This window comes from Canis lupus, chromosome 3 (assembly GCF_003254725.2).
Source record: "Canis lupus dingo isolate Sandy chromosome 3, ASM325472v2, whole genome shotgun sequence".
NCBI classification, from domain to species: Eukaryota; Metazoa; Chordata; class Mammalia; order Carnivora; family Canidae; genus Canis; species Canis lupus.
In genome coordinates this window covers 84,714,137-84,953,617 of record NC_064245.1, presented here as the reverse complement: position 1 = coordinate 84,953,617, position 239,481 = coordinate 84,714,137, and the positions used below count along the sequence as shown (strand labels likewise).

The 239,481-nt window shown below is 46.8% G+C and overlaps 2 protein-coding genes and 4 long non-coding RNA genes across 19 annotated transcripts; 4 read left to right on the top strand and 2 right to left on the bottom strand.

The window, feature by feature from the left end:
- Positions 1-22,966: 22,966 nt before the first annotated feature.
- On the bottom strand, positions 22,967-41,982 carry LOC112653579 (uncharacterized). Of its 5 annotated transcripts, none has more exons than XR_007409988.1 (4): positions 41,667-41,970; positions 40,634-41,537; positions 23,820-25,457; positions 22,967-23,631 (listed from the first exon to the last, which is right to left on the bottom strand). It is a non-coding gene; the product is annotated as an uncharacterized LOC112653579 (long non-coding RNA). The 5 variants fall into 5 exon arrangements; XR_003132280.3 differs by having other exon boundaries at positions 22,968-25,457; positions 40,634-41,304; positions 41,451-41,537; positions 41,667-41,982; XR_003132282.3 differs by having other exon boundaries at positions 22,969-25,457; positions 40,634-41,304; positions 41,451-41,537; positions 41,695-41,980.
- Positions 41,983-42,154: 172 nt separating this feature from the next.
- Positions 42,155-78,529, top strand: SLC34A2 (solute carrier family 34 member 2). Of its 2 annotated transcripts, XM_025437816.3 has the most exons (14): positions 42,155-42,170; positions 47,458-47,537; positions 63,321-63,435; positions 63,531-63,665; positions 64,648-64,776; positions 66,152-66,295; positions 67,582-67,693; positions 70,003-70,198; positions 70,924-71,019; positions 71,437-71,557; positions 72,754-72,921; positions 74,268-74,384; positions 74,479-74,603; positions 76,055-78,529. In XM_025437816.3, exons 2-14 carry the CDS (start codon positions 47,460-47,462, stop codon positions 76,682-76,684), a joined length of 2,166 nt encoding a protein of 721 aa, XP_025293601.2. In that variant the 5' UTR covers positions 42,155-42,170; positions 47,458-47,459; the 3' UTR covers positions 76,685-78,529. The 2 variants fall into 2 exon arrangements, with proteins under 2 accessions (XP_025293601.2, XP_025293602.1); XM_025437817.3 differs by lacking the exons at positions 42,155-42,170; positions 47,458-47,537 and adding an exon at positions 52,818-52,896.
- Positions 78,530-94,092: 15,563 nt separating this feature from the next.
- LOC112653301 (uncharacterized) lies at positions 94,093-124,825 on the top strand. Of its 2 annotated transcripts, XR_003132063.3 has the most exons (4): positions 94,093-94,186; positions 95,720-95,830; positions 107,693-107,804; positions 124,643-124,825. It is a non-coding gene; the product is annotated as an uncharacterized LOC112653301 (long non-coding RNA). The 2 variants fall into 2 exon arrangements; XR_007409985.1 differs by lacking the exon at positions 107,693-107,804.
- SEL1L3 (SEL1L family member 3) lies at positions 117,752-218,592 on the bottom strand. Of its 5 annotated transcripts, XR_007409981.1 has the most exons (25): positions 218,328-218,592; positions 203,413-203,983; positions 193,044-193,188; positions 191,288-191,409; positions 190,765-190,880; positions 188,167-188,225; positions 180,774-180,906; positions 178,834-178,966; positions 177,163-177,303; positions 166,399-166,610; positions 164,946-165,125; positions 155,897-156,016; positions 154,032-154,172; positions 150,374-150,436; positions 147,155-147,331; positions 144,554-144,681; positions 142,121-142,204; positions 134,659-134,749; positions 134,437-134,521; positions 132,946-133,055; positions 128,236-128,363; positions 127,507-127,609; positions 127,356-127,428; positions 120,185-120,308; positions 118,746-118,883 (listed from the first exon to the last, which is right to left on the bottom strand). XR_007409981.1 is itself a non-coding variant. In XM_025437289.3 (24 exons), the coding sequence occupies exons 1-24, from the start codon at positions 218,541-218,543 to the stop codon at positions 118,744-118,746; spliced, it is 3,453 nt and encodes a 1,150-aa protein (XP_025293074.1). In that variant the 5' UTR covers positions 218,544-218,591; the 3' UTR covers positions 117,752-118,743. The 5 variants fall into 5 exon arrangements, 4 of the variants coding, with proteins under 4 accessions (XP_025293074.1, XP_035570027.1, XP_048964681.1 ...); XM_025437289.3 differs by lacking the exon at positions 120,185-120,308 and having other exon boundaries at positions 117,752-118,883; positions 193,044-193,170; positions 218,328-218,591; XM_035714134.2 differs by lacking the exon at positions 120,185-120,308 and having other exon boundaries at positions 117,752-118,883; positions 218,328-218,590.
- On the top strand, positions 144,582-146,732 carry LOC112653300 (uncharacterized). The gene is made up of 3 exons (XR_003132062.3): positions 144,582-144,712; positions 144,829-145,108; positions 146,368-146,732. It is a non-coding gene; the product is annotated as an uncharacterized LOC112653300 (long non-coding RNA).
- Positions 215,670-220,678, top strand: LOC118354177 (uncharacterized). Of its 4 annotated transcripts, none has more exons than XR_007409983.1 (3): positions 215,670-215,714; positions 218,619-220,243; positions 220,500-220,678. It is a non-coding gene; the product is annotated as an uncharacterized LOC118354177 (long non-coding RNA). The 4 variants fall into 4 exon arrangements; XR_007409982.1 differs by lacking the exon at positions 215,670-215,714 and adding an exon at positions 215,723-216,118; XR_004814195.2 differs by lacking the exon at positions 215,670-215,714 and adding an exon at positions 216,645-216,776.
- Positions 220,679-239,481: the final 18,803 nt, after the last annotated feature.

The following is a 239,481-nucleotide window of genomic DNA, read 5'->3' as shown; positions in this document are numbered from 1 at the left end:
CTCCCACACACTACACACACACACACACACACACACACACACACACACACACACGGGCCCCATCCTCTGCTCCCCCCAAATCCTGTATTGCGTGGGAATCTGGTTGAGTTGGGGGAGGGTAGACGGGAGCCCCCAGCCTCGTGGGGTATCCGCCCCACACACAGTGGCCCTGCCCTTGAGCCAGACCCCTCAGCACCTTGCTGCACCGCAAGCCTCTTCCTCCCAGGACCTCCGTGAACGAGCGGCCTCGTTAAAGCCCATTTCACAGATGCAGAAAGTCTCCACCCTGGTGGCCTTTCACGGGCGGATCACAGGGGACTCAGTCCTCACACTCAGCAGTGGCGCTGGCGGAGGACACTGGCCTTGGCCCTCAGCAGCCCTGGGAAGGGGCAGTGGTGGAGGAGACTCAGGATGAGGAGATGAGAAGTGCAAAGCCCGCTTCCCGGTGGAGGAGCCTGGCTGGCTGAGGACGCCCAGTGAGCCCATCAGTAATTGGACCTTGGGGCACCTGGCGGGGGGAGGGGGGTGGATTTAGGGATGGAGAAGAAGCCTGTGGGAGTACTTGTAATAATACTCACGACAGCTACAAACTTGAGTGGGTGCTCCCTGCATGATGAACCCAGTTCCTACACCGCCACAAATCACAGGCCTTGTCTAGCTGTCTCTGGGTGAGAATTGGAGGCAAATTTTTTTTAGTGTTTTATTTTTTCATGAGAGACACAGAGAGGGAGAGAGGGAGAGAGGCAGAGACACAGGCAGAGAGAAGCAGCTCCCTGTAGGGAGCCTGATGTGGGACTTGATCCCAGGACCCCAGGGTCACGCCCTGGGCCAAAGGCAGACACTTAACCAGTGAGCCACCCACGTGTCCCTGCAGGCAAATTTTTAGGCATTTCTCAGTTCACTGCTGCTTGGAAGATGTTGGAAATGTCTCAGCCAGTGACGTAGGGTGTTTGGAGATCATGGGTATTTTTTTTTTTTTAAGATTTTATTTCTTTATTCACGAGAGACACAGGCAGAGGGAGAAGCAGGATCCCTGCAGGGAGCCCAGTGCAGGACTCGATCCCAGGACCCCAGGATCATGCCCTGAGCCGAAGGGAGACACTCAACCACTGAGCCACCCAGGTGCCCCCGAGATGATGGGTCTTAAAGCTGTGTGTGTGAGATGAATTGCAAGGGAGTCCTGGCATGGGGTCAGGGGCCATTGCCCCATGCGTCTTTGGGCCTGATATGACCTATTTCAGGACATGGCCCTGGAAAGGAACACACTGTAGAGGCATCGGAAAGCTACACGGCAGTAGGATAGAGACTCTGAATCAAGTGGCCCGGAGTGGGGTCGGATGTGGCCTCCAGCGTGACCCTAGAGGAAAGCCGAAGCTGAGAATCACTGTTCTAAACTCTTGGCCCTGGATGTGTGATCCCCACCCCACCCCCAGCCCTGGTGTCCCCTGGAAACTTGCTGGAAATGCAGATTCTCAGGCCCCTGCCCCCTCTAGACCTACCAAAACCACATTCATATCCTAAGTGCTTCTCAGACTTGAATGTGCCTACACACTGGGGGAGGGCCTTGTTCAAATGTAGTTTCTGACTGGGATTCGGATCCGCTCAGTGCTAAACCTGAGAGGTGCTCCTGAGCCCAGGCGGTGGTCAGCATGATAACTGACTTTCCCGCAGTGTCTGGAGCTCACCAGGCCTTCACACAGACTCTTATCCTAACTCTTACCCTCATGCTGCCCTGCAAAGCTGGTGGGCTGGCACTATTTACCCCACTGGGGGGAGGGGTTCTGTTTTGCAAACGGAAGGCTGAGGCTTAGAGCCCTAACGCCACCTCTTCTTGCTCATGGCCCTCCAGCTCACATGCGACCAAGATGGGACTTGGAGCTGCAATTCTTGTGGCATCGGCTACCGCACCCCATCACCCGGGGTCTCAAGCCTCCTGTGACTGCTTGCTAGTTGAATGACAGGTTAGCGCACTCCGTGAAGGGAGAAAATGATTCACGTGTGACTTGTGTGAGGGGAAGAAAAGAGTCACAGGTCACTGGTTCTCAACCTTGGTTATATGATGAAATCTTCTACGGGAGCTTTAAAAAATACCTAAGCCTGTGTCCCAGCCCCGGCGATTCTGATTTAACTGATCTGGTTGTGGCCTGTGCTTTGCGATATATTTAGAGTCACCCCAGTGATTCTAATGTGCAGCTGAGGCTGGGAATTTCCTTTCTTTCTTTTTTTTTTTTTTTTAAAGATTTGTTTATTTATTTGAGAGAGAGTGAGAGAGAGAAAGCAAGCATAAGTGGGAGGGGCAGAGGGAGAGGGAATTACAAGCAGACTCTGAGCTGAGTGCCAAGCCCAACATGGGGCTCAATCTCACAACCCTGAGATCACGACCTGAACCAAAACCAAGATTCAGATGCTTAACCGACTGAGCCAGCCAGGTGCCCCTGGAAACCTCCTTCTGTCATCCATACCTCCTGACACAGTCCTGTACTCTGTGCGGACACAGCCTCTGATTGCAAGATCCTTCCTGTTGATTTTGGATGGATTCCTATGGAATCCATCCATTGCCCCTGAGCCTAGCAGGGGGGGGGGCTTCCTGCGGGGACAAACATGCTCTTCCAGGATCCCAACCCACAACCTTATTCCAGGTTGCCAGATTTAGGAAATAAAAATACAGGGCACCCAGTGAATGCTGAGTTCCAGAAAAAACAATGAGTCAATGTTTTAGCCTAAGTACGTCCCACGTAATATGTGGGGCATATTTATACTACCAATTCCTGTATTATTTATCTGAAATTTAAATTTAACTGGGTGTCCTGTATCTTAGCTGGTAACCCTGAGTCTCATTCCTAGCAACCAGGCCTTCTGAAACGAGAGTATCTGAGGTGAGGATGTCTGGGGCTGGCTTGGGGTGTTCAGTTTTGTCAGATGACGGCTGCTCAGAGGATTGGTTTTCAGGTTCCTTTATTAAAACTTCCCCAGATGGACAGACACAACACCCTTCTTGTCTTCTTGGCTGCCGAGTTGGTTTTCCATGAATATGTTTCACGTGAATGAGCAAACCGGTTTCTCCTCTCCCTGGCACCAGGCAGTGTTCACCCATGACACAGCCCATCTAGAAGCTGGGAGCCCAGAATTTGAACAAGGAAAGATTTTTTTCCCCCCCTGGAACTGAGGAACATGAGCCAAACAACTATATAAAAGTTTGGTAGAAATGTCATAGATAGCACATTCTAGGAAAGTTGGCCATGGGTGATCGACTTACATATGCAGCTGGCACTCACACTGCGGGTCCTGATGTGATGTTCTTTAATAAAAATAATGGCCCAATAAAGTCAGGGTGATGAAGGTCTAAACTGCAAGGGTATATGTTAGTGAGCGTAAGTTGCCTGCTCATGTCATAATTTATTTTGAAAAATATTTCTTGTCCACCTACTGTGTGCCAGGCATTGGGCATGCACAGATGCACCCCTGCATTCTGGTTTCCCCATTCTGTTGGTGGAGACAGAAGAGGGAGGGCAGCACAATGAATGCTTTGATGAGGGTAAGTACAGGGGTACTGACCCAGTGGAGGGGGCGGGATGGGGTCTCTAGAGGAAGACCTGAAACACAGACGTGAATTAGTGAGATGAAGAAGGTGAAAGGAACAGAGAATACTACAGGTGGAGGAAAGAGCATATGCCAAAGCCAGGAGAGGGGAGAGGACATGGTGCCCTCAGGGAACTGTGGGTTGTGGGTAGAGCTAGAGGGTATGAGACAAGCAAAGGAAAGTCATGGAAGGGTCTATAAGCAGACGAAGCATATGACCAAATTTATCTTGACATAGTATAGAGGTTGGGGTGGAAAGGATAGACCTGGAGTCACGGAGATGAGGCTGAAGGCTGGTGTAGGCTGGGACTATGCTCTAGGAGGTTTATAGAGGAAGGGCTATAGGGCTTGGAGATTCCATAGGATACCAGGGGTAAGGAAAGGACAGTGTCCCTATGGCTTCTGGCAGGGGAGATGCATCTGGTAGCACAACTGCCCAGAATAGGAGCTGCATCTCCACACCCAACCTGCCACCGGAGCTCCAGGCTTGAAGACCCAACTGATTCTTGATCGCCCTTTTGGATGACTAACAGGCTTTTCCTGGTTGCGACTCTAAGGGAGGAAAAACTTTTTCCTCTCCCCTCTTAGGTTTTGTACCCAGGGCCCTGCAAATTAAACTGACAAGAGACAGAGGAACAGGAGAACAGGCATACAGATTTTTCTTGTTGTTAATATTTTCATTTCTCCGTGTACACGAGGGTCTTGCAGAAAAGGAAGACCGTGAAGCCTGAGGGCTTATATACCATTTTAACAAAGAGTGAAAAAAGTGTGGGGAAGCCATAAGACAAAAGCATAGGGTTGGGCCTTCTAGGGGTGGTACGTTGTAGGAAGGTGAGTGGATGGGGTAAACCCATGGAAGATAAGGGTTCTTCCAGAAAGGCTTGTTGATGTAGATTCAAGTTGGCACCATCTTTAGGGGTAAGAGTAGTCTCCTCTTCCTAGCATAGGAGAGGAAGATGGGTACATCTTTGCAAAGGGAAATTTATGCCTTTTATATGGAAAGAGGGAAGGTAAAGAGCTTTAATGTGTCTGCTCTTTCTTCATTGCCTTCAGCTCAAAACCATCCTTAGGCCAAGGTGGCATATTTTGGGGTGGCATATTCTGATACCCTGCGTGGCCAATATAGAAGTCTCAGACTTATCCTCCTCGCTCCTCCCCTTTTGGTTCCCCCACCCTCATCCTCCTTTCTTTTCTTCTTTTCTGTCTTTTATTCCCAGTTCTGCATCCATCTATTTGACCTCCAGTGGGTCACACAATCCCTCTGGACCTTGGTTCCAATAAAATGGAGGTACCAGCAAATTTTCTCAGGCTCACCATCGACATCTCTTCCTGTTCTAAAATGTGAAGACTGGGGGCACCTAGGTGGCTCATGGGTTAAGCATCCAACTCTTGATTTCCGTTCAGGTCATGATCTCAGGGTTGTGAGATCGAGTCCCATATCAGGCTCCCCCCTGGGCGTGAAATCTGCTTAAGATTCTCTCTCTTTCCCACTCCCTCTGCCCCTCCCTGCTTCCACTCATAGTCTCTCTCTCTCTCTCTCAAATAAATAAATAAAATGAAATTTTAAGACTGGGCCTTTGAAAAAGCCAACCAACCACAGCAATTACAAGGTTGGGCTTTCAAGTCCGACCAGCAGGGTATTATCCTGGCTTTGCCGTTGCTAGCATTTCATCTAGGCAAGATCACATCAACTCTCCAAGTCTCAGTTCCCCATGTATAGAATGGAATCAACAATAATATCTACTTCATACAATTTTTGTAAGGAGATAATCGATTTACTTAGTGCCTGGCACATAGTAAGCTGCCAATACATGTTGCTGTTAAACTACATCGACATACATGTACTACATACATACATCACTATATATTAATAATAGCCATTATTATAAGCTATACACTAGCCAATGTGGTGATCTAGGAAGTGGGCATAAAAGCAACTAAAATTTTTGAACACCTGCAATATGCCATGAATATTTCTACATTGCACATAGTCCATTCTGTACACCTTGAGGTGGGCACTGTAACTAGCTCCCTTTTACATCAAGGGAGCTGAAGCACAGAGAAGTTAAGTAACTTGCCCAAGGTCACATCACTAAGAAGTGGCAGGACTTGGCCTTTGAACCCAGGATGTCTGGCTTTGAGGACCACACTTTTTGTCACCATGCAGAACACGGACCATAATAATATGCTCAGGATCTTCCTCTGTTTATTCTTTTGCAACACTCCAAGCATTCCTACCTGTAAGGAAAAGAAATTTGACATTCATTTAATTTAGATTATATTTTCAATCAAGAACTCTAAATAACCTGAATCTGTGTTTCTCTCTCTTTTTTTTTTAACATGCTATTTACTTAATTGACACATAGAGAGAGAGCATAAGGAGGAGGTGCAGAGAGAGAGGGAGAAGCAGGCTTCCCACTGAGCAGGGAGCCTGATGCAAGGCTTGATCCCAGGACTCTGGGATCATGACCCAAGCTGAAGGCAGACACTGAACCGACTGAGCCACCCACCTGGCCCTGGATTTGTGTTTCTCAAACTGTGTTCCATGGATCACTACATCTATAGCAACAAAATGTTAATAGGAGTTATGGCCTCAGAGGATTCTATGGCCAAGTGAGTTTGGAAAAGTCTAGGCTAAGCAAAGGTGCTTGCTTAGTAAACTGTAGGACATCTCAGGGACTTTAAAATACTAGTGCACACTGTGAATCTCTGGGTGGGAACTAGAAGAGCAGTGCTTCTCAGATGTACTTCACTGTGGAACCCTTCCTTTCCTTTTCATAGAACATTCCACAGGATTCGTGTTCCATGGGACACACTTTGGGAACTACTATTAATGGTGAAATAGGTTAATAGAGAGCCGGAGAGACTGAAGAGAACAGGGCAATTAAAGTCTGTAGGGACTCCTGGGTGGCTCAATCAGTTGAGTGTCTGACTTCTTTTCGGCTCAGGTCCTGATCTTGGGCTCCTGGGATGGAGCCCCATGTCAGGCTCCAAGTTCAGCGGGGAGTCTGCTTGAGGTTCTCTCTCTCCCTCTCCCTCTGCCCCTTCTGCTCATGCTTGCTTTCTTTCTCAGATAGATCAATAAATCTTAAAAAAAAAAAAAAAAAGTAGGGATCCCTGGGTGGCGCAGCAGTTTGGCGCCTGCCTTTGGCCCAGGGCGTGATCCTGGAGACCCGGGATCGAATCCCACATCAGGCTCCGGGTGCATGGAGCCTGCTTCTCCCTCTGCCTGTGTCTCTGCCTCTCTCTCTCTCTCTCTCTCTCTGTGACTATCGTAAATAAAAAAAAATAATAAAAAAAATTTAAAAAAAAGTAATAAAATCTGTAGCTTGGCAGGAAAAGTCAGAAGTTTGAATACCTAGTTCAGAGAAAACAGAAATCCTATCTAACTTAGAGGTCAGAGACAAGGACAAACTGAACATGGATTTTGTCATGGGCAGAACTTTACATAAACACATAAATATACATAAATATTAGAGCATTTGGTAACACTGGACTTACCTTCTTACATGACAGTAACAAGCTACCCTGTTTCTTAGGCGAATGGTCCTATTTGCCACAACCCTCCCCACTCCCTGCTTTATTCTAAGTTGGCCCATTTTTCCATCATTTGTGCTACAGGGAAATGTTTGGTTGTGTGACCCCTTGATCCATCTGCATCTTATAAGCCTCATGGAATCTGGAGTAGAGGTTTATAGTCTATAATTGCCACTCAGGTATTTATTTTTATCATGAGTTCTTTTTTTCTCATTGTAGAAGTTACTCATGCTGTTTGCAGAAAAGTCAGAAGTATAGAAAAAAAAAAAAGGAAAACTGAAACTACGGCATGCATAGTAACCAAAGCTCAGATAATAACCCAAACTGTTAATCTTCTGGTATATTCCCTCTTTGCATCTGCATATCTAAGTTTTTGTTATATTTTGGAACACACCATATGTGGTTTTGTATCATTCCTCATTCAGAGCACATTGTATTAGTTCCGAAGTATGGTTTATTCTGCTCTATTGTAATAGCTGAGTTTCTAAGAAAACTCATTTTCTTAAAAATCACTTAACAATGAAACCAGAAAGGTTAGGGGACTAGAAAATTTTAGACTCACAATAAAAAAGGTATTTTTCCTGCCCAAATATCTATCACTGAGTTGCTTTTCATAGTCATTAAGGGCACAGCTCTAAAAGTTAAACACTTGAACAAAACCAATGTTATATAGTTCAAAAGGGATTGCAAAAAACAAAAACAAAAACAAAAACAAAAAAACAAAAACCCCCCAAATGTCAAAATGCAGTGAAGGACTTGAATGTGATTTCATTAAATGTGAAAATGGGAAATGCAACTTTTCTAAATTCACGTGGGATAATTTAATATAATCTATAAGTTACGATTTATGTGGCTCATACAATACAAATGTAAATAGACAGTTGACTACTTCATCTACATTCCTAAAAGTTTATATATTCAAATTTGCTCAAAGGCCTCTTACACTGGAAAAATGAGGGCTGCTCTTAGAGGAGGGGCATACAGAGGCATCGGTTGGTCCTTTATGTGGAACCCCAGCATCCTATAAGTGAAAGGGCTTCGATGGCCATTCCAGAGAACTGTCTCCTTGCAGTCTGAGTCCCGTCCACAAATCACAACCTGTGACTGTCCATTCTTGGCACGAAGCTCTCCTGTGATGGGAAACCTAGTACCTCTCAGAGGTGTGCTCCAGAGCTTGTGGCTAAGGACGTCTTCCTCACACCGAAGCTGAGCATCTCCTGCCAACTCCCATCCAGTCACCCAATTCTACTCTTCAAGTTGAAATCCAGTTCTTTTCCTCTTAAGTATTTCAAGAAAGCTATTATTTTGTCAAGCAATCTTTTCTAAGTGAGGCATCTTTTATCTGGTCAAGTTTCTAATAGATCATAGTTCCTCGGTGTTTCTAGAAGCTCAGGACTATTTCAGGATTGCATAAATGTAAAAAAGAGTTAAATGAAGATATCTCTGGATCAGAGCAAGAACAAGCACGGGGAGGGAATCTGAACCACAGTAGCTATCTTCCGTGTCATCTCAATCATTCCTCACAGCTCCCAATGAGAGCGTGTTGGTCAAGATTTATGATCCTGCAAGGGACAGCAAACCAACTCAAACTGGCTTAAGCAATCACACAAACAGATTAATAAGGAACACTGAAAATCCCCAGAAGTTGATCTTGGCTTTCACTAAGTTCACTGAGTTCCTGGTCAAGTTATGATCCGGGAACTTGCAGCAAGATCATCAATTTATGATCCAGGAACTCAAATGCTTCTTTTTGACCTCTCAGCAATGCAGTCTGCTGAAGGGCCTTCATTCTTGGTCAAAAATCTGGTAACTCCTTGCCACTCCAGGTCTACATCCTTGTAAATTCAAGTTCAGCAGGAAAGAGGCCTCTGGGATTACAAGAAAAACCTCATTGTATCTCATTGGCTTTGACTGCCTCCGAACCAGTGGCCAGGCAGGGGACATGGGTGATCGTGTTACCTTGGCCTGAGACCCACGTCTACTTCTGAAGCTAAGAGGGGAGGCTGTGTTTAAAATGTGTGGACTATAAATGAGGGAGGGGTGGTTCCCCAGAAGGAAGTCTGGCTGCTGTTCCCCAAAGGAGTGGGACTGGAGCGCCCACTCAGCCATATCCACATACCATTATTTTAATCTCCCATTTAGAGACAAAGGAACCAAAGCTCCCGAGACAGGAAGCTGTTTGTCCAAGGCCACATACGGAGAAAGTGCGGAATGAGAACTGCTGTGTGCTCGGCTGCAAAGCCAGTCCTTTCCCCTCTGTCCACAGCAGGGGTGGTTCTGCTGACCCGAACTGAACCCCAGCAAATGCATCTCTGCTTTTTATGATTCAGTAACTTTAGGTGACAAAGTAACTGATTTTAAGCCCTGGTGGATAAACTCTTCCTGAATCATTTAAGCTAAGCTACACATTTGATCCAGAATTCCTGGCAAAGGTGTTAGAATTTCTCCATGATTAGTCAGTGAGCTCATCAGTATCTTCCCAGAACCTGGGGGCCGCGGGGGCTGAGCCTTCAGGAGTTAGTCACCCACTTCATCGCCATTGTCATTTCCTGGTAGCGAGTCCATTACTGTCTGTCACGGGGCCTTGTTGGTCATGGACAGCCTCAGTGGTACGTCTGGGCATAGCAGAGTGGAATCCTGGGATGATCCTGCTCCAAGGAGGAGATTTGTTTGGCCAGTGCACTGCTTTAGACGTAAATACGAATGCCTTGGTCACGGGGGGCAGTAGTCCCTATTATCATATCAGTGAAGCCTATTATACATGAATCTGTCTGTTCTGAAGATATTTGAACTGCTATCCCCGAAAGACCCTAGAAAGCTAAGCTGCATCCCTTATCAAGAGCGTGATGGAATCGTGCATGAAATATCTTCATATATGGGATACCAGCCAGCCCTTAAAAGGAATATAATGAGGTCACCAAATATCAGCATTGGCAAATCTCAAAAACATCATGTTGAGTAACAACAACAGCAGCATTACAGAAGGTTCCATGCCAGATCATGTTGTATGTGGTGTAGGGCGAGACGCGAACTAAAAATGTAAATGCACGCATAGCCACTTCAAGATGGTAGGCCCTTGGGGCCAGAGGAAGAGGCTTGACGTGGTAAAAGGGAACTGGGGCATCATCAACTTTACTTGGAATGTTTTATTTCTTAAGCGGAGTGGCGGATCCAGGGACGTTTGTCACCCTCACTCTCCGCACTTTCTTTTTTAAAAAATAAAATATTTGATAATATTTGATAATGGGACATGTTAACCCTGACATGTGTCAGGGTTAAGTGTCCACCTGTCAGACGTTGTATTGGTCAGGATTCAGCAGCAGAGACACAATCTACTCTGGGTCCCTCGCTAGTTTAGGCTGAAGAAGATCTAACAGTGTTGACAGCATTATCCAAGAGGAGGAAGGCACCAAGCTGAGTTTTCAGGAATACTTTCGAGAACCATGCTGCAAAATGAGGGGCCGTTAAGAGTGCCACTGTCTTTTAAGATCATAAAAAGACCAGACTCTCAGCAATGACACTTGTCAGGAGAAACAGTGGGAGCAGCAGAAGTGTGGCTGCCCCCTCTCTGCTTCCTTCCTGGTGGTGGAAACTCATGGGCATCTGGGAAGCGTAACCCTGAACTTTTCCAGCTTCTGCGGTGAGGGAAGACCCACGAGGAGAAGGTAGGAAATGTCATTGATCTACCACATTTCTCCCAGGCTCTGAATTGTTCCACCATGTAATCCCCTCTGCCTTTACACCACCAGGCCCCAGCCTCGAACTCATACCTCCACCCCCATGCTGAACCTCTACCCCCAGCCTCCATGATCGATTGGGGAAGCGGTAGTCATAGGACCATGTGAGAATCAAGAAGCAATTCACTGAGCACCATTACAAGACGGCAGGTTTATGCACGTAGGACCGGGCAAAGGATGCATTTGACCTGGAAAAATGTCTGGGGTCACACAGGACCCCAGTCAGTAAGGTGCTCCCAAGAGGAAGGTGTAGTGCTTTAGTGGTGAAAGAGCCCAGCTCTGGGCTCAGACCAACCACCTCAGGCCGTTTTTGATGGCCTCACTGTTTGCTAAAGGGTGGCCTTGGGCAAGTCCCTTAAATCTCTCTGCCCTGAAAAATGATCTAAAAAATGAAGATGATGATGATGGTGATGATGCTAAGAATAATAAAACCTCCCTCACCAACTGTTGTAAAGATTACAGGAATAACGATAAGCAGCAAGCGCGAGCAGTGCTTACCAGGCCCTGGGCTGAGCATAGCATATACTGTAACTCATGTAACGTCACCGCAGCTGGGGAGATGGGTACTTTTGTGGTTGACATCTCCCAGGTGTAGAAACTGAGGTTTGAACCCAGTGGTCTGGCATCAGACTCTGTGCCCCTGATGGCTCCATGCTGCTCCTCTCAGGGTAACGTGGAGGGCTCAGGACAGACTGGGTACCCCGGGGCATTACCTGGAACAGCGGGTAGAGAGAGGTGAGCGTGGGAATCACAACACTAATTCCTGTCAAATGGGAAAAATATGTGCCACCTGTGGCCCGGGGCGAGGGCACAGCTAGGCGGAGTGTCTCCCATCACTCCATGTCCCCACTGCCAGGGTGGGTAGTGCGGGTCAAGGTGAGGGAAGAGGCTGTAGCAGAAGCAGATGTGATTTTTATTGACCTTTGGGAGAAAGCCTCCCTGTTTCAAGAGGCAGCAACTCACCCTTGGAAGTCTGTAGGGGCTCTCACGACCAGTGGGTGCCCAAAGGTGCAGGCTGGGAAAATGGGCAGGAGCAGAGGAGAAAACTGCAAGGGGTGGCCACTGTCCTTTGCGTGTCCTGCGGAAATTCCCTGCCATGGCCCTCCCACGAGAGCTTCTTACCACTCTGGTGGGGGCATCCAAGGGATGTGCTTAGATGCGCCTGGGAGTACGAAGTACCAGAGATCTAACCTGGCTTTGGGGGTAGGAAGTGCCAGAGATCTAACCAGATATTTCTACACGGGGAGGATTCTGTGCCCCAGCTTACTCTCCGTCATTGACAAAGGGGACGTTGGCGTGTGTTAGAAAAGTGTTAAAAGACATGCTAGAGCCCAACTGGGACTTTCTTGGTGTACAAACTCTAATAATGCTGCCACAGCACCGTGAATAAAGGAGCTCTCTTTCAAACAAATGTGTATTTTATTAAATTCATCAATGACTACATAGCTTTGAGAAATAGCAGATGAGAGATATGCACAAAGTACTCAGCCTTCAGATAAGGAATGTTGGTGAATATGTGCATTAGGGGACTGGGGACTGGTCTTCGTCCCCAGGGCCTGGGAAGCAGGAGGATCTGAGCCCACAGCGCCCCGCGACTTCCATACACACCGGGCAGGACTGGCTACGTAATTAGCAAGGCCCCGTGTGAAAGGAAAATTAAAAATGTATTGAGAATTTTGAGAGTGAAAGGAGAACATTGAGCCAAGCAAGGGGTCCCTCTCAATGTGGGGTCCTCGGAGGCTGCACAGGTCCCATGTACATGAAGCTGTGCCCGCTGCTGAGGATTCTCCCCAGACGAAAGCATAGTCTGGATGCTGGACAATGAGCCCTCCACTGAGCTGCCTTTTCTTTTTCAAAGACGTTAGCAGAGCAGGATGACAAATGATTTCACATACAAAAGCTGAAGCCTGAAGAGCTTCCCACTGCCCCCCCTCCCTTCCTTCTACCTGCGAGCATTGAGCATTGGCCTTGTGTGGGGGGCACTGGGAAAGATTTCATTCCCAACCCTCAAGACACTCATTGTCTAGAAGGCAACGAAGGAGGCTCCTGGGGGGCTCAGTGGTTGACGGTCTGCCTTTGGCTCAGGTTTTGATCCCAGGGTCCTGGGATCAAGCCTCGCATCAGGCTCTCTACTCAGCGGGAAGCAAGCTTCTCCCTCTCTCTGTGTGTGCATTCTCTCTCTCTCTTTCTCACATAAATTAAATTAAATTAAAATGAATTAAATTAAATAAAATAAATAGAGGGCAACAAAGGATCCTCAAGAGGCCCTTCTAATTCTTCATGGACCTGGGGATCCAGGGTTCTGATTGTGTTTTAGAAAGTCACACTGGCCCAGGGTAGAGGCTGGCTCTGAGCCAGGTGGATAGTAGGGAGCCCATGTGGGATTGCTCAGTGCCTGGTGAGACACAGCCAGGTCCCAAGTGACAGCAGTGATCTCTGGTGCTCCTCCTGGGGAGGAGGAGGTGGATTTAAGAGTTAGTACGTGGCTGGGTTTGGTGACTGCTCAGAGGTGCGTGGGTATTAAAAGAACATCTTAAAATGACTTCTTGGCTTCTGACTTTGAGCAGATACATGGGCACAGAGAGAAAGCCAGTTTAGAGCATAAGATTATCCTTGTTCTTAGTAATTCTGCAGATTGAAGATTTCAAGAGAGCTGCATATCACTAAATGCTTTTCTGACTCTCCCATCACACCTCTCCTTCCTCCCAACCATGAGCCTCCTCCACAAAATCAACACAGAGAAGAGCACAAAAGAATCGCCAGTCCTTAGTGGAAATATGCAGAACTGCAAGTTAAGTGGAATGAACTTAATAGATTGGTCATTCCACCTCAGAAGCAGAGCAAATACAATTTGGGAAAAGGAAATTTCGGGTTTATAATTGTTTCTACTTCTGTAATCAAAGGCAATCATCCTAACACAAATATGTTAAAAAAAAAACAGAAATAAATCCCTGGCTTTTATCATCAGACTCTTTGGTAACTATTTATTTACACCTTAAAGACTGTAACAGATGAACTCAGGTACTTTTTAAAAGTTATGGGGGTGGGGGAGAGAGAAGGAGGATCCTTTTCAAGTTTAGCCAGATCTTTACCTTAAAAAAGAAAATGCCTTTAATGGTTAATTGCTTCATAGTCACCATTGTGGCACAACACAAGTCCTTGAAATGATTAACAGGAGGAGAAGATTGGTGGCAGCCCATAACATTTCCCTTATTTAGAAAGCATTTGAGGCCGACTCTATCATGCAGTCTTAAAATAGTAGCTAATCAGATTCTGATTCGGGGAACTGTAAAAATATGGAAGCCCCAGCCACGTCACCTAAGCGGTAATTAGCATTAAGCTACACCGTGTCCACTTCTCATTTCACACTTTACAGATCCCTTAGTTCCACCTCAACAGTGATGGAGGGAAACTACTCAGGTATTCATGTATGCCGACTCACACCGATACTCTCAGGGGGAAAATGGTCCTTTGATAGAACTTAGCAAATGAATTCTTGTCCATGTTCAAGTCACCCAGAGTCGGTCTTAAAAGGGGTCCTTTTCATCCCTTGCATGTTGCAGTGGGGCTCCACCATCCTGGGTCACCACCTCCTTCATGCGCTTTTCTTGGTGTGGCTTTCAGGGGACAGGCACGGGAGCTCCAATACCGAGCCATCTCCTTCCCAGAGCTCCTGTATTTCAGCTTTCTTTCATAGCTTCTGTGGGAGGGAGCTGCTGTGGCAGTTGGCAGGGGGAGATCAAGAGAGAGATTTCTCTACTGACCTGTTCAATGATGCAATAACACACTTTTCGTGGAAGTAACTGTTCAGTGGATTTGGTCTTTAGGTGCCTCACTCTGCGAGCCTGGGCAGCTGGAGAAGGTGCATCATACAAAGACCTGATGGTACAGCTCCAGTCTTCTCTCTGCCTTGCACCTGGTGGCTTCTCTCAGGGGCCAGGTGTCCAGTGGCATATGCGTCCCCATCGACCACAGGGTCTAAGCTGGCCCAAAAGACTTCCTATGTAGGAATTGTTGTTATTATTTCTTACAGGAACCCATCTCTGTGCTTTGAACCGGCCAAACCAGACTTCTCTCTAGGAGGATATTTGATCAGGAATGTTTCTACCTCATGATGGGCCATGCTCTAGGGATTGAAGAATGACCAAATTGACTTGGGTTCTAAAGACTTAATCTAGCATCTTCTTAAATGGGATTACTCACATTCCTGAGGCATGTGAAGCGAAACTGGAATTTGCTCCAACATTTTTGCTGGAAGCAGGTGGAAGTTTTTTAACCAGCCTTTAGGGGAAGATGCCAGATATCCAGATGGACAAAGAAGGAAACTTCCTGGGGAGAGTTGGCAGTCAGAGGGCATGAATGGAGTTACAGATTGTACTTTGGAGCTGGAGTGGGAGAGCTTCTGGCTCTGGGGGAACACTGAGAGTCTGCTTGGTACATGGCTTCATGTCAAGATATCAGGCCATGAAAAGCCTAGGCCCTGTGTAATTTCTGGATGATTTGAGTGTAGAGAACATAAGGGATAAACCAGCTTCAAACTTTCTGCTACAGTAGAGACAGTCGTTGTTTGGCTACAAATTCCTGGGTATTGGGGCAGAGTCCTGGTTGCTAAGCCAGGGGGAATAGCTCTGCCCCATCCACTGAGAGTCAAGGATCCATTGCTGATGTATATTTCCTGGGCCCACTTGGGCAGCCTTCAGGTTGACACAGGGTGTGTTCATCCAGGTACTGCAAAAATGTCCTACTAGAAATGAGGACTGGAGTTAACTCAAAAGCTTCTTGGACAAAGGAATACGATAGTTTTGTGGTTTTTCTCCCCTCCTCAGGAAGGCTGGTTAGTAGCTCTCTGAAGCAAAGGGTCTTCCAGCTGGAAAAGCATCTCTGGGAGCCAGGAGGGTGGGATGCAAATGTGCGAAGGGAGAATGGGAATGACCCCAAATGTCCCTTCTGCAGTGAGGCCATTCACAGCCACCCAATATCATTTATTGGCATTGTCTACCAAACCCTTCTGATACATTACAGAAACTCTTAGAAATCATGCATTACCATCTAGCTAGGCATCCCTTAGCCCAATCAAGTTAACACACAAAATTAACCATTGCAGGCAATAATGGAAAAAACCCCAATTCATCATAATGTTCTTTCTGTAGAGTCTTCAAATTAATTAGAAACTCCATATGAGCTAGGAATTTTGAGGAAGGAGGGATCCTTGTACACTGAGGTCACATTGGGCTTTAGGGAAAAAGTGTGATAGGATTTGGAATTCAAGGGAGGTTATAACTTATTTAAGTAGAGAGGAATGTGGGTATCAAAGATGAGGTTAGAGCAGGAGCAAAAAAATGGGACCAGGACCATGTGGGACATTTTTAAGAGCAAGTAAGTAAACCAATCTGCTGGAGTAGAAGTTTTCCAGAAGGGGGCTGGTGGAAAACAAAGCTAGAAAGCTAGGTCAGGCCAAATTAGATGGGGCCTTGCAATGCCAAGCTAAGAACTTGAGGTGACACAGCCAAGTAAGTGACCTGGTAAAACAGCTGAAACCAATCAGCAGTGCTTAACCTACAGTCCCTCCATAAGTGGTATATTTATACCCTGGCCTTGAAAGTGTGACTTGCCTTCTTTTAATCTCCCAAATAAGGATGCTTGGGTGGCTCAGTGGTTAAGCGTCTGCCTTTGGCTCAGGTCATGATCCCCGGGTCCTGGGGTCAAGTCCCGTATTGTGCTCCCTGCAGTGAGCCTGCTTCTCTCTCTGCCTGTCTCTGCCTCTTTCTGTATCTCTCATGAATAAATGAATAAAATCTCCTATACAGAAAGTGACCACAGGCAGGTATGCTGTTATTTCTTTGCCAGAATTCCATAATCTTGTTTTAAAACCTATTACCCAATTTGGAATGAGCCTAAATCCTAACTCCCAGACAAAGTGAGCCTGGCCTTGAAAGAGCAGGAGTTTTTGTCCTTTAACACAAGCCAGTCATTCTAGGTAAGAATAACAATAATAATGGCTGAACCCATCCCAAAATCCTGCCACAAATTCCAAACTCTCAATTACCTGAGCCAGCCTAAGGGGTATGTGGTGAGTGGAACTGTTCCCTGGAGGTAAAAAAGGGAGTGGTGGTAGCCAGCTTCACCTCTCCCCCACCTGCCTACCTGGCATTGGCAAATTCCATCAATTGCTTTGCCAATGCCAACCAAGTCCTCTCAAGAGAAAAGTGTAGGTTTCCTGATTTTCTCAAAGATTCTTTACTGGATGGATGGATGGATGGATGGATGGATGTTGGAGAAATGTATAGACGGATGGATGGACAGGTGGATCGATGGATGATGGACAGATGGGAAGAAGACCCCACTTCAGGTTCCAGAACAGCTCACTTAATGTCTCAGGAAAGCATCATACTATCATTGAATGACAAACATCTTCCTCACTACAAAATGTTTTAAAAGACAATATAGTCCAGGGAAGTAGAGAAAAATCAATAACGTGCCCTTCATTTAACTACTTCTTAGTGGCCTACACTTTGGATTTGAATATTCATTCTTTAATATATTCGATCTTAACTCAAAATGTGAGTATATCATTCAAAAGCAAAGTGTTGAGTGCCTTTGCATTATGCAAGGTGCTGGGGACAAAGCAATGAATGGGATGGAGGTGGTTCCTATCTTCTCATATATTCTGAAATTAAATAAGATACTTAATGAGAAAATAGCCTGATGTTGGGAAGCTAGTAAGTGTTTAGTGTGGGGAAAATTAAAAATTGAGTAAATAAATGAAAATAATTAATTAGTGATTTCTAAAAAAAAAAAAATAATAATAATAATTAGTGATTTCTGAAGTGAGTCATCTCATTTGGTGTTTTCTCCTCTTTTCTCATTTGCATACCGACATCATGATTTGTGCCTTGTACACAAACTGCATTGCTATTATTTATTGAATATTTATTCTTAAAATCAAATCACTTGTTTTCTATCTAAACATTTTTTGAAATGAAAATATCCTACCATTGCTGCAAATGGAAAATCATTGTCATTTGCTATCAAACAAAAGTAATCCTGAAAATACATATAATGGGAAAAATAAAACAGTGATGTTATTCAATTCTAGCTTCGGGAGATTGGGCCTAAGGCCCCCTTTCTATTATTTATACCAGGGAGTTTACCACATGTTGGAAAGTGTTGAAGCACATTAGTACCCCACTGAGACTTTATCTAGTACAAAATACATACAGTGATGAAATGCCAATGTGACTTAAGGAACACTTTCGGTGAATGTGGATTTTATTAAAGTCAACTATAACCACTTAGCTTTGAAAAATAGCAGTGGATAAATATATAAGAAAGTACTCAGTCCTCAAAAAATGAGTGCTTGGTGACTATCTGCATAGGAGACAAGGACTTGGGCTCATTTATCACTGTTTGTTAGACTTACAGAGCTGCCAGTAATAGACATTTATTTCTCATGATTCTGGAGGCTGGACATCTGAGATCAAGGTGTCGGTGGGTTGGTTTCTTCTGAGGCATTTCTCCTTGGCTTATAGATGGCCATTTCCTATCTGTTTCTTTATGCTGTCTTCATTCTGTGTCTGTGTCCAAATTTCCTCTTTCTATAAGGACATCGGCGTTATTGGATTAGGGTCAACCCTAAAGACCTCATTTTAACGAAGTACCTCTTTAAAAATCCTCTTTCCAATTACAACTCTGAGGTACTGGTGGTTAGAATTTCAACATATTTTGAATAGACACAAAAACAAACTGTATCCTTCCTAGCATCTAGAATAGTGCTTGACATACAATAGGTGCTCAATAAATGTTTGTTGAATGAGAGAATGGAAAGATGAGTGGATAAACCTATAGCCCCCCTCCGGGATCTATGATATAGGAAGATCCTACAGGTTTCATATTATTTAGTCTTTTCAGAAATATTTTTCATATATGCTTATGAATAGGTACTAGCATGATTGTCCATAAAGAAAAGTTATTTCAGTGAGTTCACAGAAGTACAAAGGACCTACTTTTGACCATTTTAGATTCATTCATTCATTCAAAAGTATACAACTAGGAGGGATGGTTAATTGGTCCTGGCTTCTTTCTCTGTCTTCCTTTCCTGGATTTCACCTTGGATTACGTCCTAAATTTTGGTCCACGTCCAATACCCAGGAATCCCTGACAGATTATCTCTACATCTGCACATTTATATTGGGCCAAGGCCTTATAAATTCCAGAAGGCCTCCACACTTACCCAGCCCTGACTTTGCATTAGAATCCTCTGGGAAGCTTTGAACATTTTCCCCACTGCCCATATCTCAACCCAGTTGGATTGAATTGGAATCTCTGGAGAAGAGGCCTGGACATCAGTATCTTGTCGGCCTCCCTACACAGTTCCATTGTACAACAAGCCCAGAAAACCCAGGAAATCCATGTTCCCCCAGAGAATAACCAGATCATATAAACTCCAGGCTCTGCACATACCCCAGTCTCCTAAAGATGTTGTCTTCCTGCCTTGAGCATCCTTACTAAAGCACATTCTCCTAAATGAAGACACACTTGTCCATCCATTCAACCAAGACTCAAGGAGTACCAATGTGGGAGCTTCTAAAAGAAAAATATAAACATGAAAAATATAAACATGGTATTTCTCATTTAAAAAGAAGAAAAGAAAGCTTATAATCTTATAGGGAAACCAGAAGTGTATTTGCTGAGTATGATGCTATTTGTTCATTCATGCACTCATCAACTATTTGTTGAGTGTCTATTAGCCACCAAGCTTGAAGATACAGAGGTGAGCAAGAGACCCAGTGTCTATCTGATGGGGTTGACAGTCTGGCAAGAAAGAAAGGTTAGACCATAGTAAGGTATGGTGATACTATGGGAGAGAAGAACAGGGTAATCTAGGGACACAGATCAAGGGATGTAACCTGATTTAGGGATGAGGGAGTACTTGCTTCAGAAAGAGATATTTAAGCTGAGCACTTGAAGATGAGAAGTCAACTAGACCAGTGAAGGCCTCATAAGAGCAAAAGTCCTGTTTGCATTATTGCTCATAGTAAGGACTCAGTAAATTTTTGCTGAATGAATAAGTGAATGGATGGCCAAAAATAAAAAAAAATAAAAATAAAAACAAACAAACCCAGGGGAAAGTTTAATGTACCTGGAGCAAGGAGTGTCAGAGGGAAAATCTCAAGGTTTACAACCGGAGGCATAGGCAGGGGCCAGATCAGGGAGTCTCCTAAACTATAAAACGGAGGTGGGACTTTACCTTGGGGTCAAAGGGAAGCCACTAAAAGTTTGGCAGAACAGCAACTGGCCAGATTTGCATTTTGGGAACATCACTCCGGCTGCCAGGTGGGATTGGACGGGAGGAGGTCCAGGAGACCGTGTGATGGGGTCAGCGTGCTGGGCGGTGGTCTGCTCTCCGGAGTGGGGAGGTGAGCATTACCCAGGCAGGACAGACTGAGCTTAGTGGTTGCTTGGCAGGATTTGGGGCGAAGGAGGAAGCAAAGCTTCCTTGGGAAGCTCATAGGATGGAGACGCCGAGGCGGAGCTGTGGGACGACTGTCCAGAGAGGGGATGGTTGAAGCTCTGGGAGTGGTGAGATCACTGGGAGGACTGTGTGAAGGGGGAGGAAGAGAGACAGGGTTATTTTGCATTTTGCTACTGCCTTGGCCAGGTAGCTATTGCTCTGGTAGAGGCCTCACCCCCCCTGCATCCCACGGGGGAGGCTATCCAATAGTAACCTGACTTCCTGGGCTTTGGTTACCATGACTAATAGCTCCTCTACACTCAACAGCTAAACATGCATGGGGCACCCTGCACTTGGGACTGTGTGACTTTGGGGAAATGGTTTAGCTTCTCTGTTTCTCTGTTGCCTAACAAAATGAGGTTGAAAGTACTTACTTCATAGTGTTGCTGTGAAGGTTGAGTGAGTTCCTGTAGGTAGGCTCTGGGAACAGTTCATGGAACATCATAAGCACTATCTCACATCTGTTTTTTATCACATTTTTAAAAAAGGTTTTATTTATTTAATCATGAGAGACACACAGAGAGAGGCAGAGACATAGGCAGAGGGAGAAGCAGGCCCCATGCAGGAAGCCCGATGAGGGATTTGATCCCAGGATTCCGGGATCAGGCCCTGGGCCAAAGGCAGAAATTCAACCGCTGAGCCACCCAGACTTCCCTTTATTACTTTTACTATTGTGATTTTATCCTTTTATCTGTCTGCACAGGAGGAATCAGTAGCATCATTTTCAGGAGGAGGAAACAAAGGCTCAGGGAGGTAAAATAACTTGTCCAGGGTCCACCCTCTAAGCTCTAAGGACCCTTGGCCATGAAAAGTGGAAATCCACACAGGCTCCCCTAAGGGGGATATACACGGGCTGTCTCACAGAACCCAAGCTGGTGATGCAACAGGTGACTCTCAGGCAGGACGTCCCAGTTACAAACAAGAGAAACCAACTCTGGTTTTGCTAAAACTAAAGGGAATCTGCAGAAGGATGATAGGGCACACAGAGCTTGCAGCCGATCGCGGATGGGCAGGGCCCGAGGCAGTCTGGAGGGACAGAACCTGGAGGCCCAGCAGGCACTGCTTGGCAGCCACCCCCTTGGTCACCGGGGTGAGTCAGTCATTTGCTTCACACAGCTCAGGACACATGCCTGTATGTGGCAGTCCCTGGGGTGGGTGGGGGGCAGTGAGAAGGATCTGGCTCCCCGTCACATAGGTGAGCAGTTGTCCAGAATGACAGGTGCCAGTCACCCAAAGCAACTCACAGAGGTCACTCCCCAAAAGGACAGGAGGGCGTGCCTCGACAGTGAGTGCTGGGCAGCCCAAACCACTCAAACCTGCACTTTCCCAGCTCTTGACCACGAACTCACCAGGGATGGAAATGCCCTTGAGGCTGCCTCCAAGTCCCAGTCTCAGCTCTCTTTAGATCTCTGCTTCATTCATCTTTCTCTCATTCCCTGAAAACTGACTTTCTCTGCGTCTTGGGTAGAAAATGACTATCCACAGCCTCAGGATTTCTTATTTTATTTTATCTTATTTCTATCTATCTATCTATCTATCTATCTATCTATCTATCTATCTATCTATTATTTATTTATTTATAGAGAGCACCTGTGAGCAGGGGAGGGGTCGAGGGAGAGGTAGAGAGAATCTCAAGCAGACTCTGTGCTGAGCATGGAGCCCAATGTAGGGCTCGATCCTACGACCCTGAGATCATGACCCAAGCCAAAATGAAGAGCCAGAGGCTTGATGGACTGAACCACCCAGCTGCCCCACAGCCTCAGGATTTCGTGATCGGCCCAGCCCCAGTGGGACCGAATCTCTTAGTACAGTTTCAACTTTCCAGGCAGGGAACTGATTGGTCCAGCTCAGGTCCTGGTGTTGCATCCGGTCTAATCAGTTGACGCCAGGAGGTCAGAGACAACTCAAACTCACTACCGATGGGGAGTGGGTAGGGTAGGGTAGCACTTTGCAGGACCAGCATGGGGTCTTCTTCTTTTAAGATTTTATTTATTTGAGACACAGAGAGAGCATAAGCAGGCGACAGGCAGAGGGAGAGGGAGAAGCAGGCTCCCTGCTGAGCATGGAGCCCAATGTGGGGCTCGATCCCAAGACCTCAGGATCATGACCTGAGCCAAAGGCAGATGCATAACCGATGAGCCACCCAGGTGTCCCCATCACAGGGGCTTCTCGTAGACTGTGAGCCACAGTCTGTGGGGTTTGTAAGCCCCTGGCTGTACTAAACTGCCTTTCAATAACTGTTCAACACTCCAGTTTCCAGACCAACCGCTAGCCTGGGGTCACCCCAGTATCTACACTCTCCAGAGGCTGTCAGAAAGCTCAGCAGGACAGAGATGACAAGACACTTGTCACTGTGAGGCCAGAAGCAGAAGTGAGCCTCACCAGTTGATATTAGAGGGAGGGGGCGGGGGAGGTAGTTTGTGCAGAATTGGGGACTCCGTGTTGGGCAGGAAGCTGTACAAAGGAACAGAGTCCCTTTCCCTGCCTCGGGGAGCGGTGCTCCCGCACACTGCCCATTCGCTGGGACTCCAGTGCTTGGGGTCTGAGACCAAATCCAGGAGAGGAGGATAGACAGAGTCAGAGGGAAGGCCTAGAACTGGGATTTTAGAGCTCAGGAGAGGATGGAGGGGCCATCACTCCATCCCCCCCTTTCACAGCTCCAGGGGTTTAGAGAGAGGAGGCCTTACCCAATGCCCCAGTTGGTGACAGAGCGGGGACCCGCACTTCGGTCTCTGGATTCTGTGCCTGGGGCACTCCGCACTCCAAACACCATCCCGCATGTTTTACTTTTAGGACTATGCTTTATTCTGAGTTTTGCCAGGAAACCAGAAGGAGGAAGTGAGCTTCCCTCTGAATGGCTGTGGGTTTGGTGTCACCTCGGATCCCACGGTTAATCCCAAATGTGAGCTAATGGCTGTGATATTCCTTTTTCCCCTCCAATGAACCGAGAGAGTGGTCAGGCCACTTGCAACTCCTCTGCATTCTCTGGGAGCTTCCCGTGAAGCTTGATCTGGAGTCCGGACCACTGAGGGCCAGCGTCGCTCCGGGCCTGAGAGCAGAGCAAAGTCACGTGTCTGGGGAATCTGGAACGTGGGCCCAAGGAGTGAATTAATCCCGGAGAGGCTGGCCCATCCTGCCAGCCGGGGAGGACCGTGCTGGGGGACCTGCCAAGATTCTCTTGAAGCCAAATGCGTCGAGGGGCTGATCCACTCCAAGGTTCTCCTGAGGATGATTTGTAAGTTTTTCTTTTCTTTTTGCATTTTTGAACTGGAATGTGAACACTTATTGTTGAAGAGGTAATCGTTAGATTCGGAGGGTTCAACGTGCAAATTGGTATGGGTGAAAAGGCCTCCTCGCACCCCGTGCTCCCCAGGCACCCAGCACTGTCACGTGACAGCAGCCAGTGGTAACTGGTAATTCTTTTGCCAAGTGTCGTCGTGGGAGAAAGAACCTACCTGATGAACACAAGTTGCTGTGGGGGCGAAGAATTTTGTCAGATAACCTTAGCTGGCGTGACTTTCTCCTGAATCCTAGGTGTGCCCCGGGGAAACTTCCAGAGCCGTCCAGAGGTGGGGGGCAGGAGGTCAGCTGTGAGGGCAGGGGTCAGATTCTGAATCCGTCTCTTGTTCCTTCTGGGATCCCAGGCAAGTGTCTCGCTGACTGATGCTGTCTGCAAACTGTGGAGGATGAAAGAACCTCCTCTGTTGGCTGCTTGGCAGGATTAGACGAGGCCACGCAGGTTCCTGGCCCATTCTCCGGCGCGAGCATTGCACAAATAATATCATCTTAATGTATCTGCTCTCAGTGACCTCTTCACCAGAACACAAAGGCCAGGGCAAACGCAAGGGCAAGGCCACGTCCATCAGAAGCACCACTGCAAGCTGTCCACCGTCGGGGCTAATGTGTGTGGCACTCGCCATGCGCCAGGCATTGCACCAAACTTCTCACAGATGAATTCACGGTAGCCACCCTCGGAGGTAGTTGCCACCCCCCCATAGCGTGGATGAGGGCACGGAGGCACAGAGAGGTTGTCCCCTGGCTGGAGAACAGCACCACGAGCATTTGATTTCTGGAAGTCTGCCTTTAGTATCTAGAGCACTCAGGGTGACCAACTACTCCTGGTTTTCCCAGGATAGTCCTGGGAAAATCCAAATGGGCAAACCAGAAGGTCCCAGGCTAGGGTGAGGTGAGCGAGGCCCTTGCATCAGGCACAAAATGTAAGGGGACACCAGCAAAACTCAGCAATCAGAAGAAAGACTATGTGAGTGCAGTCTTGTTTGAAATGATCCAAATTAATACGAAACAAATCCCTGATGAGCAAAATGACCAAATTTAAATGAAGAAAAGATCAGGGCCAGTGAGAGTCCCTGCTGCTGATGTGAGAACACGTTTGGGTGGGAGAGGCTAGGCCTGACTCATGAGGAAAATGCAGGAGCAGCCTCAGGCAGGGCAGTGGAGACGGGGAGGCAGCCTCGGTGCCCTTCTCTTTCCAGCTGGGACTCAGGCACTTGTGTCTCAGGTCCTCCTTGGCTTCGGGCGGGTGGCAGTGGGTCCCTGGGAGCCGTCAGAGCAGTGGACGCAAAGCAGAGGATGCAGTAGGTCATGCTTGTGGGAGGAGAGGCAGGAAGTGGTGTCCCCTCCAGGAGGTGACCGCGAGCAGGTACACAGAGCAGTGTTTTCTTTCAGGGTCAGAAGCACTGAGGACCAGCTCTGTCGGCAAAGGCTTCCAGAAGCCCATCGGCAGTCAAGGCTGCAGACCCAGGGCTTCCCTGGCAGCCAGGATCTGGGAAGGAGCAGCTGTTGCATAGTAGAGGAAGGAGAACTGAGCTGTAGCTGGGGTGGGGGTGGGGGTAGGGGCCAGGGGGTAGGTGCTCCGGCAGTGACCTGACTCGACTTCCCCTCCGACCTCTCATCTCCATCTCGCCCTGCATTTGCAGCCATCGCAGATGGTCGGGGGGTTGGGGGGCAGGTCTGTAACGAGGCCGCAGAGGCCAGGCCCGGCGCGGCTCTGCTCCACTTCTGGATTTCTCGAACATCCTTTCTGCAGGAAATGCGTGCATCCCTTCTTTCCGGGAAAGATGGCTCATTTGTGGCTGTTAGGCAGCAATTAAGAGATTTCGGAGTGATTTTGCTATTGATTAGAAGCCTATTTCTGTATCCACTGCATCTCTGTGGAGCTGGGATAACAGTAGGCCTCTCCCACGTGTTTTTGTAGTGGCTTTGCCACTTGGCAGAGGTCTGGGGAGCTCATTCTCAGCAAGCCAAACTCTAAATTTTCTCCTCGAACCTGTGTCCCTCCCATTCCCCCAACCCCAATAAATGGCGCTGCCATCCACCTAGCTGTTCACACTCAATTCCTGGCCGTCACCCTGGAACTCTCTTTACCTTCCATCCCATCCGTCAGTGAATCGGGTGGACTTGGCCTTGACCCATGGCAGGCTAGGATGACCAGCTGCCCAGGCTTGCCAGAGGTTCCCCACTTCAGCACCGACGGCCCAGTGTCCCAGGAAGCCCCTGAAGCCCCAGGCAAACCAGGGGGCGTGGGTCACCCTAACCTGCTGTAGCCACACACCAGTCCAATCGCCATGACCGCTTACCCTCCTCGCTGCTGGCCTCCTGGCTTCACTCTGGACTCACAGCTGGTCCCCACACAGCAGCAGAGTGGGCTCGTCGACAGTGAGGTCAGGGCCCCCAGCTTCCTCTGGTTGAGAGCCTCTGGAAGCCACACCTCTGAGGGCAGCTCCGGGAGGCTCTGGCCTTGCTCCAGCTTCCTCTGTCACCACGCACGAGCACCCCCCAACACGCCACGTCCCGCCTCCCCGGACCTACCCTCTCTACCCTCTCTTCCCAGAACGCTGTCCCAGGTCTCCACATGGGCCTGCTTCTCTTCATTCACGTCTCAGCACACATGTCACCATGTCAGAAAGGGCTTGCCTGCCACCCTGATCTAAACTAGCCTCCCCCAAACCCTCCCTCTTCTTCCCATAACTCTGGCTTATTCTTCTCCCGTATGTGTCACTGCTGAGACAACCGTGTGCATTTTGTTTCTCTCTTGCCTTTCATTTCCCGTCTGCTCCTCCAGAGTGTAAGCTCCCTGACAGCTCCTTGACCTCCTTGTCTTCACCCTCCACTAAACCCCCAACACCTAGAGTCATGCCTGGCATGCAGCTGGTGCTTAATAAATGAGTGGAAGCGAGGCCCCGCTTCACAGGATTCAAAACTGCAGAAGAAATGGTAAGAGACAGTCTGCGTCTCCCTGGAGGGTGTGAGTCGTCAAGGAAAATGGGATCATCCAAGGGCACAGCTAAGGTCACTTTAAGGGCATTTCCCATATGTAGGCGATGGAGGCAAGAGGGAGCAACGGGCACAGGGCTCTGGGCTTGGCGCTTGGCGCGGCTCGCGGAGTTTGCAGTCACCTATGCCTGGGTGATGAAATCTGCCACGAGAGTAGCAAAGGGCCAGTGAGAGCTTTGGAGCGGCACCTCTGAGTCGTTCAGGGTGGCAGGCGGCCCTGGTTCCCTGCAAGCACTGATGCTGGGGTGAGGGGTAAAGGGACCAAGGTAGGACTGGGAGAAAGGAAAGAAGAATTGAGGGAAGAATTGCAAGGGCTTCCTGGCAGTTTAGATCTTCGTGGCAAAGGGAAGGAAAAGATCCAACCACTTTCCTAATTTTATTGATTTGCAACACAGTCAACTAGAATCCATGAGTGGAATCATGGCATTGCGGAAATCAATCGAATTAGGAAATTCAATAGAAAGATCAATAGAGTTAGGCCATTGGTTGGATATTTGGGGCAAAGCAGAGGGCAGAGGTCTCTGCGAGAGGGGCTGGTAAGGGGGGTGGGTCACTCCAATAAAATAGTTTTGCAGATGCTGGATGTGAGGTGCCAGGGGGACATTCAGGTGATGCTCCGTTAGGACCTGAGGGACACAGGTCACAGGAACTTGCCACAAATGGAAGTTCTTAAACCTCTTTGGGTCAAGGATCCTGTGGATACGGAAAAGCTCTGTGTCTACTCCCCGGAAAAACGCCCCGGGTCCACGTACACTGAAAAAACTTGCATGTCAAGTTCAGCCCGGTGGTCAAATAGGTGTTTTTTCGCTTTTTTGTCTTTGTATTTTATGTGCCCTTGAGGTTGGCTTTTGTGTAAGGAAAGGTCAGTTCTGAAAAGATTCCAGCTTTTACAATATTTTAAATTTGTTCAAGCTTCATTTTTTAAAAAAAATTCTTCTCTCTTCATCTTCTTAAATTTAACTTTAAAATATCTTAATTCAGTTTAAAAAGAAATCTACCCAAGTTTAAACAACCCAATTTTAAAAGTACTTTATGCACACTTTAGACTTCATTTATACTTTAAATATACTGGTTTTGGTTTCTTCAAGTTATTGCAATCGCCAAAGGTAACAAACCTTCCAGGGTACCCAAATAACTTTTATAAATCTAACAAATTAAACCATAAGATGATGGCTTTTAGGTTCTTAAGTGTTCCAATGTGGTTTACAAACTTATTAATATTTCCGTTTAAATTCACAAATCTGAAGCATTATGCAATTACTTATTTTAAATTAAAATCACTGGACTGACCAAAAAATAAATAAAAAAATAAAAAAATAATTAAAAAAATAAAATCACTGGGCTGATCTATTAAAAAATACTAATATGCTGAATTGCCCTTAACATTTCAAGAAACTAAAGTAACAGATATAGAGAGATTATTTCTAAATTTATCACAAAAATGTTGCTATTCTAAGTTTGATTTACTTTGTAGCTCTTCTTAATTCTGACTCTCCCTCCAGGTTAGTTTTTTGGCCTCATCAAGGGAGAAGATCCTGCCACTTGCAGTAGGAGCCTGAGCCTTTCGTGGTCATGACTGTCCGGGCCCCAAACTCTGAAAGGGATGGTCATAATCTAATCACAGAAGTCTGCATCTCCGTCCGGGGTTGCGATGAGATTATAATTTTTAATTAGATTTGATTGCATCAGGCTTTTGTTTCCTTTTATTCTTAAGAGATTAAAGTGTCCTTTATGTAATTTTATGTAGTTCACACCTGGTGCCCCCCCATAGCTCAAGTCTGATGGGATCTCTAAGGTTTTGCCTGAGTCCTGGGTCACGTAAATCTTGGGCCACTCCCATGATGACATCAAGGCCTTCAGACCCCAAATTATGACCCCTCAGATGTGTTTGCTGAATTTCGAGAAGGTAGAGAGCTTAAGGGAGTAGGGGAAGTTATGGAAGCTAGTGTCTACCTGTCAGAGGTGGCCCATTGAGTCCAGGGTGGGGAGACAAGCACAAGACACCAGCACAGAAGCCAAGGGTAGAAAGAGTCTTAAGAAAGGAGCATTTAGGGACCCCTGGGTGGGTCAGTGGTTGAGCATCTGCCTTCGACTCAGGGCACGATCCTGGGGTCCTGAGATCGAGTCCCACATTGGGTTCCCTGCAGGGAGGCTGCTTCTCCCTCTGTGTCTCTGCTTCTCTCTCTGGGTGTCTCTCATGAGTAAATAAAATCATAAAAAAAAAAAAAGGAAGGGAGCATTTATGAAGAATGTCAAAGCTGCGAAAAAATCGAGATGGATGAGGCCTTAAGCAAGACCAGAACTCACTTGGATTCCAAGAGCTTGGTTTCTGAACCGACGGTTTAGCCAAAGCTTCTCTGACGCTGGGCACAAAACTAGCATTATTTCAAGGAATATTGTCTTTTCCTAAAATGTATTAGGATTTCCAGGTCCCCCACCCTGCGTTAGATTTGAAGAGGCAACTGTCTCTTCACGCAGCCTCCTTTTTGCCTACCGGGTATTTGAAACTTTTGTCAAACTCCCTTACTTTCTTTTTCTGGGAACTGGAAGAAGGAATCGATCGTGTGACTTTCCTTCAGGTCACTTTCCTGCGATTTGAAGAGAGGCATTACTCTTGACACTGTGAACCTCCAGGCAGGAGAGGAGAGCAGGGCCACACAGCAGACGGAACACAGATTTAGGGCCTAAGTGGTGAAAATGCAACCTCCACTAGTTTTGAAGAAAACAGAAAGACATGCTAGCTCAGGATCTCTCAAGCTTGGCACTAATGACATGTTTGGCTGGATCTTCCTTTGTTGGGGGGCCGGGCTGTGCCGTATGGGGTACCTTGCAGCATCCCTAGACTCTACCCCCACTAGATGCTGGTTGCATCCCCACTTCCCCCCGTTGTGGCCAAAAATGAGACCAAACATGTCTCCAGACTTTGCCAAATGTCCCCTGGCTGAGAACACCTGCTCTAGCTATTTCCATCCGAGAGTGCTTTAATCCAGGGAACGGGGTGCTTCTAGAACCACACTGGAAGGCTTCAGTTTGGTGTCAACGTCGGGCAGCCGTGTCTGCGAATCCTTGGTTCTGCCCCCCGAGCCAGTGGGAGCTCTTGAGCCAATTGTTTTGCTTCTCTCTGGCTCTGGTTTCCCCACCTTGGAAATGGTGAACGATGCCTATTTGGGCTGGTTCCTTAACCCTGCTCCCCAACAGGGGGATGAGTAGTACCGACCTTGTAGGGTCATTGTGGGGAGGAGGTCGCAAATAGAATCGGAGAGCTTGCAGCTGATGCCACAGGGGCTCAGCCGAACTATTTTTGTCATCAAGACTCCTCGACAGCACATGTGGACAAGGAGTGCGTGGGGACACTGCGGCGCCATGAGAAAGGAAGCCATTGGTCGTGGTAGTAGTGGTATAGCCAATGGCCCAGAGCAAAGGCTATCCTCTTCGGAAAAGGATTTTAAAGACGAGGTGTCCAGCTGTGGGCCACATCTGGTCCTCCTCTTAATTGCAGCCAGATGACAGGGCCAGTGTGAACCAGGTGTGCTTCCAGTTAGAGACCAAGATACATGGCACACCTGGTGGCTCAGCGGTTGAGCGTCTTCCTTCGACTCAGGGCGGGGCCCTGGGGTCCTGGGATGGAGTCCCCCATCGGACAAGCCTGCTTGTCCCTCTGCTATGTCTCTGTGTCTCTCATGAATTAAATAAAAAATTTTTTTTTTTTTTTTAAAGAATAGAAAGCCACACATGAGTGCTTCATCACTGCCTTGGTGTGATGCGCTCCCTCACTCTGGAACGTGGTCCCCTGGGCATCATTCTCTGCTTACGTCCCCTCTCTGCCTGTTTCTGTCCCTCGGCATCTCAATCCCTTTGTCCTTCTCCATCCTTTTCCCTTCCGTGTCTTTCCTTGAACTGCTGAAGTCCACTTATCAAATAAAAGATTTCATGGTGTGTTCTTTAAAAGACACGGGCGTGGGGTGTGGCGCAAGAAGACACTGGATTGTAAAACAAAAACTCCAGCAAAGAAAATCTGGAAAAATAAGGAACATTTAAAAAGTTCCCTTTAATCTTATCATCCTCATGCTATTATTCTTACAAACCTGGACACATCTTATCTTTTGTGCTTTGCCAGGTTTTTCCTGGTGTTTTTTTTTTTCCTTCCCACCCTATTTCTTAAACCTACTCTCTTTTTATTGGTTTATTTTTCAAGTAATCTCTATGCCCAATGTGAGGCTCAAGCTCATGACCCTGAGACTGCCCAATCTTTTTTTTTTTTAATATTTTATTTTATTTATTTATGATAGTCACACACAGAGAGAGAGAGAGGCAGAGACACAGGCAGAGGGAGAAGCAGGCTCCATGCACCGGGAGCCCGACGTGGGACTCGATTCCGGGTCTCCAGGATCGCGCCCTGGGCCAAAGGCAGGCGCCAAACCGCTGCGCCACCCAGGGATCCCGAGACTGCCCAATCTATTTCTGTTTTGAATTTCTTTGTGATGGCATATCACAAACGTTTTTATCTTGTTTTCATAAATGGTTTTTTAAATTTTTGTATTTATTTTTTTTTAAGTTGAAAGACAGCGGGCATATAGTATTATATTAGTTTCAGATGTACGACATAGTGATTCTGTGAGTATAATATACATTATGAAACGCTCACCGTGGAAACTGTCCCTACTCTCTATCACCATACAAAGTTATTACAGTATTATGGACTATGTGCCTTATCCCAAATTTTTCATCCTTGTGACTAAGTGATTGTATAATTTCAAGTTAATGCCTCTTAATCCCATTTGCCTATTTTACCCACCTCTCCACCCTCTCCTACCTTCTGACAATGAAAAGTTTCTCTGTATTTATGACTTTGTTTCTGTTGTCTGTTTCTTTTGTTTTTTAAATTCCACACAGAAGTGAAATTATATGGTATTTGTTTTTCTCTGACATATTTCGTTTAACATAATGCCCTCTGGGTCCATCCATGTTGTTGTAAATCATAAGATTTCTTTTTTTTATGATTGAGTAATATTCCACTGTGCATATATATACACCAGTTTTTTTCCTTCATCTTTTGATGGATATAGAAATCGCTCCCGTATCTTGGCGAGTATAAATGATTCAATGAATACGTAGGGGTGTACATATCTTAAGAAAATACCCAGAAGTGGAATTTCTGGGTTGTATGGTATTTCTATTTTTATTTTTTTTTATTTTTTGAGGAAACTTCCTACTGTTTTTCACTGTGGCTGCACCAATTTACATTCCCACCAGGAGTAGGAATAAGCACTGCCCTTTCTCCACATCCTCAGCAATGCTTGTCACTTCTTGTCTTTTTGAAACTAGCCATTATGACACAAGTGAGGTGAGATCTCATTGCGGTTATGATTTGCATTTCCCAGATAAGCAGTGATGAACATCTTTTCATGTGCCTTGACCACCTGCGTATCTTCTTTGGAAAAATATTTGTTCAGGTCCTCTGCCCACTTTTTAATTAGATTACTTGGGTTTTTTTGGTGTTGAGTGTTATGAGTTCTTTATATATTTTAGATATTAACCCGTTGTTAGATATATCGTTTCCAAATCTCTTCTCCTATTTAGTAGGTTGACTTTTTGTTTTGTGGATGGTTTCCTCCACAGTGCTTTTTAGTTTGATATGTACCCCATTGTTTATTTTTGCTTTTGTTTTCCCTTTTCCCTTTCCTGAGGAGATAGATCCAGAAAAAAATGTTGCTAAAGCTGATATCTAAGAGATTACTGCCTGTTTTCTTTGGGAGTTTTGTGGTTTCAGGTCTCACAGTTAGCTCTTTATTCCATTGTGAGTTTGTTTTTGTGTGTGGTGTAAGAAAGTGGTCCAGTTTCATTCCTCTCCATGTGGGCACCAGTTTCCCCAACACCATTTGTTGAAGACGTTGTCTTTCCCTCCATTGTATATTCTTGCCTTTTTTCTTGTAAATTAATTGGCCATGTAAGTGTGAGTTTATTTCTGAGCTCTCTATTCTGTCGCATTGATTAATGTATCTATTTTTGTGCCAGTATCCTACTGTTTTGATTACTACAGCTTTGTAGGATAGTTTGGAATCTGGGATGATGGTAACTCCAGCTTTGTTCTTCTTTCTCAAGATTGCGTTGGCTCACAAATGCTATTTTTTTTTTAAGTGGCTGCAAATAGTTTTATTTACCCAGTGGAAGTATCATAATTTATTTATCATGCTCCCATTTTGGACATGTGGTGTGCTTCTTTATTCTTTACACTACGATGAATATTTTAATGCATATGTTTAGGATCTTTTCCTAATGTGAGTTTCTGTGAGTATAATTACTAGGTCAAAGGGTAATAATCATGTTGTTTCTTAACACATGTTTCCAACTTTCCCCAAAGGCTATATCAACTTGAATTACCAGTCAAACAGGAGAACATCTATGCCATTGCTCACCACAACAGGACATTAATGTTTCAAACAAATCATACTAGTAGGGAGAAGTGTCCTTTAGTCTTAATATATATTTCAAAATATTATTAGCACTTTTCAAGATGGGATTAGTAGATATATATCTTCTGTGGTAGAGTTCCTGCTTACTCCATATATTTATGGGTGTCTTAGTATTTGATTTACTAACATGAATGAAGTTGAACAATAAAAAGGGATCAATTCAATGTTCATTATTGAGCGGGGATATTTTTTCTTACTGTAATTTTTTATCTGTTCTGTCAAATCTATAGCTCTTTTTGTCTGTCTCATTCGTCATGTATCTATAGTCTGAGTTTTAATGGTCCATCTGGAATTAATTTTGGTAGATGATATGGGTGTGTCTGAGTTAATTTTTTTTTCAATTTGCTAATAGTTACTCTAGAAAATGTATTAATATTCTTTGACTTTAAAGTTGATTTGAAAACAAATAAAGTTGATTTGAGATGCCTGCTTTATCAGATTTTAGCAGGGGTCTGTTTCTGGGCCATTTTATTCAGTTAATCCATCGTTTTTATTATTATTATTATTATTATTATTATTATTGGAGTTCAATTTGCCAACATATAGCATAACACCCAGTGCTCATCCTGCCAAGTGCCCCCCTCAGTGCCCATCACCCAGTCACCCCAACCCCCTGCCCACCTCCCCTTCCACCACCCCTTGTTCATTTCCCAGAGTTAGGTGTCTCTCATGATCGTCATCCTCACTGATATTTTCACTCATTTTCTCTCCTTTCCCCTTTATTCCCTTTTACTATTTCTTATAGTGAAATGAATGAGACCCAAATGAATGAGACCATATAATGTTTGTCCTCCAATTGACTTACTTCACTCAGCATAATACCCTCCAGTTCCATCCACGTCGAAGCAAATGGTGGGTATTTGTCGTTTCTAATGGCTGAGGAATATTCCATTGTATACATAGACCACAGCTTCTTTATCCATTCATCTTTCGATGGACACCAAGGCTCCTTCCACAGTTTGGCTATTGTGGACAGTGCTGCTATAAACGTTGGGGTGCAGATGTCCCAGCATTTCACTGCATCTGTATCTTTGGGGTTAATCCCCGGCAGTGCAATTGCTAGGTCGTAGGGCAGTTCTATTTTAACTCTTTGAGGAACCTCCACACAGTTTTCCAGAGTGGCTGCACCTTAATCCATCATCTTGCTCCTAGGCTGTTACTACACCATTTTGATAACTGGACTTTTACCATGTTTTGATGCCTTATAAGGCTTTTTTTTCATCTCACTTTCTTCTGAACGTTTTTCCATAGTCTTTCCTTTTCTGTTCTTATAGATGAGTTTTAGGATTATTTTATCGATGTTCATACCTTCTTCCCCAGCAAGGATGTCAAAAAGGGCTGGCCCAAGTGTCCTGGGTTTTTTTTTTTTAATTTAAATACAATTAATTGACATATCATGTATTATTGATTTCAGAGGTAGAGGTCAGTGATTCATAAGTCTTATGCAACACCCAGTGCTCATTACATCACGTGCCCTCCTTAATACCCATCACCCAGTTATCCCAGCCCCTCAACTCCCTCCCCTCCAGAGACCTTCAGTTTGTTTCTTAGAATTAAGAGTCTCTTATGGTTTGTCTCCCTCTCTGATTTCATCTTGTTTTATTTTTACCTCTCTTCTCCTATGATCCTCTGCTTTGTTTCTTAAATTCTACATATGATATGATCTCACTCATGTGTCTTGGATTTCTGATGCCCCCAGAGCACATGTATGTGAACCAGACTAGCCTACTCAGACAGGTCATCAGAGCAAGGGGCCTGTGGTGAGTATAAGCAGAACCAAGGAATCAGCCCCAAAGCCGGGTCTTTAAGCGGAACAAGAGGGAGTGAAAGCAAACCTAGGGAGGAAACAGAATGAATGGGATTAGGGAGGGTGCTGGCATGGATGGGATTGTTCCACCCTAAACTGAGTAGAGGAGATTAGGGAGGCTGCAGGCTGTATCTCGGGTGTAGGAGACTATATCTTGACTTATCCTGGTTTAGGTCTGGTGTCTTCTTCCTCCTCAGGCAGCAGCAGTTTCCAGCTCTTCCTGACTCCAGCCTTCCCAGGTATGAAGGCAGGGTGCGAGGGACCTAGAGTCTTTGCCATGCCATAGTGTCCTTGTTTTCCTTAAGTCCTGGGTAAACAGACCTGTTCTCTGGGAAGGTGGTAGAGTGTGGGGTGTCACATGCTTCTGCTTGGCAGAGTGACAAACTAAGTCTGAGTGATCCATCAAAAAGCTTCCATTTTCCAATTGCAACAGGTTCTGAGTTGGGGGTGGGGGTGAGGTCCCATGCCTAGAGAAATGGTGGTGTACTCAGGTATTACTGAGCCCCTCACTGGGGGGACCCACTGTGGGAAAGCTTGGGTCTACAGATCCATGCTTAGGCCTGTGAGGGGTTGTATGGAGTAGTAGTTAATCTGAGTCCTGATTGGAGCAGAAATTAACTTTGTGCCTTTGGGCCAAATGTGGAAGTCTCTTTGAGTGAGTTCTTCATCTGTAACATGGAGTCAATGACCGGTTGACTCAGGTTTATGAGAATTAAGCAATGACTATTATGCTTGCCACAAGTTTAGAGATGAAAAGCAGTAGGTTTTGGTACAGTGGGTTTCCTGTGCTCTACCACTTACTAGCTGTGAGATTTTAGGTAATCTGCAAAATGTGGATAATGGTGGGGTCGAGCTTACAAAATGACAGTGAGGATTAAATGAGAAAACCCAAACCCATAAAGGTAATGGAGGAGACTGGGAAGAAAGGCAGGCAGGGGCAAGGCCTTCCCCGCCCCCATCCTGTCCTAAGAGGGCAACTACCCTTAAAAGAAAAAAGACGCCATCCTAGTATTCTACACCTCCCTGGAAGGAGGGACCCTTATCCCACAAAAACAACTACCTGATAAATAGATGAGCGTGTGGACGAAACCCTGATTGGCTGAAAGGCGCATGGAGGGTTAATCAATTAAAACAGCCAGGTCTCATAAAAACCCTTAGACTTAGAAATTCCAAGGGCAAGCCTCTGGGGTCCCTTCCCTCTTCGGGAGCTTTGTACTATGGTCCTATAAACTTTGCTTTGCTGCCCACCACTCTCCATCTGGTCTACAGCTTCATTCTTTTAATTGGTATAACCTAGAACTGCAATTGGCAAGACCAAGAACCTTGGCACTCAAGGGAAAATTCTAAAAGTGTTAGCCCTGGACCCGCCTGTCACTCCACCCTTTCCAGAGTCCTGGGGGGGGTAATTCCTTTACTCTGCAGGGGCTTCTGCTGCACTTCCTTCAGGCAAAATCTGGGAGGGGGAGTTGAGACTTTGAGAGGACCCTCAGTGTTGTTTTCAGGCTAAATTACATAGCCTTGCTTTTCTCTCTTGCTTCTGGGGAATTTAGGGTCAGAGGGGAAGGAAATACCCCCGAGGGTGAATGGACCCACCTCATCCTTAGGGAATTAGCCAATAGGACCTTATGAATGCAAGAGGGACCATCTCCTACCTCCCTACCCCACCCCACCCCCAGTTCTAGAATCCCTATAAACAACTATCTTTGCAAGATGCAGGAAAGGGTGGGGAGGCAGGAGGGTGAAGGTGTCCACCAATTTCTCTTGGAGGAACTAACAGAATCCAGAAGAGGCGTTTGCAATTTGAGGAGTCAATAACCTCACGAAAATTTAACAACAAAAAGATGTTCACAATGTAATAGAGGGAGAAAGAGGGAAATTAAAAACTTACGTGCAGAATGACAATCTTATCAACCTCTCTGTAAGCCACTCATCTCCAAGCCAGGGGTACCCAAGTAGCCTTTGTCTGCAAGGGCCCTTAGTCCAGGGCCTCAAGTTATTCATCAGCTCAGATCCTCCCAGTTTGCGGAGGACACCCTAGGAACAGGAATCGTCGCCGACCCTGGCATTATAAGATGGACTCACCTTCGAGTACATAAATCTTAGGAAAAGCCAGTTTGGTTCTAAGTAGAGAATTTATGCTAATGTACCATCTGGTTGGGGGGACAGAGGTAAGCCAAGTGCCAAGTGTTGTTCAGGATTGAAACGTCCCCTGGATCTGCTCTGTCCATTATTTCTAACTGGGCAAGTACACCTCGACAGCAGGGATTGCCAGGAACATTTCCGTGTTGCAACAACGCAACTTATCTATGTGGCTTCTACGAGGCCTCATAAACAATTCTCATTTCAGCTAGAAAGCCAACCCCTGTACTAGCTTCAGAAGACCTTGACCCACCTTGGCTTTGTTCCAAATCACAGCGTTACCCTTGACAAGTCACTGAGGTTTTGAACTGCAGGTTTGCAACATGTTTAATAGGGAAAAATCTCAAAGATCTTAAAGATTCCAGTTCTAATGTTTTGGCTTTTTTAAATCAAGGCCCCCACCCCTCTATCCTGTTTAGGTTTTGTTTTGCATGTGAATCTGAATGCTTTAGGGCAGGTCTTGTTCTATCCATTTCGCCTCAAGCCCCACTACCCCTTATCCCTGTCTGGCCATTCTTGCACTGACCTGCTTTTAATGAAGTACTTGAGCATAGTTTGTTATTTCAACAATTTTTAAAAAAGATTTTATTTCTTCATGAGAGACACAGAGAGGGAGGCAGAGACATAGGCAAAGGGAGAAGCAGGCTCCATGCAGGGAGCCCAGTGTGGGACTTGGTCCCAGGACCCCGGGATCAAGACCTGAGCCAAAGACAGATGCTCAACCACTGAGCCACCCAGGTGTCCCATTTCAACAAATATTAAATGAATATTGTGTATCAGGCACTTACTAGGCCCATCGAACAAAATAAACCCTCCCTCGTGGAATTTACAATCTACAGACAATGGAAAAAAGGAAGTAATACATAACAATGTTATGTGATGACAAGTGTCGAAAAGGAAAATAATACAAAGCAAGGGGCTAAATAGACCTCTGGGTTCTGAGAGAAGCAAAGAAGTAAGTTGTACAACGCCTGTGCCATCCAGGAAGGGAAACCAGTAAGGCTAATGGCTCTACGAGAGGAATATACTTGCCAAGGCTGTGGCTGGTGTGGATGGAAATGAGGTTAGAAAAGCCATAGGTGTGGAGGGTCTGTAAAGACTTTAGAGATTGAGTTGCAAGTGGGATCGGGGACACATGGGAGGCTTGAATAAAGGAGGTGATTTAGTTGATATCAAAGATTCCTTTAGCTGCCATGTTGAAGACTAGATTGTAGAGGATGGGGTGGATGTGCAAAGACCAGTTTAAGACACTAGAAATAATCGGGGTGACAGGGTAGCTAGGCTAGCTAGCTAGCAGATGGTTACCATGACAGCGATGGCGTTGAGCTATGTTTTGAAGGTAGATCCACTTAGAAGGACTTTTTGTAAAAAGCAGAGTTAGGGTGAGAAAGGAAGAAGTCAAAAGGGCACCAATGCAGGCTTTAAAGCTTTGGATCTGAGCAGCGGGGTGAGTCATCCCTGAACTGGGGAAGCCCAGGGAGTCCAGTTTGGAGCATGTCAAGTTTGAAAGGCTGGTGGGACGCACCAATGAGGGACTGTTGAGTAGTAGGCGTTGGAGATTCATGTCTGAAGGTCAGATTTAGGCTGGAGATGATAAATCTAGGGGTTGTCAGTACAGATGACTTTGAAAGACGAGGGCAGGACCCAATGGTGGTCCTGAGCAGCATTTTTAAAAATAGAAAATTTCAGAGCGTGTTGCACATAGTCAGGTTGGTCATCATTCCACGAAACATTTTGTGATGGCTGTGTCAAGATGCAAAATATATTTTACTGTGAGTCGTGGTCAGAAAAGTTTTTCCGTCATTGATCTAAGGGGTGAGTGGAGGAGAGCTGAGGACTGAGCCCTCAGGTGGCACCCTTAGGTGTGCAGAGGACAGGAAAGGGATCCAGCAAGAGAACCCATGAGTGGGTGGCCCGTGATGTAAGAGGAAAGCATTTTGGGTCAGGGAGAAGGATCATGCACCTCTCACACTGTCCCGAGGTTGAGAAAGGTCACTGAGAGCTGACTTGGGTTGGCCACAGGGAGGGCAGTGGTGAGCTTGGTAAAGAGCTCTTATTTTTTAAAAACTATTGAGAGAGAGCACGAGCAATTGGAGAGACAGAAGGAGAAGAAGAGAAGGAATCTTAAGCAGACTGCTTGATCCCAAGGCCCTGAGATCATGAGCTGAGCCCCAATCAAGAGTTGGATGTTGGGGCACCTGGGGAGCTCAGTGGTTGAGCATCTGCAGGGGTCCTGGGATGGAGTCCCACATCCGGCTCCCTGCAGGGAGCCTGCTTCTCCCTCTGCCTGTGTCTCTGCCTTTCTGTGTCTCTCATGAAGAAATAAGTAAAATTAAAAGTCGGATGCTTGAGCCACCCAGACACTCCTGATAAGAGGAGCAAAAGCCTGGGTTGAATGGGTTCAAGAGAATGGGATGCAGGACGAAGGTGGAGATGGATTATGGGGGACTCTGAGGAGTATTGCTATAAAGAATATAGTAGCTAAGAGGGGGATGTGAGGTCAAGGATGAGGGGAGGTTTCCACAGACAGCAGAAAACCCAGCATTTGCATGCCAATGGGAAACCTTCCTACCCAGGAGGGGGTGTCGTGGAGAACTCAATGACCCAGGAGAGGGATGGTGAGGGACACTTCTGGGAAGTTGTCCTGGAGCAGGTGAGAGGGAAGAGGATCTAGGAAAGGGGGTCTGTGAAAGGAGCCAGGACAGCTGAGCCAGGCGTTAAGAGGAAATGCCAAGGATGTGGGCACAAAGTCAGGAATTTCGGTTAATTTGGTGGAGGGATGGGGATGGTCTCTTCTGAAGGCTTGTCTGCTGGGCAAGATTAGAAACAGTTCAGCTGAGAAGGGGGAGCTAATGGTCCCTGCTTACTACTCAGGGTTAATCCTTAAGTCTTCCCAAGGCTGGTGGCCTGAGACTGGAGCACTCCGCCCGCCCTCCTCCTCCCTGGGACCTGCTGCAGAACCCTTGGGTGACCGTCGGATGGCTGAGCGCTGAGTGGGGCCTAGTGTACCCCACTCTCCCATCAAAATCTCCCAAGGGCCCTGCATCTGCCACCAGGCTCGTCCACGCAGAGTGAGGTCACCAAGAAGGGCAGTCGGGGTTCTGAACAGAGTGCAGTCAAGGGCTGGGGAGTCGGCCTGGGAGGAGTTGAAGTCCACGGCCACTGGTTCACCCTTCCATAGGAACTGGGGAGTTCTGTTGGACGCAGCCCCAGGGGAGAACCCAAACCAGAACAATGTGTAGAAAAATCAGAAATGGAAGGAAATGCACCCAGGCTGCCATGGTGGCTATTCGCTGGTGGTAACGTGCCCCTTTTTGGGGAAATTTCCATTTTCCCAGGAACCATAAATTCCTTTTTATAATTGATCTCTAGTAAATCAGTAAATTCCTCCCTCCCTGCCCCCAGGTTATCCCAGGACTGGAAGGAGATGGGGAAGAGGACAGAGCTGGGGGAGGAGGTGCGGCTCTAGCAGTCCTGCTGTTATCGGTTTTATCTGTTTGCGCTGAAAAATCGCTGGGCTAGATGATTTCTAAGGTTTAGGTTTGCTCCAACTTACACATTCTGTGCTCCTATTGTTCCTGTAAGTCGTCCAGGTGATAGCAGCGCTGCGATTTTATCTGAACGATGTTTTCCACCGAGTTATGGACACAGGTCCATCCCTTCAATTCCTGGGAGAGGGGGAGAGTGTCCTGACAGGTTCCTCGTAGAGGGGGGGCGGGAGTCAGTGGGTAGCACGGTGCCTGGATCAGAAGGGGTCACCCTGGCAGCTTCTGGAAAGAAGTAAAATTTGGCCAGACGTACCACCCAGGGAAGGGACTATGGGGCTTGTGCAGTGACCCCAAATTGGGAAAGACCCACTTCCTGAAATCAGATGAGACCAGGGTGTGATGGCTCCACGGCCAAGGTGGGGTGGGGGGCTGCCCACTGCATTCTTCCCTGAGTTACACCCAGGGGACCCTCCCCACCCCGCCCCACATCAGAAAGAATGGCATTAAGTGATGGGTAGCCGTGGAGAATGGCAAGCCTCCTTTCTTCTGTCTGGGATGATAAAGCCTCTGGCAACGGAAGGAAAATACCTTGATTTTCTTGAGTTCCTGTAAGGACAAAGAGCTTGTATTGTTCTGGGTAACCAGCAGTAGTTCCCAGCATAGAACCGTCTGGATACCTGCTTGGTGTAAACATAGACACATCGTATGGGAGCCGCTCCCCTTGCCTCTGGATTCCGTCCTGGGAGAGAGTCCAAGAGGCAACCACGTTGCCATGAGCCGTGGGGGTGGGGGGTGCATTGGGTGATTCAGAGAGTAAAAGCAAGTGGGTTTTTTTGGGGGCCCTCCTTCCTTAGATGAGCCAAGTTCAGATAAGGGGGGGGGTACCTGGCACAAAGGTGGGCCGTGATGGTGATGGTGTCGGGCCGTCCGCTGTCATTCAATCATTCCTCAAACTGCTCCGAGCCAGGCACCCTTGCGGGGTGGGGAGTGGGGCAGTGAGCAAGGCACAGGACTCAGGGGTGCAGGCAGGGTTTTGGTTTTTGGTTTTAGTGTGGGTGGTTTTTTTTTTTGAGCCAATATCTAAAGATTCTGAAATTTTACCGAAAGGTCTTGATTTCTGGCTTCTGACCTGTGAGTGAAGTGGCAAGCGTCGCCCTCATTGCCACCCGTAACAGCCAGCTGGACCTGAGCGGTGGCTGCCCCGTTCAGGGGGAAGTGCTTCAGTTCACTCCTCCGAGCCCCTCTGTGGCACCTGGCCTTGTCACCCAACACCTGTGGCCGCAGCCCTAGGCCGTTGGCCAGAGTTCTGGTTCCGGGAGGGGGCGTTGCACCTTCTCCATGGTAACCACACCCTGAGAGCCCCACTTTCGCTCCCTTGTCTGCTTTGATTTCGTTACTATTCAACAAACATTGACTGAGCAGCTCCTGAGAACCAGACACCGGGCTGGGCACCAGGCACTCGAAGATTAATAAAGCAGTGTTTGCCCTTCTCCGGAGAGGGCTTCCTGGAGGAGGTGATGCAGGGAGAGGGGAGCAATGAGGCGGGAGGTGTAGACACAGCCCACAGAGGTTCTGCTGGAACAGAGCTGGGGTTTTACTTTACAGGTCAGTGGTTCACAAAATTAAGTGCACTCCGGACTCACCTGTGAGGTTGCTGGGCCACATCTCTAGACTTTTTGATCCAGGAGATCGCAGGGGTGGGGGGTGGGGAGAGGAGTTGTATTGCCAACGGATCTGCTGGGTGTAGGAAGGTGCTGCTGGTGGCACTGGTCTGGGAACCATAAACGTCCTTGGCCATTTGAGCTGTGTCCGGTCCTGCTAGACCGCTCCCCGTGGCCTAGATCCAAGTTATGCCAGCACATGGGCCACACTTTTCTCTTTAGAGGCCACTGGCCCAGAGGTGTGTGCCTCCAGAAAGCCAGGAATGGAGGGGCCACTCTGCTATGGTTTGGGAGCAGCGTGGAGGCCAGCTTCGAGCTGGGTGGGGGCAGGAAAAATGAAGAAAGGAGTCTACAGGTGGAGGACAAATGTTTGATAGAAAACCTCCAAGCTAGACTCTCAGCAGGCAGGAGAGAATGCAGCCACCGGGACACTCTGGGGGATCCTGCGGGACATGGAGGTGTGGACACGAGAGGAAACGCCTGGAGTGTTGTACTTCGGTGCCTCTTGCCTGAGTCTGGATCTGAGTCTGAGCCTGGAGCCGGACCTGGACTTGGACTTGGACAGAAGCATAACCTTTGGAGTAAGGCGGACTCAGGTGAATCCCATCTGACGGGGAAGTAATGAGCCTCCGTGGTCTGGATTTCTTATCTCTAGAATGTAAACAATAATCCAGTGACGAGTCACCGTGAGGATGAAGTGAGGTCATGCATGAGCAGCTAGATTTCGTGCTGAGGCGAGAGCAGAGAGGCTTCTCACACGGATCTAAAAATAAGAACCACCACTGAAGACCTACTGTGGGCGGATCATTCTATCCGACTCGGTGTGTGCACCTGGTAAATTATTCTCTGCCAGTCCACCAGGGTGGCGTGAGGAAGGCCGGGGCCAGGCCTTCACATACAGCCAGGCTCGCGGTAGGTCCTCCGTGAGGCTTCCTGACTGATGTCTGTGCCAGGTCCCTACGTCTAGAGTAGATGTGACACCGCTGGCCAGGGTGAAGGGACAGGGGAGCCCTCGGATGCCAGGGGGAAATAAACAGGATTGATCTGTTGCTCTAGAAGTAGGAGGAGAAACCCATCAGGATAAGCCACGCTGGCAACAGAGAAACAGGATGGCAGGGGATTTTAAGGGAGCATTTAAACAAATTATTTTTCATTTGTTTTTATTGAAGTTCAATTTGCCAACCTAGAGTCCAGTGCTCATCCCATCAAGCGTCCTCCTCAGCGCCCGTCACCCCCTTACCACAACGCTCCGCCCGCCTCCCCTTCCGCAACCCTTTGCTGGTTTCCCAGAGTTAGGAGTCTCTCATGGTTTGTCTCCCTCTAATTTTTCCCACTCAGTTCCCTTCCTTTTGTTTTTTTTTAAAGATTTATTTTTATTTATTTATGATAGACATAGAGAGACAGAGAGAGAGGCAGAGACACAGGCAGAGGGAGAAGCAGGCTCCATGCAGGGAGCCCGACACGGGACTCGATCCCGGGACTCCAGGAACATGCTCTGGGCCAAAGGCAGGCGCAAAACCACTGAGCTACTCAGGGATCCCCAGTTCCCTTTCTTTTTAAGGGAACATTTTAACTTAAAAAAACCAAAACAAAAACTTGAGGTTAAAAAAAAGTTCAAGGTTCTGAGGCCTGATTCATTAAACTGATGATTATATATCATACCTACCATGTGTTCAGTGTATGGAGAGTGGTGGGGAAGGTTTGAGAGCCAGAGAGGCGAGGGTTTGAGATCCTGGCTCCGCCTCTGGTTGTAACAGACCCATAAGGGAAGAAAGAAATGGGCTATGATACTTTCTATTCATCGACTCAAGAAATAATTTAGTTAGAACGTCCTACAAACTTACTTAGGATCTCTTCGTTTTCGCTTGGGCACAGCATTCACGTCTCTTCCTAGTACTGACGATCATTTCTGTGGTTAATCTCCTGTGTCAGACATCTCACGCAGGGCACGTTACCTACAGCACTTAGATTCACCAGTTTTGCGTGTTTGTTAGATCAGTGACCATGACCCTCTGTGGCTGACTTGTTACTAGGCCCCCGCACAGTATCGGACCATCGCAAGCACTTAATAAACGGTGCCTTTACTAGGACTTCAAGCCTTAATTTCACATAACATCATCTTTGAATATTCAACACCCACATTTGCAGGCGAGTTGAGCAGAGATTGTCTTCTGCTTTGACAGATGGAGGGAAATTGCCCCAAATCTGAGGACTCAGGGATGGGGGGACTCACAAGCCAGCATCAACTTCTTTAGAAAGCATTTACCTTAGCGCGGCTCCGTGCTCAGCGGGCGGCCTGCACTTGCTGTAAAGATCTCTGGTTGCAAAAGGAAACTGTGGTCTTAGGAAACACGGAAGGAAAGCTCTGAGCACCGAGCTTGTTTCCACCTGGTGGACACCATAGGGTTCTAACTGGTGCTTTTCCCCCACTTCTAATTGGTGCCTAGAGAGCGGAGAGCCCGCGGCCCCTGGGCTCCAGCCAGGGTAGATCTCCAGCACATTTCTTTGCTTCTTCTTTCACTTATTTTGTAATCAGCCCTTTGTCTATTCGTAAGCTGCCTTAAAATCCTTTCTGCAGCAGCATACAAATGGGGTAGCAAAGAGTCCCCCGTTCCCAGCATCAGAGGTGACCGCAATGATTTGGGGGCATCTGTTTCCAGGGTTTTTTCCTCTGCACGTTTATATGCAGATTTAAGGAAGTTGCAAACAGCCTACCAGGATGCCAGCCTGTGCTCTGGTCCTTTTAGCAGTTTTCCACTTAAACCTGATCCTTCGAAGTCTAGTGCTTTCTCCCAACGACGACGTGCCACGTGATTTGGCATTTCCTGAAGTCTGGCAGCTTCCTGGGGGATAGATCCCCTGTCTGGGGGGCCCGACTGAACAATCCCAACATGATCAGCACTGAAGCGGCTCCTAAAGAATGCGAAAGTTCAGAGTGGTTTTGTGCAGGTGATTACTTGGGGAGCCACTTTTTTGGGCTTTTAAGGTACAATCTGCCTCTGCAGCGGTGGCTGCGGCCAGGAGATCACCAAGCTGCCAGGCCACTGGCCCCAGGGGTAGGGGGCCCGAGCGAGTGGCAGGTGCAGACCCCAGCTGCCGCCTCCTCCAGGCCCAGCCTGAACAGCCGAGTCCGGCGGCCTATACCTGTCTTTCCTGCTTCCGTCACCTGCCGCTTCTTGCTGCTAGAGGGTTTGGCATGGACAGGGCAGGGCCATGGCTTTGCCGGTCAGTCTGGGTATCTTGTCCCCCTGCTGACTCAGGGCAGGGCACCGAGCCAAGGAAGAAGAATGAGAGCCAGGTTCCTGGGGGGGCCCCCATCTCAGGCACAGCCATCTCCCGGGGAAGAGTGCCATCCTCCTCCCCTCCGCAGCCCTCTGTCCCTTGCACCCTGTAAAGCATGCCAGCCCCACAGAGTGCATGAGATTGACAGGAAGAAGCACCTGGGGGCCCAGAGCACAAGCCCTGTAGGCTGGTCAAGAGGGCCCGGGGCCAGGGTCTGCACACCTGAGCATACGTTTTGGTGTCAGGATGAAATTTGGCAGTGCACAGACCCGCTTTGTTTGGCCTATTTTTTTTTTTTTTTAGGGGTAAATTTCATAAAACTGGTTATCTGGCTTCTCCCAGAAAAGTCCAGAGACCTGGCAACCTCACTCCATGTCTTCCCATACAACACTTGGAGCTGCTCTCTGATGGCATTTCCTGTCCAGGCTGACACAGGACGCACCTGTCTTCTCCACGTGTGATTCCTACCTGCAGCCTGCCCTTGAGGGAGTGACTCCTGCCCCACTCTGGGCAGCACTTTATCTGTTTCCTCATCGAAGCCGGACTGAGCTCTAAAAGCAAGAGCACTGTTTAGAGAGATGTTTCCCTCCCCCGGCCCTTGTGTGTCCTGCTCCTCCAAAGGCTGCAGCGCCGGATGGAGGTGGATAAGCGCTCGGAGAGGTAGAGGCAGGGACACCAGGAGAGGCTCTCTCAGGCTGCTGGATTTCCAGGGAGGGGATCTTTCGTGAAGGAAATAGCATGAGAGGACACTGTATGGGCAAGAAGTCTTAAGTCGTCGGTTAGCTGGTGAAGTGTGGGGTGGATAATAGGGTTACCCAATGAGGAAGCACTTAGAAGGAAGAGAAAGGAGGATGATCCTGGCAGAGGCCAGGCCTCCCCTTCACCTCACTTCCCCTTCACCTCAATTCCTTCTAGATCATCATTTGCATGAGAGTAGGTAAACAAAGAGCTAGAGTTTGTGGTTTTTTAAAAGTTTACCCTGCCTTTCGGTGGCTTTTCAGGTAAAGTGGTTGGACAAGTAACTGATGAAAATGTTTAAATGCAATTCCAATCCCCATCAATGCACACAGACATTTGGTAGAAGTTTGGGGGGATGTGGGTAGACTATCGTGCTTTCTACATATTCAACAGAATGTGTGTTAGGCAAGCGCAGTATGTCCATACCGTCCGCAACCCTACATCTGTGTCACTCTTTACACTTACAATGCCCTTTCCTGTCCTAATTTTTACTAAATTTTCATCACGAGTTAGGGAAGGTAGGTTTAAATGTTGCCCCCATTTAATGGGTATGAAAACTCCAACTCAGGCATCTCCTAATGGATGGATTAAAGAAAATTTTTTTTACCTAATTTTTGAAATAATGTGGATAGTCCTACGCATGACAAGAAATTATTAGATTTTACCCTCAGGTCATCCCAGTTAAGGTCAGGTATATACCTTCCAGTCTGTTTCTTTCCATGGCTACTCCGTTTTTTCTGTGGTACCCCATTGGCTCGTGTCTGGCTTAACAGGATTCTGTTCCCTGTACGTATAAAGCAGTAAATATTTTTTTGCCTACATCACAGCATCATAATATATCAATGGGAAAGAGTTTGTTATACATTCATTTAAGTGGTTTCCAATTGTTTGCTACCATAAGCATGAGCTTTTGTAGGAGCAATTTAAAAACAAAATACTTCTGGGGGAGGGTCATGAGACAATTTAGGTGTAAAACGGAATAGACACCATTTTTAAGCACCACTGTCACTGGGCAGCAGCATCTCCTGAGATACTACACATGCCACCTTCTTTTTCTCCATAGCTCCTTCCACACTGGGTTCTAGAACTTTCAGTTTTGGGGGGGGATAGTTGCATATGGTGGGAATGAGATGCCCTAATGGGCTGTGGGAGATCTTTCTCTGCCAATGGGTGCTCAGGAATCACTCACCTCTTTTGGCATCTCCAACCAGGCATGTGGGACCCAGACTCAACCGAGAGCAGAAGAGAGATTCGAGCCTCCAGGACGGTGTTCAGACACGAGTTCAGAGCAGTGAGTTTCCACCTTAACTTGATCAATTTTTTCTTTTGATTGTAATTAATCAAAACTTCATTCTTAAAAATATGGTCAAAAGTTATACTTTGATAACTCTAAATCCCCTGGGTTTAAAATTTTAAGTCACATGAGATATTTAGGGAGGAATCTGCACCCCAAATCCCAGTCCCTCAACTCAGGAAGAAGCCATTTCTTTGGAGATCTGCTGTTGAGAAAAGAAGCCCCATGACAATCTTCACAGAGTTTTACCATTTTTTGTAAAATGGCCCACAGAACTAGGGTGATAAGGACTGTGGGCAAGGGAAATGCTCAGTGAAAGTTTGACACGTGAATGATAAGGAGTGTCCATGTGTAAAATTTAGAAAAATGTTCTGGGCAGAGGGATGGCAAGAGCAAAGGCCCTGGGGTGGGAACAAATGAGAGAAGCAAAGAGAATGTGGAGTGAAAGAGAAGCCACCTCTTTCTCTGCACTGGATTCCTGGCCACCATGCAGGCCGTGGGGCCCTGCGTGATGATCCAATCAGCACCCGTTACCCCGGGCCCTCTGTGTGGTACTGACTTGTTAGGCTCATTGCCTTACGGTAGGTCCTAGTAAAGGGGGATTTTAGTGTCGGTGGCTTCAGCGCTTTGGAATCTAGCTCAGTACTTACTATGTAGTAAGATGTTTTCTGATTATCCAAAGTAAATAGTGTTAAGTCAGGGCGGTAAAAGATGCGCACAAATAGGCCCATTAGACCCTTCAGGCTTACTTACTCTTGCTTTTACGGTTTTAATGACCACTAATTACATGGATAAATTAATGAGGTGAGCTATTTTCTTAATCCACAACAGGTCAGAAATAGCAATATAATGATGGCTTCTGATGATGATAGAGCAGGAGGTTACTGCTACATATACTTAGAGTGGCCACTTGGAGAGAGTCTCTACTGACCCAACTGCTAACACTGCAGCAAGGAAAGAAGCAGAGAAGTCATCAGAAACCTCCGCAAACACATATAGACACACACGCGCGCACACACACACATGCATACGCACACATAGGAAAAATCTAAAACTTTGCTGTCTGGGCCTATTTAGGGTAGAGAACCAGCTCAGGTGCTTAAGAAATTCTGAGATTGCCACGAGGTTTTGTAAAATGGCAAGTCACCGGGAGGGTTGTTGGAGTCCGCTTGCTGCTGGCAGCAAACTCCTGCGTGTGTGCTGTTTTAAAAGTTGATCACAAAACTGGTTAAACACCAGAGACGGAGCAGCAGGCCACCCGTGTAAGCGGTAGCCGTGCTGACGACTATGGCAAACATTTAGGTGACACAGCCGGTAAGTGGCTCCAACCGACTGGCTTCAAAGGATTTCAAACTCCCGTGACAGAGCCCTGCGCCCCTTCGCGTCCCTGTACCCCGCCCCAGTGCCACCAGGTTTTCTGTAAGCTGTTTAATGGTGAGATATGCGGAGGAAAGAAAAAAAACCCCAAAATTAAAAAGCCATAGGATTAGCCCAGCTCAAGGATTTATTGCAAAGCAAATGACCCGTGACCCCAAATGGAGAACATTGTCAATGCCTCAAATCCCTGCAGGGTCCCTCAATCTCACCCTCTCTTTCCCAACACAGTGACCCCCACCCCCCCTTGTGACTTGATGCTAAGTCCTTGCTTTTCTTCAGAGTTGTACCAGCTAAGCGTGCATTCCTGAGCACTGAGTTTCAGTTTGGGCCCATTTGGGAGGGAGTTTCATGCAAGTGGAGTCCCAGCAGTAGGAAGCCCTAGGTCTGGGGGCTCCTCTCCCTCAGCGGTTACCTGTGAGCCCTGTGAGCACCGAGCCACTCCCTCTCACCTGGCCTTAAGTTGTGCATTTCCCTCCCACATTATCCGGCCACTTTTGCCTCCCAAAGTGGAGATTTCATAACAGCATTTCGTTGTATGAGTGTGTTTGTACTTAACAGTCCATCCTATTAATGGTCACTTCGGTGTGGTGCAGGCGTCTCCCTCCACTCTGCTTGGCCTTTTCACTGTCACAAAAATGTCTTTTCCCTTAGGGTTAATGCATCTTGTACGCTATTTAAAAAATCTTTCTCCCGCTCCGAGTTCATGAGCATTTGTTTATACTGCTTTCTACAAGTCTTATTATTTTGGCTTTTACATTGAGATAAATTCTTCGGTGTGTAGGGTGTCAGGTAGAGGGTCAAGTTTCATTTCTTGCTGCTTGGATATCCATTTAGTGCAGGTTACCTTCACCTGCTGTTCTGCAGGGATTGGGCTACAAGTCAAGTGTCCCTATCTATTTTTTTTCTGCTTATACATGTTCTTTGGGCAACACAAATATCCCTATAAGGAAAAGGAGATAAGAAATTAATGAAAATTCTAGCTGGTTATGTGAACGGGTTAATACTTTTAACTCTGGGGGTACCTGGGTGGCTCAGTTGGTTAAGTGTCTGCCCTCAGCTCAGGTCATGATCCTGGGGTGCAGGGATCGAGCACCCTCAGGCTCGCATCGGGCTCCCTGTTCCGTGGGGAGCCTGCTTCTTCCTCTGCCTGCAGCTCCCTCTGCTTGTGCTCTCTCTCTGACATCTTAAAAAAAAAAAAAACTTTAACTGTCAACTACTAGTCCTGCAACATTGGGATTAAGTTATTTCACTTCCCTGGGGCCCCATTTTCTGGCCTTTATCCCTAGCTCCTCGTATTCTAGGGATTAATGATTTAATATATCTAAAAGTGTTTAGGACAATACTCAGGTAAGCACCCTAAGAGCAGTCATAATCTTTAATCTGCAATTTAAAAACTCCTTTACTGTCAAACCCTAATCTGACCTGAGAAAGTTATGCCACGTAGTATAACATTCCTACATCTTCACAGCAAAATAAATAAATAAATAAATAAATAAATAAGTAGGTTTGATTGCAGAGTGCTTGCCCAGGCCCCAGAAAGTGTCTTGCATCTTTTTAAAACTGGAAAGTTCTAAATTCTGAAACATCTGGCCCCGGAGGCTCAGTATGGACTGTGGGCCTATATTATTAGCAAGATAGTTTTGTAGCCTTGGGCAAGACTCTGGGTGGGCCTGGATCTTGCCTTAATGATACCACTTAATCCAATCAGTTTTACTTTTACAGGACAACACTCGAAGTTTGTGTGTAAACACAGGCTGTTGAAAGTATGTGTAAGTCCTCAAGGGGGATAGTGCGTTGTATCAGATAGGATAGGAAAGGAACCTGTAGCAATCTGTGCTCCCCTAAACAGAAGGACACGCATACACACAGCACCTAGATTTCTTCCAGACTTTGTGGAAAAAGGAGCAGAAAAACCATCCAGCACTAGAATCAAATAGATCTCGCCCCTGATCTATTACCGGGATGTATACACCTTAAAAGAAAGCCTCCTGATTGAACCAGCATTTTGCCTTTTCAACTGGAACATAAAAGGGAAAGCTTCCCTTTCCCCATGTTTTTTTGAGATTTTGATCTATTAGCTCCTTGTTGGGAGTGATAGAAAGGCAACGTGAAAGTGGTTTGCTCTGTGCCCCACATCAAAGCCCACAGTGACTGGTTGGGGGAGGCTTGTCGGGGTGAAGGCCCAAGTAAGGCCGCCCCCGTGAGCCCCTAAGATGGGATCTGCAGGCTGCTTGCCCAGGGCTGGAGGAGAAGCTGAGCTCAGAAGCACGGGGCGTGGATCTCCATCACCAGGAGACTCTGCTTTGGAAGTCCCTGTACCTGTGCTGGTTGATCCCTGTCCCCAAGGGCTGCCTTTGAAGTCTGGCACCCACTAGCAAAACCACCGTCCCTCTAAATAAGAACAGCCCGGGCTGATTTGATTTCTGTGCCTACGTTCCAAGCAATATGTCCTGACCCTTGGACTGATGTGCCTCAGCATCTGAGGCCGTGGAGTAGTGACCTCAGACACCAGGTTCCAGATGAGACTCCTCAAAGCTTTGCCCAACACCGGAGGTTCCGGGACGAAAACTATAATGGTTAATATGTACCGAGTGCTCATCAGGAACTGTGCTACGTGCTGTAAATACTTTAGCTCACTCTACGCCGAGGGGGACATTATTCCCATTTTTACACAGGAGCAAAATGAAGGCCCGGAGAGCGAGGGGTAGAACAGGAACCTGAGCTGCGGCACTTTGACCCAGAGATACTGTGGGTAACCAACCACTGACTTCTCAGCCCCGGGGACTGCCCTGCTCTGTGGGTTCTAGAAGCAGGACTCCTGACTCCCTCCCTCCTATGGAGAAGACAGCTCTGGGGTTGGGGATGAAACCCCTGAAACGGGCCACTCTTCCTTTGTGTGCACACCTGGGCAATAAGTAAGCTAAGCCTCGCTCACCTGCGCTGTAAATGCAAGCAGGGCCGTGGCCTAGCGAAGGGGCCTGGGTGTTGGAATAAGGTCCAGGTTTGCTCCCCACTTTTGCAAATCCAAGGGATCCTATGCCATGCCTCCTAACCCTTCCAGAAACCTTGCCTAGAAAGGAAGCTACTGTCTCTCACTCCTGAAGGAGTTTGTCTGAGTGTTGTGGGATGTCCGCCTGCACCCAACTGGGCAGCTGGTGGGATACCTGTGGATGGGCTCTCCTCCGGTGGTGGGGGGGGGCAGGTGCTCTCCCGGCAGGGGGGAGGGGGGCAAAGGTGTGAGGTGCCCCAGGGAGTACGCAGAGCAGATGAGGGTACAGAGGGTGCGATGAGGGACACGGGCGTGGGGGCACCAGGCCGGATGTCCGCCCGCACCCAACTGGGCAGCTGGTGGGATACCTGTGGATGGGCTCTCCCCCGGTGGTGTGGGGGGGCAGGTGCTCTCCCGGCCAGGGCGGGCAAAGGTGTGAGGCGCCCCAGGGAGTACGCAGAGCAGAAGAGGGTGCAGAGGGTGCGATGAGGGCCACGGACGGGGGGTGGGGGGGGGCAGCCGGCAGGGGTGCTCCAGAGGTGGGAGCAGAGCCTGGCTGACCCGCCGCCCGCCCCGGCCCAGGGCTCCAGCCGGCCAGGTGTCTCAACCGCAGAGCGGCGGCCGGCAGGGCAGAAAGCACCCCAAACACTGATAAGGCCGAACAATCCGGGCTTTGTTTCGGAAGGATTTGCCTCCGAGTTTCCAGTTGGCTTTTATCTGTCTCAGCGCGTGTGACCGTCCGGCCCCGGAGCTGCGGGAGGCGCCTGCAGGGTCGCGGCGGGAGAGGGCAGGGGCCGGGGTGCGGGCGCGGGGCGCCTGGCGGGGGCGCTGCGCGGGGGCGGGCGAGGTCGCGCAGGTAGGCCGCGGCGGGCGGGCCTGGAATGCCGAGGGGCGTGCTGCCGGGCCTTTGCGCAACCCCGTCGCTATATATAGGGCGGCGCGGGGCTCGGCCGGGCGCCTCCTTCGGGCCTCGCCTGCCGGGCCGCGCCGGTGAGTACGCGGGCGCCCCCCCCCCCCAGACACCTGCGGCCGCCCCGGGCCCTCCCCCCGCACCTGCGGCCGCCCCGGCCCCCCCCGCCCCCGCCCGGCTCCGGCTGCGGGCGCACGGAGAACCCTGCCTGCCCTAAGTGGCCACATTTCTTTTTTCTTCTTTTCTTCTTCTCCGTGCTCCTGCAGTGGCAAGTCCCATGACGCCGCTGATGCGACTGCTCAGGTTGTCAGGTTGCTCGCCAGCCGCGGTGGGCAGCTCAAAAATGCTCCTGGGCGTGGGGGGGGGGGGGGTTCGGAATTCGAGTTCTGGGGAGGGGAAAATTGGGGAATGGAAGGGGGTGCCCAGGGATCAGGATGATGGGGCTCTTTCCCTTTCCCTCTCTTTCTCTTTTGGTCATTCACTAGCTGTGTACCTAAAGCAGGTTGCTGTCCCCGCCCCCCGAGCCTCAGTTTCCCCGTCTCTGTGAGCAGGGGAGAAGAGGGAACCCTCTCACAGCCTTCCCTGCGCCGCGAATCCCAGGTTGGTGGGGCTGCCCCAAGCCGTGCCCTTCCCACCAGCGCGCCACCACCGTGCTTGTTTGCAGGGTTGCTTCTTCCAAGGGGCTGCAGGGCACCCCGGCTAGTTTGCTGGGCCCAGCGATCCCGCGCAGGGCAGGTCTTTCCAGCTCGTCTTGGGGGAGAGCGGAGCCCACGGTTTTTTAGGGTTTTCCAGAGTCAGAGGGTACTGCCACCGGGTGAGCACTGTGGGGCAGTGGGTTGCAAGGTAGTGTGCAGAGGTGAGGTCGGGTTGGGGGGCGCCCAGCATCTCCCGGCCAGAAAGAGGGTGGCGCATGGAATGGGAGTGAATTCAGGCTCCAGATTCCCAGAGGCGGATGCCTGCCATGGGTAGCTGGCGCGGATGCCAAGGCTTAGACTCATTCATTTTCCTTAGGCAGGTGGCAGCCTTCTGGAACATGTCAATTTCTTGGGGGCAGCTGGGGGACTTCATCACTTAGACTCCTCTCTCTGTCCCTATTTTCCAATCACAAGCCATCTCCGTAGTAGCCCCGCTTGCTTCCTCGACCTGTTCCTCTTTCTTCCCCCACCCCCTGTCCTCCTCCACTCTCCGGAGCTGGAGTTCTTGAAGTTGTTCTGGCTTGGGTATTCTCGAAAAAAGTTGTGCCTCGGAGGAGCAATCATTGTTTGAGGTCGTTATGGGTGTTTGAACCTCTTTGCCGGTCCCAGCCAACCAGCTGATAATGATCTCTATTTCTGTAACTTTGGGAGCCGGTGGCGGGAAGAGCGTGCTTGTACAAGGTTTGGATGTTTAACAAATTGCCCCCTGCAACATCCACCCCAAATCACTCAACCATCTCATTGAAACAAGTCCCCAGTGGTGGGAGGACGGACGTCTGGATTATAGCGGTTAAGCACAAAGCTGACGCAAAAATAGTCTGGATTCAGCTTAATGAAGAAAACAGCTCATTGGGATCAGTGATTTGGAATAAACTTAATACCGTTTTCAGCCCCCTTCCTCCCTGCCCTCCCTCGGTCTCTCCCCCTCCCTCCGCCATAGGGACAGAATGACAGTATCATCGGGAAGTAGGACACCCCACTGCACTGTGCACCAAGGGCTGCAGACAGGTTGCAAGTGTTTAAAAGTGTTTTTGATAATGAGCTCTTTTGACCCCAACCCCCAACAGTGCAAAATAATAGACATAGTAAAAAAGGATTTCACTTAAAACTTCCTAAGTGTAAATTGAAAGTGCACCGTGAGGGTGTGGTTGGGAATACAGCCCAGGTTTAAAGAGATAGAGTTAATGCCTTTTTAAAATCCCCTTCGTGCTTCTAGTCAGAAGTCTAAACTAAAGCCATTCATCAAAGCAAAACCCAGGCCAATGGTTTCTGTCCCCTGTCCCAGCAGCCCCCACCCTCCCTTCCACCACTACTGTGTCTTTGGGATTATTTTGCCTTGTGATGGCTGACGGAAGCCGAAAAGTACCCATTGCCCCCTTGGAGAATTGTCGAAGTCTTGGTCATCCTTCCAAAGTAGGAAAATATTTCGGAAGCGTATGGAACATTGGACTCAGACCACCTGAGCCTGAGTGGCTCCTGAAGGCGTGGTGTCTGTATCACTGGAAGCAATTCATTTCTTTGTGCCTCAGGTTTCCTTCTCGGTAGAATCAGCGTGAAAGGATAAAGACCTAAAAGTGAATTCATAGGAATAAAGTGGGTGTGAGATTGAATGGGTTAATTCGTGTCCGGGCCTTGCAGCAGGACCCGAGACAAAAACACCCCGTGATCATTTGGGTGGCTACCGTGTGCCAGCCCCTGTCCTGCATCCCAGGGCTACAGAGGTCACTCCCCGCCCCCTGTACGGTGCCGTGGGGGCCACTGCCTGGCAGGAGAATGTGTGCCTGTCTCAGTTTCTCTGCAGGGCACTGCCCATGCCTCCTCCTCTTCCCACTTCTTCAGATGGCAGCTGCTGTTCTGAGTACAGGCGGCCCCCCAGGACAGGTCCTGGTTGGAGAAGCTCAAACAATGCAGAGTGTGGGGGCTGGGTGAGTGCCAGGTGCCCTACATTTTCCTGCTACCCAGGTCTGAGAAGAGCCGAGAAGTTTCCTCTCCTTGGCCTGCAAGAGTTCCTCCTGGCAGGGGATACACATGCGGTTGCAGGAAGTCAGGCCAAAATGGTTATTCTCACAGCCAGCTCAGTTGTCGGGACGAGTGGTAGGGGGCAGGGGAGCAGATGTGTGGTCAGTCACCCACCTCATGCCTAGGCATTAAAAAAGAAACCCATCTTTGTGAATATTAGACCCAAACAGCCAGAATGGATGATTTTTATCCTTCTCTGCTTTTTCTGGCGGGTAGCAAGAGTGTGCTAGAGTGTGCCCTGGGGAAGGGGCAGGGTAGCTGGGTCAGAGGGCACCCTTGGGCGAAAGCCTTTGGAGGGACTGCAAAGAGCCCTGCTGATGCCCAGAGCCCCTTCCTAGAGAAGCAGGTTCCAGACCGGCCAGTGCCTGCCAGCCCACTGGCAGAGTGGCCTTGGCTTCAGGTTGGGGCCTCTGTCCGGCTCGTTCAGTGTCACCTTTGCTGCTTAGCTGAGAGTCTTAAAAAGGCTTGGCCTCTACGAATCCAGGTCTCTGGTGTGCCAGAAGCCTTTGTGGGAGCAGCAGCCTGTCACTACAGCATTCTTGGCTGGCATATCTAGCTGTTGGAGTGAGGACGGCGGAGGGACCCCTGCAGGGGACCGGCCGGCTCTCCCACAAGTCCCTGGAGCCTGGACTGCGGCCCCCTGGTGCCATGCTACTTTGCGGGGGCCCAGAGGATTCCTCTTCCCTCCCTCTCAGCACCTGGCCGGGGGGCCGTGGATGGGGCCCCAGCGTTGGAATCAGCATTCCTGGGTTCAGATCCTGATTCCATCTGCAGGTAGCTCCGGGACTTTAATTTCTCTGTGCCTCTGTCTCTTTGTAAACTGGAAAGAATTTGGTTATTGTAGCACTGAATGGGGTCACGGATCACATAAGACACTCCCCCACCTCCGGGCCCCGGCACAAAGCAATGTTAGCGCCTTCCTCTCTTGTGCTTTGGGTTCGTTTTTTGGACAGATATTTACAGAAGGTCCACTGTGCTGAGCACGGAGGTGACGAGCTATGGGCTAGGGCCCAGTGGCCTGTGGGCTATGCAATTGCTGGTGATGCAGTTCATTCTGGAAAGTTCTCTGTATTGACACTGCCAGGCACTCTGCTCGGGGCGTCCTCTATGCCCATTGATCAGTCAGCCCTACACCAGCTCAGAGAGGGAGATGGTGTTCTCTCGTTTTGAGATGCTGAAACTGAGGCTCAGAGAAGTTCAGGGTCGCACACAGTGGTGGGACTCCGGAGCCGGTCCTCACCCACCGTGTGGTTCTCTCTCGGGGCTGTGTGCCAGGCGCTATCCCATCAGCAGACCTGGCAACCCCAGGGGCGCAGAGGGGGAGCCCCTGAGCAGCCGCCTTATGGCCGATGGTGGGAAGTTCGCGCCGGGTCCTCTCTTGACTCCAGATCCATAGGGTCAGTCTGCACAAGAGCTGGGGCTCTGCTGCCTGGGAAGGCCGGACGACTGGGGCCTGTGTACCCACCTGCTGAGGACAGTGATGGGGTGCCAGGTGCTGTACATTTCCTCACCTCCCAGGTCCTGGAAGGAGCAGCCAGCGGCGTGGGGGTGGAGAGGGCCAGGAGGGGAGTGGCCAGCAGGTGCAGGGTGCCCTGGGCTTGGTCAGATGGCTCTCCTGGCTGCCTGCACCTCCTTTTCTTACCTGCCACAGTCTAGCATGAGTGATGCTGGAGTCCGTGGACGAACCAGAGAAGGAAGTATTGCGTGAGGGGAAATAATCGCTTCATCAGGGAAGTGTTGATAAAGAGGGAATGGGCTTGGGCAGATGGTTGGACTCAGAAGAGGGAAGAGCGCAGTTCCAGGAAGGAGGCGTGGAGACGTTCAGTAGAAAGTTGCTTTTGCTTTTTTGGTGGCACTGACCAGTGGGAGAATGAGGGCCTGGGCGGGGGAATGAAGCCAGCACAGGCCCCACGCAGAGCAAGTTAGCATTCAAGACGCTTTGGCGTGCGGCTCCCCTGCCGTGATGCCCCGTTCCTCCCTGCCCAAGTCCAGCGGGTGTCCGCTTGTTCCACTGCTTGCGACGTTCTGAACTCCTTGGACATTGGGCCCGCGGACGTGTCTGTTTCTGCATTTGCTAGACTGTTCACTCCAGAAGAGTATTCTAGTCAGTCAAATCCAGAAAACATGACCTATTTATTTTTAAAAGATTTTATTTGAGACAGAGAGAGATAGAGAAAGAAAGAGCATGAGCCGGGGAGAGAAAGAGGGAGAAGCAGGCTCCTGGCTGAGCGGGGAGCCCGATTTGGGACTCGATCCCAGGACCCTGAGATCATGACCTGAGCTGAAGGCAGACTTTTTTAAAAAAGATTTTATTTATTTATTCATGAGAGAGAGAGAGAGAGAAAAGCAGGCTCCAGGCAGGGAGCCTGATGTAGGACTCAATCCTGGGAGCCTAGGATCATGCCCTGGGCCTAAGGCAGGTGATAAACCGCTGAGCCACCCAGGGATCCCCCTGAAGGCAAAAGTTTGACCGACTGAGCCCCCCAGGTGCCCCTGAAAGCCTAAATAATCATCCTTCTTGCACCTACCTGCTAAGAGTCCCCCCAGTGGGCCTGCTGTGATACTTAGGGTACGGATGCAGTTGCTCCTTCCAACAGATCTTGTCCACCCCAGCTTGCTTCCGGTGACGAGGGACACCCACTCACTAGTAAAATTCAGGCTTGCTTTGTTTCCTGGTCAGGGATCCGGTTCATCCGTTCAGCAAGGCCCCTGTATGTGGACTCCTCCATCCACCAATGCAAGGGGCCCGGCGATGCGTGGTCCGCTCAGCACCCGGAGAAAAAGCACCACGTATGGCTCTTGCCCTCAAACGTAGATTCCAGTTGAGAGGGCTGTAGAGATGTGCAAAAGAGAACAATTATCGAGTGGATTAAGATTATAAAAGAAGCGGCAGGTCACAATTTTCAAATTTCCCCTTTAAACGACCCGCAGGAGCAGAATAAGCCCAGGATGTGGGCACCTGTTGCAGGTGTGTCAGTAGGTCAGAGCAGGCCCTTGCAAGCTCAAGGCAATTGTTTTGTGTCCTGTCTTTTTTAAATTTTGAATTCGTGGAACTCTCGCTCGCACTCGTACCGTATTGTGTCCTTACTCGTTTTAGTGTGATAGCTGAGGACCATAGAAGGTCTGCGACGTGTCAAACACTATTCTGAGGGCTTCTGCTACATAACGCGCTTAATCATAACGATGTTGTCAGTAATGTCATCCCAATTTGACAGACAGGGAAACAGAGAAGCAAGGGAACTAGCCCAAAGTCACACAGCAGCTGGCATTGCTGAGACTTGACACCAGCCAGTCGGGATCTAAAGGCTGGTCCCCTCACCTGTAGAGCAGCAGTTCTCAGCCTCCAGCGGACCTTTGCCCAGGTGCGGAGACCTTTTAGGTTGTCAAGACGAAGGGTGGGAGTAGAGACCGGGAGGGAGGCTGCGTATCCTGTGGTGTACAGGACACCTCGCACAGCAGAGCCTCATGTGGCCCCAAATGTCACCAGCGCCGAGGCTGAGAACGTGCTCTGTGCACATCTCACGCCTCCGGTGCCAACCATCACCCAGTCACGCTGCTTGGCCTCCCCACTCCCCAGTTAGGGGAGTGAAATCAGCTCCTGGAAAGTAAGTCTGTGTCGTGGCCGAGGAGATTGTGAATCCGGGTCCCAACCTCACTTGACAGGTTGAGCTGTGCTGAGAGCGCCAGTCACTCCCCTGCTGGGTGACTTGGACAAGTGGCTCTGTCTCTTTGTGCTCCGGCTTCTTCCCGTTTGCAAGCGGGGATGAGCCCGACCCCTTTCCTGCACAGAGATCACAGGAGACAATGTGTGTCGAGGCCCCGGGGCAGCACCCGCACCTGGCTGGTGCTCCCCAAGTGGCAGTTGTTATTGGAAAGCAATGGCCCTGTGTGTGGCGGAGAGTCCTGTGAGTCACACGGGCACTGGGCACTGCAGGCCCGCCTGGAGCACTGCAATGATCAGAGAGGCCTATGGACCCCAGGTAGGGGCGGAGGGAGGACTCGGGCAGGGAGATGAGGGAGGGCCTTCGGGAGCGCAGTGCTCCCCAGGCAAGAGCAGAGGGTGGAGGCCAGTGTGGCCTGAGGAGGGGGATCATTTAGGGAGCGGTGGGCAGTGAAGAAATGGGGAGTCCACGCAACCACACCGGGTGAGAGACTGGAGCCCAAACCAGTTAAACAGGCTGCCGTGCTGGCTGAGGCAGGAGGAGCTGGGGCCCAGCCTGGGGAGGTGACTCCTGCAGCCAGTGCTCCCAGCTGGAGTCCGCAGGTCTTGGTGCTGGCCCGGTGGGGGGCTGTGCCCTCAGAGATGGGAGATGACCTCGCAGCCCTGCGACGGTGACAGCAGGGAGGGCAAACAGCAAAGCTCCAAGCCAAGGAGGGGAGCGGGGTTGGGGTGACGGGAAGTGAGCTGCATCTGAGTCGGGGTGAGGTGCAAGCGCGGGCTGCTTGAAGCGGCAGGTGGCAGGTGGCCGAGGCGACAGGAGGTGAAGTTGGGCGAGGGGATGTTTTTGTACCAGAAGCCAGGGCGGCAGGTGCTTCCAGACCGAGTCCACGGAGCCCCGGCTTCCTCCCTGGGCTCTGTACGCTGAAGCGGGTCGCTGACTTCTGTCACCGGACCGTGGCCACATCTTCCCATTTGCCTGGCACTGGGTCTTTCATCAGATACACTGCACTTCTGGCGACGGTGTGGCTGACTCATCCCTCCCAGGAGCAGTCCAGTCCTGCGGCTGCCAGGCAAGCACAGACTCCGAGTCCGACTCCTCGGGTCGCGCTGTGGCCTCGGGCCAGGTGCCCCGGTGTTCTCATCTGTAAAAGGGGAAGGGCACTAACCCTCCCAGGGTTGCTAAGAGGAGGAACCCGCACCAGTTGATGGCACCGGCTACTGTTCCAAGCACTTTGCACAGACATCGACTCATTTCAGCTGCCTGATAACCCAGTGGGTTATAGACTGTTATAAACGCCAGTCTACCTCGGGGGAAACTGAGGCACAGAGCAGTCGAGTGGCTTGCTGAGGCCACAGTGCATCTGGAGCAGAGCTGGAGTGTGGTTCTGAACCCCTGTGCTATGTAAAGGACCCAGCCTGCCTGACGTTAAGAGCTCCAAGGTTCTTTCTTTCCCCAGAACCCTGTGGCTAAGGATCCCTGCGTTGGGAGAGTCAGAGGTAGACCCTGCAGCTACGCTCCCCAAACCACGTGGGCCTGGGCCTGTCTTTTCTTATCGCACCGGCATAGTGGCCTTGAGCTGAGCTTAGCTCTCAGGCCAGCCTTGATCTCCTCCCTAACCACCCAGCTCCACCCCACCTCCCCTGCCTGGGCCTCGGCCTTGGAGCTGCCTCCCAGCACACCCCAGGAAGGGGCCCCCTGGGCCCAGCAGGCCTTGAGCAGCAGGTTTGCCCCACCTTTGTCAGCTCTAAGAAAGCCTTTCATTGAGCCTAAGGGAGGAGTCCAACCTGGGAGAGGCACAGCCTCTCCAGAAGCCAGGCATTAGCAGCGGCCCTGCTCCTAGAAGCCAACCTTGCAGCATGCAGCCAACACCCAGCCCTAGGGGGGCTGCCAGGAAAGGCTCTGGATTCAAACTGACCCGGCTTCAGAGCTCTGCACCTTGGGGCCTTGGGCAAGTTGCGTAGCCTCCTTGTGCCTCAGTTTCTTCATCTGTATAATGGGAGCGTAATTCCCTTGAATGGGTGGCTGCGAGGCTGAGCGCAGCCCGGCTTAGTCAGTACTGGCTGTCGCTGGCCAGGAGGTCCCAGCACCCTACTCAGAAGGCACGTGAGGGCTGTTGTGTGGCAGGCCCTGTGTCGGGTGCTTGCTAAGTTGAAATGAAAGGCCTGGTGTGTGCTGTCATGGAAGCCAGTGGCTGCAGGACATTCCGCAGCAGAATGTGTCATGTCCTGCAGGTCGTGGGGAAGGTTGGGATTCCTTAAGCTAAAGAAATTGATGAAACCCCTTCAAGATGGGGACACACAGAATCAGCTTAAGTCCTGGCTCTACCCATACGAGGAACAGTGACAACACGCGTGTCCCTGGACCACCTTGCTTCGTGGGTCTGGGGTTGGGCGACATTCTTAAAAGAACTTGGAAATTTCATACAGAAGAAAAATAAGTCACCCCCAGTCCCGTCACCCTCTCTGAATCCCGTGGAACATTTCCAGATCCTATGAGAACATGCTGTGAGAAGAACTAAAAAGTAATTTTATTCACAGTTTAGCTAAAGCATTTTCCTGGGTCTTTCTTTTTCCTCCTGATTCTTTATAATGTTTTTAATAGCGTGTTATTACACTGCATGCATGTACCCTGGTTAGGACAACGATTTCCTTATTTTCACTTTCCATCTCTTTGACAGTGTGGCGACGTCTTTTCGATCTGCATCCCATTCTTTCAGTCAACCCCCATTTATTGGGCATTGCAAGTGCGCCAGGCGGAGCTGCAGACCCTTAGGATGTAGTGGTGAACAGGACCAAGCCTTTTTTTTTTTATTTGTTTGTAGAACTTACATTTTGGTAGGCAGGAAGTAGATCTATTTAAGAAAAATAGGCCAGTCAGATAGACCCAGATTCTGGGAAGGTCTCTTCAAAGAAGCGATCAGAACAGGGTGGAGATGTACTTTGGGTTTTCTGGGAGAAAATATTCCTAGATTCTTAATTCCTGGAAGTGAAATGACAAGGTCAGAGATGGATCGTAAAACACTTTAGATACGTAGCCAGTGCTTCTCCAGCCGTGCTCATCTCACTGCATCTTCTCCAGCACAGCGTATTATACTTAAGAAATAATTTTTTTCGGCTGATTTGATGGCCGAAGCTCCCCGTTCTGATTTGCAGGGCTTGGGTTGTTACTGAGGCCCCATTCTTGTTTTGTAGTGTTTTAGCCACTGGTTCTTCCTCTTCTGTGAATTGTTTGTGCCAGTCCTTTGTACTGCACTGTCTAACGTGTGTCATAGGACAAGGAGCCACAAGGAGTGGACTTCCAAGTGTGTCAGGAGCCACACTTCCTCTCCGTGTAAGCAAGAAAGGCTTTGTTGAGAAAATGGGTTATGAGGAAGCCTCTCTCAAAGGTTAGAAGGAATGCGATTCTGACAAAAGGTCGTTAATCCAGGCAGCATGGCAGAGAAATAATTGCCTGCTTCATGCCAGGCACTTTCTAGGTATCACCGTTGATCTCGTGGCCCTGCAAAGTATGCAGAACTAGCCACATTTTATAGATCGGGAGACATTTATGCCTTAAGCTCAGCGCTATAAAAGGACATGCCTCAACACACGCCCACTGATAAGTGGCACCACTGGGATTCGAACCAGCTCCTACGTGTCACGCTGCTCACCGAAGACACGGTGGCAGGTGGAACGTAGGTGAACATCTGCACCTACAGTCAGTCCCCTGGATGAGGCTGGGCGCAGATCTGGGGTCTAGACATAAAGAGCAGACGGGGCACCCATCGGCAGACCCGAGGACTTGGCTTCCCGTGAGCTGATGGAGATGGATGGGTTCGCGTCCCCTTTCTGATGAAAGGAGGAGGCTGAGAAGGGAGTCAGAGAAACTAAAGGGAGTTCAGCTGATTGGAGGCTAGAATGGGAAAATACTGTAAGACGTGGCTTGATGTAGTGACAGCCGTGGCCAGCAGTTGAGGGAGACCCAGACGTGGAAGTCTGGGGCTTCGGAGCCCACGCTCGCAAGGTACAGAAGCACAACACCCTTCGTCTCTCCCGAATCTCTGCAACCACTGGGAGCTCTTCTTCCTGTCAGAGCACCCAGAGTGCCTCCTTTTAGGGGATCCTTCTTTAAGCTCTTTTCCCTCCACAGACCATGGCTCCTTGGCCTGAGCTGGAAAATGCCCAGCCCAACCCCGATAAGTACACGGAGGGGTCCCCCGGTCTGCAGTCCACCACCCCCGTGAATGGCAAGGAGACCGCCAAGAGTAAGTGCCGCCCATCCTGCCCCAGCCTGGCTCCTGGGGGGCATCCCGGGAGACCCAGGCCTGACCCTTATCCCATCATGGCCTTGTTTGGGTAGGTGACACTGGGACCCCAGTGACCAAGATCGAACTTCAGCCGTCCTATTCCACTGTGGCACTGATAGAGGAGCCCACGGGAGTGGAAGACCCCTGGGACCTGCCCGAGCTTCGGGACACGGGGATCAAGTGGTCAGGTAAGAGTGGCAGGACGGATTGGGCTTGCTGTGTCCTCGATACTGTCTCCTTTGTGCTGTCCTCCTCTTTCGTTCTGATGCCCTGCACGCAGGTCCCTGGCTGGGGGGACCTCCCAGCAGGGTCCTGGAAGCTTCGAGTCCAAGCCCAGTGTGAGAACTGGGGGCTCTTTTGTTCTCATTCACCCAGTGCATGTGCCAGCATTGGGGTAATAGCCAGACCAGGCACAACACCCGTACGTGTGTGCCAACTGGGTCCCAGGAGCAGTGCTCCGGATGCAGCATGAGCAGATAAGGCTGCTGCTCCCAGAGCTCCAGGATGGGAGGGGGGCAGGGGGTGTCTCCTCACCTAAGTGTGGGCATCGGGGAAGGCTTCCAGAGGATAGACTATACAGCCAGAAGGGCTGGCCTGCAAGCAAATGCTGCATTTCTTTTCTGGGCGCAGGGCGTAGAGTCTGTCTGCTGAGAGGGAGGAGGTGAGAACCACTGTCAAAGTGAGCAGAGAAAATAGCATCCAGGGACACAGCATTCCAGGATAAGCGAGCGCCCGGGCCCTCCCCAAACGGAGGCTGTGATGGCTACCTTGCGGCCACATTCTAGAAAGTATTCTGTGCTGTTCAGAAAGTGCTCGGCAGAGCCATTATCTCTGACCCCACACTTAGCAGGTGCCAAGTGCCCTTAACTGCCTCACTCAGCAACACTGGTTCTCCTGAGCCTGGAGTCTGGTTTGCCTGTCAGTAGCCCAGACCCCCCCGAACCCCCCCTCCCCAGAGCCAATCCTTCAGAGACACTTGGCCACAGGCTTCAACTAAATGGACTATAGCGGGAATCGCTTTGAAAACTGCAGTCATGGATGCATCCCGGGCCTTGCCATACATAAGAGCTTACAGCCACCTGGATGAGGGGGCTGCGGGAGTGGGGAACTCTGGGCTCATTTCTGGGTTTCAGGCACTAACAGCCTTCTGTACCTTTCCCCCTACCCCAGAGAGAGACACCAAAGGGAAGATTCTCTGCGTCTTCCAAGGCATTGGGAAATTTATTTTGCTTCTGGGTTTTCTCTACTTCTTCGTGTGCTCCTTGGATGTCCTCAGCAGTGCCTTCCAGCTGGTTGGAGGTACGGAGGAGAGGGACAAAGATCTGGGGTGGGGGTATTTTTCGTGGTATTTGGTTCAGATGGTCACAACTCAGCCGGCCCTCTCCAGGTCTAGCCTCTTGGCCTGTTTTAGGACAGGAAGTCACCTCATGTCTTGGGAAGCCATGCCCCCATTTTACAGAAGAGAAAACTGAGGTCAGTAAAGGGGCCATGGCCGGCAGCCAGGGCTAGAGCCAGTTCCAGGCAGCCGGCCTCGTGTGTCTGTCCCCAGACTCTGGACAGGAAGTTGTTTGACAGCGGGACTTATCTAAGGGATCCCTACTGTCTTAAGCCCTCCCACCTAAAGAGATGAACGGATAGGAGTGCTCCCAGGCTCCAGCAACTGGAAATCGGGACTGGGCCTTTGCTGGAGAAGGACAAGGGTCCCAGCGCTGGTGGATCTGTATCCTTAGCGGTTGTCTAACCATCTCCCAGGACTGAGCGTAGCTATGCAGTGTGGTGGGGAGGAGGGGGGTTCCTAGAGGTGAGACCAGCACCTGCTAGGTCACCTGTGTTCCTCTGACAGGTGACATCAATAGCCAGCGCTTTGAAAGCCTCCTGGGATCCTACACATTCCTTCCCAGAGCCCTTCCCCACTACAGGGAGCATCTGAGGCTAAAAGTGGTCATGCTGTCCAGCCTGGAGCTGGCGTAGGGGATCCAAACTCAGATCCCAGTGACATGAAAGACCATGGATTTCTCTACCTGCCCCTCCCCCTCCAGTATAGAAATTTCTTGAACTCTGTGACCTGGGATTATTGGGGGTGGGTGGCATTTGTAGGGGTGGGTGAGGGGGTGCCACTCCCGGTCCCCCCAGCAGGGGCTTTCACTCTGAGCCCCTGACTAGTGGCCTCTACCATCTGGGCCTCAGTCTTCAGTGAATGCGTTGGGGAATGGATTGACGGTCTCGGGCGTGTGGGGCCAGGCTGAGGCTGGACAATGGGCATTGGGTGAGGTGGAAAGAGAGAAGAATGGGAATATCCATTCCTAGGGATAAATCTGAATGGGCAATATATCCAGAGACAGGAAATGGGGTCTCAGGGGACTCGCTGACCCCGTCTGGGCCAAGTAGAGTTGAGGCCAGGCTGGTGGTCAAGGAGGCTGGAGGAAGGGCTCGGGGCCAGAAGGAGTGGAGGAAGTATGGGAGGCTGTAGGGTGAAGGGCCGAGGGGGACAAGCGGTGGTGGGGGAGCCTAGGGACCTAGGTCACAGAGGTGGAGACAGGAAACCAGGGCAGCGGAGTGGGGAGGCCATAGGTACCAGCTGGGCTGGAGGCTGGCCTCAATGTCCCCTTGCCAGCTGGCCACGGCTCGACATTATGATGTGTCTCATGCCCACCCAACTTTCTTTTTTTTCCAGGAAAGGTGGCCGGACAGTTCTTCAGCAACAACTCGATCATGTCCAACCCGGTGGCGGGGCTGGTGATTGGAGTGCTGGTGACAGTCCTGGTGCAGAGCTCCAGCACCTCGTCGAGCATCATCGTCAGCATGGTGGCCTCCTCACGTGAGTCCAGGCCCCTGTGGGCCCCGACACATTCCGGGCATTTCCCTGGCCAGCTGGGGAGCCTGGGACTGACTCTGACTGTGTCCAGGCTTGCCACCAGCATCTTCCTATCTGTGTGCCCCTGGTTCTGCTTTTACCCCGGGCAGGCTCCTGTGTCCATCCCTGTGGCAGAGTCTGAATCTAGACCTCGAGGCTTGAGGGCTCGGCTCTGAATTCTCTGGAACGGTGTTGTCCTGTCCAGCAGCCACTGGCCACATAGGGCTACTTAATTTTATTTAACCTTAATTTATTTTAATTTAAAATATAAAAATCGGTTGCTGGGTTGCCCTGAGTGTATCTTAGGGGACCGGTAGTCACATGTGGCCAGTGGCTGCCATAGTGGGCCGTGTAGACGAGAAACATTCCCGTCAGTGCTCGGTGATAAGAATAAAGACGTGTAATCACATCACACATGGGCTTTGGGACAACGGAGCTCGGGAAGCTGGCGTTCCAAACTTGAACCTGCTGATAGTTTGCTCTGGCTAAGTTGGGGCAGATGCTCTGAGGGGGGGCAATTTGAACAGGTTCATTTTCTGCCCAAACCAGTTTTTTTTTTTTTTTTTTTTTAAGCAAAATTAGCCAGAACTTTTCTGGGCTAACTTAGAAAAAGGCATTTTTCAAAATAACTTTACTTTCAGGGCACGTGGGTGGCTCAGTTGGTGTTAAGTATCCGACTCTTGATTTCGGCTCGGGTTATGATCTTGGGGTCGTGGCTTTGAGCCCCATGTCCTGAGTTCACCTTGTCTCTCTCCCTCTGCTCTCCACACCCCCGCCCCAACCCACTCAGGCAGTTTCCAAAATAAGTAAAATCTTTAAAAATCAAAAATGACTTTCATGTGTTAGAACATTGTGTTAGGAAAATAAATTTGCCATAATAAACAGACAAGTCCTTAAACATTGGTTCCTGTTCTCCCATAAGCCGGCCTTGCACCCGCCACAGGGAGGACAGAAATTTAGAGACGCGTTTGTAAACTGGGGTCCACAGAAGGGCTTCGTCACGGAGTCTGCGGATTCCCTGAAATTATGTGCTGGAAGTTATTTTTGGTACACGTGCCTATCTCTGTGATGAGCTGTCCTCACTGGCATCAGATTCCTAGCCGGGTGCCCACCCCAAAATGGTTAGGAAATGCTGCTTTGGCAATTAGCAGCTTGGCCGAGGTCGGCCCCCCTTGGGCCCCCGTCGGGAGCGTGGCCAGGCCCCCTTCCTGAACTTGCTAAGTCACTCGCTTTCTCTTCACCACCTCCAGTGCTGACTGTGCGAGCCGCCATCCCCATCATCATGGGTGCCAACATCGGGACATCAATCACCAACACCATCGTGGCGCTCATGCAGGCGGGAGACCGCAATGAGTTCAGAAGGTAGGAGGCTCAGACTCGGCCTTCGCCGGCACGAGGCTCATGGGTGCAGGCCCGGTGGTCCTAACTACCTTGGACTACCAGTGGCAACATGCTGGTGGTTCCTGGAGCTCTCAGCAGTAGCCATGGGGGGTGGGGGGGAGCGAGTACAGCTCGGGGTCGGGGTGGCATACCTACCAGTCGATGCCACCCAGCTCCCCAGTCTGCGTAGCCAGGATACTTGGCCGTCACCACTGTTGCCCAAAAGACTAAACCCAATTCACCGACAGGGAAGTGCTTAGCCAGGTACCTGGCACACAATCAGAGCTCCCTAAATGCAAGCCCTAACTAGCAGCCTGCCTCCCGCGTGGCTGTTGTAGTTAAAACGAGGCCAGTTAGGATAGGATTTACTATCCCGCTTAGTCAGAAATAATTATAACCTCCTCAAGCTTCCTCTTTGGGTGAGCTCAACCCCTGCCACCTTCCCTTTGTTCTTCACTCGCAGGCCAGTAAAAGGCAACATGTGGTTTACATGGATGCTGGAGATCTGAAAATGGGGCAGGTTGAAACAGGCCAAGGGAACCTTTTCCTTCCAAAGGGTTAAAGTGAGAATGAGGCACATTCTCGGCCTGTCTTCTAACTGGTGGGCTTTTGCCGGAAGTTCATAAAAACAGAGGCAATTTGTCTGCGCCGCGCAGTCACCCACGGGTCGGGCAGAGAGCTGGCCGGGCGGTCCACAGATGTCATCCCTCTTCTGTTGGTTACCCGGCGGGTGGCCCAGGTCCTCAGGGCTGCTCATTCCTGCTCAGACACCGCTAACCTTCTTGGGTCCCTGATGAAATGTCCCGAGGGTCGCAGGAGCGATACACATCATCCAGGGGGGTGGCTAATTATTTGATCTTCTCAAGAAGCTGAATAGACTTTTCTGTGCCCCGTTTCATCAGTATAGAAGCATAGAGGTTCAATAGCTTCACTAAGGGGCACGGCTGGGACTCAGCCTAGGTTTTCTTCCAGATTGAGGGCTCTTTTCACTGCTACATCTGAAATATAAACTCGCCAACTAGAAGCGTGAGCTGTGAAAGCGCCTGCACACAGGCGTGTAATCGAACTAGGCCACCCCTCGTTTGGATTATTTAAATAGATTGCTTTCAGTAACGTCTTTGGAGACGTGCATTATTCTTTCCTGGAGGTTTGGAAATACTTCCTTCGGTTTCTCGAAAAGTAATGATTATATCCGACACCTATAAGGCTCTTAAAACATTTTGCCAAACTACTAAGAAATATTTACATCACTTGCCATCAGCTTATGAAGATGTCTTAAATCACCTGCTCTAGGAAGAATAAGTTACTTTTAAATTTATAAGCTGATGCGATAGGTAAAGATTTGTACTTACAAGTAAATTGTAAATAAATCTTTTACTCCTAGTGAAGTTAGAGCATTTCCCCCACAGGTTTATTAGCTTCTGTCCATGTCCCCTTTGGTTTTGGGTATTTTTTTGACATGCAGATATGTCTTTTTTTTTTTTTTTTTTTAAGATTTTTATATTTGAAAGAGCTGGAGCAAGGGCGGGGGTGTAAGGGGCAGAGGCAGAGGAAAAAGCAGGTACCCAGCTAAGCAGGGAGCCCGACACAGGACTCGATCTCAGGACCCCGGGATTATGACCTGAGTCAAAGGCAGATGCTTCACCGACCGAGCCACCCAGGAAGCCTGGAGATCTTTCTTAAAGGAAAACTTTTTCATGGAGGAAAAAAGTCTGGAGTTTCTTAGTCTGGAGATAGAATGGAATTCAGGGGAACCTGCAGCCCTTCTCAGTCAAACTGTGGTGCATATCGGCCTTGTTCGATGTGCAGGCTGTTCAAAGGTTTCATCAGAGTCCCAAGATCTTGAAGTTAAGAGTTGAGGGCTTTGGATACCGCCAAGGAAGGTGGTCTTCCATGTGCATGATTTGGAAGAGGTCCTGAGGCAGCACCTCCAAACAGTGGTCCCTGAGCCCATTACTGCAGCCACAACCTGCCTGCTTCCCTCTGTCCCAGCAGAGAACTGAATGCTGTCTGGCTGGGTGGGAAAGGCTCTGCTGGGCGGTGGGAGACAGGGTCCTGGCCCCAGCACCCAGGCAGGGGTCTTTTCCCCTATGCTTGCTGGCCCTCAGTTTCCTCGTCAGCCAGCCAGATGAGGATATTGGTACCAGCCACTTGGGCATTGCTTGGAGCGTGTAGATGTGGACGTAGAGAGGTGACTTGCTGGCAGATGGTGCCATCAACGACCTGCCCGGACTGGGGCCCACTTGCTTGCTGACTCTTCTCAATGTTGGCTCCGGCTGGGGTTCTTATAGGGCTTTCGCTGGAGCTACTGTCCATGACTTCTTCAACTGGCTGTCCGTGTTGGTGCTCTTGCCCCTGGAGGCGGCCACCCATTACCTGGAGGTCCTCACCAACCTGGTGGTGGAGACCTTCAACTTCAAGAACGGAGAAGATGCCCCCGCCCTTCTGAAAGTTATCACCGATCCCTTCACGAAGCTCATAGTCCAGGTAGCCCGGCTCCCTTCAGAGAGGGAAGGAAGGAACTAACTGCCCCCCTGCCCCCTCCCACTCCTCCCAACCGGAGAGAGATGGTGGACAAGGATGAGGGCCTATAAACACTGCTTGCTCTCTGGTTGCCTCTGAGAAAGGCCAGAGGAGCCAAGACTTCAAGGGCACCTGCCCTTGAAGAGTAACCAGCCTTCTTCATTTCCTTGACTTTGCATGTCATCTTTATTGGGGTGGGAGCGGAGTGGAGGGTGGCAAGTGCTTCTCAAGACTCAGGACTCTGGATGCTTGGGGCCACTTTATTCCCCCTACTGACCTCGGCACCCATGGGCTCACTGATAAAGGATTATCCTGCTCATACCCCCCTGCCCCCCAGGCTGATTGAACTATTATTGAAATAAATCTTAAAAGGTTTTGTGGCTGTTGCCTTGAAAAGTGGGTCAGCTTAGACCTTGCCCTTTATCACCCTTACCGTCTGGGCTTTGCTGTCACCTGATGACCTTCTACTGTGTGTTTCCCAGCTACCAGCCCACTGTTTCTACAGCCATTCCCTTATTTCTCAAGCACCTGCTAATTTCTGGGTGCAGTGCTCCATCCTGGGAGCATAGACGGAGCAAGTCAGAACCCACTGGGCTTATGTTGTTGGAGCCCCTTCCATAGAACCTCCTATGTGTCTGTCCCACATCAGTGCTGAGACCTGCTGACCCTTTCCTGTCTGTCTTCCTCAGCTGGATAAGAAAGTCATCAATGAAATTGCAATGAATGATGAAGCAGCCAAAAACAAGAGTCTGATCAAGATTTGGTGCAAGACTTTTACCAACGTGGTAAGTTTCTAAGGATGTGGCTGGGTGGGCAGACTCTTGGATCTGTGGGTTCAGCAAAACCTTGAATTCAATGTGGGCAGATAAGAGGTCAGAGGAAGTAAAAATTGGCCCTGGGAATCCTTAGGGAAGCAAGTCTTTGAATGCTTGATGGACAGATAATGCAGTAGGACAGATTCCCTCTTGCCCCACCCGCACCTTGGAAAACATGTTATTCCTGGCTTGATATTTTCATGTCTCTTGGCTTATCTATGGCTCCCTGTGTTCCCATGAATGGAGGGACCCGTCGCAACAGTGCATCATATTTTAGAGACACATGCATTGACATGTGTCTCCTCCCTGCTGGCCACACTGCCTGCAGTCCCCACCAACAGGGAGATGGTGGACTCTCTATACCATGTGTCGATGTTTGTCTTCCAGACTCAAATGAATGTCACCGTTCCTTCGTCTGAGAACTGCACCTCCCCTAGTCTCTGTTGGTCGGACGGTACCTACACCTGGACTCTCAAGAATGTGACCTATACGGAGAACATTGCCAAGTGTGAGTGGAGCTCAGCAGAGCACCAGCCACTGGGCTGGGCTGTCGGGGTGGGGGTGAGGGGGTGCTGACGTCCTTTATCACAAAGATGTGCTGGCCTGAAAAGACCACGGAAAGCCTCGTTAGGAGGGCAATGGGGCTCCCCAAGGCCAGTGTGAAATGCAGTTAGTGAAGGAAAGAAAGGCACGGAGATTCATTGAGCACCAACATCATACCAAGTAATGAACTGTGCACTTTCACAGCAGCGGGAACTAAGGTTTCAAGCCAGGTCTGGGGTCCCACCAGGAGGGGTGGAACCAGGATTTGAATCCCAACCCCTCTGGCAGGTCCATACTGCACTAGAGCTCATCTGCAGATTCCAGAGGGCTCCTTCTGTCTGCTTTGGTGTATCCCTTGGGCTCTAGGGAGATGCCAACCAGACCTGTAGGAGATGTAAGGCCCACACAGAACAGAACAAATACATTCAGCCCGAAGTCATGAGTCCCTGCTGTACGGGAGGCCCCCTTCCAAGCCCTGGAGCCACAGCACTGAACAAGGCAGTGAGCCTACATGATGCTCCGATTCTTTAAGAAGCTGGACTGTTGCCCTGGGAATCATGGGTCCAGACATCCTTAACTCTTCTAACCATGTGTGTGTCTCTGCTTCCCTTCATCCTCTCCACGCCGCCCATGTTAATTCTGAGCAGTAGATTCCAAGTGTGGCTCACCTCACAGCATCAATGAGTTTATCACCTCCCATGTTCAAGATGCTATACACCCATCAGTCAAACCCTAGAATCCTAGGGCCACACAGGACTTCTTAAAAAATGAGGCTTACAACTGGCAATAGCTCCTACTCTGACTTCCCCATCCTACCCCACTTGGCTCTTCAAGCTCTTCGAGGTATCAGTCGCTCTCAGGAGTAAAACACACCGTGAGACGTAGAGGTAGAAGAAAAGCCCCGACCAGCTCTGTAACTGGAAGGATTTTACTTCATGTTCTAGCCTCCTAAGGTCCCATTGGCCAGAACATGGCCTCAGGGTTACAGTCAGCTGCAAAGCAGGCCGGGAAGTGTGGTCTTTGTTCTGGGGTGCCATATGTTGAGCCAACAACCCAGATTCTGTTACTGTAAAGCAGAAGGATGATGCTGGGGAATGAAGAACAATCGGTGGCCTCAGAGCCCCACTGGCCTCTAACAAGGGCTTTCCCTGGTCCTTTCAGGCCAGCACATCTTTGCAAATTCCACCCTTCCGGACCTTGCGGTTGGCATCATCCTGCTGTTGGCCTCCCTGCTGGTCCTCTGTGGCTGCCTTATCACAATTGTCAAGCTCCTAGGCTCCGTGCTCCGGGGACAAGTAGCTGTGGTCATCAAGAAGACAATCAACACAGGTAGGCACACCCTCACCCCAATTCTGGGCTTTCTAGGGCATGGCATCACTGGGGCCACCCCGGCGGTGGGGAGGTTCCTTTTAGATTTTCATCTAGCAATGGCCTCTGGAGTTTTTCTCTTGGATCTGATAAGCTGAAGAAGATGTCCTTTGCCCTTGAGATCTTTTTTTGTGTCTTGGGTGGAGCCTGGGCACCAGTGTCTATCACATCTGAAAGGTCCTGAGAAAGAGCCAGCTCATATCCAGAGATCTATGAGATAGGCCTTCCTTCCTTCCTGGCAGGTTTCCCCATGCCCAGGTCTTTCGGGTCTGTCAGAATCCCTTAGAGAAAGGGTAACGGATGCCCTCTCTGCTCCCCACTTCCCTTCCACTCTTGGGAAGAAAACATGGTTCTAGATAACCCATCACCATCTTGAGGCAGCCAACACAACCCCAGTGGCCAGGAGAAGCCCCTGATGCTTATGGCATCCTGGCCAAGCCAAGGATGTCGCCTCCCCATGAAACCTTCATGAAACAGGGCCAGGAATATCTACCTCTGAGGGCTGTCCCCAAGGTTGTCATGTGGCTGAGCTGGGTGACTGTGGGGACCTGCTGGGTGTGCAGGGCCTGATCCCGTGTGGGTGTTGCCGAGAACTCAGCGTGTAGGACTTCCAAGCTGCTGCCCTTTGCTTCCGTGCCCCTTCAGAAAGGTGGAGGATTTACGGCATTGGGAGAGCACCGTGAGTGCTCCGTGGGAGGAAGGTGCTTAATTGGGTGGTGTCCTAGTTCTGATTCTATAACAAATTATCGGAGGCTGGCAACACTTGTCACAGTCCTGGGGGCTGGGAAGTCTGGCATTGGGGTGCCAGCACGGTCAGGCTCTGAGGTCCCACTTGCTGATGTACAGATGGCCGCCTCCTTGCTGTGTCCTCACATGGAATGAGTAGGTCTCTCTCCTGTAAGGGCACTAGGCCAGTCAGGAGGATTCCACCCTCATGAACCAATTACCTCACAAAGGCTCTACTTCCTAATACAATCACATGGGGTTAGCATTTCAACATGGGAATTGAGAGGAGACGCTTAGTCCGCGACATGTGTGTTCAGCATCTCTACTTCCGAATTCAGTGAATGCGTGTATTGGTCCGTGGTTCCACCATCTGAACATGCAAGGTGAAAGGATTCTAAAAATCCAATTTGTAATTTATGACTATTGTGTGGGGTGGGGAGGCTTCTATACAACCTGACCCTCTAGCCCAGCCCATACTGCACCCCTCCCCACCCCGGTCCTCTGGAGGGGCGAGCTAGGCCTCCAACCCAGCCCTTCCTTAGAAAGTCTGTGACAGATCTCCTTTCCTTTCTGTCTCCTAGACTTTCCCTTTCCCTTTGCCTGGGTGACTGGCTACCTGGCCATCCTTGTGGGGGCAGGCATGACCTTCATTGTGCAGAGCAGCTCCGTGTTCACATCTGCTATGACCCCACTGATCGGTGAGTTTCTCTCTGGCTACCCTGTCTAGTTGGCTGTCACCACCTCCCATCATCCCTTGGGGCTGATACTATAGTTTTTGTATTTTTCTGCCAGGTATTGGTGTGATCACCATCGAGAGAGCATATCCACTCACACTGGGCTCCAACATCGGCACCACCACCACCGCCATCCTGGCCGCCTTGGCCAGCCCAGGCAATACTCTGAGGAGCTCCCTGCAGGTTAGGAAAGGCTGCGTGGGTGGGAGCCCGGGGGGGTGGGGGGACAGCCCCATTTGTGGTCTTACAAGCAGATGGTTTGGAACAAGAGCCAAGTTTTCTCTATCTTCAAAACTGTGAGGCCACCATCACTGGTGGTTGTTTTAAACAGAGGTGGGGGGCGGCCACTACACCACTTCCCATCTCCTCACCCCCCACTTGGGGAACTCTATTTGGATTTTGGGCGGTCACTTGTGCTCTGGGCGTAGAATTTAGAATTCTAAATTCAGGGCAGGTCCCCTGCCCTACCCGGATCAACCAGGTTACTTGGGCAAGAAGATCTTTGGCATTTGAACTCCGTCCTGGGTTTACACACTAAGCGACCTTAGACAGGTAACCTAACCTTTGAGCATCAATTCTCTCTGCAACCCGGGAGCCTTATCTCATTAGGATTATTCCAAGGATCTGATGAGACTCAGCCTAAAGCCATGCTCTCTGATAGATATACGAGTGTAGAATAGAAATTTGAGCCACCCATGTCATTTGAAATCTTTCCTAGCCATGTTTTCAAAAAGTAAAACACGATCAATCTTAATAATGTATTTGATCTAACTCATTATCATTTGAACGTGTAATTGATTTAAAAATTGGCGAGATGTCTCACATTTTTTTTTTTTTGGACGAAGTCTTTGAAATCTGGTGTGCATCGTGCGCTTGCAGCACACTTGAGGCCAGTCACACCTCCAGCACTCAGATGCCACATGTGGCCAGTGGCTGGCGACCAGACAGGCTGGTCCAAAGCCCGTAGTGTGATGCCTGGCACCTGGTGGGCCCAAGGAAGTGGCAAAGTGCGTGGCCTCTGGAGCCAAGGCTGCTGGGGTTGGAATCCCACCTCCGCCATCTCCTGCGTGTGCAGGGAAGGAGCCTCACCTCTTCCTCAGTTGGCTCGACCACCACCAACATCAAACGAGGATAATGATGGTCTGGCAGCTCTGAGGGTATTTTTTGGAGGATTGAGGTACTCGTTGCATGTGCTTCCAACAGCTGCCTCAGCCTAGTGGGTGCTAAGATGAGCTGCTGCTGCCGTTATTTGTACCAAGTGCAGCCCTCTCCCTGACCTCCCTCGGATGGGGCCGTGGGGACCCCCAGCTACCTAGCAAGCCTCTTCTTGGGCCCCACCAGCTGGGTCAAGCCCTAGGTTTCTAGGGTTTTGAGATTGATCATTGTGAATTTCAAACTCCTGGAGGACTCCAGGGGGCCTGGGCTGTGGTTCATCTGGTCACCTCCATCGGCATCCACCCACCTGCACCCACCTGCACCCACCTGCACCCACCTGCACCCACGCACACACAGCAAGTTCCTGGGAAGGCCCAGCGGGCCCTTGGCGCTGCCCCAGAGGCCTTGTGATGCCCCTGCCGTCACCCCGGCCTCACCAGGCACCAGACCCGCTCACCCCCACCCCCCTTGCATTTCAGATTGCGCTGTGCCACTTCTTCTTCAACATCTCGGGCATCCTGCTGTGGTACCCCATCCCGTTCACCCGCCTGCCCATCCGCCTGGCCAAGGGCCTGGGCATGCTCTCGGCCGAATACCGCTGGTTCGCCGTCTTCTACCTCGTCTTCGTTTTCTTCCTGACCCCGATGGCCGTGTTCGGCTTGTCGCTGGCCGGCTGGCCGGTGCTGGTGGGCGTGGGTGCGCCCGTGGTCGCGGTGGCCCTGCTGCTGGGGCTGCTGGGCGTCCTGCAGTCCCGCTGCCCTCGCATCCTGCCCCGGAAGCTGCGGGACTGGGGCTTCCTGCCCCTGTGGCTGCGCTCCCTCAAGCCCTGGGACGACCTCATCTCCCTGCTGGCCGGCTGCTGCCAGAACCGCTGCTGCCTGTGCTGCCGCCTGTGCTGCCGCACCTGCTGCCTGCTGTGTGGCTGTCCCCCGTGCTGCCGCTGCAGCGGGTGCTGCCGCAGCCAAGACGACGACGAGGGGGCGCCGCCTGGCAAGGGCCCCGAGGCCTTTGACAACGTGGCCCTGAGCGTGGAGGCCCAGGAGGGGTCCCCTCAGCCTCCAGTGGACGACCCGGACTCCAAGGTCATGTCAGGCAGCACGGCCTTGTAGGGCACCCCCCACCCCGCGGCGGGAGGGAGCAGGGCCCCGAATCCCACCTCTGCCTGGTAGAGATCCTTCCCTCCTGAGAAAGGGTCAACCGCTCACCCATCACCCTGGGCCTGCGCCGTGGCGTCAGCTCAGCCTGGGCTCCAGCCTTCCTGTGGCAGGAGCGGGCACAGGGACCCTGAGAGAGAGCACAAGACACCGTGGCTACAGGTGATCCCGCCGCCCACCCCTGCCACAGTGGGGTTGCTCCACAGGACCCATTTGCTAGACCCCAATCATCTTCCAGAGAAATGCCCTGAGGGGATGGATTTATGGAAGGTTCTCTAAGATGCCCACATTAAGTGTGTGTGTTAGGGGTCTAGAGCTCAGGCACCTTTTCCCAAAGACTTGCTTCCTCCAAGAGCACAGTCCTTGCCCCAGACCAGACCCATTCCAGAGAAAGAGTGTGATTGTTTGGAGACTTGGTGAGGACTACTGGGGTGGGCCTTGCCCTCTTCCCAGATCTCCCCAAACCCCTGTTCGGTGTCCTCACCCCGGCAGGTGTGGCTCATCAAAGCGTCCCTGCTGTGCCCAAGTTTTCAGGGTGGGAGCCACATCTGAGCTACCAAGAGAGGTTCAGAGGGCACTTCGGCTCACCTCTGGGGTCTGTTTTATCAGACCTGTTCCCGAGCAGGGCCCATGGCAGGTGAGAGCTGGGCATGGGGAGCAGTGGGAGGGGGAGATGGTTTATCTGCTGAAGGGGCCGAGGGCTCTTCATTTGGCTACTTTAGAAGCCAGTGGACCGCTGTGTCTAGAGCCCAGTGCTGCTCTCTCGTCAGATAAAATCATCCTTGTTGGGTCTTTTAGAATAAGATAAGCAGCCCCTGTGGGTCCCCTCAACTGCTGCCACTTTGAACCCCAGGAAAGATGTGAGCATGGAGGAATTGTACCTTGTCTCCGCCTCCTCACTCTGCAAGATCAATGTCCGGGTTGGCTTTTTTGATGGACAGCTTGCATTCATCCAGCCAAGCCAGAAACCCTTTCCAAACATTCTCGCACATTCCCATAGGATTTCCTGCCCTTCTCTCCATGCCTGCGGAGATCCAAACTTTCCTCCAAGGGCAGAACCCAGGGCATGACCGAACGGCCCATAGGATGGTGGTCACCAGGTAGCAGGAGGGGTCCGTGTGTGGCCGTGGGTCCAAGGACTGTCTGTGCTCCTTCTTGCCTCAGATACCTTCTCTGTGCCTTCTCCAGCTGCCTGTAGTATTTGCACCTCCTCCCTCCACTACTCCCGCACCCTGAACAATCCCAGTCTGCCCCGGAGAGGGAGGGGGCTTCAACTGAGTTTGGGGGGGTCGGGAGGGGGTTCAGTGCAGCCGCACTCCAAGGCCCTGCTCTCCCCCATCCTGGCTTATCCTTCATCTTAGCAGGTTGGGATACCAAACTGAGCCCTCCGCTGACCCTTACCCCGTGTAGATACCAATTCCCCAACAGAGCCATTTATACTCTATTTATAGCCGCACGTCTGTACAGCATTTTTCATAAGTTATATGGTAAATAGGAGTGTGATTTGTGTTTTATAGTTCTCTCATTTGGAAATGAGGCCGGGTTCTACTATGAAATATAAAGAAAGCATCTTTGTATATTTTGTAATACCGCCCTTTAAATGTGCCTCTAGCCGCACCCATGCCACACACCCTGTAAATATGTAAGTTAAGCCTGGGCAGGGCTGTGGCCCTCTTTGCACACTGATTGTTTTTTAAAAAAATTGGATCCTTCTAACTGCGTTGATTGTATTTTTTTTTTTTTTTTTTTTTTTACTGGTTGTGGGAAGGGAGAAATAAAAAAAGGCAATCAAACCTCAAAGGAGTGTGTAGCTTTCAATTACAGGGAAATCGGGGCTTCGTGGATCTGTTTCCTGAAAACGTGGGGTCTCTTTTCTCAATTAACATCACGACCTACCTCTCCATCACCAGGGCCAGCTGTGTAATTTGTGGGGACCCTTGTTCAGGAAGCACAGTGAAAGGGACATAATAGGCACTAAATACAAACCTTTTCTTCCTTCAGGGCTTTTAAAATGTTGTGGAGTGCTATCCTAAGTAAGATTTGAGTTTAAATTATTGGCATAAATTTCATGGTTCATCTTTATATTGTGCGATGCCAATTTTAATGTAAACATAAGAGTTTCTAACTCACACGTGGGATGGCCGAAATTACATGACTCTTTTTGTAGCTCCTACATGTATTTTGTTCCTGCCAGAATAGCAGGGATTTTGCATAAAGCTCAGTTTTTATTTCTCTTCTTGACATCCGCACGTTCAGTCAATAGCATCCCTTACTGATGAGTTAGGAGGCAGTGAAAAGAAGCACAAGGGGCTGACGCTTCTGTGTCATCATTCCAGCCTAAGTGAGTGGCAAACACGAGTGAAAAGGAGTAAGATAGGGCTCCTCCATAATTTCTTTTGTTGTGTTCGAAGAAAGTTCTGGTTCAAATGGGAAGCATGTCCTCCTGGGGCTGTCAATACCCCCAGTATACTCGGTTGCAGACATAACACACTTGTACTTGGCCTTGAGTCTTGCCGCCTTTAGGCTCGCTGTGGGTCTACTTGAATTCTGTACTCATGGGGCTTTGCCAGTGCTCTGCGTGAGTGGGGTGGCAAGGGGCTGTGGGCATGGGTATTACCCATTCTGCTCACACACATGCTCCATTGCCCCACTGGACTTCACTAACAAGACAAAGTTAAAAGATTGAGATTTTCAGGACCGTGGTGGCAGAGCATTTCAGCCAAGGATGAGCTACTTTTCTGTTGGGTTCTGTTGGGTTCTGTTGGGTTCTGTGTGAGCGTGCCATCACACAGGAAACTGGCCGTACCCACCACCCCAGGCCAGTCCCAGGGTTAGGGAAGAGTTGATTCATTTTATTTTATTTTTAAGATTTTATTTATTCATGAGAGACACACAGAGACAGAGACACAGGCAGAGGGAGAAGTAGGCTCCTTGTAGGGAGCCTGACGCAAGGCCTGGTCCCAGAACTCTAGGATCATGCCCTGAGCTGAAGGTAGATGGTCAACTGCTGAGCCACCCAGGCATCCTGGAAGAGTTTATTTAAATTAAATGTGTGCAGAAGGACTATAAATTGGTAGCACCTCTCTAGGGGCAGCTGAAACAGATGTGGAGGGCTGAGCTGGTGTCATAGGGTGATAATAAGTTCAGGGCTGGGATTGCCTGGAGAGCTGGGCCCCACTACTAGCTGTGTCATGTCATTTACTAGCAAAACTGCTAACCTTCCTCAATGTCAACCAACTCCTGGACTATGGGACAGTAATGCATGCTTCTTAGGAAAGTGAGGTAACATATGTAAATACTGAGCCCAGGGTAGGTTTACTACAAAGGCTGGATATATAGACTCTAGGGGACTTCACTTATGCATCTATCTACCTGTTTTCTGGTAAATGAGATTTATCTGACGCATCCCCCCAACACCACCAATTTCCCAAAGTGGTAGTCAATATTTACATCACATTATGATTAATATGATTTACATTATGATGATGCAAAACATTTTCTTTAATTTTTTCATCAGTGCTGTCACAGACTCATAAATATTTTTTTTCTCTAATTGATCCAAAGTGTCTGACAACCTTTTGGTTGGTTTCCTTCTTTTCATTTTTTTTTCTTTTGTTTTTTTAAACCCGTATCCTCTTGGTCCCATGTAGACTTGTGTTCTGTCTGCCTTTTGAGAACAGCTGTCCATCAACCTGGGCTGTGCCACTCTGCTAGGATAGAAAGCTTGTTTTCTATTCAAGTTCCTATTTTATTGTTTTGATCACCAGTTTGCTTGAATTATCTGAGAGCAGTTACAAAAGAATTGATATTTTTGGGTCCAGGCACGTGTGGAAGTTTTATATCCTCACCACCCCCAAAGCCTATCCCACACTGCTGAGCAGTTTGGAAGCAAATAAAATGGTGGGTGTCTCTAAGGCGCTAAGTTTTGAGGTTGTTACATTGGCACTAGGTAACCAATACAGAACCAACTATTGAAAGCACAGATTTTTACATTAGCCTAATGCCTCTCCTGCACCTCATTCCTTATCACCTGTGCTGCGGTTTCTTTGGTTTAGTTCATTGAGACAATAAATCTCCCCCTTGCCTGGAGTGGTTGGAGCAGACCTACAGGTCCACCAGGGTGTTTTATTTAATTTTTAGTTTCAGCTTAATGTCATTGGTGTGTCATATTAGCAGAAAAACCCATCATTCTCAGGTACTGGCTAATGTACAGCCTGTGAGTAGAGGGTGAATGGGGCTGTAAAATTATGCCTTCACGTTCAGCTCAATGTAATGACACAGGATCCAAAGGGGATCTGGGATCAGCTGGTGGTGTCAATGTCATAGTTTTTCTTCTCTTATGGAATATGGAATCAATTGAAAAAGAAGACGTAGAAGATGAACTAATGGAAATGCAACCAGCTACTTTCTTACTAAGGAGGCCGATTGTAAGATGTGGCTTTTCTATCTTCGGGGATGGGAAAAAGCTTCTTAACCTTCTGCTGTTGAATTAAACTGATTTACTTCACCAATCACAGGCAGAGGTGAATGCTGCAGGCCTCCCCCATGGGGGAGAGCCCACCCTGAGAGACCTACCACAGCTGATCAAAATAAATGGGACACTATGCATTCTGAAGCTGAGCATGCTCCATTTCTTCCCCCAGACTCCCCCATCAGATAACTGGGAGACCCAGATTGTGACTGCAGGATAACTTGGGGGTCCTCACTAACACCACAGATGGGGTTAGAAGGCTACCTTCCACAACCAACAGCACTTGAGACCTCTTGATAGCTATTTTCCACACATCACCGCATTGACGGGCACCAGAGCCTTGAGAGAAGGAGTTATTTGTTCCCATTTAATGAAGCAGATTCAGAAAACTTAGCTGCTGGTCCCAGATGATAGGATTTAAAGACAGAGCCCAATGTCCTGTCCCATGAACCATGCTGCCTTGTGACTCACTGACTTCCAGATTTAGGGCAGGTTTTAGACATAATCAGAGTCAAAGTGGAAGGATAAAGCTTAGAGAGAGGAGGTGGAACAGTCCAGGAATGAGGAATAAAGGGTATGGGATCAAGTAGTATCCCATATGATGAACATGGGCTGAATATTAATCACTTCCTGTATCGGACTTTCAAGGCCAACTCCCTGTCCTCACAGGTGCCCTGGGTTTTGGTCCTCACCACTCAGGGAGGTATGGGTGGGACACATCACAAATCAAAGTGAGTAAGTCACTCCCCAAACATCCAGAGCTGAGGTGAAAAGAGCACCATCTTCTCACCACACATCACTTGGGAACCAGATGAGAACCTTGAGATTTACTGGTGGAGGGAGAAAGGTCTCATCTTTCTTCCCCCTAAAGTTTTTGCACCAAGTAGTCAATAGGGAAGCTTCACTCAGGGAAATGTTTGCCTTCCTTGCCTTGATCTTTTTTGAAATTTTATTTATTTGACAGAGTACGCATGCACAAGCAGGGAAGTGGGAGAGGGAGAGGGAGAAGTAGGCTCTCCACTGAGCAGGAAGCCTGATGTGGGGCTCCATCCCAGGGCCCTGGGATCATGACCTGAGCTAAAGTCCGTTGTTCAACCAGCTGAGCCACCCAGGTGTCCCCTGGGTGCGTTGATCTTACCTCTGTCCCCACCATTCTATCTGAAAACAGTAAGGGAATCTTGTTCCTTCCTTGATCTTACTATGACCTTCCTTTTTTGCTCCTCAAGAAAAAAGGAAGTATTAAGCATCTAGATGTGGTGGAGGGAAGATTTTTTTTTTTTTAACAGAGCAAGAAGTTTGAGCAGAAGCAGGCTCAGCTGGTGGTGGACCAGGCTGATGCCACAGAATGTTGGCTGTGACCATTAGCTCCTGCTCTGCACCGCTTCACTTGTTTGTCTGAAATCCAAACCAACACGGGCATGCTTTCTCCTTTACTCAGGTCTAGGGAGATGGCTTCAATGGAAATGTCAGACAATGAGATGGAAGTGCTCTGCAGCAACTGGGACATGCTAGGGTGCTACCCAACCTGTGTCTGAAGAAAGTAGCTGGGGGCAGCAGAGAAAAAGACTGTGTTTGAGAAACAACTATACTCTACTCTGATGGATGGTTGAATGTTGTCCAAGATGGCTCACTCATACAGCTGCTGGCTGGGCCCTCAGCTGGGGCTGTCAACAGGGTGCCTTGAGTCTCTTTCATGTGGCCTCTCCACGCAGCTTAGGCTACACAGAGCATGGTGACTGGATTAACAAAGGGAGTGTACCAAGAGTAGGAAAGAAGCTGGGAGTCTCTTAAGGCCTGCCTTCAGGAGTTATACAGCATCCCTTCCAGCATTCCCATTGGGCAAAGCAAGGATGGTCTCAATTCAAGGGGAGAGGAATGGACTCTAGCATTCCAAAGGAAAAATGGCAACGACTATGTAGCCATTTTTAACCACCACACTGAATTTGTGACTTAAAGTGATCCTAAGCCTTTTTTTTTTTTTTTTAACCTAGGCATGACTAGAAAAATTGTGAGTTTTTGTGAGGAACCAAAGAAAGAACTTCCCATTGAAAAAAGAATTTAAGAGATCAGCAGGGAAAAAAAGTTGCATTCTGATTATATAGAAGTAGTCATATTTAAGCTTTCAGTTATGATTATAAAAATTACAAAATAACATAGTATTGAAATACATAAAGCCACGTGCTGGAAATTTTTTTAAAAGATTTACTTATTCATTTTAGAGAGAGAGCATGAGCAGGAGGGGCAAAGAGAGAGGGAAAGAGAATCTCAAGCAGACTTTGCTGAGTGGGGAGTCCAACTCAGGGCTCCATCTCACAACCCTGAGACCTGAGCAGAAACCAAGAATCAGATGCTTAACCAACTGCTCCATGCAGGCATCCTTATACTGGAAAAACAGTTTTAAAAAGATTTTATTTACTTATTGAGAGAGAGAGAGAAGGTGCAAGTATGGGGAGGGGCAGAGAAAGAGGGAGAAAGAGAATCTTAAGCAGGCTCCCCATTGAGTATGGAGCCCAATATGAGTCTCCATCCCCCATCCCGAGATCATGACCAGAGCCAAGATCAAGAGTCAACATTTAACCAACTGAGCCATCCAGGCACCCCTGTCCTGGAAATTTTGATAGAAAGAATTCATAAACGGAAAAGGTTTCATCTAAATTTAAAATTTTTTGTCTTTTTATTATGAAAAATTTCAAATTTTCCTATTATGAAATTAGGAAAGTGTAATGACTTCCTATGTACTTGTATACCTAAGCTTCAACGATTATCAACTCAGCCAGTATTTTTTCACTTTATACCTAAGCCTACTTTCTCCTTACCCATATTGGTTTGAAACCGTTTTCAAAGATCACATAATTTTATTCATAAATATTTCAACATGTATTTGTAAAAGATAGAAATGAATGCCTTAAAAAATACATGATGATAAATGTTAACAGACATACTGTGATGATCATTTCACACTTGAAACTAATAGAATGTTAAATGTCAATTATCTTCAATAAAATTAAAAAATACTCAAATACCATTATCACATGTAAATAAAACCAACAATAATTCCTTAAAAGTAGTTGGACATTTTAATATATCTTTATTTGACAGATCTAGCAGATAAAAATGAGTAAGGATATAGAGCTACCCTGCCCAATCTGACAGAGTAGCTACATGTGGCAGATGAGCACTTGAAATGTTACTAGTGAAGCTGGGAAATTGAATTTTTACTCATATTTAATTTAAATTAATTTTAATATAATTTTAAAAAATGATACTTGATTCAGTATTGACAAATTTTCTAAGAATGTTGAGAACAACATAGGCATGTAAATCTACTTTTTCAAATGTAAATGTTATGGAATCTTGATACAGAACAAGTATTCCTGATGACAACTTAGCATCTGGATTGAGAAGGGCTGTAAATGTAAAAGACACATTGAATTGAAGACTTAGTCAAAAATGTAAAATATTTCATTAATATATTTTATATTTGACTTCTTATTGAAATGATAATATATTGGATAATATTAAGTAAGTAATTTCACTTACTTTTTTTGCTTTTTAACATGGCTACTAGAAGATTTTCATCAATCACATGTGTTATCTACAGTATACTTCTGTTGGATAGCATTGACATAGAAAGTCTGAATGATATTATCAGGAAAGTCACGTGAATACATAAATACTGTATTCCCTTTTCCTATAAACATAAAACTTCTCTAGGACTTTTAGGCCACTTTGAAACTTATTATATATTATTCAATAAAGAAAATTTCAGTAAATTCTCCAAAACACGAATTATTCAGAGTACTCTCTAAGCAATATTAATAACACAACTGCAATCAACAAAAGGACTCAACCCTATGAACATACAGGGATTCTCTCCTAAAAAACTCTTTTGTCAAAAATGAAACCAAAATGCAACTGCAGGATATTTCAAACATAGCAGTAAGGAGCATAGTGCGCAGCAAGACCGTAGGGCCTGCCAAAGCTGTAATGAGAAGCAAATTCAAAGTAGCAAATGCTTTCACTGTTAAATAAGCAAGAAGGAAAGTAACAGAATTAAGCAGCAAGCTCAAAAAGTTGGAGAGCAAAGTAGCCTCATGGAAATCCAGAGAAAGGAAATACAAAGATAAACCAACAAACAAAAAAATTGCCTTACAAAATAGGAGTAAACAGTCTTAGATTAAAACAAAACAAAACAAAACAAAATGGGCAATGTTTTGCTTATATAATAAAGAAAAAAGAAAAAATGTGAAAACAATGCAAATACCCAATACTGGATATATTAAAAACAGCCCACATTTACTGAATACTTCTGTGTTCTAGGCATTGTGCTAAGCATTCTTTTTTCCTCCCCCACGCCAGCATCCTTGTGAAGTACAAAGTCCTATTATCTCTATTTTTCATTTTCTGCATTTCAGGAGCAATGACTTACTTAATGAAGCTTATCATAGGAGGGAGTTGGCAAATGGGGATTTGAATTGAACCCAGGGCCTCTAGACCTATGTCCTGCCATTATTTTCTTTTATTTTACTATTTTTTTAAAGAGAGAGAGTGTGTGTAGGAGAAGGGTGGGGAGGGACAGAGGGAGAAAGTCTTAAGAAAGCTCCATGCCCCTGGCTGGGCTGGATCCTGTGAGACCTGAGATCATGACCTGAACCGAAATGACGAGCTGGAGGCCTGAACCACCGCACCACCCAGGTGCCCTGTGGTCCTGTCCATTTAAAATCTCTATATCATACTGAGTAGTGAAGGAAATTACAGAAAATTTTTAAATTGTGTGCAACTCGGCAACACGCTTGAAAATCCATATGAAAGATATGATTCTCTAGTAAAATGCAAATTACCAAACTTGAGTCAAGGAATGGATAATAATTTAAACAAACCAATAGCCACGAAAGAAAGGTTGATTGCCTTCAGAAAAGATACTAGACTGATTACAAGAGAAAAGTCTTTTAAAAAATACTTTGAAGGAATAGATAATTCTCATGATAATGAACTTGTTCTAGCACAAGGGACAGGGAAGGGATGGATTGCATCACAATTCAGTTTATGAGGCTAATTCAGAACAAAGTTTAAAAGAAAAAATACAGATGATGTTGACTTATGTATATTGAAATAAAAATTTCCAGCAAATAAGCACAATAGTATGTGAAATTCCAAGTGATGTTACATAGAAATATATGGATGGTTTAATATGAAAAATCTACTCATAAAATTCACATCAGTATCTGTCCTCTTGACAGATATTTTTGAAAAAAAATTGATAAATTGCAATATCCATTTCTGATTTATTTTAATTATTTTATTTTTTTAATCTATTTTTAAGTAGTAAACTTTGATTTAAAATAAATGATCTCTTTTTCTCGGTAAAGAACCTCTGTCTCAACACCCAGAAATCTAACTGGTACAAAATAAGAAGCAACATCGTATTTAAAAGTGGCACAGCAGGGGCGACTCAGTGGCTCAAACCTATGCATCTGTCTCTTGATTTTGGCCCAGGTTAAGGTCTCAGGGTTGTGAGATGGAGCCCAGGGTTGGCTCCGTGCTCAGCTGAGAGTCGGACCTGAGATTCTCTCTCTCCCTCTGCCCCTCCCGCCATGAACTCTCTCCTGCACTTTCTCTCTAAATAAATCTTAAAAAAAAAAAAAAAAAAAAAAAGTGACACAGCAAAGGCACTCCCATTAAAATCAGGAACAAGACAAATATTCAGGTAAATAAAGCAGACAATTATTTACCATTATTCCAGAAGTTTTAGCTGCTCCTAAATGATGAAAACAACAAAAACAAACAAACAAACAAACAAAACACACACACACAAAAAAAACCCCACCAAACTAATAACAATAGAACCAATGCTGTTAGTTAGCTCTCTCTAGGAATAAACCTACGAAGAAATATGAAAAGCTAAAGCATCAAAATTATTTATATATTATTTTAGTAGAGACAGTGAGCAACTTTTAAAACACTTTCCTAAACCTTCAATTTAGCATAAACTAAATTTTACAATCAGGCAAAAAGGTAGATTAACAATAACGACGACGAAAGAATCCCTAGGGAGAGAGAGCTGGAGTAGGAACTTGGGGTGGGTTTTCGGTGGCGGGTGGAGAGGTCTTTGGGAAAGGGAATGATTGAAACCAAGGAGCACAGCCACCCATCCCAAGGACTTCTTAGGAAATCCTGCTTCCTGGAATATGTCTCTGCTCATCCAGAGATGACTGTGACTGTCCCTTAGAATATTGCAGTCCAAATTCCGCAGTGAGTCAAGCTGAAACCGGCTGGCAATCGGGTGGCTGTAAAAGCCAGCAGAGGCCCAGCATGAGATGAGATAGTGTTTTCCAGGCCGGTTAAAGTCCTCAGTCCCAGACAGCCTGCCGGTGGGCTTTGGGGCCGACGGGCTGCTCCTGCCCAGCTTCTCCCAAGGGCTTGCGGTCCCAGCCCAGGGCGAGCCTGAGTCCTTTCTGGCCAATTTATTTTTGCCTGCTAGTTTCCTGGCATCACTGTGGAGGGGGCGGTAAAAAAGAGATCGTTTGTGTCTGTGCGCACACACACGTGCGTTTCCGTGTCTGTGTGTACGCAAAAGTGTCACTATATTCTCCAGGCATTTCCTGTATTTACTTATTTTTAAAAGATTTATTTCTTCATTTTAGAGAGAGCGAGCGAGAGCACAAGTGGAGGAGCGGCAGAGGGGGGAGGAAAGTGGAGCTTGGAGCCTGCTTGGGGTTCGATCTCATGACCCCGGGATCATGACCTGAGGTGAAACCAAGAGTCAGATGCTTCACCGACAGAGCCGCCCAGGCGTCCCCAGATATTTTCTTTAAAACTCACCCTCTGAGGGTTGCTGGAGGGGAGGTGGGTGGGGGGTGGGATAGGTTAAATGGGTGATGGGGAATAAGGAGGGCCTTGATTATGAGGAGCACTGGGTGTTGTACATAAGTGATGAATCAGTAAATTCTACTCCTGAAACTAGTATTATATTATATATTAACTAACCAGAATTTAAATAAAAACCTGGGGGAAAGAAAAAAACACCAAAAACCTAAAACCAAACCTCACCCCCTCTGTCTAGGGTCACAGGAACTCTGGTTCACTCCGGTCAACTCCTGAGGATCTCTCGGAGTGCTTGCACCTTCCATGACGGGTCCTCTTTCTCTTGCACTAAACTGTGCCTTCTGTCTCCTGCCCTTAGCTCCTGGTCAGCACACGGTACTTACTTCCGTGGTGCCACTTTACCTGTTCCTTCATGCTTCCAAAGCACCAAGACTAGGATGTTTAAGGACACAGGCTTTCCTAAAAATTTGAAAACGTCTTTTCATGGACAACACAAGAAAGCAAGCTTTCATCTTGACCCAGCCGGTGGGCCCCATGGGATCAGCTGGCGTGCCTTGTTGTCCAGCTTTTTCCTTGGCCTACCTCCCTGATGCTCAGCCAGCTACTTCTCAGATCTCAGCTCCGCATCATTTCTCCCTCCCCCTAGGCCTGGGGACCTCCCAACCCGCTCTGTCCCACATGTCTATAGGGGAAGCCCCCAATCAATGAGCAGCCTAGCAAGCCAACGCAGGCATGCTTGCCCCTCGCAGTGCAGAACGGTGGAACTCTTTCTTCAAGACCACAGTGTCCAGGCCGGGCCTTGGCATAAGCGTGAGGAAGTTCTTCTCCACAGGAAGCAGTCCTCTCCAGCCCTCTATTTCTAGGATGACTTCCATGGGCTGTTTGTTCCAGGAACGTTCTCAACTCTGCAGAACTTGTCCAAGTGCGGAACCCTAGACCCCATCCCAATGATGGCAGTTCAGTGGGTCGAGGGCCTGGAATCTGCATTTTTAGAAAATTCCCCAAGTAACTCTGATGCAGGGGATCCTCAAATCATATTTATAAGATCTCTGCCCCCACCTGGGTGGCTTAGTGGTTGAGCGTCTGTCTGCCTTAGGCTCAGGGTGTGATCCCGGGGTCCTGAGGTCGAGTCCTGTATTGGGCTCCCAGGGATCCTGCTTCTTCCTCTGCCTGTGTCTCTGCCCCCCTCTCTCTCTCTGTCTCTCATGAATAAATAAATAACATCTTTTAAAAAAAAATCTCTGCCCCAGCAAAGTGCAAAAGTTAACACACTTGCCAGACTGTCTCTTCCTCCTTCCCTCCTTCTTTCCCTTCCTCTCCTCTTCCTCCTGTCTACACACACAAATCTTAGTCATTTCTGGGTGGTAAGAAACCTTGATAAAGAAAACTACACAGAGTGATATATGTCATATATTTATTTATATTGCATATTTATAATTATACAGTCACATATGAGAATATATCAAGATTGCAAATACTTAGATATTTTTCCCTCCTCCCAGTTGTTTGGCCATGACCTTACATTATTTTGTCACGGGCGAGAAAATGTAATAAAGAAAAGCAAAACTCAAATGAACCCCAGGAAGCGTGTCAGGTGGGAAACTGGATTTGACCCAGGAATGTCCCCTTGCCCAAGGACAAGTCTTCAGCTCTTCCTATCTTATCTTATCCCCAGTGACTGTCTGTGCTTACCAAGGACAGGATGTTCTTGTGACTTTGGCCTGCTGGGCTCTGAGCTTGGAGAGGGAAAAAGTGCTCAAGGCTAAAGCCCCCCCCTCCTTTGGTCTGCAGAGTAGGATCTGACCACTTCACCCTTCCTTCCCTCTCTACACACCTTCCCTCCCCACATCCTGTCCCACCCTACCCTCCAATCCCCCGGGGTGGCCTCCGTGGCACCCTGGTGAGTTTGGTCCTTCTCTGACGCTCCTAGCTGGAAGGCCAGACTCTGATCGTGGTGCCCTCAGCTGGGAGGCAGGAAAGGGATCTAATAGGCCCTTCTTCAGAAGAGCATCGGGCAAAGTGAGTGAAATGCTGCTGAGAGCCTTGCAAACCATGCGCCAGGCACACGGGCAGGAGATTCTTCTTTTCACAGAACCTTAGTACATTCTACTGTGCGGGGAGGTGCACCGAGCACAGGGTGCACAGGTGATAAAGGCATGTTCCTGCTTCCAAGCCCCTTCAGCCATCCAGAGAGGAAGACAAATCAGGGCAGGAGCTTCTCTAGGGCAGGAGGAGCCAGTCCAGAACCAGAGCAAACCCTACAACCTCCTTGCAAGTGCGGTGACCAGAGGCAAGTTATTTAACCTTTGTGACCCACGTGCTTCTATCTCAGAAAGGTGAAGATACCATTTTCATGGGGTTGTTGTAAGGATTCAACGAGATTTCCCCAAACCTCAGGACTCAGCATCCCTCCCTTGAAAAAGTTTGTCTGGGGTCTCCCCGCAACCTTTATAATTAGTTCATTAACGTTGCCACCCACGTTTACTTCACCGTAAGCAGAGGTATTTGTGAAACCTTAGGTTTGATGTGAGTCTGTTTTTTTTCTTTTCTTTTTTTCTGTTCTCCTAATGAACACGAAAGCAAATGCAGCTATTAAAATGTTTGAAGTTCACCTGGGTCAGAAACACTTCACGAGTCCCCAGGGATATAAACACTACACTTAGGAAAATACAGAGATTCATAATGAAAGCACCCAGCACATGGCTTGGTGCAAGGTAAGGCTTAAATGCACACCCTTCTGTTGATTCCCAGGAGGTGGGAGGACCCAGTGCCTCTGAGGTGGGGGGTAAGCAGGGGAGAGAAAGGCTTCCCAGAGGAGGTGATCTCTGAACATAAGCAGTGAAGCTTGAGCTGTCCCTCACCAGACCCATGAAAGGGTTGGAGAGAGAGGGGAGGGGAAGAGGGAGGTGCTTTTCAAGAAAAGGGAACAAAGGCCAGGATCCTAATGGGACCTTAGAACTTCGAGGAATGGTCCTGGGAGAGAGATAAGACGGCACAGAGAGAGATAGGGGAGTCTGTGTGGAGTTTGGACTTGATCGTGAGGGATATGGGGAGACTGGCTGAGAAGTCACATGTTCCCAGGTACCGCCTACGAGGATCTCCGAGAATGTTTGGAGTGGCCCAGGGCAGAAGGCTCGAAGGTCTCACACTTCCACCCTTCATTCACTCACTGGAGCTCCCAGATAGTGGAACTATGTATGTCAGCAGAGATGAGCACTTTGTTTCCCATATTAGCTTCTCCAGTCTGGAAGAGCTGAAGCTCCCTCCACACCCCCATGCTGCTCAGGCTCTTTGCATCTCTGGCCCCAGGGCTCTGGTGGGCTCCATCCCTGGCTCACCTCTGGTCACACCCGGACTCTTCAATGTGGGTATCTGTGGGGTCCCATGCAAACCCCCTATTCTCACTAAGTCCCTGGTCCCCCGTCTGACAGGTGGGGATAACCTACTCATGCATCTGCTCATGGGGTTTTTGCAGAGATTATGCAGATACGGAGTATATGGCACTTTGCTCTATTGCGTGTGGCACCTGATAGCAGCTCAGTGAGGGTTTGATAGTATTATAGTAGTCTCTCTCCCTGGCCTCATTCTGTAATCTGTGGCTGCCTAAAATAACCCAACTCTATAAATGAATAAATTGACCTTCCAGTGTGAGTCACCAGCCTCTTGAGCTGAGTTCGTGGGAGTCTGTTGAATCTTCTCCCTGTGCACAGATTACTCAACCAGGTGAGGCTGGGGATCAATGGGGCTGAGACTAGGGGGAGGTAAGAGAGGTACCAGGGGTACAAATTTTAAGGAGGCGCTAATTCTCGAGGTCACACCAGTGCATCCTTAAATTGTGTGCCCTAGTTCCAAGTGTGGGGCTCTAATCTGCTTTGTTTTTCTCTGGTTGAGTGAACTAGACTCTCCAGCTGTGAGTAGAAAAAGCAAACAAGTGCCTGATGCATCCTTCCATGCAAGGAGGATGCATCCCTTCCATGAAGGGGGGAGGCAGGAGGAAGGGGGGAGGCTTAGGGTGACAGTGACATCATGTGATGGGGGTATTTGGGGAGGACATGAGTGTCGGTTTCCTAGGTGCCGGACAGTTCAGGGACAGAGATAGCCATCAACCCTGAGTTGACTAACAGGCTGGCACCTTTCAGGATTCAAGTACGGATTTATACTTTCTCCACCCCCAGCTCAACCTTCCAACAGGGGAAAGATTCCCTCTTGGTTGGTCCTGGCCCTAAACAACTAAAGCATGTGCTCATTAGCTGAGGCCCTTCATCCATGACATGACTAGCTTTGGATTGCCCATTACACATGCAACTCTTGATCCACTGAGTAAGATACTGGGATTTTGGGGGGGTGGCAGAGGGCAGGGATAAGGCATTATCCTATCCGGGCATGATGGGGGCAGATACCTCTGCCGTGAAACCCTCACATCCAGCATGGGTAGAGAGGCTTCCCTCACAGCACTGGGTGTTGCAGTGGGAATGGGGTAGGGGTGACGTGGGAGTAGAGGACAGAGAGAGGTCTCAGGCATCTTTCCTGGCCAATATTTTAGAACTCCTTTCAAATCAGCAGGTTAATGTAGCACAGCGAGGCCACATCAGGCCGGTCCCAGTCTGGTGCTCGGGATTAATGTATCATGAAAGAAATCAAGAATGTGGCTGAGACCAATTAGAAAGTCAGTGGTGTTGGGGATAACAGTCAGCAGGGTTTTCACACCCTTGCAAGGCTTTCCCTCTGCCCCGGGGCTCTTCCACCCCCCTCCTCCTCAACCAACCAACTCTCACCCTTGTCCCCTCAAGAGCTTGGCCCAGAGAGTGACTCTGAGTGGGGAAAGCAGTATAGTAGACTGGGAATTTATGAGTTTGGGTAAATCCTAGACTGGGTTTGAATTTTGGCAGGAATGACTTTGGTCTTCCCACGACTTTTAAAAAATCAAGACAAAATTCCTATCACATTAAATTAACCATTTTAAAATACACAATTCAGTGGCATTCGGTACATTCACGATGTTGTACACTCCCCACCTCTCTCTAGTTCCAGAACATTCCCATCACTTCAAACCCCTTACCCACTAAGCAATTTCTCTGCTACACCTTCCCCAACCCCTGGCAACTACCTACCTATGTCTTCTTTCTCTCTATGGATTTTTCCATTCTGAATATTTCATTTAAATGGAATCATACAATATGTGACTTTTTGTTTCTGATTTTTTTTTTTACTTAGCATAATGTTTTCGAGGTTCATTTACGTTGTAATATGTATCACTACTTTTTATGGCTGAATAATAGTCCATTGTATGTATAAACCATAAATTGCTTATCCATTCATCCGTTAATGGAGATTTAGGCTGTTTCTACCTCGGTTATTATAAGTGAAGCTTGACTGACATAAGACCTCCTGCTGATTTGAGATAGTCAACAAAACTGAAATTGTACATAAAACAGTTGGGAAGGACTCCATATTTATAATGTATGTGCCACACTGGATCTGCTGCTGAACTAAGAGAAGAGGCAAAGAGGATTCATGTTTTCTAAGTATTTACTGTATGTTAGGCACTCAGATGCACAACCTTTACTTTCTCATTTAATCCTTGCAACATGCCTATGAAGTAGGGACTCTGATGCCCATTGTACAGATGTGAAAACTGAGGCACAACAAAATTAAGTCACATGCTCAAGACAGATCTCTAAGTGTAAATGCCAGGATTTTCACCCAGATCATATGGTTTCAAAGTCCACACAGTCTCTTGTAAAGAGTGGAAACAAAGTTTAATTCACTTGCAATGGAAAATAAAAATAAGCTAAGAAAGATCAAACCGGGGCTTCTCTTGCTTAAGTATATATTCAAGCCCCTTGAACTGAAATATCACACGTGCCTTTAGTAAACTAGAAAAGAGCTCGTATTTTATAGAATGTCGGTACCTGTTGGAGAGTCCTTTGACTCCCTTCATTGATTTTAGATAAAGAGGCAGTTTTATGCTCCCTCTTCCCCAACCCAGACCTCCAGGAGATTTTCAGAGCTGATTCTAACCTGGAGTCATCAGTTCTTACTCCTGGTTCTAGAAGTTCTAGATTCTAGCTAGTTCTGGGTTCTGAACCTCTAGAGTTCTGAGGACTCCAAACATAATGTCTCCATCGGACCATGAGAGCTTCTGATTTTAATCCTTCCAGGTGAGAACACATGGTGGAGGAGCATCTGGTTCCCAAGGGTCCTAAGGCAGCAGGCCAGCAGTGGGAAGCCAGATAGATGTTGAGTTCTTGAATGCAACTTTACCCCTGGAGGCCAGAGTTGCTGTGACTCCTGCTGGAAACTCAGACATCTTAAGTGGTTATACCAGCCCCAACCTGAGATGCCACGCAAAGCCAGCCGAGTACAACTAGTCTTAAACTGTACACTCTCATTAACCCAGCAATTCTACTTCTGTGAATTTATCCCAAAGGAATTAGTATGGAAACTACAGATTTGACTACAAGACTTTTTTTATAATAACCAAATATCAGAGATAATATAAATATCCCATATGGGAGTTTTGGATGGATCAAATACAAATACAACCATATAATGTAATATAAATCAGCCATTAAAAGTGTGGTAAAGAAAAACAATTTTTTGACCTAAAAAATTGTTCTGTTAGATGAAAACAAGAATTAAATCAAAAAAGTTTACAAAGCAGTACTGACTGCTAATCTAGCTATCATCTATCTCCAGAGCCTAGAAGTGTAAACCCTAGTAGCAATGGGAGTCTTCAGCTACAGAAATTAGAAAACTTTTGTATTTTCTCATATTATCCAGATTTTGCTGTAATTCACATATGACTTTTCTAATTTATATATATAATATATATATGTACACATATATAATATATATATTTAATAAACAAAAATTAAAATAGAGCCAGAATCTTATAGTTCTGTTTGGAGAAGAACTTAGGATCTCATTACTTTAATAGAATTTGCTTTCTGGAGGATGAGACTTGTGTTTTTAAACATATATTTGGTATCTTTTATTGCTCAATCTGCAGATCTGAGAGCCAGTGGTATTATGGCTGCGGTACTCCTCTACCTAGGACCACTACCTCCTACGCAATCAGGTCCCTGTGATAGATATGTCCCTTGAGTAGCTGAAGAGCAGGTATCAGGCAGCTCAGTGAAGGTAGAAGGACCTAGTGGCCGCACAGGATTCCCAATCATTATGTGTTTTTTAATTGATTGATAGAGCATCTTGATTCCCTTTATTTTTTTAAAAAGATTTTATTTATTTATTCATGATAGACACAGAGATACAGAGACAGAGAGAGAGTCAGAGACACAGGCAGAGGGAGAAGCAGGCTCCATGCAGGGAGCCCGATGCGGGACTCAATCCCGGGACTCCAGGATCACGCCCTGGGGCGAAGGCAGGTGCTTAACCCCTGAGCCACCCAGGGATCCCCTTGATTCCCTTTAGAGGTCCCTCCAAGAACCAGGAGGGAGATCTATCTATAACCTCCCCACTTTTCATTAACGGCTTCTGATCATGAAGGTCTGATAATACTTTGACAACACTGATAAAGATGAGGCCCTTTTCTTTTCTTTTCTCTTTTCTTTCCTTTCCTTTCTTCTATTTCTTCTTCTTTCCTTCTTTCTTTCTTTCTTTCTTTCTTTTCTTTTCTTTTCTCTTTCCTTTCTTTTTTCTTTTGCTTCATTTGTATTCATACTTGGCTTTAGGGTACTGGCACTGATTTGGAGTTATGAAGCCTCCTACTCTGGAAAGCTAATGCAAGAGAGTGACACTACTGGCTCCTGAGTATGTGAGAACAGCAACTACACAATCGGAAGGTGGGCATGTATACACTTATATTCCACTTTGTGCCCAGCCTGAAATATGATCTTGGGCAAATTACTCATCTATCTGGGTATTTATTTCTGCATTTTACAAACAGGAATAGCAATCACAGGGTTGTTGTGATATTAAAAACACACAGCCTGATCTGTGTCTCAGATCTTTAAATGTCTCAGTTCTTTAAATGTCTCCTCCCCCCACCCCCATCTCTCTCAAGGGCTTTATTTTAAGTAAATGTGTGGTCTCTTCAAATTTTAAAAGATTCATTCTCCAAAGCAAGACTGCCATCCACCAACTAGATGACCTCAGGCAAGTTATATAATTTGTCAGTGCCTCAGTTCCTTCCTTTATAAAATAGGAATAATAGTAAAACTGCTTAAGAAAATTTTCCTGAAGATTAATTAAGTTAAAATATGTAAAGTCCTTAGAATAATGCCTGTCTATACAGGAGATAAGCATTTACTACTGTAATAGCAGCAGTAGTGTTAATATTATTGTTTTCAATATCATGTTCTCCTCATCCTTTACATAAGAGGAAAAGGCACGGTTTGCACACAATAGCCACAAAACAATAATATGCCAAAGAATAGATTTAACAAAAGAGTTGTTAAACTTTTAGAATAAAAATTGTAAAATTTTAATGAAAGCCTTTTAAAGATTTAGGAAGATGAGAATGACTCAATGATGTATACCATGTTCATGGATAAGGAGACTGAATAACATAAATATTTCAAGTCTCCATGATCATGATGCCTGATCTTAAAATTCTTAAAATTCTTTTAGAAAAGCAGAGAAACAGAAAGGAATTAGTGGAGATAATTTTGAAGAAAAAAAAAAAAAAGAAGTGACTTGCCTTACCAGACAAATACCAAGCTTTGTTATTACAGGCACCACCCTGTGCAGTTGAAAATCTGCATATATCTTTTGAGTCCCCCCAAACTTAACTACTAGGAGCCTACTGTTGACCAGAAGCCTTGCTGATAACATAAACAGTTGATGAACACATAATTTATATGTTATATGTATCATACACTATATTCTTACAATAAGTTAAGCTAGAGAAAAGAAAATGTTATTAAGAAAATCATAAGGAAGACAAAATATACTTACAATAATGTACTGCATCCAAAAAAAATCCATGTGTAAGTGGACCTGCATAGTTCCAACTTGTATTGTTTAAGAGTCAACTGGAGGGGCGCTTCGGTGGCTTAGTGGTTGAGCATCTACCTTTGGCTCAGGTGGTGATCTTGAGGTCCTGGGATCGAGTCCCACATTGGGCTCCCTTCAGGGAGCTTGTTTCTCCCTCTGCCTATGTCTCTGCCTCTCTCTCTTCATTTCTCATGAATAAATAAATAAAATTTAAAAAAATAAGAGTCAATTGTAAATTATAGAAATAAAGCAGTTTGTCATTAAGGTCAATAGATTTGACTCTCCTCCATTGTGCTAAAAATGTGCTGAGATACTGATTCAGCCAGCCCTTGGAGTGGCTAGGGGAGGCCTGACGTGGCCTGTAGCACCTGAAGTCCCAGGAGAGACCATCAGCCTCTTCTGTTTACTCCCATGTGCAAATCGAAGATGATATTTTTCTATGTGTTCATGATGTGTAAAGGTTACAAAGGTTTCTATGTGCTCATGATGTGGAATAGACAAGACGAATAGAGAACTCAAATAGATCCACATATTCTTGGAAGTTTTATTATCTTCAAGAGTGCCATTACTAATCTATTGGAACAGAAAGGATTTTTCAATAAGTGATAGATATATATACACACACATACACATACATATATGTATATATGTTTGAATAGAGTTATAATATAACTAAAATACATATAGCTATAGAATAACTAATTATAATATATATAGTACATGGGAAATACACTAAAATTGTTTTATTACCTAAAACACTAATCAATTTCAGATGAATTGAAAAGCTGAGTGTAAAAAACCAAAATATACAAATATTAAAAAGAAAACCCAGGAGAAATATTTTGATGACATCAGATCAGAGAAGAATTTAGCCAAAGTAGAGAACACCATGGGGGTGCATGTGGCTGGCTCAGCCTCTAGAGCACACAACTCTTGATCTCAGGGTTATAATTCAAGCCCCATGTTGGATGTAGGGATTACTAAAACAACAACAACAACACCTTAGTAAAAAATACTAAGGAACTATCTGGGAAAAAATTTACAACTTACATCACAAAGAGCTAATTTCACTAAGAAATAAGAGCCTTTTTGCAAATCAATAAAGCACTACTAACGTTATTTTAAAGACCTTTAAAAAAAATCTAAAGCCATTTTATTTATTCCTAGTAATAGAAACACAAATTACAACCACATTGAGATACTATTTTTTACCTCTGAGGTTGGTAAAAATCCAGAAATTTGATTTATAGCATCATCCATAGTATAGGAAACAGACCATCTTCCAGTGCTGTAGAGAACACATTTTTACAACCTCTATAGAAGGAATTTTGAAGCAATATCTATCAAAAATACAGTTGGCATGCACCCTGTAACCACGCATTCCCATATCTAAAAATTTTTCCCTTAGACATAAACACACATGAGTGTGATGATAAAAGGACAAGGTTACTCAGTGCAACATTGTTTGTATTCCTCAAAAGTTGGCAAACTCCCAAATATTAATTAGTAACTGGTTAAATATTAATTATGATACATTCATACAATGGGATACTGGAGCTGTAAAATGTAAACTCTTTAGTACTGACACAGAATAATCTTCAAGGTGTAGCTAAAGGGTGAAAAAACCCTAAGACACACTGCACACAACAGTGTATACAGCATGTTAATATTGGGGTTCAAAGGTGGAATGCGTAGTTTATTTTCCTGTGCATAAAATAATTTTGGAAGAATGTCAAGGGAAAATGGGATGACTGAGGAAGAGTAAGATAAGACTTGTCGGTGTACGCTCTTTGTTCCTATTGAATTTTAAGCTGTGTGTATGTATTGTCTTTCAAATAAAGATTAACATTTAAAATTTAGTGAATTAACTACACTGAAATTTAAAATTTCTGTATGATTAAAGACACCTTTAAAAAGGTGAAAAGACAGGTGATATACTGGGGGAATGAATATATTTTCAACACACGTAACTGACTAATAGTTAGTATCCAGAGTTCCAAATCAATAAGAAAAAGACAGTTCCATCTGAAAATGAACAGAAAATAAGATTAAAAAAAAAAAAAAAACATTCACAGAAGAAACATGACAGGTCAAATGAGTACTAAAGCTCACCTCCTCTGGGGCGCCTGAGTGACTTAGTTGGTTAAGCATTTGCCTTCAGGTCAGGCATGATCCTGGAGTCCTGCAGAGAGCCCTACATTGGGCTCCCTGCTCAGTGGGCAGTCAGCTTCTCCCTCTCCTTCTGCCCCCATCTTGTGCTCTTTATCTCAAATAAATAAATAAAGTCTATAAAAAAAATTCTCTTCTAACAATCAGAAGACTGTAAATTAAAATGAGCTACCATTTTACTGCCATTAGATTGGAATATACTTAAAATTCTAACAATCTTGAGTGTGGGTGAGGATATAAGACATGGGGAGCTCCAGGTCCTGCTGGTCACAGTGTGCAAACTGGTATGTACCCCGTTGGAGAACTGCACAGCCATCAGATAGAAAATACATCCTTCAACACAGAAGTTGCACATTTTGGGACTTTTCACAGAAAACTTCTGGCAAATGTGTATGAAGAAACAAGGACCAAAAATACCCACTGACATGTTGTTTGTACTAACAAAAACCAACAGGAAAAACAACATACATAGCAATATTCCCATATGCATCAACATGGATAAATCTCAAACACATCAAGTGGGATGAAAAGCAGATTTAGGAAAGATATTATGTAAACAAAATTTTGAAATGATCAAAATAATTCTATATAATGCCTGTCTATATTTACCCCATGTAGCAAACATTCAAAAATATGCTGGAATTAAAAATACTAAATTCAAGTAATGTTTACCCCGAGTATAGATTTTTTTGGGGGTCGTGGGGTGGAGTGGGGTTTGGTCAGGGTTTTACTTCTCAGTGCCACCATTTGTCAGACTGGGACCCTGGACAAGTCCTTTTATCTCTTTAAAACTCATTTTCCCCAGCTGCAAAAAGGAGAATAGTTATAATAATTACACAATTATAATAGCTATAAGATTAAATAAGATAAAGATTGAACAAGGTGATGAATGCATGATCCTTGCACACAGTAAGCACTTAGCTAAATGTTAACCTGCATTATCAGCATCTCAATTTGACTACAAGGGCATTCTTGAATCACTCTGATTCTCATTTCTTAACTCTCTCGAGGAAATGAGATTTTGTGTATCAGATCCCTCAAATTTATGCATTTTTTTAAAAAAAGATTTTATTTATTTATTCATGAGAGAGAGAGGCAGAGACACAGGCAGAGGGAGAAGCAGGCTCCATGCAGGGAGCCCAATGTGGGACTCGATCCTGGGACTCCAGGATCACGCCCTAGGCTGAAGGCAGGTGCTAAACCGCTGAGCCACTCAGGGATCCCGATTTTATGCATTTTCTAATTACAAATTTGTACCCTTTGACCCACATCCTAAACTCTCACATCCCCAAATCCTGGTATCCACTATTCTACTCCGTGTTTCTAGGAGTTCAGCCTTTTTAGATTCCACATATAAGTGACATCATACAATACAGTATTTGATTTTGTCTGTCTGACTTATCTCATCAACATTATGCCCTCAAGCTCCATCCATATTGATGCAAATGGCAGGATGTCCTTCTTTCTCGTGGCTGAATAATATTCCATTATATATGTAAACACACACACATATAATGTCTTTTTCATCCATTTATTCATTGGTGGACACTTAAATTACTTTTAAATCTTCACTATTGTGAGAAATGGTGTGATAAACATGGAAGTTCAGACATCTTTTCTATATCCTATTTCCACTTTTATTTTTGGATACGTACCCAGAAGTGAGATTGCTGGATCATATGGTAGTTCTGCTTTTGAATTTTAACTCTACTGTATTGTTCATTTTTAACAACACTGTCTTATACACTTGAAAGTTACTCAGAGTCTAGATCTTAAATGTTCTCGCCACAAAAAAGAAATGATAATTATGTGATGTGATGGAAGTGTTAGCTAACGCTATGGTATCTATCGTATAGCAAGATGTAAGTGTATCATCAAATCAACACGTATCCTTTAAACTTCACAAATGTGATACGTCAATTATAACTCAATTTAGAAAAAGTGAGACTTTAGCCTCATATCTGGATGACATGTAACTGAGAATAAAGATATAGGCTTGGAACAGTTTCCTTTTTAAAGTCTGGTTTTAACAAGAAGCTGAGTTTCGACTAGAGCTGCTAATTAAGTCTGCAAGGAGGACACAGTGCTGATTAATCCAGCTGTACCTGCTGGTGGCAGATCCTCGGAAATAACAAAGAGCTGTCATCTTCTTCCAGCACTGGGGGTGGGGGGTGGGGTGGGAGGGGAGGACACGGTTACACACTCAGCTCTTTTGGGCTTGTTTTCATAGAATCCGCCACAATACTCAAAGTGCCACTTACCGCAGACTTCTCGGTACGATGATATACCTGACCCGTCCTTCTGCGATGACTCACCGCGGTCCTTCTCTGTGTCAGCATTGTGCCGGGCTGGGGTGACCCAGAGGTGTCCCTGCTTTAATACCTCACCCATCCCATTGGGAGACAGAGCAAATGCCAAGGAACAAAGACCTGAACAATAGGACAAAAGTATGCAATTAACGGTGTCATTTGACTGGTAAAGACAGCAAACCAGGGAATTCATAGGAGGGGGCAGTGAGCACAGGCTGCAAGAGAGCATCCCTGGCTTTGGCTTCAGACAAGTAGAAGTAGAAAGCAACCTCACCTTCCTCCTCCACAGGAAGCATCTGCTTCCCTGCCCATGTGGCTTACCGTGTGACTTGCTTTAACCAATGGGGCGTTAGGAGAAGTGATGTGAATGAAAGCTTTATTTAAAGCTTTAAAAATTTTTTTTGAATATTTTATTTATTTATTCATGAGAGGCACACAGAGAGAGGCAGAGACACAGACAGAGGGAGAAGCAGGCTTCCCGCGGGGAGCCCGATGCATCCATCCCAGGACCCGGGGATCACGATCTGAGCCAAAGGCAGATGCTCAACCACTGAGCCACCCAGGCGCCCTATTTTAAAATTAAAAGAAAAAAATAAAATAAAATTTATTTTTTTATCTGACGGGGGGATGGGGGGAGAGAGAGAGAGAGAATCTTAAGCAGACTTCTTGTTGAACACAGAGCTCAGGGTGAGTTTTGATCCCATCATCTGTGAAATTATGAGCTGAGCTGAAATCACAAGAGGGATGCTCAACAACTGAGCCACCCAGGCACCCCTGTGAAGGCTTTAAATATGCTGACACTTTTGGATTTTTGAGCCTTTTGCCATGAGGTTGACATGGAGAGAGAGAGAGAGAATCTTAAGCAGACTTCTTGTTGAACACAGAGCTCAGGGTGAGTTTTGATCCCATCATCTGTGAAATTATGAGCTGAGCTGAAATCACAAGAGGGATGCTCAACAACTGAGCCACCCAGGCACCCCTGTGAAGGCTTTAAATATGCTGACACTGTTGGATTTTTGAGCCTTTTGCCATGAGGTTGACATGTTGAGCATGCCCAGATGCACCACATGGCCTGGAAACAAGCCCAGCCAAGTCCAGCCTAAATCCCTGAACTGCAGCCACCCCACAGGTGCCTGAGTGAAGAATAAATGCTTATGGCTGTGTGCCACTGAGACTTACAGTGGCTTGATATTCAGGCTGACTGCAACAGTAGTCTATTCATCTGTAAAATGGGGAAAATATGTGTCTTATGTTCAGTGGTAGTGTGAGAATTAAGTGGATATAAACCAAATGTCTCAGACTTCCACACTGCCGAGAATGCAACTAAGGTGCATTAATAGGAATCCCTGATTTGCAATAGCCCCTCTACTCAAGAGGAAATTCCCTTCTTGGAAAACAAATGATCAATAAAAAGTCTTGCTGTTTCTCAGTGTGTGTGGCAGGTGCTCCCCACCCCCCACCAGCCCTTGGTCCCCATAATGCTGCCAGGATACCACTCTAATCTTGGATTCTGCGTCTGCTGAACAGTTCAGTCCAGCCCTTTGGTGGGGCTGCCATAGATTCACCGACAAACAGCCGAGGACTTGAACTTCATGATGCAGGACAGCTTGACTCACCCAACAAATATCTATTGCCTGCTTACTGGTGTACTTCAGTGGGACACTGAGGCAGATGCATGACTTAGAGTAATTGCTTTGATAAGGAGAATGAGGTTAGGGGCACATGGGTGGCTCAGCAGTTGAGCATCTGCCTTCGGCTCAGGGTGTGATCCCAGAGTCCTCTCTGTGTCTCTCATGAATAAATAAATAAATAAATAAATATGTTTTTAAAAAGGAGAAGGGAAATGAGGATAGAAAATACTGTCTCCCTCATTTATACTCAATTGGCAAACTCCACAGCTTGGTTAGAATTTAGTAATAATTCTAAAGGCCTGTTTCTGTGAAACAGCCTTTTCAAGTGTGGAATGTTTCTAGAATGGCAGGGTTAAGGAGAGGCCCCCTGACAGCCATCACGGCAAACCCCGTTCAGGTCTCCTGTGCAGCCCTCAAGCCTTATGGCTGAGTCCTTCCTGGCCTCTGTAAGGCCTTGCTAGTCCATGGCCTTGAAATCTGTCAGGCTTGTCTGAACGCCAACCATGACCAGCAATGAAGATACGTTCCCAGAAGACATTCTAGTTTCTGTGCACATCTGAGTCTGCAAACAGCTTCCTGTAAGGTGGGGTATCCTTCGACCATGCTCCGTCAGTAGGTCAGGCCCTGCTAGGATCCCTGCTTCCAGAAATAACATACAGAAAGTACCAAATAAATGGTAGGTAGTCAAGAGTGTCAATTCTCTTCCACTTCCTGGAGGCCAAGAAACTTGAGCTGGATTATGGAATAGTTGGAATGAAAAAAAGGAAGGGGTCTGAAGTCTCTGTGCCCAGTGTGCCCAATCCTTATGTGTCAGACCTTGATGTCCACTCAGAGATGATGGAATGAGACTAATAAACGGAGCCCAGATGGTCTGCTGGTTGCTCAGGGTTACTAGCAAGTAATGTAGGCCAAGCATTCCTGCTCTGGGCCATTGCAGACCTGTGAGTCTCACACACTCTTTTGGTGATGAAATTATTATAAGGCCTCCCAGAGGTCCTATAAATGTCTCCTAAAGTCCTAACGAGTACTGTGTTTCTTAGGTTTCTGACTCTTCAAATGTGAACATTATTTATTTAAATGGCTACTAATCCCCTATCAGCTTTATTTTTAATTGTTTAAACTTAAGACTAGTTTTTTAAAAATATTTATTAATTTATTTGAGAGAGAGGGAGAGAGAGAGTGCAAGTGGGGGTGGTGCAGAGGGAGAGAGAGAGAGAATCTCAAGCAGACTCTGTGCATAGAGCCCGACGCTGGGCTGGATCTCAGGGTTGTGATATCATGACCTGAGCCGAAACTGAGAGTCAGACGCTTAACCAACTGAGCCCCCCAGGCATCCCAAGGCTAGATTTTAGGGGAGTTTTATGTTCACAGTAAAATTCAAGTGAAGATACAGAGATTTCCCATCTACTGCTTGCCCCCTCCCACCATGTAGCCTCCCCCATTATTAATACCCCCCACCAGCGGGGTGTATTTGTTATAGTTGATGAACCTACATTGACATGTCACTGTCACTCTATGACCATAGTTTACATTGGGGTTTACTCATGGGGTTGCATGATCTGTGGGTTTGGACACGTGTAATGACATGTATCCATCATAGGGCATTTTCACTGCCCTAAAAATCTTCTGTAGTCCACCTTTTCACCTCTGCCCTTCCCGATCACACAACACTGGCAGTCACTAAACTTTTTATTGTCTCCACGGGTCTCCCTTTTCCAAAATGTCATATAGTTGCAACCCTATAGTATGTAATTTTTTTCAGATTTTTAAAAAAGATTTTATTTATTTATTTGAGAGAGAGAGAGTGAGTGAGTGAGAGACAGAACACAAGCATGGGGAACAGCAGAGGGAGAGGGAGAAGCAGGCTCCCCATCGAGCAGGGAGCCCAACACAGGGCTGGATCCTGGGACCTCAGGACCATGACCTGAGCTGAAGGCAGACGCCCAACCGACTGAGCCACCCAGGGGTTCCTCAGATTGTTTTTTTTTCACTTAGTATTAATGTATTTAAATTTCTTCCGTGTCTTCTGACTTGACAGTACATTTCTTTTTAGCTCTGAGTGTTAGTCCACTGTCTGGAAGTACTACAGTTTCTTTATCCATTCACCTGTGGAAGGGCATCTTGACTGCTTCCACATTTTGGTAGTTATCAATAAAGCTGCCATAAACCTCCATGTGCAGGTTTTTGGGTGGACAGAATTTCCACTTCATTCAGTAAATCCCAAATGCAGTTGCTGCATTGCATGTTAAGAGGACTTCTGTGGCAGCCCCCGTGGCGCAGCGGTTTAGCGCCGCCTGCAGCCTGGGGTGTGATCCTGGAGACCCGGGATTGAGTCCCACGTCAGGCTCCCTGCATGGAGCCTGCTTCTCCCTCTGCCTGTGTCTCTGCCTCTCTCGCTCTCTCTCTGCCTCTATGAATAAATAAATAAAGAATCTTTAAAAAAAAAAAAAAAAGAGGACGTTCGGTTCTGTGAGAAACCACCCACTGTCTTCCAGAGTGGCTGTACCATTTCACGTTCCCATCAACAATGAATGAGAGTTCCTAATGCTCCGCCTCTTTGCCAGTATTTGGTGTGGTCAGTGTTCCAAATTTGGGCCATTCTAATGGGCATAAGCTTTTCGTTGCTTTATTTTATTTGGGGGTCCAAGTGGGATCCTTCTATATAATCAGTTTGGGTCCCCTGGGCATGCCCAAACCACTCTGTTCTTCCTCTTTGCAGCTGTGAGGCCCTTCAGACACAATCTGTCTTCATGCCACATGGAGGGAAATGGTAGGTGGGCTTCTGGAAGCACTCACCTGAGGTATATGGGGACTCCAGGTGCAGACAGGAGGCCTGGTGTCTGTCCTGTGACTACATGGCCTGCTGTGGGTGACCCAAGTCAGAGAGGGAGAGTGAGAGGGGTGCCTGAAAGTGATAATCAATTAAAAACACACTAGGCAGGATGTTGGAGGGGGTGGTGGGGGCAGGCTGTGTCCAGGCATCAGAGATGCAAGTAGCAACCTTTCCTACTCTGTGACTCTCAGCAAGTTCTGGCTGGCGGAGTGGACCGGCCGCAGGAATTATGTGAAATGGGTGCAGGAAGTACATGAAATACTTCCAGTGTTCATGAGCCAAGCCAGTTCTCAATGATCAATCCAGTACATAGTCTTCAAGGAAGACAGAAGGTAAGAGGTCTCCTTACTGGGTATCAGCCAGCCTTCATTCTGACTCCCTGGTTTCCTTAGGTTGACTTACTCGGAGAATAACCCTTGGTATTTCTAGTGCTTTAGACCTGCCCTCTAAAGAGTCATCTCAGTCTAAGTGACATGTTGAAGCTCTGCCACTCTGTAAACACCAAGAGCCATGAGATGGCCACATTCAGCTTCCTGACTATTGAGAGACCCACTGACATCTGGGTGACCACGTTCCCTGGCTTTCTCTCTGCAAAGTTTCCAGAAGGCAAATCTATGCCTGTTCAGAGCCAGCCTTTCCCGAGCTCACTCACTGCTGAGTTCTGGGGTCATGCTAACCACGTGGGGCACCAGTGGGAAGCTCCATGCTCCACTCTCTCCCACATTGTGCATGTTCTCACCTGCAGACCCTTGTCCAGGCAGCCCTCCCCAGCTGACATGCGCCTCTGATCTGCCTCGCTAAAATCCTTCCCAGCTGAAGGGACTCAGCCCCCACCTCTGTGACTGCCCCTCACTTCCTCGCTACCACTAGTGCTTTCCGCCACTGAATGCCCTGAAATGTATCTTGTATTATCTTGGCAATGGGTTCCAAATGTATGTGCATCACACCAAGATGTGCACTGGAAATATATTTTCTTTAGTTTGTTCATAGTCTAGACTTACTTCTGAGTGTACATCCTCTGGGTATTGGTGGGGATTGGTGGGGGAGATTGGGGTGAGGGATCTATTTCGTCCAAAGTAATAAACTAATGCAGTATCTTTGGGTGATGTTCAATTTCTTTTTAAAAAAATATTTTATTTATTTATTCATGAGAGACACAGAGAGAGGCAGAGGCACAGGCAGAGGGAGAAGCAGGCTCCCTGTGGGGAGCCTGATACAGGACTCGATCTCAGGACACCGGAATCACGACTTGAGCCAAAGGCAGAGGCCACTGAGCCACCCAGGTGCCCTGATCAGTTTCTTTAGGTAAAATGCCTCCTCTTTCAGAATCATCTCCCCCATCCCCCAAATTTCCTTGTAAGATGGTACAATGGTGTAACCTACAGCATTTTTATGGTGGTGTATGGAGTCTTCATACCGTCTAGCCATCAGGCCAGCCTCTGAGGCAAACATCTGCTGTCAACAAGATTGTGGTCCCTTCCCTTGGCCTGGCCACTGCTTCAGGGACGTCTTCTCCAACTTCTGCTGACCAATGAACTCCACTCTGGCTTTCATTGATGTTTAAAGATTTCCATAGCTGGGGCACCTGGGTGGCTCAGTCCATTAAGCATCTGGCTCTTGATCTCAGCTCAGGTCTTGACTTCAGGGTCATGAGACCTCCACACAGTGTGGAGCCTACCTAAAAAGTGAATAAAGATTCCCATAGCTGCAGCCCCTCTTAAAGCAGACAGCCAGCACCCTCAGCTACCTTCCCCATTTCTCCCTCAGGGCACACACATTTCTGGACACCTTCAGACCACACAGAAAGCCAGGAAGATTCAGGGAAGCTTCAGGCTCTTGCCCTTGGCTACAGAAAACAGAAGTACTGGTTGAACCTCAGGTATGGAGGGAGGGCAGGGGCTACTGAGAGGGTGTAAAAAAGAAGAACCATGGCATGCGCTTTCCTCTTTCAAACTCTGTTCCTCTCTTCTTTTCCCCACCCTCCTTTGGGTATAAAGAGTGCATTTTCTTCTTACACTCTTGCAACCATAGCATCTAGTCACAAGTGGAAGGAATACTGTCTCTCCACTATTGATAGAAAAATCTTTGAGCTAGTCCTCCAAATCTGTCCTTTGATTTAACTAAAGAAATGTGAGAAACCCATCCTTTCCCCCACCAGGCTTAGCTGTCAGGCCCAGTATCCTGTTAATGAAGTCAAACACCTGTTTTCTTCCACTCTCTAGTAATAAGCTTCAGGGCTCTCTCTGAGGGAGAGAGCTTCAAAGGAACATGAGTTGTAGGAGAAATTAAGATGCATTGGTTTAATGTTTACTAATATTACCCCAAGTTTCATCTTGCTTAATACTCGTGCTCTTATTTACCTTTTCGTATTTGTCAGTTCTTTCTCTCCAAGTAAGTAAAATGTTTGTTTTATCCACCATGAAGTTTCACACAGTGTTACACACAGAGTAAATTCACACAGGAAAATTAAAAACAAAAGTTTACAGCTTCATTGAAGTGTCATTGACACACAACATACTGCATATGTTTAAAGACCAGAATTTGATAGGTTTTGACATGTGGAAACACCCGTGAAACCATCATCAAAATCTAGATAATGAACATTATCTATCACTCCCAAAGTTTCAAAAACATCTTCCCTGCCCCCCATATCTCACTTCACTCTTACATGCCCTAGGCAGTCATTGATCAACTTTCTGTCACTATGGATTAGTTGGTATTTTCTAGAATTTTATTTTATATTGGATAGTAACGTGTTGTATGGATATACTATAATTTGTTTATCCCTTCTTTTGTTCATGGACATTTGAGTTGTTTCCAGGTTAGGGCTATTACAAAGGGAGCTGTTATGAACACTATGTGCAAGTGGACATACATTTTTATTTTTCTTGGATAAATACCTAGGAGTGGAATGGGGGAGCTGTATGGGAAGTAGAGTTTCCAGATTTAGTAAATAAAAATACAAAGTACCCACTAAAATGGAATTTCAGATAAACAAGTAATTTATTAATATATATGTCCCATTAAATTTTTAGGTCATACTTATATTAAAAATTATTTATTATTTATGTGAAATTCAAATTTAACTTCCTTGGTATTATCTGACAACACTAACTTAACTAAACTAATGCTTAATTGACACTATTAACTTTTTAGGGAACTGCCAAACTTTTTTCTGAAGTGGTTGTAACATTTACATCCCACAAGCAGTATATATTGAGAATTCTAGTTTTTTCGTGTCCTCATCGACACTTGGTATGATCAATCTTTTTAATTTTACCCATGCTCGTAAGTCTGCAGTGGTATATCGATGTGATTTTAACTTGCTTTTCCATAATGACTACTGATACTGAGTATATTTTCAATGTGCTTATTTGGCATCCCTATCGCTAGCCTGATGTAGAGTCTGTTCAGTTCATTCACCCCCCAAGTCTTTTTTTGTATTGGATTTCTGATGTCTTATTGAGTTGTAAGAGTTCTTTACATATGCTGTATACAAGTCCTTTGTTGTATACCTTATTTGCAGGTATGTTTTCCCAGTTTGTGGCTTGTTTTTTTCATTTGTGTTAACAGTGTCTTTTGAAGAGCAAGAATTTTTCATTTTGATGAAATCTAGTTTATTGATATTTTTCTTTTATAGTTCATGTTTTTGTGTCCTTTACATAACAGCTTTGTCAATTCAAGATGACTAATATTTTCTTTCAGAAGTTTTATAGTTTTGTCCTGTACATTTAGATCTATGATCCACTTTGAGTTAATTTTTTCTATGGTGTAAGGTAAGGTATAGGTTCAATTTTTTGCTTATGACTCTCAAGTTGTTTTTATTTTTATTTTTTATTATGTATGTATGTATGTATGTATTTATTTAATTTTATTTTTAAAAGTTGTTGTTTTTAAGAAAAGATTATTCTATCTCCAAGGCAGTTGAATGTCTTGGCCAATTTGTTGCAAATCAATTGGCCATATATGTGTGGGAATTTCTAAAATCTCTATTCTGTGCCATTTATCTATATGTCTATTTTTACAGCAATACCATGCTGTCTTCATAACTATAGCTTATTCTAAATCTTAAAATCAGGTAGTGTCAGTCCTCTAGTTTTGTTTCTTTTTTTTTTTTTTCAGTATTGCCTTAGTTGTACTAGGTCCTTTGTGTTTCTATATAAATTTTAGGATCAGCTTGGCAATTTCTGCCAAAAAAAATCCTGCCACGATTTTGATTGCTATTTCATTGAATCTATAAATAAATTTGAAGAATGACATCTTTAAGAAATTAAGTCTTTTGACCTATGAACATGATCTATATCTTCATTTTATTTAGTTTTTCTTTAATGTTTTTCAGTAATGTTCTTTGATTTGGAATACAGATCTTATAAATCTTTTGTTAAATTTTTACCTAGATGTTTCATATTATCTGATGTTCTTGTAAGTAATTATTAAAGAATTTTGACATTTCAATTGTTTATTTATTTTTTTTAATTTTTTTTAAATTTTTATTTATTTATGATAGTCACAGAGAGAGAGAGAGAGAGAGGCAGAGACATAGGCAGAGGGAGAAGCAGGCTCCATGCACCGGGAGCCTGATGTGGGATTCGATCCCGGGTCTCCAGGATCGCGCCCTGGGCCAAAGGCAGGTGCCAAACCACTGCGCCACCCAGGGATCCCATTTCAATTGTTTATTGATAATATATCAAAATATAATTTGGTTTTGTATGTTGTCATTGGGTCCTACAGGTGTACTAAGGTCATTTAGTTGTTATAGTATCTTTTTTATGTATTTCTTAGAAATTTTACAAAGGACTTTCAGTACAATACTGAATAAAACTGAAGTGAGTAGACATCTTTGCTTTGTTTCCCATCTTAGAGGGAAGCATTCAGTCTTTCATTTTTAAGGGAATGTAGCTATAACTTTTGCTGTAGATACCCTTTATGCAATTGAGAAATTTCCCTTCTCTTCCTAATTTGCTGTCTGTTTTATCATAATGGAATGTTGGATTTTGTCAAATGTCTTTTCTGCACCCATTGAGATGATCCTGTTTTATATATATATTTTTGTTTTTAATATGGTGAATTACATTGATTGGTTTCAATCATTAAAACCTTGAATTCCCAGGGCGAACTACATTTGATCATGATATATTACCTTGTTTATTCATTGCTGGTTTCAATTTGCTAATATTTGGTTTTTGTATCTGTGTCTAGGAGAGATACTGATCTGTGGTTTAGTTTTCTCCTCTTGTAATATTTTGTCTGATTTTATGTCAAAGTAATACTGGCTTCATAAAATAAATTCTGACATATTTCTCTTTCTTAATTTTTTAAAAAAGATTTTATTTATTTATTCATGAGAGACACAGAGAGTGAGGCAAAGACATAGGCAGAGAGAGAAGCAAGCCCCATGCAGGGAGCTCAATGTGGGACTCAATCCCGGGACTCCAGGATCACACCCTGGGCTGTAGGCAGACACTCAACCACTGAGCCACCCAGGCATCCCTCCCTTTCTTAATTTTCATGTAAGTGTTTATGTAGAGTTGGCATTATATTTTTCCTAAAAAATTTAAAAATCTTAAGTAATCTCTACACCCAGCATAGGGTTCAAACTCACAACCCCAACATCAAGAGTTACATGCTCTGCCGACTGAGCCAGCCAGGTTCCTCATTTCTTAAATTTTTGATAGAATTCACCACTACAGTCATCTGAGCTTGGAAATTTCTTTTTGAAAAGGTTTATAAACTATGAATTCAACTTCCTTAAAAGCTGTGGTCTATTCACATTGACTATTCTTACATTAGCCTTGGCAATTTATGTCTTTTAGGGAATTGTCCATTTTATGTATGATGTCAAATTTATTGGTGTAAAGCTTTCCTAATATTCCCTTATTAATCTTTTTATGTCTGTAAGATCTATAGTGATATTATTCATTTATTCCTGATATTGGCAATTTTGTGTCTTTTCTCTAGAGCTTTATCAATTTCATTGATTCCCCCCCAAATAATCAGCTTTGATTTCATTGATTTTCTTTATTTTTCTGGTTTCAACTTCATTAATATCTTTTCTTTATTATTTCTTTTCTTCTGTTTATTGTAAGTTTATTTTGCTCTTCTTTTTCCTTATGGTAGAAATTTATATCATTGATTTGAGAACTACCTCTTTTCTTCCTTCTTTTTTTTTTAAAGATTTATTTATTTAGTTTAAAGAGAGTGAATGAGAAAATGTGAGCAGGGAGAGGGGATAGAGGGAGAGGGAGAGAGAGATTCCTCAAGCAGACTCCCTGCTGAACACAGAGCTCAATTTGGGGCTCAATTCCAGGACCTGAGATCCTTACCTGAGCTGAAATGAAGAGTTGGCCAATAACCAATTGACCCACCCACGTGCCCGAAGATCTACCTCTTTTCTTATAAACAGTTAACGTCGCACAGTGCCACAAATTTTGATGTGTTATTTGTATATTATTATTCAGTTCAAAATGTCTTCTAATTTCCTTTGAGATTTCTTTTTGATCAGTGGGTTGTTTAGGAATGTATTGTTTCTTTTCCAGCTAGTCTAGTTGCTTTATTTTTGTTAACTTGCAATTTATTTCCATTGTGGTCAGATAATAGATTCTGTAAGATTCTATATTTTGAATTCTATTGAGACTTGTTTTATGGTTCAGGATATAGTTTATCCTCGTAAACATTTCATGTTTCCTTCAAAGAAATGTGTATTTTGTGATTTGGGGGTAGAGCGTTTTATGTTAAAACATTTTAAAGATGTTTTGTCATTCAGATTTTCTATATAGTTACTGATTTATTTTTAGTTGTTGTATTACTGAAAGAAGTGTGTTGATGTTTAACAATTTGTGGATTTGTCTATTTTTACTTATTTCTGTCAGTTTTTGCTTCAGACATTTTTGATACTGTTACTAGTTACATCTATATTTCTAATTATTCTATCTTCCTGATTTATTGTCCCTTTTAACATAATGAAGTGTCCTTTTTTGTCTCTTGTAACTTTCCTTGTCTTAAAGTCTATTTTGTCTGATATTAATAAAGCTACTCTAGCTTCCTTTCTTTCTTTTTGTTTCTTAAAGATTTTATTTATTCATGAGAGACAGAGAGAGAGGCACAGACATAGGCAGAGAGAGAAACAGGCTCCCTGCAGGAAGCCCAATGCAGAACTCAATCCCAGGACCCTGGGATCACAACCTCAGCCGAAGGCAGACGCTCAACTACTGAGCCACCCAGGTGCCCCTCTTGACACCTTTCTATGTGGCTGCTCATAGGTCTAGTTCCTTCCTTTTTGACTGCTGCATTGTTTTCCATTACATTCATCTGTTACATCCATTCTCCTACTGAGCAGTCTCCTAGACTGCTCCATCTCCTTGCTCTCTGAGACAGTGCTGTGATGAACATCCCCTCTCCTATGTATACCCTGTCAGAACTGTGCAGTCTGTGGAGCCCATCCTCAACAGTTAGGCTTGCTGGATAATAAATGCTTAATTTTCACTAAGTATGTTACTGTCACATTGAGCACCAGTTTGCCCTCTTGCAACAAGGCATGAGAGCTTCTATTTCTCATATCTCAGTGTATTACCTGTCTTCCTCATTTTACAAAATGTGGATATGAAGTGATATCTTCTAATTTTAATTTGTCTTTCTTCAACTTCAGGTTGGATTGAGCAGCCTTTTAACTACTTGTAAATCGTTAGATTTTTCTCCTTCTGGGAATTGCGTGATCATATGCTTTGAAACTTTTTTCTACTACGTTTTCTGTTGTGGTTGATTAGTGTGCAATCATTGTACATTGTAGATATTGATCCTTTGTGGTGATGGATGTTGCAAATGCCTTCTCCCAATCTGTCACCAGTCTGACAATTTTGTCTATGATTATCAGAGCAGAAATCCTTCATTTTTGAAAAAAAGAAATCCATCTGTTGTTTAAAAAATCCTTTCTGATTCAAAATCAGGAAAATACTCTCCTGCATTTTCTCCTACTAGCCTTGCAGTTCTGTCTTTCATAGTTAAGTCTTTAATTAAATTTGACTTTTTGTATAAAGGACATGAAATACAATTTTCATCTTATTTTTCTACTATGAATAGCCAATTTCCTAACTCTATCTACTAAACATTCCATTCTTAGACCAACTGGTTTGTGGTGACACTTTATCATACACCAAATATCGGTTTATAACTGGTCTGCTCCTGAGCTCTCCATTGTTCCCCTTTGAACTATTTGTCCATTCTTTCATCACCGCCCCACTGTGTTACTGTGATTTGTAGTAAAATGATGTTTGGTAGGTCAATTCTCTTTCCATTTTCAAATTTTCTTACCCTATTCATGGACTTATATTCTTTCATACACATTTTAAAATCAGTTTTTCAGGGATCCCTGGGTGGCGCAGCAGTTTGGCGCCTGCCTTTGGCCCAGGGCGCGATCCTGGAGATCCGGGATCGAATCCCACATGAGGCTCCCGGTGCATGGAGCCTCCTTCTCCCTCTGCCTATGTCTCTGCCTCTCTCTCTCTCTCTGTGTGACTATCATAAAAAAAATAAAATAAAATAAAAATAAAATCAGTTTGTCAGTTTTTCACAAACACAAAATCAGGAGACTTTGACTGAAATATTGAACTTATACATAAATTTTGAAGAAATTAACATATTTATATATTCTTATTTTATCCATGGACAAGGCATATTACTTTATTTATATCTTCTTTTAAGTACTTTAATATCTTTAATATTTTTTAGTTTTCTTTGTAAAGGTTAAGTGAATTTACTGGACATTTTATAGCTATGTTGCTGTTATAAAGGAAATTATTTAACATTTTAATTATCTAATATTTTATTTTATTACTGCTGATGTAGGAAAAACTACTGATTTTTTTAATTGACATTAAATCCTACAGCTTTTTTAGACATTTTATTTGGACTTCCAATGAATCACAACTTGGCATCTCCCTCTACCAAAGAGAGGAAAGAAAGACTACCACTTCCCCAGCTAACAGAGGATTGGCAATGAGCAAGCAGTAGATGAATGTGGGCATCAGTCTCAGATTTGCCAAAATGTGACCAGTAAGAATAAAGAGAAGGAAATCCAAAGCATGGTTTTTAAACTCAAATGCCTAGGTAGGCTAGGTGTAAATCAGCAGGGAATGGTGGGGACTGGAGTAAACGAGAAAGCACAGGCTCTATCTAAAAGGGGCAGACCTCCTTAGCTTCAGCTAGTTCTTGTCATGCAGCCATGAAAGCTACTTTTTTTTAACATCTTCAGATTTTATTAGGAAAAACCCCAAATCCTTGATTTTAAGATGTTAGGAAATGATTCAAAATTTTAAAAATGTTGGGTGGGCCGAAGAAATCACATCTGTGTGCTAGATTTGTTTCACAATCTACTGGTCTATAACCCCTGGTCTGAGGATGTCCTAAAGGGAGAAGACAATAGGGTACTAAGTGAATATCACCTCTGGGCCCCACTCTTCCATTCCTTTTCCCCATGATTACCCCATGTTGACTTCATTCTGCAGTGTTCTGTTCCAGTTCTCTTAACACTAGCCTCATAGGAATTGAATTTAGAACTTGAGGAGAGAAAAGGATGGTCAAGGCTTGAGAAGGTGTGAGCTGGACCCAGATCACATAGGCTGAGAACTCCTGAGAGAATAAATGCCTAAGCTGGGGCATGCATTGATGTGTGACCTACCTACCAGCTTTGCCTGAAAGTACTTTGGTGCTGGAACAACTCCAGCTCTTTTCAGCATTACCTGGAGATGAGCATGTTTGGACAACTGCCTCAGATCAGGATGGCTCTCATGAGTCCAAGTTCTGGAATGGAATCAACCTCCCACAGTGTTTCAGGTTGGCGTTATGGGCTGAACTATGTCCTCCCAACATTCTCACGTGGAAGTTGAACACTCAATGTCTCAGAATGTGATTGTATTCAGAGATGGGGCCTTTACAGATATCATTAAGTAAAATGAAGCCATTAGGGTGGGCTCTGATCCAGAATGATTGGTGTCCTTATAAGAGGAGGTGAGGACACAGACACACACAGAGGGAAGCCTGTGTGAAGACATCGACATAAAAAAAAATAAAAAATCTTAAAAAAAAAAAAAAAAAAGGGCAGCCCAGGTGGCTAGGTGGTTTAGCGCTGCCTTCGGCCCGGGGCATGATCCTGGGGTCCCGGGATCGAGTCCTGCGTCGGGCTCCCTGCGTGGAGCCTGCTTCTCCCTCTGCCTGTGTCTCTGCCCCTCTCTCTCTTTCTCTCATTAATAAATTAAAAAAAATTAAAAAATCTTAAAAAAAAAGACATCGGCCGATGATAGCCATCTAAGCCAAGAAGAGAAGCCTCAGAAGAAGAAAGCCCTGCTGACACCTTGATCTTGCACTTCAAGGCTCCAAAGCTGTGAGGAATTAAATTTCTGTTGTTTAAGCCTCTCAGTCTGTGATACTTTGTTATGGCAGCTCTAGCAGACGAAGATAGCTGTGTTCTTCTAAGATGCACGTTGCAAGTGAAGTTTTATGGGACTAGTGTCAGGACATCCTATACAAAAACAAGGAAGACAGAGGGAGAAATTGAATTATAATGAGGTTGCCACCAAGGTGGTGTTCTGGAGCTGGGATGGCCCTTCAGGGCTGTTCCAAATTGAGGCAAGAAGCCTTTTTTTCCTATATAGGTTGTTCTTAAGGTGAAGGGTGGCAGGAGGTGATTCCTTCCCCCTCCATTCTATCCCCTGAAACATTTGGCAATGTCTGGAGATATTTTTCAGTTCTCACAACTAGGGAATGGGTGTGTGTGTGGTGGTGGTGGGGTACATGCACTACTGGCCTCCAGTGGGTCCAGGGATGCTGCTGCTAAATATCCTATGATGCATAAAGCAGCCCCCACAACAAAGAGCCATCTGGTCCCAAATGTCAATAGTTCTGAGGTTGAGAAAGCCTGCCCTACATCAACAAGTCATTGACCATGAGGTTCTCTTGCCAAGACATAACCTTGGGCAGGTCCCTATAGCTGATGGCAATTCCCAGTGAGCCGTCTGAAGTCTTATGATCCCAGCAACTGAAGAGTGAGTGTTTGTCATGAAGAGAAGATCCACGTAGAGCAAAGAGCTTTTTATCTGGACTCTCTGACTTCTCTCTCTTTTATTTAAGATTTTATTTCTAAGTAATCTCTACATCCAACACGGGGCTTAAACTTACAACCCTAAGATCAAGAGTTGCATGCTCTACTGACTGAGCTAGCCAGATGCCCCTCAGATTTCTCTTCCTAATAAAAGTAACAAGCAACCATGGTCAGGACACTGTCTTGCAGGTTTTACCTACATTACCTCGTCTAAACCATATGAAAAGTCAAGAGAGGTGGACTTCATATGACCCTTATTTTATAAATAATAATCCAAGATTCAGAGAGGGTTAATCACTCGCTCAAGGCTATGAGCTAGAATTTGAATCCACGGCTGTCAGACTCCAAAGTCTGGCTCTCTCCAGAAAAGATAATCTTTGGTAAAATAAGAGCAGTCTACACAGCGCACATTGGAGAAAGAGGATGGACCACAGATGCCACCCAGAACCGATATAAATACAGCCCCAGGGTATCCAGAGGCCCTGAAACAATGTCTGGTACCGTGTAAACATCACAGGGGCCAGACTCTGAGCACGGGATGCCTAGAGAGGAGACTCTTTCCATCTTTATATCTGTAAACATTAATGGGTTACCAGAAATGAATCCTTTCATAAGGAGGCCTTTTTTTTTTTTTCTTTTCTTTTTTTGCCTCCTTGAAGAGAATGCATGGAACTTAGGACTCTGTATGAGGACGACAGTAACCATGAAAAAGAAAAAAAGCCACTTTCCCGGAGTCAACAGTATAAAAATAATTTTTATTTACTACTGTAAATAAAGTAGTGCAAAGAGTAGTTGGGACCCACAATATTGCATTACTGATTTATTTACTACCTTAGCAGCATACAGTGTACAGACAGTCTGTTCTTCTTCTTCTTCTCTCTCTCTCTCTCTCACACATACACCTTCCACAGACTCAGGCAGGCATAAGGGGTAGGGATGGAACTATGAGCTAAAGGCTTATTTCCTGCATATTCCACTTGCTGCCAGTCTATTCTAATGGGTAATTCATGGAGAAGACTACAGTTAAATACTAAGAATTTTCTACATGTTACTTTATGGATTCAATCGAAAAGTAAATGATATCCAACAATGTCATTAAATGATTCGGAAGCACGACCCTAAAAAGTCAAGGAGGAAAATGTAAACCCATTTACAAAGCCGTCGCCTCCCCTGCATTTCCAGCCACAACCTATTTATTTCAAGGTGCCTTAGAACTGCTGGGTCTTGGAAGCCTAATTGAAGTCTGTGTTTTCGACTTGGAGGAGCAGGGCTGTGGCAAACACACCGAAATATTCTCTAACGGGTGGAGAGGTCACGATTTTCTGTTCTTCAGTGGATGGGAACAACCAAGGGGCTAAGCTGTTTAAAATACGCCGCAGTGTGCACGGATTCAGCTACACCACAGGGCAAACTATGACTCCCCGACACACAATCACTAGGGATGGACTCAACAGTGACCCAGTCAACCTCCCTGACACACCCCTGTGCTCAGGATGTTCCTTGTATTTGTCTGATAACCTCTGGTTTACCCACTGCCTGCTCTGGGTACTTCCTTATAATTGGATTAAAGAAAAAAGAAAAAAAAAAAAAGACACCAAGTGCAAAATTCGCATCCAGTTTGACAAGACATATATGGTGTTTTTCAGTATAATGCCCTAGCCCCAGCGTTCCAATACCAGCTGCTGACGGGGTTCTCTCTTGTCTGGAGAGACCTGGAGCGCACGGGTCACTCTCGAGGCTCTGCGTTATTAGTGACTGTGGGCCGGTCCTGAGCGGAGGCATCTGCAGCTGGAGTCACAGCTGGACTTGCGGTGGGAGCCGGGGGGTCTGAGGAGGACCGGGCTGGTGTCGGACGGGAACCGCTGGCTGCAGAGACACATGCAAGTGCTGAATATTCAAACCAGTGCATGCATGCATGACACACAACCAACACCTGGACCCTAGCAAGCCAGGGTAGATGCTTCTAGTCCAGTGGCCCTGACACTCACTAGATAATTAACTCTACGCTCCTTATCTGGGTTCTTTAGACTTTGGTGTCCCCTTGTATGAAATAGTGGATTGGAATAGATGTGCAAAGATCTCTAATGGTTCTGACATCCTGGGATTCTAAGTTCTGCCTTTATGCTGTGACTTCCAGGCAAATGTTTGAATTAAGAGAGAAGAAAGAAAAGAAAAAAAGAAAAGAAAAGAAAAGAAAAGAAAAGAAAGAAAAGAAAAGGAAAGAAAGAAAGAAAGAAAGAGAAAGAAAGAAAGAAAGAAAGAAAGAGAAAGAAAGAAAGGAGTGAGTGAGGGAGGGAGGGAGGGAGGGAGGAAGGAAGAGAGAAAGAAAGAAAGAAAGAAAGAAAGAAAGAAAGAAAGAAAGAAAGAGAAAGAAAGAAAGAAAGAAAGAAAGAGAAAAAGAAAGAACGAACGAGCAAGTGAACAGCTCGCTGGTCTGCGTCTTCTGAGGTCATCTCTTTTTTCTCACGGTGTTGATGCAATGCAAGCCATGATTATACCAGTCAACCAGAAAGGAGTGTTCATTTTATTCACATTCTTATTCCAGTTGGATGAAGTATAAAATTTGGTTTAAATTATGTTCTTTAAAGTGTGCGGAAGTCTTGGAAATCATAATTATTCAGTTTAATTATTTATCAATCTATCTTTAGTAAGAAGACTGACCCACCATAAATATAGGGAAGCTTATAAAGTTTTGTACTTTATGTCAGTGGTTTTCAAATAGGGCAGTCTTGGTTTCCAGGGGACAGCTGGCAATGTTGGTAGACCTGTCTGGTTGTCACCACTGTGGACGGTGGGCTGAGGCCGGGGATGCCGTTACGCATCCTACACTGCGTGGGAGAGCCTGCCTACCACGAAGAATGACCCAGCTCCCACTATCAGTAGTGCTGAGGCTGCACACTCTGCTTTCTACGCTGACGCTGAGAGGTATCCTGGTTAATAAGATTTCGGGCTCTGGAAACTGGCCACCCTGGCCACTCTCCTTTATCAGTTATGTGACTTGGACAAATTACCTACTCTCCTTCTGCCTTTAAAAAATGGGGAAGATAAAAGTGTCTATACCACGCTAACTTGTTATTAGGATTCAATAGAGTTAAAGTGCCTAGAACAGCGTCTGGCATGTATAGGTACTCAGTAAATGTTAGCTATTAATACGAGTGATAGTATACCTGTCTTGCCCTGAAAAGGTGTCTTCAGATTTATGAATCTCAGGGACATGGCTTGCAGGACTGATGAAAGAGTTGGTGCATTAAATTCTGGGATTCCTCTGGTTCTCTATTAGGCCCCAGTAGCCTATGAAAACAGCAGAAACTTTGAAGTCAGAAAGACCAGGAGTCCCATGGCTCTGACATGTACCAGATGAGTGATCTTAGGCAAGTTATTTAACCTCTCTGAGCTGTGGTTTCTTCATCTGTGATATGGGGGTGGCAGTTTGCAGACGAGTGTGACATACTCAAGTGTAACACTAACACAGTGGCCCTAGGGTGTGCCAACAATTGCTGGCTTGTGGTTGAGCAGTGATCTTAACCAAGCTCAGCAGTCCTTGAGTCTTATATAATTTTCAGTAGGTGGGACGATTTTTTTTTTTTTTTTTTTTTTTTAGGTGGGACCATTTTTAAAGGTTCCCAGTGTCTGTCTGCAATGTGTTGGCTTTAAGATGATGACACCACAGGGATAGTCTGACTTCTAGATAAACACTTCAAGAGTTCCACCTCCACGAGGCCATTCTAGGGACTTCAGGAATGAGCTCCAAAGCCTCTGGCTTTTCTAGATACGGAATTTCCTAAGAACCCCTTCCAACACCTACAGAACATTTTGTGGATCCAGAGACGGTTTTTGAATGGACGGGACAGGGATGGTGGTTGGTGGGGCGGGGAGGAAGCAGGGTATTATAGAATGACGCGATGTTTCTAGGTTAAAGCCGTCACTCTGGTAGGTGATCTAACCAGGGCAGGGAGCATGAGGCCCAGTGACACGGTACAAAGACCATTTGCTGCAGTCAGCAGACCTGGTCTGGGCAAGGCTTATTTATCTGCCACTATATCAGGTGACTTTGGGGTAGGTACTGAGTGGTAGATACTTTAATCCTAAAATACCTGAATCTCATGGGTCTCAGTTTCCACATCTATGAACTGAAGGGCTTGGGTCAGATGGTGTCCAAGACCCCCTTGGGCCCTGAGATCTATCTTTCTGATGATCTCTGAGGAAATTCACGAAGTACTAAGGCATGCATTTTTTTTTTCTTTTCAAGCTCTGGGGGGAAAAGAGTTTAAATCACCATGGTAACAAGATAAATCAGCAATCAGTTTTCTGATTAAAACAAAAAAGTGCCAATGTGTAAACGTAGAAGGAATACATAATTAGCACTGCTACCATTTAAATCTTGTGAGAACATAATAAAAATGCTTGATGTTTCTACAGTAAATGTGTCCTTATCCATGTGAGAACGCTCCCCCTTCCATCAGGGGTTTGCAATCACTGGACAAGCCCCCCACTGCCCATCATAATTTTAAAGTGGCCTCTTTGTCTCTGCTCACCTGAAATGCGTGCTAATTTGATTACCAGACTGGAATCAAGGTAACCAGGGAAATAAGTGTGTGCTTCAAAAATTATAGAATATATTCCAGAGCCAAATAGAAGTGATTCTTGTATTATTTGCCCATGGGGGACCATTTTCTGTACATTAGTGAGAATGATCCAAAGCTGGCCCTCAGTGGTAGACCAGGGCTTGGCAGGCTGCAGCCCACGGGCCAATTGGGCCTCGCTGCCTGTTTGCGAATGGCTTGCAGTCTAAGAATGGTTTTTACATGTTTAAATGGTCGAACAAAAATCAAGAGAGGAGTAATATTTCGTGATGGGTGAAAAACATATGAGATTCAGATTTTCACATCCATAGTAAGGTTTTATTGGAAACGAGCCATGCCCATTTGTTTTCATGTACGGTCAATGGCCGCCTTGGCCCCACGATGAAAGCCAAGTGGTTGAGATGACCCTCAAAGCCCCAAATGTTCATTATCTGGCCCTTTACAGAAAAGGTTTGCCAGCACCCGCTGTGGCCCATCATAGGAAAAGGGTTTGCTTGCTAGTCGACCAGATGGGAGCATAAAAGAAAAGAATATGATGGAATATCCTCATACTCAGGGGCAGTCCTGGGTCAGTAGAATGTTTGCGAAGATGGAGTACGTGGGGGCGGGGCGGGGGCGGGTTTGGGAGGGGAAGCCCTGGAAGTCCTAGGCAATGAATAAGGTCTAGCCTACCTCACCTAGGCCTCTGGATCTGGGGGTGGGGGGTGGGGGGGCAGGGGGGAGGCAGGACAAGCATAGGATTCATGTCATTTAAACATGTCTTATGAGTCAAGCTACTGGGGCAGTGCCAAGGGTAATGAGATCGAAGCAAAGTGAAATCTCACCACCAAATAGCTCTGACTTTAAGGCTACTGCTTTTTTTCATGAGCGCCACTTTCTGACATTTCACTGCAATTTTCGTAGCAACCTCATTAACTGGAAATGTAGAGGACAGGAAAAGAGTGGAAACGGTTTAATTAATCTTGTTCACATCATCCCACTCGTTTGAAACGACCACTGGGCTAACCACGGAGGCAGAAGGAATGAGTTGGCTTACAGCATGCATGTTGTCAACAGACTGACATTGGTCTAAGAGGTGGCCTCGTCATACCTAGGAGCTGCCAGTTCTGCAGGTCTTGCTCTACGCTGGCCATTCTACTGAGACATTGAATTTCCAGTAATACTGGTAGGGCAGGACTCGCTCTGAAATGGGCCCTTCCATTTTGTGCCTCTGTTCTCTCTTTGCCTTCCTTCGGGCAGCTAGCCAGGCTCCATGCTTTCTGTGTCTCGGGGGTGGAGGGGATGGGGGAGACTCGTGGCAGCGCAGAAATGGAAACAGTTCTAGATATACTTTGCTTTGGGATTTTTTTTTTATACCCCAAAAGCCTGAGTCCATTAAGGCAATTATGCTTGGCGTCCCCGACAGGGAGGGGAGAAGCAGAGCACTTCAGGGACTCAGCGAAGCATGGAAAGGAGTGTCTGGAGCGTGGGAATGTGGCTGAGCCCAGTTATGGGTTGTACCGGCGGCTGAGCCTTCACCTTGGCCTCCTAGCCCCAGCCCCATAAATCTCAGAAAGGAAGCCTGGAGAGGGAAAAGGTGAACAGCACCCAGCTTTGGCAAAGCCGGTGGGACTCCTCGGTGCCCAGAAGCTGCCAAGCCAGTAGACCCGGAGGGACAGAGGAGGCCCAGGGCAGTGTGCATTCTGCTATCAGACAGGTGACCATGGATGGAGTCCTAGTGCCACCCATGACCCAGGGAGCCTTGGGCTACCCTGGGAGGCATGGACCTCAAGACAGACTGGGCTGCCCAGCGGAACACCAGCTGGGAGACAAAAACAAGTTCCTTTAAAGGAAACAGGAGATGTGTGATATTTTTCATATATTTGATATTTGCTTTGGTTCTCTCGAGAGCCTGGTCAATATCTTTTAAATGCAAAAAAAAAAAAAAAAATCTTTTAGATGCTTTAGAAAAGAGTTTCGTGTTTTAGAAAGAGTCTAACTACATAGAAACACCCACTAGGCTCTGGGAATTGTGTCCGTTACTGAGATCAAGGAAGCTAGTTAAGTGCCGGCGCGACCTATGTCAGCATGCTTTGATTGCCACTGGAAGGCCCCGTGATGTTACTCCTCGGGGAGCTACCAGCTATTTACCCAACAAATGTTGAGTTCTAAGCACTTTACACTCTGTTACCTGGTTATCTGCTTCCCTCAGATACAACGGGAAGTGGGTATAAAGCTGCTGCTGCTGCCCTACAGAAAGGGAAACCGAGGCACAGATGGGCTCCCTCCCTTGTCCAAGGTCACACAGTGGGTGGCAGGGGCCAGAATCTTGGCAGCATGGCTCGCGAGGCTGTGTCATTAGCTACTGTCCCACGCAGCTAGCCTTCTGAACACGGGACAATTTAGTGTGGCAGAGGCAGTGCAGTGTGGGCTACACATCACAGAGCACATAAACCCAGGAGGAAAACGAAGGTAGTTGGAGCTGAAAGCAAGACGGATGGACAGCTCAATTTAAAGGTTTGACCATAAATCACTAATTTTTAAGAACAACTATCCGGAGAAATGCAAATCGTGAAATGACAAAGATCCCTCCTCACTTGGAGCAGAACCCTTACACAAGGCTACCTAAGGGAGGCTCCTTCCTTTCAAATCTGGTCACTCTGCACCCAGACTGCCTTCCTAAGCCTGCTCCACGAGGCCCTGGCAATCACCAGCGTCTGCGAGGGGGTGCCCTCCTCCCCCGGGGCAGGTCACCAGACCCCAGGCACCAGGGTCCTTGGTGGCAAGCCACCCATCGTAGCAACTCTGCCCTCGAAGCAGTCTTCTCTCGGGCTCCTCTGTGCCTCTCTGTGCCCCACTGCCTCATCTCTGACAGAGTAGAGTACCTCCTATTTCAAAGTTATTGACAAATTTGCACTATGTTGAGGACTTTAAAAATAAGAAAAAAATCATTTACTCTGTATTTTAACTCTCAACATTAGTTCTAACAGAGCTAGTAGGCACCACTTATGGCACATTTTGGAAATAGCATGGAGCCTTTTTTTTTTTTTTTTTTACCTCTAGGTCCTTCCTACTCAAAAAGCATGCTCCATGGAACAGCAGCGTGGACATCACCTCAACATCTTGTTAGAAATGTGGAATCCCAGAGCCATGCCCTGGACCTACTGAGTCAGAATCTGCAGTTAAACACCATCCTGGGGTTGATGCATGTGCACATTACAATAAGAAGTAGGGGGCTAGAATTTACCTACTGAAGTATGTGTCATTTTATTAGAATTAATTTCTTTTTATTTCCCCTTTATCTTGCTGTTAGGGCATTACTTTTAAAAATACGTGTGTAGACAGGATAACGATCATTCACTTCAAGGCACCAAAAAATGTGCTACAGAATATTTTCTATATAAGGGGATAATAGGTCAGAGAACGGTAACCACTGTTTTAAAATACTGTTGACCCTTGAATAACTCAGGTTTCAACTGGATGGATCCACTTATACGAGTTTTTTTTAATATATAAGCACAGTACACACTGTAAATGTACTATCTCTATGATTCTCTGAATAATGATTTTTCTTCTCTAAGAATATAGCATATAATGTGTATAACACATAAAATATGTGTTAATTGACTGTTTATGTTCTTGGTAAGGCTTCTGGTCAACAGTAGGCAGCAGTGAAGTTTTGGGAGAGTCAAGAGTTAGATGCAGAATTTCAACTGCAGGGTAGGTCGGTGTCCCTAACACCCCCCCCCACCCCCTTTGCTGAAGGGTCAACTGTATCTGGAGTCAGAAAAAGTTTGAAAATCCTGCTGCCCTCTGTCCTTTCTTGGACATGACTTTGTGGTTTGGGGTAGATCCTCTCATCTGTGTGGCCTCAATTTCTTCACTTGTAAAACAAAGCGCATAGAATTGAATTAACTTTAAGAGCCCAACCAGACTTGTCTAGGGCCAGTAACGGGGGTGGGGTGGGGGGTATGCCCAGGAAGTGCCCGAGGTTGCAGAAAATGAAGAACAGGTGCAAAAGAGCGAAGGCTACATAGCAAAGAGGAAAAAAAAAATATATCAAAGGGCAGGAGGGACAGGGAGGCGAGAATGTGGAGAGACTGATAATGCAGACAGGAAGACAGGAAAAAGAGACAACTTCTGATAAAAGCAATTCCACCAGCCCATGAATTTTCATGGCTACCAGCTGGCATAAAATCATAAAGACAATTTTCAGCTCCTCTAACGGAATTGCATTTGTAATAATCATAACAATATTTCTACAGAGTAAAAATGACAAAGATAATTTGAAATGGAAAACACTGACAAGATGCAAAATAAATGCGCTCTACCTGGCAACAAATTTAGGAACGGGACGGAATTTGCATGAGGAAGATTTATAAGCCGGCATACGACAGGGCATCAAATCTGGACAGGTTTTGATGGCTCCCTGTTAACCTCCTCAGGTAAAAATCAGAGGGAAATGATTCTGCGTTAGCCTCTTGCAGCAGACTTCCTTCCCCCAAGGAATGTGTGGTGAGATGCACTCCTTTCGCTTTTCATTGTCAGAGCCACTACACTAAGAGTGGCGGAGCGAGTGCTCTAATGCCATGGCCAGGTCTCCCCTGTCCATTTGTAAGCGCCCCCTTGGTCTTCCTGAGTGATTATGTCCTTCTGCGGCCTGCCCCAGCTGGAGGAAAGTTGTGATTCTCCCCCGACAGATTGGCCACTTGAAGCACCTACTACGTGGGAGATACCCCCCATGATGCACTAAAGCCCCCCTCTGGCTCATCTGATGGCCTGATAGGGGAGAGGAACACAAGAGCCCGCATTACTGAGGGGGTCTTCTCTACCAGACAAAAGTAACAGCTAAACCTGCCTGCGGTAGTGACTTGGGTAAGTGTCTTGCGTAATTTTTTTCATGGAACCCTTGTAACGTCCCTGGGAAACAGCCACTATTATAACCTAGTTTTATTGGGGCGGAAATTGGGAGATCAGAAAGGTGAAATGACTCGCCATAAGTCACGCAACTAATGGGCAGCCAAGCCTGGACTCCGAGCCCAAATAGAAGCCACGGGAGTGTCTAGCTCTTCAACGATGGTCTTCCGCTAGCTCAGAAAAATTAGCAGTGACCGGTGGAAATCCTGCGACCCTAAAGGCTCACTTCATATTCCTCCTCATCCCCTCCTTCTGAATCCACGTGGCTGCATAGTTTACTCATCATGAATGTTGTTGATCATCCCACACATTTGACTCCTTGACTGGAATAAATAGGAAGAATTCATACTGAAGGGGGCTTCAGAGCTAGGTTCTAAGGCAACAGAGTAGGATATTGATGGTGGGTATATTTTCAATGGGAGAACACATTTCAGTTCAATTTCTTAAGCTTCTTATTTAAAAAAAAAAAAAATCCAGGATGCCTGGGAGGCTTGACGGCTGAGTGTCTGCCTTTGGCTTAGGTCCTGGGATCAAGTCCTGCACTGGGCTCCCCGCAGGGAGCCTGCTCCTCCCTCTGCTTATGTCTCTTCCTCTCTCTGTGGACCTCTCATGAATAAATAAATAAAATCTTTAAAAAAAATCCTTGCTTACTTTGACAAATAAAACAATAATTGGGCCCTTCCCTCAGCTACAGACGATGGCACCATCCTGGGGGGAGCCTCCTACCCCATGAAGGACCAATCTAATGAAAGGAAATAACATGTTCAAGGGTGTGAAGAGGGAGCGTGTCATCCTTTTTTCTGTAGAGAAAAAGAATCCCCACATTTTTATATCACCCTGGCTTCTTATAAATCTTTACCTGAAACAAACTGGAAATACTGCACGGTCCAGGCGATCAGTACAGACAGCAGAAAGGTCCCCAGAAAGTAGATCTGCAAAATCCAAAGCATGACTCAGATACTGACAGGGGGCAGGGGTCATAGGGGCAGGGCTGGGGAGGATGCTCCTACCAGGGCAGAGTGTAGGACGGCACCCCAGATGAGCCGCAGGTGAAGGTAAAGCCAGGCCAGGGAACAGGGGCTGAAGGACTCCTCGCTGCTTTGGCTCCAGCACCTACAGATAAAAATCAGAAACAAAAACAAAAAACACAGGGGCTCCTGAGAGACTGGCAAACTTGGGTGGCATTACTCATGACCCGCATTGTCCGATCCTCAAACCCACCTCCTGCTTTGAGCAAATGGGCACACTCGCCATGAAAAACAAAGAAAGGAAGCCACTTCTAAAGGGTTTGGGCCTGCCCTGAAATTCCAGCAGAAGCCTCTGAAAAAGAGCAGTCCTGTCCTTAGTAAAAAGCTAACGAATGGGTCAAGGAGGACTCTGAAGCATGGGGCCCACCCAGCAATACTTCTGTTTGTCTGTCCAAAGTCTGGGCGTCAGAATGCTTCCCTATCTTGCAGAAAGGCATGGTCTCATCAGACATATTTATTCTTTCGACTCTCGTGGAAAACCTTGGTCAGCAGTTTAACTTCAGATCAAGCACATTCTGTATGGTAAGCCTCAGACGCTAAAAAAGGGAAATAGTTTGGGTCCAGCTGAATGTTCTCGAATCAAAACAAATCCTGGGACCTTTTTATAACTGGCGTTACATAATGAGAGAAACTCTAACTTTAACCGAGAAGCAAGCACCACCCACTTGGGTTCCCCCAGAATCCACAGCACTAAAGAGGCTCTGAACTCACCTTTCATACAGTTCCTGGAGGATGGAGATGTTATTAGAATGGATAGTTGGGTCAATTTCCAAGAAATCCAAAATATGATGTGGGATTATAGCACCTTCCTCAATTAGCAGAGCCAGGTTAAAAAATCCCTGAAAACAAGCCACAAACCAAACTCATCAATTCCTTATAATAAATCCCAGACACATACCCTTCATCAGAATGTAAACTTTTACAACCTCTAGATTTTTTTTCTTTTTTAGTCCCTCGAGCCAGATGGTTTTGTCATTCATTGATGGATTGTCTCCCTAAATATATGCATCTGAGAAATTTATTTGCAGGAGAACCATGGAGGCTTTCAGAAGATGCTGTGTCCCATCTGCTCTGAAGCCAGCCAACCAGGGGGAACCTGTCCTTTCCTGCTCATTCTCTCAAGACAGAACTCACTGGAAAACGTGCCCTTGTATCATCAACAAACCAGAATACCAAGTTGAAGGCAATGTCTATCACGTATAGATTATGCTCTAGGACATCATCAGCCTGTCAGAAAATCTAACAGAATGTTCTTGTGGCTGGAAGGGCTCCTCCAACTGGCTTTCTAATGTGGAGAGTCTCTCTCATGCACAAAGTCACCTATGGGGATTTGTCCCTGCTCTTGTAGGCCAGTGTGGGAAACTTCCTCTTATGATCCTCTTTGCACAGCTCCACTCAGGTGCATTTCCCTCTTCCTTATACATCTTGGTCTTGACCCTCAGAGGTAGGACCTGCCTTATTGGGCTGGATGATCAAAAAAGCCAACAGACTTAAGAGCCTAACAGTAGAGGTGCTTTATAAACAGTGGAAGCTATTAAACCACTGTCTATTCCACTGCCCACAATGAGCTGAGCATGTGGCCGGACCAAAAAATCAACAAGAAATACTGTGTTACTTCCCATTAGGGATTTACAAGTGAAACTGGATTGTTGCCCTTCAAAGAATTCGTGGTCATGTTTTAATGATTTGTGTCCTCCCTTTCATCTTTCCTTTCAGTTGCCATGGACAAAGGATCTCAGTGAGGATCACCCAAAATAGGTTGTACACACCAGGCCTCTCATTACCATTCTGGGCAATAATCAAGATAAAAAGAATAGCAGCTAACATTTAACGAGTGCTGTTGAAGGTCAGGCACTGTTCTGTTTTATATGTATTTCCTTAATGCTCATATCAGCAAATTGAGATAGGTACCATTATCCTCTCTGTTTTATAGGTGCGGAAGCTGGCGTGCAGAGAGGTTAAGGCACTTGCCCAAGGTAACGTAGCTGGACAGGGGCAAGAGCTGGAATCCAGACAGGGTCCAGAGTCTCAAATCTTAACCTCCACTATGCTGCCAAATAACCTCTAAACTGATGTAAGTGCTGTATCTTTGAGATGCATACATAACATACACTCACACACAACCAGAAAGTGGAATATTTCTCCACTCTCTAAAAGGAAAGTACTCTTAACACTTGAGCTATTAGAAGAAAAGAAAAAAAATCACTTTATGTAATTTTAATGTCTCTTGGAAAAATAGCAAAATTAAAATAAATGGGAAAATAGACCAGGGGAATGTTTGTATGCAAAGTAATAGCTTAAGGTCCATTATCTACTGGGCCAATGTAAAAAGAACTAATTATGATTTACATTTAAAAAAAACAACAACAACATAGTTCCAAGGGTGCCTGGGTGGCTCAGTTCATTAAGTGTCTGCCTTTGGCTCAGGTCCTGGTCCCAGGGTCTTGGGATTGAGCTCCAAGCCAGGGTCCCTGCTCAGTGCGGAGCCTGCTTCTCCCTCTCCCTCTGCCTCTCCCCACTGCTCATGCTCTCTCTGTCTCAAATAAATAAATAAAACCCTAAAAAAAAAAGCCAGTATGAAACCTCCAATAGATACATAGGAAAAGAATACAAATAGAGAATCCACGTAAAATAAATCATGAGTAAATGATCATAAAGTATACGTAAAAATGTCCATGGCTACTAGTAGTCAAATAAATGCAATGTAAAACAATGAGGAAGTTATCAACTGTTAATTATTTAATTCGACTAATTAAAAGTGAAGTCATGAAAACATCCAGTGCTGACAAGACTTCAGCTCCTTTCCTGCACTCAACCACTGCTTGGTGAACCCTTTCAGGAAGCCCATCAGCCTGATGGGCTAGTATTATGTATTATGCTAGTATTATGTAGCCGTGACGCATTTTGACTGACTCAGTGATACTAGCCCTCAGATTATAAAGAAATTATTCAAATGGAGATAAAAGGCAGAGGTGTGAATATGTCTACTGTAGCACTCGACAGCATTGCAACACAACGGATATGGCCTCTGTGTCTTCCTTAATGGACAATATAAATCCCAAGGAGGCAAGAATATTGTCTATCTATTTATCTTTTGTCCCCACCACTGAGAAGTGTCTAAGACATGGCAGGACTGAGTGAATAGGGGCCAAGTCAATGAATAAATTAGCAAACAAGAATAAATGTCCACCAATAAGATAAAGCTTAATAAATTACCACCATTGGCTCAACAGAAAATGGGACAGTGGTTAAGAGTAATTAATAATTACAGAGACTGGGAAGTAAAATGCACACATTCCTACAATATGTTAGAAAAGATGGATTTTTTAAAAAGATTTTATTTATTTATTCATGAGAGACACAGAAAGAGAGGCAGAGACACAGGCAGAGGGAGAAGCAGGCTCCCTGTGGGGAGCCCGATGTGGGACTTGATCCCAGGACCCTGGGATCACAACCTGAGCTGAAGGCAGACGCTCAACCACTGAGCCACACAGGCGTCCCAAGAGATGGATTTTTAAGTGGCACAGACACTCTTGTTAACATCACAGAGAGACACTTGCCCGTGGCTGGAGGGGGACAGGAAGACAGGAGTAAAGCCCCTGCCGCAGAACTGTGGCTGCATCCTTTAATTTTTATTTTCCTTTAAAATGATCTTTTAATGTTTGAATAACATTGTTTGTCCAAAAAAACAAACATCAGAATTGAAAAAAAAAAACAAAAAAAAACTCGTCCCCTAAATTTGAGTGACAGCAGATATCACTGAAAGGCGTTTGGCTCTATTGTGAGTCCTTTTCAGCAGCAACTCCTATTTCATTCCAGAAGAAATAATAATAGGAAAGATCATGTCCATTGAGTATATTCAGTGCTGAATGTTTAATAACATTCAATCCTTATAACCTATGAGCTAAATACTATTATTATCCCCAGTTTCCAAAAGAGAAAACACAGACTCAGTGATTCAGTGACTGGCCGGGTACGAATAGCTATGAAGTGATAAAGACGTGGGGTTTTAACCCAAATAAAGAAACACCTGGATGTAGGACCTCCTTAGAAAAAAAGTAAAACAGGCACTACGATAGGGATGGGTTTCCAGCTTTTGCTGTGTCATCAAACTCCAAAGCACGTTGCCAGAAACCTGGTGTCTAAGAAGGCATCAACCATTGCGACTTCCGTTGTGAGAATGGCCCTCAGATGCTCAGGGGAGAATTCTGATTAGCCAGTGTCAGAGCAGTGAGGGAAACAGAGGATCATCATTAGCACACCACACTAATGATCGTTGCAGGCAAGACCTACTAAAGGATGCTAAAATTAGTGGACAGAAATTTGAGGAGAAACAGAATATTTGCAAAGTTGCAAACTATCTCCCCAGGATATATATAACTTAGAAAGACAAATATGAACTTTACAGGGGAGAAACCCAGCAGAAACCACCCTAACCAGTAATCAGACATACTGGCATCACGTATGCCTCATACGACACACCGAGGAGGACACATCACTTTTGTACTTTCCTTGCTCAAAACACATAACTTCATTCTAGAAGCCAAATCGAGGCCCGTTCTACATGATACCCAACCAGGGTTCTTCCTAAGTATCAAGGTCATGAAAGACAAAGAGACTGAGGAGCTATTATTGATTGAAAAAGACTAAAGAAATATGACAACTAAATGCGATGTGGGACCCTGGATGAGATCCCAGGACAGAAAAAGGGCATTAGTGCAAAAAATGAGTGAAACCCAAGTAAAGCCTGAAGTGCACCTAATGGTACTGAACCAACACTACCTTCTTAGTTTGATAATGGAATTGTGGTTTTGGGCCAGATAGTCACGCTAGAGGAAGCTGGATGACTGGTACATAGCAACTCTCTGTACTCGTTTCGTAGCTTTTCTATAAATTAAAAAATACTCCCAAGTCAGAAGCTTCCCCTGCCAAAAGTCACGAAAAGCAAACTCCTATCACTGAGGGGTTGGCTCAGCTAAACAAGTGAATCACTTGCCATTCTGACCACACTTGCCATCTCTTCGGTTTCTATGCAGTGAGTTAGTTTGATGGAATCTGGTAGAAAGACTCCTGGACTCAGAGCCAGAAGATGTGGCTTTAAGATGGGGCGGCTTCACCTGCTACCCGACTGTTCGGCTCTTGAGCAATTTATCACCTTATTGCAGTCTTGTTATCCTCCCTATAAAATAGTTATAACAGAATCCCCAGCTTCACGAGATTGCTGTGAGAACGGGGCAGCCACCACAGTAGGTGCTCAATAAAGGTATCACCATTACGGTTCGCGTCCTCACAGAGCCGTGAAAATGGATGCGAAATGACTCTGCAAACCGGGGAGCAGATACAGGCGGGAGGGCATCTGAGGACTCCAGGCCTTGCAAGCTCGCAAAGAGACATCACCAAGAGCTCGTTCCTGCGGTTTACCTGCGAGTCTCCATCCAGGGCTGCCTGGGCGTACATCTGCACGGACAACTCAAGGTCCTGTGACTGGTTTTGGTGGCCATAGTAGTAAAGGTCTCCCATTTTCAAATATGCTGTGAAACAGAAAGCACAGGACTATTTGTGAAGTGGTTTTATTTCAGACAGACATTTTAAAGGTTGGCTCAGTCTCACCATGGCGAGTTTTTCCTACCAGAACTCAAATGCGTAACATCATTGTTTCCTTGGTGTGTCAGGAAGGGAGGGGTAGGAAAACCTTTTGTACTGAGCACCACCATTTCTAGACACATTTTCTTGCTTTGCTGGGCAGCTCTCCCAAATAGGTCTGTGAAAATCCCCATCTGCAACCTTACAGCCCAATTGACCGAGATCGTTTGGGGCACTTTACTTGACGTCTGAAATTTTGCTGCCTGGGCTTGATGACCGATGGGTATTTCTGTACTCTGTTTAAGCCATGTATTTTATCCCCCCCCCCCCCCCCCGGAAAAAGTTTTGTTTAATGGTGTACATATCGCTCAATGTCTAGGCAGAAAAATAGAATCTGTGTCAAGTAGTTCAAAAGATGGATTTCAACACTGGAAAATTGCTTACCAGGGCTGAAAAGGCAAATGGAGGAACAGCCAACAATCCAGACAACAGTAATATGGGAAACTACTACCATCCCTAGATCTGGGACGACCTGAGACCACAGAGGGCGGCCTTGCCAGGCAGGAGCTGGAACCATGGGCGCGTATAGCCATTGTCGGAATGGCCCGAAATAGAGAGAGAAGGGGAGAAATACTTAGGCTTCTCACGTCCTCCCATCCAGCAATCTCCTGCCACCACCTCCCATTGGCTGAAGCCCATCAGATGCCCAAGGACACAGGAGTTAGGGGACCATAGTTCCTGGGGATCAACCCCTCCCATACAGAGCAGAGCAGAGCAGAGCAGAGGAAGACAGGGATACATCTGAGGGCAAAAAAGGCAAATGACTGGCCCAGAGAATCTCTCCAGAGTAGCTTTCTCTTTTGAATTCTCATCAACTCTGAAGAAATGGTGGGTTCTGAAAGGGAATATAAGGGAAGGGAGAAGAAATGTGTGGGAAATATCAGAAAGGGAGACAGAACGTAAAGACTGCTAACTCTGGGAAACGAACTAGGGGTGGTAGAAGGGGAGGAGGGCGGGGGGTGGGAGTGAATGGGTGACGGGCACTGGGTGTTATTCTGTATGTTAGTAAATTGAACACCAATAAAAAATAAATTAAAAAAAAAAAAAAAAGAAATGGTGGGTTCAAGCATTCTGTGGACCATGGAGGAGGAGAAGCCCATTGCCTGAGGCTGATAGCACTTTACTCATGACCTTAATAGCAGGGTTTTTCACACTCCTTCCTAATTGTTTAGACACATCATACTTCACACAAAGCTGTTAGATGGTCCCTGATCCTAAAGATTAAAAGCTTTCAATGCTTCAGTTTAGCACCCCTTTTCCTATACATACCAAATGAAGGAGCACCAATTTGAAAAACAGAGAAGTTATAGTATCTCCAAACACAATTAACACCCAAGTATCTCTTGGCCAGGTCCTAAGGGGGAGGAAAGGGGGGAGAAAAAGTGAATTCGTTAATATATTTCAGCCAAGTGACTAATTTTACCTTTCATAAAACCCAATTCATTATCCTAACCTTAGAGCTTCCACTCCGAGAAGAATACATTTACTTACTGGCCTCTCCTCACAGATGTGTGCTAAATTTGTCTGTGACACTTCAATTCCAGTTTCTGCTGCTAAAACATAATACAGCAAAGCTTCATGCCTAAAAATAGATGATTAATAATAAATTTCATATAGTGGCTCTTGCTAATATTCACAGAGAGCTTTATATTCAAGCACAAGAGGGCACAAAATAAGCAGTTTTTTTAAAACCACAAAATCATGAGTTTGGTGTGTGTGTGTGTGTGTGTGTGTGTGTGTTTTAAATAAATACTGTTGTTAAAAATACTGCAGGCACTGATTTATTTTCCATCTCCAAGGCTGAACTCACTGATAAGGTTGGGGAGCTGGTTGGTGCAACAGCTACCTCTACTGGCCGAACGGCGTGTGGCATGCGGGCTGGGCTGTCTATTTAGCTTTCCAGCCTCGAATCCTTCCATCCCCTCTTAGGGGAGATGAGTGGCATTTAGAAAAGGCCCTGTGCTCTTGGGTCCTCTGTTCTGTGAAAGGCTTCTTGGGGCTTTAGATCCTGAGCAAGCTTAATTAAAGCTGATCTTTTGTGATGCATTAGCATTTTGGCAGAAGGGAAGGCGTTTACAAGGGGTCCAATCTCAATGGCCAAAAAAACACACAGAAAAAAAAATAAAAACCACTCATAATTGAATGATGGCAAAACAATGACGGATCACGGTGCATCTGTTGAAAGACTGGCACAAGATTCACAAGACAGAATAGCAGCAAGGGTTTGGGGGAAAAGATAAATTCCTACGGCCAGTGTTCGTGGGAGGGCAGGTTAACCCACTGGTTAAATGTGCAAAGTCTTCAGAATGCACATGCCAGTTGGCCAACTGGGAAGGGTTCTTCTAAAGAAACAGAGACGTGTGCAAAGATTCTGTGACAACAGAGTTCATGGCAGAGCCGTGTATATATGGCCAAAAAGCACTGGAAGCAACTCAAAATATCTGAAAAATCACTGAGTAGTTAAATTACCCCCACGGTGCGGCCACTTTCAGATGAGGCCATTAAAAAGGATGCTGTAGAGAGAATTCAAAGACGCAGAAAGATGTTTATGCAAAATTTTCCATTCGGTTAAAAAAAAAAAAGAGCAGGATGAGAAGCAGAGCAATTCCATTTTTGTAAAACAGAAATAAAATCAAGTGTACACATTTGCACGCACATGCAGGTGCATATACGCAGAGAAAAAGAATAAAACCTAAAAATTATCTATCAAAATGCTGACAGTACTTATCTCTAGGTAGTGAGGATCAAGTCATTTTCTTTTCTTTTCACTTCTATGATTTCCTCCATTTTCTTTGTGTTACCCAGTTTATGAGTAAAATTTTATTTTGACCTTATATTGTTGTTCCTAAAGAGCTTATTTTTCATTCTCAGCTGTTGACATTAAGAATTAACTCTTCCTTAATTGCAGCTCTACCTGCAAACTGGCTTATGGTGGGATTGAGGAAATAAGGAGCGCAGATTCTGAAATCATTTTTTCTACTCTGTTAAAGCAGCTTCTGGTGGCCCGTCCCCTAGAGACAAAGAGAGGTGATTGGGGGTCAGATTAGGACAGTGAGGCCTTCACTCAGACACAGTGCGGGTCATGGGCCATGGAGCCGCTGAGTGAGCTGATTCTCGGCTTCCCGGACACCCACGGCAGCAGACCAATTAGCCATGACTCATGCTAAAGAGAGACGAGGCTGGCTGGGCAGTGTCCCCTGCATCGCAAGCCAGATAACAAGCCCACGACTACAGCTGTAAGAACAACACAAAAGATGCCTAGGCATTTTCTTACACAGCTGGCAAGATTCATGTTTCATGACAAGAATCTTCAGAACAGACCCCAGATGGAGAGCGTGCAAAGGAGGCCCAGCAGAAGGTCCCCATCATTCTCCGACAGGGACCCATTCTCAAAGTCTGACAATCTCACGTTTCTTCGGAGACACTTACATCTGATCCAGTGCCTGTTTCCCCCAGGAACGGACGAGGGAAGGAGATGGTATAAATTTGCTGGCTCAAGTTCAAATGTTGGGCCAGGTCCCTCTGCTGCCCTAACTGGATGGAATGTGGTTCACATTATTAAAATGTAACAAAACGATGTTTTCTCTGACAGCAGTCAGGCAGCCTGTTAGGATGTGCTGGGGAGGCATGAGGTTGATGCTTCCTGTAAGAACTGAGTCACTAGGATAAACTTTATAAAGACAGTATCTTGTCTCTAAAGCTGCTTTGGTGGTGGGGAGGCCAGGGAGGAGGGAGTTTTACAGGAATAACTTCCACTGTCCAATTATTGTAAAAGCCAAGAGGAAATTTCATAGAATTCCCAAGCATTTCCTTGGAGGAAGCACTGAAATCCATCAGAAAAAGAGAGGTCTATAAAACATTGATGTCAACAGAAGTACGGAAGGGGAAACCACCTCTGTCTTCCATCCCGCAGAAGCAAGCATCAGACGCCGGTGCACTCCCACACCGCCACCATCCACGGGGGAAGGTTAGAACTCTCAAGGCCAGGCTTTCTCAGCTGATTAAGACTTCTGAGAAATGACACCTCTGCAGAAATCCTACCCACATTTAGCTGCCCAGTGCTTTGTTCTTGCTTAATTGTGTTTCAGCAGAGACTGCCCAGAAGTATTCATTACAGATATTTCTATATTTATACTCACAGAACAAACATGTACGCAGCACTTAACTCGGAGCAGGAAGCCCAAAGGCAAGCCACAAAATTGTACTGTCCTTCCATGAATTTCCTCAAGGTTTAAGAAGCTAACCAGAGCTTCAAGCTTTATTTCCAGTGCACTAAAGTGAAGCTGCCCCCCAGACAGTCATTCTGACAGGATGGGGGTGGTGGCTGGATGCAGAGAGGAAGGGATTTGCAGCAAAGAATGAGTTTAGGGGCACCTTTGCAATCCTCCCACTTCCGACTCAGCATATACACTTAGAGAATTTTTTAATGATACATCTTAATCATCAATCCTTTGGTTGCTTGCTGTGAATTGTGAATTTGAGTGCCTCAGAGCAGCTTCTCAAACAATTATATTATGTTCTTTGTGCTCTTCTCTGCCAATGCCTGAAGCAGCTCAAATTAAAAGGAAAAAAAAATCCTTGGATCTCAGTGGCACTCAGGACCCCTGGTCTATTGCAGAAAGGTGAATCTCTTTCAACTGGAACTTGGCAGGCCTCCTTCTCTTGCCTCAAGCCCACCATAATCTGGCTAACCTCCTGGGTTAAATATTTGGGGCATATTTAAGACAAAGGACAATAAAACACACAGCGCACAGATAAAACACACATGGGGGAAGGCAGAGAGAAATGGAACATGACAGCCAGCCTCTCCTTAGCTGACTTCTCCTGGTGTCCGAGGACAGCCCCAGGCACGACAACATTATCTTCCGTATTATGCCTATACAGCAAAAAGCCCCTTTCTCAATCATGCTCCTCTTTTAAACTATCCCATATAAATCTTGGAACAACACAGAAAAGTACAAGCTCATCAAACTGACACATGTAATTTGAAAATAACGTCCAGAATAAATTCACTTACAGAAAATGAAAAAGGAGGATGGACTTGGGACATTGATGGATGATTTAGTTCTCTTACAGCAAAATAGAGGGTACCCCCAAAAGCCACATTGTGGTGTGGGGAGGCCAACATTCATGTATTTCCTATTTAACCCCAGGGCGGGTTTCAGGACTTGGGAGAGCAGGAGGAAATAGAAGTACTTTGCCTCAACTATATTTTGACAAAGATCTTTCTCATTCTAACAGATACTAGATGTCTCTTCCTGTTGATAGAAAAAAGGCTTCAGATCCAGATTGAAACTTAATAATACTTAGCATCAGCATCAAGATCGGCAAGGATATGGAGAAACAAAAACATATACATGGTTGGCAGGGGAATGAATTGGTAAAATCCTTTGGGAAAACAATTGGCATTGTCCTATAGAATTGAGCATTATCTTATAAAGTGCCTGCCATGTGACCCCACTCCTAAGTTTATATTCCGGAGAAACTTATCCAATGTATACCACGATACACATAAAAAATGTTCATGGCCACACTGTTCTTTTTTTTTTTTTTAAAACTATAATATATTTTTTTAAATTTTTATTTATTTATGATAGTCACACAGAGAGAGAGAGAGAGAGGCAGAGACACAGGCAGAGGGAGAAGCAGGCTCCATGCACCGGGAGCCCGACGTGGGATTTGATCCCGGGTCTCCAGGATCGCACCCTGGGCCAAAGGCAGGCGCTAAACCGATGCGCCACCCAGGGATCCCCCCACACTGTTCTTAAAAACAACAAAAAAAGGGAAACACACATGCATGTTGAAGTGAGGATTGATAAGTTAAGTGTGGTGTATGATAGCAGTCAAAGTGAGTGACCCGCAGATACATGCATCAAGGGATATGAATCTCATAACACGTTATGTTAAAAAAAAAAGGCAGTTGAGCTATGTAGGATATGGTTCTAATATTACAAAGCTCAGACACAAGCCAAATAAATCTACTACTTAGGAATCTATCCACATATAGCAAAACTATAAAGAAAGCGAGGCAAGGGCAGCCCGGTGGCGCAGCGGTTTAGTGTCGCCTGCAGCCCAGGGTGTGATCCCGGAGTCCTGGGATCGAGTCCCACGTCGGGCTCCCTGAGTGGAGCCTGCTTCTCCCTCTGCCTGTGTCTCTGCCTCTCTCTCTCTCTCTGTGTGTTTCTCATGAATAATAATAAAAAAATCTTTAAAGAAAAAAAAAGAAAGAAAGCGAGGCAAGACCAACAACAAGGCTCAGCATGATGGTTACTTCTGGGTGCCGGGGGTTTAATCTGGGAGAGAAACGCAACTGTTCCTTTTCTTTCATAGGGTTGCAGGTGTTCATTTTATCATTATGCTTAAGAATATATATATACATATATACATATATATATATAAAATATATAACATATATATTTTTTATATATACATAAGAGATTTTATATATATATAAAATATATTACTTCATACGTATCAACTATTGAATGACAGAACTCAACTGGCTTGGCTACATCTCTAGTTCAGATGCTCAGCACCTTTTACCTGGATTCTGAACCAGCACGCCCCTTCAGACTCTCCCTTCTCTTTCCCCAAACTATCAATAGCTCCCCACTGCCTCGTAAATTTAAAAAGTGTATGACCTGCCATTCCAAGTTCCATACAGCGGTACCTCTTTGGTCTTGTTACGTGTCACTCCCTTTTACAAATCTTCCTGAAGGCAAACTGGTGGCTTAAAAGTTTCTAGACTCATCCAGAATTTTCCTATCTCTACTTTTTTGTTCCTGTATTCCCTTCACCAGAAATGCTGTTCCCTGCATAGCCAAGCGGAAATCCGAGCCACCCCTCAAGGCCATATCACCTGCTACCCCCGGCATGAAGGCCGAACCTAAGTCCCACAAACCAGATAGCATCTTTTCCTTCTCAGAATCCCTTGTGCTCATTACATACTGTTCATGTGCCTCAAGTTAGGGTTGTTCTTTTTGCCTTTGTTTGTGCACTCATTTGTTTTCGAGCACTTCCAAGGTACCACTAGGTGCTGGGCACCGGGGTGCAAGCCAGAGGGCAATCAACAAAAGCGATCAGGACCTTAAAGGGAGCAAGGAGTTAGGTAGGACTTCTTGGCAGAGGAAAGAGCAAGTTCAAAGATCCAAAGGTCGGACAGAATGTGGGCCCCGAGAGGAATAGCAGATTGCTCTGCATAAGGAAGAAATGAGGCAGCCAACTTCCCCACACCCTGCTTGTGGCATTCCCTGCAGCTTGTGGCAAGGCAGCCTGCATTGAAGCGTACTCAGTAAAATCTGCTGAACAGGACCTGAACTCACAAACCGTGTAGAGCACACTTAATTTCCCCCTCCCCTCTACCAAAAAAAAAAAAAAAAAAAAAAAAGTCAATCAATCTCATGCTGTGGTTGACTATTGTAAGACAACAGGTCACAAAAACCTTAATTCATCTTGACCTTCACAGCAAATTTCACAATATGCTAACCTGAAATGTTTGGTGATGTTAAATTTAAATGTAGGCAAGAAATGTAAGCTATTAATAGATACTCTCTTTATGGGAAAAATAGTGTCAAACATCTTGGCGTGTGTGTGTGTGTGTGTGTGTGTGTGTGTTGTCAGTGTGGGGGTGTTTACAGATGTGCTCTCTCTTTGGGAAAACCCACATACGCACTTCAGTATTTGAATGCTCTTTTCCCCCTCAAGTTTCTTGAGGGAATGAAGGGTGGGAAGTTTGGGGGATGAGAAGTAGAGAATAAATTAAAGTCAAATTTGTGAGTTTTATAAACTGAAGCTCTCTTGGGAGACAAGATAAAACACCAGAAAAATTATAAGGTTTATCAATCGGAAAATAATAATTTCATTAAAATCTTTTCCCCAATTGTGCAAAGTGAGGCTACCGATGATAAACTTTCACAGGATAATAACAAACACTCCTTTAGGTGTTGTTTTCACCGGGTTCCGTTCCCTGCTCTTCTTTAAGATTTTCATTCACTGACATGCTATCTGCCTATGATGCAGGCACCTGTGGACCAAAGGGGAAAACGGTGTTCTTTTGGGCTTATATTTTAATTCTTAATTAAGGTTCAGATCAGATGATGATCTAGACAGGTCTGGTCTAACATGTCTTTGAAGCAGTGGATCAATGGGATACGTGCTGATGTGCATACCCTTTGTAGCCATTACTGAAATACCCAGATCATTTAGGCAATAGACCAGCCAAAAAAATATGACCCCTTGGAAAACCAAGACAGGGCGGTAGGACCAGCAGAAGAAAACAAAAAGATGGAATCAGGTGAAGTTTTCAGCTTGGAGGGTTGTGCCCTTATTTGTAAAATCAAGGCACAGCAAACGGGGAGCATCTGCAAATCCTCAGTGCAGCGTCTCATCCTATAGGGTACAGGATGAGATCTGTTAGCTTTATGAGAAGAAAGTTAAAACGGGGAGTCTGTTTGACTGTGGCACTGAAGGTCTGGTAAGTGAGTTCCAGTAATCCCAGGCTCTTGGCCATGGACGGGATAGTAACGTATCAGTGGAAGGATTCAGCTTGAGCCTTAAACACACTGCTCTATCTGCTTCCTGTGCACTTTCTGTGGTCTGCCAGGGAGAGGCGGAGGTTCAGCTAAGACTCCCTGTGCTGTCTTCACTGTAAAACCAAGAGGAACAAGCTTGAAGGGAAGAGAAGTCAACACATTCATGTGTCTCTCAACTTGATGAATGTGGACGCTTCCCCTAGAGAACTAATTTTTGTGTATAATTAAACATGGAAATGCTATGTTTTCCAATCAACAGCCAATCAGTCTGTGATACTCTGAATATCATTACTGGGAGGCCGTGATTTCCCTGCAAATTGCTTTTTCGGTTGTATTTTAAGACTCCATCTCATAAAGACTCCACTGACAAGTTGAAAGGTGAGGGCTGAGAAAGCTCATTCTAACGTGGGTCCCCAACTTACCATGAACCCTCCAGGTAGGCATTGAGGCCTTTGCGAATGACATGACCCAAGTAGCCATTTTTCTCAGCTACATGTTTTGCCCATCTGAAAAGAAAAGGAAGAAGAAAATATCCAAACTGTGGAAAATTAAATAATTGCTTTTTTCTTCATATGATCTCAATAAATCCCACTTGGGGATTATTTTGCTGGTTAGAAGTTTTACATGGCAACAAACCTGAAATGAATGTTAAGAAGGTAAAGAAGGATGCATTTTGAGAACTTTGCATTCAGTGCCTATCTTATGAATACTTAGGAGTTATCATGTATGCAAACAGAGACATGAAAGGTACCTAATGAAAAAGAGCTGCCAATATGAAGAAGGATAATATTTACCAGGAGTCCTGGTATTCTCTCCATTAAAACATGTTTACAGATTTATTATAAGGTTTCCTCACTTTTTTCTGTCCTCTAATTTATCCTGGAGAATTTTTACTAATAATGAACTGGCCTGTTGTAGTCTTTAGATCTACAACCACTAAAAGAATATTATAAGGATACACAACTAATAAGCTAATGGATGGGGGAAATAAATTTTTTAAAAAATACTTGTTTGATATAAAGGAAGGATGAGAAAAAGGGAAATAAGTACAAAGAATGGATGGGACAAATAAGGAATAAAGAGTAAAATGGCAGATTTAAAACAGAATCTATCTTATGTTGCATTAAATGTAAATGGTCTAAATATACCAATTAAAAACTGAAGATAAAGTATATAAAACCCAATTATATGCTGCTTTGAAGAGACACACATTAAAATTAAAAGAAGAAAAAATTAAGAGTAATGGCTGGAAAAAGATATAACATGCAAACTCTAATAAAACATAAAAAGCAGGTGTAGCAAAATTCGCTGTATGCTGGTCATAGAGCAAGCCTCAACAAATTCCAAAGGACTGAAGTTATTCAGAATGTATTCTTTGATTGCAGTAGAATTAAGCTAGAAATCAATAACAAAAGAAAAACTTTAGTATATGTGCTGCCGAAGCGAGCACACAAAAGAAAAATTTATGAAACATGAATGTTCACATCAAGCATCCTAACCAATAATGATAAAAAGCTTCAAGAGTCTGCCTAGGTCAAGTTTTAGCACTGAGTCCAGGTCAGGTTGGATTTGCTCACAAATGTCTTATAAAAAACAACCTTTTGAAAAGCCAGACTATTAGTATGAAGGTGGTCTTGAGCAGAGGTCTGCGAAGTTTTGTTTTGTTTTTTTTCTTTTTTCTGTAAAAGGCAAGATAGTATATATTTTAAGCCTTGCGGGCCACACATAGTCTCTACTTATATTCATCTCTGTGTGTGCTTGCCTTAGAACTCTTTAAAAATGTAAAAAGTATTCTTAGCTCTTGGGGCCACACAAAACAGAGGGTGGGCTTCATGTTACTTATGGGCCAAAATTTACCAACCTCTGAAAAACATTTTCAGATGCACATAACCTCAAAAATGTGCCTCCTGTTCACCTTTCTTTAGGAAGCTACTGTAGTATGTACTCTACAAAAGTGTAAGAGTAAGCCAAGGAAGAGGAAGAAATAGGGTCCAGCAAGGAGAACCCAAAAAGTTAGAGATGAAAGAAAAGGAAACCCCTACGGTGATGACAAAGTTAATTTCAGGAGGGCAGCTGTGTCCTAAGCAGACTCCAGGAGAGATGTCACTGAGATTAAGTTAACCCAATACCTGGTGGGTCTGGACATACTGGGAGAGATCTTAACAACTGTGGGAGAACTTGGAGATCAAACACATGGAAAATGATAAGCACGCAGAAAGCCAAGCCACTAAAGAACTATGAAATATAACGATTACTCCACAGAAAACAAACAAACAAAAAACTGGGTAAGAAAGAAAAAGTAGTCATAGGATACTACATGGCTCAGCTGTGCCTAGCACTCATGTGGTCATAATAGGGGACACTGATACTAATCGAACCAAAAAACTGATATATTTATTGGGAAAATGGGACAGGGCAGGAAGTGTGGATGTGAGGGACAGCAGGCGGGGGCAGGAGAGGGAACTAAACCTTTTACAATGGATTAACAACAGACAAAGCCTATAATGAAAATAACAAGAATTAGTGCTATATAAACGTGTCATTGAAAGTTAGAGCCAAACAGTAAAGAAATAACGAAAAGACTGAAAATGACTTATTCTTGAGAGCAGGGAGCAGTTCTGGGTGGGGTTGCAGATTTCCTGATTTTTCCATGTCACATTATTATTTTTTGTTTCGGTTAAAATTTCCTTATTTTCGCCTTTGTCAAAGTCTGTGGCTCTTTAAACCCCATGCATGCATAATCGCTAAAAAATACGGATTAAATCAAACATTGCAAAACAAAGAAAGGGAACTCCATTTTCAGTGAATAAAGGACATGGCTTTTCCTTTGCACACAACATCTGACAGATTCTTACACAACAGCCTTCTCGGGGTCTCTAGGGAAAGTCTCCAGGTTTCCTGTGATGTAATAGAGAGAACACCACAAAGTTCCTTCGATGTGTCCGCCCTGTGCAGCCTTATGGAAATATTCACCGGCCAAAGTCTGTAGAGAGATCAACAAAGTCATCTCATTGGTGAGGAGTCCTCCTGGCTGGGCTGGTTTCACCAGAGCCAAGCTGGGGGGCCAGGGTGAGGAGGGTGGGGGTGGACACTTAACGCCTGGTATTTTCACTGGCTTACAACTTCTTAGGATCTTTAGGAAAACTGAGTCAAGCTCCGGGAAGACAGCCAATCACAGAAGCTGGCCCCCGGATGTCATAACCTTGATGGGAAGCTATTCGGTGAAGGTTACCCACTAAATAAATAGGACAACACGTCGCTGGGACTCGCATAACCCCTGCAAGCTACACAGCTACGCTTCAGAGTTTTGCAGAAGTCACACCAGGTGAACATTCAGGCACCGGCTCTCCTCACCTTGCTTAATACCTTTCTTCAAACTCGTGTGCAAAAACTGCATTTCCCGTAGGAAGGTGAGAATTAGAATATGACAATAAAAAATCCACACTGGCGTATACGTGGGTGGGTTAGCAGACATTAGCAACGCATGAAAATATACAGCCTCTCCTGCAGTCAGAGAGAGGCAGAGGGAAAAAATAAGACAAACATTCGGAAGGGTGAATGTTCTGCTGGTTTACTGTTATTTTTTCGGGAGGCACTTAGCAGTCGTTCTTAAGCCAGGGCTTTGGAGTCAGACAGGCCTGGGTCTAAATCCCGCTCCGCTCCTTAGCAGCACAGGGTGACCTTGGCCATTGGTAATCTCTCCAACTGAGAAATTTCTCCAAGTGAAAAGTGGGGCTTCTGATGGTACCCAGCACGAGGGCTGTGGTGTCAAGGACCAGGGGAGATGCCTTCTGGAGGCTTGGCGGGGCTACACAGCAATCATCTTCCAGCGGCCTACCCCCGGAGACCTGCCGCTGCCTCCGTCTCGCCCCCTGCATCTTCCACCTCGACACATGCCACACACTTTGGAGTCACCCTGACTCCTCTCCCCGTCACACCTCACATCCAATCCGGTAGCAAGCCCTGTCACCTTGACCTTCAAAGGACATGCGTCACCCAGCCACATCTCTGTCCCCTCCTGGGGTGGCCCATCCTTTCTCGCTTGGATTCAGTACATTAACCCCCTGCTCCCCTCTGGTCTTCTTTAATCCTAGTCTCTGCTAGGATCCAGGGGGAGGCTTTTAAAACACAGCACTGCCCCGTCCAGAGCTGCCCAGCGGTTTCCCATCTTCCTTGGAGCAGCCGCGACCTCACAATGACCTGCGCACCTGCCCGCCCAACCTGCCCTCCCACCTACGCCCCTTCCCCGCTTCTCGCTCCCCCTACGCCAGCTTCCCTATTGTTCCTGGAGCATGCCAAGCCTGCTTTCCTCTAGGGATTTGCCCTCAAAGTTCCCTTTTTCTGGAATATTCTTCTCCCAGACAGATGGAAGTCTCCTTTAGGATTCTGTACTACATCACATCATCAAAGAGATCTTCTCTGATCTTTATTTCCCCATGACACGTATCTCCACCCGCCCTGGTGTTTGTTTATTGTCTTTGCTCCCCTCTGGAATATAAGCTTCCCAAGAGCAGGGGCTGTTTTTGTCTGTTGCTGTGTCCCTGGTGCCTGGAGAAGTGCCCGGCACAGGGTGGGCATTCAATGAAATTTGTTGACTGTAATGATGCAGAAATTATAATTACCATCATCAATAGTATTATTAATAATCAGAGGCTCCCATTGTGCGCAGGGATCCCGGTCCTGCCTCCACTAAGCATATGGCTCTGAGTAAGCCTTGACTGGTCACTCCGTAAAATGGATACAATCATAGTAGCTATTCCAGAAGACAGAACGACGTGGGATGCATGTCAAGTATTTCTGAGTGTCTGTCACAGAGGAAGTGCTTAGCAGACACTGAAGATTGCCACTCTTTTCACTATTATTAAATCTGGTCTCAGGGCACCTGGGTGGCTCAGGGGTTGAGCATCTGCCTTTGGCTCAGCTGTGATCCCAGGGTCCCGGGATCAAATCCCACATCGGGCTCCCCACAGGGAGTCTGCTTCTCCCCCTGCCTGTGTCTCTGCCTCTCTCTGTGTGTCCCTCATGAATAAATAAATAAAATCTTAAAAAAAAAAATCTGGTCTAATATCAGGCAACCCTATCTGGACCCAGCTCTCTTTGCTTCTTGTAAGATCGATGCCTACATTGCCTGCCTGTCATGCATTCTTACCTCGTATCGTCTCCCCCTCCCTCCCTAACTGAGGACTCCCTCCTTCGTGCAGCCTGTCCGGTTTCCTCTGTCGAGAACTGTCTGGGTCACAGCAATTAGCTCACACTTGACACTTGGCTCGAGACCGTCCTTTGCTGTTTGCTATCCTATCTGCCTAACTGGGCCCAGGACCTGAGTGAGGACAGGGGCTGTGTCTTGGGAGGCGTCTGCACCACCCACAGGCCTGGTGCCACCCCCGGGGCCTCAGGCAGGCCAGACACACGTAGCTGAGCTGGTGGCCAGCCACACAGCTGGTCTCAAGTCTTACTTGATTCCTTTCAGGAACTCCTGGGAAAATGCCATCCAAATACAGGACTCCAAGGTTGTACGATGCATCCGGGTTCCCCATCTCTTCTGCTTTTAACCAGTACTTGGCTGCTTTGGCATAATTTTTCTTGAATTTGTGGTAATACCATCCCAAGCCATTGACTGCCTGATGCAATCCCTGGATTTCAGAACAACAACAACAAAAAGAAATCACTTTTTTTTTTTTTGTTTTTACTGAGACCTAAAGAGAATTGATTGTTGTGAAAACACTTTGCCCGAGTCTGAGCAAAACCTCTCCTGTCTCTTTTTGGGGCACAGATGGCATTGAGGAAGAGCTAAATGTTAGAAGCCACGAGCCCGCCTCAGAGCCTTCCTGGGTGGCTTCCATCTGGCTGCTGCTGGGATTCCTGATGCTGCCCCCCAGTCACGGCTCAGCTCCTGAGGCTCTTTGACAATGCCCTTGTCTACAAAGAGGCCTCTTACTGCTCTGCAGTATTGACAGTGACCTTGAAACTCCCCAGCGCTCACCTGCGAGAGGAGGCCTGACACCATCCCTGGGCTGGGACACTTTCTAGGTTACCTGCCTGCCCGTCTGTTGATTACTCTGCCCTGAGCACCAACAGGTCCTCCGAGGGAAGAAGCTGCAACAGCCTACTTGCAAAGCACAGGTGCTTTGAGGCCACAGAGAGTCCTAGTCCTGACAGGTAGAGTGGAGGTTGTGGGGGGGAGGGTAGTGGCGATGGGAGGAGGCTTTTAAAACTATGTCTACACCTGGGGATGGACTTGAGGAAGCGCTTCATGCGAATCTAGTCTGGAGCCTCCCCGTGCTTGCCGATTTCGTGCTTTCAGATGCTCTCGTCTGCCTTCCCCGGGTGCTCCCACCTGCTTCCACAGGGCAGCCTGCAGCCTGGTTGTCCAGGCCTCAGAAGCCCTGCAGGGGTGTGAGTGCTCCCGGGGGAGCCTCCAGCCCAGCAGTGAGACACCTGTGTGCAAACCTGGGCCTGGGTGTACACGGTTCTCATTCCCCCCTTCCTGCCAGACCCACCAAGCCATGAAGAAGCAGGGGGACAAGGATCCGAGGGTCACACCATGCCTTGCATGTGTAAGACTTGTCAAGTCAGAGTCTAAGTATAGAACTGAATCTCTTTCACCACCTTCACAAGCAAAGGACGGGTGTCCCTTCAGAACAGATGCCAAGATCCCCGTCTGAGCCTTTTCAGTCTGCGGTAGAGCCTAAAAAGCTACACTTCCTAGGGTTTCTGTTGGGCTCCGGGAGCCAGGAAGACCAGGGGAAAGAAACTAACAAATCCCATTAATATGGAAGTTCCATGAGGGCGGGAATCTTTCTTCTGTTTCCCAAGTACCTATATTAGAACTTGCCACAGAGTAGACACTCAATAAATACTTGATGAATGACCCAAGGCCACCCTTTGAAGGCTGGTGCTACACAAAATGGAATCCAAATCCTATACCCTGGGGACGGAGAATAGGGTTTAGAAATGCAGGCCCCCAGGATAGCTGACCCCCAAGACGGCTGACGTCTGGAAGGGTGTCAGTGCCGTGGATCTATCTGGTCATAGAAGGAACCTTCCCGAGCCTCACACTGTACTAGGTGCAAGATGGTCTCCTAGGGAGTCTTCCAGAATGCCTTTCAATATTGGCCTAGATCAGAGCATACTACAAAATAGTAAGAACCAGCTTTGGAACAAGCCTATGCAATGTGCACATCACAGTGACTTTTGCTGCAAAGCCAGAGGCCACAGGCTTATTCAAATGCACCTGTCACCTCTCAAAACATCTGCAGAGCTCCTTGAGGAATTGCATTTGGAGCCCCACAAGAACTCCCGTCTTCCGGCTTACCGCTCATCCTCTGTTCTGCACATTGACGGCTCAATCACCAGATTTGCTCCCCATGGGACTTCTCACTAGTTCCCCCAAACCAAACTACACTGGACCTTCACCACGGTGCCTGACAAAGAGTGGGGACTTAAAAATTCCTTGTCCAGTGAATGAGGGAGAATCACATCGCACTTTGAAGGAGGTGATGACCCCAGGCCATAAAGCTCCATTTCCCTATACTCAACCTAAACTTAGCTAAAAATCCCTTCAAAACAAAGCACATTAGACATCAGCCCACCACTCCGATGGCTAAAGAGATGCCAATTTCACACCTGCCCTGTTTAGGATGCTTTGGAAGGAAGGCCCTCTCTGAGCCCCATCGAACTGCTTCTCCACTTTGGCCTTTTAATTTGTGTGTGTGTGTGCTTGGAGGGGTGTGGGCATGAGGTGATGTGTCCTTCGTGGGCTCCCTTCTCATGGGTCATGTGCCCTCTTGACACCACAAAGGTGGAGAAAAATCCTCTTGGCTCTCTTGTTCCTTGCCCCAATCTCCTGTTCTACACACAAAAAAAGAGGACTCTGAACTTCTCAAGGGAGAAGGAGGGGAAAAAAAAATGAGCATGGATATATCAGGAATCTTTGTTGATCAGGCAAATATTAGCAGCCTTGGGGAGGAAAGCACTTTCAAGTGCCAAAAGGGCTATAAAGGACTCTGTCAAGGCTGTTAGAATTCTAGCGGGTTCTGCGAAATTTATTTATTTGCAAATCTGCGCGCACGCACCTGGGAGCGTGCATGCCCTGTATGTGCGTGGGTCCCCTCACAAGTGATATCTAACCTCCCTTCTGGGGTGCTGTAGTGAAACCAGCTGACCTGACGATAACATTGAAGAATAAATAGTGACAAAGACAGAGCAGGTTTTAAACCTGGCCACCAGCTTGATAAACATCCCCAAGACTAAGGCACACGGGAAGTCAACGGGGCATTGGACACGACAGGGTTAACCTTCCAAAGAATTAGCCTCTGGTTTCCCTAATTCAATGGCATTTCTACACAATTCCTAGGAACCCGGTCCCCCCCACCCTGCTTATTATCAGGGCAGCCCCATGATTATAATTTTAGCTTTCAAACAAACTGGGCCTGAATTCTATTGACTGGAAGGTGAATTCGGCTTTTGAGCGTTGCCGTCCCCATTGTGGCAGGTCACCGTGGTGTTGGAGCCCCAAAGTGACTAATCACGGCTGTGCCAGCGACCCTCCCTCCCTGCTCTTTTCTATGGGCCGGGCCAAAGGCTGAAGGCTGGCCATTTCCGCCTGCAGACTTGGGAGCCCGTGGGCGTGTGGGGTGCAAATGTTTCCCTCTGACAATACGCAGAAGTGTTACCTTGGAAGCGGCTTTCTTCATCAGCTCTAAGGCAAGCCGTCTGTTCTTTTTCACTCCTTGACCCTAAACAATGGTAAACAGCAATGAGTATGAAGAAAATAAATCCAGGGTGCCCTCGAAAACACCACGCACGTGTATCAACTTGGCTCCATATAAAATACTGGAAAGAAAAATGAAAACTCCAGCCTTCTTACTTAAAAAGCCTATTTTCAAGATTTCTGTAGGCAGAGCCGCTCTACCATCATCATCACCATCATCACCACCACCATTATTTTGCTTGTACGTGTGGCCCAGAGACCGCAGACCTCACCTTGCCAGCTTACATCCACACAAACCCCCCATCGTCATGGGGTGAATCGCATTCCCGTTAACCCACAGATACTATTGGGAGAAGCCCTGAAGGACAATTAAATGAGTTTGGTCATCTTGGAGGCGACTTTCTGCAGATGGCCTCAATTGGGAGCCAGATAAAGCACTCGATCTGCCATGGACAGTCAGAAGTTATTGCGTTGTCCTTTGCAGCCTTCCTGGGTCCTCTCAGGAGTGCCCAGGGTGGACCAGCTCAAGAGCCAGCTGTGAGGGAGATAGGACCCCTTGGAATCCGTCACCTCAGATGCTGACAGAAACCGACAAGGTTCCTCCTGCAAGATCAAGGTTTTCCAGAAGAAGCGGTCTGAGCACCACATTGGGGCTCTAGCTACAAGAGAGGAACTTTGTGGGACCACAGTGAGTTGTCTGCAGGACCGTGTGGGGAAGTGGTGGGTCTGAGGGTGGGGCGGGAGGGGTCCTCAAGGTCATCTCACCATAGGATTGACAAGGAAGCTGGTGGGCAAGGGGAGCCAGATGGAAACCATCGCCGCTACCAAACTCACCCAGCACCTGTGATCGACACGTACACTGCATGTGCCCTGTGGAGCCTTCCTGGCCTCAGACACAGTGGTTGATGGGCTACAGGTGATACCACGTGGGGGGCTTTGCTATATTCATTGCAACCGGATGGTCTTAGCAAACATCCCTGTGTTAATGACCGTGCGCCCGGCACCGTGCTGCCATATGTAGTCCTCGCCACAAGCCCCGGGGGTGCAGCTGGCATTCCCACCTGAGCCCCTGCATGCCCAGAGTCCCACACTGAGTGAGACACAAAGGCAGGATTTGAACCCAGGCAGGCAGGCCCCACAGTCCAAGCTTGTGACTACCACGCTCTGCTTCCTGTACATTCCCATCCCGTGCTGAGAACGTATAATGATTCATGACCTCCTCATGGGATGCACAAAACGTGCAGGGTACGTTTGCCTCTGGATTTTTCAGGCCCCAAAATAAAATTGTGACTCCAACTAAAAGTTAAATTATATACACCAAGTTTCTACTCGAAGTTACCCATTTAAAGAAACCGATGAGCTGAAGCGAAGTTGAAGATGAAAGCGTTTTTCAGAAATGCACCATTACTTCATTTAATAGAGAGGAAGAGGAAAGAAAAAAGGACATGAAGCCTTCTTGGAATAACTGGCAGTGAGACAGCCTTTTTGGAGGTCTGGAAAAGTGTCAGAAAGATTAGGACGACGGATGTTAGAACCTGGTTGAACTCAAGGTTTATCTTTTCCAACTTCTTTGCTCTGAAGGAATACAGTGGGCCCAGACCGGATGAGTTACCCAAAGCCTCACAGTTAGATCTGTGACTAGAATTCAGATACTCTCGTTTCTAGGCATCAAGCATTTTCCAGAATATTTGTTATTTATACCTAAGTGGGATAATTTCTTGCACAAAGACTCTGCACCATGCACAAATCTGAGTAGTATTGGAAGCTGTTAAGTGAGAAAAATGTGAAGTCTTGGTCTGTAGTAAGTGCTCAATAATATCCACCGGGTGAATTCATGGAAAAAAGCTGCTACAGTAAAAGTCAAAGCTCTATCCTCATGAGGATGCAAAACAAGATGGCCTGGATTGTCTTAGACAAGAACAAGATGGCAAATGCCCACCCAGAGCTCCGAGGCATTTTACTGCTCTTCACATTTGGGAAGCTCATGCTCTGCATGGGGTTATTTCAGATGGAATACACTTAAAGTGACCTTCTGGCCAGAGGTGAAATCCTCCCATTACTGAAATACTGAAAAGGGGCTTCCTTCATCCCCACTCAGGGAGTTTTAGTTGGAATGCAGGAAAACCCAAAATCATTAAGGTTGGGAAAACCTCCAGAGTCATTTATTCATGAATTTGCCTCTCCCTCTAGATGGTGAGCTCTTGGTGGTCAGAGGTAATGTCTGATTCACGCTGTTATCTTCTCTGCACTTTGACAGTGGCCAGCCCCAACTCCAGCGGCCAGATGCCTCTGTGTGCCTGCCCTCTCCCCATCAAGGGGCATGAGCCCCTTGAGGTCAAAGACATGGAGCACTCATCCATCTGTCCCTCCATCCAGCGCAGAGTCTGGCATTTTGTCAGCCCCGAATGGGTGTTTATTGAATAAACACATGGCTTCATCAGCATATGGCAAGGAGTCAAACCATTTCTAAGTTGACTTGACAACTGAAAAAGGAAAAGTCCAGACCCTAAATTTGGAAACCATATGAACCAATAGGTTTGAAGGCCTTAGAGGATTAGTAATGTAGCAGAGTCGTGGCTGTTAATCAGTGAGTGGCCACGGCGGTGGTTCTGAAGATGGACCTGGCACATGACTCCATGTCCTTGTTTGAAGACACTTGCTCTCTGAGGGCAGCTGTTTTCTTTGGGCATGACACGGGGCCCAAGGGCTTCCTTACCAGAACCAGCAGATTTTTTTTTTCCCTAAGGCTGGTGAGTTGATGTCTGTGTTTGGGGGTGAAGAACACAGATTCTGAAGCCAGACTGCCTGGATCCCAGTCCCAGATCTCTAAAATGCACCAACTGTGTGACCTTGGGCAAGTTAAAAAAAAAAATTTGCCTCTTTACCACATATATAAACAGCAATCATAACGTACCCCGTGCCTATCTTGCAAGATGGTTGTGAGGGTTAAATGCATGAACACATGTAAATCAGGTAGTAAGTGTTCAATCAATCAGTGCAAACCACGAGGATTTCATATTTTACATTTTACATTTCTTGAAGCCCATTCGTTATATTATCTAATTCAATCCGTGGTCCTTACCATTGTCCCACGAGATCAAATAACTCCAAGGACACCTAGCTGATGACTGCAGAGGAGAGACTTGAACTCCATTCTGTCTCCTGGGCTAACGCTCCTTCAACCCACCCCCCATTCCCCTGTTGCCTTAAAACAAGATCTTTGTTTTGACCAACCAGACTGGCAGGAGCCAGGCCAAACACGCACTTGGGTTAGGCTGAAATTCAATGACAACCCTGCCTGGTGCTGAACTCGCAGTACCTCTGGGGGCCGGTGGCTGTTTTCCAATCCATGAAGTATGGGTGCCTCCTGGAGTGCTAGAGTTCTTGCAAAAGCAAAGAGAATCCAGGAGCCAAACCAACGACTAATGATTAAAAATTCGACCAAGGGACTGTTTCTGATTCTCCCTTTTCAGCAAATATCTCTTTCCATCAAGAGTGACAGAAGCAGATACTAAGTTTCTCCAGCTACAGACTCCTTGTTTGCCTGCACGCCTACAGGAAACTGCTTGGGAAGTCTGATAAGAATCGCATGATTTCAGCCCAAGTTGAGGGACTCTTACCTTGAATAACACAATGGCATAGTCATATATTAATGCGGGGTCCTCAGTCTCCAGGGCACCCTTGGCATACCACTCGATTGCCGCTTCAGGATTCTTGGCCACACCTTGCTGGCCCCAGAACAGCATCTGGGCCAGTCGTTGCTTCAAGACAGTAGCAATTTAGAATAATGACTCTCCTGTGGAATGCTTAACACAAGGCTTTAAAAGGTGGAAGGACAAACCTAGTTCAAAAAGTTTTCATACTGAGAACCAGGAATTAGGTAGACACACATTATCGTCCATCTGGGGGCTGGAGCCCTGAAAGGCGATCTTGTGTAAATACAAGGCAAGGCCTTAGCAACCAGCTGGAAACAATGCATTATGCACATGCATGTGAATCAGTCTACCACACGCACCCAGGGGGACAGCTGGATGGAACTTGGTCAAAATGACTGTCTCCTCTCTTTTGGGAGGTACATGCCATCCCCTTAGCCTAGTGAGTGGCACGAAGGCCTGTGCACATCCGAATCAGAAGGGCACTCATATCCTCCCACCCCAGCATTTGTCCACATGGCTCACCCCACTATGACACTCAAGATGGGGAGCTCTCCAGGGATCGGAACCTCAAGTTGTGATTTGTCTGCCTTTCTCCCCTCAGTCCCCACTCAGCAAAGCTCAGTAGAAGCCCACAGAAGTTACCCAACAGGGATTTGCTGAATGGAGGAAGGGAAGTGCATACTAGCTCTGGAGCACCCAGGAAATGACTCTGGCGTTGGGCCTTTCCAGAACTAGGCATTGGAATTCCTTCCTGCACTAGAAAGATGGGAGGCTTGGGATGCCCAAGGAGGGAACCAGAGGAATGTTTGTTAACATTCTGGCCCCATTCTGGCCCCTTATGGTCTTTCCTCCTTTCTGCTTCTTCTCTCATCTCCTTTTCTTCCTACTCACCCCCCTGCCCCAAATACTTATAAATAACCTCCAGCAAAGTATCTCCTGAAAGTCTAGGAAGACTTCCACAGATGGGCGGGAGGCCTATTACTAAAGGGTCTCTGAAATGCTTGCTTGTCAATGCATTTGTTTTTTCTGTTTTCTTTCTTTTTCCCATCTCTGGACTTCCACCTGCTTAGCAGATTCAGAGGCCCTTCCCCACACCATGTGCCCACTAGGAGCAAAGGTGAAGGCCATTCTTTGGGAAGGAGGTCTTCTCCCTCCGGGTGCCATCAGCCTAAGCTGGCTCCTGTCACGGGTTTCTCTTCATAGTGAAACCAAGGCAAGAAGTCAGATAGAGAACATTCTCCTAGCTTTCTGCCCTTTCTCATACCTCAGAAAAGTCCATCCAAAGAACAAGACATGTTCAAGAGCCAAGCTTGGTGCTTTGGTGTAAAACGCTGCACCTGATTTCTGTTATTCTCCTAGCCAAATTCATGGCCTTCTTCTTGCCACCCATCTAATATCTCCTGCCCCCCAAGATGCTTCTTTTTATTTCTATCCAATGCCCTAAAATATCCATTGGTAGTCTTGAGGCCAGATCACAAAGGTTGCTGCTCTCTCTCCTTCTGGGTGCAGGGTAGGGCTACACTTCTGGCCCACGTGAAGTCAAGAGAGCGCAAGTGACTTGCGTTGGCCACTGAAATGGGAGAGGTGGCTTGTGCCACTTCTAAGCAACCACAGCTGTGGGAGGCTGTTTTGCAGTGAAGCCCCTAGTAACTTGGTTCGTAGGGGCCGGAGAGGACACAGCGCATGCTAATCCCATCAGACCGGTAGCAGGTGCAAGACACTGACCCACATTGTTTTAAGCCAGTGAGGTTTGGGGTATCTCGTTACCGTGGCATAACGTGAGCTATTATAACTGATAGGATTGCCAAAACAGTGGGCCACATTTTTACCTGAGCGGCTGCATTGCCTCGGGTAGCTTCATGCTTCAACCACATAAAGACATCTCCGTCCTCTTTGGTCTGTACCTTGAGCGTTTCATCATCCTTCAGTCTAATTGTTTCAACATATGCCTGAAAAGGAGGGCAGGAAGGGAGATGAGGAGGGAGGGAAAATGGAAAGAAAGGGGCGGAGGGGGAGAAGGGAAATATCCAAATGATTTGGGCACGCAAAGCCAGGACGTTATTCTGAAACTAGCAATTGCTCAAGTAAAAACGATATGAATAATTGAAACAAGAGGTGTGCTCACGATGCCATAAGATCAAATTGTTTTTAAATGAATGTATCGCATCTCATATATCTAAGTGGGCATTTTTGTTCCTATCAGAGCGTTTTCCTTGGGAGGGCAGAATTTATTTCACTTCCACTTCTGCTGCTCAGGCTTGTTCAGAAGACCACTTTCACGCCGCTGATTTCAGAGCCAGATTACACACAGTATCAAAAAAGGTAAATCAATATTTTCTAAGTATAACCTTGTGTGTGTGTGTTTTTTTTTTTTTATATCCCAAAGTGTTATTATCCTGCATGACTAACCTTTTTTATTTAGCGGGCTCAGCTTCAAATATCTTTTGGCTATTTCCAAAAATTAAATCTACCTTGAAAAAAAAAAAAAAAAGAGGGCATGTTCACTCTGAGGATGCGAGAATGTGCTAGAGGCTCTAAGGATGAACCCAAAGGGAGAGTTCACAAAATGTTTTGAATTTGTGCACGGCCTCCGAGGTATCCAACTCCTCTGAAGAAAATCAGACTCATTTTGATGTGTAAATTTGGGCTGTTTATCCAGAGACCAGTTCTGTTGTTTCACAGGCTCCCCTTACACATAATGAACTCTATTTAACAATGCCATGAGGGGCGCTGGAAAGGGCTTCCCAGGCCCGGCGCATGCCATGGGCAGATGGTGAAAAAATTGGATCTACATGAGTTTGGGAAAGAAGCCTCAGAAAACAAGGAGCCAGGCCTGATTTCCCTTCTGACCCTCTTTGTTAATTAAGAAAAGTCCTTGTATTCACAACTCGAGTCTGCAGCCCCATTCCAGAGACTGCTGTGGTCATGTGGAGCCATGGGTCCCTTCCAGGGCCATTCTGGGGGACTGAGAAGTGGGGACTGTGCTGGGGCTCAGAACCCAGCAGGCATCACGTCCTGCTCAGGGTTTAACCTGGGGAGGCCCCCAAGCCAATAGCAACAATCAGAATAATGACACCCACTACCTTTCATTGAAACCATTTCTGTACCGGGTGTTTAAAATTTTTCTCTCACTGCATCTTCACCAGAGGGCTGCGATCCAAACATCAGTGTCCTCAATTTATAGGCAAAGAAGCAAGGCTCAAAAGGTGAAACCATCAGCTCACGGTCACCTTGCAGAGCAGACCCCGAAGCCAGGCTGGCTTAACTCCAAAGACGGGTCCGCAGAGCATCACCCTCCAGCGAGAAGACCCTAGAACCCGCTCAGTCTCCTTGACTCTTGACAAGTGTGAGGCCAAATGAGCTGGTGTTTCAGCTCAAAGTCCAGGGGATGCTCTACTGTGTGAGCCTGGAATTGGGCTACAGCGTGAGCTGTTCTCAGCTAGAATTTTTTTGTTCAACTGGAGAATTTGAGTATTTTGATTTTTGGTTGTTTTTCTTCTCCTTATTTTGTGCCTTCCTCTTTAACTTTGTCCTGGGACTTCCTACCCCGCAGGGATTTAGGTGTTTCTGCCATTCTCGGGCAGTGATGATACATCACTGATGATATATCACTGTTTTAATTGCTTTGCCCGAGACTGACTCACCGAATCTTTGCAACCTTAGGAGTATCACTGTCAATATCCCCCATTTCACCCATGTAGAGAAACTGAGGCTCAGAAGTTAAGTAACGTATCCAAGATCATATGTTTAGTTCTTCAAACTTAAGAGGCAAAAACAAAAACAAAACAAAACAAAACAAACAAACCTTAAGAGGCAAACTCAGGCTGGCTGGCTGTGGGGCCCGTGGTCCTCACCACCCAGGAGGGAAGGCCTCATGCATCTGAGAGGAAGCAAATGGTAGACTGTTCCCTGGTCTTCCCTGAGACACAGTGAACCCAAACTGGGTCATGAGGAGGGTCTTAGCAAAGGCCATGTTTCTGGGGGACCTGAGCGGCTGTGCCTCGGGCTGAAGAAGGGACACTTTTATCCTTTGGATCACTGTCCCCTGGCCTAGTCCTTCCTGCTCCCCTGGGCAGTGCCGTCAAGCTTTGCAGCAAGATGGAGCCATTAAGGGCACAACCTTTCACAGCAGGCCAAGGGAACCCTCACTCACCACTAACTGCCTGTGGGCCTCAGGCACTAACTTTATTGATCGAAGATTTAGTCTCTGCATCCATAACGTGGAGCTTAGCATGGTACTTGCTGTATCGATAGCACTCAACCTATCGGCTATTATTTTTTATAATATGAAGAGTTAGAAAGGCCTAGGTTCAAACCGAGGCCCCATGACTCATTTGCTGTGTGACCTTGGGCAGTTCTTTAGCCTCTCTGAGCCTCAGTTACCTCCTCTGTAAAACGGGAGCTGACCTCATAGGGTTGCATGAGGATTTAATGAGATTGTTTCTAAAAGAGCTTGGCTGAGGGTGTGGCCAATGGGAAGCTCTCGGTGAGGGAACTCATCATTTGTTAGGGCCTTAGGTCGCCCCAACCCGTAAAAGTCTGACAGCAGTGTAGAACATTCGCCCTCCTATTGGTTTTGGGTTTTGTGCAGCTCGCAGCCTTCTGTTGTGGGGATGGCCTGTCTAAGAGAGCTTTAACTTTAGAAGGGGAGAGACAGAATTTGAGGAGGGACTTGCTGGGCCAGAAACGTTTTTGAGAGTTCAACAGGCACATGTTGTGTGGATTAACGTATTCAAGCTACAACCACCACGTGAGGTGCACTCCATCATGGCACCACGTGATGAAAAGCTGTACAGGGACAGAGGTGGGCAAAATTACCCAAGATTTCATGCCCAGGGAACCGCAGACCTGGGACCTGAACCCCGGCAAATCTGGCCCTGCAGCCACACCTCAACTATCTGCCACAGCCAGGCAGCTGGGGGCCTCCGCGTAGTATTGGGGTCCATGTGGCGGCAACCAGCACCATGTCACAGCCACCTGGCTGGGGCCTAGAGTGAAAGCCAACCGCCTACAGAGACATCTGAAGAAGGAACCAAGTGAGCAACACTTGGTTGGTCATTCATTCAAACAATATTTTGTGACCAGAGAATGATGCTTTAGACAGAAATGCCACCAAGCCAGGAAGAAGCTGTGGCCATGGAGAAGCAACCGTGGAGACAGGTGGGAGCCAGAGCTGGGTAGATGCTGGGCGGGGACCCAGAGGGCCCAAACTGACCAGTGCTGGCATTTTTGTGGCTTCTGGGGGCTTCTTTCTGTTGCTGTGTTACAAAGCAAGGTCTCTAGAGTGAACAGTACTGCACGGCTGAAACCTGCTGCTGACCAGGTCAGAGGAGCTCCAATGTCTGGAGACTGTGCAGTCCTCAGGCCCCCACATCCAGGGTCAGAGGAGACGCCACACTGTCCCAGACCCTGACGCTTCACCTGCTTCACCACCTTTCCCTCTGCTCAGCCCACAGGCTACAAGGGCAGCGTTCACAGCACATCCGCCACCTGCCATCGACGACGGTGCCAGGCACCAGGCAGGGCAGAGGGGAGGGGGGGTTGGGGAGGGCCGGGGAAGTGGGGGGCACAGGGAGGGAGGGTGAGAGAGAAAGAAAAGACACAAAGAGAGCAAAGCGAACAGGTGAGAGAGAAGTAGGAGGAGAGAGACACAGAGATGGAGAGACAGAGAAGGAAGACGGAAACTTTGCAACTGGGGAGCTGGCATTTCCCGGAGCACCTGTGTTCCCTGGAGTTGTGAAACACAGCGGTTCAGCCCGCCCTCCCTGGGGACTCAGGAGCGGGATCGTTCTAGAACCTACACTGCCCACCTCCAGTAACTTCCCCGCAAGGTCCATGGGACCGCCAGCAGGAACCTGCCTCTGGAGGGGTTAATGTCTGCTAGAATGCTTGGCTCCCAATGGGGGGAGCACATGTTTTCTTTGTTAAAATTTAACATTTAAGGATTTCATCTAAGTAAGAAATATCAGCTATAAGTTCCCAAGATTCTCAAGGGAGGGATTCAGAAAGGCTGAATGTGAGACGCGCAGGACCTGAAGCCACGTGCTCTGGTGCGTCCACAGTGAAGGCTGGTCGCATCAGAGAGCACCAGGGAGTCCACAAGACAGCGCACCAAGTTCGTGTTCGTCACTGGATATGCAGCACGGTTATCCCGTCCATCATCCCATCGGTAAACACTGGGTGCCAACTGTGTGTCAGGCACTATTCGGGGCATTGGGGTCACTGATGTGAGCAGACAGGAGCTCATGTTGGAGAGCCTACAGTCCCCTGGGGAAGCCAGCGCTGGGACCCTGTTCAAGGCATCCATCGGCAGCTGTACACCGGGGTGCCGCGGCCCCCCCCCCCAAGCAGGAGATCTGGAGGAGGAGGAGGTGACGTCTGAGCCCAGGGTTCACGGAGGAGGGGTCAGCAGGCAAGACGGGGGAGCAAGTGTGGAGAAGCATACCAGGCGGGGGAGGCCGAACGGGGCTAGGAGGTGTGAACAGCACAGTGTGGCCAAAAGTACCGTGTCACCAGACAGGACAGATCGAGCAGGGATTAGGGACAGCGGACTTCGGAGAAAGAGAAACCAGATCAAGGAAAGCCTCCCATGCCAAGCCACCAGCCGAGCTTAGATCTCGTGGGTCAGTTCCTCTCAACTCTGGCTGCATATTATGAGCATCTGAGCTCTTGCTTTTTCTTTTTCTTTTTCTTTTCTTTCTTTTTCCTTTTCTTTCTTTTTCTTTTCTTTTCTTTTCTTTTCTTTTCTTTTCTTTTCTTTTCTTTTCTTTCTTTCCTTCCTTCCTTCCTTCTTTCCTTCCTTCCTTCCTTCCTTCCTTCCTTCCTTCCTTCCTTCCTTCCTTCCTTCCTTCAGATTTTAGGTATTTATTCATGAGAGACACACAGAGAGAGGCAGAGACACAGGAGCCCGATGCGGGACTCGATCCCAGGATCCCGGGATCATGACCTGAGCCAAAGGCAGATGCTCAACCGCTGAGCCACCCAGGTGCCCCTCTGAGCTTTTTAAATACACTTGAACACACAGGTTTGAACTACATGGGCCCACCTACATGCAGATTTTTTTTTAATACTGTACTATGAATATATTTTCTTCATGGTTTTCTTATTCATATTTTCTCTCTAGCTGACCTTATTGTCAGAACACGGTTTATAACACATAAAACATACAATATGTGTTAATTGACTATTTACGTTACCAGTAAGGCTCCTGGTCAAGGGCAGGCTATCAGTAGGAAAGTCTGGGGAAGTCAAAAGTTATACGTGGACTTTTAATTGTGTGGGGGATCGGTGCCCTTAACTCTTAGGTTGTTCAAGGGCAAATGTATACACATTCACATATGCACATAGGGCCAGGCCGCCCGGCCTGTGGCTTCAAGACTACAGGGTGGAACCTAAGCAGAGGTATTCTTTAAACCCCAGGGGACTTTGATGTGCCACCGGTTGAGAACCTTGATGGTTGACAGCCTACTTTGGCCTCGGTGAGAAGAGAATGGATGGGACAAGACTGGTGACAGAAAGACCAGTTAGGAAGCGTATCAGTTTGCTGTGGCCGCCACAACAAAACAAGGTAGGGCGGTGCAAACCAGACGTTCATTTTCCTGAAGTTCCAGAGGCCAGAAGTTCAAGATCAAATTTTGGCAGGTTTAGTTTCTTCTAAGGCCTTTCTCCATACCATGCAGGGGGCCACCTTCCCACTGAGTCCTCATGTGGTTATTGCACTGTTTTATCCATGTCCTATCCCCTCTTCTCATAAGGACACCAGTCATATTACAGCAGGGCCCATCTAATGACCCCAATTCAACTGAATTAGCTCCTTAAAGCCTTTATCTCCAAAGAGAGTCTCATTCTGAGGTGCTGGGGGTTAGGGCTTCAACAGGTGTGGGGGGGGGCACAATTAAGTGCAGAACAGGAGGTGGTCCAGCAGCTCAGGGCAGAGATGACAAGGGGTGAATGTCGCCTGTGGCAGCAGGAATGGGGGTGGGAGGAGAGAGGGGTGGGCAGGTAAGGATGGTGGGATGAGTGTACCTGTGGGAGGATGGGGAGGGACAGCTCCTGGGCTGCTGGCACAGACAGCGGTGCCATCCATGGAGGAGTTCGGCGGGGACGGAGAGGGGAGGTGGTGTGTTGCCTTCACCACGTGTTATGATTGCAGATGGGGGCGCGTGAGAAAATCTCAGCTGGAAAGGAAGGTCTGAGTGTCATCAGTATATGGAGGGCAGTTGACCCCAGGGGTGTGGATGAGACCCTGCTCCTCTAGGAGGTGCAGAGAGAGGAGGCCGGGACCGAGCCTTGTGGAAAAGCACATTCCCAGGGCGCCTGGGTGGCTCAGTCGGTTAAGCATCTGCTTCCAGCTCAGGTTATGATCCCAGGGCCCTGGGATCGAGCCCCGAGTCGGGCTCCCTGCTCAGAGGGGGGCCTGCTTCTCCCTTGCCCACTCCCCCTGCTTGTGCTTGCTTCCCCCCTCTCTCTCTCTCTCAAATACATAAATAAAAATCTTAAAAAAGAAAAAGAAAAAGAAAAGCACATTCCCAGGAGCAGAGAGAATGAAAGAAACTCATTTGCGATCAAGCCACAAAAACAAATAACCCCCCCCACCAGCTCCTTTCTCTTTCACCTGAGGCCGAGTCCCACTAAATCATACAGAAGTGACATGAAGCGAGATTACTCATAAAGAAGATGAAATGATGTGAACCACGAGTTACATAAAAGAGAAAATGAAGTGAGAATCCGGGAAGGAGTTACTGACGGATCCTCGGCTTGTTAATTAGAAGTCTGGCTTTCCGCATCTCCTCATTGGTTACGTGCTGCTGATGAATTAATAGATTTCTCAACAAAAGGACATTTAAATCAATGTATGACACCTGCTTAAATTCTCAAGAAGCCATTAATTACACATTCTTAAAAAAATGAGCGAGGATACAACTCTTCTAACTGTATAATTCCTATCTGTGATTCTTAATCATACGACTTTCAGCTGCAAGATGGATCTCTTCTATTCATCTTCCCTGGTTCTGACCAATTAAACCTTTTTTTTCATAATCGCAACATTTCATGTGCCAAATCTTCAAAAGAAAAGGCGCTTGTTAGCAACGTACCATTTCCCATTGCTAATTTATGCTGAATTAGAATTCTTAAAAGTATAATGTATACATAGAGGACAGTATTAACACATTCTGGCTGAGTGCAACAACTGCAACATGACTTGGTGGCTTGCTTTTTCTATGAATTTTTTTTTTCAGAATAATTCCTTTCTTAAAAAAAAACCAACTTTATCGATTCATAAATTAATTCCTGTCGAACTGAGGTCAAATTTTGTGCACGGCTTATATACGCTGTGAGAATACATACAATAATGATGAGGTTGCGTAAGCTTATTCAGGAGAAATCACTGTTTTTGGAAGGAATTGGAACATCTCTGTAGATAGCCATTTGGTATTTTATAGTTTGACTCATGTTTAATGGTCACTGACAGCATATACCTCTGAGTCATTTATTTTGAAACCGTATGGCCGCCACTGCAGATTTCATTTCCAGACACCATCTACTCTATCATCAAAGTGCAAGTTTTCTGCACTGTGAGTGGTTTTCTGAATGCAATCTAGAAGCAGCGCTGGGGACCACCAGTGACTGTGGACAGGTTCCCAGTTAGCTGCTCAGGCTAAGATTCTACAATCTTGACCTAGCCAGGGGTATCCCCTGGGCTCACGGGAGCAGAAGCAGGGAAAATCAAGAGCTTATGGCCTCCACCAGGGCCAAATCCAGCCATGCAGTTTACATACTATTTATGGCTACAGAAACCCAGGTTCCTTGTTTGCTTATATATTGTCTCTGGCAGGGGTGAGTAGTGACAACAGAGGCTGTATGAGCAAAGCCTCAAATATTTACTATCTGGCCCTTTACAGGAAAAAAAAAATCGCCAACTGCTGGTAGAGACTGCTTGCATTTCCTCTCCGCCTCAAAGGCTACAACCATCAAAATCTCTGAAATCCTTCCTGGATAAAGAGGATACAGACAAAGACATTTCAAGAAGCCAACCACATCATAGTCTGTAGTCTACTCCCACCAAATGCAGACCTGCCTCATCTAGAGGCAGCTTTCCTTGAATTCCTGCATGATCACTTCTACTTATATACCCTTTCATTATGGTCCTCAAAACAAACCATCAGTTGATTCAATGTAACATGTTATGTATTTTTTTGGCAGATATAAGCCACTGATTTCTCCGCCTCATGAGTTGATAGGATTTGGAAGCCTGCAAGATTAGAAGCTAGAGTTATTATTCCTCATCCAGTCCTTAATTTGGGCTGGGGCAGTCTTCAAGCATCCCATGTCAGTCACTTGGAAGCCCTGAGCTAACAAGGCTCTTGTGATGTGGATGGATACTTCTCGGGATGCCCAGCATTGGGAACATAGCCAGGGGTGGAGCTTGCTTCCTTACACCACAAATTCTGCTTGCTTGTCACCCATTGATAGGAGCCCTTGGCTTACTCTCACCACTCTATTTGACCCAATCCCTAACACCTCCAGATCCACCCCTCACATGGTCTTGGAACAAAGACAAGGTGTCTATATTTCTGATACACATTTTTTTGCAAAATCAAAATATGCCCAGGGCCAAATCTACTCTTCCCATGCAAGTCCTCCTGTTCATGAAAGGCTTTTCATGTATAGATGTGGGATTGTTCCTGCATTCAGCCTGAGAAGACAGTCAGGAAATATGAATTGGAGAGTGCAAGATAGCTTTTCTCTCTATTCAATTATGCTCATCCTCTAAAAGCCTGAAAATGAGCCAACCACAGGTGCAGACACTATATAAAATTGTTCAGGAAGCCCCAGGAAACAGAGCCACAACTATCTCTGCCCACGTCTTTATCTTACCTGGTCTCCCTGAAGTGTGTGCTGGTCAAGGGGCGTCTTTGTGGCAATATTGCTGTAGTAGGCATAGGACAGCTCCCAGTCCAGGGGGTAGTTGTCAATACCCTGGTAGTGTTTGTATCCAAGATTCATTGAAGACAGCCTCTCACTGCCCTGGCCTCCCACCAAACTATACAACATGCCCTGTTAGGAAGAAATGTACAGTCACAAATTTACAGTCTTGTTCACAAGACTGTAGAAAAGGGTCATAAAATCCTAACATTGAAAAGTCATTTGACCCCACCCCTTATATATGAACCTTGTCATTCCAGAAACATGTTAATGTGCCTTTAAAAATTTTTTTTAGAAAAGAAGCCACAGCAGCTCTCTAATGGATTACAAATCCTAGCACTCTGTCCTTCTTAATGCCTAATAGCTCATGACTCCTTGACTTCTGTCCATTACTCGGTGAAAACAGAGGTCGTCTTCTGACTTCTCTCATAGGATCTGTTTGTGTATCCGCCAACTGTTCCAAGGATCCCCAGTCTGCTTCAGTTACATCATCTATGGCAGACGATCTGCATAGGGACCATGTCCTAACCTTACACTCTCAGAATGTTAGTGTTGGGAAGGGTCTTTGGAGGTCAGCTGGTCCAACAGCCTCATTTCATATTTGAGGAAAGACAGGAGAGAGATTTGAAGTCATGTGTCTATGGCCAACCAGCCACTTTGGGACAGAGACAGGGCTAGAATCCTCTTCACTATTTCACCTTTGTGGGGATTGCCGTGGGGTCTCGGAAAAGCATGCGATTGGGGATGAACTTCAAGAAGCCGGAGACATACACAAAGAAGTCCCTTGGAGGGGGCATGGAACCACCTGGGCAGGTTTAAACAACCTGAGTCTCTTCAAATCCAGGGTGTGTTCATGCTCGGTGTAGATCTGAAAACTAAAAGTGGTCAGGAACTGCTCATAGCACTTATAAAATGGGATTCCAAATGTTCAGCAAGTTCTATACTTAACTGGGTCTCAAAACCACAACTTAAACAGTCTGATATAGGCTTTTCTATTGACGGTAGAGGTCTGGCTGTGACAATACTTTGCTTAGAGAGGTCCGAATGACTTCACTTAGCAAAATGGTCATGAGAGATGACGGTCCTAGGGCCAGAGCAGTTAAGTAGTTTTAAGAATTGGGTTAGAGGCACCTATTCTGGATTCCGGTAAGCCCTGCCCAAACTCTGACTTAGAGTATACCAATCATACCCCCAGCCTGTGTCCAGAATTGAGGCACCTTTTTTCACTCACTGAAAATAGAAGATCCTGTATTTAAAATAGCCCTAGGACGTTTTTCTTGAGTGTAAAGATTTTTAAAGGATTCCATGGAGCACAAACATGTCTAGTTCCCACCTGGGGCATGAGAGCATTACTCTGCAAATAACGCAGGTGACTGATGTTCCTGGAACCCATGAAATACTCTACCTGCAGCTGATCCCGAGGTACATTTAATCCAGTTTCATAAAAGACTGCGAGGTAGTAGGATGCTTTATGGTATCCACAGCAGCTGGAATCCATCAGAAAGGGGACGACAGAGCTAATTTGGTGAAGACCATCAACAGTGGAGAGTCTCTTTACAGCTTTCTCAAATATCCTCCTGCCGATTTCTAATACAGATTCATTTTGGTTCCTTGGCACTGTAAATAACCACAATTCACAGCACACACGATTAATTACCATGGGATAGACGTGGCTATAGAAAGAAGAGGGAAAAGCCAATTAAACCACCTGAGTTATTAATATGGCTGTTTCTGCAGCGCCTTGAAATATACCACCTTCCAGGAAGGTAAATTAAGCCCTTTGGGGATGCCACGGTGTCATTCTGCAAATAGTTTTTTCTTTGGCACTAAATGACAGCCCTAGTATCCTGGGGAAAAGGATGTGCCTTATATAGCTGAGAAAGCACCTCCAGAGAGTAATTTACTCGGTGTAACTCACCACCAAATCAGGACCACCGAAAGTTCCAGAGAGACTTTTTTCCCCCCCAAGACTCAGGGAAGAAGAATGTATTTTATCTCAGAAATAGTTCCTAGGTGCCGCTCTAAAAAGTCGAGCAAAAGAACCTTATTTTGAGATGCTTTCTTATCTTTTGCCTCCAGTTTTTCTTGAGGGTTTCTAAATACAGTAAAAGGAATGAGTCAACCTTTTAATGGAGGGCTTAAAAAACACCTAATATTGGATTAGGTGTCTTATGCAAATTATGTCATGTAATCGGAACAATTTGATGAGGTAGGGACTATTATTAGTGTCCTCATTTTTCCAATGAGGAGTTTGAAGCCTGGAGAAGTCAACTAACCCGTCCAATGTTACAAAACCTGGTAAGTGGCTGAGCCGGGTTTTGAGTTCAGCTTTGCGGGTCAGGAAAGTAAGTCAGGGTCTTACTTACTGTGCTGCACCTACCTGCTAATTAAGGGGCTACCGGATGTCTTAATAAGTGCCTCACCATTATCGATGGGCCCTTCTCTATGCAACTGCCTTAAGCTGTACGGTACTTCCTTTTACCTAACCGTCTCACAAATCTGATAAACATTTAAGCCCCAAACTAGCAGGTTATATGGTCTTACTACATACGCGTGACTGTCTTCCAAAGTCTCTCTACACTATTCATCTCCCATGTTCATTAATTTAGGCAACAAATGTTTGTTTTCTAATCTATTAGATTATATGTTACAAAGGACCATATAGAATTCTGTAGATGTTATTTATCTTTAAAGAGACATGGGCATCTTATTTAAGACAAATTTTATCTGCCTGAAAATTGTCATGTCCAACATTTTTCTTGTCTTTTCTCATTCTATCCCAAACTGAAATGCTCCCAACAACTTTCAGGAGGCAACAAAGGACTCATTCCATCAGTACCCCCATTAAGGGGAGCTTCCAATGTGGGAAAACTGAAATGGGCAGGTCTGAGATTAGATTTATTTAAGGGCAATTCTCTTGCAGAAGTCCATGCTAAAAACAGAGGCCAGTGGGATCCAAGCATGAAATTGTGAAAGCCAAACCAGTAGGAGCCAAGGATGAAATTGTGAAAGCCAAGCTATTGGTTATGAGCTGGTGCCAGTCCTTTTGGGCACATAGGCGTGCTGGCTGTTCCCTGAGTGGGGGACACGTGCCTCCACTTTGCCGAGCTGCGAAGAAGGAGCCCAGCCCTGCCCGGAAGGCAGTCTCATCTCCTGGCTCCCAAAACACCTCACCTCAGCCTTCTAGATTCCAAGAGGCAACTGCTTTTACTCTGTCGATCCCAAGCAACAGGTGCTGAAAAAAATCACCAGACTAAACAATGCAATTTGCTTCTCTTTCTGTATTTTTTAATCCCTAAAGAAATAGCTGCTTTAAAAAAATTTCAAATAATGCAGATTTGTATAAAATGAAACCACAAGTGCCCTCTCTCCCAATCCTTCTTTAATAGCGAAGATAAACACTGTTAAAAGCTTGGTGTGTCTGCTTCCAGACTTTTCTCTTTGCACAGACAATAATTCATATACACATCTATCTGTGTTGATACATATGCATTTTCTTTCCAAAAAGCTCCTGTAATTCTGACCTTCAACTTTCTTGTTTAAATTAACCAAGTATCATGAGTATTTGTGTCTGTCAGAAACCCACGCTTTCTAAAGCTTCGGTAGTATTGCATTCTATAGCAGTGCTGTGTCCCCAACCGGTTCTCTATTTTTAGACTCTTGGGTTGCTTCCAGTGATTTTGCTATAACCGACAACATGGCAATGAACATCCTCGAACATTTCCCTCTGCTCATCTGTTGGGATATATCTGAATAATAACACCCTTTTCCACCAGGAGTCTGGGGATCTCATTTTGGATTTTCCCTTTGAATAGGTGAGAGAATTCCATCCCACTCAACCATTAGACAGGATAAGAACCTACTCCACTGGATTTAGTATGCACTGCAGCACTCAGATGGAGTTGCAAAATAAATCCTACTCCTACTTATTCATATATTTACTTTTAAATATGTACTCATCTCAGATGCCCCTCTGTGCACGTTCTGAGCAGAGCAACATTAACATTTTGTTAATGATTCATCCTCACCTCACCTGCTCCACCGAACACCTAACCAAGATGATGAGTTTTGCCTGAGTACCCACAGACATAGGCTTTGTGGGCTCAGAGGAGAGAGGAGGCTCCCAACCAAATGAAGCTCTAAACGAAACACTTGCCCTGCTGACCCCTGGCACAGAACCCCAGAAATCATTAGCAAGAGTGCCCAGGTAGCTGGGATTGCTGAGGAGCAAGGAGCAAAAGGGGAATCCTCCATAAAGCTCAAAACCTTAGCACAAAAAACCTGCAGACTGCAACCAAGGCAGATTGAAAAGGTTTCATTATTTCTTTTACATATTAAAACTCCTAACTCCCCCCCAAAATATTACCGATCAGTATTTTCTCAGCAAAAGAATCTAAACAATTTTCTGCACTAGTGAATATAATAAAAAAATAATAATATTCTAAAGTAAAACTGCTCTTTTTGCACATCCTTTAAAGTTCAAATTCCAACTGCGGCAGAAAATGAAAGCCATGGTACCACTGGTGATACTGTAAAACTGGCAATTTTAAAATTAGTTTAATGAAACTGTTAATTTCACCCATCTGGTTTAGCATATGCATTTTTTTTTCTCCTCGATCTGTAACTAAAAAACATGCCTTGTTTATGGAGATTAATGGCATAATGGAAAAAACAAACAAACAAAATAGAAGAAGGAGCCATCTTCTTTCCCATTTTCTCGCCTCCTGCCCCAGAAGCTAGGGAAACACAAGGCCAGCGCCCTCACTAATTAACCCTTCCCGTTTCCCCAGGAGCACGGGCCTTGTTCATTTTGTTCCTTTTTCTCTTCTACGCAATCCCATAAGGCGGCCGTTTGCAGGCTCATCATTAACGGAGGCAAAGAGCAGAAAATGAGAAGGTGGGCCCTTGCTGGGGAGCTGGCGTGGGCACCTGATTGGGAATTCAGGAGACAGGCTGCCTCGTGCCTCGTGAGGGGGACGGGGGGCATCGACAGGAAAGGCATTTTTAGTTTCAAGCTTCCAAAAGGTGGAACGCATCCAAAGTACGAGTTGGAAAGGGAAAAAGAAGTGAAAGGAGAAAATGTCAGCTAACCAGAAAAGGAAGATCTCACCGGTTTACTACTTAAAACAACAACAACAACAAAAACACAAAAAAACCTACAACATGCATCATATTCCTTATTTGCATTCTGATCCTGGGAGCCCCAGGGACCCAAGGAGATGGCTTATTTCTCAAAAGTGGCTTGGGACATGCTTGTGTGCCTCGGCGGGTTGGGCTTAGGCCTTGATTTCGAGCTCAGGTCCGTGTGGTCCCAGGGTCCTGAGATCGAGCCCCGCGTCCGTGCTCAGTGGGGAGCCTGCTTCTCCCTCTGCCTGTGTCTCTGCCTCTCTCTCTGTGTCTCTCATCAATCAATAAATAAAATCTTTAAAAATAAAATAGATAAATCTTAAAAAAAAAAAAAAGGTAAACGGCTTGTACTCCAGTATGCAAGTTTTCTAGTTTGTCCCCATAATTTCTCTCCCTCCTTTCTCCACAGCCCAGCCCCACCCCCCCAACCAGGACCCCCATCAGGGGTTCACTGAGCAGGAAAAGTATGCCCCTCTCTGTTCTCTCCTTTGTGCTTCTGTGTATTAAAAAAAAAAGAAAAAAACCCACCACCAACAACTATAATGTATGCTTTCTTAAATAAAAATAAAGATGATGGGTTTTCAATGAACAACACTGAAAATAGCTCTTAAAGGACACGGTATCCCGGTGTTATTAAGAAACATTACTGTCTGTCTAACATTTCCGTGCTCTGCATTTTAGTGTTTCCAAATAAACACTGCCATCGTTGGCAAAAATACGAACAGTTAAAAGCAAACTACAGTGACGCCAGCAAGACCAGCCACCCCTTGGCATGTCGTGGAGGTCCCTCGTCTGCTGCACTCAGCACTGCCGAGCCGGGGCAAGTCAGGCCAGACCCGAACAAAAACAGAAACGAGAGGAACCAGACGCAGATGGTGTCCGCCCCGGGAGGCGAGCCCATGCAGGACCCGGCCTCCTCTCGAGACCCGTTTGCTGGTGGACCTTGGCTTTCTGCAGCCTCGGCCTCCGACTCCCGTGGGCCCAGAGGCGCCCAGCCCAGGAGGAGGGAGGGGGTAACAGATCCAGCCTCCGTGCAACGTCCCCAGGGGCATGCCAGCCGGCTCACCTGTCCCTCCCCGCCTTTGCACCCCACCTGCACCTCAGTCTTTGCGCTCTCCTCACTCCTTCCTACCCCAACCAGCTCTCTGGCCTGGAGCTCTCCTCCACTACCATCCCCCGCCTCCCACCCCCAGCCTCTTACCAGCAACCCCCCCCCAACCCATCCCCACCACCTCTCTTCCCTGGATGCTGGAGCCCCATTCAAAGGGTTTTTTTGAATTCTAAGGGCTCCCTTTTGACAAGGAAGTTGCAACAGGAGAATGAAAGACATAGCCAGCACACCTCTTCAATAATGAAAGAGCACACAGACTGGAACACTACCATCCCGGCATTGGAGAAGGCCCAAATGCTAATAGGGCAATTTCTATGCTCCGACAGAGCCATTTTCCTAGAGAATTGGAGGTTCCCCAGGAAACAACATAGAGGGTGACCAATCATGATGGTCCCCCTGAGGTCTTGAACACGGGGTCTCGTGTTGGATGCCACCCAGGGCCTGGGCCGTCGTGGACTTTGGGACAGAGCAGCACAGTAGGATTCCCGTGCCAAGCATGGCAATCAGAATGCAGAGCAGTGGCTCTGGAATGCCGGGAGGCAGGAATGTCCCCTGCCACGTCTCTGTGACTGCAGCTGAGGGCCCCGAGCGCTGCCGTCTCTAATTCAAAGGCATGCCTACTCGGGGCGACGAGGACCACGTCCTGTGATTCTTCAGGGTGGGAACCACCGGTGGGCACAGCTGCATTTTATACAAGGCTCGCACATCAGCTGTCAACCTTTAAGAAGCCTCCCTCCTCCTCAACCCCTGGCACTTGGCAGAGAGTTCTGTGTGGGCTGGAGTTAAGTCTTTTCATTCGGTTGCCCCAGGGCCCAGCACGTTGCTGGAGGGATCCAATCCACGGGTGCCGAATTGGGCGTGCGTGAACCTTGCGGCTGTTTTACATCTGGGCACCTGTCTCCTTCAGCAGTAGATTAACAGACAGCGAGATCCATGAAATGAAATGAAAACGCGAGAGCCATGAGGGCTACGTTTTTTGGGAATTCTTTTGTACCGGCTGTGCGTAAGAAGGATTCCGGGCTGCTCTTGTGGACGGGGAGGAGTTGGAACCCAGCTCGCTGGCAGGCCTGGGAAACAGAATTATGTTTGCAGAGGTGTCTCAGAGCCAGGGCCGCAGCTCCAGGGAGAGAACAGACTGAAGGAGTGTGCAAGAAATGAGAAAAATGTAGAAAGAGGGCCAAGAAGCCCATAGACTTCTATCAGTTGAGATTGGTGTCGTGGCTTGGCTAGCGTAGACCTTGAACGTGTGTCTCCTACTAGTCAAACTCCTCCTTCCCTCAGCGATCGATTGACCCAACAAAGACATTTTTAGTGCTGCGAATGTATCGTTTAATCATTTGGAATGCGTTCAGTTACTCAACAAATACTTATTGGGGGACTTCAAAGGAAACGTAGATCCCAGTCCCTGTCTTTGAAGCCTTAGAAGCTCCACTGTGGAATCAGACAGGCAAAGCAACAATGATGATGTGGTAGGACAGGTATAGTGAAGAGGATACCCACGAAATGGCAAGGGGAGCGTGGGAGGAAAAGCAGTCTCCCTGGGGACAGAGAAAAGGGCCGTTTGAGGGGGTAGTATTTGAGTTGGGACTTGAAGACTATTTGTAAGCCTGCCGAGGAGCATGGGTGGGTGAAGGATGCTCTGGGAGGGGAATGTTACAGAAACGTGCTGTGTAGGGTCATACAGAAGAAGGCTCCACAACTAAGCACCTCTGTATGGCCAGCACCTTTGTAGACACCGTGGAGAACTGGAAGTATAAGTGGGACACTGCTACTTCCTGTGCTACCCTCAACAAGCTTGCAATTGTGTGATAGAGGCACAAACGGGATCAAATCGTTATGACTCAAGGCAGAGTGAGATGAGCCCTCTTCAGGCGACCCTATCCCTCATATCCATATGGTGCCTCTCTGTCCACAAAGAGCTTTCATGTCATCGATGAGAGCATCATTCCTAATTGCTATTAAACCAAACTCTCCCCAGTATATAAATTACACACATAAATTACATGTCACACCCACGAGGATGGCTATTTATCAAAGGACCAGAAGATAACAAACGTTGGCCAAGATGTACAGAAATGGGAACCCTTGGGCACTGTCAGTGGGAACGTAAAATGGCGTAGCCGCTTATGAAAAAGAGTAGGAAGGTTCTTCGAAAAATGAAACAGGATGCCCACATGATCCAGTAACGCCACCTCGGAGTCTATCCCCAAAGGAATTGAAAGCTGAATCTGGAGGAGGTATCTGCACACCCACGTTCATTGCAGCTCTACTCACAATAGCCAACAGGTGGGAGCAACCCAAGTATCCATCGACAGACAAACGAAATGTGGTATATACAGATGATGGGCTATTATTCAGTCTTCAAAAGGAAGAAGATTCAGACACATGCCACGACACTCCTGAGGACATGGTGCTAAGTGAACTAAGCCAGCCACAGAAAGACGGACACTGCACGATCCCACCTACAAGAGGCTTCTAGAGCAGGCAAGTACATGGAGACAGGAACTAGAACAGCAGTTATCAGGGGCTGTGGGGAGGGAAAATGCGGAGCCGTTGTTTAATGGGTACAGTTTCAGTTTTGCAAGGTGAGAAAGTTCTAGAGATCTATGCAACAATGTGGATGGGAAAAAAAAAAAAAAAACAATGTGGATGGGCTTAACCCCACTGAGGAGTACACAGAAAGATGGTTATGATGGGGAGTTTTACACTACATGTATCTTACCACAAAAACATATTTTCGATTACAGTCCTTAAAGAGGGAGGGTACAAATATTGGGTGATTCTCTCTTGCGGTAGGAAAAGTACAGCTCAGACTTTGGGGAACAACTGAAAGGTGGTGACCACTGCTGACCTCGCGAGGCCGGATGCAGGCCTCCGATGAGGGTCCCTGCTGGTCGTGGATGAAGCCAATGGTCCCGACTGTCCACCCCCTGCAATGTTCTCATCACTGCTTTGACGTGCGTTGTTGGCTTAGCGAGAGAGCAGATGATCCGCCCGAAATCACACAGTGCGGAGAAACAACTCTTTTTAAGCCTGAAACGTGCGCATGTAGCGGCCTGGAAGCGGAGTGGGCTGTGCATGTGGGGACATGCTGCCAAGAAAATAAATGACTCTGCCGCAAAGAACCAGAAATCACAGGCCACTGTCTTCCGTGGTCTTATTTTTTCAAATTGCCGGGAATGAAAAATAATAATTCCACAAATTAATTCCCTTTGTAGGAGCAATGAGAGCTGACCTTTTTCTTTACGTTGACCTGATATATGAAACACGGCCCCGTTTTTGTTCGATCCCGGCTCACAGGGTCACTTAGTCAACATCTGCTGAGTGAATGAATGCAAGGAAGGTCGAGACATGAGCAACCCAAGAAGCTTCTCACACAGTTGAAGTCCTGCCCTCTCTTCCTGTGCCCATTCAGTTCCTGCAGCCAGAATTCAAAGCCCCAAACACCTGATGATCCTTGACTCCACTCCCAGAGCTTACCTCAGATATGAAAAATGGAAAACCATGAGGATGGTTCTAATAGAGTCTACTAGCAAGAGCACAAAACAATGTAGGCAGAGTTCTTATTAACTAGAGTTGTCCAGAACGCTCCAAAGCCAGCGAGGCCCTTAACAGCAAGACGAACCCACAAGGAAGGGGGGTGAGGAGCCAGGAATGGATCTGTAGCCACACGAGTCTACGATGATTCCTTTTATAGGAGACCAGACTCGAGATCTGTGAAAAGTGTAAACTCGTTTTTTTTTTAACCTCAATTTACAAAATCAACTTCTTCTGCGTTGCGCTCGGCCTTGTTAGCGAGTGAACACCATGCGCCACACCAGTCTGTCTCCAGGGTTAGCAGGAGGACGCTCTGCTGGCCCCAAGCAAGGGCAGGGTGCCAGGCAGAGAGATGGATTTTAATGAGGAGTGTAGGGCCGACCTCTGCAGAAGGCTCCCCAGTCCCCACGGACAGGGCGGTGTAACCCAGGAAAAAAACAGGAGCTGAAGGCAGAATGGGGGTTTGGGGTTCATTTTGGAAACTTGCCTACCTTGCCTGGCGCCCCACTCCCTGCCTGCCCCTGGGCCCCAGGAAATGGGAGGGAGAAGAAGGAGCACAGGGCCCGAGTCAGGCCCTGGGCTGCAGGGGCTACGCAGTCCTTGCCCGCATCCAAGCAGCCCCACGTCCTTGAGAGCCAACCTGTCTCCACCCCCGTTAGCTCTGTCCCCAGCACCCTGTCCCATCCAGGCCTGCGTCCTCGGCCAAGGACCCCTGCTTTCCGCGTACACCCCTCCCTTCAGCTCCCCCTCACCGCCCGCTGCTGTCGGAGAACCTCAAAACCCAAGTCTGATCACATCTGCTGCTTCTACGGGCCCCTGTCACCCACGAGGTGAAGCCCAAACTCTCAGGACGGTGCCCGAACTGCATCACAGTCACACTCTCCAGGCCTTCTCCCACCTCCCAAGCCCCTCGCGAGTCATTTCCAAGGGCTGCGCTGCTCCCATCGCTCTGCCTCTGCCCTGCCTCTGATGCCCAGATACCTTGCTTATCTGGCAAACACCTACCGACTCCTCAAGAATCAATCCCGGTGTCACCTCTCCCAGGAAGCCTTCCCTGACCACTCCTTCCTTGCGACTCTACCACTTATTCCCACTGCTTTTACTAAAGATGCATCCCCAGGGGAGCCTGGGGGGCCCAGTCCGTTGAACACTGGACTCTTGGTTTCGGCTTACGTCGTGCTCTCGGGGTCATGAGATCAAGCCCCGCGTCTGGGCTCCTCCGCACGCTCAGCACAGGGTCTGGCTTGAGACTCTTTCCCCCTCCTCCTCCCGCCCCCACTGCTCCTTCCCCTACTCACACTCTCACTCTTAAATAAATAAATAAATAAATAAATAAATAAATAAATAAAGTCTTTAAAAAAAGATGCATCTTTAATTTTCCTTTGTTTCCAAGTCTTCCCCTAAGGACAGGGACCTTGTGTGATTTTACTTCTCTCTAAAGTCTAGCCAAGTAACTGAGCAGACACTCAGCAGGTATCAAACGAACGAAAAGAGGAAATATCTTGTCTGGTTTGGATTCCCTCAGGCCGGACGAGATTTCCTCTGCACTGTCTGCAACAGGGCATCTCTTCCGTGGAACGCTGGCACTCTGCGGCACCTCGGGTGGCCTCTCACCACTAAGACCGTGATCATCGCTCACCTTGGCATCCCCTTCCCCGGGCTGAGCACTCCAGGCTCCCCTCCTCTTCCCAACAGACTTCATTCCAAGATCCCCTGTGGCCCTCCAGGGGGCACGGAATGACTAAGCACACCCAGACTGTGCCAGGCCTACGCAGAAGCTGGCCACGGTCGGGAAGGTGAGACAGATGGCTGAGATCCCGTTTACGGTGCCAAGTCAGGAATCTCAGGTTCAAGTGCCTGAGGGAGCAGGCAGGTAAGCCGCAGGAGAGGAGCAGGTGGTAGGTGCTGGAATGGGAGGTGGGGTGGGGCGTACCGTGGATGGACGGAGCACGCCTGGGCCGACTCTCACTCCCAGACTGTGCCTAGCACTGCCAGAACTTTGGTTTTTCAAGAAAAGCTAAAAATTTGCATTTTTTATGCAACTTTTGAGATACCAGCAAGTACTTTTTATTTTTTTAATTGACAATAATGTACAGGCCAAACCAATGGCCTTCGATGGCCAGCTCTGGCGGCACGCCATCCTCTGTGGCCTTGGCTTTAAAAGAACGGCTGGAGCGATTCCTCAATTTGTCCTTGTATTTAGTGTTGGAAATGCGCACAGCGACACCGAGGGAGGTGGGCCTACAGGGGCAGAATGTAAATGTGAAGTTACCCTAGAACATAGGGTTAAAAATAACTTTGAGGCATACGTCACCAAAGAGGGTGAGCGGAGCTGCAAAAGGAGGAGCCTTCCTAGCCAGTGTCCAAAGGCGAGGCAAAGACACAATTACCTACCTGTCCACAGGCCCATCTCCAGCAAGGCCTGGAACAAGCCCGGGTGCTGGTCTTTCAGCTCTTTCTCCCAGGGGAAGGCTCTGCACGTGGAGGGACTCCCATATCTGAGCTTCAGGTCCAGGTAGGAGTTCTGGAGGTCGCCTACAGGCAAAGGAAGCACGAGACAACACTCCCCTTAGGGGAGGGAAGGTCTCATCCTTCTAAAGCCCTCCTCCCTAAGAGGAACTAGAAAGAAGAGGTCAGACTTCATGTTACTGGATGTTGGTTTGGGTACAGTAGGGATTTGAAACCAGCTACGATGCCTTGACCTCGAGGTCACAAATTCAAAGCCATGTCCAAGGGAAATGTGCCAAGTTGCTGATGGCTGTGGAATAATTCTACGGAATGAGCAGCTGGCCTCGGACTGTGCCCCAGGAGGCCAATATCTAGGCCATTTTGTTGGCAGCGTGAGTTGAGGAGCAAAGCACAAGGACCCCCGGGGAGGCAAGGCAGGGGATGTTAGGAAAATGTTCAAGGCCACCAAACAGATCAGCATGCAAGGATGGCCTTCCAACTCAGAGTATCTCTCCTGAAATTACATCACTTATCAAAATCAGTTTCTTTCCTGTTTGGGATATTACTATTCCTATATATCTTCCCCCTCTTCTGACAGCATCATATTTTCTGGATGAGTCAGCTGTACGAGCAGCAGCTGGGGACCAGTATTGCCTATTCTTAAATTAAATTGCAGAAGCGCTGCCTTTCCACACTCACCTATCACTGCCTCTCCTCACTTCCCAAGACCCTCATCTGTGAACCCTATCGGACCGAGGTACGTTCCAGAGGCACCCATCCCTCCACAGCCTGGGGCGGGAAGTTCAGCTCTGGAGACAGTGAAATGCGTGGGCAGGACTGCCATACTCAATTCTCTTTTCCTGATGGCAAAGGCCCCACAGGAATTTCTCTTCCAGAAGGAACATATGTGACTAACTCTAGTGCCACCGTATCAGGCAAGGAGCTCTAAGCACAGAGAAATTTATAAGCCCTAGATCCAAGCTGAAATATTGCAAGACGGGCCAGGAACCAAGTCTTATAATCAACGACCACCCTGTATGAGTGAAGGATGTCCGTGCAAATATGAGCAGGCATGAAAGCAATCTGTTTGAAATTCATCCCTTCTGTTGGCTATTACCAAGGTCTTCCAGAATGAATCAATTTCAAGGATTAAAAAAATAAAACCGAGCCCCAAACAACAAAGTCACTGTTCAACATTTCTGAAAGCTAATATTCAGATATTAATGGCCCAAGACAAAAGTGCACCGATGGGGAAACATTTCTAATGATTAATTTATTTTCCAATTCACTTTTATTTTCTTAGACTGGCCTAAGATCCCATTATGGGTGGGAAGAATGCAATGCGAGGCTCGAAACGCTTTCATTTGTATTCTTAAACTGAATCGCATATGGTTGAAGCTAAGAGGCAGGTGTGGGTTCCTGTTGGCCGTTGGTCTGGTTGGGGTCCAGGTAGAACGTACAAGGTCACCTGCCTCCATCTGCGGAAGGGCTCGCAGTCATATTTGTTCCCACTGCTCAAGTCATATATATTCCATCTTGACCATGGTAGAAAGAAGCCAAACGTACTGACACAAATACACAGAGCTAGAAATTGCTCTCCGGAAGCTCAGTACTTACATGCTTCTTGTCTTCCGCCCCCTTGCTGTACCGTGGACGTGTACATGGACACTATTTCTTGGACCTGAGCACACCTTTCGTAATATGATTTGATCTGTTCAGCAAGTTGCTTCTCAAGGAGGGGATTAAAAATCTACAAGAAGGCAAGAAAATCGACTGAGCAACAATTGTCACCAAGCTCCCATCGATACCGATGAGGCTGCGTTGGGGTTAATGTCCTTCCCCCATTGGTATCACCAGATGGCTTGCTTGCACACGGATCATCCACTCCGGATTAGCAAAGGGAGGGTATGCACCAGCTCTGTCTGCTTCCCTCTAGCTGCTTTCCGTGGCACCCTCTCCTCTGCAGAGCTTCTTAAATGTCAGGATTTCCCAGAGACCAGGCCTCCACCCTCTTCTTTCCCCTCACTGCATGCTGTTCCTAGACACATTCATCTCTCCTTCAGTTCCCAAGCGATGCCAAGTCTCCCCGCGCTGTGCCCCTCCCTGGGAACCCTCCTCCCACTTTCGTCTGTTTGTCAGGCTCCTACTCAGCCTCCAAGAGTCAGGTCCAAGGTCATGATACGGGGCAGCTTTGCTAACAACCCACCCTCAGGTGTGTGCGGATGCAGATGTGCCCACAGACCCCAAACCCTGGGCTCGAGTGTGAATTAAAGCATGTACCGCATTCTTTCATGACCGAGGTGTTTAAGACCCAGACGGGGAGCTTCTCGGAAACAGGCCTTATCTCAACTCATTGGTTTTCAAAATGCAGGTTGTGACCCATTAGGGGGTCATGAAATGATTTCAGCAGGTTGTAACCAGCAGTGATTTTTAAAATATATATAAAGTAGAACACAAAATAGCAGAGTGCATTTAACATGGGAAGGGTATGTGTTCTTTGTTAAGATCATTGTTTCAGTTTTGTATTTTATACGTATACGTGTCTATGTGTGTATGTATATGTATGTTCATGATATTACACGGATTTCTTCTTTTCTTTCTTTTTTTATTATTACATAGATTTCTTATGTGAACCACCTTCAGAAAAAAGTTTGAGAGCTTCCATGTTAATTATCTTGGATGCCTCAGCACCAGCACAGGGCCTGGCAGATAGCAGGTGCTCTAGAAGTGTTTGCCGTGAAATGAATAAATTAATTTATTTGTTTTCCTCTTCATAAAGGTCTCTCCATAGGGCCTTTGAGATGCACCCATGGGTAGAGGGCTCTGCGTTTTTCTTCCTTTACTTTGCCTAATGACTCCCGCTTTTCCCAGAACAAATCCCACAGGGTCACAGGATGCATTGACGTTCCTTGTTCAGGTGTCTGGTGATCTCTTTACCAAGGTGGAAAAAGACACCTCTGTAATGGTGGGAATCCCCGTCTCCCTGCACCAGCCCCGAGGGAGCAGGCCTGCAGAGCTGGACAATCCCATCTGTGGGTGGGTTTTTTTTTGATGCAGGGTCACGATACAGTAGATTGAGTCCTCCACAATCCCTAGTACAGCCAACCCACCCCAGTGGGAGCCCAGGGCCTGCGTTTCTGAAGAGAGCAGCAAACGGAACCAAGATTTTAATTTGTTAGAGCATCTCCTCTTCTGATACTTTAAATAATAGCACATAAAAGAAGCTCTACCAAATAAGTAAGATTCTCTCCTTTCATTAGCTTAATCACTGGATAGGCAACAGCCTGATAAAAATCTACTCTATAATTAAGCTAGTAGTTATTAAAACAGAGGAAGTAAATGGTTTCCATTTTATGAGTACTAAATGAACCAAACCTTAACAGAAATCTATTATCGAGTTTGCTGGGGGAAAAGCCTCCATATTAATTATGTTTGATGACAGAGCCAATGCGAGGTCCGGCTTGGGTAAATCTTTTGTTTACATGAGGTTCCACGTCCCCGAGGCACACACCCATCGTGCATGAACACCCAGAAACTTCTCGATGCCCAGGGCTCACCTGTGTGGGGTGCAGAGTGTGGAGACGATAGTACTTCAGAGGTCCAAAAAACCCTTCAATGCCGGCCACATACCTGCTCCCTCCAATAATGAAGTATCCAGCAGTGTCATTATAATAGAAATCCTCCCTGAAGCTATAGAAGAACAAAGAATTAAGAAGGCTCTTGGTCTGAACCAGATCTTCAAAAAAGAGACTCTTTCATTGACCGTCCCTGACTTACACCCCCAAATTTCTTCTTGCCTTTCACGCTGAGTTCTAGTGGATAAGACCATGGTGGGGTCAGACACACTTGGGCTAGGATCCCAACTCTGCTATTTACCAGCTGTGTGACCTTGGACCTGTCCCTTACCTTCTCTGAGACTGAGTTTTCTCATTCATAAATCAGTTCTTTAATAATTAGATTCTTGGATGCCTAGGTGGCTCAGTGGTCGAGCTTCTGCCTTGGGCTCAGGGTGTGATCCCGGGGTCCTGGGATCAAGCCCCACATCGGATTTCCTGCAGGAAGCCTGCTTCTCCCTCTGCCTGTGCCTCTCCCTCTCCCTCTGTGTCTCTCATGAATAAATAAATAAAATCTTTAAAAAAAATAATTATATTCTTAGGAGGACTAAGATGAAATGTAATGGTATATGCCCAGAAGAGTGCCTGGCCCACCATAAATACTCAGTACCTGGCGGCTTTCGATATTGGTAAAATTGTTTGGAATTAGAATTTTTTGGAATCTCTAGTCTTACTTGGAAATGTTTTGCTCGAAAAGGAAAAAAAAAAACATCTTGTTGAATGGATAGAAGGTGGTTGTGAAGGAAAACTAACAACATATCCTATTAGATAAGAACCAAGAGAAAATTCAGAGTGAGGAGGAAGAGGCTGAAAGCGAGAGGTCAGCACAGGTGATATGCTGGAAGTCCGCCTCGTCCTGAAAGACTTGAAGAAACAGGAAGGGAAACGAAGGGGGACAATGGGCCAGCATGAATAAAATGCACAAAGTTGTTCCTTGCTGCATTGTTTATATTCACCAAAGCCTGGAAAACCCCAGGTGTCTGGCCCACAGCCATCCAGTGGATCCTAAATGTGAGCCTTTTCCTCGTATATAGCTTAAAAAAAGGAACAGAAGGCTCTGTGTACTGACCTGGAGAGATCTTTAATATATTAGGTGAAAAAAAAGTAGAACAAAAGTGTGGAACAAAGAATACATACTTTTTATCCAAGAAAGAGGAGAATGGATTTTCTTTTGGTATTTGCATTCTAAAAAGTCTAAGTATACACTGCAAGAAACTAATAATAGTATTTCTCCAGGGCATGAGGGTAGGGGATAGAGTGGATGGGGGCGGAGGTAGAAGCAAGACACCTAACTGTATATTTTTTCATATAGTTTTGATTCTTTTTAAACATGTGCCTTTATTACCCATTTAAAAACTAAAATAGGATAGGTGAACAAGGTGCCATCATATGTGGACAGCAGGTTGGGGGGAGGGGGTCAAGACAGATATCAAGTGAGAAGCCAAGCAAAGAGGAAGCGCCAGGGAAGGCAGAGGGCAGATGGAAGCAGATGGAAAGAAAACAAAATGTCAGGCAAGCCGCCAGGAGCCCGGCGAGCCACGAGAGCAATGGGCCAGGGTGACGCCAACAGGGATGGAGCAAGATACCAGCCGTTGGATCAGAGAAGCCAAGCAACCTGGGGTTAGCCCCAAAGAGAGGCTGTACTGACTGTTACCAAGGAACCCGAACCCTAGCAGGTGCACCTGGCTGGAGAGGAAGACAAAAGGGAGAACACATCCACAGACGGCAGCAAAAGTGAATGCTCAGAAATTGGCTTTACAAGAATGTGGCTAAAATGGAAAAGAAGTGCTTCTTCTCTGGATTTTTTTTTTTTTCCTTTCAGAATCTTAGGCTTGAAGGGCCGTGAGAAGATGATGGTCCTTCCCTTTATTTTCCTCTAGGACCACGAAGTTATTATCTCTGAGAGCTATGAATTGATTTTGTTTTTCAAGACCATGGAAAGATTTAACATTCCAGCCACCCTCACGATGCAGTACCTGGTACTTGAAGGATACAAAGCAATGCTTCTACAATAGAAGCTCTCTTAAGGGAACTCGGCTCAACCAACTCACCAGCACACCTGCTGGCTATCCCTGCTACGTGCTGGATGCTCGGCGGCTGGAGCCCACTCTCTGCAGCCTTAGTCTTCACACTGCTTAAGTAGAGAAGGTAACAGTACCAGTAGCCCAGAACTACTGGGCTGTTGGAAGGATTAAATAAACTAATTTTTGAACAGAGCCTTTAGAACTGCACCTGGCACATGGTAATTAAGCACCATAACAGTTAACTACGGTTATTATTATTAACCTAGTCCACGGCCGGACTTTTACTGCCATCTTAGTAGGATCACATGCCCAGTGAGAATCAGAAGTGTCTGTTCCCAAACCTGACAGTGCCAATTGTATGGTCATTAAAATTATAAAATTTACTATTATGTTATTCAATAAAATGTGGACTGGAAAGAAAGACTTGTCCATTCTATAACAATTAGGTTGACTATTTTCGGTAGATTCAGAAAAGAACAGTTACTCAAAAAGTGTGGAATTAGGACAACTGTAGAAGACTAGAAGAAAATGGAAGCAATCTAGATGTATTTTGGCTCTGACAGCTTCACAAGTGTCTTTGTTTTCTTTCCATTTGTAAGAAACAGAAATTGGGCGCCTTTTATGCAAGAAAGTCCACAGGGAACTTCTATAGGTAGAATCATAACAAAGGCCCTATCTGGAAAGATTGGTGGATGAATGTATGTTTCTAGGTTTTTTTCATTAAAATAAAATGTTTATGGTAAGTATCTTTTTACATGGATCTTTGCTTTAACTGAATTTTTCAACTGATCCATAAATTACTTGGTCCCTATGATATGGGATTGTAATTTTTTTATCACTATCATAATACAATTGCAACCTTGTGGTTTATAAGAAATATATATTTGAGGGCACCTGGGTGGCTCAGTCGGTTAAAGCGTCTGACTCTTGATTTCAGCTCAGGTCGTGATCTCAGGGTTAAGAGATTGAGCCCCAGCATTGGGCTCTGCACTGCTTCAGATTCTTTCTCTCCCTCCCTTCCTCCCCCTCACTCTCTCTCTCTAAAATAAAAAAATAAATTTTTTTAAAAGAGAAATATACATTTGATCTTTGTCCACAGTTGCTGGCTCACAATGCTCCTCAAACCCTTGGGATCTCCTAAGTGTTGAAGGTGGTAAAGATGCTTGTTGTTATATCAGTGAAGGTGATTCCACTCAAAGGCAGAGGCTGGTTCCCAGCTGGACCAACCATATGATTAGAGGATTGAAATTTTTAGTTCTACCCCCTAACCTCCAGGGAGGGGAGAAGGGCTGCAAGTTGAACCAGCCAATGGCCAATGTCTTAGTCAACCATGGCTATGTAATGATGCCTCAGTAAAAACCCTAAAGGCCTGGGTGAGAGCCTCAAGGTTCGTGAGCACATGGAGGCTGAGGAAATTGGCACACCTGGAGAGGGCGTGGAAGCTCTGTGCCTTTTTCCTAGCCATTGCCCTATGCATCTCTTCACCTAGCTGTTGATTAGTATCCTATATCAGATCCTTTAATAAATGGGTAAATATAAGTAAGTACTTCCCTGAGTCCTGGGAGCTGATCTTGCAACTAAAAAGAACCTAAGGAGGAGGTCATTGGAACCTCCAATCTACTGCATGGGCTTGGAACTGGTATCTGAAGTTGGGGAGGGGGCAGTCTAGTAGGACTGACTCTGTGGCCGTCTGATGCTATCTCTGGGTAGACCGTGTTGGAGTTGCATTGAATTCTCGGACACCCTGCTGGTGTCTGAGAATTGCTTGGCGGTGGTAGGCGGGAAGCCTCCCCCATCTTGGAATTGGGTCTGGGAACCCCAAAGGAAGAGCTAAATAGGAAATCTCCCTAGCCTGGTTTCCATCCACATCAGCGCCTGTACATTTTTCTCCTCTAAAATCCTCCGTGGCTGCACAAAGATTGCAAGTGCTTCCTTGCACTGTGTGTGCACCATTTGATGGTCATCAATTTCACTGACATAAAGCTGAGCAACACGGTTCCAAGGCCCAGGCCATCCCTTCTGGAAACCTCAGACACACTGGCAAACTCTCTTTACTCTTATCTGGACATAGGAGACTGCCTTGGTTTATTACTGCAGAGCGCGGGCAGCCCAAAAGAATCTCCGGCGTTAATAAACCTCACTCAGGATTAGAAAACAGCTCCAGCTTGAGCATTCCTTAGTAGGGGAACATAGAGCTTCAAATTAGCTGTCCCTCTGCCCCCTTAGAGTAATCACCATCTCAAATGTCATTTCTCTGGAACCTGCTGAAAATTCTGATCCCTTTGGTATCCTCTGAAGCTATTATTCTATTCAGTTCCTTCCCAGAATTCACCATGATATGCAATTTTAAATGTATTTGTGAATTTATTTAAGATCTGCCTCCCCCCACTAGGGTTTTTGGGGTTTTTTGTTTGTTTGGTTTTGCTTTGTTTTTGTCTTTTTGAACTCCATGCAGGTAGGGATTGCCTGTATTCTTTTTGTTCATCATTTTATTCCCAGAGTCTGGCACTGTGTCAGGTTGGGTGAATGAGCATATATTGGATGAATGAAGGAAGGATAAACCCTATACAGGCCTGAAGTTGTTACCTGTCACCCACTGTCACTGACAGCCTTTCATTTGTGTGTAGCGCTGCACTCCTGAGCACTTAATTACTGATCTTTCTATACCACCTTTGTGGGACGGCAGCTATCATTATGTTTACACGACAACAAGGAATGAAAAGGAGCGCTATGATGGAAAGCCTATAACCATCTGAAATATCTGATGTTTAGTTCACTGGCTTGGCCCACTCGGAAATCTCTCTGATGGATGAGATTCCAAATATCTAACCACAGGAATCCCAGGTAGGCCAGACATTAAATCCAGTTCTTCTATTGATGGGGAAGGTCCCAGGAGTACAGGCAGGACAGCTGAGGAGGTGGCAAGGGGTACTCCTGGGTCCGGGACTGCCCCTATTACCACGTAAGAGATCATTTCAATGTTTTAAGCAGAATGTTGAGTTGGTCTGTACCTGATAATCCATCCTCCTCTCCGGAATCTGATATGATCACACGGATTCTGTATTTACGGAATACCTTTATTTTTTGTTCATTGTCTATTCCTTACATTAATTTTTGTTTCTTACAATATTATGTTAGATGTTATTTGTCATGATTACTGTTATGAGTTAAATTGTGTCATTTCCCCCCACCCTCCTACCTCAGATTTGCAGGTTGAAGTCTGAACCCCAGGCTCTCAGAATGTGCCCTTATTTGGAAATAAGGTCATGGCAGGTGTAATGAGTTGAGATGAGGCCATAAGAGCAGAATGGGCCCTTAGTCCGATATGGCTGGTGTTCTTACCCAATGCGGAAATATGAAAGACCCGCACACATGCATGCAGTCACAGGGAAAATGTCCTGTGAAGATTGGGACACCTGCCACCACAGCCCCAGGAGCTGTCAGAAGCTGGAGACAGGCCTGGAAGGCTCAGAACCCAGAACAGCTCTTTTCCCAGACCCTTCAGAGAGAGCACGGCCCTGCCGACACTTAATCTTGGGCCCCTAGCTTCTAGAAACGTAAGACAACAATTTTCAGTTGTTTAAGCCACTCAGCTCGTGGTGCTGTGTTCCAGTAACTCTAGCAAACTAATACAATTATGGAGTTTTCTGGAACCTCCTTAAATCTTATGTGGAAGGCGTATGTCTCTGTCCCCGCGTGCTGGTCCCAGCCCTGGATCACCCTGTGATCGCTCCAACTATAATTCAGCACCTAGGTCTCTGGGATGTATGATGAAAGGAAGCCCTTATGTCAAGAATGAAAAAGAGCCTATGAAATCAATCTTCTGTCAAAAACGTCCTGGGGTCGGGCGTGGGGGTCAGGAAGGAAAGGAGGAGGTATTATTTCAGATTTCACATCCCAAAATTTAAACCCTCGATTTCTGGGGCCCACCATGCAGAGCGGGAGACCAGCAGACGCTCCCAAAGGAGCCACATAGCATCTGTTTCTCCAAAAAAAACTGCCAGGCCTCTCTCCTTCTTGAACTCTCTTCTACAACAAAACTCATGCCCGTTGAACTCTTTCTGACTGGTCTAAGTCCTCCTGGTACCCTTTCAGCCTTCCTCCCCTCTGTTTTCAGGCCTCAGCCTCTCTGCTCCAATACAGCTGTCAAGTCGCCCCTGACCTTCTTGCAGGCTAAGGAATAACACCTCTTTAGCCTTTCCTTATAACTGTAATCCTTTAATCCGGCCATGAAAATAAGAATTGTTCTACCTGCCCAGAGCCCGAAAGCAAGCAGTTTGACATAAATATAAACTGGAATGACAGGGGGGAAAAAGTAGGATGTGTGCCCTGCCCCCCTCCATTCCTGCGTCTCTCTCTTTGTTTTCATTTCTTCAATAATTGGTTTCCAAGAAAATGTGGATTATGTGAGGAGTCTGAGGGATCGGGCCTGTTCAGAGAGACAGTTTCCTGCTCGCTGTAGTAGAGTAACTACAGCGGGGAGGAACGAGATGACCCCCTCCTTTAGCCAAAGTGCCTAATACATTTTTTAAATTGTACAGACAAAGCTGGTACATGGGTATTATACATGCATACATAAATTATACATGCAAAGCTGGTAATTTGTGTTTCTGTTTTTTACACTTATTTTTAAGCATTTGATTGTAGATATATATATATATAGTCTAGGCATGTTGAGGTATCTTGGGTTCCCAAAGCAGGCTGCCCCATGGTTCTGCCACTAGAAACCCCGCTATTAGACAGGGATGCAGAAGGAAATTAAAAAATTATGAAATGCAAGGCAAAAGACCTAATTCTCAGCTTCCGTAACTCTTGTGGAGAATGGTTACACGAGGATGAAAAGTTACACCAATATCAATAGTTGCATGCATTTCAAATTTAGATTATAAACATAAATATGAGGACTGTCTGCTTTTATGCTTTATCCTAGGCCAAAGCTACCAACCATTCTCAATAAGCAACATTAATACTTTGATTTATCTTTCAGAATCCCTCACAGAAGATAATTTTCAAAGAAAATGAATTATAAGGTGCCACGAAGGGAAGAATTTACAATGGGATCTGGAGAGAGAAATAGTTTCTCTTGCTTAGAAAAAAATGTTGTGGGGGGAAGGGAGAGGAATTTGCAGATGTAAAAAAAAAAAAAAAAAAAAAGTGCAAACACTGGCTCTCGGGCAGACCAGACACAGTCCATGTTCAGAAAAGCTGAATAAGGAAGTGTGGGAATAACATGAGGGTTGAAGGCTAATGTATGAAGATTTCTTAATCCTTATCCAACAACATGTTGCGTAAAAAGAAAATATCACACTTACCTAATGGTCTGATTGTGGTAGCTTTCCAAGTCCTGTCCAATGCTGGTGGTTACTACGATCTGTGTTGGGAGAAATATACAAGATCAGTTATGCCCCAACACCTCACATCATAAATACAGTCCTGGGTATAAATTACTCATAAAATGGGTTGTGTGGTCCCTCCCCTGGTCCATTTCTGCAGAAATAAAAGGAGCACTTTACTAGCCCAGTGTACGTTTTAAGATTTAAAGAAATTTAATTTCTCCAAATGACTACACATGGTAACAATATCCATCACCCACTTTCCCCCAGTGGGGTTCAGATGCTTCCAGGCTACCAGCCAAAGCTTCGTTTGGTGTACTTGTGCTCAAAAGTGTGTTGCGTAGAAAGATGAGGAAATGTGTAACATACTACAAGGAGTTTATGAAATTTTACTCTGATCCCACGAGAGCCTTAGGGGAGAAATAAGTTGGCGCTGAGCGTTCTTCGCGTGCTGCTGTTCCCCACTCCCTTTCCCTAAGCACGGAGAATCGTCACTGGCATTTCAACAGTGACAATGTTTTTGTCGAGAATGTTGTTAGCTGTCCCGTGTTCTTCTCGTGCCTTGGACTACCCTGGAGCTAAGGGGCTCCTTCTACTCCCCCGGTGCTAGCACCGAGCAAGGGTTTAGGGAACATGTGCTGGCCTAAGCAGGGTCTCAAAGGTGTGGCTACGACACTGTGTCGATGAGAGACAAACTAATGCATAAAACCCAACCCAATTCATCCATATGCAACACGTTGGTTCAGAGAAGAAAATGACTCAGATCTATTGTTTCTCTAAACCAGCCACTGGCTTGAAGTCACTTGTCCATTTAGTCAAAGCAATGAGTATGACAGTCCCAACACAGGGGTGGAGGTTATATGGAAAAACCATAATGCTGTTTGGGGGACCTATAGATATTAGGGAGACCAGATAGGATGGAAGGAAAGTAGGACCAAAGGCATAAATCTACCAAAAGAAAAAGAAAAAAAAAAACCCAACCCTACTTCTTTTTTCTCTCTACCCCATCTGGTCTTTCTAATCTTTACCCCATCACGTACTCTGCTAAATTAAATTCATCTCTTTAATTAAAGGACTACTCTGATCTACTCTTCTCCTGCTCGAAAATCTTCCATGACACTAGTGCTGCCTTGCAAATAGAAATCCAGATTCCTTGATATTCAAGATTGTCCACATTCTAGCCCTAAAGACAATTTTTTTTCTTCTGTTAGTTTTCTACAGTCTGCAAATTTCTACTCCAAACTGGTTTATCTGCTGCTAACCTCCAACGATGTACTAAAATGTTGCCTCCTCTCCTCTCTCTCCATTCCATCCAATCTGTAGGAACCTTCTCTATGATACCTTCCCCGAGTGTCCCAGCGTGAAATGCCACCTCTCTTCCCTGAGTCAATATGAGTCATTTGGTAATTAAGCTCTCCTTATGACATCCCTTCACCTGCCTAATGCTTCTCCCATAAATAGTCGATAAGCTCCGTGAGCAAAGAGCCTTGCATCCATAGGGCACAAAATAAGATCTGTGATTTGCTCTGATGATTTCATACCCGTTTAAGAGACACATAGAACCAATCTGACCTTCTTAGGAGCAAGCAGCAACCAAGCTATAATGCCATCATAATCCTTACATAAATGGGAAGCTGGACCACAGACCACAGCTGTGTCGCTTCACATTGTTAAGGAAACCAACAAACATACAAAAAAATCCCAGCTAACCTTTCACAGACTCTTCTTAGGAAGACAACAAGGGTTGACCTGATTTCTTGTCTCTCCAGGAAAAAGGAAATGTGATAAACTTAAGCACCAAGGGAAGTCTGTGTATTACCTAATACACAAGACAAACAAAACGTCTCTTCCACTTTTGTTACCGGAAAATCACAAATCAATAAGAAAAGCTGATGAGGAAGTAAAACGAGGGGAAAAAGTAGCACATCGGCATCAAGTATATTGAGAAATGGAATAGTCTTCAATTATAACAACAGATTTGCCACAATCCATAAAATCTGTGTTATGAGAGTTTGAAACAGTTATGTACACTGTTTTTATAGTACAAAGTAGATAAAGCCCCTCTGTCCTGCCATCACTTAGGTTTGTTGGTTATTATTTGTCTGTTTAATGCCAAACGTCAGCAATTGTGTAACTGCCAAAAACAGTCAAACCATTTCTTGGCTGAGCTAACCAATAAATTTCCTGAAAAAAAAAAAAAAAAAAGTCGTAGATCTGATAACACTGCATAAACATGACCGATGCTGCTTTAACATTTATTTCCACAAAGCCTATCTCCCTCGGGGGGTGGGGGTGGGGGAATACTGAATTGCTGATATCATCCAGATAATTGTGGACATAGAGCTGGCTATATTATTTACTCATTCACAATATGGTCGAAAGAAGCACTTTAAAAGTTAATTAAATGGGATAGGATTCTTATGATTTAAACTTCCATCTATAAAAGTTTGATTGAAAAAGTGTAGAGTTGTAAAGAGTTTATCATTCGCCACAAATGTGCTCTTGCAGACATCCCTGCTTCCTGAGTTTATGGCAAGGCTTAACACGAAGTGATTCGCGGGGCGTGCGCACAGATACCTGGCCTCCGTTAAAAGAGATATCCAGTCGAAACCACTCCTTCAAAGGCATGGTGAATTTCGTTTTCACAGCAAGGTCTTCTCCTTTGACAAGATGCATCTGAATATGCAAGTGGCCTACAAGGAAAATGAAAGCTCGTGAACACGAGAGAAAAAAAAAAAATTCCTTAGAAAGTGCACGAAGTGGTTGCTCCTGTTTCGACAATTGTCCAAAGGAGCGCTATGGCTAGAACATGTGTCATCTTCCTATAAACAAAGACAAAGCAAGCAAAAGAACACACAAGTGGATTCCTTCGTAAAGAAGACATGTGTTTTACACGCTTCCAGGAAAAAAAAAGAAAAAGAAAAAGAAAAAGAAAAAGAAAAAGAAAGAAAGAAAAGGTTCACATGAGGCCGCATTTGAAAATCATCGCTTTCGCTGAACAACTACCACGTTGACAGCATCTTCCTTAATTCCAGACATAACTGCCAATAGAGCACAAGAAAACTACAGTATTATTTTAAAGGTTCTGTTTTATACTCACCCTCTTCAGTGAGAAATACAGACGGCGTGCCGTACATCTCATTAGAATCAACAAAGTAGAGAATCCCGCAGAGATTGGCCTTGCAATAATGGAGTAAGTAAAGCCACAATGAAACAGTAAACCTACAAGAGTGAGGAGAAAAAAAAAAAATCTGCAGATTGATATCATCCAAGAACAGGTAATTATAGCTAACAATGACCAAGTAAATTGCTTTCTTTCCAATGAAGGGATGAATTTGCCTTCATGTTCATCATGGGAGATCAGCTTGCAAAGCTTGATTTTTGAGACAAAGGAGGTAGTTATAGTAACTGCAACAGACAGGAGTTAAGAATCATTGTATACAACTAGCAGATAGTGTCCCTTGCACCGAAAACTCTGGGTCTGTGCCTCTTTGACAATCTCACATGCCTGCCATCTGAATTCTTGATAAAGGGTTGGAAAGCCAGACATAAAATAAAAATCTGGATTTAAATAAGAGGTGGTTTGATAAGAAGCTATTCTAATTTCGATGATTAAAAGAAAAAAACATAATGAGGGCTTTTGAGCAATTTTTGTTTCCTTCCAAGATGAAAGCCTTAAGGTACAAAAATGTCATAATCTGCGAATGGCATCGCTATATGTTAATTGGGACACATAGATACTATTTTAATGCATACATTAGGTTGTCAGGATCACAGTTTGGCTGACCCATATGGAAACAACTAATCTAATTGTTCCATTTCTGGATCGGGGCTATTTTAGTTGAAAAAAGTATTGTACATCTGTGATTTGTGGCGTGAGAATAAAATAACAGTAGTCAACTTAACTAGGACACATTTAGCCAAGATGTGTGATCCATCCATCACTCAGCAAATATTTGCTGAACCCTTGCTTGATGCCACACATTATGTTAGTGACCAGCAGTTCAAAGATGAGGCGCTGGGAGTAATTGCATTTTGCAGGTGAAACAGGAATCAAGGTCAAAACAAATGTACAGAGTTCTGGCCGTTACCCCAGTAAGCAATTCACAGTTTGGGTTAAAGTGGCCGTGGCCCCGGGTTCTTTGGAGATAGGTCCAAACAAGTCCTTTAGAATTTTCTGGGCTTTGTAATCTGGCCTCAGAATCAGTGGTAAGATATGCAAACAGATGGTGCCACACAGCTCCCTCCTGACCCACCCAGCTGAGCAAGCTCATGAAGATAAGTTATTACAAGGAAGCTTAGCAAGAACATACGCTCAGTAAAGTGACTCAAGATCTTTCTACAGCCAGCAGCATGGGAAGAATTAAATCACTCTGCTAAATCCATCCGGTCTGAGGTGAACCAGGAACTGTTTTCAGCATCTTCAATTCAGCAGAAGGAAAAAAATATATCTGGGTTTTGCTGAAATCAATGGAGGAGATCAGAAGTTGTGAGATTTCAAGCAGCTCATCCAATCTTTCAAGACAGAAAAAGCAAAGCGAAGGCAGCAATGTGCACTGGCTGTGGCTGGCTGCACCCGAAAGCTTGCGAGGCCTCAGGATCCCACACCTTGGTCCCCTGCTCGTGTCGTTCCTGGGACCAACACAGGAAAGTCCGAGGCATGCTGAGGATTGCTAATTGCAAGAATAATTCAGGAATACTTTGGGCCACAAGTTCTGTCTAAGCCGTGTGGATCTCCACATTTTTCTGAAACGTGCTACCAAAGCGTGTCTTCCTACGGGATTCCACTAGCCTGCCCTGGTCTTCAGAGAAACACAGTACTGCCCCACCAGCCCCCATCACCTGCCCATTCTTACACTGGATAATCTATCCGCTGGCGTCGGGTGGCCTCCAGCTCTCGGTTGTGAAACCTCAGGAACTTCTTCACAATGCCTGTGTTTTCTCCACTGGAGGCGTAGAGAAAGCCCAGGAGGGTGACCACATCTGCAAACAGCAAGACGGCTGCCTTTCAATTATCTCCAGCAAAGCACTGCTTCCCAAATCACATTCTTCCTGGAACCCTCTGCCCAGTTCCAATCTGCCCAGTTACAAGAAAGCATCTGAAAACATTAGCAAACATTTATTGAACACTGAATCTATGCCGGACGCCTGCTAAGCCCTTTACAGAGAGCTGTCTCAATTCGTTTTCCCAGCAACCCCACTGAGGAGATTGAATTATGGGTCCCAATCTACAGACGAAAAGTCCGAGGCATAGAAGTAAAATAACTCGCCGAAGGACACAGCTAATAAGCAGGAGAGCCAGACGTGTGATGTTCAAGCTCGGGTCCTAGGCTCTTTCACATGCTGCCCTTCCAGTGTTAAGGAAAGCGTTTGGAATCCGTGCAACAACAGTAACCGTTTTCACACGAGCAGCAGGACACCAACCACACTGCTGTCAATGGGTCTATATCTCATTCAGCTAGCTAGCTGCCTAGAAAGAGAGATTCTTTTAATCCTATTATCCCCACCTTACAGATGGGGAAATGGAGGCACAGGTGCCAAAGTGGTAGCTAATGCTGATGGAACACAGAATACGCCAAGGGATGTGCTAAGCAAACCATTCCAGGAGTCATCTCATTTAAGTCCATAACCATCAATGAAATGGGTTCTGTTACCTCCATTCAACAGATGAAAAAACTGAGCTCTAGAGAAGATTGAATAATAAGAGGTGGAGCTGGGACTCCAACTCAGGCGGTTTTGTCTCAGAATCCATGCTCTTAGAAGTGCACAGGTTTTTTCCTTCTGTGCAGATTTTCCAATATATTCCACACATTACCTTTGGCAAAAATGGCCAACCAAACCCCTTAAAACTAGGGAGCCTTCCACTTTATTTTGCAAATGTGGGAGAACTCTGTGGCTCTAGAGAAGACAGGGTGTCCTTAACAAGTCTTAAAAGGAGAACTGAATTATCTCATCTATATTTAATACCCACTGCTTTCAACGAGGCCAGAATGATTTTTTTTCATATTTTCCATACCCAACCCCCTTTCAAAGGAAGAAAAAGAAATGAATCCCTTTTCTCTTTTAAAAAATGCTCTTCGGTTGAAATGTCCATGATCCAATGGTGGAAATTATCTATTTTCCTCAGCTTCTTGGAAAGGGAAGAGTTAACTTCTGTGCAAGTTATCCAATACCTCAGCCTGCAATACTGAAGACCCCAGCTGTCATTCCTCAATGGAGAGAAATGTTTTATTATAGAGGGAGGTAGCTCTGGCTCATTAAAACTTAAAAATCACAAGAGCAAAGTGTTCATAATCTCAGACCCCTATATCTAATAGAATTAAATAAAATAGAGCCACATTGTCCCCAGTGTCCACAAATCTCCCTGTTTTGTGAGAGGTAGAGAGGCATTTGAAATCTCCAAAGGATAGAGTTATCAATTCCAACAGAAACAACGCAAACTTTTTTTTATTCTTCACTATTTGAGCTCAATTTGGGGACATTGGACTTGCTGATCTATTATGGGAAAGGGAAGGGGGGATTAGAAATGGAAACACTGCAAGTGTGTCTTTGGAATCCAGGGAGAAAATCACCAAGAGACTGCTGTCAGCCCAACCTTGGTTTGGCTTCCACCGTGTGGAGTGGAACATAAAAGACCAGATGGCCACGTTAGCCCCCTAGGAGGCCTTCTGCTAGTGATTGCTGTTGAGTTACCTAGTGTGCAGTAGAAACATTTATCAAAAAGAGCAGGATTTGATTCTGTCCAACCTGACTCCGGTAAAAGGAGGCTTCATAAAGAGGTTTCCAAAGTGAAAGGAGTTAAAAGTCAATGCTGATGAGCCTCTCCTTTATCCAGGGATCAAAGTAAAGCGGGTTGAGCTGGAGAACTTGCAGCAAAAGATGTGGAAGGAAAAAAATCTAAGATAGAAAGATCTAAAATAAATTTTACAAAAACACGTACCTTTTGTACCCAACAAAACCAAAGCGATGGTGGTTTTCTTGTAAAATCTACAGCTTGAATAGTTCTATGATTTGGAGTTCTCCTGCAATTTTTCTTTCAGCATAATATTGCCTTCCCACTTACTTAGAAATAATAAGAATGAAAGTTCAGAGCAGGAAAGGACATTAGGATTCAACATCTAGGCTTGTTTTCTAATATCTGACTGTGGGGCTGCTTGGAGCACTATGTTTCATTAGTGATGGCTGCCATGGCCACTAGAATGGGAAGTAATAGTACCAGTGTCATTCTCCATTAAAGAATTTACAGGTAGAAACACGTAAGCCCAAAATTTAGGTCCAAAGAGGATAAGAGGCTTGCCCAGTTTCCTCCAGAACGTAAGTCCCAAGAGAGCGGGGACATTACTTCAATCATTACCCCATCCCTGGAGCCCAGCATAGTGGCCAACACTTGATAGGCTCCACAAATATTGAGGGAATGATGAATAAATGAATGGACAAATAGGCCTTCAGTCCTATCCTATTCAATCAGGATCTGAACCTGCCTCTCTCCTGTTCAACTCTTTTCACAATTCTATAATGTGCCCCATGCTTCTGAAATCAGATCACAGCCTCTCTTCCTTGAGACCCTTCCCCCAAATCCATTTCTCTGGCTAATCTTGAATGCAGAAGTTAGGTAGGAAAAAGGCATCATTGCGACAAACATAAAAATACCAGGAAAACGGGTCAGATTTAGAACCCACCACTTTGACTGTTTTTGCTTGTTTTCTTTTATCAAATTTTAGAGAAAAAAGAGGGATTAGATTCCATCTGTACGGCACAAACTCCTTCATTTGGAGACAAGAAGTGAAGGTTGCACGGCCCGTGAGAGATGCAGGTAGAACTCAAAGCTGGTCTCCCACTACAAACCAATGGGCTTCTTATTAAACCACATCACATCTCACAGGTCTTCCCAAAGAGGTCGGTGCTGCCTTGACCCTCCACGACTCCAGCACCACTACCCATCCTGGCTCTCCTTCAGGGTAGAGTTGGCTCAGCAAGGGCCTCCTGCACCATCCTGCTTCAGCACTACGGCTAGCACCCGCGGAGCCTGACCTGGAGACCCTGTCTTATACGGGCTCTTAAGGACTTTGAGCATCACCTCCGAGTGGGGCGGTTGGGGTGAGTCACGTAGCCCATTCTCCAGGTCAGTAGAGTGATCAGAGCCCTGACATGGACACCTGCTCCAGGGACAGTCCCACGTCCATGTAACAAAACCCTACTCAGGACGTGCTTCAAACACATCCACAATGATGCAGCTGAGACCTCAGCCCATTTGGGGAGAAGTTAGAGATAGTCTTGGGGCAAAAACAAACAAACAAACGAAAACAAACCAGACTGTAAGTCTGTAAGTAGCAGCAGGAGGAAAAGAAGCTAAGATGTTCCAACCTGAAGAAGGAAAGCTGGAGCGCAGGTATCTCAAGAGTGCTTTCCAAATGCAAGACATTAAAAGGCACGTGTGTTCAGGGGTTCCATTTTCTTTAAAACCAAAGCCTGAGAACTAAAACTCAATTTTCTCGCAAGTATGATTTAGGTCAGAACTTCCCCACAAAGGATACCAGGCAGTGAAGTGGGCGAGTAAGGAAGTCAGTGGAATATTCAATAGTAGGAGTGTTAAAAATAAAATAAATTTCACTCCCAGGAATTTATCCTCTGAACATACTTGTAGGTGTGCCCAAAGATGCATGTACAGGGATGTTCGACGAAACCTTGTTGCCAAAAGTAAAAGACTAGAAGTGACCTGCGTGACCACCAGCAGGGGACAGGTTAAATAAATTATGGGCTGTCAGGCAACGGGATGCTGAGCAGCTACTGAAAGGAATGAGGTCGTGTAGGACATGCTCTGCCTATAGAAAAATCTCTGCCGTGTTGTCAATGAGAGTGGGACAGAGTTTTTAGTAGCTTCCCATGTGTGTCTGAAGAAAGGGGCATGAACTTAATGCTTATAGGAGCAGAGAGCATTTCTGGAAGCAGATGCAAGAAACTAGTGTCCGTGAGTTTGCCTCTAGGAAAAGAACGAGAGCACAGGGTGGGTGGGAGCTCACTCTTCCTCCAACCCCTTTTACACTCTATGAATTTTTTACCAGGTGCATGTATTTCTTTTTAGGCCAAAAAAACAAAACAAAACAAAAAACCCAGAGAACAAAGTCTGAGCATTCCCATGCAGGCCGGGAGAAGACGCCAGCCCCCTACAGAAGGCCTCCCCGCCCTGGGCCTCTGTGACTATTCAATCTGCTTCAAAGACACAAAGTCCAGTGGGTGAGGAAAACAGGATGATTCACATCAGTAAAAATTCAACTTAAAAAAAGAGTATTCCTTTCTAATTTAGAACCTGGGTTAGGGCTGTATTAGCATATTTCAGAGAGGCGGCATAGCAAAGTCGAAGGAATCAGGAAGCTTGGACTCCCCTGAAACAAGCTGAGCCTTGGTTTTCTCCTCTGAAAAGAAAAGATGAGAATAATACTCTTTCCCATGGGCCTATTACGAGGATTAAATGAGACAATGTGCACGGAAAAAGTGTTCTGGAAACCATAAAGGGCCATGCAGATGCGAGGCATTAATTAGTGTTATTACTGAGAAATTCAGACCACCGTGATTAACTGGAGGGAAAAAAAGAACTAAGTCTCTCTCTGTCTCTCCTTTTGAATAAAAGTGCCAAATACATAGTTCTCAGAGTTATAAACGGTATCATCATGTCATTGCCTTAAATAGTCTCACTGCATCAACTGGTAGTTTCACGGGGACAGGTAAAGCCTGGCTCCCACATTGTCCTTCCATGACTTTGTTGTAATGGAGTTTTGTTATAAGAAATCACACTTCTAACCCATTGGCTCTGAAGAGGAGAATGGATCGTCGACGAAAGGGAGAGAGAGAGTGGAAAAGAAGGAAGCTGCCACGCTCCCCAGTGTCTGCCCCAAGCGGAAAGACCAGAGAAATGTTCATAGAGACGCACAGCAGGGCAGACGGTTAATACACACGTCCGTGTGGGCCCAGCCTGCTTCTCCAGTCTAAGTTCCCCGAATCGCCCAACTCACACCTGGGGTTCTACCTCGAAGGACAAACACAGAGCAGGAAGCTGCTCCCCCACATTTGCACCCGGTGCCAGGCACCGGGAACCCATCACCCGCCACTCTCGCACTAGGCACAGACTCAGCCTCGGAATCCTTCTTACTCCTCCGGGCTGGCAGCCAAGATGAGGCCTAGTCGCCATCCCTCCCATCGGGAGATGCGGGCTCACACCCCTGCCGCCATCGGGATGCATATTCTCCTCTCTGTGTCTTGGTTCATGCTTCTCCTTTTCCCTGGAGACCCTTCCCTCTACCCCTTTTCCGACGATGAAACCTCTACTCATCCTTCAAGTGTCTGTTCAGATGTCGCCTCTGCTGAGAAGAAAGCGAAGCTCTGGATGTGTAAAGACTGCTCAGTGACTTCTTTCAGTGAACGAAGGACTTAAAATAGGTAAATAGTTTCATGACATCCCTCAGCAGTGCAGCATAATAGCTCCCTGTGGGGTTTGGGAACCAGACTCCCTTGGGTTCAAATCCCAGCTCTATCATGGAGAGCTGTGCGACCTTAGACAAGTCCCCCACCCTCTCTGAGTCAGTTTCCTCCCCTGTAGAGGTGACAGTAAGGCTCTGGGCAGATTAAATGAGATACATAGAGCGTTTAGCACAGTGCCTGCCACACCGCGAGCACTCAGCCTCAGGAAGCAGCTGTCACTACGGGTAGCTGCTCTTCCCTCCTGCTTAGGCACCTAAAGACAGGGGGCACCGTGTCTGTATCTTCCCGCCTCCAGCCCTAGCAGAGAAATTGATCCCTAGCCGGTGCTCAATGTTCTCTGTTTCCCTGACTTGAACATGACACACAGGCACCCACAGGCAGCTAGGGGAGGCCAGAGGGCAGGGAGTTAATTTCTGATTGTGGGGATGAAAAAAGAAAAGAGAGAAGCTTCGGTGGGGAGGGGGGTGGGCAGGGGAGGAGTGGACATTTGAGCCAGCTACCAAAGTAGGAGGATGATTTTGCCACGTGGTGCGGCAGTGGGGGCAGGGGGGAGGCCTATTTCCCATAAAAGGCATCAACTTGGTCGAGGCGGGGGTTGGGGAATCCCAGACTCAAACTACGAGGGCAGGGCAAAGCGGAGGCTCATGTGCGGTTGCCAAGGAGAATGACTGACCAAGAGATTGCATTCTTAACCAGCACAGCCCCCAGAAGGGCTCTCCCGGGGCAGCTGTGGCCTGTGTGCGAGCCTAGGGACAGCCGCCCGCTACCCCTGGGTGCTCGCTAACGTGGCAACACAGCTGTGTGAGGATGTCCCAGTGTGATGGTCACACGCAGTCCTTGCCCCTTGGCTGAGAGCATCTGTCACTCAATTCACAAATAGTCACTGGATGCCTGCGGGGTGCTAGGGGCTGCGGCAGGGGGCACCGCACAAAGCGAGCCAGGACCTTGGCCTTAGGAGCTCGCGTCCCAGTACAGAGAGACTCCCCGGGCAAAGAAAGCAATGACGCATATTTAATTACAAAGTCTGGTGACGATAGGGCTGGGAGGGGGGTGAAGATAGAGAACAACGGGGTGGGGCTGCCATCCTAGATAAGCGGCTCAGCGAGCCCTCTCTCCTGACATGGCATTAGCACAGGGAGCGATAACGTAAGTGTCCCAAAGGGAGAATGACCCCGAGAAGCTCAAGGAGCAGGAAGCAGGCCCGCGCGGCTGCAGCAGGTGCACAAGGGGGGCACGTCAGGAGACGCGGCAGGGTAGGGGACAGGGACCCTGGGCACAGGGGTCATCGAGGGGCTCTTCCTCACTGCAGTGGGAGGAACCACCTGCGGGGGGTGATGCCACCTGTTTGCACTGGCTGCCACGTGGGGAATGAGGCCGCTGCCGGCGGTGACATCCACCGGTTATGACGGCAACACTCGTGGTGCGGGGCGATCGAGGATGGAGGCACAGGGCCAGCTGACCTGGCACGGTGGGACAGGCAGGAAGAGAGGTCCAGGCGGGCCTGGAGTTGTTGCCTGGGGGTGCATCGCTTTTTCTCGACGAGTTCATGGGTGAGTCAGGCACATGTGTCACCACTGAGGGACAACGGCCAAGGCCTGGTTCCTTCCCCCAGGGAAACGGACAATACGCTTGGGGCCCTAGGTGTGGCGTGCCTGGCCACCGCTGGCCCACGTGCCCAGAATGCAGCAGGTACAGGTGCACCAGGAGGACACGTGGCCAGGCCTGGATACACCTGTGTCCTGAGAGGCTGCCGACTTCTGATCTGGGGAAGGTTTTCTCGGCAGGGCCGGACAAAAATCTGCTGCACGTCCACCAAAAATCAGGCCAAAGGCCCGGCCTGGCACGGTCGTGGCAAAGCAGATAAACGGCGGGCCGCGGGGAGGGGCGGGCGTCCAGGCGCACAGCCTCACGGTGGGGGCCGGCCCTGGGCCTTTGGGGGAGAGGGGCTCTAACCGTCCTCACAGAACAGCCCCGTGCATGGGGGCACCTTGGCTCTCTTCTCTCTTTATAAAGGAAAAAGAAAATGAAAGCAAGTCACAGCGTCCTTTAGTCCAGACGTGGAGCCGTCGTAGGACACCAGGCACTTGACACAGAAAACGTTCCCCCCCGCCCCCACCCCACACCAGCGCTGGCTGCAGACTGCAAGGGGACCGGACATGAAAGGCGCCCCCTCGGCTCCCTAATGCCATCTTGTTGTTCTGACTTGACTCTTGTTCATCGAGAGCTGAATAAAGAAGCCCCTGCTAAGAACAAGCCAGAGGCCTGGCCCCCTTCCATCGCACAGCGTATCAAGAACAAAGGTCGTGGACACTTTCCATAGGGCTGCTGCAGACGCTCTTTTGATTCCTCTTTTAAAGAGAGGGCGAGGGAATTTTCCCCTTTTCGGTGAACAAATCACAGCAAACAGAGCTGGCTTTGAGAGTGCACGAGCACCAACCCCCTCAACCATTTTGGAGGACTTTAATTATTAGAAAAGGTTTTTCCTCTGCATCATGCTTTTATCAGATTGGTTCTCACCCCAAAAGTAATGCTTGGAAGAAGGTGGAGAGAAAAATCCCACTGCGCTATTCCGCAAAGCTCAGTGAATACGGGAAGGAACAACAAAAGAAAGAAAAGGTGGTTCACATCGTAAGGGTATGGGCAGGGGCCCTAAGACCTCGGCTAGTTCATAAATGACTTCATCTGAAAACTTCCAGCTTGCAATTTAGTCATTCTTCAGTGAGAAATATGTGATTTGCCAAACATGAAATGGAATCATTACGCCCTGACAAAATCGGAGGCAAATCAAAAAAAAAAAAAAAAAAAAAACCTGGCTTGTATGTGCCTCGTGCTTCCTTCTCCTTAATAAATTAGGTCTCCCCGTGGAAGGCATTCCAGAAAGATGCTAGCATGGGGTTCTGCGTGGAGGAAGGATGCACACTAATCATTGAAATGCAGGCAGCTCGACTGTTTCAGACATTTAATTGCCCGCCCGCCCTACCCCCAACTCACACGCATACGGGAACGGAGTCTGGCTTCCTCCTCTCCAGATCTGTACTTTCAGCACCACACAACCATGAAATCAGCCAGACACGGAACAAGGCTACTCAGACCAAGTGCAGGATAGGAGGGCAGAGAACTACACACGCGTGCGTGCACACACACACACGCACGCACGCACACAAGAGCTCCTGTAAAAACTAGTGAATTCTGAATAAAGTCCACGGTCTAAGTCAACATCAGTTTTGTGCTCTCGCTAGCATCCTACAGTCAGGAAAGATTTTTATTAGAGGGAACCTGGGGGAAGGATACGCGGGGCTCTCTACCATTTTTGCAACTTCCTGCACGTCTATAATTATTTCAAATAAAGAAAAGTTTTTTTAAAATGCTAAATGTAAAAAAAAAATTTTTTTTAAATGCTGAATGTATCTGTTCTACAGCAGGTGGCCTCTGACCCACCATAACGTATGGCTAAACAGACCCTTCACATTTCCTCTAGATGCAGGGCCGTTTGGGGTGGTCCCAGGGAATACTCATCGCTGTTGTTTTCTCAGGGTTAAGTCACCTTGCCCCAAAGCAAGTCCTCTCAAAGACTAGCAGGGGTCAGGCACCTCCCGAGGAAGCGTCTTCTGTCACAGGCTCATGGCGGTTGGGCCACCGTCATTCTAGGTCAAGAGCCCACCAGCTCTGCCGCTGCTCCAGAGGTCCTGGAGCTTCAAGATGCGTCAGAGTCATGGGAGTGTGTTTCAAATGCTGATCTCGGGGCCCTGCACCCCACAGCTCCTGACCCAGTAGGCTGTGTGGGGGCCTGGGAATCTGCATTTACACCAAGAGCCCTGCGTGACTCTGGCAGCTGGTCCTAGGGCTACACTGCAGGAAGCACTGTCAGATTCCAGGTAAGTGCCTGGGAGCATGCCCGGCATAGCTCCCCATCGGGGGATGAGCAGAAGAGCTGGGGGGCGCTCAGCATCCCCATAGGAAGGTGCTCCTCTTGCCAAGGGAGAGAACTTCCCCTAAGGACGCACAGCCAGAGAGCTCCAACCCCGGTGCTTAAGGGAAGGCACGGGAACCCCCTGCATGGGTCCTTCGGTGGCTGTAACCACGTGGCATTTAGGATAAAATGCAGAGTTTGGACTCTATCATCGTCACGGCTACTTTTTTACTGAGTGCTGATTATGCGTTAAGCAAATTACATCTCATTTCATTTTCCCAACTCTGCTCTGAGGGAACTGTTACCGATCACCCCCACTTTACAGACAAGGAAACTGAGGCTCCCAGAATTCCAAGATTACACAGGCAGAAAGGGGCAGAGCCAGGAGTTGAACCCATGCGCTCTGGGCTGGAAACTACCGTGGGATACTTCCTTCCCGCCCAACACAAAGGCTCCTCTGGTTCTCATCTCCCCTGGGATAAAACATTCCAGTTAAAAATATCAGATACTCATGAAGGGACAGAGGGAGGAAGATGTTCCCAGGGTCGGTCTCGGTGGCATTAACACTCCTTTGACAACTTCAGAGCCAAACCTCTCAAGGTCCCTCCATGACCTCTGTGACTCTCAAGTGCACTCTATTCTCTACTACTGTTTCTTCTCTCTTCACCTTTTTCCTTCCACCCTCTTTCTCCCCCGGAGTCCTAAAGCCGATCCGGTGTGTTCGTCGTTTTCCTTGCCTCCCCCACCTGCTAGTGCGAGAACCTTCTCCTGCCAACCTCTCGTGATACAGGCTATCTGAAGAAATGAGCACGAGGCTCCTCGCAAGGCAAATGACCTACCATTTTCAAGAGGACACTGGGGAATCTTGTTTGCCCGAAGGTTCCAAATATAATCCATGTTCCACTCAAGGCACACTTGATGATCTTTGAAAGGGCGTTCGAAAGGCGGGACTGTCTTCAGCAGAGTATAATTTTTCGCTACAGCATGTAGCAAATTTTCCTCCCATTTAACATTCAAGTCTCCACCACTGTATTTGTGAGTAATCCAGGCGCGTAGTATCACCGCGGATACTGAAATGGAGTGTCTGATGAAATAATCATCTCTGTAAACCATGATGCTTGGAAATTTCACATGTACTATTTGTGTCCTGCTGGTGTGAAGATGCTTCTCATTCTTCCACCTCTTTTTGTACACAGGGATGCTACTTCTGAACTCGGATGAAACGACCGCTTCCAGATTGACAACACAAGGCTGAGAGCATAAATACTCAACCGAGACTTCAGAGACATTGCGGACATTCCCTTCAAAGACAGTGAAATAAATAAAGTCTTTGTAAGCCACGCTCTGCTCGGCTTTGGGGGTCACCGACGTAGTCAGGGAGGTCGGCCTGCCCAAAGACGGGACAACGTTCTGAAAAGGAAAAAAAAAGGAAAGAAAGTACAGGGAGTTTAAAAATCATCATATTAACAGATACGTGCATTTTTTCCCTGGAATAAAAAATAGGCATCTACATAAAGCAATGAATGTGGGACGCACAAGATGGCAAAACCACGACCGAACAATTACAGAAAAACCAACACACACACTAATGAAGATTAGGCCACATTAAACTCTCTCCCCAGACTCAGTAGCATCTGCTGATCAAAATGTGACTTTCAAAGCTACGTGGCAATCATTCCAGAGTTGGTTTCCAAATGGAGGAGCTAGTTCGCAACAAATCCAGTATCGGCGACTCTGCCTTCGCGTGAAAAAGAGATGAGCAGCTTCAGACATTTCCAAACTATTGTCCTGACTTCAAATGGTGATCAGACGCAGCCAAATCAAAGGGTGGGAGACGAGTTCAAAGTGCACCCAAGAGGGAACATGACAGGGATGCCAACCTGGCCCTTCCTCTCCCGTAAGTTCTGAGCCAGCACAAGCACGCATGACGGATGGCCCAGCAGGAGTTTCCACTGCTCCAAATCACACACAGGCAAGGCTTGGACCTCAGACTGTGTTGTCTGATTCTCTCACCATGGATGGTGTTACCTGTGCCAAGAAAGATTTTAGCTGTGTGCTTATTTATCTCGTTCTTTAAGTATGAAGACCTCTTAAAACGGACATTCCTTCCAGAAGAAATTTGGACAGTTGGTCATGAGATCAAGGCAATGTTGTTTTGAGCATAAGGCACTGATGTACGGGCACTAAGAGCTCTTCTAAATAAAAGTTTGTGATTCGGGCATCCAAAACACAGTAGGAAAAAGGTAACTTCGGACCACTTCACTCCCATTAGTATGGCTATGATCCAAAACCAAAAAAATAAATAAAACAAAAATATAAAGTGTTGGAGAGAACGTAGAGAAACCAGACTCCTGGTGCATGGCTGGTGAGAATGTAAAATCGTGCAGCCACTGAGTCAAACAGTACATCAGTTCCTCAAAAAATTAAACACAGGATTACCACATGATCCAGCAACTCCACTCCTGGCTGTATACCCAACGTAGCAGAACACAAGGACTTGAAGAGATACGTTCATAGACATACCCTGATGCTCACAGCAGCCATATTCACAACAGCCAAGAGGTAGACATCCACCTCAGTGAATAAACGGAAAAACAAAATGTGATATATACACACAATGGAATCTCATTCAACCTTAAAAAGAGAAGTATGGCACATGCTACAGTATGGGTGAAATTTGAGGGCATTACGCTAAGTGAAATAAACCAGTCATAAGGAATAAATACCATACGATTCTACTTGTACGAAGTGCCTGGAGCAGTCAGATCCATAGAGACAGAAGGACTGGTGGTTGCTAGAGATCAGGGGAGGGGGGGGAGATCATGGGCACTTATTGTTTAATGGGCACAGAGTGATAGTTTTACAAGAGGAGAAGAGTTCTGGAGATGGATGGTGGGGATGGTTGTGCAACAATGTGAATGTACTCGCTGCCCCTGAGCTGTATACCCTTAAGAGTGGTTAAATTGGTAAATTTTATGCTGTGAATATTTTTACAAGTCTAAAGAAAAAGGTCACTGTGGCCTTTTCTAAAGAAGGAAGTGCTAAGAACCCCTTTCTTCCCAGAAGGGGCTGAGACACAAAGCTAGGTATCAGGGAATTGTGTTGACAAAGAGCAGTGACCCAAAGGCAGAATGTGCTCAAGGCTCCTGTCAACCTAGACGCAAGAGACGCAAGTCCTAATGGAGTACAGTCCCAGGTGAGGGTAATTCTACCTGGGGGATCTAGAATCTATGGAAAGAGTGGGTTTTCATTGGGCTTTGAGGGGTGAAGAGAGGTTCTTTAGGTAGAGAGGCTCGTGGAAGCCCCCACAAGCAATGTCAACAGCTTAAGGAAGAGCAGACATACTAGATAGAGGCAGACTGGTTTGACCGGAGAACAGAATGGGATTAAAGATGCAAAAGGACATGGGGTTATGAGGTCGGGGGGTGGGGGGGGGGGGTGTGTGGAGGTTAGGTCCTGGCTCTGAAGGACACTGAATCCCAGCCCAGGGAATGTGGACTCTCATTCTACTGACACTGAAGAATCATTGAAAGTTTCTGGAAAAGGGAAGCGTGTTTCTATTTTAAAGCACTGACAGTCAATTAGAAACAAAGCTGACAACCAAGAAAAATGAGCAAATGACAGAGTTCATCAATAAGCAAATTCCCACTGATAATAAGAGAAAAGCAAATTGAAACCACGCTGAAGATACCAGTTTGAACTTACTCGGTTCACAGAAGTTCACAGTTTGAACTTACTCGGTTCACAGAGATCCAAGAGTCCAATAACACACTGTACCCGCCAAACTGGCCTCTTACTGTGTACTGCTGGTGAGAGTGATCTCTATGGACGGCAGTCGGGGAGTATCCAACAAACGTAGAAATGCACCCACCCTCTGGTCCAATAATTCCTCCTCTAGGATTTTATCCTCCCCATATACTCAAATTTGTGCAAGATGATGTATGTACAGGTTTTCACTGCAGGACTATTTGCAACAGCAAAAGATGGAAAACTAAATGTCCATCAAGACAGGGCTGGTTCAGTAAATGATAGTACATCCTCTCCTGGAGGGCTAGACAGCTATTAAAACAGGTAAGAGCCTCATGTACAGATAATGAAATGATCTCCAAAGTTTGAGGGTTTCGTTTTGTTTTGTTTTGTTTTTTTAAACAAGTTTCAGAAGTATCATTTGAGTTTTGTTGTTGCTGTTGTTGTTTTTTAAGAAAAGGAAAAATAGGGACGCTTGGTGGCTCAGTGGCTGAGGGTCTGCCTTCAACTCAAGGGGTGACCCTGGGGTCCTGGTATCGAGTCCCACATCAGGCTTCCACATCGGGTGTGGAGCCTGCTTCTCCTTCTGCCCATGTCTCCACTTCTCATGAATAAATAAATATAATCTTTAGTTTAAAAAAAGGAAAAACAAATACACATTTGCTTGAATCCACTAGCTGTTCACATGGAGAAGGACGAAGTGACCAGGAGACAGGATGAGGGAGAGACATGTGCTATCTATTTTTATTTATCTTTTGAATTTTGTACTACATGAATATTGGGGGGGGGGAGTCGGGGGGGTGAAGAGAAAAGCAAGTGTCCTAAAGATGAAAATTAAAAAAAAAAAAAAAGTAGCTTCTCCACGTAGCAGAGTGAGGAGGGCTGGCCATCCCTTTTGATTAGTCATGGGAAAAGTGTGGGAAGAAATCTGTAAAGAGGTGGGTACAGTCCAAACTGTCTGCCCCCGCAGTGAGAGGCTTAATTGTTTTATGCTCTCATTTATATTTCCAAATTACAGGGGGGAAAACAAACATAAAAATAATCTCATAATTAGAAGTAGTGACTGTTAGAGCCCTTGGTGATGAGCCAGCCCCCCCAACTCTTCCAACGAGGCAGTGATCGCTGAGTGGTCCCCCCACAGAACCCCGCTGGTGGCTTAGCAGAGGCAAGCCCAGGAGCCCGGCCCTCTCCCACGTTGTCCCCCCACGTGCACGGCAGCAAGGCTGTAAGGAGTGGCTGGGCTCAGTTCGGCTTTCTTGGGGTTACGGGTACCCTCAGCATTTATCCACAAGGGGCGGTTTGTTCATTCAGACAGATGTGCCCAGATGTGGCCCCTTCTCAAGATGTGAACCCAGTGCAGAGGCCAGCCGAAGACAGGGAGGCTGGACAGCGTGGCGGCTGATGGTGGCGAGTGTCCCTCGTTCCCAGTGCCCCGAAAGCCACCACCCTCACTCAATCCCACACGTGCCCAGTTAATAAGGCAACAGAGAGCAGAGGCCAGGACATACTGAATGTCACCGTGTGTTCTTTTTCAGAAAATGCCTTAAAACGTCTTCCTCGTTCCTTTTATGTCTACCTTAAAAACACACCCTAGCCCTCTTCTGCTGCTTATTTTTTATTTTATTTTATTTTATTTTATTTTATTTTATTTTATTTTATTTTATTTTATTCTTTTGAATCATGTTTTTATCGCTGACGCTGGCAACTCCAGGCTAATGCTTCTCTTAAACAGAATTCTGGGGGGAAAGGCTATGTGATTTCATGAGCTTCCACTGGAAAGTGCAGTTAGTGGTAACGTTCGTTGCTTTCCATCTTAGGGTGAAACGTGCACCGGCCCACTTTCCCACGTTAATAAGCGCAGCCTGCTGACACTGGCTTCAGCTTTGCCTGATGAACCATGACTTTCTGGACGTCGGGCTCATCACTGTGGAGATCAGTGGTGACAGAGGGGAACGAAAAAGGTATAGGACACCTGACGGTGTTCTCTCTCCAGAGCCTTCCCTCAAAATTCGGTTTTAAAGGAAATCTTCATCTGTGCATATGAAGATTATTTTATTTTCACCTACTTCAAAACCTCAAATGCAGGAAAAGTGAATCCACGGTTTAGGAGCTTATGGGTTCTAGACGCACGCCAATACAGAAGAAATGCGACGGGTTCCGATCGAGATGTGCTGTAATGTACGATATACACTGGATTTCAATGTTTTAAAAAATGCAACCTATCTAATAGTTCTCATACCGACCACGTGTTGAAGTGGATCATACTGAGATGCAGTGAGTTAAACAAAATATGCTCCCCCAAATGAATTTCACCTGTTACTTTTTAAATGCAGCTATCGAAAAATTTGAAATTACACAGGTGGCTCGTACTCGTGGCTTACGTTATACTTCTACTGGCTGGTGCTATTCTAGATTTGAAGTTAGCAGACTTTTCCTGTAAAAAAAAAAAAAAGGGCCATATGGTAAGTATTTTAGGTTTTGCAGGCCACTTGGTGTCCATGAAAACTGCTTAGCTCTGCTGTGGTATCAAGAAAGCAGCCACAGACAACTGACTTATAAGCGAATGATCACGGCTGTGGTCCCGTTCAACTCTGTTTACACAAACAGGCAGCTGGCTGCGCCCGTCGACCACAGCTTGCCGACTACGGTTCTAGATTATCGAGCTTTTATTCTAGATTTAGAGTTTCGGAAACCACAAAATGACAGAAAATGTGCTTTTTAAAGGAATGATCATACGGGAGAAATGAGATGAATAACCCAATTAGGCATAACTTTGTAGACGTGTGGTTGATGGCGCTTGATGGGTTATTTTGCAAAGGTTCCCCAGTGGTGGCAACGTTGGCATCTTGCTATTGTTTCCTTTGGTAAAGATCTAAGTGGGATGAGAAGTTCGAGCTAGCCTGGGTGCAGAAAAATGTCACGGGCTGAGCCAGATGACTTGAGAAGTGGGAGAAGCAGGAGTACAAGAGAAGAACAATTTCAGGGATGGACAAGGCTTTCGTAATATGGTGGGGGAGGGTGCTGGCCCCGAAGGGGACCTCAAAGCCACCATCTGCGGCTCTAGGGGCAGGGTCCAAATCCCTCAAGAAGACAGGACGGCCTTCAGTCTTTGGGGGCACGTATGCAAAGTAGGAAGCTGGTGTCTCGTGGATTGAAGCAGACCCAGTGGGCAGCTGCCACGCCATGAGCTGTGGCTACCTCTGTTATGTACACAACCAACACCAATTAGCAACACATCACACTCTAAATATTGATTAAGCTGAAGCTGATTTCCTGGCTTAAGTCATGTGTGTGGTTATCTGTTTCCTGCCAGGAAAATAAAGCAATTAAGTGGAAGAGTTTCAGCTACAGCCATGACACGTGTCCAACCTTCATAGGTATTTTCACATGCCAGCTTGCATTAACGGAAGTAAAAAAGCACCCAGTCACTCCTTTGTTTAGAAATTATGAGGTCAGAGTCCATGTCTTATTCATTGTTATGTTCCTGGCTTCTAAAATAGAGCTTGGCACACAGTAGGATTTTGGGTGTTTCCCGCTGAAGTGAAATACTGGGCGGGAGCATTTCAGCCAGGAGCCTCTGTGGTCCTCCTCGGCTCACTGCTCCAGGGAGCACCTGCGCATAAACCGGAGGACTGGATCCAGAGTCCCTGCCACCCTCTCCTGAGGTTCACAAGCTCTTCTGTGACAGGGGCCCTCTCCGCTTCTCTATTTCCATCCAGCCTCATTAATCTCCTTGGAAAGAACCCTTACCCTTTGGCACCGACCCCCCCCGGGGGGGCTCCTGGGGATCACAGCTGACGTGAGGTCAGGGAAGGTGGCCCTCTGGTACTTACCTTACCCATTTAGGGTGGGCTTCTCTTACCTATGGAGTCCCTCCGGACCTTTCAGACAACCACCCTACCTTCTAGAACTTTTCCATCTCTCCACACCAAAAAACATGAGTTAAATTTTTAAAATTTCCTATCCCTCTACCCCCTGTTGGACTCTTGTTCATCTGGCGAGTTCATCCGTGTTAATGTGATAATGAAAAAGGACTGCAGTAGTATCACAGATCTGCATTTCTCTGCCAGGCTGGGGGAGATAATGCCTTAAAAGCAAAGCCCAAATGCACTGCAGCTATAAAGAGAAATTTAGGGGGGTGAGGGGGGGCATTTCTGTGCCCCTCAAATTAGCTATTTAGGCAGCCACATAGATGTTCCACCTCGGAAGCTACTGGACTGTTTTGCACACAATGGAGCTGGGCCCTGAAAGATGCCCGAGCCCTCGAACATCTGTTTACACCAGAAGTAAGCCTTAATCAAAGTCAAATTTGACAATGTCACACACACTCCGGAAACATAGATTCCCTCGTGTTTGTCTAATTGTGTAAGATGTTATGTACTGTGTATGTACTGTAAATTCTTTTTAAAGAAAGAAATGGGTCATTAATGTTGTGTTCATGATAAAAGACCCCAAATTAAAAATCAAAATGCACTCAATTCATCTCTATATTTCAAGAGGGGGAGTCAAGAAACAGATGAATTTATGTATCTTCTGGATAGAAAAAAAAAATCTATCAATTCTCCCTAAGCTTCTTTTAGGATGACTGCATCTGATGCCTTTCAACAAAATCAATAAGAAGAAATTCTATTCAAATAACCCTCCCTGTTCCAAAAAGCTGAGAAAACTTGGCTCTTTTCTCTGCATGGTCCACTTGTTATTTAAGGAAAGGACAGAGAGATTGGAACATCTGAAATCACTCACGGGGAGGGTTATTTACACCAACAAATGTATGTGGGTTCATGTAATATGCAAACAATTATCGAGTGTCTGTTCTTCTCATTCCTGCCCATCCCACCCCATCAGTCACCTAAGGAAACCTTGCTCATGAGTGCTTTCTCGTCAAGCCGGCTGGATCAAACTTTCCATACATCAGAAGGTAATTGTATTGGCTTAAAAGGCCTACTTCTCCAATTTCTGCTGACCAGAAATAAGTAAAAATCCTGTTTATGTCAACAAAGTATGCAATTAAACAGAATGGGCAGTGATGTCGGTATGGAATCCGAAATCGAGATGTGCCTTGGGAACTACATCCCAGGTGACCCATATGCCTTCCTAAACCTGAGAGCTGGCTAGAGAAACACCACCACCACCCCACAGGCAGTACTCCTAGTTGCACTGGCTCCCTTCCTCTCTTTGATACTGCTTTGGTTTGATTTAACTTAAATCACGAGGGTAACCAAGGGTTGGTTTGGTTTCATTTCACTGAGTACCCAACTCTGTGCCGGGCGTTGGGACCGATGCGTAAGTCCACTTCTCACTCACTTCGAAACTCATCCTCTCAAAGAGAACCTCACAGAACTTCTCCCTTCGAATCGAATCTTCACACCAGCTCTGGGAGGGACACAGCATTCCAGTTTTACAGCTGAGAAAATGGAATGGATTCAGAGACGGGAAGGTCATGCAACTACTCAAAGACAGAACCAAAATTCAAATTCCTATCTGACTCCAAAGTCAGTGACGGGGTCTCTCTGGCCTTCCAGAAACGCCCAAAATGAGGCCCTCGACTCACCAACTTACTTCTACACCTGTCCCACTTTCTGGCCATGGGGGGCAAGATAGGTATTATCTTACCCACAAACCTACACGCCGCACCGAGCCAACTCCCCAACTCAGCCAAGCCCTTCTTTGGATGAAGATGGCAGACAAACCAGGGCAACCCAAGCCGATGTCCCAGCAATCCCTCCCATGCTGCACAGCCCTCCTGCTCCTCGGGTCCTTTCTCAGGGGAATAGGATGAGCCAATAAACAGGGCAACTGAATTCGTTGGAGGCTATTTATGGCCCACTCATGTCCATCCGTCTCCTCTGTGAGCTGCCTGGGTTCTTTATGCCTTGTCTATCTTTCCTCCAGCTGCTTCCTTCAGCCGATTCACGACTCCCACACTTTTGCCCACAGGACTCGAAGGTATAGAGAGCAAAAGGCAAATGCCATGGCTTGGGAGATTTTAGGTGCTCTGGTCAGGGTGAACGTGGACTCTGTTGGCCGACGGGAAGTTTGAAGCTCATCTCTATATTTCAAACATCCATTTTCACTCTCGAGTCAAGGTAAGTGAGAGCCTCTCTGTCTCCACCCTGTTCCGATCTTCCTAGGCCCTGTGTCACGCACGGAGTGAGGAGTCTGTGAGTACCACTCGAGGGATAACCGACCGTCTGCGGCCACTGATGGAGAGCTCTGGCACAGCCACTGTCCGCGGACGACCCCCCATACATCTGTGCCACCAATGCCCTCTTATTTCATTGTCCTCTGGTCGTCTAACAAGTGCAAATGTCCACCCTGAATATTTCGGCTCTACAGCTGACATCAACACTGGCCATTGTGAGATCTGTTTTTCTCATTTAAGAAAAAATTATACATTCGAGACCAGCGTTCGGAATGGACAGAAATGCCTTCTCCAAGTGCCACCGTCACAGATGGGGCCGGGCAGCCTCAGCTGATCTGGCCAAATCTGGAGGAAGGTACGAGTTAATGATGTAAGAGAATGACAAGGGCGGGGGGTGGGGGGTTCTGTTGGCAAGTCCTGCGCGGACCACACCACTCAGCACCAGTGACCTCAGTGGAAGCGATTCCATTACCTTTTACTTTTCAAGCCCTCACCCTCTCGGAGGAGGCTCTCTGCCACCTTGACCTTTGGTGACCTTAGAATTTTCTGGCAGCTGCTGGAACCAGGGATCATCTTTTCAGAAATCTGCTTGGCATCGTTCCGTGACTTATCTTTCAGGCCTCGTCACAATTATTCATGCTTTGGCAGTATCCTAGCTACAGTCACAGTACTGTTCTTGGGCTGCCACTGAAGGTTATTCTGTCCCAGCCAATGGGGACGAAAGGCGCCCGTTGCCTCAGGACCCTGGCTCCGGGAAGCGTGCTCCCCGTGAGGGCAGGGGCTTAAAGGCATCTGTTCAGAAAACCAGTCTCCATCTCCAGTCCTCGAGAACAAGCAAAGAGGTAGGGATAACACAAAGTGGGAATCGGCCCCCGAACCAGAGACAACTTGACTTTGGAACGCATTCCAAGGCACACTCGCTCGACACCTGGACGCACATTCACACAAACACAAGTGCCAACCAACCCCCCAACCCTCAGCTGCCTCTGGACTAGACAAAGACCGTACCTTTTACCTTGCCATCACAGATGGCAAATATTTCCTGGTTTCACCTATTCTTCTCTTTAACATCCTACTTCCATTCTGGGGCCTCTTGCTTCTGTTTTGTGTATTTTAGGCTCCTTTAGACATGACCTCACATCCTGGCCAGTGGCACAGTGACCGCTCATTGTAAGAGCTTTGCTAATGGCCCATGCATCTATGTATGAGAGGAACGAGCTCAGAGCAGCAAAAAGCAGAAAGCAGTAAGTTAGCCTGCCTAGGAACTGGGGCTCCGGAAGTGGACAGACTTGGGTTTCAATCTTGGACTACCTGTGTGGCCCAAGGCAACCTACCTAACCTGAGTCTCAGCTACCTCAACTGAATGAGGAGCATAACAGCTCCTACCACACGAGGTTGTCGTTAGAATACTGGATAATGCAGGGGCGTCTGGGTGGCTCTGCTGATTAAGCATCAGATTCTTGATTTCAGTTCAGATCACGACCTCGGGGTCCTAGGACCGAGCCCCACGTCGAGCCCCACATCGGGCTCCACGTTCAGTGAGGATCTGCTTGAGGATTCTCTCCCTCTCCCTCTGCCCCTCCTCCTGCTCACATGTGTGCGTGCTCCCTCTCTCTCTCTCTCTCTCTCTCTCTCAAATAAATAAATAAATCTTATTAAAAAAGCCCTGGAAAATGCATATAAATGACTTAGGATAATGCAAACTATTCTTATTATTTATGATTCCAAATTATGGGATAGCTTTCTTCCTCTAGTATCTACATGTTCCTGAGATCCTGCCCAAGCTACTCTGCTCCACCTCTACCCTCCACCTGCTGGCCTCGCCTCCCTGACCAATCACTTCCTCTAGGAAATATTCCTTGACAAGGAAAATGGACACGGTTACGCATCCCTCCCCCCTTTTGTTTTCTGTATCTCGTGTTTCCTGCAGACGTTCCCCTGCCTTGCACAGCGAATTTCTCCAAGGTCAGAAAGCCTTCCTTACCTCTCACCACTGGCTTAGGTAGCACACACCTCTAGAGCAGAATCTTAAGGAAATGGATAGATAGACCTTTAGAACAAAAGGTGGAGCCCATCTTCCAAATCACACCTCTGCTTTCCTGGGTTTGACAAAAGCTTAACATTTAGCTGCAAAGTGGTTTGCTTGTTTATCAAAGTCCTTCCTGCGCAGTGGCATATCTGCAGCCCATCTGAAGGAAACACAGTCAAGAAGCACTGCCGTTTCCCTCTTCCGGATGGTTCCAAAATCCAACCCTTCCCTGTCTGCCAAGACACTCGGCCGCGCTCAGATTAGTTCGACTTTGCGGTATTTTCTATAATCTCTGTCTTCGGAGCCCTCACCTCACTATCTTGCTCTACTCCACGCAGAGCATCTCTGTCCCCTCCTGTGATCTGTTCTCTTAAACCCCCCTTGGTCTAAACAGAACTTTTATACTTTCTCCACCACCTGCCTCTGTTCCTGCAGACCACGAGGCCTTTGGGCTTTGCTTCTGTCACTCTGATTCCTCGGAACTGTCAAGAAGTGGTCTCTCCTTGCCAGGTCTTGGGATTTCCACATGGAACTTTTCAGACCACCTGTACATTAATGTTTCACACACTGCTCCAGGACATCATTTCTGCCTCTGTGGGTAACCAGGGCCTTGTGGATGTGGATCATCTGTTTAAACTGAAACCCTGTCATCATCTGTTTTGGCAGTTATATTTACGAGCCTGTGCGCTGTAGCCCTGTGGCATAAATATTAAATAATACCACCTCTGGGGTGAAAAAAAAAAAAAAAACCCAGACCATGCATGTTAACCGACAACTTCTTAGGAAAATATCGAATAAATCTGGCTACGAAATCTGGTACTGGTTGACTTTAAAATAGGAGGAAGAGCCTGGATAGCTCAACAGGTAGACGCTAAAGCAGAATTACAATTAGCATTTTTACACCCTCCTGCTTCAAGAAACGCAACAGACGAGAAGTAAAGAGTGTTAAAAGAAACTTGGGCTGGATGGCGATCTCTTTGGAATCAAATTTCTAATGCCCGACAACGTCTCCCAAGCAGTTTTTAGCTTCTACGAGGAAAGACTCCAAATAATGGCGGTACCACATAAATGAGAACAATCCTGGACAATGACACTGCTCAATTTTAAGCATTCTGTGAACTTCCTATTACATCAGTTTCATGATTCAGCATTTTCGATTTCACTTATTTACAGTAATATATGGCGAGATAACCCAGGGCTTCTGCAGGATCCTGGAGCCTAAGGTAGGCAGGGCAGGAAGGGTGTCGCCTTCTGCAGGTTCACCATTGTCTGGGAGAATTCCGAGCAGAAGCTAGCAAGCCTTCAAAGGAATCGAGGGCTAATTCCCCCACCTTGTCCTGAGGGTGAACATTACTCGGGTATTTTTAAATGGGCTGGTTTGGGAAAAATAGGTTAGTGCCATTCAGCTGGAGACTGAAAGAGGAGCCGGGAGGAGCGCAAACGGTCCGCGGGCGCGCAGCAGCCGAGCGTCTGTTCTCCGAAGCGGCAACGTTGCAAAGCTCGAGACGCAGCTAAAGTCACCGCTCGGGCGGGCGGCAAGCGTGTTACCAAGAACTCGGATTCTTCCTGGCATCCGCAACTTGGCTGGAGTGACCGCGGAGGAGTTGGCGAGCGCCGCAAGCGCGGGGTTCGTCGCCGGCGCGGTGGCAGAGAGCGGTCCCGGCCAGGAGGACCCGGCGGGGACGAGGGGAGGGGGGGGGGGGGGAGGGGAGGGGAGGGGAGGGGTTCGCCGGGGGAGGGGGGGGAGAGAGGGATAGAGAGGAGAGGGGAGAGGATCACGGGGGAGAGAGGAGAGGGGAGAGGGGGAGAGGGGGAGAGGGGGAGAGGAAGGGGGAGAGGAAGGGGGAGAGGGGGAGGGGGAGATGGGGAGAGAGAGGGGAAGGGGAAGAGGGGGAGAGGGGAAGGGGAAGAGGGGGAGAGAGGGAGAGGGAGGGGGAAATGGAGAGGGGGAGAGGGAAGGAAGGAGAGGGGGAGGAGAGGGAGAGGGATAGAGAGGGGGAGAGGGAGAGGAGAGTGAGGGAGAGAGGGGGATAGAGAGAGAGGGAGGGAGAGAGGGGGAGAGGGGGAGGGAGGGAGGGGAGAGGGAGAAAAGGAGAGTGAGGGAGAGAGAGAAGGAGAGGAGAGGGAGGGAGGGAGAGGGGGAAAGAGGGAGAGAGAGAGAGGGAGAAGGAGAGGGAGAGAAGGAGAGAGAGGGAGGGAGAGAGAGAGGGAGGGAGGGAGAGGGAGAGGCGAAGTTGGGCACGGGAGGCGAGGAGCTGCGAGACTGCGAGGGAAGCCCCGGCCGGGTAGGGGGGCCGGAGGGAGAGCCGCGCGCAGGGTGGAGGGGCGCGGGGGCGGGAGGGGCCCCCGGGGGCCGCGCGTCCCGGAGGGAGAGCGAGCGCCGCGTCCGCGCCCCCGGCTCCGCGCCCCGCGCCCCGCGCCCCGCGCCCCGGGCCCCATCCCAGGTGCCGGCGCGCCCGGGGCGCAGCGGCCGGGAAGCGAGCAAACTAGCAGCGCCCCGCCGCCCCGAGCCGCAGCTCCCGGCCGCCCCCCGCCCGCGTCCCCGGGGCCCCGCGCGGAGGGGAGGACCCGGGCAGGGTCCGGCGCTCACCAGGTAGCAGAGCAGGAGCAGCGCGCAGGCAGGGCGGCCGCCGAGGCCCGGGGGGCGCCGCCGCGCGGGGGGGCCATGGCTGCGGCCCGGGGGCCGACCGCGGGCGGCGGGGGGGGTCGCTGCTGCCGCCGCGGCCACCCGAGCCCCGCGCCGCGCCGCTGCATGGCGAGGCCGCCCGGATCCGGGCCGGAGCAGGTCACCTGGTGCAGGGACCGGCCCCCGCCCGAGGCGCCACCTTCCCGCCCGCCCCCGGCCGGGCCGGCCGCCGCGCGCGGGGCCACCTGCCGCCGCCGCCGCCGCCGGACCCGCCGCCGCCGCCGCCGCCGCTCCCGCCGCCGCCGCCCCCGCAGCCCCAGCCGAGCGCCGGCTCCTCCCCGCCTGCCGGTGCCCGTCCCCTCCCTCCGCGCTGCCTCCCTGCCCGGCCCGCCTCCCGCGGCGCCCCCGACCCCGCCGCCCGCGCCCGCGCCCCCGCCCCCGCAGGTGGGGCCCGCCCCGGTCCCGCCCCCCCGGCTCCCGCTCGCACCTGTCTCCCCCTCGCCCCCGCTTTCCTCCACTTTGTGCCTTCCCTCCGGGTCCCCGCCCTCCCCCCTGCGGACCCCGCAGCCCGGGCCCGCGGGCGCAGTGGGTTTCGTTTCGTCGCCTCCTCGGCGAGGGCGCCATTCCCGCGGGGCGCGGGGCGAGCGGGCCCCCCCGGACGCGCTCCGGCCCCCGCCGGCCTCCACCTGCCCACCTGCCCACCTGCCCACCTGCAGGGCGGGGCCGCCTCCCCGCCGGGCGCAGTCCGCACCCGGGTTGCGCCCCGCCCCGCCCCGCCCCGCCCCGCCCCGCCGCCCGGGACGCCGCACGTTCTGGATGGTTCCCGAGGGTTTTGTGCGGTGCCGCCGCCGCCGCCGCCGCCGCCGCCGCCGCCGCCGCCGCGCTCTTTGTCTTAATTGTCCAGGGCCCCGGCGCCCGAGGCGGGTCTGCGCGGGATTCGCAGCCCCGTGCCCCGGCCGCTACTCTGGACCGACGGGAAAATGAATCAATTAGGCCAGTGCCATCTGCCGAAGCCCCAAACGGAAGGGCGAGGCCGGCGAAGTGCACGGGCACTTTTTAAGATAAATCCTGGCGCGCCCTCGGCCTCGGGACCCAGGCTGGACCCGGCCACCGCCTCGGAGCCTGCGCCCCGCCCCCCCCCGCCCCCGGCGCCCCGGGAAGCGCAGGGCTGGGGCCCGTAGCTGCGGCTGCTGGGAAACGCTTGACCCACCTTGGAAAGTTCTCCAAAGCTTCCCTTTGGCGCCGCTGGATTTGTGCGTAGTGCGACTAAGGACAGTTGGGAGCCAGGGATGGGATGGGGGTCCGGGGGGATCCGGCCCCCGCCCGCCCTGCGGGGATGCCACCGCGGTGGGTGCAGTCCAGCCGGGGCCAGGCGGCAGGAGAGGCTGGCAGCAAAGATGGGGTGCCCGGGGGCTCGCGCCCCCATATGCCCTCAGCCCTCTCAGTACAGGCCCGGCCGCGCTCAGCAACTCCGCTGAGTCATCCCTTTCTCTTTATTTAGGTCACCTGAGGGCTGTGGCCGTGGGTCAGGCTCCGGCTCCCAGGCACTCACCGCCAGGTAATGGCTTACATCGGTGGTTTTCAAAGTTCATCCTGCGTCCCAACCGCCGGGAGGCCGCGGAAACCACGCAGGCTGGACAACCCCACGAGAGCTTCAGGTGCAGCCGGCCCGGGGGAGGCTTGAAAAGCTGCCTTTCCGGCGAGCTGCCAGGGGACTGCCGGTCCCCAGACCTCATTCCCAGAAGCACTGGCTTATACCAAGGGTCATTCTGCTGCCACCTCATCCAGCAGCCACCACGTGAAAGCATCTGAGGGTTTCTTTGTTGGACAGATGTCTCCAACACCTGTCCCGCTTCCATAGACCCAAAGCATTGAAAATCCTCCTGTGCGATGTGCAAAATCACTTATTCTATTGAGTGTCCGAGGGGATGAAAGATTTGGTGGCTTTGTCCCAGATTGTGTCCATATAGGTATATATTTATATGTTTGGTCAGATCAAAGGCTAGACTATGCTTTTCAATATATGTGGAAGGAAAATTGCCGGCCAGTTCCAGAAGATGGGGTTTCACAGTATTTCTGGAACTTCCACCTGTCTTCCTGGGGTTCTCTGGCGTTCTCTCCTTCTTCATTGCACACAGACTCGCTTGGTCTTCAGGGAACTAAATGGTTTCCTCGGGTTGTTTGTAATCAGGATTCGTGGCATTGGAGGTTGAAAAGCCCGTGGGTTTGAATTTCCCCAAGTGTAGTCACTATGGAGGCACCCCAGAGGGCACTGGGCTATTTTTACCCTGGTATAGCAAACCTCTTGATATACTCGCTGGGCTTCTAGTGTGTTCCTTCTGTGTGCATCAGGCATCACCCAAGGCCCCAGAATCCAGAGGTGAGCAAACATTCCTTCCCCAAGAGGAGCAGCAGGCATTGCAGAAAACTAACCAGACCTCAGTGTGGTCCTCAAAAGGGGATGTTCAGGTCGCTCTGTGGCCTAGGACGCTCTGTGGCCCAGGGTAGGGGGTTGCGGGGCAGACTGATGACTTTGTGCTGGAGGGGGACAGAAACAGAGGGTCAGGATTTCTATTCACAGCGGTCTGCGACAGCTGATCCAGAAGCTAGAATCAGTTTAGGCCCTCGCCTCCTCTCTAGCTGCCCCTATGGGTCATTTGAAGGGTGCGGCCTTGTTATAGAAGAAGACCGTTCAACTTAAGCATAACCATTCTTTCCCGCCTTTACAATTTATTGGTTTAAATGAAGTTTTGATGCTCCACTAAACTGTGAAGGTCCCCGGGGACTGTATTTATCCGGTATGGCTCACCACTGCCTCGGCGTGAGTCAGTTTATCCCATCCCCTCCGACAGGCCGCGAGACAGCAACTCCACACCTCGACCTGGAACAGGAGAGAGTCCCAGGGGAGGGTAGGAGCCTCTCTCCACGGGCTCACGGGGAGGAGCAACCAGAGGCCTGGGTGGGTTGGGTCAGGGCTGCAAGAAAAAGGCCAAACCTCCACTGAACAGGCTTGCCTCCGTGGACACGGAAGGGCATCCCAGGCCAGTCGATCTTAGACGCCGATATGGTTTGAAATCTTGTAAAGTCTCAGTGACCTATGCCGTTGGCCAACTATTCACTTGTCAGGTAAAGATATTTAAAGCGTTTAATAAAGCTAAATTTAATAATATAAAAGTCATTATTTTTTATATTTATGTATTTATATTTATATAAAAATACAATTATTTAAGATAAATAATAAGTTTAAAAATAATTTATATTTATTTTATTATAATACATTTAATAAAATTCATTTTATTATAATAAATTTAAAATAAAATAATTATATTATTTATGTAAATAAATGTATTAAAATGTGTTTAAAATAAAATTTGTTGGGCAGCCCGGGTGGCTCAGCGGTTCAGCGCCGTCTTCAGCCCACGGCGTGATCCTGAAGACCCAGGATCCAGTCCCATGTCGGGCTCCCTGCATGGAGCCTGCTTCTCCCTCTGCCTGTGTCTCTGCCTCCCTTTCTCTCTCTCTGTGTCTCTCATGAATAAATAAATAAAATCTTCAAAATATTGTTTTATTATTATTTATTAAAAATGAAAAAATATTTAAAACAAACAACCCCCTTGCCCCCATATGCTTTATTTTATCAACAGTATTTCATCCAACAGACAGGGTATTCTTACCATCAAAAAATTAGGAAGGACCTAACATCATAATAAAAGAAAGTCCTTTAAACTGAATATAATTTGTGAAAAACACCCACTGTGTCATTGTCTTATTTTGCTGTGGGCCAATAGAAACTTAACCTTCAGGCTGTCACAGTCCGTGCAAGGGCCCTTGGCAACCACATGTCTAGGTGCCAAGGATGTCTCTGGAAGAGAGATCCACCCCTGCTGAGACACCTGGTCTCTGAGTTACAAGTGGGCACCGGGAGGGCACTACATAGGAGCCAGGAACGCTCCTGCTGCCACTGCCCTCCTACCGAAACCTTTGGGGCCCAAGCAGATGCCACCAAGGCTAGTGAGCCTTCCCTCGTGACCTCAGGTCACAAAGCAACTGGTTCTCTTTGTGCTCATGAGCATCTCGAGCATCTCGATGCATCGATGCATGGGAGCATCCCGTGGACCCCCATGGGGTAACCGGCTAATCCTGCTTCACATTCTAGACAGTTTCTTGGTTTGTCCTCATCAAGTGTACTGAAGGCTCCTTGAAAACACGGGTGGTTTCTTAATCAGCTCTGGGCACTGCCCTCGTGCCTTGTACATAGCAAGCTTTTAAGACATAGTCACTCAATAAAATCGACGTCATCATCTTGCTTTTCCATTTTTTTCTCTCCATCCTTCCTTTCCTTCTTGCCCCTTATTACCTCTCTGCACCACCCCCCCCCCGGCCCCCGGCCCCATATTCAGCACCAGGTGGGGGCTTTTCGCACCGACAGGGTTCCCTGGAATTCTGCACCCTACCGCTTCCCTCCTTCCTTTCTGCAACTTCAGATATGCGGAATAAAGATAAATGAACTGTGACATTTGCCTTTTACATCAACACAGGAGAGAAGAAAACAAAAACAGAAGAGAAGATTGCTGTCAGGCAACACGTGGCCCATCCCCGTTGGAAAAGCTTGGCCTTTTTTTCTGCCAACGATGACCTTCAGGATCCAGCTAAATCCTGCACACAGTAAAAAATATATATATATTTTTTCAGCATTCGGTCCTTCCATTTCTTTCCTGAAAAAAAAAATGAGAAAGCCAAGGCTTTAGGCTCCCCTAAATCCGTTCCTATCTCTGTTCTTCCTTTTTTGAATCCTCAGTATTTACCAATTACTTCCTGTTCCTGCCTTCCTTAGAACATTCGGCCAGATACCGTCCTCACCTCCTGGACCTCAGGCCCCAACCTTTGAGCCTCAAGCCTCAGTGACTCTGCAGACTCCTTTCTTGTGGGCCCCGGGGCCTGGCTTTGAGAAGTCGTGTGAAGAGGGGCTGGGAGCGCCTGTGCCGGCTGGGAGGTTTTCCGTGGATTTCTGCGGGAATGCTGGAGGTCTCGTATCACCCACTCTGTAGCCCTGGTGAGCTCCAAAAGGAGCTCTATTTCTGGGCCTGTCAGATGAAATGCTGTTGCTCCCAGCTATTTTTGGCTCTTTGCCCTTCGGAATAGGTGCACATTCAGCTCAATTCTCCCCCGACCCTGAGCTGGGACAACGCCGGCAGCTCTCCTCAGCCGAGCCTCCTCTCCAGCCTGGAGCCTTTGCCCCCTAAGCAGCAGCAATCACAGGTGCCCTGGACTGCACAGCTAGGCTGTTGGTGCTGCGACCAGATGGGCAGCAGGGAAGGCCGCTCCCTGGCTCCCACACACCACTGGTGACAGCCTTGTGAGCGGACCTCCCTGGGCAGGTGCAGCCTGGCATCCAGAACCTCCTCACTCATTTGTAGGTCTGCACCCTGTCCCACTGGCCATGGCCATGGCTGCAAAACCTTCTCCAACCGTCCTGGGGAGACCTGGGATGGTGGGAGTACTTTTTAGGCTCCGTGAGCACAGACTTATCTGTACACTGAGGGTCTAAGGACCCTGGGATGCAGAAGGTCAAGGGCATGTGTCCACATTTGGAAGGGTCTCTTGGGGGAGCGTGTTGAGAAGAACATGTGCGTGGAATGGAAGGGTGGAGGGAAGTTGGGTGTCAATGTACAGATCCACTTGGGACGGAGCCGGGAGGGACATCGACTGAGCACCCAGGGAGAGGGGGTGTAAATAACTGAGGAAAGAGAGTACACATGAGACCTTGGGGAAACGGGTTGTATCTGCAAGCCTGACAGTATTTTACAACTGCATCCTGTGGCTGACACGGCGATCCTTAGGCGGACACTAACATCCACGGAGGATTTTAAGTCTATCCGGTAATAAACAGTATCAAGCAAAATGAAATGTTAGGATCAACTGTACTTGTAGGGATACTCAGTAAGGTCCCTATAAAATTGAGAATTGCCTAGAGAAGAGGAAGCTAGACCAGGGTTCGTTCTCTCTCTCTCTCTCTCCCTCTCTCTCTCTCTTTTAAGATTTTGTTTATTTGAGAGAGAGATATGGGATGCCTGGGTGGCTCAGCAGTTGGGCATCTGCCTTCGGCTCAGGGTGTGACCCCAGAGTCCCGGGATCGAGTCCTGCATCGGGCTCCCTGCAGGGAGCCTGCTTCTCCCTCTGCCTGTGTCTCTGCCTCTCTCTGTGTGTGTCCCATGAATAAATAAATAAAATATTTATTTAAAAGAGAGAGAGAGAGCAGAGGGAGGGGCTGAGGGAGATGGGGAAGCAGGCTCCATCCCAGAACCCAAGGCAGACTCTTAACTGACTGAGACACCCAGGTACCCCAGAAGTTCTCTTAACAGCTACTCACCTTGGGGCACCTGGGGGGCTCAGTGGTTGAGTGTCTGCCTCTGGCTCAAGTGGTGATCCCGGGGTCCTAGGATTGAGTCTTGCATCGGGCTCCCCACAGGGAGCCTGCTTCTCCCTCTGCCTGTGTCTCTGCCTCTCTCTGTGGGTCCCTCATGAATAAATAAAAAAAAATCTTAAAAAAAAAAAAAACTCCTTATCTCTACAGCTTTTGGCCTAGAGATTTCTTTTTAAAATTCTTATCCAGTGTTACTCTGATGCATTAATTCATTCAATCCTCATGACACGGGCAACAGCAGCCCCATTTTACAGATGAAGGAACGGGGACATTTGGAAGACCCCAGGTCCACAGTCACGAGGAGGCAAAGCTGGTTTGGCTGCAGGCAGCTTTGCTCAAGGACCCCAGCTTCCACCAGCTACATTAAACTCCTGCTGTGACAACAGGTGGCAGAGAGGCAAGCGGGGGTCTTGAGGTGTGGTGGAGCGGGTCACACCGGGGTTTGAAACTTCTTGAGAACACACATTACCATGTCAGACACACCTGTCCAGGGCCATCCCACCACTTCCCAGCTGTGTTACCTCGGGCAGGTCAACAAAGCATTTTTGAACCTCAGTCTCCACCTCTATAAAACTGAGGATAAAGTCACCGATTTTGGCCATCGATGTGGTGTTGGAAAGGCCATCAAGGTAGCATGGGTGAGGGTGCACGGCAGCTTGGTAAGCCCTAGATGAGAGCAAAGCACTGTTTGGGTAGCATTCACACTTGCCTACTTCCAAAAAAGGCCCACAAGGAAAGATAACATCCCTTATAAGTTTATGAAAAATGGAGGGGCACCTCAGTGGCTCAAGCACTTAAGCGTCTCTCTCTCTCTCTTTTTTTTTAAGATTTTATTTATCCATTCTTGAGAGACACACACAGACACAGGCAGAGGGAGAAGCAGGCTCCACGCAGGGAGCCCAACGTGGGACTCGATCATGCCCTGGGCTGAAGGCGGCGCTAAACCGCTGAGCAACCCGGGCTGCCCTTAAGCATCTAACTCTTGATTTGGGGCTCAAGTCATGACCTCAGAGTTGTGGGATCGAGCCCTGCATCAGGCTCCAGGCTCATCAGGGAGTCTGTTTGAGATTCTCTCTCTCCCTCTGCCACCCCTAGAAAATAATGAATAAGTCTTTAAGAAAAAGGCTACGAAAAGTAGAAAAGTTGATTTTTTTAAAAGATTTTTATTTGTTTATTCACAGAGAGGGAGAGACAGGCAGAGGGAGAAAAAGGTTGCTTGCAGGGAACCCAATGCAGGACTCGATCCTGGGGCCCCGAGATCACCCCCTGAGCTGAAAGCAGATGCTCAACCATCGAGCCACCCAGGTGTCTTGAAAAAAGGTTTATAAATACCTGTGGTGGCAGACCTCCAAAGATGACCCCCCCATGAAGCACGTCTCCATCATGACCCTGGAGTGGGGAGGGTGTTCCCCCAGTATTTCCCCTGGGGGAAGCCAGCTGCGTGTGTCAACTGCAACCACCAGCAGGCTCTGACATCAAGGTCCAAGCTAGCCACGTGGAGGGAGAGAGGTGCTCAGCTGGCCTCCAGCCATTCCAGCCATTGTGTGGGCCGGACACGTGCATGAGCAAATCATCTGGAACACTTACCCCAGTCAAGCCTTTAGATGAGTCCAACCCAGCCGCCATTCGATGAAAACTTCCTGAGGGTCCCCAAGCAAGAGCTGCCCCACTGAGTCCTGTCAACTCGCTCAACCATGAAAGGTAAAAATAAATTGTTTTGAGCCACAAAGTTTAGAGGTAGTTTGTTGACCGCAGTAGGTAACTGAAAACAGTGTTCTGGGCTAATAGCAGTATTTTTAATGAATGGGTGGTTAGCTTTGAGCTCCCTGGCATTCAAAGCAAAAAGGGGAGCAGGATGGGTTGTGCACCCTTCTTATTATCTTGAGTATTCTGATTGACCTGAATGGATAGTTCATCTGACTCATCTCCTTGTGGTCAAATCAGAGTTCTCATTAAAGTATCTTCCTTACATGGGAATCTCTCCCGTCTTTACCAAAATTACAGTGGTACAAATTCTATAATCTGCCCTGCTAGAGCAAACCGAAGAATTGCAGTTGTCACTCGCGAGAAAATGTTCCTTGCACCTGGCCCAAATCTTTCCGACTGTAGCTCAAGCTCCTGTTTGGTTCTCAGCGCATCTTCTGCCTCCTGCCTCATTCCCGTCCCAAATTAAGTCACAAACGGGCTCAGTGTCTCTGGGGTCCTAAGCAGCCAAAATTAATGATTAAAATAGAAATGCTGAAAATAGTTGAAACTGAAGCAGATTGGATGATTTATTCAAACCTTCAGGAAAAATTACTATTCAGCCCAGAATTGGAAATTAGACTTGTGGTTCCTAAGAATGCAAAACTTCCCTGGTGCTAACCCCCTACAAGGAAAAGGAAAAAAAAAAAAAAAGTAAAATACATACACGGGAGTCTTTGTGCCCTCTAGAGCCCATGCCCTGGGAGGTCAGGAATCATATCTGCGTCCTGGATAGCGCAATGCTTAATGCCTTACTGGTGCTTTAGCTTTTCTTCATTAAGTGACCTTCCAAGTCTACGATAATAAAAAACCTAAAGCTGAGTGTGAATCAGTGATTTCCATTCTTTGCAGTGTGACTTCAGTGAATGGGTGTGTTAACAGCCTGTGGGTTCCCATCCTCGGAAGATTGGGTTAGCACATGGAGTATATGAGGTCACCTCACTTACTTGGAACCTGAACGAGGCTCAGGCCACCCTAAGGAGGTAGTGAATTTTGTCTTTGCGTCATTGACCTCATCTCCTATACTCTTCGCCTCACTTGTCTTCATATCCCTGAACTGGACTTCCTTGTCTATAGTGAACCTCTGGGTGGGTGGCTGAAAGATTAGCAGAAAAGACCATCCTCAAGTCACAGCTGAGTTCCTTATCCTACATTTGCATAAATGCTTTCAAGTCACCAAGACGTTTCTCATCCGTATTTCAGTCCATTGTCTCAACAACTTCTGTGGAATCCTGTGAAATAATCCTATTACAAGTTGAATTGTGTTCTCTAAAAAGGTATATTGGGAGTCCTAACCCCCAGTGCCTGCAATTATTTATTTGAAAATAGGGTCTTTGCAGATGTTTGTCAAGTGAAGATGAGATCATTGGGTGGGCCCGGATGCAATACGACTGGTATCCTTATAAGAAGAAGGAAGTTTGCTCACAGACATGCACGGAAGGATGACAATGTGAAGACACAGAAGGAAGAAGGCCACATGAGATTGGAGCTCCGCTGCCACAAGCCAAGGAATACCTGGGCTTCCCAGAAGCTGGAAGAGGCAAGGAAGGATCCTGTCTAGTGGCTTCAGAAAGAAGTGCCTTGATTTTGAATTTCTACCTTCCAGAACTGTGAAACAACAGATATCTGTTCCAGTTTGGGGCACTTTGTTCCAGCAGCCCTAGAAAACTAATATACAGGTGTTGTCATTTTTCCTATATTTTTTAATGCAATGTTGTTGGGTACCTACTGCATACCAGACTCTGCTGAGCTCTAGAACTCAGACATAAGGGTACAGGTTGATACATAGTAAATCAAAGACCAGAGCCCACTTGGATGGGTTTCTGTGCTCATTCGGTGCTCTTCCCCAGTGTTCTCACACCCAGGGTCCACCCCCACCCATTACCCCTGTCTGGTCTGTGCCCATTCCAGCAACTGTCTGAGAGGTAGGCAATGCTGAGGCTGGAAGTGGCTTGGAAGATCTTATCCGGCCCCTGGGTGTGCCAGGTGCACCTCCCGAGGTGCAGAGGGGTCACGCTACCAAGTAGAAAGGCAGCAACCGAACTCCAACACATCCTCTTGCTCCCTGGCTCTGATTAATTCATGTTATGAATAAATTCAACAAACAACAAATGTTTGTCGAACGAACACTCAATTATTAATCACTGATAAAGAGAATGTGTTATACCTCCCGGAGGTATTTGAATGCAAAACAATGCCTTCACCCGGAGGAGCGAGTTTCTGATCATGGAACGTGGGGCTGAAGTTGGGGTGAACAAAGCAGGACAGGGAGATTTGTGTCGGGGGGTGAGGGTAGGGTCTTTCACTGACCTGGCGTCTCAGATCCTTAAAGCAACTTCAGTGTCTGCTTAGGATGGAACTGGCTAGCTGGAGAATTCTGGAGGGAGCTGAGGAAGAGATTGCTGTCCTCTGTACTTGGAGCGGCAGTGAAGGGCTGTGACCAGTGCCCTCCTGGATGCCGAAGGAAGCACTGGCCTCATTATATGCATGTACCATGACTGCTGTTTTAAACTCCAATACTGCTGAACAATTCAGAAATAGATCCATTATAGGTCTGCTTTCGCCCCAGGGCTTTAACACAGGTCACTAGAAAATCCAAGATTGCACAGTAATTCAAACTCTTAAGAGGGAAAGGGAAAAAAAAAAATCTCTCCCGCCCCCCAGAGCTCCTCCCTGCAGCCTAACAGGGAGCCCCTCTTCATTTCTGAGGTGCTTTGGCATAAATAGCTTTTATGTTGGACTTGAAATCTCAATTTTTCTCCAACTATTAATTGATAAGAGCAGCTCATTTTACCTCTCATGCTCTGAAGTAAGATTACAGGATAAATAAACTGGGTCAGGTTTAGCAGGATGGACGTGAACTGTTCCCTAATTCCCCTTAATCTCTGGTAGAGGAATAACTAGGATTTGGACGTCAACATTCAATAAGCAATTATGTCGCTCCTTCAAAGGCGGGCTAAATTAATCTGCCGTTCCCTCAAAGAGAATCCAATGAACCTCCAAACTTTGTCCTTTCATCGCCACCTCCTTGTCTTGTTCTGGCCCTTGAGAAGAGTTGGGATTGCAGGAGGGATTGCATTTGATTTATATTAATTTTTAGAGTATCAGGGAATCTCTTGTTTTACTTGAGACGGATCCGAGAGAAGGGGTCAGTAAACAGGGTTTTCTCAGCTGCAGATCACCACGCCGTGCTCAGCATTTCATGAGCCTGGCTCCTCGTTTTCACAGCGCGTAAGAATCATTATCTAATTATTAATCTCACCCTAGAGTTCCGAGGAGCTTGTGACGCCCGGTGAAGTTAATGAAGGCTTTTACCTGCGGATCCGCCGCTAAATCACAGTGATTGACCGAGTGCCCACAATATGGTAGGGACTGAGAGAATTGACGGAAGGGGAGAAGGAATTAAACAGAAGGAAATTAAGAAGAAGAAGAAGAAGAAGGCGTGGAAACGAGGCGGGGCGAGGGGCGAGGAACCAAAGGAAATTGCAACTTCAAAACATCTCATTAAGAAAATGGAACAGTTAAGGAAGATCTCACCAAGTAATCTGCTTAAACTTTAATTAATTATTCATTTATATATATTTATGTGGCACACTTTCTCTAGGGAACCCAATGTGCTTGGCAAACGTATTAAATAATTAACTCTCTCGAATCTGAGTGAAGTGAAGAGGGAGCAAATTTACTCCAGAAAAGGACCAGCGGGTTGGTGAGTGATGAATGTGTCTCACTTTGAAGCGGCAATCCCGTGTGATACCCACCAGTGGCCACGTAACAAAAGATGTCTTCTGGGGCTAAGATCACTATAGCGAGCCGTCCTAGCACCTTCCAGAGTAAGCGGCGCTTATTTATACACATAAATGATGATACATAGATAGACCAACAGGCAGGCACATCAATCGATGTGAATTATATAGGAATCCGGTATATTTTGAGGAAGGGTGTTGTTAGAAGAAAGTTAAATGGAGTGCCTTAAAAAAAAATACTGTCTTCCAGACAGAAATAAAAGTGAAGAATATTGGGGCACCTGGCTGGCTCAGTCGCTAGAGCATGCGACTCTTGATGTCAGGGTCATGAGTCCAAGCCCCCAAGTTGGCCAGGAAGCCCACTTAAAATAAAATTTTTAAAAAAATGGGAAGAAGTGTCTCAAATCAAGAACACTGAAAATGGCAGTAAATAAAATGAAATTGTGAAGGCCAAATGCCAAACAATGAGCAGTAGCATTTGGTAAGTTGTGCTTAAACAGATTCGGACTTCCTGAAACTATATCCTCAATGCATCGTTGACAGGGTACCATTTAAATATATATATATATACATATATATATATATATTTTATTTCCTTGTTGTGTCCTGTTGTGTTCTGTGGTCTACAGCTGCGGAAGTAGGTGGATTAGGCAGGAACATGTTGGTTCCTTTACATTAAAGCTAAAGATATATAGATATATATATATATCTATATATCTTTAACACCAGTGATTTAAACATCTTTCTGAAAAGTTTAGATGTGTCTCCCGATCAGTGGAGGGCAAAAACAAACAAAAAACTTGGGGAATTAAAAAAAGAGAAACAACAAAAAACAAGAAGCGAAAGCCGCAGCTGGTCTGGTGCAGTGTGTGGAGTGAGCCGGGCAACCACATACTCAGCAGAAGATTCCTGCCTCCTTGGGTCCGACTTCTGTTCACTGCATCTTAAAACTAGCAAATTGGAATCCCCCCCTTGCAGGAGGACAGACACGGTCCTGGGAGAGGTCAAGGTAATTGAAACCACTGCGTGCATTCCCTCATGTCCACATGGCCAGGCGACACATCACCCGGCAGCTCACGTGGAGGTTTGGCCACCTGCCCTATGGGAGGCTCCAATGTGAGAGAGACCCGCTCAGGAACAAGACAGATATATTCTTACCTACTTTTTTTTAAAAAAATGAAAGATGGTCTGAGCCCAAGAGCACCAGCAGGAAATTGAAATACAAAAGGGAAGGGTGACGAGTCTAAGGGAAGAAACTTTTTTAAAAGCAAATAAAACCACTCTATTGATTCCAAACTCTACCTGGAATGATGATGGCTTTCAATTTTTATTATATCTTCTTTTTTAAAGAGAATTCAGCTTCCTTCTCTCCTTCCTTTCTTCCTTCTCTTCTTGCCCCCTCCCTCTCCTTCCTTCCTTTCCTTTTTCTTTCTTTCTTTCTTTCTTCTTTCTTTCTTTCTTTCTTTCTTTCTTCTTTCTTTCTTTCTTTCTCTTTCTTTCTTTCTTTTCTTTCTTTCTTTCTTTTTTTCTTTCTTCCTTTCTTCCTTTCTTTCTTCTTTTTTCTTTCTTTCCAGCAACTTGGTGTGTGGGATAGAATTGGTTCTCTACCAATTTGCAAATGAGGACCTTTGAGCCAGTCCCCTGACCCTCTGAGCCAACTCTGTCCATTGAAAATGATGACAGCCACTCTCAGGATTGTCTTAAGGGTTAAACGAAATCCCTTAATTTCATTTAAGGAGTGGCTTGGGGTGGCTGGGGTGCTTTGCAAGCCATACAAATGCGGGGTTATTAGTATCAGTCTGGACAGGGAGGAAACTCTTACTGTCCAGGGCACACACTTCTGAGCGTCAGCATTGAAAACTCACGGCTATCTCCTCCCACCCCCTTCCATCAGACGAACCTGCCGTGCTGCTGCCCCTGGAACCTTCCAAAATTACGCTCCAGTTTCAGAGATGTTTATCTCCCATTATTATTAGCTTTTCCCCTTGAACTAACCCAGGTTTATCTGGCTAATTTCAACATTAGTCAGGCTTCCGTCTTTAGCTTTCATGTAAACGAACCAACATTTTCCTGCCTAATCCCCCTACTTCCGCAGCTGTAGACCACAGAACACAACAGGACACAACAAGACAAGCCCTCTCTTCATAGTCCTCCAGGGCCTATAGATAAATTTTCCTTCCAGAAGATAAATATGCAGGCTGCCTGGAGTGACTTCTGTCCAGAGCTTTCTGTTATTCACACGGACTAAATTCTTCTAACTCCATTCACATTTTCAGTACAGATCGCTTATATCTTTTAAGCTAAAATACCAAACGCTTTCTCAGATTGTGTCAGCCATGGTATTACCAGTATTTTAGGTAGTATTTTATTTATTATCCATATTGTGGATCTATTCAGTGATGCTTGCTGTATCTATCACATACATACACATATAGCTTGAGTCTGTTGCATATATTGCATACACAGGGCAATGACATGTCTTAGAGATGAGCTCAAACTTACTTCGTATGCATAATAAGTTTATATAAGTCATATATATTTTTTTATGGACACAAAATAAGTTTTAGCTCGTGTATGTCTAATCTCAACTCACCAGATTTAAATTTAGGGTGGTTAACAGGTACTTCCGTGACATTTCTAAATCCTGCATCTCCAATTATATAAAAGAAACATCTGCCTACCTTACCAATTTCACAAAAAAGAAATAGGCAAAATACCGAGACAGCTTGGCAGCCTCGAAGGGAGAGGTACCGCTCTTCAAATGATAACGCCGGGTCCCCCAACTGTGATCTCATTAAACCTCACAACACTCGGACAAGGGATTCAAGTCACTGCTTTTATTATTATTTTCAGAGAAAAGACAGTGGAGATCCAAGGAGACGTAGCCAATTTCCAAGGTCACTCACACACAGCATGGTAAAGAGGCTGCGGGCCAGTCGCCTTCAGCTGCTGGGCCGCAGCCCCGGCTGCAGAGCGGTGGCTGTCCCCGCGGAGGATGAGGACACCGGACCCCTGTCCCAGCACTGCATCCTCTTGGGAAATTTTGCAGGGCTTTTCTAATTCCTCCAGACGACAGTTAAGCATTCGAATGATTGCATTAGAGCTTTTAATACCTTCCCATCTCCCACCAAGTCTGAGCTGGGGAGAAGTGTTTCAAGTCTCAGGAGCACAGGAATCGAACACCGCTTCCTTTTTTATTCCTCTGCAAAGGAGGAAATGGGAAAGCCGTTTGTGCATTTCAAACCTCAAATTTCGAAGTCGGCTTGCAGAGTCATAAGCTCGACTTCCCTCAGTGAATAGAAAAGGATCGGCCCCTTGGTTGGGAGTTTTGAGGAAGGCTTGCGGGTGGTCATTTTTGTATGTATGCTGTGTGTCTAAATGGTTTGAGAAATAAAGCTGATTTTACGTTGAAAAACCACTAGCCATATTCCGTATAATATATATTTTTTAAATTTATGTAAATCTTCAAGTTTTTGGCAATGCTTATTGTTAGTTCACAAAACCATCTACACTAGATGTATTAGTTATAACTCCCGTATTACAGTGGCTTCAAGAGGGGGGGAGGGAGGACTTTGCTCCCCAGGGGACATTTGGCAATGCCTGAAGACATTTTTGGTTGTCACAACTGGGAGACAGGGTGGTGTGCTATTGCTGTCTACTGTGCAAAGGCTACGGTCTACTGTGTTAAACATACAACTCCCAGGACAGGGGCGCCTGGGTGGCTCAGTGGTTGAGTGTCTGCTTGTGGCTCAGATGGTGATCCCGGGGTCCTGGGATGGAGTCCCCCACTGGGCTCCCTGCAGGGAGTCTGCTTCCCCCTCTGCCAGTGTCTCTGACTCTCTCTGTGTGCCTCTCATGAATAAATAAATAAAATCATAAAAAATAAAATAACGCCCAGGACAGCCTACCACAATTAAGAATGGTCTCGGCCAAAACGTCAATAGCGCCAAGGTTGAGAAATCCTGCTCTAAGACAATCACAGTCAAAATTCAGGAAATAGTTGCCTTTCCCTTTCCTTCCCCCCGCCCCAGGATTCTGCTCCTCCAAGATTTATTGTTGTCTTAGAATGCTAGCCATTATGATAGCTTGAACCAAAAATATTTTTTTCAGGTCTTTTGAATCTCCCACCGTTGACTACCTGGGGGATGAAAATGCTATTATGATGCATTTTATTATTAGCATTATAAATGGAGCCCAGAAGTTTATATTTTGAATTTATCTATATTTAATCTCGGTTGTCGATTGAAGCCCTGGCACGCAAAGGCCACACATTATCTTTTGGGGGAGAGATTATGCCAGTTGGTGGGATGCCTTGTGTTCTATTAAGGTTGCAGCCAGGCTTCCCTGTCAGGCCGTTACAGTTAAACACATTCAGATCTGCAAGCAGCGAGCGCGAGCTTCCTGCCCAAGTGGCTCATTGTGCACAGAGGAGAGAGCAGATCCGGACCAGCGGAGCGTGACCCTCTGCCACCCCTGAGCATCCTCCCTATTATCCACTCAGGCCTGGGAGGCCAGCCTGCTTGACAGCTCACAGCTGTCGGGGGACACCTGTAATTGAGTCAAGCTGCTGACCAGGGACTGCGTAAAGGCAAGAACAAGAACTTCTAAAACCCTCTTCCTCATCAACCTCTGAGTCCCACAGCCCACACTGTGAAATTGGATGTCTTCCGGTCCTCCACCCATCCTCCCCCACCTGTCAACTTGGCTTCTAAGGGCAAAGCTCCTTTATTTAGGATCCACAAGGTCTTTGCTCACTCTACTCCTGCCACACTGACCTTCATTCTCATCCTCATGCAAGTCAGACTCTCTTCCACCACAGGGCCTTTGCACAGCTGTTCTCATTTCCTCAAGCCCCCCGCCAACCCCATCCCTCCACGTCACCTAGTTAACGCACCTGTTCATTGAACAGATATCAGCCCAGGCATCACTTCTTCAAGGACACTTCCCAGACCTCTGTAAGTCAAATCCTTCTAATTACCCACTTCCATCGTGCATCATATTCCTCCTTCAGAGTGTTCGCACTGATGCAGTTTTACAGTTATTTGAATACTGTCTGTTAGAAAAAAAAATACTGTCTATTAGGACACATTATGATACCCTGAGCGCCAAGCACAACACTTGGCACATAGTAGGTGCTGGGGGGTTCTTGCCTGACCATCTAATTAAACAAATGAATAAGCAAATGAACAAATGAACAAACGAATGAAGAAATGAAAGAATCCTAAGATCTAAAATCAAGAGCAAAGCCATAGATATGAAACCGTGTATGTGACATCTGGACTGTCACTATTTGGTATTTAGATTATTGAGAAGAGCAGAAGAGAAACCTTGCCTACAAAACATGCAAATGAAAAAAAATTGTATACTGCACTTAGAGTGTCATTAAGTTAGAGAACAACTCCTACACTCTGCTCTAAGATGAAACCAACATCCAGATTCTCATGGCAAACTTAGCTTCCCTACAATTCCCTTTTCTTCTTCTCCTCCATCCCACTGCTTCCTAAACGTGAAAAATCCACATCTGAGCCATTTCTTTATGTTTCTTGGGCGAGGTCAACCTGCCTTCTCCAGTCGTATGTTGTGCAATACCCAAGAGGCCAACACTACCATTTGAGATATTTAAATATGACTTTGAGAAATGAGTCTGTCTTAGATATAAAAGCCTACAGTCACCGTGATGAACATGACTGTAATGTTTAAAATCCCTAAATAAAGAGATGCAGTACTTCCTGCATATTCATTGCTGAAATGAATATCATATATGATTCCTGATTTGGGAAGTATTCAAATAAGGCAGTGGAAGGGAACGTGGATTGACTCACTTTTATCAATGAAAACAACTGCACTCGACCAGAGGAAGAACTGTCTCCTCTCGTATCAAGAGCAACGTGTGCACGGGAGGCAGTTCTACATATTAGTCTCTGAGCAAAGCTTTATTTTTATATTATTGTGTCATTTTATGCACAGTCCCCAAGTGCCCTGTCAGTGACAGCCACTCATTAAATCACTTACACTATCATATAAAAATAAAGATGGATTTTAAGCTACGCTGAGCCCATCAGTCGGTCAGCAAATACTGATTGCTCCCCAGGGGGTCTCAAGAATTCTTATAGATGAGAAAGGTGTGTATTAAGGAAATATATGGTCCATTTCCCTGAAAGGACTTGGGAGCTAATCTAAGTGACAAAGAGATGAGCCTGTAATAAAAATAAGATTGTTCAGATAAATACCATCTTGGCAAAATGGATTGAGGGTCAGCAGCGAATCCTCTTCCCATTCAGCCAATATGACTCAGGTGCTACTCTGGACAGAGTGGGGAAGCCATTCCGTGACTATTATTAAACAGCTTGATGAAAGCCTAGAAGGTCATGACCCCGAGTGAAGAGGCCCTAAGAGGTCAGCTTGGTTCATATACAGCAGAACTCCTCCAACTTGGACAGGCGAAACCACAGGATGAACTTGGTGCATCGTCCAGAAAACACCATTTCCCCTTTCTGGCATAAAACGTGTAACATTTTTCAACATGGAAATGGACCTGGCTATGTCGGGGAGAAAAAGAACAACAACAACAACAACAAACTCTGGGAAGAGGCAGATCCACAGGAGCTCTCGTGGACTGAAGGTGGGAGAACGGATTGGTTCAACCACTCTGGAAAACTGGAAGTACTAGGTTAAGATAAGCCCAATGCATGATCCAGCAATCCACTTCTAGACATCTACAGTCCTGAAGTCATGCTCAGGAGCACCACAGATATTTATAGGAACATTCATGGCAGGGGCGCCTGGGTGGCTCCGTCAGTTAGGCCTTTGGCTCAGGGTCCTGGGATGGAGCCCCGCATCTGGCTCCCTGCTCAGCAGGAGTCCTTTTCCTTCTCTTTCTGTCCTTCCCTCTGCTCGGGCCCTCTCTCTCTCTCTAATAAATGAATGAAATCTTTTAAAAAATTAAGAATATTCATGGCAGTATTGGTCATAATAACCAACAACCGGACAAAGCCTAAACGCCCCTCGACAATGAAATGTTAAAGAAATTGTGATGTGCTCACGTATAGACACACAGCAATGGGAATGAGATGAGAGCTGCCCAAAGTATCATAGGTGAATCCCAAAAATGTGTTGAGTGGACAAAGACCTGCACAAAGAAATAATGTTTGTGTCCATTTACATAAAATCCCCAAAGAGCCATAACTGAACAATCACATCAGTGGTCAAAATAATGGTTGGTTTCAGGGCACCTGAGTGGCTCAGTCACTGAAGTATCTGACTCTTGATTGTGGCTCAGGTCGTGATCTCAGGGTCGTGAGATTGAGCCCCGAGGTCTCCACACTCAGCTGCAAATCTGTTTCTCTCTCTCTCCCTCTGGCCCCCCTCACTCCCCTCCCTCGCGCTCTTTCTCTCTAAAATAAATAAATAAATCTTTAAAAAATAATAGTTGGTTTCCTTTGGGGAAAAGATAATGAGGCACAAAGGGGTGGGGGGCTGCTGCTGGGATATTCGTTTACCTGGTGGCCATATGCCTTGTGATAGTTCATTAAGCCGTATATTTGTTTTGTGTACTTTCTGGAATGTATGTTATACATACATTATATTTCAGTGATTGAAACCTCTTCTTAAAGCATGTGGCCCTTTGGAAATAAAAACACTAGCGTTCAAAGAAATCTATTACTTGCAGGTGGGACTACCTCCCACCCCCAGCAGCCGCAATTTTGCTGAAATATTTGCTCATCCTTTGTAATTTTTTTTTAGAGATTTTATTTATTTATTTATGAGAGACATGGAGAAAGAGGGAGAGACACAGGAAGAGGGGGAAGCAGGCTCCCTGCGGGGAGCCCAATGCGGAACTCCATCCCAGGACTCCAGGGTCATGACCTGAGCTGAAGGCAGATGCTCAACCACTGAGCCACCCAGGCGTCCCTCATTCTTTGTAATTAAGCTCAAAAGACATTGGCTCAGGTGGTAGCGGTTGAGGGGAGAGGAGTTATCTAAGACCTGGGAGCTGGAAGGTGGTAGGAGGTTGGCCGGGTTCTGTTTCCTAGCCCTGGGAAGAATCCACCAGGAACACTATTGCCTGGGAACTGTGCCAAATGTAAACACTTAAACTGGGGCTACTTGGAGAGGCTGGAAACAGATAAATTAGGATTTGGGTATAAGTAGAAGCCAGAGGGCAGAGCCCGGCAAATGACACCAAAGGACAGATCTAACTGGCAAGGCAGTAAAGAGGGAATAACTGGAGATAAGCTGCTGAGGACGGACTCTAAGAGCAGGTCACAAAGGGAAGATGGGTCAAGAGCTGGGGCCCCAGGGGGCTAGGGCTGCTTCTCCCCACGCTGCCATGTTCTGGCGTTAGAACCCCCCAGCAATCAGAGAAATCGGAATTTGAACCTGGGCTTCCAGGTGGTGAAGAGGGCATAGTTATCAAGGCAGGAGGATAGAACACGTTTTGTCGAGCTGATTGTTAGCTTGATTTATGACTTCTGAGTATTTGAGGGTATGGATGCGGGCCTCTGCTGTAGCCTTGCCCCAGGGCCCATGGACATTGGGGCGGACCTGCTAAAACCTCATATTCCTCACTTAGGAGAAATTGCCTCTCTGGCAGATAGTATGCTTTGCTCCCTTGCCTGAGCTTTACAAGAATTTTCTGGAACACCGATGCTTACGTATCCATGCCTGATATTAGCTCCCCCCCCCCCCCCCCCCCAGCTATGGGCACACTCCACACTGAGGTATCTATGCCAGTAAAAGTGCTGCACGGGACAGGAGCAAGTCCAGGGCCTTGTAGGAACACGTAAGAGGTGCCCCAGTAGTCAGTACACCGGGGAGGGGGGCCATCGTTTGACCGTCAGCACGACTTACCTGGCTCTGTCCTGACCATAAGGCCAGAGGCGGTGAAAGGTTTCCAAACTCTGCTGAAACCAATACAGCTGCTGTCCCTGGCAGGCTGCAGACCTCACACTCGAGGCCCTGCAGAGCGGAAATGGAGTGGTTTGGCCAGACTTGCCCGCCTCCTGGTGCACGCTGCTCACTGCCTCTTCTGTAAGCGTGTGACTCTCCGCTCTGTGTCACACTACTGGCAATCGAATTTGGCCACTTGATTAAAGGTGGAGGTAAACAGCACAAAGGAAGCGTTTGTGGTCATCTCCGAAGTTGCTGGTCTGATGGGGGAGGCGGCAAAGACTTCGGGGCAAGGGCCAGCAAGCCTTCACCCTAAAGCACCAAACCAAATCCTACCTATTTCAGGCCTGTGGGTCATCTGTCGTAACCACGAAACCCTGCTTCGAAATCAGCCACGGCGCAAAGGCAGCCAGAGACAATAGAGAACGGAGTGATGGGGCCTGTGTTCGAATAAAACTTTATTTATAAAAACAGGTGGCCGGTGAGATACCACCCACGGGCCATTGTTCGCAGCGTGTCTTAGGGATAAACGCCCCCCGAGACTAAGCCAAAAACCATAGGAAGTGAGTTGATTTTCTGAGTCGGTGAGAAAAGCACCACCGCCACCACCGCGTAACCTGCTTAAGGGGGAATCTCGTTGAGAGGCCTGGGCTCCGCGGGTGGAGCCGGCAGGGAGGCCGTCTAAAACACGAATCTCAGCCCCAGAGCCTTTCTCAGCCCCAGAGCCTCCGGGGCTCACGGCCACCACGGGGCTGGCTCAGTCACCCTGCCAACCCCTCCCACACCTTGTCGCTCTCGCACACACCACACTGTTCAGCGTGTGTCCTTGAGAGCTGGGCAACACAGGTGGGTCTTCCAGCCTTTGCCAGTGCTGAGATGCCCGTGGTCACTTTCAAACTCGGTTCATCCTTGAGGACATCATTCAGATGTCTCCACCTTGATGTTTCCCTGGCCCCGTTAGGTTGGGGTCACGTCCACTCTTCTCTCTTCCCGACCAACCGACCGTGGCACCCTAGCCAGACCTCTACTTGGTCAGTACCAGTCGGAGGTGGCGGCTCCTAATTGCTCTCCGCTGGCTTAGCCCTAGCCTGTCTCACCCACTTGCTCCTTCTCCACTAGGCCGTGAACTTTCAGACCAGGCGGTGCCTTGTGACTCTTCCTTCGCCCGATTTTTTAGCACTGGCCTCTGAAGTGATCGTGCTGCACACATGCTTGCACGACTCCTAATTCGGTGCGGAAACCGGTGGTGCCGGGCACCCCGGGGGCTCCGTGGATTCGCCGTTGACACCGTCTGCTATTTTTTCTAAGATACTTTCGGTGCCTTAATAAGCGACTCTTCCCAACAAGGCACTTGGGAGCCGTTCATAAATGACAGAACGATATTCAAATCAAATCAGGTCCAGAGGTAAATACACAAATCTCCCCTCTACCTACATTATGCGCTCCCTTCATCAGGAGAGAGGGTTGTTTTAGTTTACACAGCGGTTGTGTATTTATGACATGCATTTTCTCTTTGAAAGACATCTCATGAAAATCTCCTCCCACCAGGCGGGGGGACCAGGGCG

What these genes read in the sequence shown, in the direction of transcription:
- SEL1L3 (XM_035714134.2), bottom strand. Translation starts at nt 218,543, where the DNA reads ATGGGGGCGCGAGCCCCCGGGCACCCCATCTTTGCTGCCAGCCTCTCC. An exon ending in TCTCTTTTAACGGAGGCCAG is followed by an intron (nt 188,226 to 190,764) that starts GTATCTGTGCGC and finishes CTCCCAACACAG; the next exon opens with ATCGTAGTAACCACCAGCAT. An exon ending in ACATCTGTGAGGAGAGGCCA is followed by an intron (nt 134,522 to 134,658) that starts GTAAGTAAATGT and finishes CCTCCCCCTTAG; the next exon opens with GACCTGGCCAAGAGATACTT.
- SLC34A2 (XM_025437816.3), top strand. Translation starts at nt 47,460, where the DNA reads ATGTGGGACCCAGACTCAACCGAGAGCAGAAGAGAGATTCGAGCCTCC. An exon ending in TCACGAAGCTCATAGTCCAG is followed by an intron (nt 70,199 to 70,923) that starts GTAGCCCGGCTC and finishes TGTCTTCCTCAG; the next exon opens with CTGGATAAGAAAGTCATCAA. An exon ending in CAAGAAGACAATCAACACAG is followed by an intron (nt 72,922 to 74,267) that starts GTAGGCACACCC and finishes TCTGTCTCCTAG; the next exon opens with ACTTTCCCTTTCCCTTTGCC.